The following is a 258,957-nucleotide window of genomic DNA, read 5'->3' as shown; positions in this document are numbered from 1 at the left end:
TCTGTGTTATGTAGCTATGAAAAATATAGTGTTTCACAATCTAGTGGTGTGCACATTTTACCCTATTAGTGAAATATGGAAAAATTGCTTCTTTGTCTTCTTAACCACTCCTGTTTGTAATAGAATCATATTAAACATATCTCTACATGCATTTAACCTCACAGTAAGTGTTGTCATTTTTGCTTTGACATAATTTATTGTCTTCCAATTTTGCAGCTGAGAAATCTGAACTGGGTCTCAATGGGTTAAATCCATGTCTCAAGGTTGAGTTCCTTTCTGCAGGCGCCAGAGAAAAATCTCACTATCTTGCCACATTCCGTAGTCCTCTTCCATCTTTAATGCTAGAAAGCTAGCAATGGCCATTTGAGCCATTTGAAACTCATGCAGAAAACTCGAGAAGGATAGAAAGATATTTTGTATTTACCTACTTTGTATTACCAGTTTTTATTTTTGGTTTATTTTCATTGTTGTGGTTGTTATTCATTACTGACGTTCCAAAATGTTCTCTTCTATCTTTTCTTTTATGATTAGTGACCTTCATAGAACCATTTTATGTGATAGGTTTGTTGGAAAGAAATTATCTTAGACTTTTCTTTTCTGTCTTCGAAGAATGCCTGGATTTTCTTTTTATTATTGATGAGTAGTTTTATTGGACATAAATATCTGGTTGACACGTTTTTTCTTTCAGCACTTTAAATATTTTAGTTACCTTCTTCTGGTTATTCTGCTCTCTGGTAATAACACCATTGTTATTCATATTGTGTATTCATCTAGCTATGGTGTCATTTCTTTCTTGCTGCTTTCAAAACATTTTTTTTAGTTTTCAGAAATTTGACTACAGTCTCTCTTGCATGGATTTTCTTAGGTATATTCTGGTTTGCAATTGCCCGGCTTTTTGTATCTGTAGGTTTATGCCCATTGCAGTTTTGGAGAATTTTCAGCTATTATATCTTTGAGTTCTCTTTCAGTAACATTCTCATTGTTCTTCCCTTCTGAAGCTCAGATTTCATCATTACCACATTATTTGCTATAGCCTTTCATGTTTGTAATAGTATGTAAAATTTCACCCTGTGTTTATCAGAGTATATAATTGCTATTAATCAATCCCGAAGAATACTGACTCTTTCCTCCATCATTTCTGTCTGTTACTGATCACACCCAATAACATTTTATTTAATTTTATATGTTACATACCCCAGTATCAAAATTTCTATGTCATTATACTATACAGTTCCTTTTACCTGCTGGGAATGCTTTTTTCCATTTATTTTGAGAGCGTACACACTGATCTAAAATGGAAGGCTATAACACCTGCTTCAATGTGATTGAAAGTCTCATCGTTTCAACATCCAAATCTTTTCAAGGTTGTTATATGTTGATGGTTTAACTCCTTGGAAATTGGTCGATTGTTTCTGATTTTGTAAAGCGTGTTGAGTAATTTTCTATTTTACCCCACACACAGTATTTTCTCTGTTTAAAATACACAAAAATGTCAACGAGGCAAATTTTGGATATCGGAGGGTAGAGGCACTCATGCTTCATTGAGATCCACCCGCTGGTTCAGATGGCAGGGCGGTTTGTCCCGCTTACATTTTTCTACTTGGAGCTTCTGCCTGGATGATTCTCTATGACTCGTAATGAGATAAAGCTGTAAGTATATTTAACATCGAACCATACATAGTGTGTACTGCATGGGTCCCGAACATCCTCTTCACAAAATCTTTATTTTTCTTTTGTGCACCCTATCCACTAAATCCTTTTTTCTCTTTTGTGCCCCATTTGCTCAACCCTCAACTGAACTTGAGCATTTCTTTATCCTTTTTTCCCTACAAAAACACCAGAGTTTAACACCGGCTTAATTAGAGTCTATTATAGTACCCAGGTATGCCTGCTGTCTTCTGATGGGAGATTTACACAGTGCAGGATAATGAGGTTGGGGTAAAAACTATGACTACAGGCCTGGCGCAATGGCTCACACCTGTAATCCCACTACTTTGGAAGGCAGACATGGGAGGATTCCTTGACACCAGGAATTTGAGATCAGTTTGGGCAACAGAGTGAGTCCCAGTCTTTACAAAAAATTACGAAAGGATCCTGGCTTTGTGGTTTGTGCCTGTAGTCCCAGTGTATTGGGAGGGTGAGCTGGGACAATTGCTTGAACCTGGGAAACTGAGGCTAAAGTAAGCCACGATTGTGTCTCTGTACTCCAGCCTAATAGAAAGAGCAAGTCAAAGTCAAACAAACAAACAAACAAACAAACAAACAAAAAAAAACAGACTAGAACAACGAAAAAGATTTTCTTTTTACTTGACTTCATGCTCCAGGGTTTCCCTTTTTACAGGGCATCTCCCAGTGTCGAGGGAGTCTAAAGCCTTGTAGTCTCTTACTTTTCTTCCACTCACGTATCACAGTGGCTCCATGCTACATCCCCCAGCACTCCTTCCCCAATTCCCACAGAGCCAAGTAGAATAGTGATTTGAGCACATATAAGCAATTTTAATCCCTACCATCCTTGATGTTTTACAATATTTTGGGAAGAGTTTGTAAGACCTTTTGTCTCACTTGACCCAGGGATAACTCAGGTCTAGTTCAAATCCTTAAAGGAACTGAGATCAGAGGAGAGGAAAGGAAGTGATAGAGAGATATGGAATAAGTGTCTTCATGCAAGTAAGCAAGACACATTTAATTTTATATTCAAGCAGTGCAGACATTGCTCAAAACTCAGTTGAATAAATATTTGAATTTTAGTTCTCCGCAAAGATCTACAACAGGGATGGGAGATCTTTAATCCTTCTACCTCCTGTTATCTGTGGAATAAAGCAAACATAAAAGTGTCATTTGGTAAGTTTGTTTCAATTCTACCATCAAATACCCAGTTTTCAACCATTTCCCTATTCTACACATTAATGAACAGCATAAAGGAAATTGTCATACATTTTGTTCAACATACCAGCTATTGATATGCCTTTTTTACATTATTAACTGAAAAATAATAAGCGTCCTTACAGATGTTATAAGATTACAAAACAAAAAGCATCCAAAGGATCTAAATTAGTATGCAATGTGGATGTCTAATGATTTTCTATCAGAACTCTCACCAATTGCCCTGTTTGATGACAAAAATGAACGGGAGCACTGTCATGGTGAAGTACTCTGCAGAAGCTTTCCAAGGCATTTGTCTACTAAAGTTTTGGCTTTCTCAAAATAGTCTCAGAATAAGCAGATGTTGTCATTCTTTGGCCCTCCAGAAAGTCAACAAGCAAAATGCCTTGAGCTTCCCAATAAACTCTTGCCATTACCTTTGCACTTTCCTCATCCACTCTACCTTTGACTGGACCACTTCCACCTCTTGATCGCCATTGCTTTGATTGTGCTTTGTTTCAGGATTGTACTGATAAGGCCATGTTATATCTGCTGTCACAAATCTTTGAAGAAATACTTCAGGATCTTTATCCCCCTTATTTAAATTTTCAGGGAAACCTCTGCTCTTTTCTGTAGCTGGTCTTGTTTCCACAGTTTGGGCATCCACAGAGTGAAAAATTTGCTCAACATTAATTTTTCAGTTAGAATCATGTAAGCTGAACCAATTAAAAAGCCTGGAGGAGGAGGAGGAGGAGGAGGAGGAGGAGGAGGAGGAGAACGAGACAACAACAAGGAAGACCAGTGTGGCCATGTGGCCATAGCTGGATCAATTAAGTACACAGCAGTAAATTAGTTCAGAGACTGGTAGGGCTCCACCCAAAGGAACTTGACCACATTCAAAATTAGGATTTTGTTCTTATGGTGTAAAAGAGGGGGCCAGGCACAGTGGCTTATGCCTATAATCCCAGCACTTTGGGAGGCCGAGGTGGTTGTATTACCTGAGGTTAGGAGTTCAAGACCAGCCCGACTAATATGGTAAAACCTGTCTCTGTTAAAAATACAAAAATTATCTTGGTGTGGTGGCACATGCCTGTCATCCCAGCTACTTGGGAGGTAAGGCAGGAGAATCACTTGAATCCAGGAGGCACAGGTTGCAGTGAGCCGAGATCGTGCCACCGCATCCAGCCTGGGTGACGGAGTGAGACTCCATCTCAAATAAATAAATAAATACATAAAGGAGGACACAAACTAAAAAACATATATGTGTAATATGATTATTAAGTAGTTACAGTGAGGAATTGACTCGAGAAAAGAATAGACTTGCAATTTGGGGTAAGGTAGAAATGAGGCTTGCTTAGATGGGCAGATAGTGATGATTGTGCTAAAAATGGCTGCGATAGAAATGTATTTTGAAGGTTGAACTTTAACATAGCATAGTCTGTTTGACCTGATGTAATGTGATGTATGAGGAAGAGTCAAGAATGTCTTGTAGTTGGCAAAATCACACATATGAATATAGATGCTATTTACCAAGGTGAAACAGAGTTGAAAGACAATAAACTTGTAGCTACAGGTGGGAAGCAGCAGAGGCAGAAGAAACCCGTGGAGACAGTGAGAGATCCCTGGAGATGTTGATAAAGTGTTCCAGGAAGAAAGATATGTTCAAGAGTGATATATTGCTCAGAGGTCAAGTGAGATGCATGACTGAAAATGGATTCCTGAATTGACTGGAATGAAGGTTAAAGATGACCGTCACACAATTGGAGTGCAAAGTATGAAAGGCTCTATAATGAACGTGGAAGAAAACTTGGAGGTGAGGAAACTTGGAGGAAATACCGTCAATATATATTTCAAGAATTTTGCAATAAGAATAGCAGGCAAATAATGTGATAGTAAAGAAATATTAAGAGTTTTAGGAAGACCTTTGTAAATGGGAGTTGCTTCAGCAGGCTTGTGCTGATTGAAATAATTCCATGGAGTGGCCGGGCGCGGTGGCTCAAGCCTGTAATCCCAGCACTTTGGGAGGCCGAGACGGGTGGATCAGGAGGTCAGGAGATCGAGACTATCCTGGCTAACACGGTGAAACCCCGTCTCTACTAAAAAATACAAAAAACTAGCCGGGCGAGGTGGCGGGCGCCTGTAGTCCCAGCTACTCGGGAGGCTGAGGCAGGAGAATGGCGTGAACCCGGGAGGCAGAGCTTGCAGTGAGCTGAGATCCGGCCACTGCACTCCAGCCTGGGCGACAGAGCGAGACTCCGTCTCAAAAAAAAAAAAAAGAAATAATTCCATGGAGCATACAGGTAAGATTCAGGAGACAAAAGGATCATGTGCAGAATCGAAATCCTTGATTCCGCAATGTGATATAAAATCAAGTAGGAATGGAAAAGATAGACTCAAGGAGGTTTCACTTAAGATAATAGGAGAGAACTGGGCTCCAGCTGGATGTGGGTTGGTCAACTTGGTAGCTATTGTGGTAAGATCATTCTGTTCTGATTCTTTTTGAATTTCTTAGTGAAAGCACTTAGGCTATCAGAGGAGACTGTGGCAGTCTTCTAATATTGAGCCATTCTCACCATCCTCTTTCAACATGGTAGATTATTTTCACACAGCATTTACTTATTTATTTACTTCTGAGTATTCTTCCTTTGCAGGTCTACTTATTTTCATTGATGAGCCTCACAGAATGAATTCTGAAGGAATGCTACCTTTCTTATAATTTAGAAAAATTTAAACTAGAATTATCTGCTCATAGTGATTAACAGATGCTGCAAAAGAATTTTCTGCGTTCATTGACATTGGAGATGACAGTGACAGTTGCTTGCAGAGAGTTTCCTATATGAACATCATTCATTTCTTTTAGGATTTTATATTCAATTTTTCTGACAATTCTTGAGTCATATTTGATGACTTATGTTAAAGTAATATTAATGTCATTGACATTTTTATATCAGAAGAGTTTTACATCTGTTATTTTTTTCAAAATTTTATACTTCTATGATTCATTTTTCCATCTCATTTTTGAAGTTTGTATTTTTTTCCTTTTTACTTAATAAAATTACATAATGTATGTATCTTTTATTTTCGCTTAAGAACTAGACTTTCCATCTGTTATAAATTAGATTGTGTCTCTGTTTTCTCATTCTAGATATTTTAATTTGGGTGGTACACAAACAAAGGTTGATATTATGTGAGCAATATTTCCCTATATTAACCAACACGTTCCTAAGCTATTAGATTTCAAAAGCCTGCATTTCTAATTGTCATAATTAAATTTCCATTTTAAATATCTACCAGTATAGACAACATACAAGCAGGCACTAACTATTTTTGAAAAAAGAGAACTAATTAGACTTTTACATATAGCCTGGTAAGAAAGAAAATGCTAAAAAACATATGAGGAGACAAAGTCATCCTATTTTGTTTGAAAGCCTAGAAAAAAGCAGTGTCAGAGACTATTTTACTTAGGTTTTTTGACAAAGAAATCTTAATATTTTTAACTTGGAGCATTTATTTCCTCATAATTTAATGTCTGCTATTATTTCTTAAAATCATTATTGGGGAGCAGACATGACATGATACTATAGGTATATGTTTCAAGAACTTTGCAATAAGGAAGGCAGACAAATAATGTCATAGTAAGGAAGAATTAAGAGCCTTAGGGAGACCTTAGTAAAAATGAGAGCTGTTTCAGCAAGTTTGTGCTGCTTGAAATAATCCCATGGAGCATACAGGTAAGATTCAGGAGACAAAAGGATCATGTGCAGAATCAAAATCCTTGATTAGGCAATGAGATGAAAAATCAAGTAGGAATGGAAAAGATAGAGGCAAGGAGGTTTCACCTAGGATAATAGGAGAGAACCGGGCTCAAACTACATATGGATTGGTCAACTTGGTGGCTTTTGTGGTGAGATCATTCTGTTCTGATTGTTTTTGAACTTCTTAGTGAAAGCACTTAGGCTATCAGTTGAGATAGTAGCAATTTTCCAATATTGAGCCATCTTTATCATCCTCTTTCAACATGGTGGATTATCTTCTGCACAGATTGACTTGTTTATTTACTTCTGAGTATTTTTCCTTTGCAGGTCTACTTATTTTCATGAATGAGCCTCACAGAATGAATTCTGAATGTTTTTAGCCTTTGCTATAATTTCAAAAAACTTAAACTAGAGATATCTGTTCCTATGCTTAACAAATTCAACATAAGAATTTTCTGTGTTCATTGACATTGGAGATGACAGTGACAGTTGCTTGCAGAGAGTCTCCTCTCAACATCATTCATTCCTCTTAGTTTATTTTACATTCAATTTTTCTGACAATTCTTGAGTCATATTTGATAACTTACATTAAAGTAATATTAGTGTCATTGAAATTTTGATATCAGAAGAGTTTTACATCATGTTTTCTGATTTTTTTCAAAATTTTACATATCTGTGATTAATTTCTCCCTCTCATTTCTGAAGTTTTTATTGTTTTCTGCTTTTTTAATGAAACTATAAGATGTTTGTATCTTTTATTTTCGCTTAAGAACTAGACTTTCTGTCTGTTATAAATTAGAGTGCTTCTCTGTTTTCTCATTCTAGATATTTTAATTTGGGTGGTACAAAGAAAAAATGACATTATGCAAGCAATAATTTGCTATATTAACTAACACTTTAGAAATCTCTTAGATTTCAAAAGTCTGCATTTCTAATTGTCATAATTAAATTTCCATAAGGAGATACTATTTTTTTAAAAAAAGAACTAATTAGAATTTTACAAAGAGCCTGATAAGAAAGAAAATGCTAAAAAAAAAAATATGAATACGCAATGTGTTCCTATTTTGTTTGAAAGCCTAGAGAAAACCAATGTCAGAGACTATTGCACTTAAATTTTTTGACAAAGAAATCTTAAGATTTTTAACTTGGGAGCATTTAAATCCTCACAATTTCATGTCCACTGTTCTTTCCTAAAATCATTAGTGGGAAGCAGACATGACGATATCCACTAGTTTTCCATGTATGTGATCTGCTTAGTCTTCATCCTTTAGGGGAGTCATTTTGATTATTCAAAAATTAGAAGAGGAAACTTAGGCTCTGAGATGTAAGTAGCTTCCTATGAGTCCAGAGTTAGCAAGAGAAGAGTTGTTAAACTACAATCTGAGAGATTCCAAATTCTTTGCTTATTCAAGTCATGCTGCCTCTGATGAAATCCATTTAGGTTTTCTTACGAATAGTAAAACTCACAGGCAGGTATAGAACTGATCAAAGATAAAATAGGGGAAAATAGGTCTAATGGCTTCTGGGGAATAGAGGCATAGAACCATACTCATTTCCCTAGAAAACAAAATTGGTTACTTTTGAACTTGTTAAAATTTCTCTCAGCTTCTGGGACTTTCTTTCACTGGTATTGTTTTTCTTACATTCATAAGCTTACTGGAATATCAGGAAATGACCTGAAAATAATTAAATTCGAGCTATAGAAGACAGAGAAGGAAAGAAACCGTGGAACTCCTTCCCCAGGCAGATGACTTAAGGATAAGGAGAAGAGAAGCTTGCTGGAAACATAAAGGAGAAGGGGTCCTGGATGTTCGTACAATGTGAACGTGGCTCTCAGATTCCAGAGTCCCAAACACTCAGAAACAGACACCACCATCAGAAATTGCAAGCTGATTGTTTTATTGGTATACTGAAGTTAGAGCATGACTGCGTGTTTCATGGCGTTTGAAACACTGTTTTCTTCTTATTCACTTCCTGAAAAAGACAAACAAACAAGGAAGATTATAGACAACACTTGACCTGGCAGGAAATGTCTAATCCCTCACTGGTGCACTGCAGTGAGGGAGATGCAAGTCCCTACTCTTGCCCTCTATCCCTTCTACAGCCCCCTTCTCCTTAGTAAGATTTTCTTTGTTCACTCTTTAAGCCATTGCAGGTAATGTGATTTAAACTGTTGCTTAGATGAGAAAGAGAAACAAGTATTGTTATGTTGTTCACGCTTTGTTGCTGTTGCTTATGTAAGGGCTATTTTTACAAAGATAGGCGCTGTAACATATCCTGTAATAGTGAGAATGTGAAACCAGCCTCAATGTCCAGTGACAGGGATTGGTTAAATAGATTTTGGAACCACCAAACAATAGAATAGTATACAATTGTAAAAACAAACTAACCAACAAACACTGAAGAGATCTAAATGAACTCATGTGAATGTTTTCTAAACAATCAATTTTTCCTATGAGTAAGACACAAATCTGAATATAGAGTATGGTATAAGTGGTTGTAATAAAAGCATTATATATATTTATGTAGCAATAAATATTTCAAAAAGTAGATTCCAAAGAGTAAAAGGTGGAGGTTTTGAGAAGGATAGAAGGGAAGAAAGATGAGTTAGGCTCTTATTATTTGGCTCTGTACCCTTTTGTTCACTGAGATTAGTTTTTGTTAGCTTATGCATGTATGACTTTAAATGTAAGTATTTTAAAAATGAGATACCATTTAACAGCTGAAAGTTCAAGGACTATTTAGCGGGAATACTGAACATGAAAGCCTGATGTGAGGCAGGACTGAGCAAAGCATGTCCAGGTGAAAACTTTAAATGGGAGTCTTTGAATTTGAGGAAAGAAAATAGAAAGCCAAAAGGAGAACATGGTTCTACATCCTCATCATCAACGTTATTTAAGACATGTAATTTGAACATAGTGATTTCCAAAATCAGAATTGCCTTCAAGAGCTTCTGTAAAACACAGGATCTTGATACCATATACAAGAATATCTGAATAACAATTTTTAGAAATGTGTTCCAGGACAAGGCAGTATTAACAACTTTTCAATGGACTCATTGGCACAATGAAGTTGGAGAGCTGTAGCAGTTGGAGCCTTCGATGGATAATAAACTGGAATCATACCTGTCATTGAATCCTAGATTACTGGGGAGACTGCTCCTTTGGAGGTCTTGATGGGCGGCTCCCTTGGGAAGGTGGAGGTGTTCTCTCGGGCTTTCCAGGAGGAGGTGAGGGACGATGATGGTGATGGCCTCCTGGTTTCTGTGTGTTTTGTGGCTCTCCTGTAGGAGGTGGGGGACGGTGGTGGTGGCCTCCGTGATGGGGTGGTTTATGCTGAGGGCCATCATCCTTGTTTCCGTCACCAGCAGGGTGTTTCGATAGCTGTCCTCCCAAAGGTGGTCCCTGATGCGCCTCATCTATGAACTGGTCAGAGTCTTCCTCATCTGTGTGAGTTGAAACAAGAAGAGCTGAGCTCAGAGCTGGAAAACCCTCCTGTGTTCATACCTCTCTGTCTTCACCACAGAGCCCTTCTCTCCCTGACCTGCGTCTCAACTCCCAACCTCCCCGATTCCCAAGGCTTCCTGATTAGAACTCCTCTTCATCCACATAAGGGTGATGAAAAATCAAATTTCTTTGTTCATGGTCCCCAGAATCAAGGTTGGGAGAAAACTACTTATATCTCTGAGGCACTGACATTAGTCAATTTCTGAGAAGAAAATGTTGATAAGAAGACACTTGAAAATTCATCAATTCTTCAGGAAAAAATGGAGACAAAATTTATTGAGAATTTATTGGAATTTACCTGATATTATGGAGGGAACGTCTTCCTGGCTGACATCTAGAAAAGAAGTAGAGGATGATGGGAAAAGTTACTTTGTGCATCTTTCGGGGCTCATAGTGTCCTACGAGGAAAAGGGACCTCTGATAACACCCTGTGCATGTCCGTTTGTGACCTCCTCAGTCACTGTCTGATGCTACTGGAAGTGGAGGAAGACGTAAGGGGAAGCAGGGTTGTTACTACACTGAGCATCAACCAGGAACTCAACAGAGAAGGGCCCCTGTTGGTCCTGTTATGATTCCTCAAGCCTTAGTGCTTATTTAGTTAAACTGCCCTGAGTATTTCAATGACATATTTGGGGATTCTTCTGCCCTCTTTCATCTGTAAATATGTTGCTTATGTTTGCAAGCTTTCTCAACAGGAGCCACCAGAAGTAACCACTTGGATACAATCTGACGCATGCCACTCCCAGCACCCTGAAATACTACATGCAGGAGAGAAGAAAATGCCAGTGTTTCACTCTGGTTATTGTCTATCTCTATGTAGACAGAGACAAGTGTTTTACCCATTTCTCTGTCTCGGCAGTAGCTCTGACATGTGTTTATCTCCTTCATGATGCTCAGCCACTGTACAGCAAGGCCAGCATCATCCCTGTCTACCGGGATCAGTACAGGATCTTCACAGCTGCACTTCCCTGACTCTGTCTTGCATTCTCCACGTCCTTCACAGCAGTCCCCTGTCTCTATAAATGCAAATCTCACTCTCTCACTCCCCTGGTACAAATTCTTTATCGGGTTCTATTTGTGCAATCAATAAACTATGAGGCCTTGATGAGGAATGAAGGCACAACAGGTCTTCTGATCCTTGGCATGAGAACTCTGCAGTCCCATCTGTTTTCTCATCCTCCTCTCTTCCCTCCACTTTCCCCCTCTATAGCGTTTGCCCGTAAACCCCAATCAGAGTCACAATCTCTTCCCCCAACTGGTCTTACCTTCACTTGAGCTCTGAACTGAGCTGAAGGCCAGCAGGGCCACTGACAGCAGAATCAGAAGCATCTTGCAGGAGGCTCTGGAGTCACTCCCAACTTTGTGCTGGGAGAACGTGTCAGCTCCCTTTATAAAGACAAGCAGAACAATGGCGCATTTGAGCTCCCTACTGGGTGGGCCTCATCACCTCAGAGACTGGGTTCTGCTTTGCTTACTGCAGGTCAAGTGTATCCCTCATTTCTTTTGGGACTCTAGCCCAGCAGGAAGGGTTGGGTAGGACGTCGTTTGTGTCTAATTTCTAAAAGGTACAACTATGACTTGGATACATGTTTTGACAGAACTGTGTCCAAGCAATCAGCACAGTGTCAGAATTGAACTTTCGACATCATTTGGTTTTCAATCTGTTTGGGAAGACTGCTATTCTGATTTCCACTGTGCTTTTCATTTCTGTGTATATGTGTTTGTGTGGGTGTGTCAGGGGGTGGGGGTTGGGCAGTGATCCTGCAGCTAACAGTGAAGATGGTCAATATCTCTGACTCTTTTTATACCTTATTTCCATCTCTCGTAATGTGTGTGTGTGTGTGTGGATATTTTCACATTTAGCTAAATTTTTCATGTAATAGAGATGGCCTCTGCTTATCTGTGAGATGTGTGAGGACAGCACACTCCTGGGCACGCATAGATGAGAGAAAGCTTCTGCGCATCCTGCTCAGGCTACAGGAACTGTCCAAACTCTGTGGATCTCACTATGCTCAGGCAAGCCTTGGTGCTATACAACACAGGCAAGCTAAAAAATTTGTATTTTAAAAATATCTTTAGGGATTATTAAAGCAAGACTGAACACAGAAACCACCAAGGGATTTCTAGACCTGAACAAACTGAATACATGGTTCCCTAAGTGAGCCACACAATGTCATATAGCTAAGACCTCTACTTTCTCCAGAATATTCTATATAATTCATCCTCTGCTTTATTTCTTCTAACAAATGCTGTAGTCCTCATCACTGATAACTAAGTGGCCACATTTATACATTCAACTTGATGATTTGTAATGCCTATCCAAGCCTCAAATGCCTTGATTGGTCTTCTGTTTTTTATTCAGTATTTATGTCACCTGTTTCATCAGAGTGTTCTTTCACACAGAGGATTTTTTTCTATAATATTCTAATATTCATTCTTTCTCATTCTCTTTCTCACATTTATTTGTTGATATTTTATATTCTGAGTCTACCTTGTCATATGTAATTTTCTTCCTATGTATTTGTTTTTCTCCCCACATGTCTTTTGGGAGATGTCCTTTATTTAATCTTCTAAGTAATGGTGTATGGTACTCCTCACTACCTTTATTTTTATTTTTGTCTCTACAATTGGACAATAAACTATTAAGCTTCCAAAATGTCCTTTCAGCGTCCTGGATTGGTAGCCCTCTTCTCAGCTGTTGATTATCTGTGATACCTACAAATTCCCTGTTCATCAATTCATAAAATATACTAGTCAGTGTCACCAGCTGCACTTTCCATTTCAGACCTTGTGTAGGCCTTGTGTAATTTTTCACTTTTTGTGCATGGCTAGTCTTTGTTTGAGGATAGCTTCATTGGAGGCATGGCTGAGAGACCATGTGACAGAAAATCATAAAGACAAGCCCCTAGCCAGGTGTGCATGAGTGGATCCTGTGCTGTGCATACGAGGGTCTGGTCTGGCCCTTCTGAAGAGTTGCAGATAATAATACAAGAAAGTTTCCTAGTAGATTAGATTTTGCTACAGACAATATTGTTCTCATAAGGGATCCAGGAGGATTGGTATTTTCCCTGGAATAAATATAGACATATTTGAAGTGGGAATGCATTCTTAATTGGCAATTCTTCTCTGGTCCTGTGGGAAGTGGATCAGTTCTAGTTGGGCTTTATGAGTTGTATCGTAGGCACAGAGTACTTACTGAGCCAAGCATCTTCCAATGTGTTACTGGGATTATTGTGTTTGGTTTCACCAGATACTGTTTTCTATCAGACCTGGAGATGAGCAATCCTGTTTAGTTGACTTCAGGTCAACTATCATGTCAAAAAGGAAGGTCAGAGAAAAGAAACAAAGAGGAGTGCCGGGCAGATATTGCCTGATGATGTGGGCAACTGAGAAAACTGCAGGCCTGGTGAAAGACAGATTTCTTCTTGGCACTAGAGTACAGGATAAGAACAGGAAATGCCCCTAAAGGTCGCTCAGCTCAGGTCCCTTCTATGACCTTCTCCAATGTCAGCAATCAGCAAAAGAGACTAGTGTATCCGGAAAGCATAAATATCAGCTACGCTCTCACCAGACAAATCAAAAACAGAGCTGAAAGGGACACTGTCTGTGAGTGAGGGTGGGTGGGTGAAAGGGAGAAGCAGGACTGCTGCAGGAGCTTGGGCACCTAGAGGTGAGTGACAGCCCTCAGCACCACACTTGCCTTCTACTGTGGATGTTCATATTCTGAGGCCCTGAAGGGTCAGTCTTCAATATATGAAATTTTAGGATTCATCTCCCATAATACATCCCAACATTTTCTCAGTTACTGACAGGTATTTAACTAGTGGTTCAAAACTCCTCACTCCCTCCAGCATTAGCTGATCTAATTGTTTCCACCTTCAAAATACATCCCAAATATGACCTCTTGCATGATCTTTACTAGAAGGTTGTTCAGCCCTCGATGCTCTCTCCTGGAGGACTTTAACAGCCTCGACCTGGTCTTGGTAACATTCTTCCCCCAGCACATCCCATATCAGTTCCCTCACAACAATCAGAGTGATCAAATTAGAGCATATCACCCTTGTGCTTTGAATCCCTTGTTTTCCCTTCTGGACTTATGATAAGATGCAAATTTCATGCCTCAGCTCTTTCACTCCCACATGTCTCACTGTTTTTGAAGACCCGGAAGCTCTCTGAATGGAATAGAAAGTAGAATCTTCTTCAACTTCACCTTGCTCTAGTTTGCCTGGAATACTGAAGGATGGTTTGCCAGGAAAGATGAACATTGGCAGAGGAGATAAACTTCTCTGACAGTGAGTGAATTGCATTGAGTTACTTGTCTGGCAGTTTATGTGAATTGGAAGAATTATTGTATTCATTGTATCAACTAAGCATTCTGATAATACAGTTAGCAAATAAACACACTAGTCTTTGAGACTTAACTTTGCTTTGACTTGTTTAAAAACTTTGGTTTCACTATCATGGCAATCGTTTATATTTTTTAATTTGATGTTGATGACCCATAAATATATATTATATATTTCACAATTAATTTAGCATATTTCTATTCTTTCCACCCATCCTAGCCAAATTGGTTATAATAGAAAACATTTCTTAAACATTTACTATATTCCACTTAATCATCAAAACCACTATATTAGGGAGATATGATTGTTACCATTGCCTTAGTTTTACAGATGACATGGCTTAGGTACATACCAAGGTTCTTATAAAGGTAGTAAGTGGAACAGAAGGCAGTCAGTTCTCAGAGCTTACTGTGCTCCATTACTTACTTACTATTCATTTATTCATTTCATTACTACAATATGAGAGGGAAGGAGGTTCAGAAAAGAAACATAAGTTCTGTTACTAGGAGATTATCAAGGTTAAACTTTCCTAAGACTTTAACAGGTGAGGCGAGAAATATATTTTTCCTGAGTAAGTAAGTTTGTTTTAAATTATAAGAACATTTAAGTAGACTTCCAGTAAACTGTTTTCCTCCTTGACCTCATATAAAGATACTCATACAAATTAATTCCCTTTTTGGTGATTATGAAAACCTTGTCAATGTAGATACTCTATGTGCTTTCTTAATATACACTACATGCATTTTTCTGCTGAGCCATGTTAGCATTGGCAAAATATGAGCATATCCTTTGAAATAGATCAAATGTTGATTCTCATCACAATGAATGTAAAATTTTAGAAATCCAAGAGATAGACTGGTCTGAGTTTTGTCCATGAAGGGACAAATTTGTATACCATTTGCACAGATTTCAGTCTTCTTCCTGAGAGTGTCTCCTGTGTCCTGGCCCCAGAGCTGGTATTACCAAAACAGGTCCAGGTCATTGGTATTATTATTAAGATGTTATCTGAGCTCATGGTCTCATGACCAAGAAAATTAAGGAGTGTGGACACAAAGGGTGAGGCTGGAGCAAAAGTTTAATATGCGAAAGAAGAAAGCTCTCTGCAGTGGAGAGGGGAGTCAGAGTGGATTGCCACTTTTACAGCTGAATCCACAAGCTTTTATAAGAAACTGCTCTCATGTCAGTAGCTATTTTTATTATCTATAAAATTGTCAGCTGGGCGGGTTGGCTCATGTCTATAATCCCTACACTAGGGGAGGCTGAGCAGAGTGGATGACGAGGTCAGAAGTTGGAAACCAGCATGGCCAACATGATGAAACCCCGTCTCTGCTAAAAATATAACAGAAAATAGCTGGGGATGGTGGCTTGCACCTGTAATCCCAGCTACTTGGGAGGCTGAGGTAGGATACCTGCTTGAACCCAGGAGATGGAGGTTGAAGTGAGTGGAGATAGTGCCACTGCACTCCAGCCTGAGCGACAGAGCAAGACTCGGTCTCAGGGGAAAAAAAAAAAAAAAAGGGTGTTGGCACAACACCTTGTTATGTATGTAGTTTTAAAAGAGGGATTTTTTAAAAAAGTGATTAATGAATAACTCACTTTGTTTAGATAAACATGTATGTTTTATCTTAGAAAAACGATTTTTCTCCTCCTGCTTAAGAACCATAAATTACAACTGTAGTTTTTTTATTTCAAAGTGCAGATTTTTTATTATGTAACATCTTGGAAATTGGGATGTGTGGCACATTGTATTTTCCAAGGACAGTCACAACAGTATTTTTCATCTTTATTATCTTCTTATGACAGGACCTTACATCCTCTCTGGAAGGGGTGAGGTGTGATTCCCCCCCCCACCTTCCACTTGGTTGGAATTTTGTTACTGCCGTGACCAATAGAATATGTCAGAAGTGATGCTTTGTGTCTTTTGAGTCTAGATCATAAAAATGCCTTCAATCCCAACTGGTTCTCTAAAGAAACCGCCACATGCTACAAGGAAGCCCATGTTGTGAGGCAGAGGTGTAAAATTTGTTTTTAAAAATAATTGAATACATCACTGTCCCCAAACAACGTAGAATAACCAAGTTTTTTTCAGTGATTGAATTATTATCTGTATCATATATTGCATTTCTATACGTGGATGACTAGCTAAAGATTTATTCGTTATCCCTTTGTACCTAGTATGGTGACATTTTAGACACCTTCGTTTTTTTTTATACTTACAATAGCCCTTTGATTATTTTTGCATGATGTTCACTCTTTGGATGCAGGAATTAAAATTTCAATATGAATGAGTATCATTCCCAAATTCACATACGTTATAGGTATCAGCAGCGTTAGAAAATCCCATGAAGAGAGAGGTAGAGAGCGAGAGAGAGAGAGAGAGAGAGAGAATGACAAGATAACCTTATTCATTCAACAATTCAAAATACATAAAATCAAATAACAAGAAATGCAGAGGATTCAGCTGGAGAAGAAAGACTAAACTTTGATGAAGATTATACACTATAATCTGACTATATATAAGTTTTTGGATAGGAAAATGCACTAATCCAAAAGCACCAATTTTTCAGGTGTTCCTGTGTACATTGATTGCAACATTGTCCTCTCTTCATGTCTGGTTTTGGCTTTTTCTGATTCACAAACTGGTAATTTTCGATTTGTCATCCCTGTTCCACAATTTTGTTACATTTTTTGTTTGCTGTCATCTCCTCTTTTATCCTGTTTGTCATTGGGTATTTCTTTACTATAATTGTATAGGGACATGGGAAAATGGTATGAATAAGTATGTGTGTTCAATGCACTGTGCATTCCAATACCCTTAGGATAAAATGGCAAATATTACAGTTGCAAATGGCTTCAGCAAATGGTCCATGTGTTTACTTTCTTTCAAGTGTATTCAAGTTACTTTACAAGGCAGACTGCTCTTACTGTGTAAGAATCTGCAGTCTTTTCTTTCTTTCTTTTTTTCTTTTTTGAGATGGAGTCTCACTCTGTTGTCCAGTCTGAAGTTCAGTGGTGTGATCTTGGCTCACTGTAACCTCCGCCTCCCAGGTTCAAGCAATTCTCGTGCCTCAGCCTCCTGAGTAGCTGGGACTATAGGCACACACCACCACACCCGGCTAATTTTTTTGTATTTTAGTAGAGACGGGGTTTCACCATGTTGCCCAGGCTGGTCGTGAACTCCTTAGCTCAGGCAATCCACACCTCTGCCTCCTGCTCACCTAGGCGTGAGCCATCGCGCCCAGCCAGCCTTTTCTTACTGTACGCCTTAAAGAGAATATGACCATGAGTTCATAATCAGATGGTTATTTTTCACAAGGTTATTGAATAAACTCAACCTATCTTTGCAACCCTACAAGAAATTTTAAGTGACAAACACCTTTTTATACTCTAATAGGCGAACAAATATGATTTTATATAACAAAAGTACATAGTTTCAAGCCTACCAGTTAATCATCTTTACAACTACCCAAACAAACATCTGTATATGATAAGAAAATATTTTGGGCAGGGCATGGTGGCTCACACCTATAATGCCAGCACTTTGGAGGCCTAGGTGGGCAGATCAGCCTGGCCAACCTGGTGAAACCCTGTCTCTACTAAAAGTACAAACTTCTCAAAACTGATTATATTTACTGTCGGATCCTTTGTACCCTTTCCTCTATCCTTACATGTTTCTCTTGTTAATCTCCCTGTGGAAATATCTCAGACATATGAAGCTCAATGCAATGGAATTCAGAGATCCTAGAGTCAAGGCCAATAAAAGAGCCATGATATCTGTGATGCTTTTCCTCTTATTATTTGCTATTTACTTTCTGTCTCTTCTTACAGTAATTTCTCATTCTAAGGTGATACAGATCACATTGGTCCTTATGCTTAGCCAGGCTATTGCAAGTGTTTACCCTTCAGGCCACTCATTTATCCTATTCTGGGACACAATCTGATTCGGTGCTGTGGCAGCTGAGGTGTGGTTGAAAGCTGGGAAGCCCTCATTCATAGATCATTCTTGTAACCATCTCATATAATCTGGAAAAGAAATGTTGTTAAAAAATTCTTTTGTGGTATTTTGTCCTTATTTCTGGATTCTTCTATCATGTGTGATATTGAATAAATTTCAAATGTTTATCAGAAAATGCTCTTATCTACAGCAATTAAATGTTAGTTACATGTATGTTTAAAATATTTATACAAATAAAAACCATTACACAGGTTACCTAATTATTATACAGGAGTTTTGCCAGCAACAAATAATACGAATAGTGTTTCAGTTTTCACCTATTTGGAAAATTTTAAAATACATATGAAAAATATGCATGGCCGACACACGCAGCTGACCCTAGAAAAACATGGGTTGGCACCGCATGGGTCCACTTACACACAGATTTTCTTCTGCCTCTGCCACCTCTGAGATGGCAAGACCAACACCTTCTTTTCCTCCTCCTCCTCAGCGTACTCAACCTGAAGGCAGCCAGGATGAAGACCTTTATGATGATCCATTTGCACTGAATGAATTGTAAATGTATTCTCCTTCCTTATGATTTTCTTAATAATGTTTTCTTGTCTCTAGTTTATTTATTAAAAGGATACAGTATGTAATACAGACAATACACAAAATATGTGCTAATCTGTTTATGTTATTGGTAAGGCTTCCAGTAAACAGAATGTTATTAGTCAGGTTTTTGGGAAGTCAAAAGTAGTAGTGGAGTTTTGACTGCACACGGGGTCAGGGCCTCTAACCTTCTTGTTTTTCAGGGTCAACTGTATTTACTAAATGTGAAAATAATAATTTTTATGCCTAACAGTTTTCAAATTATAAGAATCAATTTATGAATATTTGTTAGACATTTCTCACAATCAAAAAGCAACCTGTATTTCATTCACTCTTTCTACTTTACTACATTTTCAGTCAGTGATTTATTATAAATCTATAATATATATTATAAAATATATATAATATATATAATCAGTTTATAAATACAAAAATCAGGAACCTGCACATTTTTTTTTGGAATTCACTAATATTTCTCATTATAATTGCAAAGTATGTACATAATTTTGATTTTAATGTATGAATCTCCAACATTTATCTTATGTTGTGAGCATGATTTTTAAATGTATATTTTAATTGATCATGCGCCTCTGGGTGACTGGTAAGTGGAAAAAGGAATGGAGATTAAAAAAAGAATTAGCGAGAATAATTTGTGCCAAAAACATTGAAATTCAGGTACATGCAACTCATATTAGGATTGATTTGATACTGGAAAGGAATTTGAAGTTAGTCTTAGTATGTCAAAACTTATCTAAAATCAAGTTCAAGTAGAGAGATAAAGGATAAAAATGACCAAAGGTCAGTGTTACTAAACTTTGAATACAATGAAATGTGATTTCATTAAGTTCTGTCCCTAGAATAGAGTGTATAATTTATCAGAGCAGCAAAATTGTTAGTCTTTTCTATTACTGTAGCCTGATGACCTAAAAGAAAGCCTGGACACAGGGTAGTTTAATAAATGTTTAATCAATTAACAGTAGAGTAAATGATTGAATGAACTACATAGAAGAGGACGACAAGAGCAAACTTATTCCACCGAAACACGAAGCTTGCATATCACAGATGTTTTCCAGACCTGGCTTATAAATTTATACGTACACTCTCTGAGTTCCAGAATTTCCAGCAGCCAGGGCTGCAAACTCCTCTGGTGCAGAGAATACATCATTAGGGGTAGCCATCACTGGGAAAGAAGCTGTTCTTATAATTGGAGGTGGAAATAAATTAGAATAAAGCAATCAGATGGTTGCCATCACAATGGCATTAAAAAAGTTGAAGATTATGTCTTTTGGTTTCTTCGTGATCACGTTCTTCTAATATTTACTAGCTAGTTATTGTGTAATCACAAAGATTTTTTAGAAATTGAATTAATAATCAGGTATTGTATTAAATTTTATATTAATTACAATGGTTTTTCTTCCTTTCCTTTTTTACTTTAGTAGATTCTCTGTTATTTTCTTGATAGAAAAACAGATCTGCATATGGTAGTAATTTCACTCCTTCCATTTGAATACGTATTTCTCTTCTATGTGTTTGTCTAATGCTAAATAAGATCACTCACTTTCTAATTATCTCTAACAGTGATAAGCTTTTTCTTTGTACCTTTTTATTTGATAATTTTTCAGTGTGTTGCAGATACCCATAAGGTTAGCAGTTACTTACATATTTTTTTCCTCTGCTGACTTCATTATCCAAAACAAATGATGAACATTCCTTAACATTCCTAAAAGAAAGTCTGTTAGGTCACTTAACTAATATATCACTTCAATTTGTTTGAAATTATTTAGTTTTTAAAGTGAGATTTATAGTTATTACCGTTGTTAGAGTAGTCATATCAAAATTATTCATTTTTTCCCAAGAACTTGGGGTATTTCTCTTCTTTTCAATGTTTTGTATAAATCATCATATTAAAGGACTTCCTGTTAGTTGAGGAAACTTCTGTGAAGCCCAGCAACTTCTGAGAGGAGTGAATTCTCTATTAAATTTCATAATATTTTACTTAAATATTAAGTAGTACAACATGTTTAATATATTTTAAAGTCATTTTATATATGTCACTTCGTATTATATATCTCTAAAAACTGTGTTCAGTTTCTCCTGTTTCGTTTTCGGAATGTAGGAAAAAGTATTATCTTTAAAAACACGTATTTAGGCTTTACCTATTTACTCTGAAGATTATCTATGTTTTTCCTTTATTCTTCAAGAATTTTCAGAGTCTTTTGACAATTTTATTGGATTTTTCAAGAAGTTATTACTTTTAGTTCAAAATTTATAAATCATTTCTTCTCACTCATTTAACACTTTAATTTTCAATCATTCTTATTTCTGCTCTCTCAAGCATTTGAGCTTATTGCTTACTTATTTTCTTTTTTTTTTTTTTTTTTTTTTTTGAGACAGAGTCTCGCTTAGTCGCCCAGGCTGGAGTGCAGTGGCGCGATCTCGGCTCACTGCAAGCTCCGCCTCCCGGGTTCATGCCATTCTCCTGCCTCAGCCTCCCGAGTAGCTGGGACTACAGGCGCCCGCCGCCTCGCCCGGCTAATTTTTTGCATTTTTAGTAGAGACGGGGTTTCACAGTGTTAGCCAGGATGGTCTCGATTTTCTGACATTGTGATCCGCCCGCCTCGGCCTCCCAAAGTGCTGGGATTACAGGCGTGAGCCACCGCGCCCGGCTTGCTTACTTATTTTCAATACTCCTCATTGCATTATAAAACCATCAATTTCTAAATTGTTTTCTGACTATTTTGTAAATCAAATCACATCAATTTTTGTATGCAGCTGACTACAATTTTATTTTCAGAATTATCAGTAAATTTAAGTTTTCTGTTTGCTCATATGTTTTTAATATATACATATTTCTAGAATATATACGGTTTGATTTGTATTTGGTTTTCATTTTTAATAATTTCCAAGGGTTAGGATAATCTGATTTATAAAAGTAATCTGTATAATTCCATTTTATTTTGCTTATTATGTTTTCTTTAAATAAATTCTATTAGAGAAGCATGTGCTTTTTACTTTATAAAGTTTGGCACAAATATAATATTAAGTATATTTATTATATTACTTAAGATATTTTTTTAAATTTTATCTCTCATCTGTCAAATATGTCCAAACCTCTGCTACAATTTTGCTATATTTATTATCTTCTATAATTTCCAACATTTTTGTTAGCGATTTTTTCCAAGATTTATACTATTTGGCATAAAATTATCCTACAGAAACACGGTTCAAATATTAGAACAGTTGTAGAATCCATCATAAGCTAGTGGATGACAGAACAGAAGCGGCACCCTCTTGGACAAGCACCACCATTTTAAAGTTCACCTTGATCAAAAACCATCTAAATCCCAAGGAAATCAGCCTAATGGCTAAGGTCAGCATGACCGTAAGCCACAAATGACATCTCCAACCAGAAACATTCCAATTGTAACATAAACCCCTCCCAACCAAAGACATTCCAGCCCCAAGATAACCTCTCCTCCAGAGGGAGGGATGTCAGCCCCAAGATTTCCTCTCCTCTGACCAGAGACATTCCAACCCTGAAATAAACTTCTCCCCCACGCAGAAACATTCCAAGCCTGTAATAGGTTCCCTCATCTTGAAACCTTAAATTGTCTTAGTCTGTAAAAGAGGATACTCCTAACTGGAATCAGCCAGAAATCCCTGTTAGGATTATTCTCTGAAATAAACCTGTCTTTGACTATTGAGCCACTTTAGGTGTTTCATTCCTCTTTCCTTAACTCTTACATTTGGTCCCAAAACCCAGGATGGGAGTTAGAGGTAGAGGCTCTCTTGCAACCCAGGAAGCAGTAGATACAACTGCTCATCCCACTGGATCCTGAGAGTCTCTGGCCACCCACTTCATCTTGTCTCTCACTTCACTTTTCGAGTGATTTGCTTGGGGAGGACAACACTAGCCTGAAGGGGACTATGAGGCTCGGGCTGGGGTCACTCTCCAGTGAGCCTCAAAACCCTCAGGTCTCAGAAATACACCTCTGACAGCCTGCAATGGGTATTTCACTCTCTGCCCTCTTCACCCCTCATCTTCCCTTTCTCTCTCTCTCTCTCCCTCTCTCTCGCTCTCTCCCTCTCTCTCTTTGTCCCTCCCTTCCTCGTGCAGCTCCAGTCCAAGAGGCCCTTTGCCAATTCCAACCAGAACATCCAACATTGAACACTAATCCAACCAACTGGTAAGATCTGCCCTCCCCTGGCTTTCTCGTGGTACCCAAGAAAGTCAGGTCTGTTGTCCCAGTCCCTGGAGGACAAGGGACTAAGCTGGAAGAAACCTTGGGGATGCCCAGTTTCTTCTCAGCTTGTTTATCCTCTTTATAAAGAGGATTCCTGGTCTCTGTCTTTTGTCTGGGGATGCCTGGAACAAAAACAGACATTCTTGACTTCCTCTTACCAGTCCACATGGGTGCCCCAAAATCCCACATTCCTATGTCCTCTCCACTGGGCTGTCTCCTTCACAACCTCACCAGACTTGTCTTACAGGAAGCATAAAGCCAAAGCATTTGGTTTTTTATTGCAACATGGCCTGGCCCCAACACAAATTAGATATAATGACAGCTGATGACCCAAAAATGGCACCTTTGACTTTCAACTTCTCAGGGACCCTGACAACTTTATAATCAAGAACAGCAAATGGCAAGAGGTTCTCTCTATTCAGGCTTTCTTCTACCTTACATCCCGACCCTCCCTTCGTCAACTTTCACCCCTATGAGATCCTTCTTCTTAATGAAAACGCTCCCTGGGTCTCCCCTTTCTCTGACGCTCCTTCCTTCGAAACCCCTTCTTCCAAGACCCCTTTTGACCCTGCAGATGAACTCCCACTATATTCTCATCTTCCTGCGTTTGCTCCTCACCCGTTGGAAGCCTCCACCCCTGTGGCACCTCCTGCCCCCAAGCCTTCAGTCCCGAACCCTGCTCCTCCTCCTTCTCCACCTATTACCCATTCAAAAACCACTCCAACCGGTCAAGCAACCTCTGACATTCTCCCTCTCCAGAAAGCGGCTGGGATTGAAGGCATTGCTCACGTTCATGTCCCTTCCTCCATGTCTGATTTGTCACAGATCGAACAACATCTGGGATCTTTCTCTGAAAATCCCTGTCATTATCACAGGGAATTCCTGAATATAAACCACTCCTTTAAGTTGGCATGATATTTAGATAATTCTAACCTCCACTCTCACCCCTGATGAAAAAGAGTGCTCGGCTTAATTAAAATGGACATCCGAGCTATGAATATATTCAAAAGGCCTTTATGTTTTTCTCTTCATAAATCTTGTTTTCCTGGAAAAGGTTTTTTCCAAGTCAACTGAGCTACTTTTCTCCACTCTGTCTTGCCACTCTTGGTGCATGTATGAAAGGCCCTAAAATGACTTCTGGTGTCCTGGGACTCCTTGGGAAAACAGAAGAGGCCACACAAATCCTGTTTTGGGAAAAATCTCTGTTTTCCTTTTGGAAGCCCTGGAATTAGAGGTGAACAAGTGCCTCTCAAAATCTGTCTTTGTCTTCCAGCTATGGTTGTTTATTAGGCCCTCTTCTTAAAGGGCATCACCTGAAGGCCAATAATCCAATCGGGAAATTAGAAAATAAAAAAATCTTATAACTACTGGATCTTATTCTGGTTGTCCGTGTGGATATATACGTGTCATGTGTGCAATGTCTATTTAAAAAGCTCTAATTAATTGGCCTAAGAAAAATAAGCCCTTGAATCAAATATTTTTAAGGGAAAAGTAAAAGCTGTAGGACTTTTCAGTCCACGTTACTTAAATCTTTAAAACTTACTGGTACAGCAGGATTAAAAAAGTCTTAAGAGTTGTCAGCATACATTTTTGTTTGCATGTATTCATCAAGCAATTTCATACTTATCTCTGCCAAATACTATAAGGTGTCAAAATTTGGCATAGAGGCTACAAAACTATAACTCAGTCCAAACAGAATAATCTTTGCTTTTGTAATTTTTTTAATAAATGAAACATTAATATTGGTTTAATAAAGATAGCTACATCTTGAACTATTTAGTGAAATACCCTAACTTCTCATCTTGTGGCCTTAGGCAGTCTAGTCCACAGACATGAAGGAAGTTTGTTTTGGGAAAGGACTGTTATCATCTTTTATATTAAAGGAAAGAAGATTCATATAAAAATGAATCTTATATGATAAATTCTCATCCCAAAGTAAATTAACTGGTTGTTTAAAGAAAGAAATGTTTACAACAAGTTGGAAAGTTGAGGCATATTAGAGATTGTGAAAGTTGTGAAAAATTTTATAAAAGAGAATTTATGCAAGAAATGTTGTACAATTAAAAAGTGATTAGGCCTCCTGAATGCTTTATAAAATGCCACTCGAACTCTTAGCTGTACAAATGGCCTGCTGTGCAGCCAGGTGAGACCTAAGACACATGGAGGGAAACACTGGAATAAGTCAGACCTTATCTGAACTTCTGTCTGGGTTCTAGGTTCTATACCTAGTACATAATTAAAATCCCAAACTCACCAACAAAAGTAAAGGTTGCTGAAAGTTAACAATGTAACATGTATTTAAGACTATTGAAAAAACAGTTTGCATATACTTTTGGTAAAAAGATTATAAGGAGGCATGAGAATGTGGATTTTTACCTAGATTAAAAGGTTAAAGAATTGTTTTGAAGGTTTAAGCAAGTTTTGGAAAGTTATTTGTAAAGGAAATTCTGTGTGTAAACATATCAGCTAAAGTTGAAGGGGTATCATCCAATTTTTCTGTAAACTGAGCATTAAAGTAAAACACAATGCGTTTCTCTTAAAGAACTAACTTGCTTTTTAACAAAAATTATAAAGGGTTTAAAAAGGTCTATAAAAATCTTACCTTATGGTCAAAAATTAAAATTGGTTAAATGTATCTACAAGATTGTATTAATACAAAAAATTAGCCAGGCATGGTGGTGGGTGCCTGTAGTCCCAGCTACTCAGGAGGCTGAGGCAGGAGAATGGTGTGAACCCATGAGGCGGAGCTTGCAGTAAGCCGAAATCATGCCACTGCACTCCAGCCTGGGCCACAGTGCGAGACTCCACCTTAAAAAAATAAAGTGAGTTTTACATTAATAGCACACTAATATAAAGGTAAAATTTGGCTTATTGGTATAAAATCATACAGGAAGCATTGTCAAATATAAAATGGTGTTTGGCTTTCCTTGGGCTATATTTGTATAAATATGTTATTGGTATGTGTTCCAAAGTTATGGGAGAATCTCATAATTCTGATATATCTTCATGTACATTATCAGTAATAATTACAATTGTTATGATAAAATTATTGTGTGCCACGAAGGTAACAGATATCTTTGTCAATTGTGACTTTAATGATGGCTACCATAAAACTTTTGGTCATCCATAAATAATTGTTGTCTTGTTTTGGTTCTCTTTAGAAGGTGGTTTTATAATCAGCTATAAAGCTCTAACAGGTACTCTTGAGTGCAGGTTTCTGATAACTTTAGAGATTGTGACATCAGAATAGAGGAAAAACGTTCAGGACTCTTGAAGAGCTAAAAATGTTCATTAATATCAAGCAGGACAGGAATTAACTTCATGAACTGAACTAATAGGAGATAGGAGCGATCTTTTTGACATTTTGAAGTTGTGGCAATATAGTTATTTGCATAAGTGCAATAAGAATCTGTTTGCTTTTGTAACAGGACACAATTGGAAAAACTGGTTATTTTTACCAAGGCTTTGACTGGAATCATATGCTTACCTTTCAGGAATCAAACATGACTTAAGAAGGCAACAAAGCCCTTGGAAACTGGCCTCATATTTTGTGTATACAGTCCCTGTACAGGGTTTCTGACCTGTAGTAAGTAAAGAATGTCAGTTTCTGACAGGCCAGGAACCCCAAGTTATCTTACAACCTCAACAAGAGAGGAATTCACCCAACTCATAGGTATTTGATGGTACAAATCCATGGCTGGGCTGGGCTTTAAAAAAGGTCTTATCTCAGATTCCTTCTACGGAACAAAGTTCCAACAAATCAAATTTAAAAGACCTATGTAACAAATAATTATTCTTACTGCACTGTATACAAATAATTAAACCAAGTATAATAAAGTAAACCAGTCCTACCATGATTTGTCTTTTAACAATGGTTACTAATAGAAACTAACACATGGATCTTTCCAAACATGTGCCTCTGCGTCTCCTTAGGTAAGGAATGTCGCTTCTATCTCAACCAATCAGGCCTAGTAAGAGACACTGCTGAAAAACTTAAACAAAAGGGCTAAAAAACTAAGGGAATACCAAAACAACCGAATAGATTCTTGGCTTGGGAACAAAATTATACCATGGGTCATCCCATTCCTGGGTCCTAGCCTCATAACATGCCTAGGACTAATGTTCTTACCCTGCCTAATTAACCTTCTTCAGAGATTTTTAACTGACAGGATTATGGCCATTTCACAGAAAACAACCCCAAAACATCTACATACAGTGTTAATACTACAGTCAATCCAAGACCAGAAAACTCTCGGTCCCCTCATCAGCAGGAAGGAGCCAGCAAGAACACATCACCCCTCATCTTTCTAATAACTACAGAGCCTGGATTGACAGAGTGGGAGTATCGCCATCTTGGACAAGCACCGCCATTTTAAAGTTCACCTTGATCAAAAACCGCCTAAATCCAAAGTGAATCAACCTAATGGCTAAGGTCAGCATGAGCGTAATAAACCACAAATCACATCTCTGACCAGAAACATTCCAACCATAAGATAAACCCTTCCCGACCAGAGACATGCCATCCCCATGATACCCTCCCTTCCTGCCAGAGAGATGTCAGTGCCAATATAACCTCCCCTCCAACCAGAGACATTCCATTCCCACAATAAACTTCTCCCCGACACAGAAACATTCCAAGCCTGTAATAAGTTCTCTCACTCTGAATCCTTAAATGCTCTTAGTCTGTAAGAGAATACTGCTGACCAAAATTGGCCAGAAACCCCTCTCAAGTTTATTCTCCAAAATAAAGCTGTCTTTGACTGTTGAGCTGCTTTTTGTGTTTCTTTCCCCGTTCTTGAACTCTTACAGTGAAATATTTACAAATATGTGGGATAATCAAGTACAATGGTATACTGAGTTCATCATGACTGAAAGAAACAGAATGGAGACATTAAATTTTGCCTTAAAAAAGTTTATATCTTATCACGTTTAGGTAAATTATATAGAAAAAATAAGGTATTTTCTGAAAATTATAGATAATACAATGGTTTTAAAATGGCCGCAATTTTTGGACACTTCTATCAAAAAAGATGTCTGTTTCCTCTCCCTTCAAATTTGGATGGCTCTGTGTTGATCATACGGCATGCGATTTGTTTCCGGGTCCACTGTTCTGATACTGGCAGCATTCCTGCCTTCTGGAATATTCACCCGTGGAACTCAGCCATCATACTGCTGGAAGCCCAAGCCACAGAGAGGGGCCGTTGTAGATCTCTTGATGGACAGCTCCCATTAAGCATCTCACTGAAAACCTACATCAACTGTCAGCCATTGAGTTGGACCATTGTAGATGTTCATCCCATTTGAGCCTTCAGATGACTATGGTCCCATCCCTCATCTGACGGAAACTACATGAAATACCACAATGAGAGACTACCCAACAAGCCCAGGCAATACACAGAATCATGAGGAAAAAAATAATAAACTGCTGTTTCAAGCCAGTAGTTTTGGGGGACAATTTATAACATAAAAATAGAAACTTAGAATAGATGGAGAAATGAATAAAAATAACTTATCAATTCAATCTCAAAGCAAAAAAGACAGTGATAACTAGCAAAATTTTAATAAGACAGTAAAAGCAAGTTCAATGTTATCAGAAATTTCCATGAATTTAAATAAATGTACTTGATCTATCAAAGGACAGAGAATAAATAAGAAAACAAAACACGACTATGTTCTGCTTTTAAGAAGCATAGCTAAAGCAGAAAACCACAGTGATAGAAAATAAATGGATAGAATCTACCATGTACTAATGAGCACAGTGACTGGTACTTATGCCTAATATCTATTATCGTATCTATTATCCTATCATTTGTCAGTGATAGAATCACTCTATTCCCTTGGAAAATTTGTGCCACAAAAGCTTTCCCATGTACTTTTTAGTTATGTGAAAGATAGATACTCTTCCACATGCTTATATTCAAATACTTGTTTATATTTGTCATATCTAACTGAATTATAACTAATAATCACACGCTACCCAAACAAAAAGATCAGACAAATTAACAGTTAGTAAACAGCAGTAACAGTTAAAGACAGGTGATTACAGAGTAGTAAGAATAAAACAATTCACTGAAGGCTGGGTGTGTTGGCTCACACCTGTAATTCCAGCACTTTGGGAGGTCGAGGCGGGCAGATCACCTGAGGTTGGGAGTTCAAGACCAGTCTGGCTAATGTGGTGAAACCCCCATCTCTACTAAAAATATAAAAAAATTAGCTGGGCATGGTGGTGTGCGCCTGTAATCCCAACTACTTGGGAGACTGAGGCAGGAGAATTACTTGAACCTGGGAGATGGAGGTGGCACTAAGCCAAGATCACACCTTTGCACTCCAACCTGGGCAACAAGAGTGAAACTTCCGTCTCAAAAAAAAAAAAAAAATCATGGAAAAGATGCAATAATCATGAATTTGGACATCCTAACAAAGCATTACATAAATAGATAAAGCCAAAGCAAAAACCTCACAAGCAGAAACTAAGAATCCACAAATAATAAGAATGTAAGACACACTTCATAAACTGCCATATCAAGCAGAAGTAAGAATGATATGGAATATTTTAAGAATTAAATTAGCAAAAATTAATTCAATACTTTTATGTAGAAATCTGTACTTGACAGAAATCTGGACACAAACATTCAAATACACATGAAACATTTATACGTCTAAACTGTGTACACTGTAACAAAGAACAGACTCCATGGAATAAATATTATGCATAAAGTAAGGTAGTAAAATGTTAAATCAATAAAAAAAAGTTTGAAAATTAAGCTATTCTCTATAACTAAGAAAAAGATAAACATTTCTACATAGAAGATAAATATTTAGAACTCAGAAATGAAAAAGCTTTTCACAATCAAAATGAGAAAACCAACTAAAGCTAAGAATTCATATCCATTAGTACAAGTATTATAAAAAAAGTTTTCTAGATGAATGAGGCACATAGTCACCTTGAGTTAAGGAAAATGAACAGAAAAATCCAAAGAAAGGTGAAGAAGTTAAGAAGGAGCTAATAAGTACCTTGTGCTTACTTAGTATATGGTACTGTTCTAGGTGGTTTATGTGTGCTACTTACTTTATGTTTATTCCTAAAAACAATATCATTCCCTTTGGTTTACGAAGAATCAGAGGCATGGAAGAGTCCGGTGGCACCTGCCTGTAATCCCAGAATGCTGGGAGATCAAGAAGGTGTATGCTTGAGTTCAAGAGTTTGAGACAAGCCTGGGCAATATGGTGAGACCTGCCTCCACCCCCCACCCTCTACAAACAATACAAAAATTAGCCGGGTATGGTGGTGCACCCTTGTAGTCTCAGCTACTAGGGAGGCTGAGATGGGAAGATGACTTGAGCCTGTGAGGACAAGGCTACAGCGAGCCAAGATTCCACCACTGCACTCCAGTCCCTGGGTGACAGCGTGAGACCTTGTCTCAAAATCTAAACAAACAAACAAAAAACCAAGGGATAGAAAGGTTAAGTAAATTTCTCCAAGTCATAGACTCAGCAGAAGGAGAAGTTAGAATTTGTCTGGAGGGCAATAATTATGCTTTTGAACATCAACCAAAATAAAAGTAGAAAATAAATAAATGAATGAATGAATAAATAGAAAACCAAAATATAACAGACAATGGTAGCACAACCAAAATCTTTTAAAGATTAGGAAATACAAAAGTCTGATAGTATCGATCAAGAAATATGAGAAGCAGAAAAGTTGATGAAATGTAGAAAATACTAAATAGCAGAGCTTTATATAATCAATGTTCTAAATAATTTTATTCCAAAATTTAAAAACTCAATTGAAATTGCCAAGTTTTTAAAAAGCACAGGTCAACAAAAATTTATAGTAGTAGTAAAAAACTGTAATGAATCAACAATTTCAAAGATTTTGAACGGACTATCAAAATATACACACGATATCAAATTCAGATGGATTTATAAAAAACTTTTACTAAGTTTAAAAATGTCATAATTTTTACCTTCTCCAAACTGCTTCAGTGAACCTAAATGTTTTATTCTCATTTCTTTTAAGAAGTTAAATCCTCAACATGAGCAAAAACAGTACAGCACAGCAAATAAAGAGAAGGTAGGCGATTAGATACAGGCGCAAAACTGCTAAAAAAAAGCGTAAAAGTAAATAAGTCTCATAATATGTACTTAAAATATATTACAAATGAAAGATTCATTCTAAGACTGTGAAGATGATTTGAAACTAGAAAGTAAATAATTTGAATTTACATAAAATTATCTCAACAGATGTTGCAAAAATGTTTGATCTAATTTAACTCCTAATCAAGATAAATAACCAAACCCAGTTTAAATAGAAGCAACATTTAATAACTTGTATGTCTACTAAACAAATACAGAAGCATAGTTATTAGTGTAACATAAAACTATTTCATTTAATCAAGATTAAGACAACGATACTTGTTTATTGACAATTTTGTTAGCTAATTTAACTAATACACTTTGACAAAAACATTGTTACATAGAAATTTGGATGGAAACTAAAGAAATTATATGCTGATAGTAGTAATTCCACCTAGATAATTTAAAAATCAACAGGAAAACTTTTTAAATAACACAAATTCGACAAGTTTGCAGGGTACAATATAAATATATGTGGGCTAAAATTACACCTATTCACCAGCACTGGTCCATTAAAACGTGGAATTGAAAAGTTCCCTTTCTTATTACAAATAAGAACTATATTTTGATTTTGACTAAATCTCACAAAAATGTTTCATGATGTGATCTACTATACATAACTATAATACTTTAGTGAAGGATTTGAACTATATAGATATGCAAAAATGAATTTTCTAAGACTTTGATTATGCTCAAATTAATTCACATATTCAATACAATTCTAACCAGAATCTTAAAGAAATTTATTTTCATGTTGACAGAATAGTCCTAAATTACACATAAATTAAATTCAGTATTCAAAAATAAATCAGACAATTCTTGAAAAAGAAAATTAAGATAGGGTATCCGGCAGATAGCAAGATTTATTTAAAGTATTTATTTAGTGGCTCATACTTGTAATCCCAGCATGTTGGGAGGCTGAGATGGGAAGATCACTTGAGTTAAGGTATTCAAGACCTGCTTGAGCAACACAGTGGACCTTGTCTCTAAAAGCATCAAAAAAATAGCTGGGCATAATGGCATGCAACTACAGTCCTAGATACATCAGAGAATGAAACAGGAGAATTGTTTGAGCCCAGGAGGTCAAGACTGAAGTGAGCCTTGATTGAGCCACTCCAGTCTGGGCAACAGAGAAACACCCTGTCGGGGAAAAAAAATAAATAAATTAAAAAAATAATTTTTAAATATCTTTTGAGACAAAGCAAGACCCTGTCTCAATAAATGTATATAATAAATAATAGGTCAGTGGATCAAACTAAAGACAAGTCTGGGGAGACCAGGTTGTTTATTCTTATCATGTAGGAACCTCTGTACGTGATAGATTTGGCATTAGAAACAACAAAAAAAATGTAGACTGTTCAACTAATGATATTGAGACCTCTGTCATTTAATATTGGGACAAAATTACATTTCTAATACACAACAAACGGAAAAACAACATTAGACGTATTATCACTTTAGATTTGAAAACAATTCTTTAAAACTTTTACAAGAAAATAAAAATAAGACTCTACTGGCTTTAATTTGAGGAAGCACACGTCATTAAGGAAAAGACTGATGAGTTTACATTTGCTGATAAAAATAATATAATCTGTCCATCCTAAGTTAGGTGTCCAACAAATAATTAGTTATGTGTCTACCCTCTCACCTATCATGTCCTCCAACGCTTCTCTTTAAGGAGTGGCATAGCATGACATCATGAAAGAATGAGGAAACACCAGTGCAACAAAAATTCTAGAGTTTATAAATATCTTTTTCTGTTTACAAATATATTGTGTGAGATGGATTTTTCCATCTTAAATATGTGAAGAAAAATTAAAGCTGCAATAATTAGTATTGTAACAACAATATTGCAATTTGAAAGAAGACAAATGTGTAACATACTTCTTCTCCCAAAGTAAATAAAAGGATAAAATACAGAATTGAAAAAGTAAAGCACAATCAAACAGAGAAAATATCATGAATTGTTCTATAATCTTGAACGTTGGGAAGACATGTTTAAACATGATATTAAAGGCAGAGTACATTTAAAATGAATGCATTTAATAGCATGACTGGAAGAATTTCTGAATGCCTCAAGAAAATAAATATAAAAGGATAAACAATAGATTAAAAACTTTAAAATCTATTTGCAATAATACAGTAGAAAAAAATTTAATACCTTTACTATTTTATAAAAAAGATAGAAATAATTTTAAAAACCAGACTATCATACATAAAAAATTCAGCTTAATGTTTAAACAAAAATGTAAGTTTAGTATAGTACTATGGTAAAATGAATAACAAGTGCTCTATTTTGCATTTCAAATTGGCCACATTTTGCTTTTGTAAATTGTTACATAGAATTATGTGTGCATTATAAGTTATAAGCAGTCTCACTTAATGCTAGTGAGAGTTTATATTGGTGTATGCATTTTATAGGGGCCTTTGTCAATATTAATAAAAGTCTTAAATGTTTATATAGATTATAACCTGCTTTTTGGACTTCACCTGTTTCTATGACTTCATCTTACAAATAATTGGAGATTTCACTACAGAGTTTTGTCTTAGTCCATTTTTTGTTACTATAAAAGAATGCCTGAAGTTAGATAATTTAATTTTTTTGCATTTTTGATCATGTGTATATTTCAAAAACGTATCATTTATTTATTTATTAAGTTCTGGGGTACACGTGCAGGATGTGCAGGTTTGTTCCTGCATTCGTTTGCTGAGGATAATGGCTTCCAGCTTTATCCATGTCCCTGCGAAGGACATGTTCTTGTTATTTTTTAAGGCTGCATAGTATTGAAGCAGGACAATTTATAAAGACCTAGTTTCCGCAGGCTGGGAAGTTCGAAAAGCATGGCGCTGACATCTGCTCAGCTTCTGGTGAGGATTTTCCTGCTGTATCTTGACATGGCAGAAGGTCAAAGGGGAAACGGACATGTTTGAAGAGGCAAAACCTGAGGCCCGTTCTGACACTGTAACCACTCAGTCTTGCAAAAACGTTTCCATGAACACAAATTTAGTCTCAAGAGAAGAAGAACTCACTCACTACTGCTGGTTTTGAGTTCATTCCTGCTACTGAATTCAAGTATCTCCTGCCAATACCATTCTTCAGTGACCTGTTAGTCTCCTAGTTGGGGACTGTAATGTGTTCATAAATTGCAGTTTAGGATGAAGCAAAAAGTGAAAACCGTGATAGGAAAACTGTCCATAATTGCATCTGAGAACACTAGACTTCATTTGGCACTCTTTTGAATATGGAAAGTTATCACCTGTGGCTCTTATAAAAGAAATAAAATACTTGTTAGTATGAAAATTGCCAGTTGAATCATTTGAATAATGATTACTCTGATTTCATAAAGATCAATATGACCTGATCCTACAGAAGAACCAATTTTAATGTAATTAACAACAAATTAACAATGAGCAATGGAATTAATGGACATAGCAAGAGCGAAGTACTGAAACAATAAATATTAAATATTAATCCCTTAATAATCCCTTAATTATTATATTAATCCCTTTGTTGAAAATAAGAAATTATTATAAAATTAGGAATTTTTCTCTCTGAAGAGAAAACAGGTATAGAGGAGGACATTTCCATGGTGGCATTAACTGTGGAATTAATCACTGACTTAATTGGCAAGGAGCAGGATATCTGCTTCAATGACCTCATTTTCACCAGCTTATCTCATATGTACAAATATATACATATCTGTATATATGAGTCTCACCCATGTATACATATATTTAAATGTATACATATATATGAGTCTCACTCTGTCACCCAGGCTAAAGTTACTGGCATAAGCATGGCTCACTGCAACCTGTTGGGCTCAAGCAATCCTTCCACCTCAGCCTTCTAAGTAGGTGGGACTACAGGTGTGCACCACCATGCCCAGCTATTTTATTTTAATTTATTTTATCTTATTTATTAGAGAGGTGGACTCTCTATGTTGTTCAGGCTGGTCTCAAACTCCTGGGCTCAAGATATCCTCCCACTTTGGCCTCCCAAATGCTGGGATTATAGGTGTGAGCCACCATGCCCAACTCAAATATACTTGTTGATGATAACACAATCTATTTCTGTGGGAGTTCTTTTCAGGTCTTTATAACACCAGTAAAATGGGGAGAATGATAGCTTGCTTGGGTTTCTGAATGGTCCTTTCACATATTTGTTTACCACCTACCTCTATTTTTCACTGTCTTGGTGAGAGCCCATTCCTTCCACTAACTCTTTTCACAGCTCACATGACAGTTTATGTGGTTGTTACTGTTATTTTTTATGGTTCTCTATCTGTGGCAGGTCTCCCTTAAAGACAGGGAAATGTTCTGAGTTGGGGGAAGAATGTAAGTCTCATTGAAAAAGATGTAATTTTAGAACTAGGAAAAAAAAGCGTAATCTTCAACAGATTCTCATATTGTCTGTGAGCTCCCATTTGTCTTCACAATATGTTAAACTATATCTCTGGAATAGGGTTTGATATGGTTTTTCTGTGTCCCCATCCAAATCTCATCTTAAACTGTGGCTCCCATAATTCCCATATGTCATGGGGAGGGACCCAGTGGGAGGCAATTGAATCATGTGGGCGGTTCTTTCCCATGATAATGAATAAGTAAGTCTCATGAGATCTGACGGTTTTACAAAGGGGAGTTGCCCTGCACACACACTCTTGTCTACCGCCATGTAAGATGTCCCTTTGCTCTTTCTTTGTCTTCCACCATGATTGTGAGGCCTCCTCAGCCATGTAGAACTGTGAGTTCATTAAATCTCTTTCTTTTATAAATTACTTAGTCTTGTGTATGTCTTTATTAGTAACACAAGAATAGACTAATAGAGGGTTTTAGCTCAACATGTGTTAATAAGGTAAACTAAGGCACACTAAAGTTTTTTAAAAGTTTATTTGCAAATGATGGTTCAAAATTGGAAAGCTACAAAATGAGGTGGTTCCGGAGCTCTAATGAGGGAATGCAATGGGGATGCTTTTATAAGACAGACACAGAAGAAAAGCAAAGACAGGATAGACCAAATAAGGTACCTTAATAGCTAATCAATCAAGTGTTTGGCTATCCTGTTTGCTGTCTTTGATTGATTGAGTTTAAGCTCTGTTTTTCTTTACTATAGGCATTTATAAAAAATAGCTCAAGTTAATTTTTGCTTACCTTTGTAAATCAATCAGTTTTAAGGTCATATGAGACCTAACTGGCTTTGTCTGCCTAGGGATTCTTCAGGCCTGGCCTCCATTTCAATTTACTTTGACACATGTGACCTAGTTTCGGTTGGCATTTCTTTCAGAAGCATGATTTTTTTAAAAACTCAATTTTTTAGTCTACTTAATTCGTGTCAGCTTTACATACAAACAAACAAGTCACAGTTTTTGTCTGGTCTGCTGCTTCTTATATTTGCTGTATTTTGTTGCTTTTTCACCCCTCTGCTTTTCTCTCTGTACTTAAAATCAGATACTTTGAGCACTATAAGGCTTTATTTGGGAAACCAGATATTTAATCACTCTGCCTTGATATTACCTTGTCAAACTAAAAGAACAGTAACTGTCAGTTGAACCTTTGTCTGTAAATATAATCCAGTCTGAATTTTTAACGTGGATGTAACAACCATACCCTTGAGATAATCCTAGTCTAAAGACTGAGTTTTTTTGTTTTCTGTTTGTTTGTTTTTTGTTTTTTGAGACGGGGTCTCGCTCTGTCCCCCAGGCTAGAGTGCAGTGGCGTGATCTCGGCTCACTGCAAGCTCTGCCTCCCAGGTTCACACCATTCTCCTGCCTCAGCCTCCTGAGTAACTGAGACTACAGGCGCCCGCCACCACGCCTGGCTAAGTTTTTGTATTTTTAGTAGAGATGGGGTTTCACCGTGTTAGCCAGGATGGTCTCGGTCTCCTGATCTCATGATCCACCCGTCTCGGGCTCCCAAAGTGCTGGGATTACAGGTGTGAGCCACCGCACCCAGCCAAGGCTGAGTTTTAACCAGGCTTAGAAACTCAAATACTATTCAGTGTTGAGAAGCAACTGCCTCTTCCAGCTCTGCACAATCTCAAGTTTCTAGACTCTTCTTTCTGAAATTTTTTTTCCTGCTTGAAAAGTAGTGTAAAATTGTCAGAATCAAAATGAAGTCACTTGTGTTAAAACTCTGACAAATGCAGCTGAAGAAGGCCGTGAAGGGAGTGTTCTTAATGTAAATACGGCTTATAGCAAGAGCTATCAGAAAAGACTCTACAAAACAACAACATTGCAGAAAGGCCACTACAACCCTACACAAAAAGATACTTCTGCAAGGACATCTGCTCAGAAGCTCCTTATGTAATCTTAAACAGGTGTCACCCTTGTTCTTGATCCTTGGATCCAAGGTTAATTATCTCAAAACAATTATGTAATGTTCCTCTTTTAGAAATCCTTGTCTTTTTTAATGTCCCTGAATACACACAGAATTTACTATGGCACATGTATTCCCATTGCAATATTACTCCCAAATAAATATCATTTTCTTTTAGAGCATCTCCCTCTGTTTGCTATTTAGCTAGACAGTAGGCAATTATTTTATGAATTCAATTTTTAAAAAATTGTCAAATGCACCATTAATATATTCAATTATATTTTTTTCTAGAGTTACAAAAGTTTCAAATATGTGATCTACCTTCCATGTAACCACAGGTGACAGCTATCAAATGTTTTGCCACTCCCTAACTTGTTTTACAGTAAACAATAATGTTTTTTCTTGCCACTCACTGCCAATGAATCAAGTATTAAGCCAATGGCACATAAGTTAGGTGTTGTGTTTTAGCAGCACCCCATTTCAAGAGGCCAGTCTCATACTAGCCAAGATTGCTTAGTCTATTCTGTACTAACAAGATCCCAACATCTCAAGGACTCCACATAGGAGAAGTTTTTGTTGTTTGTTTTTGTTTTTCACTTCTGTTACATGTCCTGTGCTCATAGTGGCCACAAAACAATCCAGGCTGAGAGATGCTTTATTGACCCTTGTTTGAGTGTCAAGGCAAGACGATGAGAAATTTGCAGTCTTACACTGGTGAGCAAATGCTCTCACTCGGAAGCAACATGTCATTTCCACAATATTTTATTGACCAAAAATTTACATGATAATATATAAGTTCAAGGGGGAAGAGGGGACTCCTGCAAGAATGCATTTCTTATCCCACAAGGAATAAAATGTTAGCGTACAGCCCTAGGTCCCATTTTACGACCTCTATGCTATGTACTATATATATATCTAAGTCTACCATAAAACACTAACAAAAATAATCTGATATAATCATTTTAATATATACTAAATTGGTTGTTTTGTTGTTGTTGTTGTTTTTGAGATGGAGTCTCCTTCTGTGGCCCAGGCTGGAGTGTACTAGTGCAATCTTGGCTCACTGCGAGCTCTACCTCCCAGGTTCACGCCATTCTCCTGCCTCAGCCTCCCGAGTAGCTGGGACTACAGGCGCCCGCCACCATGCCCAGCTAATTTTTTGTATTTCTAATAGAGATGGGGTTTCACCGTGTGTTAGCCAGGCTGATCTTGATCTCCTGACCACATGATCCGCCAGCCTCTGCCTCCCAAAGTGCTGGGATTACAGGTGTGAGGCTAAATCGGTTTTAAGGAAAAAGACATTAGAATAGATAATGTCACCTCATGTGAGCAGAGGTTATATTTGCCATGAAGATACTACAATTCTAATGCTCCATGCACTCATAAGTGTGGCATCAAAATATGTAAAGTAAAAGTTGACAGGACTTCTAAAAGAAATAGATGAACCTATACTCACAGCAGGATAGTTTAACATTAAATCTCAAGAAGTAATAGAATAAGAAGACAAAACTCAGAAAAGGTAAATAAAATTTAAACAATATGATTAACAAATAGATTTAGTGGATGTATGAAACACTGCACCCCAAAACTTCAGGATACACATTATTTTCAACAAACACAAAACATTTATCAAAATTGACCAGATATGCAAAACATAAATTTTAGCAGAGAAAATTTTATGTAAATGGAAACTTGAACATATATTTTTAAAATAGTCTACGGTGGAAGAAAAATCACAGTAAATTTAGAAAATATTTAACATTAGGTATAATTAAAATATAGTAAAACCTTGTGAGAAATGATTTAAAATTCTGAGAGGAAAACATATTCCAGGAAAATAACAGCAAACATGCTCAAAGGAAGTAAAACTAATTAAATAACAATAAAAGAGATGAAATTAATGAAAGAGAATACATTTGAAAAGATCAACCAAGACAGATTTGAATAGACTAATAAAATAAGCAAACCTCTGGTAAGATAAGTCATGAAAAGAAAAGCAAATAATATGAAGAATTTAAAGGATATATTCTGTTGGTATTAAAAATTTAATAAGATGATATTATAATCAAAATTACATAAAAACATAAATAATTAAAAGTGACAAATATCTAGAAAATTGTAACTGCCAAAACGAGACCAGAAGAAATAGGCAACAGAATAGTTCCAGATCAAGATCATAGAAATGTACGCTCATGTACTCTATAAGTTACATGTTAAAGAATGTTCGTAGCATCATCATCATCCTAGTCTCCAAACTCAAAATAAGCCAACTTTGTGTTTCCACTAGACTAGATAAAGTTTGAATTGTCATTCAATTAATACTATGCAGCAATTGAATAAATGATCTATCTCTATATGCAACATGATTAATTTTAAAAATGTAATATTGATCAAAAATAGTTACATTCAAAAAGATTATGTACAGTATTATTCCATTCATGTGCAATCCAAAACCAGGCAAAACCAAGCTAGTGCTTAGGGATACATATTCAAATGTAAAATATACAAAGTTAAACAATAATGTGATTTGAGTTCAGATAGTTGTTACTTCTGGAATGAAGATAGGGGTTATGATTAGAAAGGAGAATATAAGGTGTTATGGGATATACAAAGTTCTCTTTCTTGACATGGAAGGTGTTTAAATTAGTGTGCACTTTATACTATAGCATTTATACTTCATTAAATGTTCTATATTTGTTATATGTAACAATAATAGCAAAAATGAAAAAGAGAAAAGAAATATTTCTAATCAAATGATATGAGGTTAGCTAAATCTTAATACCAAATTCTCATAGGCACAATATGAGAAATGAAAATTAAATGTCAATATTCCTTATAAACATAGATGCAAATATCCTAATACAACATTGGCAAACTGCGTCCATCAGTGACTTAAAAAATACTTTACATACTCAAACCTTTCATTGTTTCCTCTTCCTGCCCTCTGCCTCATTTTCCTTTTCGGTTCAGACTGCTGAAAAAGTTTTTCTGTGATGTTCCCTAGCATCTATTCTCTTTCTCTTATAGAAGTGAGAGGCTACATCTCTTTGATTAAATTCATGTTTTTAAATGTTTTCTCTTATGGAAATGCACCAGAAAAATGCAGCTCAGAACCACAAGCTTGCTATCCATTCTCTCTGTCTTTGTCATGGGTTATGTCACAAGTTCTAAAAAACTGTGGTATTTTTTTCATATACCAGCAAGTACGGTACCGTCCCTCAGGTCTATTTGTGCCGATTTGGGGTATTATCAGGTTGTGACCGGCATCCCCAAACGCTTTTCTCCAGATAGAGAGGAAGATCACCCTAAATTGAAAAAGTATAAAAGATCTCTTCAGGCCTGGGTCAAGAGTGCAAATGAAAGACCACATGCCACATAGCTAGATATTTAAAGGTCATAAATATACAAAGCTAACAAACTGTTAAAGGAGATATTTTCTATTCTATCTTGACAAATATACCATTATAACAACAAAATGGAAAATAGCTACCTAGCTATTTTAAGTTATAATTGAAACTTGCAAATCATCAAAGATGATGCAATTATTTTGTAAATTTTTTAGTACTCTGTAGATCACCCGAAAAAGATTGCGTGAGTAATAAAATACAAACATTTATAATTCACAAATTATATGTTTATTAAATAAAAATAGCTTTGTATTCATCCAGCTAAATGGCTGGATGAATTTACTATCTTATAATCAAGATAATCAAGTTTTTATTTACATTAATTTTGAATTAGATACTCTTTCTTGAGTCTCCAAGTTTTCAGAATTTTGGTAATTCACTTTTTTTGGTGTTTTTTCAAAGAGTGGGATGGGGTGAGGAATCTTGACTCTTCACAGTGAACACAGTAGTCCCACCTTATCTGTAGTTTCAGTTACCCAAAGTCAGCCATGGTCCAAAAATAGGTGTGTACAGTACAGTAAGGTATCTGGAGAGAGCGAGAGACACCACACTACATATTTCATATTACATACATACATATATTTTTTACATACATTACATACATACATAATATTTTTAAACAAATTTTTTACTTTTTATTTTTTAAATTTTTATTTATTTTAGAGACAGGGTCTCCTTATATTGCCCAGGCTGGTCTCAAACTTTTGGGCTCAAGCGGTCCTCCTGCCTCAACCTCCCAAAGTGCTAGGATTACAGGCATGAGCCACAACCCCTGGCAACTTTTATTATAGTATATTGTTTTAATTGTTCTATTTTATTATGATTTTTGTAATCTTTTACTGTGCTTGATTTATAAATTAAACTCTATCATAGGTAGATAAATACAGGAAAAATACATATTGTATATAGAGTTTGGTACTATCCGCTGTTTTAGGCATCCACTGGGGGTCTTGGAACATATGCCCCATGGATAAGGGGAACTAGTGTTTCTGTTTCTTTGCTTGGTTATCAGTTTTGCAGGTTATGACGTAATACAGTACTGCTTTCTTTGGTAGCTGTTGCCGAATTTATAAAATTTACTTACTTTTTATCACTTTTAAAGTTCAAAAAAGAAGTATGAGGGGAAAAGTGGATAAAATGTGAAGGCATTTGGTGCTATGGAGGGATGGTGGTGAGCACTGTTAAGTAGTGATGAGGCAGGGAATGAGAAAGATGCATGCTTTGTAAACGAGTTTCTCTTCAGTCACAGTACTGACCAAATCCAGCTTTAGCTCCACAAGAAATTGAGCACTCTTTTGAAATAGATAGGTCTGTCTTTGCATATTTTATAAATCTTCATTGGCTATGCTATTAGCCATAAAAGCTTCATTTAGCTACATATTCTATGAATCAGATTTTAATAATATTTGTGCCTCAGAACTCAAGCTGGTTGAATCAAATTTTCCACAACTCAGAGGAGGCAAAAATGTACAAAACAATGAAAGAGAATACGTCTTTATTTGCATGGATGCAAATGTGAGTTTAACTTTGCTTCATAATCATCTATGAAATATTTCTGCCCATGGTGAAGACATAAATTTCTTAGCTGGGGCTCAGCAGAGAAATTGAAGGAAAAAAGATGTCACCAGTACAGCTATGTGAAGATCAATCAGCAAACTTTAGAAATTTCCACTTGACATTGAGCTAACAATGAAAGAAGGAGCAGAAAAAGGAGAAGGAAGAAGAACTCCACTGTCCACTCAAGGATATGAATAGCATTTTAGATCAGTGAATAACCAGCAGCGATATTAGACTTTGAACTTTCTCTGTTCTGACATGGAAAGTGCCCTGCTGAGTATCCTCACTCTTGTAACAATTGCAGAATTCGTAATTGGGAATTTGAGCAATGGATTTATAGTACTGATAAACTGCATTGACTGGGTCAGTAAAAGACAGCTGTCCTCAGTTGATAAAATCCTCACATTCTTGGCAATCTCCAGAATTGGGCTGATCTGGGAACTATTAGTAAGTTGGTTTTTAGGTCTGCATTATCTAGCCATATTTGTGTCTGGAACAGGGTTAAGAATTATGATTTTTAGCTGGGTAGTTTCTAATCACTTCAGTCTCTGGCTTGCTACAATCCTCAGCATCTTTTATTTGCTCAAAATAGGGAGTTTCTCTAGCCCTGCTTTTCTCTATTTGAAGTGGAGAGTAAACCAAGTGATTGTGATGATACTGCTGGGAACCTTGATCTTCTTATTTTTAAATCTGATACAAATAAACATACATATTAAAGACTGGCTGGACCGATGTGAAAGAAACACAATTTGGAATTTCAGTATGAGTGGCCTTCCAACATTTTCAGTGCCGGTCAAATTCACCATGACTATGTTCAGTCTAGCACCATTTACTGTGGCCCTCATCTCTTTTCTCCTGTTAATTTTCTCCTTGTGGAAACATCTCCAGAAAATGCAGCTCAATTACAAAGGACACAGAGACCCCAGGACCAAGGCCCACATAAATGCATTGAAAATTGTGATCTCATTCCTTTTACTCTATGCCAGTTTCTTTCTATGTATTCTCATATCATGGATTTCTGAGCTGTATCAGAATACACTGATCCACATGTTTTGTCAGACGATTGGAGTCTTCTATCCTTCAAGCCACTCCTTTCTTCTGATTCTAGGAAACCCTAAGTTAAGACAGGCCTCTCTTTTGGTGGCAGCTAAGGTATGGGCTAAACGTTGAGAAACTCACAATTTCATAAGCCATTCAGACCACAGATTATTGAATATTGTAGACAGAAACAGGAGTCTATGAGGAGTTTAAAAATATTTTATACTTTCCCTAGTTTCTTCTATTGTGAAGGTGGTCACTACAATTTTTTAAAATTCTTCTCTATAATAGCATCTTACCTAAGAATATTATGTATTTATGACATATATTTCTACATTATTAGGAATTTGAAACTTATTTGAGGAAATCATTGGTAGATTCTACTGTAAATTAAAAACATATACTACAGCATACTTAGATGTTAATTGTAAATCTACAGTCTTTTGTCTGGCAATGGCTCTTCAATTCTAAATCACTCATTGGGATGGGTGATTTAGGTAATTATTTTATTATATCATGTACTCCTATTTAAATGGTGAATTACAGATAACTAGAACAGTTATTTGGAATAGAATTAAGGGAAGTTTGGACTTGCCACTATTACTATGCTGATGGGTTAAAAAAAGTTTAATATGAGTAACTGCCACATAAAAAGATAAGTGTTTGTTAGGAATTATATTGTATGTATGTGTACATACATATTTTACACCATGCCTTTTAAAATAAATATTATTGAAACATAATTTACATATAATAAAATGCAACATGTTAGTCCACATTTTGGTTAGAGTTTTGACAATAGTGTACACCTGTGTGACCACAATGTCAGTGCCCTTTGCAGTTTACCCTCTCCTCACCAGCCCTTTTTCCCAAGCAACTACTTATCTGTTCTTGGTAACAATAAGAAAGTTCTTTGATTTTTAGAATTTATATGGCTATAGATATATAGATGCTATATATATATATATACACACACACACACGTACAGTTATCGAGTGTGCACTATTATATGTGAAGCTTCTTTAACTCAGCATAATGTTTTTGAAGTTCTTCTATTTTGTTGTATTAATCAGTAGTTTGTTCCTGAGCAGTATTCCTGAGTAGTATTGGATATACCACATTAAAAAATTTATCTTTCCTGTTAATGAACATTCAAATGGTTTTTTAATCATTGGCCATTATAAATAAAACTATATCAACATTCATGTGTGTCTCTTCTTCTGGATATACAATTTTCTCACTCTTGAGTAAATACCTACAAGTAAAAATGTCAAATCATATGATAAGTGTATGTTTAACTTAAAAAAATGCTAGAGTTCTATGGAGTGGCTGCACAATTTCATATTATTGCCAGCAATATACAAGAGTTTCAGTTATTTCACATTCTGGCCAACAGTTGGTAGGTACTCTGTTTTATTTTTTATTTTTTGGCCATTCTAGTCAGAATGTAATGACATCTCATCATAGTTTTAATTCACATTTTCCTAATGGCTAGTGAGGCTGAACATTTTTTCATGTGCTTTGGGTCATTCATAAAACCTCTTTTTATGAAATGTTTGTTTAAACCTTTTGTCAACTATTTAGCTTGATTCGTTGCTTTCTGTTTTTGTTACTGAGTTGTAAATGTTCTCTATATAGTCTCCGTATTAGTTCGTTTTCATGCTGCTGATAAAGACATACTCAAGACTGGGTAATTTGTAAAGAAAAAGAGGTTTAATTGACTCACAGTTCCACACTGCTGGAGAGGCCTCACAATAACGGCAGAGGCAAAAGTCATGTCTTACATGGTGGCAGTCAAGAGAGAATGAGAACCAAGTGAAAGCAGAAACCCCTTATAAAAACATCAAGTTTCATGAGACTTATTCACTACCATGAGAACAGTATGGGGGAAACTGCTCCCATGATTCAATTATCTCCAACTGAGTCCCTCCCATAACACATGGGAATTATGGGAGGTAGAATTCAAGATGAGATTTGGGTGGGGACACAGCCAAACCATATCAGTCTGAATATAGGTTCTTTATCAGACATTAAGTTTTATAAATATTTTCTGCCAGCCAGAGGCTTGTCATTTCATTTTCTTTACAGTGTCTTTCAAAGAGAGGGCATTAAAAACTTTTAATGAAGTTCAATAATCAGTTATTTTCCTATAAGAAAATTAATTTTTACTTCTTTTGCTTTCAAAATTCAAAGGTATTTTATGGATCAGTTAGAAAAAATATTTGCAATAAGGCACAGTTATCCTTGAGTATAATGACAGAAAGCCTGATTTCATTTTCTCTACTGTCAGAACAGGTTCTTTGGTGATACCACATAGATTTTTAATAACCTGTTTCAGTAGTACTATCTACTTGAGCATTCTCACTTTCTCTCTTTTATTTTCTTTTTAGAAAGGACCTCCTAAATGGGTTTGCTTAAAAATTAGGTGAGAGGAGTAGTATGATCATTTTTATCATTAATTTCTCTGAACTCTCTTGTAGTTTATTTACCCAATAGCATCTTTCAATATCTGTCAGTATTTTCACCTCGGTACTCATATGGTTCCCATAAAAAGCACTATAATAGTTAAGGGCTGAGTCTGGAGTCAGAGGTACAATTCTCAGTTCTATCACTTAGTAGTGTTAGTTAAAATTGTGTAGTTCCCATTTATAAGTGAAAACATGCAGTATTTGGTTTTCTGTTTCTGCATGAATTCACTTAGGACAATGGTCTTTAGCTGCATCCATGTTGCTGCAAAGGACATGATTTCATTTTGTTATGGCTACATAGTATACTATGGTGTATGTATACCACACTTTTTTGGTCTAATCCATTTTTTTTTTTTTTTTTTTTTTGAGACAGAGTCTCACTCTGTTGCCCAGGTTGGAGTGGCACGATCTTGGCTCACTGCTGCCTCTACCTCCCAGGTTCAAGCAATTCTCCTGCCTCGGCTTCCCAAGTAGAGCTGGGATCACAGGCGGGTGCCAGCATGTCCGGCTAATTTTTGTATTTTTAGTAGAGACAGAATTTAGCCATGTTGGTCAGGCTGGTCTTGAACTGCTGACCACAGGTGATCTGCCCACTTTGACCTTCCAAAGTGCTGGGATTACAGGCATGAGCCACCGTGCCTGGCCTGTAATTCATTGTTGATGGGCATGTAGGTTGATTCCATGCCTTTGCTATTGTGAATAGTGCTCTAATGAAATTGTGAATGTATATGTGTCTTTCTGGTAGAATGATTTATTTTCTTGTGAACACATACCCAGTAATGGTATAACTAGGTTGAATGGTAGTTTATTTTAAGTTCTTTGAGAAATCTCCAAACTGCTTTCTATAGTGGCTGAGGTAATTTGCATGCCCACCAACAGGATATAAGTGTTCCCTTTGCTCCACAGCTTCACTAGCATCTGGTTTTTTTGTTTGTTTGTTTTTGTTTTTTTTTAACTTTTTGATAGTAGCCATTCTGACTGGTGTGAGATGGTACCTCTTTGTGGTTTTGATTTGCATGTCTCTAATGATTAGTGATGTTGAGCATTTTAAAACTTTTGTTGGCTGCTTTGTATGTCTTGTTTTGAGAAGTGCCTGTTCACATGTTTTGCTCATTTTTAAAGGGGTTATTTGTTTTCTGCTTGTTCAATTGTTTCAGTTCTTTATAGATTTGGGATATCAGACCTTTGTTGAATGCATAGTTTGCAAATCTTACATTCTATAGGTTGTCTGTTTACTCTGTTGATAGTTTCTTATGATATGTGCAGAAGTTCTTTAGTTTAATTAGGTCCCACTTGTCAATTTTTGGTTTTTGTTGCCATTGCTTTTTGGGACTTAGTCATAAATTCTTTCCCAAGGCCAATGTTTAGAATTGTGTTTCCTAAGTTTTCTTCCAGGATTATTGTAGTGTAAAGTCTTACATTTAAATTTTTGACCCATCCTGAGTTAATTTTTGTGTATGGTGAAAAGTAAAGGTTCAGTTTAATTCTTTGCATATGGCTAGTCAGATACCCCAGCACCATTTACTGAATAGGAAGTCCTTTCCCCATCGTTTATTTTTGTCAATTTTGTCAAACATCAGATGGCTGCAGTTGTGTGCCTTTATTTCTGGGTTCTCTATTCTGTTCCATTGGTTTATGTGTCTCTTTTTATAACATGACCATGCTGTTTTGTTTACTGTAGCTTTATAGTATAGTTCAAAGTCAGGTAATGTGATTCCTCTGGCTTTGTTCTTTTTGCTTAGGATTGCTTTTGTTATTTGGGCTCTTTTTTCGATTCTATATGAATTTTAAAATAGTTTATTTTTCTAGTTCTGTGCAAAATGGCATTGGTAGCTTGACAGGAATAGAGTTGAATCTGTAAATTGCTTTGGGAAGTATAACCATTTCAACAATATTGATTCTTCCTATCCATGAGCATGGAATACTTTTCCATTTGTTTGTGTCATCTATGATTTCTTTCAGCAGTGTTTTGCAGTTCTCTTTCACCTCCTTGGTTAGCTGTAGTCCCAGTTTTATTTTTTATTTTAATTTTTGATGATATTGTAAATGGGATTGCATTCTTGATTTGGCTCTCAGCTTGAAGTTTTTTAGTGTATATAAATTCTACTGATTTTTGTGCATTGATTTGTATCCTGAAACTTTACAGAAGTCCTTTATCTGTGCCAGGAGACTTTTGGCAAAGTCTTTAATGTTTTCTATGTATGGAATCACATCAGCAAGGAGATATAGTTTGACCACATTTTTTTTTCAATTTTGATGCCTTTTCTTTGTTCTTGCCTGATGTCCTGGCTAGGACTTTCAGTACTATGCTGAATAGGAGTGGTGGGAGTGGGGACTCTTTTCTTGTTCTGGTTCTCAAGGGGAATGCTTTCAATTTTTGCATGTTCAGTATAATGTTAGCTGTAGTTTTGTCATAGATGACTCTTACTATTTTGAGGTATGTTCTTTCAATGCCTAATTGTTTGAGGGTTTTTTCAAGAGTTCAGAGTTTCCTTGATAGTTTTCTGCCTCAGCGATCTGTCTAATGTTCTCAGTGAGATGTTGAAGTCCCCCAATATTATTGAGTTGGTGTCTTTTTATAGGTCTGGAAGTACTTGTTTTATGAAGCTGGATGCTCCAATGCTGAGTGCATGCATATTTGGAGCAGTTAAATCTTCTTGTTGAATTGAACCCTTTATTATTATGTAGTGCCTTTCTTTGTCCTTTTTTTTTTTTTTAACTGTTGTTGGTTTAAAATCTGTTTTGTCCTATATAGGAATAGTGATTCTTTCTTTCTTTTTTTTCTTTTCTGTTTGTGTTACAGATCCTTCTACAACCCTTTCCTTTGAGCCTAATGGTGACATTACATGTGAGATGGGTCTCCTGAAGACAGCAGACAGATGGCTTTTGTTTTTTATTCAATTTGCTTTTAAGTGAGGGTATTTAGACCATTTACATTCAAGGCTAATATTGCTATGTGAGGTTTTGTTTCTATTGTGAAGTTGTTAGCTGGGTGCTTTGTAGTTTCTATTATGTGATTTCTTTATAGAGTCTTGGGCTATGTGCTTAGCTGTGCTATTTTGGTAGCAGATTTTCATGTTTAGAACTCCCTTTAGGATCTCTTGTAAGACTGGTCCAGTGGTAATAAATTCCTTTACCCCTTGCTTGTCTATAAAATATTTTATTTCTCCTTAAGTTATAAAGGTTAGTTTGATGGAATATAAAATTAGTGGTTGGAAAATTTTCTTTCCTTTAAGAATGCTGAAAGTAGGCCTCCAATCTCTCCTGGCTTGTAAGGTTTCTGCCGAGCTGTTTACTTGGGCTTATGGGGTTCCCTTTGTATATGATCTGATCTTTTTCTGCAGCTGAATTTAAGATTTTTCTCTTTAGTGTAGACCTTGGATAGTTTGGCAACTATATGCTTTGGTGATGTTCATTTCCTATAGCATCTGTCAGGTGTCCTCTTGATTTCTTGTATCTGTATGTCTACCTCTCTAGTAAGATTAGGGAAATTTGCTTAAATCATTTCCTCAAATATGTTTTCCAGGTTATTAACTCTTTCTCCTTCTTTCTCAGGAATGCCAGCAGTTTATGAGTTTGGTAGGTGCCCCACGGCACCATGACCTATGTCAAGGAAGGTTAGGTGGTTCAGGGTACTAAACCATGCTAGCAAGCCTGAGATCTGCCTAGGCATGAAGCAGAGAGGGCCTCCTTGTGCCAGGATCTCTGCACAGGAAGGGTGGAGCAGATTAAGCTGCTGAACCAGGTGAATGAGTGATCCAAATGCCCAGATTTCTGCCTAGAGGTAGATTGGAGGTGACTCTGTTGCACCACAATCACAGGGGAGGAGGGTGGGACACCCAGCAATGACACACACAGACTAGTTCCAGGTAGCTAAGCTGCCTGGTTGCAAGTCTCATCACACAGGACGATGATGTGTTGGTTTGATGGTGTTGGTTTCACTACATTCACTTTTTTTATGGTCGTAGAATTCTCGTTCTGTTTTCTCCTCCTCTGGCAATACTGGCATTTCTAATTTTTGTAATTATTTTCATAAGGTAGGATTTTTTTCTTTCTTTCCCTATAATACTATTGTTCTTTTTTTTCTTTCCCTTTCCATTCCCCCTCTCTCCTTAGGCGGTATGACTTTAGAGAATTCTGGGTTGGGTCTTTTGCCCAGCTTCTATAACCCTATGCATTTATTGGTTGCAGGTTTTAGACTGTGCAGTTCAACCTACAAGCCAGTAGATGGCAATTATAAGTAAGAGCCAGTTGTGGACAACATGGTGGTTATATACTTGATCCTTGTTTACTGGAAGAAGCTCTCTGTTGCTGCAGATAATGGGCTGACTCATGGAGTACACAGTAGTGTGAACTCCCTGCTCAGCCCTGGGGGTTGTGGGGAGCAAGGTGGGTGGAGCCAGACAAGGCAGGTCCACCTATAGGTCTCCCAATGGCAGACACAAGCACCAACACTGAGGGAGAATCTACTGAGTGGCTACCAAGTGACCAGAGTTGTGTCTAGGGGTGGAGCTAGGTAACCCCCTTCTTTGCACAGCAATATTGGAGAGGTTGGCCTAAACTCTTTATCCAGGAGAGTGGGGGGTTCTGAATGCCTAGAAATCTGCCTGTTTGTGAAGCAGAACCCACTCCCACCAACCAAGATTTCTGCACAGGGTAGATGGGATGACTCAGGCTGCTTAACCAGACAGGCAGGTGCTCTGAATGCTTGTATTTTTGCCTGGGCATAAAACAGAGAGGGTCAGTCCTGTACTTGGATCTCTGCACAGGAAGGGTGAGGCAGCACAGGTTGCCAGTCTGTGTGAGCAGGTGCTTTGAATGCTTGGGTATGCAGCAGAGGACCTCCCTGCACCAAAATCTCTGCACAGGAAGGGTAGGGGAGGGTAGGCTGCTGATCTAAGTGAATGGGTGCTTCATATGTCTAGAGTTCTGCCTGGATGTGGAGCGGAGACGGCCCCACTGCACCATAACCTATGTCAAGGAAGGTTAGGTGGTTCAGGGTACTAAACCATGCTAGCAAGCCTGAGATCTGCCTAGGCATGAAGCAGAGAGGGCCTCCCTGTGCCAGGATCTCTGCACAGGAAGGGTGGAGCAGATTAAGCTGCTGAACCAGGTGAATGAGTGATCTAAATGCCTGGATTTCTACCTAGATGTGGAGTGGAGCTGACTCTGTTGCACCACAATCACAGGGGAGCAGGGTGGGGCACCCAGCAATGACATACACAGACTAGTTCTAGGTAGCTAAGCTGCCTGGTTGCAAGTCTTATCACACAGGATAAACTGGCCCAGGCCTGTGATGGAGGAGAGCACAACTTCAGTGTTTGCTGCTAAGGTTTTTTTCCTAAAACTCTGGCTATGGAGGTCCCCACCCTGCTCTAGAGCAGGTGCTCCAATATCTGGCCCAAGACTAAAATGCCTGCACAGCTACACTGCTGAGTCACTGAAAAATGATTTACTGTGTATGCACTTGAATTAAAAACAGTATCCTGCTCTCAGTCCTGGGTCTGGGAAAAGGCCTTTTCCCAGTGTCTTTCCCTTACAGTGTCTCTAAGCCTCTCTCCAAGTTAGCTCCAGGGCTTTGGAGAAACAAGGTACTCTTTCTCAGCCTGGGTTGCTCAGATCCCCAGTGGAAAGGTAAGTCATAGAGGGAGACTCTCTGCCTCTCTCATCTACTGGAGCTTTACTCACTTTTATAACTGGGTGTCATCATGGGGGCTGTTTGCCTGTGTTCCCCTCCCTGGAATCTGTGTGTCTGTATGATTCTGGTAGATTCCCACTTTACTTCTTGAAATAAAGCTCACAGAGTTAACCTTTATGAGACTTTGTTTGAGAAGGATGTCCCATCCTTCTCTGTTTTCTGAAAAATTTGTGTAGGTTGGTATTTTTTTCTTTTTAAATATGTGATGAAAATCAACATGTGGGTCATCCCTTGCTTTGTGTGAAAGTTTTAAATTAAGAATTCAATTTTTAAAAACAGACACAAAGATTTTCTATTTCTTTGTGGGCCTGATTCAGTAATTTCTTTCAAGGAATTTGTCCATTTTATCTAATTTAATTCACGGAAATAATTTTATAAATAGTATCCCCCGGCTGAAGCAATCTAAGATGGCCAAATAGGAGCAGCTCCAGTCTCCAATTCCCAGCGCGAGCGACACAGAAGACCGGTGATTTCTGCATTTTCAACTGAGGTACTGGGTTCATCTCACTGGGGAGTGCCGGACGATCGGTGCTGGTCAGCTGCTGCAGCCCGACCAGCGAGAGCTGAAGCAGGGCGAGGCATTGCCTCACCTGGGAAGCGCAAGGGGGAAGGGAGTCCCTTTTCCTAGCCAGGGGAACTGAGACACACAACACCTGGAAAATCGGGTAACTCCCACCCCAATACTGCGCTTTAAGCAAACAGGCACACCAGGAGATCATATCCCACACCTGGCCGGGAGGGTCCCACACCCACGGAGCCTCCCTCGTTGCTAGCGCAGCAGTCTGTGATCTACCGGCAAGGCAGCAGCGAGGCTGGGGGAGGGGCGCCCGCCATTGCTGAGGCTTAAGTAGGTAAACAAAGCTACTGGGAAGCTCGAACTGGGTGGAGCTCACAGCAGCTCAAGGAAACCTGCCTGTCTCTGTAGACTCCACCTCTGGGGACAGGGCACAGTAAACTAAACAAACGCAGCAGACACCTCTGCAGACGCAAACGACTCTGTCTGACAGCTTTGAAGAGAGCAGTGGATCTCCCAACACGGAGGTTGAGATCTGAGAAGGGACAGACTCCCTGCTCAAGTGGGTCCCTGACCCCTGAGTAGCCTAACTGGGAGACATCCCCCACTAGGGGCAGTCTGACACCCCACACCTCACAGGGAGGAGTACACCCCTGAGAGGAAGCTTCCAAAGCAAGAATCAGACAGGTACACTCGCTGTTCAGAAATATTCTATCTTCTGCAGCCTCTGCTGCTGATACCCAGGCAAACAGGGTCTGGAGTGGACCTCAAGCAATCTCCAACAGACCTACAGCTGAGGGTCCTGACTGTTAGAAGGAAAACTATCAAACAGGAAGGACACCTACACCAAAACCCCATCAGTACATCACCATCATCAAAGACCAGAGGCAGATAAAACCACAAAGATGGGGAAAAAGCAGGGCAGAAAAGCTGGAAATTCAAAAAATAAGAGCGCATCTCCCCCGGCAAAGGAGCGCAGCTCATCGCCAGCAACGGATCAAAGCTGGACGGAGAATGACTTTGACGAGATGAGAGAAGAAGGCTTCAGTCCATCAAATTTCTCAGAGCTAAAGGAGGAATTACGTACCCAGCGCCAAGAAACTAAAAATCTTGAAAAAAAAGTGGAAGAATTGATGGCTAGAGTAATTAATGCAGAGAAGGTCCTAAACGAAATGAAAGAGATGAAAACCATGACACGAGAAATACGTGACAAATGCACAAGCTTCAGTAACCGACTCGATCAACTGGAAGAAAGAGTATCAGCGATTGAGGATCAAATGAATGAAATGAAGCGAGAAGAGAAACCAAAAGAAAAAAGAAGAAAAAGAAATGAACAAAGCCTGCAAGAAGTATGGGATTATGTAAAAAGACCAAATCTACGTCTGATTGGGGTGCCTGAAAGTGAGGGGGAAAATGGAACCAAGTTGGAAAACACTCTTCAGGATATCATCCAGGAGAACTTCCCCAACCTAGTAGGGCAGGCCAACATTCAAATCCAGGAAATACAGAGAACGCCACAAAGATACTCCTCGAGAAGAGCAACTCCAAGACACATAATTGCCAGATTCACCAAAGTTGAAATGAAGGAAAAAATCTTAAGGGCAGCCAGAGAGAAAGGTCGGGTTACCCACAAAGGGAAGCCCATCAGACTAACAGCAGATCTCTCAGCAGAAACTCTACAAGCCAGAAGAGAGTGGGGGCCAATATTCAACATTCTTAAAGAAAAGAATTTTAAACCCAGAATTTCATATCCAGCCAAACTAAGTTTCATAAGTGAAGGAGAAATAAAATCCTTTACAGATAAGCAAATGCTTAGAGATTTTGTCACCACTAGGCCTGCCTTACAAGAGACCCTGAAGGAAGCACTCAACATGGAAAGGAACAACCGGTACCAGCCATTGCAAAAACATGCCAAAATGTAAAGACCATCGAGGCTAGGAAGAAACTGCATCAACTAACGAGCAAAATAACCAGTTAATATCATAATGGCAGGATCAAGTTCACACATAACAATCATAACCTTAAATGTAAATGGACTAAATGCTCCAATTAAAAGACACAGACTGGCAAACGGGATAAAGAGTCAAGACCCATCAGTCTGCCGTATTCAGGAGACCCATCTCACACGCAGAGACATACATAGGCTCAAAATAAAGGGATGGAGGAAGATTTACCAAGCAAATGGAGAACAAAAAAAAGCAGGGGTTGCAATACTAGTCTCTGATAAAACAGACTTTAAACCATCAAAGATCAAAAGAGACAAAGAAGGCCATTACATAATGGTAAAGGGATCAATTCAACAGGAAGAGCTAACTATCCTAAATATATATGCACCCAATACAGGAGCACCCAGATTCATCAAGCAAGTCCTTAGAGACTTACAAAGAGACTTAGACTCCCATACAATAATAATGGGAGACTTCAACACTCCACTGTCAACATTAGACAGATCAACGAGACAGAAAGTTAACAAGGATATCCAGGAATTGAACTGATCTCTGCAGCAGGCAGACCTAATAGACATCTATAGAACTCTCCACCCCAAATCAACAGAATATACATTCTTCTCAGCACCACATCATACTTACTCCAAAACTGACCACGTAATTGGAAGTAAAGCACTCCTCAGCAAATGTACAAGAACAGAAATTATAACAAACTGTCTCTCAGACCACAGTGCAATCAAACTAGAACTCAGGACTAAGAAACTCAATCAAAACCGCTCAACTACATGGAAACTGAACAACCTGCTCCTGAATGACTACTGGGTACATAACGAAATGAAGGCAGAAATAAAGATGTTCTTTGAAACCAATGAGAACAAAGATACAACATACCAGAATCTCTGGGACACATTTACAGCAGTGTGTAGAGGGAAATTTATAGCACTAAATGCCCACAAGAGAAAGCAGGAAAGATCTTAAATTGACACTCTGACATCGCAATTAAAAGAACTAGAGAAGCAAGAGCAAACACATTCGAAAGCTAGCAGAAGGCAAGAAATAACTAAGATCAGAGCAGAACTGAAGGAGACAGAGACACAAAAAACCCTCCAAAAAATCAATGAATCCAGGAGTTGGTTTTTGGAAAAGATCAACAAAATTGACAGACCACTAGCCAGACTAATAAAGAAGAAAAGAGAGAAGAATCAAATCGACGCAATTAAAAATGATAAAGGGGATATCACCACCGACCCCACAGAAATACAAACTACCATCAGAGAATACTATAAACACCTCTACGCAAATAAACTGGAAAATCTAGAAGAAATGGATAATTTCCTGGACACTTACACTCTTCCAAGACTAAACCAGGAAGAAGTTGAATCCCTGAATAGACCAATAGCAGGCTCTGAAATTGAGGCAACAATTAATAGCCTACCAACCAAAAAAAGTCCAGGACCAGATGGATTCACAGCTGAATTCTACCAGAGGTACAAGGAGGAGTTGGTACCATTCCTTCTGAAACTATTCCAATCAATAGAAAAAGAGGGAATCCTCCCTAACTCATTTTATGAGGCCAACATCATCCTGATACCAAAGCCTGGCAGAGACATAACAAAAAAAGAGAATTTTAGACCAATATCCCTGATGAACATCGATGCAAAAATCCTCAATAAAATACTGGCAAACCGGATTCAGCAACACATCAAAAAGCTTATCCACCATGATCAAGTGGGCTTCATCCCTGGGATGCAAGGCTGGTTCAACATTCGCAAATCAGTAAACATAATCCAGCATATAAACAGAACCAAAGACAAGAACCACATGATTATCTCAATTGATGCAGAAAAGGCTTTTGACAAAATTCAACAGCCCTTCATGCTAAAAACGCTCAATAAATTCGGTATTGATGGAACGTACCTCAAAATAATAAGAGCTATTTATGACAAACCCACAGCCAATATCATACTGAATGGGCAAAAACTGGAAAAATTCCCTTTGAAAACTGGCACAAGACAGGGATGCCCTTTCTCACCACTCCTATTCAACATAGTGTTGGAAGTTCTGGCTAGGGCAATCAGGCAAGAGAAAGAAATCAAGGGTATTCAGTTAGGAAAAGAAGAAGTCAAATTGTCCCTGTTTGCAGATGACATGATTGTATATTTAGAAAACCCCATTGTCTCAGCCCAAAATCTCCTTAAGCTGATAAGCAACTTCAGCAAAGTCTCAGGATACAAAATTAATGTGCAAAAATCACAAGCATTCTTATACACCAGTAACAGACAAACAGAGAGCCAAATCAGGAATGAACTTCCATTCACAATTGCTTCAAAGAGAATCAAATACCTAGGAATCCAACTTCCAAGGGATGTAAAGGACCTCTTCAAGGAGAACTACAAACCACTGCTCAGTGAAATCAAAGAGGACACAAACAAATGGAAGAACATACCATGCTCATGGATAGGAAGAATCAATATCGTGAAAATGGCCATACTGCCCAAGGTAATTTATAGATTCAATGCCATCCCCATCAAGCTACCAATGACTTTCTTCACAGAATTGGAAAAAACTGCTTTAAAGTTCATATGGAACCAAAAAAGAGCCCGCATCTCCAAGACAATCCTAAGTCAAAAGAACAAAGCTGGAGGCATCACGCTACCTGACTTCAAACTATACTACAAGGCTACAGTAACCAAAACAGCATGGTACTGGTACCAAAACAGAGATATAGACCAATGGAACAGAACAGAGTCCTCAGAAATAATACCACACATCTACAGCCATTTGATCTTTGACAAACCTGAGAGAAACAAGAAATGGGGAAAGGATTCCCTATTTAATAAATGGTGCTGGGAAAATTGGCTAGCCATAAGTAGAAAGCTGAAACTGGATCCTTTCCTTACTCCTTATACGAAAATTAATTCAAGATGGATTAGAGACTTAAATGTTAGACCTAATACCATAAAAATCCTAGAGGAAAACCTAGGTAGTACCATTCAGGACATAGGCATGGGCAAAGACTTCATGTCTAAAACACCAAAAGCAACGGCAGCAAAAGCCAAAATTGACAAATGGGATCTCATTAAACTAAAGAGCTTCTGCACAGCAAAAGACACTACCATCAGAGTGAACAGGCAACCTACAGAATGGGAGAAAATTTTTGCAATCTACTCATCTGACAAAGGGCTAATATCCAGAACTTACAAAGAACTCAAACAAATTTACAAGAAAAAAACAAACAACCCCATCAAAAAGTGGGCAAAGGATACGAACAGACATTTCTCAAAAGAAGACATTCATACAGCCAACAGACACATGAAAAAATGCTCATCATCACTGGCCATCAGAGAAATGCAAATCAAAACCACAATGAGATACCATCTCACACCAGTTAGAATGGCGATCATTAAAAAGTCAGGAAACAACAGGTGCTGGAGAGGATGTGGAGAAATAGGAACACTTTTACACTGTTGGTGGGATTGTAAACTAGTTCAACCATTATGGAAAACAGTATGGCGATTCCTCAAGGATCTAGAACTAGATGTACCATATGACCCAGCCATCCCATTACTGGGTATATACCCAAAGGATTATAAATTATGCTGCTATAAAGACACATGCACACGTATGTTTATTGCAGCACTATTCACAATAGCAAAGACTTGGAATCAACCCAAATGTCCATCAGTGACAGATTGGATTAAGAAAATGTGGCACATATACACCATAGAATACTATGCAGCCATAAAAAAGGATGAGTTTGAGTCCTTTGTAGGGACTTGGATGCAGCTGGAATCCATCATTCTTAGCAAACTGTCACAAGAACAGAAAACCAAACACCGCATGTTCTCACTCATAGGTGGGAACTGAACAATGAGATCACTCGGACTCAGGAAGGGGAACATCACACACCGGGGCCTATCATGGGGAGGGGGGAGGGGGGAGGGATTGCATTGGGAGTTATACCTGATGTAAATGACGAGTTGATGGGTGCAGCACAGCAACATGGCACAAGTATACATATGTAACAAACCTGCACGTTATGCACATGTACCCTACAACTTAAAGTATAATAATAATAAATAAATTTAAAAAAAAATAGTATCCCCCAATTTCTTGGTCTGTTTGTGTTGCTATAAAGAATACCTGAAGCTGAGTAATTTATAAATAAAAGAGGTTTATTTAGCTCATGGTTCTGCAGGCTGTACAAGAAGCATGGCATCAACATCTGCTTAGTTTCTGCTGATGGCTTTTGTGCTGGGTCAAACCATGGTGGAGAAGGTCAAAGCAGAAGCAGCACAAGTGAAGACAGAACAAACCAAAAGGGCATCCTGGCTTCATAACAATTCACCCTCATGAAAAACAATTCACTCCCCCAGAACAAATTCAGTCTTGTGAAAGTGAGAACTCAACAACTACATTGAAAATGGTATGAAACCATTCATGAGGGATCCAACCCTTGACCCAAACACTTCTCACTAAGCTCTACCTCTCAACACCGCTACACTGGGGATCAAATCCCAATATGAGTTCTGATGGGGACAAACAAACCATGTACAAACCATAGCATTCTGCCGTTGGTCCCCTGACAACTCATGTCCTTTTCACATAAAAACATGTAATCATTCCATCCCAACAATAGTCCCCCAATTCTTAACTTGTTGCAGCATCAATTCAAATGTCCAAAGTCCAAAGTCTCATTTGAGACTCAAGCCAAGTTCCTTCCAGCTATGAGCCTGTGAAAAAAAACAAAAACAAAAACAAAAACCGAACAATTTATTTCCTTCCAATATACAGTTGTTGTACAGGCATCAGGTAAACATTCTTATTCCAAAAGGGAGAAATCAGCCACAGGAGAGGGGCAGTAGGCACCACACAAGCACAAAGCACAGCACGGCAGGAGTTAAATATTAAAGCTCTAAAATAATCTCTTTTGACTGTATGTGCTGTCTTCTGGGCACAGTGGTGTGAAGAGTGGGCTACAAGACCTGGGCATCCCCACATCCATGGCTTGGCTGGGCAAAGCCCACATGGCTGCTCTCATGCCTCTTCCTTCTGTGACTTCATTCTTACTGGTCCCACTCTCTCATCTCTGTACCAGCCACACTGCTTTCCTTGTTCTTTCTCAGACACACGAGGTACATCCAATGTTAGCACACTGATAATGCTGTTCCCTGTGTCTGGAATATACTTTACCCAGACAAAACATGGATAATGTCTTTATCTATTTTAGGTCTTTGTTCAGACATCACCTTCTCAATGAGTCCTTCCCTAATCACCTTATTTAAAATTTCAACCCTTCTGCTGACATGCTTTCTATTCTCCCTCTGTACTTACACTTGCAACTTCTTATACACTATATTTTATATCTGTATGATATATATTTTTATTATCTGTTTAGAGTTCATCTTTTCAGAATGTCAACTTATTAAAGGCATTTAAAAATAGTTGTGTTTAATGCTGCATCCCACCTCCTAGAGGGCTGGAACAAAGAAGATATTCAATAAGACAAATAAAATAGCCCTCTTTCAGCATATAATATTTTCCTGAATTTCCCTTTGTTTATTTCAGTTTCAGTTTTGTTTGCCTTTCATATTTGCCTACCACAATTGGCCTTTCTTTTAGTCATGGAGTTTTTTTTGTGAATTTACCTAGAGTGTATCTTTTGGTGGGCTGTCCAACTCATTCATTTCTTTGACTCCTCTTAGGTCTATATTATATCTCCATTGTTTTTGAATGTCACTAAATTTTGGGCTAGCTACTTTGGGAGGGAAATGCAGCAGTTGCATTACACAAAGAACGTGACGAATTTACTTTTCCTGGTTTGACCTCATCAGAATTAAGATTAAGTTCAGCTCAATGTATGAAAAAATTATAGAAAATTTATACAAGTTCCTCTTACACTGAGGAAAATAAAGATGATATATATACCTTTATTTGTGATAGAAGAAAGAAAGAGACATGGAAATTTGAAATAACAAAATATTTATACCATTCATATGCTAAATAATTCTATTCTGATGCTCTATTGCTGTATAGTAAAGTCATCCAGAAACTTTATGGTGTAAAATAACAGTCATTTTATGGTGCTTGTTGATATGGCTTGAATTTCTATTCTCCTTCAAGTCTCATATTGAATTGCAACCCCTAATGTTGGAGGTGGGGCCTAGTGGGAGGTGATTGGATCATGGAGGGCAGTTTCTAATGGTTTAACACCATCCCCCTTGGTGGTGTTGTGGCAATAGTGAGTGAGTTATCACAAGATTTGGTTGCTTGAAAGTGTGTGGCACCCACCACTCTCTCTCTTCTTCCTGCTTCAACCACATGAAGATGTATCTGATTCCCCATTGCCTTCCGCCATCATTATACATTTCCTGAGGCCTCCCCAGAAACAGATGCTGCCATGCTTCCTGTACAGCTTGTGAAGCCATGAGCCAATTAAACCTCTTTTCTTTATAAATTACCCAGTTTCGAGTGTTTCTTTATAGCAATGCGAGAATAGACTAATACACTTAAAGATTCTGTAGGGTTAGCGTTTTGTTCAAGGCAAGCAGGGATGACTTCTTTTTGTTCCAGAATGTCTAAGCCTTTAGCCAGAAAGTTATGAACAACTGGAGGCAATTCAAGTGACTAGGGGCTGAACTTATCTAAGGTGGAGCTGATAAATAGAAATGTCAATGATAGGCAATGATAGAAATATCCTCTATGTATGTTGGCTATAAAATAGTCAATAGTCACTTGTGGCTAGTAAGCATTTGAAAAATGGTTAGTAATACTGAGGCTCTGTACTTTTAATCTTATTTAATTTTTATTAATGTGAATTTAAAAAGCCATGTGTGACATGTGGCAAGTAACTACCATATTAGAAAGGTCAAATACAGTTTTCTTGGCTCATAGGTTTAGTACCTGGGGTTAAAGGACTTACAAGCTGGGCTCATGTGGGACAATGAGCCAAAGGGCCTGCACATGGCCACTGCATGTGGTTTGGACATTGTGACCTCAGAGTAGTTGGACTACTTACATGTGGCTTAGGACTCCAAGAGTAAATGTTGCAGTGATTACGAAAAATCTGCATAGTTTTTTATGATTTAGCTTCAGAATTCTTATAGCATTTTTATTAGCTGAATTAGTCACAAACCATTCTAGATTGAAGGTGAGAGTACACAGACTCCTAAGATATCAATAGAAGAAGTGCCAAAGTATATATCATATGTTTTAAAACTTCCATACTCCCTTTTTTTTTTTTTTTGAGACAGATCTCACTCCGTCACCCAGGCTGGAGTGCAGTGGCGTGATCTTGGCTCACTGAAACCTCTGCCTCCCGGGTTCACGTGATTCTTCTGCCTTAGGCTCCCAAGTAACTGGGATTACAGGTGTACGCCACTACGCCCAGCTAATTTCTGTATTTTAGTAGAGACAAGGTTTCACCATGTTGGCCAGGCTGGCCTCGAACTCCTGACCTCAGGTGATCCACCTGCCTCGGCCTCTTAAAGTGCTGGGATTTCAGGCATGAGCCACTGCGCCCAGCCTAAAACTTCCATACTCTCTAAAAGATTTTGGTATTATATCAGAGAGCTGTTTTCTCCATTTTCTTAAACTTGCATATTTTTTAATCAATCTGTATTGGTGAGGTTGACAATGAAGAAATATGCTGATCATAAACTCTAAAGATACACTGCATTTTTCTAGATGGGGGCTTAGAGTTTCTAGCCCAGGGTGATAGCTGAATCAAAGGGATACATCACACAAATGAATAATTTTTAAGCAAAGGATGGCATTATAGAACTATAAAGGAGAATCTACTTTAATTTTGCATGTTAACAAATCGGGGTTCAAATTTGAATGCAGAACTTTCCATGTAAAATATAACCAGAGTCAATAGCAGCAGGGAATATAATATTTGCCTTGAAAATCACTAGCTGATACCTTCAAGGGGGAAAAAAAACTTGTATATTTTACAATTTAGTTGAAATCTAATTTTAGAGCACACTTGGATCTCTCCAGACTCCACCAATGGCCATCAAAAAAACAGAAAGAAGTCACTCCTTCGGATACATAAATCTATAAGAGTGCAGCTAGAATCAATCAGTCAATGGTGTATTGAAGGCAGACATTCACTATGTACGGGCATGTCAAGCATTCAGGAGGCATTGTTTATAATAGTTCCTGTTGTATAATTCATAATGGGGATTGTGGGAAATGGATTCATTGTATTGGTAAACATCATTGAACCAGGAACTGAAAGGTCTCCCTGATTGATTTTATTCTCAACTGCTTGGCCATCTCCAGGATATGTTTCCTGTGGAAACAATTTTAGCTATCTCTTTCAATATAGGCTATGAGAAAATGCCTGATTCTAAGAATCTTGCAGTAAGTTTTGACATTCTCTGGACAGGATCCAACTATTTCTGCTTGTACTGTACCAGCCACTTAGTGTCTTCCATTTCTTCAAGGTAGCCAACTTCTCCAAACCCATTTTCCTCTGGATGAAATAGAGAATTCACAAGGTGCTTCTTTTTGTTGTACTAGAGGCAATGATCTCTTTCTGCACAACTTTCATTTTGAAAGAAATAATAAATAGTTTAATCCAAGAATGGGTAATAATAAAAGGCAACTTGACATTTAACTATATGGAGACCATGCATGATTTCACTTCTCTGTTTCTCCTTCAGAGGATGTTCATCCTTCCTTTTGTGGAAACACTGGCCTCCATTTTTCTCTTACTCCTGTCCTTATGGAGCCACACCAGACAGATGAAGCTACACGGTGTTTATTCCAGGGATCCCAGCAGAGAAGCCCATGTAAGACCTATAAAAGCTATAATTTCATTTCTACTCCTCTGCTGTGCATCAGTTCATCAGTATCATACTAACATTTTCTTATCCTATTCTAGACAGTGTTGTGGCAAGGACTTTTAGTAGTGTGCTGCTATTTTTCCATCCATCTGGCCATTCATGTCTTCTAATTTTACGTGACAGCAAACTGAAGCAAGCTTCTCTTTGTGTCCTAAAGAAGATGAAATATGCCAAAAAGGACATAATCTCTCATTTTTATAAACATGCCTGATATGAGTGATGATATTCTGAGAAAACAAAAGGAAGAAGAAGAACAGGAGGGCTACACATTTGTCTCTTTCACCTACCTCTTCTTTTCTCATTATATTCTATGATATATTGAGCATTATTGAAAATACTTGCAGATTTAAATTAAGCAGAAAAGATTGCTACCTTGTTTGCACCATATATGGAGATTATGTATTGAATAGTAAAATTCTAATGTATTGATAATACATTTTACATTAGGCACTGTGAACAATATAATAGATTATTATTAAATTTTATTAATATGTTGCATAAGCATTAGAATAGAATAGAAATACATCAATAATTATAATATACATTTATGTGTATAGAGTGTACATAAAATCAGATTTACATGTATAAACACATACAGATTTAGTTCCTATCCTAAAAATGATGATCCATTGATAATTTAAAATTAGGAAGGAAAACTCAAATGAAAATAATTAGTAGAGTCTACAGCTTAGTGAAAACTTGGAGGATATGAAACAAAGTCAATCGAAACGCACATCACTAAGAGTTATTTCCAAATATAAACCATATTCCATTCATATTTTCAGTTAAAAACACTAAGCAACATTGACCATCAAAAATGTTACAATCTTGACCATGTACAACAGACTTGGACTCTAGAATCTGAATCTTTGGAGTAACAATAAAATTTTACTCAATTGGTTAACTGTGTAAGGAAGGCAAGGACACATATTTAAAAATCAGTAAGATTTTAAGTAAGCAAAATTGGAGGACTGCTGCTGGCATCTAGTGCAGAGTTACCAGGTTTAGTAAGTAAAAATATAGAAGGCTCAGAAGATAGTAACAAATACAGGATCTCATTCTATGAAAGTCACTATGTAAAGAAAGAAAAATAAATAAAGATTTGAAAAGAAAAACAAATCAGGGACAGCCAGTTTACAGAATTAAATTTAGTAAGAACGTCTCCTCTTAAAAATGTAATTAAAAAGCATGTAAAAACAGCAGGTTAAATAAAAGAACAAAATTGCAAGTTTAAGATAAACAGTAATAAATACTTAAAATGAAATAATTGGAAGCAGATTTTGAAGAGCAATCATGTTCTCTCTAAAAAAGGAAAGAATATATCGCAAGGAAATAATACAGTTTTCAGCAGTAAAGTCAAAAGACAAATTTTCAACATTGCAGAAAGTAGTTTAAAAAGTCAATTATATAGTAATCAATAGAACAAAAAGTAAACCCTAGAAAAATAACCTGGACATTGCAGGCCTAAAATGAAATTTTAAATGTGTGAATAAAATTAAAATATCCAGAGAACAGACCATGAGATTTCCAAGTGCAGAGGATGTCATCCCTTTAGGACAGTGGTTCTCAACACAGGGCAATTTTGCCCCCTAGGGGACATTTAATAATGCCTGGAGACATTTTCAGTTAAGGAGGGATGCTGCTCGCATCTATTGTAATGTTACCAGATTTAGCAAATAAAAATATAGGAGGCCCAGTTACATTTACACTTCAGACAAAAAACAAAACAAAACAAACAAACAAACAAAAAACATGAAGAATAAATTTATAAATAAGTATTGCTTGTGATAACCATAATATAAGTTTACATCATGATATAAGTGTGCCATGGAGGACCAATTACAGACCTGCAGCATTGATAATTGTATACACAGACAATGACAATTATTTGCTGCTTGTTTGAAATTCAGATTGAACTGACACACCCTGTATTTTACCTGGTAACTGTACGAGGACAAGGATGCTGCTAAATATCTCACAATGCACATGACAGCCCCTCGCAACAGAATTATCTGGCATAAAATGTAAATTGATCTAAAGTTAAAAATCATGGTCTATGAAGATATAATAATGAAAAGCACAAATTCCATAATTACGACTGAAAAAATAAAATCAGTTATTGATACAAGATTTCACACAGACCAGCTGCCTTCCTTATCTCTGAAATGTCCAACTTACCATACTTAGGCTCTGATTTCTGCACATACAGCCCCAGCTCACACTTGCTACCGAGCAGGCCTTACTCTGAGACAGGAAAGATTTGGGCTGCTTTAGTCCTTCACCAACTGCTGATTAGCGAGCTGTGACGGCTTCCAGTTAAAATAATTTGTGGGTGAAAAATTCACAAAATATACTTAATTTTTAAAAATTAGAGTATAGAAATGCTCAAAGCTGTGTTCTTGTTTTTAGGGTACTGTGAATTCCTAAGCCCCATAATTCTGTAGATAGCTTGTTTATGGCGGTCTTCTATTTACCTCCAAAACGGTTTTATATTTTATTTCTCTTTCTTCCTCCTCTCATGATATTCTGATAATGATTTTAGCAATTTTGCTAAGTGACAATCACAGATTTAATTTAAATCATAAAATGACATACCCCTTATGAAATAAGATTACTCTTTCCTTTCAGTCTTTTCTAACTGCTCCGGTGCTCTCAAAGGATAGTGTCATCCATGATGTCACAGTCCTCCTCCTGTCCCCCTTACCTCTGGACTCATCTCTTAATCTAAAAGAAAAACAAATTGCATGCAAAAGAAAGAAACAGTTCTTTAAACATTACTTCTGATGGATTTAGTTCTGTCCAGGAAGAAAATAGATGCTATATTCAGAATACTCTACAATCTTGGGCAACTGTGTAATCTTGGTCTTAGGGATGGATGTTGGGAAAAAAATTCTCCATGAATGTATTGCACTTCTGCATGGTCTAGGTCTTATCTTATGAGCAAACAGTACGTTTGATGAGCAAACAGAAGGGCCTCAACTAGGATCAGGTGAGCAAGGCACGCAGGGTGCAAAGTTTGAGCAGCCACTTGGTTTTAGGACCCTGCAACCTATTGAATGCCTTCTTACATTTTGTGCCTAGGAGTCTCATTCACTTTGCCCAAGACCAGGTCACGGCAAAGAGCCTTGGGATTTAGAAATAGTGTATCCCTCTTGGTCAGAAGGCAGACTTGTTTAAAGATACATCTCTTCTTCTCTCCAGAGATATTTGCTTCCATTCCAGGGTAAGGCTGAAGTCTCCTTTCTTCCTCAGAAGGAAAGATGGACAGGTTACTTACAGTGACCAAAGGTTTTAAGACCAGAGTTTCCTATTTTTGAGATTTCTCTTTTGATGGACACCACTACAGGCACATGTGACATTGGGTTCTAATCTTATACCTGTAGGGGACTGAAGTTTGAAGAAACAGTACGATGATGTTCCTCTGGCTACTGCTAGCACTTCTATAAATAATAAACCATCTTGTGCCTTCTGCAAGTATAACAAGTGACAAGCTAAGTTACTAGCTTATAATAATTTTGGCAACAGGGATGGAACACGGCCCAAAGACCTGGCCTTTGGAAGAGAAAGTGAAGGATCCTACAAGCTGATTAATAGGATTTGCTGAAAGTCCATGGGAACTGGTAGCTAACATGTTGAATAAAATGTTTGTAATTGGTAAATAAATATTCTTCCATTATGTTGCTCATTAATGAGTAGGATTGGGAAGTTTTTGAAAACTGAGTACCACATGGGAGAACTGAAACAGACTTCCAAGTGACACTTACAGATTTTGCTCTCTTCTCCAGATAACTTTAGATAGAAATATTAAAGATCTCCCAAAGTTGTTACATTCAGATGATTATTCAGTTAACAATTAAGTAGTGGCAATAATGCTTTAAATGTGTCTTGCATACTGGCCTGAAGACACTTTCTCTATATTTCCTGATAACTTCTTTACCTCTATTCTGATGTCAATTGCTTTAGGGATTCGGGCTGGGCCTGAGATCTTCCTGACCCAAAGGACACCAAAGTCCCTACAGAACCATCCCAACATATTGCAAAGCTTCAAGGAGAGTAGGGAGTCAAATTAGTATACCCCTGCTGGATATACGTGTACAAATCACCATTCTACTTGGTTCTGGGGGTTGGGGGAAGGGGTGCTGAGGGATGGAGGACAATAGCATGTGAGGAGATACAAGAGTCCCTACTGGGAGGCACGCTAGAAAGAAGGGCAAGAAGCCAAGAGGGAAAAAAAAGAAAGCCAACCCTCCCCTCCCGTGCCATACCCTTCTCATCCCTTCCCTTCTTTTCCTCCCACCTCAACCTCCCAAATGACTAGGACAACAGGCACACACCATCATGCCTGGATAATGTTTTAATGTTTTATAAAGACAAAGGAGTCTCACTATGTCACCCACGCTGGTTTAGAACTCCTGGCCTTAAGCAGTCCTCCCACCTCTGCCTCTCAAAGTACTGATATTACAGGCATGAGTCACTGCACCATGCAGGCCTCCAGTCATTCTTTATAGTTTACCCTCATTTTTCTACATTCTATAAATACTCAAATAGAAGATAGCAGGGCCTCCTGGCTAGTGTGATAGCCTCTAATAAGCAAGTTTAGAAAGGAAAAGGAAAAAGAAGGGCCTGAGTTCAACTGGTGAGGATTGAACAAACAGTGCACACACACACACTCACACACACACACACCCCAAAGTTAGGAAGACTTTGTGGATAGGGCCTTTTGGACCCATTTGATGCACTGTTTTTTGTTGTCTTTATATCTGTGTGTATGGTGTGATATTAAATACTTAACATATTAGCTCATAAGTGCCAGAAAGATTGATCTAGGGAAAAGCACCAAAAATGTTAGTGGGACAAACTCCCTGGCCATTTGAGTCAGTGGGAGCATAATTTACCATGAGTGCCTTCACCCGCAATGTCCAAACCTACCCTTATTGGGTTTTCTGTGTATTGCAAACAGAGAAAATCCCTCTGTGCAAGATAAAACAGAAAATTACTCAATGTACTTAAGACAACTCACAAAAAAATCAACCATTTCTCAAGGAATAAAACAATCAAGAAATAACAACCTCGAAATGACTTAGGTATTAAAATGACCAAAGACTTTATAGGAGCTGTTATACCCATCCTTCATGAGGTCAATGTAGACACTCAAAATGAATGGAAAGGAAAAATTTGTCAGCAGAAAAATAAGAATTACATAAAATAAGAAAACAGATATTTTAGAAATGAAAAATATAATGTCTAAAAAAACCTTTATTGCGTGTGATAAATAGCATAAAGGAAATGATGGAGGAAAGACAGTATTCTTGAGGTTGGATCAATAGAAATCATATACTCTAAACAATACAGGGTAAAATAATTGAAAAAAATTGTACATCATATCATGAATATGAAAGGTTACAACAAATGATGTACTATTCATGCATTCTGAGTTTCAGAAAAACAGACCAAAGAGGTTGATGTTGAAAGAGGACTCAGAGAAATAACAGTCAAAAAATTTCCAAACATGGTAAAGGGCATCAACCTATAGATTCAGGAAGCTGAGCAAATCCCAACCAGAGTACAACCAATGCAATCCGTGCCAGGGAACATCATTGTCCAATTTCTGAAAATTAAAGACAAAATCTTGAAAGCAGTAAGAAGGAAATGACATCATAGTCACAGGGAAAATACAATACGAATAACAGTGGTTATTATCACCAGAAATAACAGTAGAAAGGAGCACAAACATTTAAAGTGCTCAAAGGAAGAAATGGTCTACCAGAGGTTTATGTTCAATAAAAATATCCTTCATTAATGGACAGGAAATCCAGGCATTCTAAGAAAAAAAGAAAAGCTAGAAACCTAGGAGAATTTCTTTCCAACAAACCTATCTTTAAGTAGTGGCCAAATGAAGTTCTCTAAACATAAAGGAAAGAATAGAAGAGGAATTTGTGGAACATCAAGAATGAAGTAAAAATAACAGAAAGGGGGAAAGTGGGCAAACACAATATATCTTCCTTTTTCACTTGAGTTGCTAACACTGAAGATGGAAGAGAGACAGGAAATGTGGAAATGAAATGACATTCTTCTCTAGAGCCTCTAGGAAGTAACTCAACCTTGACACATGAATTTAACTCGGTGAACCCCAGTTCAGATTTCTGACCTACAAAACTGAAAAATAATAAATTAACTTTGACCTAAAAATTATAAAGGGATGTAAGTTTCCCTTACTTCACTAAAACTGTTAAAAAGTGTACACCACTAGACTATGACAAGCTATGTACATGTAAACGAATACATAGAAGAATCACTAAAAATGCTATTCAGAGAGATACACTCAAAAACTATACAGATCAACTAAAATAGAATTATAAAACATTTCCAAGGGCCCCATAGGAGAGCAGGAAAAAGAAAACAATCAAAAGTAGTATAAATAAAAAACAAAAAATAAGATTGCTCAAAAATATCAAAACGTGCATTAAATGTCAATGGTTACTGAAAGTAAATTTTTGCCATCTCAGTTTGTGATTTACACTTTTGCATAGATATATACTTTAAATCACAAATATTTGTATAACAACTAATTATACATAAACTCATTCATGTTCTCATGCAAATATCTGGAAGCAGCCTGGGTGAGTCTCTCCAATTCGCACCGAACCAAACCACGTCTAGAGGGGTAAGATATCCATCCTGTGTGTGCTATGAAGATTAACGGCCTCCCGAAGTCACACACTTCCTAATTCCCAGACAAGTGACTATGTTAACTTACATGACAAATGGAAATTACATCTGCCAATCAATTGACTTGAATTTAGAGAGGTTATCCTGGATTATCCAGACGGACTCAATGTAACCATAAGGTTGTTAAATGTAGAAGAGGGAGGCAGAAGAGCCAGTGCCAGGGCAATGTGATGTGATGTGATGGGAGGCTCAACTGGCTATTGCTGGCATTGAAGATGGAAGAGGGCCAAGGAATGTGGACAAAAAATGGGTTCTTTTCTAGAGACTCCAGAAAGGGACTCAGCCTTGACAGGTGGATCTAACTGAGTGAGACCCATTATACACACTATGCTTCTCTAGCTTCCCACAATTACTCAATTTCCTGTAATTTAGTATTAGCCTTGTTCTAAAGATAAGCGTCTTCTTAGAAAGTGGTGGATAGCAGAGTGATACTCATGGCTAATGAACAATTTGCTATATTTTCTAAATTGAAAACAACATCCAGTTAAACTGGAATTACAAAGAGAAGAGAAGGAATGCTCAGAAGATCAAATTAATTTTTCCTCATTTACTACAGTGACCTTAGCCATGTGACTTAATTTCTTTAGATGTAATTCTTTATCTTCTCTCCCTCTTCTTATGCCTTCAATAAGATATTCATATTCTGCCCAGCCATCCATTTTACTGTGTGAAGAAACTCCTTTGGGGCTTCCAAAAAGGTCAGTAGTGAGATGAAATATTAAAACTGGACCTCCTGTTTCAGAGTCGTTAGGCTTTAGAATTTACAACTGAATAATATGTTCAATGCATCAGAAAGACTGATAAAGTTTCCTTGGGCTGTCCCTTCGATAAGATTCTATGGATTCATTTGGAATCCACTTTTTAGAAAGAGAGAAATGAAAGAATTTTGAAAAACAAGAGAGAGGCCTTGTTGATCTTATGCTTATTTGGTAACAGAAAATCAAGGCAATTGGGCTTGGAAGATAAATAGGGAGGAAAGGGATTGCAACGTTCCCTTGCTGATATAGATGCTGATATCAGCAAGAGTCAAGTTTAGAATTTTTTGTGCATTAAGATGAACATTGAAAATGGTGTGAAATCTCTAGTAAGATGTCGGGGGCACCAAGGTAATTTATAGATTCAATGACATCCTTATTAAGCCACCAACGACTTTCTTTGCAGAATTGGAAAAAACTGCTTTAAAGTTCATAAGGAACCAAAAAAGAGCCTGCATTGCCGAGACAATCCTAAACCAAAAGAACAAAGCTAGAGGCATCACACTACCTGACTTCAAACTATACTACAAGGCTACAGTAACCAAAACAGCATGGTACTGGTACCAAAACAGAGATATAGACCAATGGAACAGAACAGAGCCCTTAAAAATAATACCACACATCTACAGCCATCAGATCTTTGACAAACCTGACAAAAACAAGAAATGGGGAAAGGATTCCCTATTTAATAAATGGTGCTGGGAAAATTGACTAGCCATAAGTAGAAAACTGAAACTGGATCCTTTCCTTACTCCTTATATGAAAATTAATTCAAGATGGATTAGAGACATAATGTTAGACCTAAAACCATAAAAATCCTAGAAGAAAACCTAGGTAATACCATTCAGGACATAGGCATGGGCAAGGACTTCATGTCTAAAACACCAAAAGCAAAGGCAACAAAAGCTAAAATTGACAAATGGGGTCTAATTAAACTAAAGAGCTTCTGCACAACAAAAGAAACTACCATCAGAGTGAACAGGCAACCTACAGAATGGGAGAAAATTTTTGCAATCTACTCATCTGACAAAGGGCTAATATCCAGAACCTACAAAGAACTCAAACAAATTTACAAGAAAAAAACAAACAACCCCATCAAAAAGTGGGCAAAGGATATGAACAGACACTTCTCAAAAGAAGACATTCATACAGCCAACAGACACATGAAAAAATGTCCATCATCACTCGCCATTAGAGAAATGCAAACCGAAATCACAATGAGATACCATCTCACACCAGTTAGAATGGCAATCATTAAAAAGTCAGGAAACAACAGGTGCTGGAGAGGATGTGGAGAAATAGGAACACTTTTACCCTGTTGGTGGGACTGTAAACTAGTTCAACCATTGGGGAAGACTGTGTGGCGATTCCTCAAGGATCTCAAACTAGAAATACCATTTGACCCAGCCATCCCATTACGGGGTATATACCCAAAGGATTATAAATCATGCTGCTATAAAGACACATGCACACATATGTTTATTGCGGCACTATTCACAATAGCAAAGACTTGGAATCAACCCAAATGTCCATCAGTGACAGACTGGATTAAGAAAATGTGGCACATATACACCATGGAATACTATGCAGCCATAAAAAAGGATGAATTTGTGTCCTTTGTAGGGACATGAATGCAGCTGGAATCCATCATTCTTAGCAAACTATCACAAGAACAGAAAACCAAACACTGCATGTTCTCACTCACAGGTGGGAACTGAACAATGAGATCACTTGGACTCGGGAAGGGGGGCATCACACACCGGGGCCTATCATGGGGAGGGGGGAGGGGGGAGGGATTGCACTGGGAGTTATACCTGATGTAAATGACGAGTTGTTGGGTGCTGACAAGTTGATGGGTGCAGCACAGCAACATGGCACAAGTAGACATATGTAACAAACCTGCACGTTATGCACATGTACTCTAGAACTTAAAGTATAATAATAATAATAATAAAAAAAAAGAAAATGTGTCACATATACACCATGGAATACTATGCAGCCATAAAAAAGGATGAACTCGGGTCCTTTGTAGGGACATGGATGCAGCTGGAAACCACCATTCTCAGCAAACTATCGCAAGAACCGAAAACTAAACACCGCTTATTCTCACTCATAGGTGGGAATTGAACAATGAGATCACTTGGACACAGGAAGTGGAACATCACACACTGGGGCCTATTGTGGAGAGGGGGGAGGGGGGAGGGGGGAGGGATAGCATTAGGAGATATACCTAATGTAAATGATGAGTTAATGGGTGCAGCACACCAACATGGCACGTGTGTACATATGTAAGAAACCTGCACGTTGTGCACATGTACCCTAGAACTTGAAGTATAACAACAACAACAAAAAAAGATACCGGGGCAAGAGGATGCAAATCCCAAACAGGCATTGAAATGGACTCTGCTGATTGTGCAGGCACTGGGCTGATCTGCAATTAAGAAATGGTTTGATTCACTTACAGTAAGAATTACTCAACATAGGTCTAGCATTCTGTCATCAGCTTTCTCCAGTGTTAATATATTAATAAAAGATTCCACTGAGTCTGTGGCATCAAAATCGTCCCTCTCTTACCTGCCAAGGCACTTTGCCAGGGCTAATATCCTAACAATGGATATAGAGTGCAAAAACACTCCCTGAGAAGGATTTGGTTAAAGACTTGGCCCACTCATACTCAGAGGTTCCTAAGAGCAGCAAGTGAACTGGACGCGTCATCATGAGCTAGCCCCATATTCTGTCTTCTCCCCAAGAATGGACTTAGCTAAGCGAACATGATACCTGGGTAAGAAATTGATATGGTTTGGCTCTGCGTCCTCACCCAAATCTCATGTCATATTGTAATCCCCACATGTTGGGGCGGGGCCCGGTAGGAGCTGATTAAATTATGGAGGCGGTTTCCCCCTTGCTGTTCTCATGGTAGTGAGTTCTCATGAAATCTGGTTTTTTTGTAAGTGTGTAGCACTTTTCCTCCTGCTCCAGCCATGTGGGACTTGCCGTTTTCCCCTTTGCTTCTGCCATGATTGTAAGTTTTCTGAGACCTCCCCCAGCCATGCTTCCTGTACAGCCTATGGAACTATGAGCCAATTAAATCTCTTTTATTTATAAGTTACTTAGTCTAAGGTAGTTCATTATAGCAATGTGAGAATGAATTCATACAGAAGGGTGCAACATGGGGGCAGAGTTTTAGAGTCCCATTTAAGTCTGTTCTGGAATCCCTCCCAAGAAAATCAAAGCCCAGGAATAAAGAAAAAATACAATAATCTATGGCCCTACCTGGTGTTCCAGTCATGTGCTCTTCCAAATAACCTGCAGTGACATATACTCTCAATAAAGGAATAAATGTCTTCCTTCAAAGGTTAAAACCTCCAGGGAAATTATTCTTCTTATTAAAATCAAAGAATCTTCCTGTGTTGGTGATTGCCATAGTCAGCACCATCTCTCAACAGGCAGGTGTGCAAAGAGGTGGGGCTAGGACACTAGGAGAAATGACCAGATGGATTTGGGCCATGAAGCTGCTTCTTACTCTTGTAGTCTAGAGTGAGAATTTTCCTGACTCCTCCAAGGGTTGTAAAGTAAGGAAGACATAACTAACACTTACCACTCATTCCATATTGGGAAGTAGGAACCCTGTAAATATTGACGGAGGACACCATTCTGCAGGTCTGCAGGGAGTATGTTTTGCAAAGGATACATGAAGTGGAAGAGTAAGAATTTAAAGCCATACAATCAACCTAATTTTAATAGGCCTTTCAGGCACCACGAAAGTAAAATTTCTAGATTCCTCCATCTAAAATCTGCAACTCCACAGTACATTAAGAGCAGTGCTAGAAGATAGCCATTATTTGTAGCCATAAGAATCCAATTAGTTAGAAATTTGCTTCTGTGAGGGCCAAGTCTTCTTTTCAAATAAACTTCAAACATGCCTGAAAGTATTGAGGTGTGCTTTGAGAAGCAGAAGGCGTTGAAATATGATGACCCTGTGAGTAAGTGGAAGACAGAAAAATGAATAATGATGGAAGCTTGAGTGGAGGAGTGGGCAGAAAGAGGACTACTGCTAGTTCATAAAGCTTTTAAATACTTGTTTTCTGTTCAGTCTAAACAGGGTCTTGAAAGGGGCCTGTGCAGATGCAGGAACCCAAAGTTCTAGTTTCTTTTGCTTCATAGATAATTCAAATCTGATCAAATGCAATATGTCAATCTTGTTTGGATGCTCATTTAAGTAAGCCTTCAATTGTTCAATAAAACTGAAAAAGACATGTTTCATACAATCAGGAAAACTTGAGTATAGACTAGGTTTAGCTAAAAAATATTGAGTGAAAATTTAAGTTAAATTCAAACTCTTTATGTACCTTATAAACTTGAGTTTCTATCCATGTCTATTAACTAATAGACACAAAATATTTTCTTTTTTCTTCTTTTTTTTTTTGAGATGCAGTCTCATTCTGTCACCCAGGCTGGAATGCAGTGGTGCAATCTCGGCTCACTGCAACCTCTACCTCCCTGGTTCAAGCAATTCTTCTGCCTCAGCCTCCCAAGTAGCTGTGATTACAGGCGGACACCACCACATCTGGCTAATTTTTGTATTTTTAGTAGCGACAGGGTTTCACCATGTTGACCAGGCTGGTCTCTAACTCCTGACCTCAAGTGATCCACCAGCCTTGGCATCCCAAAGTATTGGGATTAGAGGTGTGAACCACCAACCTCCCACGCCCGTTTTAAAGTGTTTCTTATCATATAGAGACATTTGTTTTGGTAGTTCTAAACATGGTTAACTGGTAGACTTCAAACTGTGTACTTTTGTTATATAAAACTGTATTTGTTAGCCTATTAGCATATAAAAAGCTATTTGTCACTTAAAATTGTTTCTAGGATTGCAAAGATAGGTTGAGTTTATTCAGTAACCTTTGAAAAATAGCCATCTGATTGTAAACTCACGGTCATGTTCTCTTTACTGCAGCCAGTAAGAAAAGACTGCAGACTCTTCTGTTAGAATTAGAAACACAGGTAATAGCAGCCTGTCTTTTAAAGTAACTTGAATACACTTAAAAAGAAAGAAAGTAAGCACATGGGTCATTTGATGAAGCTGTTTGCAACTGTAATATTTGCCCTTTAATCCTAAGGGTATTGGAATGCACAGTGCGTTGAACACATGTACTTATTTCTGCCCTTTTCCCATGTCCCTAAACAACTGTAATAAAGAAGCACCCATCCACGTGGAGGATTAAAGAGGAAATGACAGTAAACAACAAATACAACAAAACTGTGAACCTGGGATGACACACTGAAAATCTGTGAATCAGAAAAAGCCAAAACCAGACATGAAGAGAGTACAGTGTTGCAAACAATTTACACAGGAACACCTGGAAAATTGGTGCTTTTGGAACAGTGCATTTCCCTATCCAGAAACTTATATGTATTCAGATTATAGTGTATAATCTTCATCAAAGTTTGATCTTTCTTCTTCAATTGAATCCTATGCATTTTATTATTTGGATATATGTATTTTAAATTATTCTGATGAGTAAGGTTATCCTATCATTCTCTGTCTCTCTCTTTCTCTCTCTCTTTCCCTCTCTTCATAGAATTTCTGAACTCTGCTTATATCTATAAATTATGTGACTTTGGGAACAATACTCAATCATATTAAAAATTTAATTCCCTCCTCAGAAGGGTAAACATCATGCAAAAATAATTGAGAGGCTATTGTAAGTACAAAAAAAGCTAAGGCCTCTAAAATATCACCATGCTAGGTACAAATGAATGATGAATACATCTTTAGTTATATAACCATCCATGTATAGAAATGCAATATACAATTCATATAATAATACAATCACGTAAGAAAACTTGTTTATTCTACGTTGTTTGGGGACAGTGATGTATTCAATTATTTTTAAAAACAAATTTTACACCTCTACCTCACAGCATAGGCTTCCTCATAGCATGTGATGGTTTCTTTAGAGAACCAGCTGGAATTGCAAGACATTTTTATGATCTAAACGCAAAAGACACAAAGCGTCACTTCTGACATATTCTCTTGGTCACGGCAGTAACAAAGTTCCACCCAAGTGGAAGGGGGGTGAAATCACACCTCACCCCTTCCAGAGACGATGTAAGGTCCCATTGTAAGAAGATAATATAAGATGAAAAAGACTTTTGTGACCATCTTTGGAAAATACAATGTGCCACACATCCCAATTTTCAAGATGTTACTTAAGCAAAAATGTGCACTTTGAAATCAACCAAATATGGTAGTAATTTATGGTTTTTTTTTTTTGTTATTTGTTTTGCTTTGTATTTTTGAGTCGTAATCTCGCTCTGTCTCCAAGGCTGGAGTGCAGTGGCGGGATCTCGGCTCACTGCAAGCTCCGCCTCCCGGGCTCAAGCCATTCTCCTGCCTCAGCCTCAGGAGGGGGGGGGGGGGGGGGACTACAGGCGCCGCCACCACGCCCGGCTGTTTTTGTATTTTTAGTAGAGATGGGGTTTCACCGTGTTAGCCAGGATGGTCTCGATCTCCTGACCTCGTTATCCACCCGCCTCGGCCTCCCAAAGTGCTGGGATTACAGGCGTGAGCCACCGCACCGGACCAATTTATGGTTCTTAAGCAGGAGGGGCAAAAGCTTTCTTCTAAGATAAAACATACATGTTTACCTAAACAAAGTGAGTCATTTATTAATCACTTTAACACAATCCCTCTTTTAAAAATAGTAGCTTACTTGTTTGTACATTTTAATAAAAATGTGAGACAGATGTATGTTCCTTTGTATCTTCTAAAGGAGGTTGTGATTGTATTTCTCTATGAACTCAGAGAAGGAGCAATTGAAAATTTTAGAATTCCCCCTGGCATTGCTAAGGCAGACACTTGACTTTAGGCTGGTTAGCACTCCTTTTCAGCCCCAACCACTGAGGAAGTAATGAGGGGGAAGAAAATAAAATATCATTTAGGTAAACAGATAAGGCTGGTCCTTGGAAATGCTGCCTGCCTGAAAAAACACAGCTACCAGAAAAGCAGAACAACTTGGGGAAAAACAGACTGCAGAAGCTCCCTGCACAAAAAATCACAGCTAGGGTGCGCCTGCCCAGATAAGCCACAGAGAATCAGGCAAGGTAGCAAAGTCTGGCATAGAAGCCCTATGTACACAGTGGGCTCCGTGGCACTTGCAGAGGGAGCAAGGGGGCTTACTTAAAACAAACACACAATTATACAAACAAAAAGCTGCACTTTGTGCTTGCCTAGAGACATATCCACAACTACATACATAACTACACACATACATACATAAGACATATCCACAACTACATACACAACTACATACATACCTAAGAATTGTGCAGGCAATTTTATAGATAAGAAAAATAGCTACTGAGATGACAGCAGTTTTCTATAAAAACTCTTGGATTCAACTGTAAAACTGGCAATCCACTTTGACTCCCCTCTCCACTGCAGAGAGCTTTCTTCTTTGGTGTATTAAACTTTTGCTCCAGCCTCAACCTTTGTGTCCACACTCCTTAATTTTCTTGGTCCTGAGACCATGAGCTCGGATAACACCTTAGACAATGAGACCAGTGACCCTGACATGTTTCAGTAACACCAGCTCTGGGGCCAGGACACAGGAGACACTCTCAGATAGAAGACTGAAATTTGTGTAAGTGGTATACAAATTTATCCCTTTATAGACAAATCTCAGACCGGTCTCTCTCTCTAAAATCTCGTTAGATTTTAGAATCTAAAATCTAACATTTTAGATTCATTATGATTAGAATCAACGTTTGGTCCATTTAAAAGGGTTTGCACAAATTTTGCCAATGCTAACATGGCTCACCAGAAAAATGCATGTAGTGTATATTAAGAAAGCACATAGCACATCTACATTGACAGGGTTTTCATAATCCACCCCCAAAAAAGGAATTAATCGTATGAGTGTCTTTATATGAAGGCAAGAGGAAAATGGGTTACAGGAAGCCTATGTAAATGAGCTTATGATTTAAAACAAACATATTTACTCAGAAAAAAAAAATTTCTCACTTCACCTGTTAAAGTGTTAGGAAAGTTTAACTTTGATAATTTCCTAATACGAGAACATATGTTTCTTCTGTGAGCCTCATTCCTTCTCGCACTGTAGTAACGAAATGAATAAATGAATAGCAAGTAAGTAGTGGAGCACAGAAAGCTCTGAGAACTGACTGCCTTCTATTCAACTTACTACATTTATGAGAACTTCGATATGTACCTAAGTCATGTCATCTATAAAATTAAGGTAATACTAACAATCGTAACTCCCTAATAAAATGGTTTTGATGATTAAATGGAATATAGTAAATGCTTAACCAAAGTTTTCTATTATAACCAATTTGGTTAGAAGTGGTGGAAAGAACAGAAATACGCTAAATTGGCTGGGCACGGTGGCTCATGCCTGGTAATCCCAGCATTTTGGAAGGTCGAGGGGGGTAGATCACCTGAGGTCAGAAGTTCAAGACCAGCCTGGGCAACATGGTAAAACCCTGTCTCTACTAAAAGTACAAAAAGTTAGTTGGGCGGGGTGGTGGGTGCCTGTAATCCCAGCTGCTTGGGAGACTGAGGCAGGGGAAATGCTTTAGCCCAGGAGGCAGAGGTTGCAGTGAGCTGAGATCGCATCACTGCACCCCAGCCTGGGTGACAGAGCAAGATACCATCTCAAAAATAAATAAATATGTATGCTAAATTAATTGTGATATATAATATATACTTATGGATCAACATCAAATTAAAAAAAATAGAAGACCACCATAATAATGTCAATAACATTTTTAGACAAGTCAAAGCAAGCTGAAATCTCAGAGACTATTATGTTTATTTGCTAACTGTATTATTAGATTGCTTAGTTGGTGCAATTAATACAATAATTCTTCTAATTTGCAACACTGCCAGACACCAGTGACTCAATGCAACTCACTGACTCTCAGAGAAGTTTATCCCCTCTGCCAATGTTTATCTTTCTTGGCAAATCATCTTTAGTGCTCCAAGCAAACTAGAGGATGGTGAAGCTGAAGAAGATTCTACTTTCTGTTCCATGCAGAGAGCTTCCTGGTATTCAAAAAAGAGTGAGCCATGTGGGTGTGAAAGAGCTGAGGGGTGAAATTTGGATCTTATCATAAGTGCAGAAGGAAAACCAGGGGATTTGAAGCACAAATGTGATATGACCTAATTTCTACTTTTAAATGATCACTCTGATTGTTGTGAGGAGACTGATATGGGATGAGCTGGGGGAAGAATGTTACCAAGACCAGCTGGAGGCTGTTAAAGTCCTCCAGGAGAGAGCATCATGGTTGAACAATCACCTTCTAGGAAAGGTCATGCGAGTGGTCATATTTGGGATGTATTTTGAAGGCGGAAGCAATTAGATCAGCTAATGATGGAGGGAGTGAGTTTTGAACCACTAGGTAAATACCTGTCAGTAACTGAGAAAATGTTGGGATGTGTTATGAGAGATGAATCCTAAAATTTCATATGTTGAAGACTGACCCTTCAGGGCCTCAGAATGTGAACATCCATAGTAGAAGGCAAGTGTGGTGCTGAGGGCTGCCACTCACCTCTAGGCGCCCAAGCTCCTGCAGCAGTCCTGCTTTTCCCTTTCACCCACCCACCCTCACTCACAGACAGTGTCCCTTTCAGCTTTTCCATTACCTCTGTTTTTGATTTGTCTGGTGAGAGCATAGCTGATATTTATGCTTTCCGGATACACTAGCCTCTTGCTGATTGCTGAAATTGGAGAAGTTTAGGGAACAGGCCTGAGCTGAGTGACCTTTAGGAGCATTTCCTGTTCTTTTCCTGTACTCTGCTGCCAAGAAGAAACCTGTCTTGCACTAGGCCTGCAGATTTCTCAGTTGCCCACATCATCAGGCAGTATCTGCCTGGCACTCCTCTTTGTTCCTTTTCTCTGACCTTCATTTTTGACATGATGGTTGACCTGGCGTCACCTAGGCAAGACTGCTCACTTCCACCTCCTATGGAAAACAGTATCTGGTGAAACCAGAGACAATAATCTCCCTAACACACTGGGAGCTGCTGGGCTCAAGCAACTACTCTATGCTTAAGATGCAATTCATAAAGCCCAACTAGAACTGATCCACTTCCCACAGGGCCAGAGAAGAATTGACAATTAAGAAGGCATTCCCCCTCAAATCGGTCTATATTTATTCCAGGGAAAATAACAATCTGTCTGGGTCCCTTACAAGAACAATGTTGTATGTAGCAAAATCTAATCTACTAGGAAGGCTTCTTGTATTATTATCTGCAACTCTTCAGAAGGGCCAGACCAGACCCTCGTATGCACAGCACAGGATCCACTCATGCACACCTGGCTAGGGGCTTGTCTTTATGATTTTCTGTCACATGGCCTCTCAGCCATGCCTCCAATGAAGCTATCTTCAAATAAAGACTAGCCATGCACAAAAAGTGAAAAATTACACAAGGCCTACACAAGGTCTGAATTGGAAAGTGCAGCTGGTGATACTGACTAGTATATTTTATGAATTGATGAACACGGAATTTCTAGATATCCCGGAGCAATCAGCAGCTGAGGAGAGAGCTACCAAATCAAGACCCTGACAGGGCTTTTTGGAAACTTAATTTTTTATTGTCAAATTATACAGAAAAAAAATGAAAGTAAAGGTAGTGAGGAGTACCATACACCATCACTTAGAAGAATAAGTAACGGACATTTGTGTGGGGAGAAAAAAAAGATACAGGAAGAAAAGTAAACATGGCAAGGTAGATTCAGAATACAAGATATAGACAAATAAGTGTGAGAAAGAAAGAGTATTAGAATATTATAGATAAATATCCTCTGTGTGAGAGAACACTCTGATGAAACACGTGATACAATTACTGAGTAAAAAACAGAAGACCAATCAATCCAAGGTGGATAACATTACAAATTATCTTAGTTGAATGTATAATTGTGGCGATTTAATTATCAGTGATGACAATTATAATATTTATTAGAAGAAATAAAGTAGAGGATGAATTATATAGAATATTCTGGAGAAAGTAGAGGTCTTAGCTATATGACATCGTCTGGCTCACTTAGGGAACCATATATTCAGTTTGTTCAGGTCTAGAAATCCCTTGGTGGTTTCTGTGTTCAGTTTTGTTTTAATAAACCATAAAGATATTTTTAAAATACAAATTTATTAGCTTGCCTGTGTTGTACAGCACCAGGGCTTGCCTGAGTGTAGTGAGATCCACAGAGTTTGGACAGTTCCTGTAGCCTGAGCAGGCTATGGGGTAACTTTCTCACATCTATGTGTGCCCAGGAGTGTGCTGTCCTCACACATCTCACAGATAAGCAAGACCATCTCTATTACATGAAAAATTTAGCTAAATGTGGAAATATCCACACACACACACACATTACGAGAGATGGAAATAGGCTACAAAAAGAGTCAGAGATATTGACCATCTTCACTGTTAGCTGTAGGATAGCTGCCCACCACCCCGACACACCGACACAAACACACATACACAGAAACAGAAAGCACAGTGGAAATCAGAATAGCAGTCTTTCCAAACAGATTGAAAACCAAATGATGTCGAAAGTTCAATTCTGACACTGTGCTGATTGCTTGGACACAGTTCTGTCAAAACATTTATCCAAGTCATAGTTGTACCTTTTAGATATTAGATACAAACAACGTCCTACCCAACCCTTCCTGCTGGGCTAGAGTCCCAAAGAAATGAGGGATACACTTGACCTGCAGTAAGCAAAGCAGAACCCAGTCTCTGAGGTGATGAGGCCCACCCAGTAGGGAGCTCAAATGCGCCATTGTTCTGCTTGTCTTTATAAAGGGAGCTGACACGTTCTCCCAGCACAAAGTTGGGAGTGACTCCAGAGCCTCCTGCAAGATGCTTCTGATTCTGCTGTCAGTGGCCCTGCTGGCCTTCAGCTCAGTTCAGAGCTCAAGTGAAGGTAAGACCAGTTGGGGGAAGAGATTGTGACTCTGATTGGGGTTTACGGGCAAACGCTATAGAGGGGGAAAGTGGAGGGAAGAGAGGAGGATGAGAAAACAGATGGGACTGCAGAGTTCTCATGCCAAGGATCAGAAGACCTGTTGTGCCTTCGTTCCTCATCAAGGCCTCATAGTTTATTGATTGCACAAATAGAACCCGATAAAGAATTTGTACCAGGGAAGTGAGAGAGTGAGATTTGCATTTATAGAGACATGGGACTGCTGTGAAGGACGTGGAGAATGCAAGACAGAGTCAGGGAAGTGCAGCTGTGAAGATCCTGTACTGATCCCGGTAGACAGGGATGATGCTGGCCTTGCTGTACAGTGGCTGAGCATCATGAAGGAGATAAACACATGTCAGAGCTACTGCCAAGACAGAGAAATGGGTAAAACACTTGTCTCTGTCTACACAGAGATAGACAATAACCAGAGTGAAACACTGTCATTTTCTTCTCTCCTGCATGTAGTATTTCAAGGTGCTGGGAGTGGCATGCTTCAGATTGTATCCAAGTGGTTATTTCTGGTGGCTCCTGTTGAGAAAGCTTGCAAACATAAGCAACATATTTACAGATGAAAGAGGGCAGAAGAATCCCCAAATATGTCATTGAAATACTCAGAGCAGTTTAACTAAATAAGCACTAAGGCTTGAGGAATCATAACAGGACCAACAGGGGCCCTTCTCTGTTGAGTTCCTGGTTGATGCTCAGTGTAGTAACAACCCTGCTTCCCCTTACATCTTCCTCCACTTCCAGTAGCATCAGACAGTGACTGATGACGTCACAAACGGACATGCACAGGGTGTTATCAGAGGTCCCTTTTCCTCGTAGGACACTATGAGCCCCGAAAGATGCACAAAGTAACTTTTCCCATCATCCTCTACTTCTTTTCTAGATGTCAGCCAGGAAGACGTTCCCTCCATAATATCAGGTAAATTCCAATAAATTCTCAGTAAATTTTGTCTCCATTTTTTCCTGAAGAATTGATCAATTCTCAAGTGTCTTCTTATTAACATTTTCTTCTCAGGAATTAACTAATGTCAGTGCCCCAGAGATATAAGTAGTTTTCTCCCAACCTTGATTCTGGGGACCATGAACAAAGAAATTTGATTTTTCATCACCCTTATGTGGATGAAGAGGAGTTCTAATCAGGAAGCCTTGGGAATCGGGGAGGTTGGGAGTTGAGACGCAGGTCAGGGAGAGAAGGGCTCTGTGGTGAAGACAGAGAGGTATGAACACAGGAGGGTTTTCCAGCTCTGAGCTCAGCTCTTCTTGTTTCAACTCACACAGATGAGGAAGACTCTGACCAGTTCATAGATGAGGCGCATCAGGGACCACCTTTGGGAGGACAGCTATCTAAACACCCTGCTGGTGATGGAAACAAGGATGATGGCCCTCAGCATAAACCACCCCATCACGGAGGCCACCACCACCGTCCTCCACCTCCTACAGGAGAGCCACAAAACACACAGAAACCAGGAGGCCATCACCATCATCGTCCCTCACCTCCTCCTGGAAAGCCCGAGAGAACACCTCCACCTTCCCAAGGGAGCCACCCATCAAGACCTCCAAAGGAGCAGTCTCCCCAGTAATCTAGGATTCAACGACAGGTATGATTCCAGTTTATTATCCATCGAAGGCTCCAACTGCTACAGCTCTCCAACTTCATTGTGCCAATGAGTTCACTGAAAAGCTGTTATGATTGCCTTGTCCTGGAACACATTTCTAAAAATTGTTATTCAGATATTCTTGTATATTGTATCAAGATCCTGTGTTTTACAGAAGCTCTTGAAGGCAATTCTGATTTTGGAAATCACTATCTTCAAATTGCATGTCTTAAATAAGGTTGATGATGAGGGTGGTGTAGAACCATGTTCTCCTTTTGGCTTTCTGTTTTCTTTCCTCAAACTCAAAAACTCCCATTTAAAGTTTTCACCTGGACATGCTTTGCTCAGTCCTGCCTCACATCAGGCTTTCATGTCCAGTATTCCCACTAAATGGTCCTTGAACTTTCAGCTGTTAAATGGTATCTCATTTTTAAAATACTTACATTTAAAGTCATACATGCATAAGCTAACAAAAACTAATCTCAGTGAACAAAAAGGTACAGAGCTAAATAGTAAGAGCGTAACTCATCTTTCTTCCCTTCTATCCTTCTCAAAACCCCCATCTTTCACTCTTTGGAATCTCTTTTTGGAAATATTTATTGCTACATAAATATATATAATGTTTTTATTACAACCACTTATACCATACTCTATATTCAGATTTGTGTCTTATTCATAGGAAAAATTGATTGTTTAGAAAACATTCACATGAGTTCATTTAGATCTCTTCAGTGTTTGTTGGTTACTTTGTTTTTACAATTTTATACTATTCTATTGTTTGGTGGTTCCAAAATCTATTTAACCAATCCCTGTCACTGGACATTGAGGCTGGTTTCACATTCTCACTATTACAGGATATGTTGCAGTGCCTATCTTTGTAAAAATAGCCCTTACATAACCAACAGCAACAAAGCGTGAACAACATAACAATACTTGTTTCTCTTTCTCATCTAAGCAACAGTTTAAATCACATTACCTGCAATGGCTTAAAGAGTGAACAAAGAAAATCTTACTAAGGAGAAGGGGGCTGTAGAAGGGATAGAGGGCAAGACTAAGGACTTGCATCTCCCTCACTGCAGTACACCAGTGAGGGATTAGACATTTCCTGCCAGGTCAAGTGTTGTCTATAATCTTCCTTGTTTGTTTGTCTTTTTCAGGAAGTGAATAAGAAGAAAACAGTGTTTCAAACGCCATGACACACCTGGTCATGCTCTAACTTCAGTATACCAATAAAACAATCAGCTTGCAATTTCTGATGGTAGTGTCTGTTTCTGAGTGTTTGGGACTCTGGAATCTGAGAGCCATGTTCACATTGTACGAACATCCAGGACCCCTTCTCCTTTATGTTTCCAGCAAGCTTCTCCCCTCCTTATCCTTAAGTCATCTGCCTGGGGAAGGAGTTCCACTGTTTTCCTTCTCTGTCTTCTATAGCTCGAATTTAAATTGTACAATTATTTTCAGGTCATTTCCTGATATCCAATAAGCTTATGAATGTAAGAAAAACAATATCAGTGAAAGAAAGTCCCAGAAACTGAGAGAAATTTTAACAAGTTCAAAAGTAACCAATTTTGTTTTCTAGGGAAATGAGTATGGTTCTATGCCTCTATTCCCCAGAAGCCATTAGACCTATTTTCCCCTATTTTATCTTTGATCAGTTCTTTCCCTGCCTATGAGTTTTACTATTCTTAAGAAAACCTAAATGGATTTCATCAGAGGCAGCATGACTTGAATAAGCAAAGAATTTGGAATCTCTCAGATTGTAGTTTAACAACTCTCTCTTGCTAACTCTGGACTCATAGGAAGCTACTTACATCTCAGAGCCTAAGTTTCCTCTTCTAAATTTTTGAATAATCAAAATGACTCCCCTAAAGGATGAAGACTAAGCAGATCACATACATGGAAAACTAGTGGATATCGTCATGTCTGCTTCCCACTAATGATTTTAGGAAAGAACAGTGGGCATGAAATTGTGAGGAATTAAATGCTCCCAAGTCAAAAATCTTAAGATTTCTTTGTCAAAAAATTTAAGTGCAATAGTCTCTGACATTGGTTTTCTCTAGGCTTTCAAACAAAATAGGAACACATTGCGTATTCATATTTTTTTTAGCATTTTCTTTCTTATCAGGCTATTTGTAAAATTCTAATTAGTTCTTTTTTTAAAAAAATAGTATCTCCTTATGGAAATTTAATTATGACAATTAGAAATGTAGACTTTTGAAATCTAAGAGATTTCTAACATGTTAGTTAATACAGCAAATTATTGCCTGCATAATGTCATTTTTTTCTGTGTACCACCCAAATTAAAATATCTAGAATGAAAAAACAGAGAAGCAATCTAATTTATAACAGACAGAAAGTCTAGTTCTTAAGCGAAAATAAAAGATACATACATCTTATAATTTCATTTTAAAAACAGAAAACAATAAAAACTTCAGAAATGAGAGGGAGAAATCAATCACAGATGTATAAAATTTTGAAAAAAATCAGAAAACATGATGTAAAACTTCTGATATAAAAATTTCAATGACATTAATATTGCGTTAACATAAGTTATCAAATATGACTCAAGAAGTTTCAGAAAAATTGAATGTAAAATAACCTAAGAAAAATGAATGATGTTGAGAGGAGACTCTCTGCAAGCAACTGTCACTGTCATCTCCAATGTCAATGAACACAGAAAATTCTTATGTTGAATTTGTTAAGCATAGGAACAGATATCTCTAGTTTAAGTTTTTTGAAATTATAACAAAGGCTAAAAACATTCAGAATTCATTCTGTGAGGCTCATTCATGAAAACAAGTAGACCTGCAAAGGAAAAATACTCAGAAGTAAATAAACAAGTCAATCTGTGCAGAAAATAATCCACCATGTTGAAAGAGAATGGTAAAGATGGCTCAATATTAGAAAATTGCTACTGTCTCAACTGATAGCTTAAGTGCTTTCACTAAGAAGTTCAAAAACAATCAGAACAGAATGATCTCACCACAAAAGCCACCAACTTGACCAACCACATGTAGTTTGAGCCCGGTTCTCTCCTATTATCCTAGGTGAAGCCTCCTTGCCTCTATCTTTTCCATTCCTACTTGATTTTTCATCTCATTGCCTAATCAAGGATTTTGATTCTGCACATGATCCTTTTGTCTCCTGAATCTTACCTGTATGCTCCATGGGATTATTTCAAGCAGCACAAACTTGCTGAAACAGCTCTCATTTTTACTAAGGTCTCCCTAAGGCTCTTAATTCTTCCTTACTATGACATTATTTGTCTGCCTTCCTTATTGCAAAGTTCTTGAAACATGTACCTATAGTATTTCCTCCCTTCACTCACCTCCAATTTTTCTTCCACATTCATTATAGAGGCTTTCATACTTTGCACTCCAATTTTGTGATGGTCATCTTTGACCTTTATTCCAGTCAGTTTAGGAATCTGTTTTCAATCTTGCATCTCTTTTGACCTCTGAGCAATGTAACACTATTGAACATATCCTTCTTTTTGTAACACTTTATCAACATCTCCAGGGATGTCTCAATGTCTCCTATGGTTTCTTCTACCTCTGCTGCCTCCCTCCTGCAGCTACAAGTTTATTGTCTTTCAAAACTGTTTCATCTTGGTAAATAGCATCTATAATCATCTATGTGATTTTGCCAACTGCAAGTCATTCTTGACTCTTCTTCATCACATTACATCAGGTTAAATAGACTATGCTACTGTTTTAAAGTTCAACCTTCAAGTATGTTTCTACTGCAGCAATTTTTTAGCACCATCATCACTATGTGCCCATCTAAGCAAGCCTCATTTCTACCTTACTCCAAATTGCAAATCTATTTTTTCTCAACAGTTCCCCACTGTAACTATTTAATAATCGTATTACACATGTATCTTTTTTAGTGCATTTACCCCTCTTTTACATTGTAAGAACAAAACCCTAATTTTGAGTGTGGTCAAGTTCATTAGGGTAGAGCTACCATTCTCTGAACTTATTGACTGCTCTATACCTAATTGATCCAGCTATAGCCACACTGGTCTTCTTTGTTGTCATCTCCTCCTCCTCCTTCTCCTCCTCCTTCTTCCTCTCTTCTTCCTTCTTCTTCCTCTCCTCCTCCTTCTTCTTCCTCTCCTCCTCCTTCTTCTTCTTCCTCTCCCCCTCCTCCTTCTTCCTCTCCTCCTCCTTCTTCTTCTCCCTCTCCTCCTTCTCCTCTGCCTCCTCCTCCTTCTTTTTTCTTCCTCTTCTTTCTTCTTCCTCTTCCTCCTACTTCTTCTTTTTTATTTCTCCTTCTCCTCCATCTCCTTCTTTTTCTTTCTTGAAAACATATGCTTAAATTTGCCTTCAAATTTTTAAAAAAAATTTTTTTAAGACAGAGTCTTACTCTGTCACCCAGGCTGGAGTGCAGTGGCAAGATCTTGGCTCACTACAACCTCCACCTCCCAGGTTCAAGTGATTCTCCTGCCTCAGCCTAAGTAGCTGGGATTACAGGTATGCACCACCACGCCTGGCTAATTTTTGTAATTTTAGTTGAGACGGGGTTTCACCATGTTGGTCAGGCTGGTCTCGAACTCCTGACCTCGTGATCCACCCTCCTTGGCCTCCCAAAGTGCTGGGCTTACAGGTGTGAGCCACTGTGCCCGGCCACCCTCCATTATTTTTAAACTTTATTTTTATAAATATATGTGGTTCAAAGGTAATTTTGTTGTATGCATAGATTGCATAATGGTTAAATCATGGCCTTAGAGTTTCCATAATAAGAATAACAAACATTGCATTTACTAATTAATGTCTAACTCTTAATTCCCTCCCACCCACTCACTCTTCCAAGGCTTCAGTGTCTATAATTCTACCCTCTATATCTATATAAACACATTTTAGCACCTACTTATTAGTGACAACATGTTATACTTGACTTTCTGTATCTGGTCTTTTTCACATAGCACATTATCCGTCACGTCCAGTTCCATTCGTATTGCTGCAAAAGGAATGATTTCTTTCTTTCTTTCTTTTTTGCAGAGTAGTATTGCATTGTGTATATATCACAATTTCTTTACCTACAAACCCATTGATGGGTTTCCATTGTCTCCATACTTAAGATTTCCTAAGTATCCATTGATGGTTACTTAGGTTGATGCCATATCTTTGCTATTGTATTTCAGCAAACATAGAAGTGCAGATTTATTTTTCATATACTGATTTCATTTCCTCTGGGTAGATATCAGTAGTAAGATTGCTGGATTGAATGGTAGTTCAAGTTTTAGCTCTTTGAGAAATAATACTATTTGCCATAGAGTTTTTACTAATTTACATTCCAATCAGGGTGTATGGTGTATAAGAGCTCTCCTTTCTCCACATCCACGGGGTTTTATTACTAGGATTGGTACACGGAAACACATACTCCTTCAGTCTCTAGGCCAGGTTATAAGGGCAATCTGCAAGCAGCAGTCTGCATGACTTAGGTGAAAATGTGATCTGAACCTAGAGTCTATCTTGCTTTATAATGTGTGATTATTCAGAGATAGGGTATGTAAGACACTGTTTGTATTCCCGCACTGAACCCTGCAAATGTTAAACCTGGGTTTCTGGATAATCATTGGACCCTTTCAAAATGGAGAATATCCTTTAGTCCTGGGAAATGTATTGCATTGTTTCATTGATAATGTCTTTCTCAATTTCTGGTCAATTTGTTTAACTTAATTGCATCCTATTCTGTATGAGCATGGTGTCTATTCTTATCTCTCTAGATATATTAACTATCATCTCCTAAAGGTTTCCATTGCTTCTTGTCTCCGTTGTTTTTTTTTTTTTTTTTTTTTTTTTTTTTTTGCATTCCCTTTTTTTCTTTCTGTGATTCTCATTTGATGGAGACAGGCTTCAATTGTCTGGTGATCCTTTGATTTTGTTCATACTTAAGAGTAGACACTGAGACAGTCAGAAAGCTGTATGCAAATTGCAAGAGTTTTGAGGAGTCATGTGCTTTACAACAGGGTGATTGGATACCCAGATAGGTACTTGGTGAAGACCTCCAGATGCTGCCTCTGACCCCAGGCTGATTCTTTGGAATTATCCACCTGTTTCCTGACTTTGAAGCATCATACTCACTGCTGGCACTTTGGAGTTGGTCTGGATAAGAATTAGGGTCTCATTTTATTAGAGAAAGCTGGATTTTGCAAGTAACTATCTAACTGTTAAGTAGCAGAGTTAGAATGAGAATGCACGGTGTTTCATTACCATGTCTGCACAACACTCCAAGGAAGTAATTACTCAAAGGCACAAATGCAGAACAACCTCAAAGTCAACTTGTATCATTTTTATTTTGTCACTTAAACTATTGCATATACATACAATAAGGTATAAGTACATATAATATTATCTAAAGTTACAGAAACTCACACATACCTTTTACACAAGTCTAGAATAAACAATATTATCATATCATGGATAACTGTCTCCACCCACCCCTCAAACAATGTTGAGAGGAGTAACATTACCTGTCCTGTCTATAGGAGGAAGGCTTGGGTCTCTGAGTGAAGACCATGTCCTAATGAAATAAAATTAATGTCACATTGTAATAAAATTGACATAGGAATAAAAATTACTCCCACTGAATAAGATGGTTCAGAAGATTAAATGGCATTAGCAAGGCTTAATAATTTTTTATTATAATTAGTCATGGCTACAATAGGCTCATAAAATATGAAAACACAAAAATATTTGTAAAATACATTTTTATGAAGACAAAACATAGTATTAAAATATATGGTCCAGTATCATAATAGTGTAACCACAATTATTAGATAAATCTATGCAAAGTTAATCCTCAGAGAGAATGATTTTTAATTGCTAATTGTATCATGAGAACGCTTAGTTGATTCAATGGACAGAAGGATTCTCCCAGCTCATCTGAACTCCTCTCACACCACAGGGACTCAATGCCATACACATGATATCAGCAGGAGTTAATCCATGCTGTGAAATTTCTTTTTTCCTGGTTATCCACATTTGAGTTTCCCAAACTAGTGCATAGTGAAGTTGAAGAATGTTCTTTATGTCCCATTCAGAGAACTTCCCACTATTTAGGTAAGGGAGAGCCACGTGGGTATGAAATAGCTGAGGTATGTAATTTAGATTTTATTACAAGTCCAATTAAAAAATACTTAGAAGATTTGAAGCACAAAATTGATAAGATCTCATTTCCATTTGTAAAAGATCACTCTGACTACTGTGGGGAGAATTCATATGAAATGTAACATTCTTGTTACAAAGACCAGATGGAGCCTGTTACCATCCTCCAGGAGAGAGAATCTTGGCATACACCAGAGCCTTGTACTAGAGATATGTAACTGGTCATACTGCGATGTATTTTGAGGTGGAATCCACTGAATTTTCTTGCAGACCAGGCATAAGGAAGAAAAAGGCAAACGTGACTCCAATATGTTTGAATAATTGAAGGAAACAGCAGTCATTGAGAAGGGATTGGGTGGTGTTATGGACTGAACTGTGTTCCCCATATTCATATGTTGAAAGGCCAACCCTTCATTCCTTAGAATATGATTGCACTTAGAGAAAGAGCCTAAAAAGAGGTGATCAAGTTAAAATGAGGGTGTTACAGTGGAACAAAATCCAATCGGATTGGAGTCTTTATAAGAATTGGAAATGTGCACACACAGAGAGACACGAGAAGTGCATATTCACAGAGGCAGTCCCATGTAAGGACACAGCAAGAAGGCAGATATCTAGATACCAAGCAGACAGGCCTCAGAAGAACTGAACCTGCTGACACCTTCATCACGAACTTGAGCATCCAGAACTGTGAAAAAATAATTTCTGTTGTTTAAGACACTCAGTTCATGATATTTTGTTGGCAGCTATAACAAAGAAATTCAGGGGATAGAGAAAACTCTCTTTTAAAATAACGTTTGGTGAAAAAAGAGATAATCGTATAACATCAGGGCATCTACTAGGCCCAAGCAGCTACTCTGTGCCTCCATTAAAGCATGTGGAGCGTAGTTACAACTGTTTAACTTTCTACTCAGCTGCAGAATATTCGATCACTGGTATTGTATTTCTCCTTCAGCAAATATCTCTATTTATGCCAGAAGAAATAAGAAAACAGTTTCTTGGTCAGTTGGAAAAGTCAAAGAGACCTGTAGCAAACCTTATTGTATTAGGAAGCCTTCCTGTAATGCACTAGGACTTTGAAATCTTCATGGAAAGTATATGTTATACTAAAAATCACATGAATGGATTCTAATTTTTTGCACCAAAATAAACTCAGACTGACGCGCTATAACATGTTTGAACAGGAGCTAGTTGAGGCATCAAGAAAAATAAGAGCAGGTTCAAAATATCCCCTATGAGAGCAACATGAATTCTTCTAAAACTAGAGAGAGTACAAACATCAAATTCATGGTGAAACTTGGGTGAAAGAATGTGAAATCAATGATGCTTTCTGAAACACTGATGGGGATAATGGCCCAAAACTCAGCAGTTCACAAGTAACTCATTTCAAGAAGGGATGAGATGATGTTGAACCTAAAGCCCATAGAGACAGAGGATTCATATCAAATTGCATGGATAAAATTCATCTTGTTTATACCCTATTAGAAGACAACCAATGATTAACAGTACAAACAACAGCCAACACTCCAAAATTCTCAATGGGTTCCCTTTACCTGATTCTAATTGAATAATTAATGCTAAGTAAATTTTTCACTTAATGGATGCCAAAACTGTGGCAAAAAGATAAGCTACAGACAGGAGCAGAACTTTCCGTGAAATTTTAAATAAGGGGGATGAAGATCTTCAAGCATTTCTTCAAGAAATTGTAATGGGAGATGCAACCTGGCTCTACCAGTACAGTCCTGAAAACACAGTTAAAGCAATAGCTACAAAAAGGTGGAAAAGTCCAATCAAAACAAAAGTGGTAAGAAACGTGCAAAGGTCATGGCCAAAGTTTATTGGGAAGCACGGGGCATTTGGCTCCTCGACTTTGTGGGGGGATAAAGAATGAGAATATCTGCTTATTCTGAGAATATTGTGAGAAAGTCAAAGCTTTAGTAGAGAAATGCCTGGGGGAACTTCAGCAGAGTCCTCCACCACGACAGTGCTCCTGCTCATTTCGCTCATCAAACAGGGCCATTGTATGAGAGTTCTGATGGAAAATCATTAGTCATCCACATTACAATCCTCATTTGGTTCCTTTAGATTTCCTTTTGTTTCATAATTCACAAAGTCTGTAAAGGACATCCATTATTCTTCAGTTAATAATGTAAAAATGACATACCAATAGCTGGCATGCTGCTTAAAAGGTATGACAACTGGTAGATAAATATTCTCAATATTCTTCCTTTATGTTGCTCATTAATGATTAGGATTGGGAAATGGTTGAAGCCTGAGTGTCAGGTGTTAGAAGTGAAACAAACTTCCCAAATGAGACTTTAATTTTGGCTCTCTTCCACAGATAACAGGAAATAGAAGGATTAAAGATCCCCCAAAGCTGTTACAGGACATTGGGAAAATTTAACATATTTGTGTTTATTCAGTTGAGCCTTGAGCAGTGCCTGCAGTGCTTGAATTTGAAAATAAATGTGTCTTGTTTACTTGCATGAAGACCCTTAGTCCATATCCCCCTTACTACTTCTTTTTCTCTGTGTTGATCTCAGTTCCATTAAGGATTTGGGCTGGGCCTGAGATTTCACTGACCCAAGGGGCACCAAAAGTCCTATACACTCATCCCAAAATACTCCAAAACATCAAGTAAAGTAAGGACTCAAATTGCTTATAGGTGTTCAAATCACCTCTGTACTTGGTTCTGTGAGAGTGGAAAAAGGCATGTTGACAGATATAGGATGGAGTCACAGTGGCATGTGAGAGGAAGGAAAGGAAGAGACTCCCAAGTCTGCGGCTTCTCTAGACACTGGGAGATGCACTTTAAAGAAGGTAGAATCTGGGCAAAAGGCTAAGGAGAAAGAGCCTTTTTGGTTGCTCTAGTCATTCTTTATTTTTCTTTTTCTTTTCTTTTCTTTCTTTTTTTTTTTTTTTTTAAGGTATTGGGACCTGCTCTTTTGTTGAGGCTAGAGTGCAGTGGCGCAACCCTGGCTCACTGCAGTCTCCATCTCGTGGGCTCAAGTAATCTTTCCAGCTCACTATCCCGAGCCACAAGGAGTACAGGAGCACCCAATGGAACAGCATAAGTTTGCAATTCTTTGTAAAGACAGGGCATCTTACTATGTTGCCCAGGCTGATCTGGAATTCCGAGCATCAAGCAGTCCTCCCACCTTGGCCTTGGAAAGTAGCGGAATTACAGGCATAAGCCACCACACCAGGCATGTAGATGTTCTTTTTACCTGAGCCTCATTGTCCTGCACTCTATAAATCCCCAATCAGAAGACAGCAGGGCCACCTGACTGCTGTGATAGCTTCTAATAAGAAGGTATCAAACTCTGCTGTTCCTGTAGGAAGTAAAGGAAAAAGAAGTACCTGAGTTCAACTGATGTGGTTTCAGCCAACAGTACACAAAAGAAAAAGATATAAATACTTCATAAACTGGGCTCTCAGAACATATTTGATGCACTGTCTTTTGTAGTTTTTACATCTGAATGTACAGTATGATATTAAATACTTATAATATTATCTCACAAGAGTCAGAGAGATTCATCCAGGCACAAGCTCCAAGTAGAAAAACGTTAGTGGGACAAATCCTTCTGGCATTTGAACCAACAGGTGGATTATGATGTAGCATGAGTGTCTCTGTCCTCCAATGTCCAAAGCTTGACTTATCAAACTTTTTGTGTATTGCAAACAGAGCAAATGCATGTGTGTAAGACAAAATAGAAAATCATCCAGTATACTTTTAAAAACCAGAAATAATTGACCAATTATTAAGGAATGAAACAATCAAGAGATGATAACTTTGAAGCAACTTGGAATTGAAATGATGAGATTTTAAAGCAACTATTATAGCCATTCTTTAAAACATCAGTGTGTACACTCTCAAAATACAAGAAAAAAGCTTCTCAGCAGAGGAAAAGGAAGTATAGAAGATAATAAAATAGAAATTTTAGAACTGAGATATACAATGTATAAAATATAAAAAATCATTGTGTGTAATCAACTGCAGAAAGAAAATGATAGAGGAAATATACAATGTTCTTGAGGTTGGATTAGTAGAAATTATCTAGTCTGAACAACAAAGGGTAAAATAATTTTAAAAAATTACATTGTGTCAGAAATATGAAAGACTATAACAAATGATATGACAATCATGCATTATGAGTTTCAGAAAAAGAGAACAACAACGATGGTATTGAAAAAGGACCCAAAATAGAATGGCCCAAAATTCCCCAAACTTGCAATGGGCACAAACTTGCAGATGGAAGGAACTGAGCAAATCCTGAATAAAATATACCCAAGGAAATCCATGCCCAGCAGCTCTGTAGTAAAATTTCTGAAAATTAAAATGAAGAAAATATTTTAAAAGCAGCTAGGAAGAAATATTACCATAGTTACAGGAAAAACACGATGTGAATAACAGTGGCATTACTACCAGAAACCAGAATAAACAGAAGAATGTAGCTCAAATATTTGAAATGCTGAAAGAAAAAAAATGCCAAGCAGAGGTTTATTTCCAATAAAACTATCCTTTAATAAGGAGACAGAAATCCAGTTACTCTCAGAAGAATGAAAAGAAAAAAAACCTAAGAGAATTTGTTTCTAACAAACCTATTTTTAAAAGATGGCTCAAGGAAGTTCTCTAAACAGAAAGGAAAGAATAGAGGAGAAATTTTTGCAACATCAAAAATGAAGCAAAAAAAGAGAAAAGAAAAGAAGGAAACAGAAAATGGGGGGAAAAAGTAGGTAAAAACAAAACATCTTCCTCTTCTTGAGTTTTCTGCATGAGTTTCAAATGGCTCAACTGGCTCTTGAGAGCATTGAAGAGGAAAGAGGTCCAGGGAATGTGGCAAAAAAATAAGATTCTTCTCTAGAGCCTCCAGAAAGAAACTCAGCCTTGAGACCTAGTTCATAATTCTGAGCTGCAAAATTGAAAGATAATAATGTGAGGTTGAAGCAAAAATTACAAAATGTACTGTGGTGCTAAATGCATATAGAGATATATTTAAGATGATTGTATTACAAACAGGGGTGGGTTAATAACAGGGATGTAAAGTTTTCATATTTCACGCCCGTAGGGTAAAATGCGCACACCACTAGACTGTGACAAGCTATGTATATGTGATGTAATACCCAGAGCAACCCCTAAAAATGCTATATAGGAAAGACACTCAAAAACTTTGCAGATCAACTAAAATGGAATCAAAAAACTTGTTCAAAGAATCCATAGAAGATAGGGAGAAAGAAAACCATCAAAAAGAGTATAATTACAAAATAAACAAAAATGGCTCTATATTATTAACAATTACATGAAACGAAAATGGTTATTGAAAGCAAATTTCTGCCATTTCAATTTTTGACCTACACTATTGTGTAGATACATACTTTAAAGTACAAATATTCGCATTACAACTAATTTGACATAAAGTCGTTCATATCCTCATGCCAATATCTGGAAGAAGCCTGGGTAACTCTCTCCACGTGCCCTGAACCAAACCAGTTCCAGGGAAGTGAGATGTCCATCCCGTGTGTGCTATGAAGATTAATGGCCTCCCAGAAACACACCCTTCCTAATTCCCAGAGCCAGTGTGTATGTTAACTTACATGACAAAGGAGTACTGAGTTTGCTAATCAATTGAACTGAATATAGAGAGACTTTACTGGATCATCCAAGTACACGCAATGTAATCACAACATCTTAAATGTTGAGGAGGGAAGCAGAAGAGTCAGTACCAGCGTGATGTGGTGATGGGAGGCTCATCTGGCTATTGCTGGCATTGAAGACGGAAGAGGGCCCAGGAATGTGGGCAAGAAAATGGGTTTGGCCCTGGAGACTTCAGCATAAATTGCAGCCTTTCCACATGGATTTAATTCAGTGAGACCCATTTCTGACTTCTGAGCTACAAAGCCACTCACTTTGTGATAATGCGTTATTTATTGCAGCAATAGGAAAACTAATATCCTTTCCAAACATTCATTTCATGCTTTTATTGTGGCCGCTGTAATGTGTTAGTGCCACTTTATAAAATATTAGACAGGAATAAAATTATCATGGCTATTAACACAAGGCAATAAGCAACATCTTTCCTCATAAAGTAAAAACCACTTTCAAAATTGAATTCCAATGAATAATTATTGAGCCCATATTCAGTAGAGTACAGCTAATAATTGTCCTTCCTTCATGCTGGTACAATTTCCTCCCCTCAGCCAGGATCTATGCCTCCTTTGGGCATATCCTATGCTTCTCTAGATTTCTACAATTATTCCATCCTCTGTAATTTAGAGGTGACCTTGTCCTACAGCTCAGAATCTTCTTAGAAAATGGAGGATAGCAGGAGGACAATCAGGGCTAATAAAAAAAAGTGCTTCATTTTCTAAGTTAACAAGTTAACAAAAACAACAGGGAGAAAAGAGATGGCCTTTAACCTCCATGTTAGATTTTATAGCTTATAGCATCTGGGAAGTTTTAAGTTTGGAATCATTTTATGGGAAATTAAAATAACCCCATTGAAAATTGCATGAATTCTCTAGTAAGATAATCAGAGAGAAAGAGATGAAAATTACAAACCAGTCCTGAAATGGACTCTGTTTCCTGTGGAGGTGCTGGGTTGATCTTCAATTAAGAAAAGCTTTGATTCACTTTACTAAGAATAATTCACCATGTGTCTAGCATTCTGTTGTCACCTTCCCATAGTCTTAGTAATTGTAGGATTTCTCTGAGTCTGTGGCACCAAAATCCTCCTTTTCCTAACTACCAAGGCCCTTTGACAGGGCTCATATTCTGACAATAGAAATGGAGTGTAAATTCATTCCCAAAGAAGGACTTGGTGAAAACACTTGGTCCACTCATATTCAGAAGTTCCTAATAGTGGCAGGTGAAAGGGACATGTCCTCATGAGCTAGCACCATATTCTCTCTTCTGCCCAAGTGTGGACACAGCTAAGTGAACATGATGCCTGGGTAGGAAGCGTACAAAATGGAGACAGAATTTCAGAGTTCTATTTATTAAATCTGTACTGCAATATCTCCCAAGAAAGACCAGGAGTAAAGAACAAATACAAAAATCTATGGCTGTACCTGGTGTCTAGTCATGAGCTCTTCAGAATAAACAGCAGTGACATGTACTAGAAATCAGTGAACAAATGTCTTCATTTAAAGGGTAAAGTCTCAAGGGAAATTACTCTTTCTCTTAAAAATCAAAGAACCTCTCTGTGTTGGTAATTGTCACAGTCAGCAATATCTCTGGATGGTGTGAAAACGGGTGTGGCCTGGACACTAGCAGAAATGCCCAAATGGATTTGGGCCATGAAGCTGCCTCTTGCTCATTTAGTCAAATGTGAGATTTTCTCTGGCTCCCCTCGTTGGTTGTAAAAGCAGGAAGGCATAGCTAACATTGACTATTCACTCCATGCTGGAAAGTGAGAACCCTACAAATCCTAAAGGAGTGCAGCATTCCACAGGGAGTATGTTCTGCAAAGGAGAAACTAGTGGAAGAGCAAGAATTTGAAATCATACAACCACTTTCATTTCAGTAGGCCCTTTGGCCACCAATAAAATATCATTTCTAGATTCCACTATTTACAATCTGCAATCCCCAGTCCATTTAGAGAAGGGCTGGAATATACTAAGCCATTGTTTGTGGATGCAAGAATCAGATTATTTAGAAATTTGCTCCTGTAGGTATTCCCAAACCTTCTTTTCGGAAAAAATCTCAGATATTCCTCAGGCTGTTAAAGTTTGTTTTAGTATCTTTTTAAAAAGTTAGTTCATAATCAGATGGTTAGTTTTCACAAGGTTACTGAGTAACCTTGCATATTTAATGCAATCAGTGAAGAAAGAACAGCAGATTCTCATGTTAAAATTTGGAATACAAGTAATAATAGTTTGCCTTGTAAAATAACTTGAATACACTTACAAAGAAAAAGGAATAAACAATAGGACAATTCACAGAATTGTTTTAAAGTGTAATAAGGAATTTGTCTCTTTATCCTACAGGTATTGTAATACACACTTCATTGAACACATGTACTGATTTCTGCTCCTTCCCAATGTCCCAATAAACTTACAATAAAGAAGCGAAAAGGAAATTAATACCTAAGGGCAAGGAGAATGAAAGAGAAGATGACAGTAAACAATAAATATAGACAAAATTGTGAAATTGAAATGACGAAAAATAACTGAGTTCGTGAGTCAACATTGCCAAATAGAACACATACAGCCCAGCTAGAACCAATCCACTTTCCACAGAGCCAGAGAAGAATCACCAATTAAGAATGTATTTCCTCTTCAAATACATTTATAATTATGCTAGAGAAAATACCAATTTGCCTCGGGTCCTTGCAAGGGCAAAGTTATCTGGAGCAAAACCTACTGTATTAGGAAGCCTTCCTGTACTATTACCTGCATCTCTTCAGAAGAGCCAGACCAGATCCTTATCTGCACAGCCCAGTATCTACTCAATGACACTGGTCAAGGGGTCTGTCTTTAGGATTTCCCATCACATACCCCCTTGAACCCCACCATATGCTAACCAATTAATTCTAAATTAACACCAGTCATGTGCAAGACCTGAACAATTGCAGAAGCCCTACAAAAGGTCTGAAATGGTAAGCGGCAGCTGATGTACTTTCCATGAATTGATGAACAGGTAATTATTAGGTATATTAGAAGAATCGGCCACAGAAAAGAGAACTACCAATACAAGACTCTAAAAGAACTTTTTGAAAACATGACACTTGTTATCGTCAAATTTTACAAGCAAAAATGGAACAAAGATAGTGAGGCACACTATATATCCTTGTTTAAATAAGAAAAATCTACAAAAATGCAGGAGAGAATAAGATATACAGAAGAGTAAAAATACTCAGAGAGAGTACTGACTCAAAACAAAATATTAACTAACAAGTATTAGAAAAGAGTCGAGGAATGAGTATCAGAATATTGTAGAAAATATCCTCTGTGTGAAGAAAGAACACTCTGGGAAAGCAACATAAACACTGACAATAAAATAGAAGATTAACAAAATGCATTTGAGTCTCTGATGGAAATGTCAGAGTATATTAATTGAATGTATAATAGCGGCTCCTTAATTATCATTGGTGGTGATAAAAAAATATTTCCTAGAAGAAATAAGGCCAAAATTGAATTTTATAAAACACCCTCTCTTTCTATGTTCCTCACCATTCTTTAAGAAAACTTGAGAGGATTTCATCAAGGAGGCAGCGTGATTTTAAGGAACAAAGAATTCAGAATCTCTCACATTTTAGTTAAGACCTAACTCTTTTTCTTGCTAGCTCTGGGCTTTTAACAAGCCACTTACAAATCTCAGGGCTTCAGATTCCTCAACTGAAATGAGAAGAATCAAAATGAGTGTCTTAAAGGATGAAGACTAATGAGATAGTATACATAAAAACCTTGCAAAGATTGGAATATCTGCTTCCCCATAATTATTTGAGAAAAGAAGAGCAGACATGAAATTGTAAGGAATGAAATGCTCCCAAATTAAAAATTGTCAGAATGCTTTAACAAAAGATTCAGTTAAAATAGCCTCTGACATTGCTTTCCCCAGACATTCAAACAAAATACGATCATTTTTGTATTTATGTATTTTTAAGCATTTTCTTCGTTACTGAACTATAAAAGTAAGTAAATTAATTTTTGTAAAGTTAGTATTTGCTTATATATTGTTTATATGATTCGATATTTAAAATCAAAATTGAATTCATGACAATTACAAGTACAATATTCTTTTTAGTCCTCTAACAGATTAAGAATGTGTTAGTTAATATAGTGAAATATCGCCTACATAATAACAAGATTTGTTGTCTACCACTCAGATTAATATATCTAGAATGGAAGAACAGAAAAACGATCTACTTTACAGCAAATGGAAAAGCTAATACTTGGACTAAAATGAAAGATCTTGTAATGAAAGATCTTGTAATTCTGTTAAATAAAAAACAGAAAATAATGCAAACTTTAAATATAAGAATGGGAAGTTAACCATATATGTGTGAATTTTGGAAAGATTAAAAGTACATGATATAAAACTTTTCTGATGTAAAAATTGCAATGAAATTAATATTATTTTAATATAATATAAATTATCAAATGTAACTCAAGATGTTAGGGAACATTGAATACAAAATAACCTTAAAGGAAATGGAAATTTACTGTATGATTCTAAAGCAATTCAAACAATGACTAGAGTTTGGTCATTAAATATTGCTTGAGGATAATTCAATATCCAATTTTTTACAAACTAATTTTAGATGTCTACCTCACAGCATAGGTTTCCTCACAACATGTGGACAGGTTCAGGAGAGAATAAGTTAGAATTACATGGCATTTTTATGTTTTTATGATCTAGACTCAAAAGTTACTAAGCATCACTTCTTATCTGCTCTCTTGGTCAAAGCAGTTACAAAAGTCAATTGAGGTTCAAGGGGGAGGAATCCGATGTCACCAGTTGCAGGGAGGATATGAAGGTCCCATTGTCATCAGAAAGCATGAGGTAAGAGATAATCTTTTGGACGTCTTTGGAAGGTATGATCTGTCACACATTCGAAATGCCAAGATGTCAAAAATGTAAACATGTGCATCTAAAAATCAACAACTTTGGTAAGAAATGTTTGTTAGAATTTATTATCAGGGTTCTTAAGCAAAAGAAAAGACCCTGTTCTGAGAGAAAAGCTATTTGTTCACCTAAAATCAAAGTGAGTCTGTCATTAATCACTTGAAAATAATCCCTCTTTTAAAGATATCTGCTTACGTGCTTCTTACATAAGTTTATGAAAATATGAGAAAGAGTTGTGTTGCTTTGTATCACATATAAAAGAAGTTGTGATTGCATTTTTCCATAAACTTTGAAAATGAGTAATTAAAAGTTTCACAACACCCCCTGACATTGCTAAAACAGTGGGAAGCTGAGGCTACAGACACTTGAGTTTAGGCTAGTGAGCACTGCCTTCTTTTACAGCCCCAACCACTGACAAAGTAACACCACCTCTGGGGCCAGGACATGGAAGATGCTCTCAGGCAAAAGCCTAATATTTGCATATGATATACAAATTTATCTTTTGATATATAGCTCTCTGACCAATCTTTCTCTTGAGTTTCTGACATTTTAGATTTCTTGTGATAAATGAATCAAAATTTAGATCACTTTAAATGGTATCTTTAAATTTAGCCAGTGTCTCCCAAGACACCATGTAGCAATTAGATGTTTGACTTTGAGTATTCCAGAAGGAGAACAGATGGGTAAGGGCATGGAAAAGAATTTTTAAACAAGATATTAGCTAAATACTCCAGCAAATAAAGAACGGAAATTTGTTTCTCAATGTTCCGTAGGCTAGGAAGTCTAAGATTAAGGCATCAACAGATTCAGTGTTTGGTGAGGGTTTCTATCTGCTTCCAAGATAATTCCTTGTTGCTGTAGGGGGACAGAAGTTTAAAAATTCTAAGTAAAAATAACGATCAAACTAGAATCCTATATCCAGTCAGGTAATCATTTAAGTGTGAATGTCACATAACACATCTGCAGACATAAAAAGTCTTGAAATATTTTCCTTCTCATGTGCTGAAGCTATGCTAGCAAGTATTTCACAGAAGAAAACCAAGAAAGAGAAAGACAGTAACTCAGGATAGCATGATCCTACTTACAAAGAAAAAATGGAATTTTCCAGGACAAAAGCCAATTATCTGATTTTTGAGAGTGAGAAATATCTTACTAAGAGGGATTTTGCAGGTCTGTCGGAAGTTGAAAGAAGACTTAGATGTTCTTAAAACAAAGCAAATTATGGGGAAAACAGATAATTATTAACTTTGTGCTTGGGCATGGGAGTTTTGCAAGGAAAGAAATGTAAATGTAATTAACCTGTAAATTCAGGTACACGGTAGTGTTGACATTGCTCATTGTGAAGACAAAGCAAAGAAAACCTCCTCATTCTAAAAAAAAAAAAAGAAAAATAAGGCTATCGAAGAGACCTCAGTAGTTGGAGCTGTCATCTGACTTTCTAACAGGGCTAACTAGGAGGGATCAGAACCATGCCTATCACTCACCACTCTGGTCTCCACATTGGAATCAACTCTAGAATAGTGAACTTGTTACAGAGGTTATGTAGGGACTAAAGAATAAGAAGTGAGTGACTTTTCCTTCTCCTCTCTAGGTGCTTACTCCTCTGTTGTTCTCAAGGAGAGAAATGCTCAGAGATTCACACCATAGAGAAGTTTCACATGGTAGCTGTGTGTTCTCAGTGCAAGTGATGTGTGTGAGAGAGAGAGACAGAGAGAAGGGGGGAATTGAAAAACATAAGGAGAACCACAATTTTTTTTTATAACTTAATCTCAGTGGTAACATACCACCATTTCTGCCATATTTTATTGGTCACACTAACCAATCATGATATAACGTGGTGGGGACTACATAAGAGTGTTAATATTAGATAGTACAAATATTGCATAAGGCTATCTCAGAGTGACAACAGTTTGATAAATAAATGAAGCAGATTTAGTAGAATAAGTGATTCTGTGTATTCAAAGAAGGCTTTAATGTGGTAAGATGTGAGCATATTTGAATAAAATGCAAACACATGCTTGATAAAGTTAGGAACAAACTTGGTATACTGGAAGAATGTTAAGAAGGCCAACCGAGTATCCAAAGAAATCAACAGATTCCATGCAACCCTTATCAAAATACCAATTTCATTTCTCACAGAATTAGAATAAAATAATCCAAAATTTAAGCAAAAAAGACCCCAAAGAGCCAAAGCAATCCTGAGCAAAATGAACAAATTGGGAAGTGTTACATGGCCTGAATTCAAATTATACAAGACTACAGTAATGAAGACAGGATATTACTGGTGTAAAAATAGGGATATAGATCAATGGAACAGAATAAAAGATCCATAAACAAAGCTACATATTTTCAGACAACTGATCTTTGACAAAGCAGACAAGAACACACACTTGGGAAACATCACTCATTTCAATGAATAATGTCCAGAAAATTGTATTGCTATATGCAAAAGAATAAAACTGGACTCCTATCTCTCACATCTCTCATATAGAAAAATAACTCAAGATGGATTAAAGACTTAAATGTAAGATGTGGGCATATAATAATACAACAAGAAAACTTCTGGTCATAGCCTCAGAAAAGAACTTACGACTAAGACATCAAAAGCACAGGCAACAAAAACCAAATTGGACAAATGGCACTTAATTTATTTAAAACATTCTACACAGCAAAATAAATCATCAACAGAGTCAGCAGACAACCAACAGAGAGAAATATTTGCAAACTATGCATCCAACAGGGAACTAATATGCAGCGTATACGAGAAACTCAAACTACTCAACAACACCAAAAAATTCAATTAAAAATGCAAATGAAAACCACAATGAGATATCATCTTATCTCAGTCAGAATGACTTTGATTAAAAGGGCAAAAAATAAAGAGCCATTGGCAAGGATATGGAGAAAGAAGAACTCTTATAATAGCCTTGGTGAGAATGTAAATTAGGACAGCTTCTATGGAAAACACTATGATTTTTCAAAGAACTAAAGCTAGAACTACATTTCCACTGAGCAATCCTACTTCTGGGTATCTCCCCAAAGGAAAAGTAGTCAATGTATCAAATACATACTTTTACCTGTATGTTTATTGTACCAACATTCACAGTAACAAAGATATTGAATCAACCGAAGTATTCATCAATGGATGATTGGATTAAAAATGTAATTATATATACATAATGCCATACAACTCAGTCATAAAGAGAGAATGAAATCACATATTTTATGGCAATATGGATGAAACTGGGGGTCATTTTCTTAAGAAAAACAGGCAAGTTGCAGAAAATCAAATACAACACGTTCTCAGTCATAAGTGGTTGCTAAAGAAAGTGTTTGCATGGCTGTACAGAGTGAAATGATAGACACTGAAGACTTGGAAGTGTGGGAGGCAGAGGGATTGAGTAGTGGGATATTGATTAATAAATAGAGTGTTTGTTATTTGAGTGATGAATACCCAAATGTCCTGACTTAAGCACTAGTTTATCTATGTAACAAAATTGAACTTGCGATACATGTACTTATGCAAGTAAAATTTTTAAAAAATTAAAGAAAATCTAGGCATACTGCTCCCCAACCCCCGCCAAAAAAGAAGATGTCAACCAGTGTAGCCATAGCAGAATGAATTAGGTATACAGCAGCACCCAATTCCAGAGATAGTTAGGGCTTAATACATAGGATTTTAGCATAGTTAAAAATTAGCATCTTGTTCTTATAGAGTAAAAGAGGTGGCCACCAACTGGAAAACATAGAAAGGTAATATAAATTTTAAATGGTTACTGTGGGGAATTGACTGTTGGGAAATAAATAAAACTGCTATTTGGCATAAGCTGCACATGAGGCCTGCTTAGATGGGCTGATAGAAATGAAAGTGATGAAAATGGCTGCAGTAGGAAATTATTTTGAAAGTTGAACTTTACAATGACGACATAGGATATTTGACTAGATGTAATGTGATGTAAAAGGAAAGGAGAAAGGTCAAAAATAAATCCTAGTTTGCTTAATTAATTAGATGAATTCATTACCAAGACGAAATAGAGTTGGAAGAGGAGTAACTTTGTAGTTGTAGGAGGGAAGAGGCAGAGGTAGGAGAAACCCTACAAAAGAGTGGGCGGTTCCTGGATAGATGGATAGAGTGTACCCCGAGCAAAGTATGATCAATGGTGTTAAACTGCTGGGGAGTCACAGGAGATGCAGGATTGAGAACTGACTCCTAAAATGAGTGGAATGTAGGCAGTAGATGACTTTGACAGACTTGGAGTGGAAAGAATAAAAGCATCTATAATGTGTGTGGAAGAAAAAATTGGAGGTGGGGGGATGGGGAAATAATCACATACATATGTTTCAAGAACTTTTGCAGTAAAAATGGCAGACAAATAACACGGTAGGAAAGAGGCATTAAGAGTCTTAGCAAGACTTCTGTAGAAATGGGTGATGTTTCTGCAGGCTTTGGCTGACTGAAATACTCCCATAGAGCATAGATAAGAATCAGGAGACAAAAGGGTCACATGTAGAAGCAAAATCCTTGATTGGGCAGTGGTTCAGAATCAAGCGGGAGGGTAAGAGATGGGGTAGGGAGGCTTCACCTACGATAATAGGAGAGAAGCCAGAGAACTGGGCTTGAACTGAATGTAGGTTGGTCAGCTTTGTGATGGTTATGGTAAGCTCCTTCTCTCCTGATTTTTCTGAACTCAGTGAATTTTCTGAAGCTATCAGTGAGCACAGGGTAGTTTTCTAATATTGAAACTTCTTTGCTTGAGAAGCAGACATGCCAATCTCTGCAAGGTTTTTGGTTATGTATGTTATCTCATTAGTCTGCATCCTCTAATGTCATCATTATGATTATTCTCATTTTAGATGTGGAAATTGAAGTTCTGAGAGTCTAAGTAGCTTTTTAAGAGCTCAGAGGTAGCATGAAAAACAGTTAGGTCTTAACTAAAATCTGAGTTTCCAAATTCTTTGCTCCTTAAAATCATGCTGCCTTCTTGATGTAATCCATTCAGGTTTCATTAAAGAATGGTGAGGAACATAGGAAGGGAGTGAAGTGATCACTGTTACAAATACGGTAAATGGGATAGAGAGGGTTCTGGGGGTAAGAAGCATAGAACCATATTCATTCCCTTGAAACCAAACTCCGTTTCTTAGAAATTATAAGGATTTCTTTCAGCTTCTGGGACTATTTTGCATTTGTTGTGGTTTTTTTGTCCTAATATTACTAGAATATCAGTAAACACACTGAGAATAATTTTAAAATTTCAATTTGTGCTATGTAAGTCAGGGGAGGGCCGGGTGTGGTGGCTCATTTGCACTTTGGGAGGCTGAGGCAGGCAGATCACCTGAGGTCAGGAGTTTGAGACCAACCTGGCCAACACTGTGAAAACCCATATCTACTAGAAATACAAAAAGTAGCTAGCTGTGGTGGTGAGCACCTGTAATCCCAACTATCTGAAGACTGAGGCAGAAGAATAGTTTGAACCCAGGAGATGCAGGTTGCAGTGAGCCGAGATCACACCACTGCATTCCAGCCTGGGCGCTAGACTGAGACTCACTCCGTCTCAGAAAAACAAAAAAACAAAAACCCAAATAGAAGTCATGGAAGGAGAGAAACAATAAAACCTTTTTTCAGGGAAACTGGATAAATTAGGATTAAGGAGGAGGGAAGCTACCAGGAAACATCAAGGAGAAGGGATCCTAGGTGCTCTTACGTTGTGTTCTTGGTCCTCAGATTCCACATTCACAAACAGAGAAAGACACCACAATCAGAAATTGCAAGCTGATTATTTTACTGGTATATTGAAGTAGAGCTATGACCGCCTTCTTCCAATGTCACGGCATTTGAATCATTTGAATCACTGTCATCTTCTTATTCACTTCCTGAAACAAACAAGGAAGTTCATAGACCAGACTTGACATGGCAGGAAATGTCTAATTCCTCACTGACATTACTGCAGTGGAGTATATGAGAGCCCATCCTCTTTCCCCCTATCCCTTCTACCTCCTGTGATTCCTTCCTGACTTTTTATGTGTTCACTCTTTTGATGCCCTTGCACACAATGTGCTAAAAATTGTTGCTTACATGATAAAGACAAAAGATCATTCTTAGTTTGTTATGACTTGCTGTTGAATTTGTTCAGGGACATATTTACACAGATGGTAACTGGAACATATTCTATAATAGTGAGAAGTTGAAACCCCCCTCAATGTCTAGTGACAGGGATTGGTCAAAGAAATCATGGCACAGCCACATAATGGAGTAGCATAAAATTGTAAAAACATACAGAAAACCACTGAAGAGATCTACTTGGCTTCATAAATTCATGTGGAAATTTTCAAAGAAATGTATTTTTTAAATGACTAACATATTTACCTGCATATAAGTTATAGTATTCATTCTGAGGGAAAAATATTCTAAACGTCTATGTACACATAAATACTTCAAAGAGAAGATGCCATAAAGTTAACAGTGTTAGTTTTCTGAAGGAGGGAAGGCAGGTAGGATGAGTTATGCCTTTAAATTTAGCTTCATATTTTTCCATTCCATTAGATACTTTTTTGTCAGCTTAATCATGTGCTTACTGAAAAGAAAGAATTTTAAAAATGAGACACCATTTAGCTGCTGAACGTTCAGGGACCACTTGGCAGGAATACTGGACTGGAGAGTCTGGTGTGAAGTAGGACTGAGCAAACAGTGCTCAGGTAAAAACTTTAAATGGGAGGTCTCTGAGTTTGTGGACAGAAAACAGAGCATCAGAGAGAACAGGGCACTACTTCCTCGTTGCCAACACCATTTAAGACATTATTTGGAATGTTGTTTCTCAACATCAGAATTCCTTAAAGAGTTTGTTAGAGATACAAGGTCTTCCTACCCTACTCCAAAGTATCTGAATACAAATCTTTAGAAATAGGGTCTAGGACAATACTGAGGGCTTTTAGTTGATTCATTGGCACAATAAAGCTGGAGTACTGTAGCACTTAGAGCCCCTTTGAAGAATAATCTGGAATCATACCTGTCATTAAACCCTGGATTACTGGGGAGGCTGTCCCCGGGGAGGCCTGGGTGGTCTGCCCCCTTGAGGAGGGGATGGTGGTCCCTGGGGCTTTCCAGCAGGAGGTGGCGGAGGCTGCTGGAGATTGCCTCCTGGTGGGGGTGGTTCTTGTGGCTTTCCTGGAGGAGATGGGGGACCTTGGGCCTGGTTGCCTCCTTGCAGGGATGGTCCTTGTGGCTTTCCTGACGGAGGTGGGGGACCTTGGGGCTTCTTGCCTTCTTGTGGGGATGGTCTTTGCTGAAGCCTGTCATCTTGGTTTCCATCACCAGTAGGGGGCTTAGGTGGGAGTCCTCCAAAAGGAGGTCTCTGAGGCTTCTCATCTGAGCTCTGATTTGGGTCTCCTCCATCTGTGTGAAGTGACACCAGAAGAGCTGGGTTCAGTGATAGAAGAACCTCCTTTCTTTATACCTCTCTGTCCTTCGTACACAGCCCCTCTCTCCCAGAACGTGCCTCTCAACTACTAACAGCCCTTTTGCTCAAGGTTTTCACAGGCAGAGTTCCCTTTAATCCATATCTGGGTCATGAAAAGTCTCATTTCTTTGTGCCTAGGACAAGTATGTCTATTTTATGTTAGGCGAAAAATAAAAATATACAAAATGGTCTTGAATACGTTAGAATTCCCAGAGACGAGAAAAGAAAAGGATGAGAAACATCAGTAATGCAGCCAGTTATGATCCCAGCTACCTCAATAACTTGCTGACTGAACTCCATGCCTGGGCACCTGAGACCTATGTGAGCACTACAGCTGGTGGCCCAGGCTCCAAGACCCAAGTAGAGAAATACGAAAAGAGAGAAGAGAAAGACAGAGTAAAAGCCCACACAGGATTCACAGAATAGTTTCAGCAAATTTTTATAAGCGATGGTGACACAGCTAAGTGGGGAAATGCACAGAAATGGGACCCAGACCCCAAATTCTTTGCATTTTCAGTTAAGCCATAGAACTCTGGAATGGAACTCTGGGGAAGAAGGAAGCGATTGAGGGGCTCTCAGTATAAGGAGGAGTCAGAATGAGGCCATTTCCCATCTCTCTGTCATCTCCCAGCAGTCACTCCTGGCCTGGGGGAAGAGTCAATCCACTCCTGTTGTCATCTAAGCCAGGCATCTCTGCCATTCAATCTGGTGGCTCTGCTCATGGTCACTAGAATCAAGGTTGCATGAAGATTGCCTATATCTTTAGGGGCACTAATATTAATCAGTTCCTGAAAGGAAAGTGTTGATAAGAAGACACTGGAGAACTGATCAATTTGTAAGCAGAAAAAGACAGTCAAAACAGATTGAGAATGAATTGGGATTTACCTGGTATTAGGGAGGGAGATTGCTTCTGGCTGATATCGGGAAGAGAAGCACAGGATGATGGGAAAAGTTACATCTCAGATCTTTCAAGACTCACAAGTGTTCTACAGGGAAAAAGGACTTCTCACCACAGCCCATGAATCCCCTAAGTTAACTCGTTGTTACGACAGAGCAATAACCATGAACTCAACATGAAAGCGCCCCTTTGTTTCCTCCCTAGGATCCCTCAAGATGTAATGCTAATTTACTTTACACATGCCAGATACCTCAATGTGATATTTTTGATATTTTGCATCCTCATGCCCACCTTCTGTAAATACATTGCTTATGTTCACATGCTTTCTCAATAGGGGTTTGCCAGAAGTAATCATTTCAATACAATCTTACCCATAAAACTCCCAGCACATTGAAATACTGCATGTAGGGGAGAGAAAAATGACAATGATTGGCTCTCATATTTCTACATCTCTAGTTAGAGACAAGTGTTTTATCCAATTCTACATCTCTGCAGTATCTCTGATGTGTGATTTTCTCCATCATTGATGCTGACCCACCAGGTATAGCAAGGCCACCATCATCCCTTTCCACTGAGATCAATATAGGATTTTCACAGCACAACCACACAATGACTTTATAGTATTTTATACTTTAGAATACTTTATAGTATACTTTATGGTATTTTATACTTTAGTAAAAACAGTAAAGTAGTATAAGTTCCAGGAAGCTGGACTTCCCCGAATCTGTCTTGCATTCTTTACTGCATCCTTCACAGCACAGTCATATCCCTCTATAAATGCAAACCTTACCTTCTCATTCCCCTGGTGCAAACTCTTTATTGGATTTTCATTGTACATTAAATAAATTAGAAGCCCTTAGTGTGGAATGAGGGCACAACAGGTCTCCTGATCCTGGGCATGAAAACTCTGCAGCCCCATCTGTGTTTTCATTCTCCTCTCTTCCCCCTGATTACCATTATCACCTCCTAAGCCCCAAGTAGAGTCACCACATCTTCCTCCACTTCTGTTTTACCTTCATTTAAGCTCTGAGCTGGCTCAGGGCCAGCAGGGCCACTGACAGCAGAATCAGCAGCATCTTGCAGGAGGCTCTGGAGGTGCTCCCAACTCTGTGCTGGGAGAAACGAGGCAACTCCCCTTTTAAAGAGGAGCAGAACAATGGCACCTTTGAGCACCACACTGGATGGGCCTCACCACCTAAGAGACTGGGTTCTGCTTTGCTCACTGCAGGTCAGGTGCATCCCTTATTTCTCTCTGGGACTCTAGCCCAGAGGGATGGGTTGGGTTGGATGTTGTTTGCGCCTTATTTCTAAAAGGTACAACTATGACTTAGTTCAAACAAAGGTTTTGAAGGAACTGTGTCCAAGCAAGCAGCACAATGTCAGAATTAAACTTTAGATATCATTAGAGTTTCAATATTTTTGGTAAAACTATTATCTGCTTCCCACTGTACTATTTATTTCTGTTTTTGTGTGTGTGGGCAGCGAAGCTACAGCCAGCAGTGAAGAGGGTCAATATCTCTGGCTCTTTTTATAGCCTATTTCCATCTCTCATGGTGTGTGTACAGATAGTTTCACATTTAGCTAAATTTTTGATGTGATAGAGATGCCCTCTGCTATGGGTGAGAAGTGTGAGGACAGCACACTCCTGGGCACACACAGATGAGAGAAAGCTCCTCCACAGCCTGCTCAGGCTACAGGAATTGTCCAAGCTTCTGTGGATCTCACTCAGCTCAGGCAAGGCTTAGTGCTGTACAATACAGGAATGCTAAAATTATGTATGTTAAAGTATTGTTAGGGCTTATTAATGTAAAATGAACACAGAGACCACGAGAACATTTCCAGACCCTAGAAAACTAAACACACAGTTCCCTTGAGTGAGTCATGTGGTATCATGTCGCTAAGACTTCCTTCATGCTCTTCACATTCTCTAGAATATTCTATAAATTTCACCCTCTACTTCATTTCTTTTAGGATTTATTTTGAATTCCTATCACTGATAATTAAATGGCCACAATTTTAGATTCAAATAAGATAATCAGATACCACCATCAAAGCCTCAATTGCATTATATTGGTTTTCTTGGTTTAGTCAGTATTTGTGGTACCTGTTTTCTCAGATTGATCATCCACAAAGAATATTTTTTTCTACAATATTCTGATGTGTATTCCTCCCCACATTCTTTCTGGTACTTCTTGTTCATATTTTATTTTCTGAGACAAGCTAATTATGTGTATTTTTCTATATATTTCTGGCTGTTTCCCCCATGAATTTGGTGAGATTTCTTTCATTTACTCTTCTAAGTAATAAGATATAGTACTCCTTACTACCTTTGTTTCATTTTTGTTTGTGAAATTTCACGATAAATGTTGTGTTCCCAAAAAGCCCTATCAGAGTCCTGCATTGTCAGCACTTCTTTCAGCCACTGATTCTTCTGTTATATCTGGTAAATCTCTGCTCATCAGTTCATGGAATACACAGGTTAGTCGGTATCACCAGCTGCCATTTACCACTTAGACCTTCTGTGTGTCTTGTGCAATTGTTCACATTTTTTGCATGGCTGGTGTTAATTTCAGGACAGCTTGGTTGGAGGTATGATGGGGGTAGAGTGGGTATGTGACAGTAAATCCTAAAGACAGGCCTCTTGACCATTGTGGATGAGTGAATCCTGGGCTGTGCTGATGAGGACATGCTCTGGCCCTTCTGAACTGTTGCAGGTAATAATACAGGGAGACTTCCTAATACAAAAAGTTTTGCTACAGATAACTTTGCCCTTGCAAGGGAACTAGGCAGATTGGTATTATCCCTCACATAAACATAGACATACTTGAAAGGGGAGTACATTCATTGGCAATTCTTTCTGGCTCTATGGAAAGTGGGTTGGGTCTAGCTAAGCTTCATGAGTTTTCTCTTAGGCAGAGAGTAGTTGCTTGGTCCCAGCAGATCCCACTGTATTATGGAGATTTGTGTCTCTGGTCTCACCAGACACTGTTTTCCATAGGAACTGGGGATGAGCAATCCTGCCTAGGTGGCTTAAATTAGACCATCAGGTAGCAAAGGAATGTCAGAGACAAGGAGCAGCAAAGAGGCCAGGCTGACATTGCCTGATTATGTCACCAACTGAGGTTGCTGCAGGCCTGAGGCAACACAGACTTGTCCTTGGCAGGAGAGTACAGGAAGAGAATAGAAATGTCCCTAAAAGTCACTCATCTCAGGCCCTTTCCCTGACCTTCTCCAGTGTCAGCAATGAGTAAAGTGTGTCAGGATAGCATAAATATCAGCTATGCACTCACCAGACACAACAAAAACAGAAGTGATTGAAGAGCTGAAAAGGACACTGTCTGTGAGTGAGGGTGGGTGGAAGGGAGAAATAGGACTGCTGCAGGAGCTTGGGCACCTAGACATGAGTGGCAGCCCTCAGCACTCCACTTGCCTTTTAATATCCATGTTCATATTCTGAGGTCCTGAAAGAACAGTCTTCAACATACAAAATTTTAGGAAACACAGTTCAACTCTCATAACAGCTCCCAACATTTTCTAAGTCACTAACAGGTGTTCAGTGGTTCAAAAATCCTCACTCCCTTCAGGCACTGCCCTTTAGCAAATGGAGTTGCCTCCACTTGCAACACTCATCCCAAATAGAACCACTTGCATAATCTTTACTAGAAGGTCATAGTTCAGGCCATGATATTGTCTCCTCAAGGACTTTAATATCCTCAGCTGCTCTTGGTAACATTCCTACCCCAGCACATCCCATATCCATTGCCCTCACATCAGTCAGGGTGATCACTGAAAAATAGGAATCAAATTGTAACACTTTTGTGCTTCAAATGCTCTTAGGATTTTCTTCTGCACTTGTAATAAGATCCAAATTTCATGCCTCAGCGCTCTCATACCCACACATCTCTCTATTTTTGAAGACTTGGAAGCTCTGTGAATGGAACAGAAAGCAGAATCGTCCTCAATTTACCGTATTTATTGCATAAACTAACCATTCTGATATAGGAGTTGTGTGTGGGAATTAGGCTTTGCTTTGACTTGTCCTTTATATCAACCTAGGCAGGCACCTACATCATCTCACTTAGAAAATTAAGATAATAGTAATTATGCCTCCCTAATAAGATGGTTCTGAAGATTGAATAGCATACAGTAAATGATGAAGAAATATTTTCTATTATAATCAGCCTAGCTAGGATAGGTGGAAAGAATATGAATACACTAAAATAATTGTGAAATTATATTTATGGGGAATCAACAAAACATTGAAAAATAAAGATGACCATCATAGTTGTGTAACCAAGCTTTTTAGACAAGTCAAAGCAAAGCTGAATTCTCACAACTGCATTATCAAAATGGTTTGCTTATGCAATAAACACAATATGTTGAGGAAGATTCTGCTTTCTATTCCATCCAGAGAGCTTCAAAAAAGAGAGAGATGTGTGGAAAAGAGAGAGCTGAGGCATGAAATTTGGATCGTATTACATGTACAGAATGAAATCCTAGGAATATTTGAAGCATAAAAGTGTTAACGACCTGATTCTCACTTTTAAATGATTGTTCTGACTAATGTGAGAAGTGGTATGGGATGTGCTGGGGGAGGAATGTTACCAAGACCAGCTGGCGGATACTAAAGTTCTTCAGGAGGCAGCATTATGGCCTGAACAATCACCTTCTAGTAAAGATCATGCAAGTGGTCCTATTTGGAATGCACTGTAAAAGTGGAACCAACGTGATTTGCTAATGGGCAGTGCCTGGAAGGAGTAAGGATTTTTGAACCACTGGGGGAATGACTGTCAGTGACTGAGAAAAGGTTGGGAGATGTTATGGACTGATTCATGTTTCCTACATATGTTGAAGACTGGCTCTTCAGGACCTCGGAATATAAACATCCATGTTAGAAGGTAAATGCAGTGCTGAGCATTTTCACTCACCTCTAGGAGCCCATGTCCTGCTTTTCCCTTTCACCTACCTTCACTAACCTCTGTTTTTGTTGTGTCTGGTGAATGCATAGCTGATATTTATGCTTTCCTGACACACTTTACTCATTGCTGATATTGGAGAAGGTCAGGGAAAGGGCCTGAGCCCTTGAGTGACATTTGGAGGCATCATCTGTTCTCTTCCTGTACTCTCCTGCCAAGGGGAACCTGCAGCAACCTCAGTTGGCCACATAATTAGGCAATGTTGGCGTGGCCTCTTTGCTACTCCTTTTCTCTGACATTCCTTTGCTGCCCGATGGTCTACCTTAAGCCACCTAGACAGGATTGCTCATCTCCAGTTCATATGGAAAACAGTGTCTGAGAAACCAGAGACAGGAATCTCAATAACACAGTGGGACCTGCTGGCCCAACCAACTATTCTCTGCCTAAGACAAGACTCATGAAATCCAGCTAGAACCAATTCACTTCCCACAGAGTCAGAGAAGAATTGCCAATTAATAACATATTCCCCCTTCAAGCATGTCTATATTTATGCCAGGGAAGATGCCATTCTGCCTGGTTACCTTGCAAAGGCAAAATGACAATGAGTGGCTCTGATATTTCTATATCTTTAGTTAGACAGAGACAAATGTTCTATCTAATTCTCCGTCTCTGCAGTATCTCTGATGTGTGTTTATCTCCATCATCGATGCTGATGCACTGCACAGCAAGGCCACCATCATCCCTGTGTACTTACTGAGATCAGTATAGGATCTTCACAGCTGGACTTCCCTGAATCTGCCTTGCATTCTCCACTCAATCCTTCACAGCACAGTCGTCTGTCGCTATAAATGCAATCTTACCTTCTCATTCCCCTGGAACAAATTCTTTATTGGATTTTCATTGTACATTAAATAAACTAGAAGTCCTGGGTGTGGAATGAGGGCGCAATAGTTTCTCCGATCCTTGGGATGAAAACTAAATCACACACATTGTGTGCCATGGCATTAAAACAGTGAACACATAAAAAATTAGGAAGAAATCACAGGTGGTAGAAGTGATGGGGGAGACAGAATGGGCTCTCATGTACTCTACTGCAATAAGACCAGTGAGGAATTGTGAACACATAAAAAATTAGGAAGGAATCACAGGTGGTAGAAGGGATGGGGGGAGAGAGGATGGGCTCTCATGTACTCTACTGTGGTAAGACTGGTGAGGAATTAGACATTTCCTGCCATGTCAAGTCTGGTCTATGAACTTCCTTGTTTGTTTGTTTCAGGCAGTAAAAAGTTAACAGTGACTAAAATGATTCAATTTATTCAAATGCCATGACATTAGATCAAGGTGGTCATAGCTCTAACTTTAATATACCAATAAAATAATTAGCCTGCAGTTTCTGATTGTGATGTCTGTTTCTCAAGGTTTGTGAATGTGGCATCTGAGGACCATGAACACATTGTAAGAACATCTAGAACCTCTTCTCATTGATGCTTCCAGCAAGGTTCCCTCCTCCTTTATCCCAAGTTAGCCGGCTGCCATGGAAAAATGTTTTACAGTTTCTCTGCTTCCCTTGCTTCTATAGCACAAATTGAAATTTTAAAAATTATTTTCTGATTATTTACTGATATTCCAGTAATCTTAAGGACAAAAAACACAACAAATGCAAAGAAAAAGAAAGAAAGAAAGAAAGAAAAAAGTCCCAGAAACTGAAAGTATACTTATAATTTCCAAGAAACTGAGATGGGTTTCTGTTGAATATATACAATTCTATACCTCTTATCCCCAGAACGCTCTCTATCACATTTGCCCTGTTTTAACAGTAATCACTTCTCTCCCTCCCCATGTTTCTCACCATTCTTTAATGAAACCCAAATGGATTTCATCAAAGAGGCAGCATGATTCTAATGAGCAAAGCATTTGGAATCTCAGATTTTAGTTAAGACCTAACTCTTTTTCATGCTATCTCTGGACTGTTAAAAAGCTACTTTGACTGTCAGAGCTTCAATTTCCACATCTAAAATGAGAATAATCATAACAACTACCTTAGAGGGTGAAGACTAGTGAGATAACATACATACCAAAAACCTTGCAGAGATTGGCATGTCTGCTTCTCAAGCAAGGAAGATTCAATATTAGAAAACTGCCCTGTGCCCACTGACAGCCTCAGATAATTCACTAAGAAGTTCAGAAAAATCAGAACAGAAGGGTCTCACCATAACCACTACCAAGTTGAGCAACCCACATTCAGTTCAATCCCATTTCTCTGGCTTCTCTCCTATTGTCGTAGTTGAAACCTCCCTATCCCTATCTCTTAACCTTCCCTCTTGATTCTGAACCACATTGCCCAATCAAGGATTTTGCTTCTGCATGTGACCCTTCTTCACCTTCTGCTTCTTACATCTATGGTCTATGGGATTATTTCAATCAGCAAAAGCCTGCTGAAACATCACCCATTTCTACAGAGGTCTTCATAAGACTCTTAGTGCTTTTTTTCTACCATATTATTTGTCTGCCATTTTTATTGTAAAAATTCTTGAAATATATGTATGTGATTATTTCCCCATCCTCTCATCTTCAAGTTTTTCTTACACACATTATAGATGCTTTTGTTGTTTCCACTCCAAGTTTGTCAAGGTTATCTATGGCCTCCATTCCACTCATTTCAGGAGTCAATTCTCAGTCCTACATCTCCTGTGACCTCTCAGCGGTTTAGCACCATTGATCCTACCCTTCTTTTGGGAATGCTTTACCAATATCTTCAGGGACCTCTCACTCTCTCCTAGGTTTTCTCCTACCTCTGCCTCTTTCCTCCTACAGCTACAAAGTTACTCTTCTTCCAACTCAATTTCATCTTGGTAAATAGCATCTACATCCATCTAGTTAATTAAGCCAACTAAAATTTATTCTTGAATCTTCTCTTTTCCTATTACATCACATTACATCTAGTCAAATATGCTATATTATCATGAAGTTCAACCTTCGGAATAATTTCCTACTGCAGCCAGTTTAACCACTTTCATTTCTATCAGCCCATCTAAGCAAGCCTCATCTGCAGTTTAAACCAAATAGTAGTTCTATTTATTTCTCAAAAGTCAATTCCCCACAGTAATTATTTAAAAATTATGTTACTCTTCTATGTTTTCCAGTTGATTGCCACCACTTTTACTCGATAAGAACAAACTCCTAATTTTAACTATGGCTAAAGTCCTATGTATTGAGCCCTAACTGTCTCTGGGATTGGGGACTGCTCCATACTTAATTCATGCTGCTATGGCCACACAGGTAGTAGTCTTCTTTTTACAGCAGAGGTTAGGGAGCAGTATGTCAAGATTTTCTGTTTATTTTTTTTTTATTTTATTTGCCAAAAATATGTGTTACAAGTTCAATTCTGTTAAATAGATTACATAGAGCTTAAGTCACAGCTTTAAGGTATTCATCACTATAATGACAAACAATGTATGTACTAACTGATATCTCACTATTCAATCCCTCTTCCCCCTACACTTCCAAGTCTTCATTGTCTATCATTTCACTCTGTACACCCACACAAACACATTTTTTATCAACCACTTGTGAGTGACAGAGTGTTATATTTTATTTTCTGGATATAGCCTGTTTTTCTTAAGAAAACAACCTCTAGTTCCATCCATGTTGCCGCAAAATATGTGGTTTTATTCTCCCTTTATGACTGAGTAGTATGGCATTGTGTATATATAATCACATTTTTAATCCAATCATTCATTGATGGGTACTTTGGTTGATTCCATATGTTTGTTACTGGTAATGTTGCTACAATAAACATACAGGTCAAGGTATGTATTGGTATACTGACTACATTTCCTCTGGGGAGATGGGGAGATACCTAGTAGTAGGATTATTTAATGGAAATGTAGTTCTAGTTTAATTCTTTGAGAAATCATACTGTTTTAATTCGAAGTCCTACTAATTTACATTTCCACCAAGGGTGTATAAGAGTTCTCCTTTCTCTATATCCTTACCAACATCTGTTGTTTTTTGCCCTTTTAATCATAGCCATTCTGATTGAGTGAGGTAAGATGATATCTCATTGTGATTTTCATTTGCACTACCTTAATGATTAGTGATGTTGAACATGTTTTCATTTACTGTTTTGCCATTTGTATGTCTTTTTTTTTTTTTCAAGAGGGAATCTCGCTCTGTCACCCAGGCTGGAGTACAGTGGCGTGATCTTGGCTCACTGAAACCTCTGCCTCCCGGGTTCAAGGATTTTTTTTTTTTTTTTTTTTTTTTAGATGGAGTTTTGCTCTTGTCGCCCAGGCTGGAGTGCAATGGCATGATCTTGGCTCACTGCAACCTCCACCTCCGGGGTTCCAGCAATTCTGCTGCCTTAGCCTCCCGAGTAGCTGGGACTACAGGTGTACACCACCATGCCTGGCTAATTTTTGTATTTTTAGTAGAGACAGGATTTCGCCATGTTGGCCAGGCTGGTCTCGAACTACTGTCCTCAGGTGATCAGCCCGCCTTGGCCTACCAAATGTATGTCTTCTTTTGAAAGACAACTACTCATGTTCTTTATCTTCTTTTTAATGAAAATTTTTGTTGTTGTTGAGTAGTTTGACTTTCTTGTATACTCTGCATATTAGTTCCCTGTTGGATACACAGTTCGCAAATATTTTCTCTCATTCTGCAGGTTGTCTGTTGACCCTGTTGATGATTTATTTTGCTATGTAGACTGTTTTTAGATTAATTAAGTGCCATTTGTCCAATTTGGTTTTTGTTGCCTGTGCTTTTCAGGTCTTACTCATAAGTTCTTTTCTGAGCCAATGTCCAGAAATTGTCTTGTATTATTATATATAGATGTTTTACACTTAAGTCTTTAATCAATCCTGAGTTATTTTTCTATATGAGAGATGTGAGAGATAGGGATCCAGTTTCATTCTCCTGCATATGACAATTCAATTTTCTCAGCATCAGATATTGAAACAAGTGATCTTTCCCAAATGTACATTCTTGTCTGCCTTCTCAAGGATCAGTTGCCTGAAAATATGTTGCTTTGCTTCTGGTTCTTTTATTCTGTCCCACTGACCTATGTGCCTATTTTCATACCAGTAGTATCCTATCTTCATTACTGTAGTCTTGTATAATTTGAACTTAGGCAATGTAACACTTCCCAATTTGCTCATTTTGCTTAGGATTGCTTTGGCTCTTTGGGCTCCTTTTTGCTTCCATAAGTAATTTTGGATTACATTTCTAATTCTGTGAAAAAATGACATTGGTATATTGATAAGGATTGCATTGAGGCTGTGGGTTTCTTTGGACACTATGGTTTGCCTTCTTAATATTCTTCCAACATACCAAGTTTGTTCCTACCTTTATCAGACATGTGTTTGCATTTTATTCAAACGTGTTCAAATCTTACCACATTAAAGTCTTCTTTGAATACACAGAACCCCTTATTCTTCTTAACCTGCTTTATTTATTTATTAAATCATAGTCACTATGAGATAGCCTTATTCAATATTCATACTATCTAATACTAACACTCTTAAGTAGTTCCTACCACATTATATCAGGATTGGTTTGTGTGACCAATAAAATGTGGCAGAAATGGTGGTGCGGTTACCACTGAGATTAAGTTATAAAAGAAACTGTGGCTTCATCTTTTGTTTTTCAATTCCCCCCCTCTCTCTGTCTCTCTGTCTTTCTCTCTTCCTCTGTCTCTCTCTCTCTCACATCACTTGCACTGAGAACACCCAGCTGCCATGTGAAGATGCTCTATGAAGTGAGTCTCTAAACATCTCTCTCCTTGGGCACAACAGAGAAGAAGACATCTAGAGAGTAGAAGGAGAACTCTCCCACCCCCAATTATTCAGTCCTCTCCTGACCTTTATAACAAGCTCTTCTGCTCCCAAATTGATTACAATATGGAGACCAGAGTGGTGAGTGACAGACATTTATCTGCCCCCTCCTAGTAGGTCCCGCTAGAAAGTCTGGTCTCTTTGGTAGTGAAATATATATATTTTTTTTAGAATGAGGAGGTTTTCTTTGCTTTGTGTTCATGATTGTATCCTACAATCACCAGTGTAACACTACTCTATATCTGAGTCTATGTGTTAATTATACTTACATTTACTTCCTTGCAAACTCCCACGCCCAACCACAAAGTTAATAATTATCTGTTTTCTCAATTATTTGCTTTGTTTTAAAAAACATCTAAGTCTTCCTTCAACTTCCAACAGACCTGCAAAATCCCTCCTAGTACAATTTTCCTCAATCTCAAATGTCAGATAATTGGCTTTTGTCCTGGAAATTCCTATTTCTCCTTTTTAAGTAGGATAATGTATATCCTGAGTTACTATCTTGCTCTTGGTTTTCCTCTTCTCCTGTGAAATACCCGCTAGCTTAGCTTCAGCATATGAGAAGCAAAATATTTCAAGATTTTTCATGTCATCAGATGGGTTATGTTACCTTCACACTTAAATGATTACCTGACTGGATACAGGGTTCTAGTTTGAGTGTTATTTTTACTTAGAATTTTTAAACCCCTGCTGCACAGCAGCAACAAGGAACCATCTTGCAAGCAAACAGAAGCTCTCACTAGACACTGAATCTGTTGATGCCTTAATCTTAGACTGGCTAGCCTACAGAATGGTAAGAAACAAATTTCTGTTCTTTAATGATGACCCAATTTATGGTCTTGTCAGAGCAGTAGAAATGAACTAACACAGAAACCCATCAAATAAGTAAACACACATCTAAAAACAAAAATGAAATGAAATGACAACAAGAAAATACTGTTGGACTGTCTTCTGACTTCTATTGTTCCATTTAGATTCTGATTCTCAATATCTTCTCTATGACTGCTTTTCCAAAGCTGAATCTTCAGGATCTTTCTTATCATGAAGAGTTAATTAGATATAAGTTGATGTGGGTCCTTCCCATTCATTGTGTTGGGCACTCTGTATTTCAAGAGGGTCTCCTATCCTGGGTCCTGCACTTTAGAGGGTGCTCTGCAAAAACATCATAATCAAAAGCATTGTTCATTCCTTTTATTCTCATTAGTAAGTACTTTAAAAGTTCAGCCATAAATAAAACATAGAAATTATAGCAGTGGGTACAGGCTGAACTAAATGTTTTTCCAGGCCTGTGGGAGCAGGTGAAGAACTGAAAAGAATACATTCTGTGGTACCAGAGAAAAAGTGGAATGCTTCTCTATAAATAGAGCCAGCTGAATAAGACCAAGTAGTGCATTATCAAATCCTGGATAACTGCCTCCACACACACTACTGAAACAAAGTTGAGAGGAGTAAGGTTACCTATCCTGTCTACGGGAGGAAAACATGGGGGTCCCAAAGATGCTGACATTCTAATGAGTATATTTTATATAAAGATGAAAAGAAAAATAGGACTGGGGAATTATGTGTAAATGTGTTCATGATGTAGAAACAAACTTATTTACTCAAGAAAAGAGTTTTTCTTACCTCAACTGTTAAGGTATCAGGACAAGTTTTACCTTACCCATCTCTTATGACTTGTACCTGAGTTTATTTTCTGGACCTCATTTCTTCTGACTTTCTTGGGAGTAAATAAATGTATAAGTAAATAACAAAAAAGTGGTAGAGTACAGTAGGCAAGAACATAGGCTCTGAACTGACTGCCAACTATACCACTTATTACCATTCTAACAACTTTGGCATATGTCTCAGGCAGCTCACCTATAAAATTGAGATGGTAGTAAACAATATTCTTACCTAATAAGCTGGTTCTAAAGATTAAATGGCATACAGTAAATGCTTAAGAAATATTATTATAATAAATCATGGCTACACTGTGTTCATAGAATAATAATACCCGAAATAATTATGAGATACATCTTTATGAAGATAAAACATAATGTTAAAATATGTACACCAGTATCATAATTTTGCAGCCATGATTTTTAAAAGAAATCTATGCAAATTTGAATTCTCAGAGACATTTTTGTTTCATTGCTAATTATATCATAAGAATGTTTAGTTGATTCAATGGGCACAAGGATTCCGCCAATTCACACGAACCCCTCCCAGACCACAGGGACTCAATGCAATTCACTCCATCACATCACAAGTCCATCCACTCTCTTCAACTTCATCTCTCCTGGGAGACAACCCTTTTGTATTGCAGACAAGCTAGTTCATGAGGAAGTTGAGGAAGATTCTCCTTTCTGTCCTATTCAAAGAATCTCCCACTCTTCAAGAAAGGGAAACTCATAGAGATATGAAAGAGTTGACATATGAAGTTTGGATCTTATTACCAGTGCAATAAAAAAACACTGGTGTATTTGAAGCACAAATGTGATATGATCTAATTTTCACCTGTAAAAGGTCACCCTGGCTATTGTGAGGAGAGCTGATGCCAAGAACATTATCAAGACCCAGTTAAGGTTCTTAACATCCTCCTGGAGAGAGAATCATGGCCTGAACCACAGCCCTGCAGTAGAGAATATGCAAGTGTTCATATTGTGAGGTATGTAGAGGTGAGTCCACTGGATTTGCTCATGGACCAGGCCTCAGTGAGAGAAAAGCAGACATGATTCCAATATATTTGAACAACAAAATGAAACTGCTGTCATTGACTGAGAAGATATTGGGTAGTGTTATGGGCTGAATTCTGTTTCCACTTATTTATATGATGAAAGCCTTCACTCCTGGTTTCTCAGAATATGACCAGGTTTCTCAGAATATTTGGAGGCAAGGACTGAAATGTGTGGATTAAGTTAAAATGAGGCTGTTATGGTGGCACATAGTCCCATCTGATATGTGTCCTTATAGGAAGAAGACATTTGCATACACATAGAGACACCAAATATGCATACGCACCAAGGCAGCCCCTTTTGAGGATATAGCAAGAAGGCAGATGTCTAGAAGCTAAGAAAACAGGCCTCAGAAACACTGAACCTGTTGACACCATGATCATGGTGAAACTGAATAAATGAATTTCTGTTGCTTAAGACACCACTCTGTGGTATTTGCTTAGGCAGCAATAGCAATATATTTTTGGGGGAGAGAGGTTTTAGGACGTTGAAATCAAGAACACTACTTGAGACATATTAACTTGCAGCCATTTTAGAAAGCAAGTGAATTACTGAGGGCTTCGACTCATCTACAGGTGCCTGAGCTGCTGCGAGAGTATGATTCTTGCTTTACCCACCCTATCTCTGTCTTTCAACTCTTTGGTAACCTCTGTTTTGATTGTTTCCCATGAGTTTACAGCTGATGTTTATTCTTTCCTGCTACACCCATCTCTTTCACTCTTTGCAAGCATAGGAGAAGGTCAGGAAAAGGCCTAAACTAATTGATATTTAAAAGCATCTCCTGCTGTCTTCCTATATTCACAAGACAAGGAGAGTAAGGCACATCTACCCTGCACTCCACTCTGTTCCTTCTCTGACCTTTTCTCATACTTGAAGGGCTACCATAAATTATGTATGCTGGCTGGATTGAACATCTGTTTTCTACTGCCAAGTAATGTCTGGTGAAACCAGGTACAAGATATCCCAAATATAACAGAGTAGTTGCTATGCCCAAGCAACAACTCTCTGTTTCAATTAATACACATAAAGCACAGTTACAACTGTTTCAGTTTCCACATATACAGAGAATATCTGACAAGTGATAATATATTCCCCCTTCAGAACATGTCCTACTTATGCCAGGGAAAAAACAGAAAACCAAGAGTGTGCCTAGTCACCTAGAAACTGCAAAGGTATCTATACAAACCTTATATTATGAAATCTTCATGTAATACGTTGGGTTTTAAAAAATTCATGAAAAATGCATATTGTATTTAAACAACTGTGCATGGATTTTAACATTTTTTGAACCAAAATGAACTCAGACTGTCTTGTTATAACATGTCTGAACAGGATCTACTTCATAGCATTAAAAAGTCTAAGACAGCAGTTGAAAAGAGCCCTTATAAGACCAACATGAACTTTGCTCAAACTATAGCAAATATATACATCAAATTCCTGGTGAAGCTTGGGTGGAAGAATGGCGAAATCACTGATAATTTACAAAAAATTTATGGGGACAATGGCCAAAAAAATAAGGAGTTCACAAATAGATAACTCATTTTAAGAAGGGATGAGATGATGTTGAACATAAAGCCTTCATCGGCCAACCACTCATATTAATTTGCAAGGAAAAAATTATCTTTCTTATACCCTAATAAAAGAGAACTGGTCATTAACAGTACAAACAATAGCCAACACTGCAGACTTCTCAACTGTTTCAGCTTGCATGATTCTAACTGGATAACTAAAGTTGAGAAAAACTTTCCATGCAATGAATACCCAAGCTCTTGCACCAAGAGTTACAGACAAGAACAGAACTTTCCCTGAAAAAGTAGCTATCAAAAAAGTGGTGTCAAGATCCTGAAGTTTCTTTTTTCAAAGAATTATAACGGGAATCAAAACATGGCTTTACTGGTACAATGTGAAACAAAGAACAATCAAAGCAATGGCTACCAAGAGGTGGAAATGGTCCAGTCAAAGCAAGAGTGGATGGGCAAAGGGCAAAGGTCAGGTCAAAAATTTATATGGGAATCTCTCCATGTTTTGCTTGTAGAGTTTCTGGAGGTTCAAGGAATGACAATAACTGCTTATTATAAAAATGTCCTGAGAAAGTTAGCCAAAGCTTTAGTAGAAAAATGCCTGGAAAAACTTCATCAGAGTCCTTCACCACGACAGTGCTCCTGGTCATTTATCTTATGAAACAAGGGCAATTACGTGAGAGTTCTGATGGAAAATCATTAGGCATCCACCTTAGTTTTATTTTGGCCCCTTTGAGCTTCTTTTTGTTTCCTGTGCTTTCATGATGGTATATATTGTCCTTTTGCTTCAAGGCATGGAATTCCCTTAAGCATTTTTTGGTAGGGCAGGTCTAGTGGTAATGAATTCTCTCAGGTTTGGAATTTCAGGGGAAAACTTCATTATTATTCCATTTTGAAGATTAGCTTTACTGGAGATAGTATCATTTTCTCCTGTCCTGTACAGTTTCTCCTGTGAATATCACTCGTAATCTGATGAGGCTTCTCTAACATATGACTTGATGCTTTTATCTTATTGTTTTTAGAATTTTCTGTTTGTTTTTGACTGTTGACATTTTGACTCTTATGTGCCTTGGTCTTTTGCGGTTGTGTCAGCTTGGATATATTTGAGGTCCTGTATTTGGATGTTCTGATCTCTTGCTAGACTTGACAAATTTTTAGCTAATATTGTGTTTTAAAATTTTTCCATGCCTTTGTCCATCTCTTCTCTGTCTGGAATACTCAAAATCAAACATCTGGTCACTCCACGGTGTCTTGGGAGACATTGATTAAATTGTGAATATCATTTTAAATGACCTAAATTTTGATTCATTTATCACAAGAAATCTAAAATTTCAGAAAGTCACGAGGGAGATTGGTCAGAGAGTTGTATACCAAAATACAAATTTGTATATTATATGCACAACTATTAGACTTCTGCCTGAGAGCGTCTCCCATGTCCTAGCCCCAGAGCTGGTGTTACTCTGTCAGTGGTTGGGACTGTAGAAGGAGACAATGCTCACTAGCCTAAAGTCAAGTGTCTAGCCTCAGTTTACCACTGTTTTAGCAATGTCGGGGGTGTTGTGAAACTTTTAATTACTCAATTTCAAATTTTGTAGAAAAATACAATCACACCTTCTTTTATAGGGGATTAAAAGCAACACAAATCTTCCTCATATTGTTATAAAATTATATAAGAAGTGGGTAAGTGTGCATTTTTAAAAGGGGATTATTTTCAAGTGACTAATGACAGACTTACTTTTCTTTTAGGTGAATATGTAGCTTTTCTATCAGAACATGGTCTTCTCTTCTGCTTAACAGTATTTGTAATAAATTCTGCCATAGATTTCTTACTACATTTGTTGATTTTTAGATGCACCTGCCTACATTTTTAGCATCTTGAAATTTGGAATGTGTGGCAGATCATACCTTCCAAAGATGGCTGAAAGATTATCTCTCACCTCATGCTTTCTGACTACAATGGCACCTTGATATCCTCCCTGCAACTGGTGACATCGAAGTCCTCCCCCTTGAAGCTCAGTGGACCTCTGTAACTGCTTTGACCAATAGAGTGTGTAAGAAGTGATGCTTAGTAACTTTTTAGTCTAGATCATAAAAATGACATGTAATTCTGACTTGTTCTCTCAGAAACCAGTCCACCTGCTGTGAGGAAGCACATGCTGTGAGGTAGAAATCTAAAATTAGTTTGTAAAATAATTGGATATTGAATTGTCCCCAAACAACATGGAATGACCAATTTTTCTTCATTGGTTGAATTGCTTCATTATCATACAATAAATTTTCATACATATATGGGTATATAGCCAAAGATGTAATGATCATCCCATTGTACCTAGAATAGTAATAATGTTTTATATCATTAGCTCTTTTATCCCTACAGTAGCCTTTTAATAATTCCTTGCATTATGTTTACTCTTCAGATGAAAAAACAAAAGATCAATATGATTGGTTGACATTTTCAGTCATATAGCTGGAAAGCATCAGTCTGCTTGGTTAAATGTATTACTGAGTAAGTAATTTTGTATAGCTTTGTAAAGGGAATTTCATACTTGATTTTTCATTCCTGCTATTTATTGTTAGTATACAGAAATGCTGCTAATTTTTGCATATTGATATTTTATCCTGCCATGTGACTGAATAGTCCTACATTTTTTTTGGTGGAGTTTAGATTTTTCTTTTTTTACGTTAACAATTTTTTTAACTTCTATTTTAAGTTCAGACGTACAACTGTATGTTTGTCACATAGGTAAACTTGTGTCATGGGGGTTATACAGATTATTTCATCACCCAGGTATTAAGCCTAGTACTATTAGTTATTTTTCTTGATCCTCTTTCTCCTTTCACCCTCTACCCTCTGAAAGGCCCCAGTGTGTGTTTCCTAATATAAGACTATGTCATCTGCAAACAGGAACAATTTAACTTCCTCTTTTCCAATTTGGATGGCTTTTTTTTTCACTTGCCTGATTCTTCTCACTAGTACATGACATAAAGTAAAATGTTGACTGAGTGCTGTCTTATTCCAGTTTTTAGAGAAACATCTTTCAGTTTTCCCCATTCTGTATGATGTTAGGTGTGAGTTTGTCACACATGGTTATATTATATAGAGGTGTATTCCTTCTTTGTGTAGTTTGTTGAGAATTTTTATCATAAAAGGATGCTAATTTTTATCAAATGCTTTTTCCTACATATATTCATATGCTTGTATGTTTTTTGTCTTTATTCTGTTAATATGATGTACCACATTTATTGATTCATGTATGCTGAACCATTCTTGCATTCCTGGGATAAATACCACTTGATTATTACTAATTATCTTTTCGATGTGTTCTTAGATTTGGTTTGCTCACATTTTGTTGAGGATTTTTGTGTCTGTGTTCATCAGAAATACTGACCTCTAGTTTTTGTTATAGTTATTGTTGTTGTGTTCTTGTATACACGTTTTTAGCATTGGGGTATTCCTGGCATTCTAAAATTAGTTAGGAAGTATTCTCTCCTCTTAATTCATTGGAATCGTTTGATGAGGAATGCTGTTCCTTTTTCCTTATAAGTTTGGTAGAATTAATCACTGAAACCATCTAGGTCTGGACTTTGCTTTGTTGGGAGATGTTGTTTTGATTACTGATTCTATTTCTTTATTCATTATTAGTCTCTTCAGGTTTACCCTTCTTTCCAGGCTCATTTTGTGTGAGTTGTATATGTCGAAGAATTAATATTTTTTCATGGTGTCAATTTTAGTGTATAGTTGTTCAAAACATACAGTTTCATTAGTGTATTATTGTCCAAAATATACAGTTGTATTTCTATGGTATAAGTTGTAATATCTTCTTTTTAGTTTCTGATTTTGTTTCATTCAGTTTTTTCTCTCTGTCTATAGATACAGATATAGATATAGATATATATTGCATAGTCTAGCTAGACACTTAGAAATTTTATTTACTATTTATTTATTGTTTCAATAAGCCAACTTTTCATTACCTTGAGTTTGGGGTATTTCTTTTAGTTTCTAGTTGTTTGGTTTTGCTCTTATTTTTATTATATTTTTCCTTTCACTAATTTGGGATTCAGTTTGTTTTTAGTTTTCTAGTTCCTTCAGGTGGATCACCGGGTCATTTAATTGAAATCTCTCCACTTTTGGATGAAAGAATTTAATCATAACATCTCCCCTCTTAGCACTATTTGTGCTGTATGTTGTATTTACATTGTCATATTTCAAAAACATTTTAATGTTCTTCTAGAATTTTCTTCATCGACCCAGTGGTTGCTCAGGAGCATGTTGTTTAATTTCCATGTATTTTTACAATTTCCAAAGTTCCTCTTAATATTGATTTTTAGTTTTATCCATTGTGGTCTAAGAAAATACTTTAAAATATACTGCTTTTTAAAAATGTACTGAGAATTGTTTTGTGACCTAACATATGGTCTATTCTAGAAAATCTTCCACAAGCTAATGAGAAAAATGGTATGTTTTGCAACTGTTAGATAAAAATGTCTATGATGTGTATTGGGTCCCCTTAGTCTTAAGATTAAGTCCAATATTTCTTTGTAGATTTTCTGTCTAAATAATCTGTTTAATGCTGAGAGTCAGGTGTTAAAGTCTATACTACTATTGTATTGGAATCTATTTATCCTTTTAGATGTCATAATGATAGCTTTATATATCTGGGTGCTCTAGTGTTGGGGGCATATATTTAGTTTTGTTACATCCTCATGCTAAATTGATCTTTCTATTCCTATATAACCTTCTTTTCCTCTCCTTACTGTTTTTGACATAGCGTCTATTTTATCTGATGTAAATGTACCTATTTCGACTTGCTTTTTGTTTCTTTTTACATGGGATATTTTCTTCTGTCCCTTCACTTTCAGTCTGTATGTGTCTTATCAGGTGAAGTCAGTTTCTTGTAAGCAGCATATAGTTAGGATATTTTTAAAAAATTCATTCAGCCAGTCTATGTCTTTCAAGTGGAGAATTTAATCAATTTTCAATCAAGATTATTATTCATATGCAAGAAAATACTTCATTCATTTTGTTATTTGTTTTTGATTGTTTTACATATACTTTTTTTCTTTTTCTCTCACTTTTTATTATTGTGGTTTAGTATTTTTCTGTAATAGTAAAATTTAAATCATTTCAAGTCTTCATTTGTCTGCTCTACTAGGGAGTATTTTAAATTTTTTGTGTTTTCATAGTGGTAGACAGTGTACTTTTGCTTTCAGGAGCAGGATTCACTTATGCATATTCCATTAAGCATATATTGCGGGGCAGTCCTTGTGGTGATGAATTCTCTCAGCTTTTGCTTTTTAGGGAAAAACTTTATTATTATTTCATTCTGAAGTTTGGCAGATTTTTTTCTTTGAACACTTTGAATATATTATTTTATTCTCTCCTTTCACAGTTTATAGTGAAAATCACTGTTAATTTGATGAGGTTTCCCTTATCATGACTTGATGCTTTTATCTTACTGTTTTTAGAATTATCGACTTTTGGCTTTTGACAGTTTGACCACTGTATACCTTGGAGAAGGACTTTTGGGCTTGTGTCCATTTGAATATCATTGAAGTCCTCTATTTGAATGTCTAAATCTCTTGCTAGACTTGACAAATTTTCAGCTATTATTTAGTTTAAAATTTTTGTCATGCCTTTGCCCATCTCCTTGAGTATTCTGGAATACTCAGAATCAAACCATTGGTAACTGCCTGGTATTCTATATTTAATACTGGTTTTATTTAGATGATTTATTATATTTTCTATCTGGTTTGTTTCAGAAATCTAGTCCTCAAGTGGTGAATTTTTTTCTTCTGCCTTACCTAATCTATTCTTGAAGCTTTTGAAAAATATTCTTTTTACTTTATTCTTTGAATTCTTTACTACCAGGATATCTGTTTGGTCTTTCTCATGACATCTATGTATCTGGTGAATTTCTTATTCATATTCTGATTTTTTGTATTGATTATCTTTGCTCTATTATATTTAAGCTTCTATGATATAATATTTATGAATTTTTCAGAAGTTCACAGATTTTATTTTTGTTGCAATCTCCTGCTGAAGACTAATTGTGGTCCTGTAGGGGTGTCATGTTTTCTAGCATCTTCATGTTTTTTGAGCCCCTATATTAGTATATGCACGTCTGGAGTAACAGCCTCTTCTTGATTGGCTTTCATAGGCGAACACTATTTTTCTATAGATATATCTATAGGGTTGGTTGCATACAGCACTTTAGCTTTGATTCTGGGTGTATACACTAGCATAATATCTGTAAGGTTTCTTTGTCTCTAGTCAGCATCAGTGGTCTGTGATTTCCTCAGTTGCTAAGACTGAGGTTGTTAGTAAAAATTTTTGTGAGGTTTTGATGGGAACAGGGGTACTAGATGGGCCAGTCTTCTACCTACATTGGTGGCAGCAGTGGAATGAGCATGCCAGTCTTTGAGCCTCCAGACAGCATACATTGATACCAATATCTGCAGGTTCAGTTGGGTCAATTATTGTACCTCCAGGGAGTTTCCTGTGGTGCTGGAAGTTGCAGCGGTGGACCTGGTAAGTGAGTGGTTCTTGGGACTTTGTGCAATGTGCCTGGCATGGGTGATAGCAATAGCAGTAGCAAGACAACCCTCAGGCTTCCGGGTTGAATGTGTCGGTGGTAATGGTGGTGGCAATGGTCTGTGTAGGCCAGTCCTAAGAATCCAAGGTGTTACATGCAGGTAGGTACTGGCAGTGGTCTTGGCACAGGCTGTGTAAGTTTGTCCTCAGACCCATGAGAGGAGTACATGGGTGCCAGCAGTGCTGGATGGGATGGGATGAACCCAGACTAGCTCCTAAGTGTCAGCAGTGATTCTTGCAGGTCAGGAAGAGGGAGGATTTTTTCTGAAGGGTCAATGTGGTTTCAGAGATAGCATATGGTTGTCTCAACAAAATTGCTACCCACTGGTTCCAAAGTATTGGTGTAGAGGCAAGCTGACTTCACTCCCCTAACCACCAGAATACCAAAAACAAATATAGAGCATTGAGATCTATGTCAGGAACAATACATAGCTCAAGTATGAAAACGAGATGGTTCTCGGGGCCAAAGAGAAGTGGAAAATCATCAAGAACACAGTATGAGATGGTACTTCCACCTCCGTGATGTCCCACTTTCCTATTCTTCCTGGCACCACGCATGCAGAGAATCTCCCCCAATTCATGGATTTTAGAGTGAATAAAGTGAAATTGATGTTCTCAGAAAGGTTATTCACCACCTTGGATTCCCTGGCAAGAAACTTGCTCTCCCTTAGCCCGTGAGATGCATTATGATTCCTGAGGGAAGATGAATATTCTCTGTCCTCAGGGAGGAATATTCCTGAAGAGAACAAGAGACAAAATAGGGAGGAGGGAAGATCATCTCCAGTTCTGGACACTGTTCATAACTTGGCCAAAGGAGAAGCCAAATCTGAGTAGATGTTCAATAGCACCATGCTTTAGGAGGTACATTCCTTAGGTCACCAGACCATAACCCCTAGCCAGGTTTCTCATACTTCTAGGGTAATTCCTTTGGGATATTTCCCATTTAGGACAGTTAATACTCCAACCATTTACTAAAGACAAGGTAAAAGTGAGGTTAAGGCACCACCTAGAGTCAAAAAAGAGGCAACAACCCAGTAGTGAGGATTTGCCAAGCAAATAGACTCAATAACAGCAAACACAATCCAGACTTGAAAAACTGGAATTAATTAACAACCCTTCTATGGAAAGACAAAGAAGTATGCCCACAGGACACAACAGCAAGCAAAGAGCCAGGGCCTTCCCAAAAGGACAAAGGTACCAAACAAGTTTCTGACCCCAGTAACACTACAATTGGTTAGCTCTCTGATCAAGAATCCAAAATAACAATTTTAAGGAAATCAGTTATCTGCAAAACAGCATAGAAAAGCAATTTATTACTTAAAGTATAATAAAAAAATAAAAAAAGAAAAGCAATTTATTGATTTATCAGAGAATTTTAACAGAGATTAAAATAATTTTGAAAAATCAAACGGCAATCTGGGGACTGGTAACTAGATTTGCTGAATTGGAAACTCCTTAGAGGCTCTCCACAGCAGAATGAATTAAGCACTGAAAAGAATTAGTGAGCTCAAAGACTGACTGTTTGAAAACGCACAGAGGGGAAAAAAAGAACAAACAAGACCACCTACAAGATACAGAAAATTATCTCAAAAGACAAAACCTAAGATTTATTTGCGTTGAAGAGAAAGCTCAGCAAAGCAAGAGGTAGAAAGTTTATTCAAACAAATAGTAAAAGAAAACTTTCTAAAATATGAGAAAGATATAACTATACAAATAGAGTATGGTCTTGGAACACTAAACTTAGTACTACCCCATGGCATATGATAATCAAACTCTGAACTGTAGAGGACAAAGATGACCCTAAACAAAGGAAGAAATAAGAAGAAAATAACATATAAATTAGCTCCAATTAGACTGGCAAGAGACTTCTCTATGGAAACCATACAAGCCAGTAAGGAGTGCAACCTAAGATATGGAAGATCATATCATAGGAAAAAAACCAAGTCTGTATAAATTCAAAAGCCAGAAATTATATTAAATATTTTTTCTTACCAAAATGGATTAAAACTAGACATCAAGAACAAGAGAAATCTTGTCTCGGGGGAAAAATAACAGATGCTAGAAAGCATACGGAGAAAAGAGAACTCTTACACACCCCTGGTAGGAATGTAAATTAGGACGACTTCTACTGAAAACAGTATAATTTCTCAAATAAGTAAAACCAGAAGTAGCATTCTATTGAGCAATCCTACCACTGGGTATCTACACAAAGAAAAAGAAATCATGTATCAAATACATACCTTCAACTGTATGTTTATTGCAGCAACATTCACAATAGCAAATATATGGAACCAACCTAAGTATCCATCAGTGGATAACTGAGTAAAGGAGACGTGGTATATATACACAGTGCCATACTATTCAGTCATAAAGAATCAAATAACATCCAATGTGGAAAGATGGATGGAACTGGAGGTCACTTTCTAAAGGGAAACAGGCTTGACACAGAAAGTTGAATATAAGATGTTCTTGCTATAAGCGGTTGCTAAAAATGTGTTTGCCTGAACTGATGCTTCCAGTTCATGACCCTCAAATTCCAGACTCACAAACCCCCAGAAAGACAGACAGTAGTCAGAAATTACATGCTGATTATTTCATTGCTATATTAAAGTTACTGTTGCAAGCACATTGTTCCTATGTCATGGGTTTTGGAAGTACATTTATCTTCTTATTTGCTTTCTGAAACAAACAAGGAAGGAAGGAAGTTATAGACAAGATACAACAGGCAGAAAGTGTTTAATAACTTGCTGGTATTACTGCGATGAGGTAGTTAAGAGCCCATTTATTTCTCTCTCTCTCTCTCTCTCTCTCTGTCTGTCTGATTATCTAACCACACTTTTCTTCCTAATTTATTTTTGCTTGCTCACTCTTTCTATGCACCTAGCACATTATTTGCACTACACTGTTGCTTATAATTTGAGGAAAAGGGATTATTTTTGGGTTTTTTGTTGTCATTTTTTGATGTTTCCAGCAAGATTCCCTCCTCCTTTATCCTAATCAAGTCAGCTGCCATTGTTCCTCTCCTTTCCTAGATTTTGTAGAACCAGTGCAAAGTTTTGTAAAAAGTATTCTCCGATGATTTACTGATTTTCTTATAATTTTAGGGAAATAAGGAATATTTAACCAATGAGAGGAAGTTTCAGGGGCTAAGCAATACTTAAACTGTCTAAAATAATTCATCTGGGTTTCTAGAGAAATGAAGAACTAGAATGTCATTCCCCCTAGAACTCGCTATACTCTTTTCTCCCTATTTTTCATTGCTCATTTCTCTCCCTCTCTTTGCCCCTTGCCATTCCTTAGCAAAATTTGAATGGATTTTCTAAAGGAGCCAGTATGATCTATTTTTAGGGGCAAAGAATTTATGGTAAAACTTTTTCTGAATGTAAAAATTTCAGGAACATAGGCATTATTGTAAGATAATGCAAATGACTAAATTTGACTCAAGAGCTAAGAAAAGGTTAAATATAAACAAAGTTGACAGAAATGGAAGAAATTGACAGAAAACTTTCTCTAACCACCTCTCACTATCACAGCAATGTCAATAGATACAGCAAATTTAAATATTTGATTTTTATATCATTAAAGAACACATAATCTTAAAATATTTAAATTTTTCTAAAACAAAGAAAATGATAAGCTTTTGGATTTGTTCTGTGATGTTCATAAAATAAATATGTAGGACTACAAAGATATTAGGAAAAGTTATAGTACATGAACAAGTCAACACTGCTAAAAATAATATATCATGTTAACAGAGAATTGCAAGGATGTTTCAATATTAAAAATTGGCCACATCTTATTGAAATGTCTCAAAACTTTCAGTGAGAAGTTCAAAGAAATCAGAACAGAATGATCTTATCATAATCACCACCAAGGTAGCCAATCCACACGCAACCTATGCCCTATACTCTGGCTTCTCTCCTGTTATCTCAAGTGAAATCACTTGGCTTCTCTTTTACCCTTGCATTGGGTTCCACATTCTATTGCCTAATCAAGGATTTTGCTTCTGCAGTTATGTCTGTCTTCTTCTCTGCATCTAAAATTTGTATTTCTTTATGGGACTGAACCAGTCACCAAAAATCTGCTGTGGTATCACCCATTTTTCCAGGCCTTTCCCACATCCTTACTGCCCTTCCATCTACCACATTGTTTATCTGCTATCTTTATTGCAAAAGTCCTTGAAATGTCTGACTATAGTTATTGCCTCCATCTACTCACCTCCCATTTTTTCTTCTACACAGTCTACAGAGGCTGTTGTACTTACTACTACAATTCTGACAAGGTCATCTGTGACCTCCACCCTACCTAGTTCAGGAGTCAATTCTCAATCCTGCATTTCACTTAACTTCTCAGCAATCTGATGCCATTGACCACACCCTTCCTCCAGGAACACTTTATCAACACGTCCGGGGACCTCACTCTCTCTCCTAGGGTTTCTCCTAACTTTCCTGCTTCCCTCCTGCTGCTACAAATTATTCTCCTCCAAATTTTCTCTATCACAATAAATTACATCTCTTTTCCTCACACAACAAATTGCTTCTGGTCCAATAGTAAAATTCTATTATTTTGAAGCTCCACCTTCAAAATAGATTTTAAATGCAACAATTTCTAGTGACTCATATCACTCTCAGCCCTTCTAGGCAAGAATCATTTGTAGGTTACTACAAAGAGCATTTCTACTCTTCCCCGATCCTCTTTCTGCAAATTAACCAATTCAAAATCAAATTCATTTTATTTAAAATTTTCCAGTGGATTGTTATTGATAGTTTCAAAAGAACAAAATTCAAATTTGTTGTAATGTCCAAGATTGCACAGATGGCAACCCTGTCTATATCTGAACTTACTGACTTTATTATATCTAATTCACTCTGTTCTAGCCATACTGATCTTCTTAATTTTTCTCTAATAGATCAAGCTCGTTCCTATCTTTATCAAGAATTCCTTATCACTGTATTAAAATCTGCTCAAATGTCACAACTTTAAGCCTGCATTGAGTACAAAAAAGTATTGATATCCTTAACCAGCTTTATTTTTGTATCAAAATAATTGTCATTGTGAGACAGCCAGCACCCAAGATCCTTACCTGATGGTATTCACATTCTGAGGTAGTCCCCACCGCAATATATAAGGATTGGCCTATGTGAACAATAGAATATGGCAGGAGTAGTGGTATGTTACTTCTTGGATTATAGTATGGAAGAAATTATGGTTTCATTGATTGTTCCTTAACTTCTCTATCTCATTCTCTGTCTGTCTCTCCCTGTCTTTCTGTCTCTGTCTCTCTTGCTTTGAAAAAAGCCAGCTACCCTGTCAAGCAGCTCTATGAAGAGGCCATCCATTCTAATCAGTTTTCTGAGTCTCCCTCATTTGGCTTCACAGTGGGGTAAACATCTAGAGTGGAGGAGAAGGAAAGTCTCCACATCCAGTCCCTTCGCTCCGCACCTGGCCCCTATTACAACCTCACTCTCCCCAAATTGTTTCTAACATGGACACAGTTAGGTTGAATGATAGGCATGACACTGCTTCCTCCTAGAAAACCCAGCTAGGAATGGCAGTTCCAGCTCCAAGTACTGAAGTCTCTTTGGTAGTGACTGTTTTTTAGAATGAGGAGGTGTTTTTGCTTTTTTTTAATGGTTGTGCATACAGTCACCGACATCAACGCTACTCTGTACCTGAAATACTCTGTTAAACTAACATTTACTTCCTTGCAGTTTTTTTCTAGTGTTAAAAGTTATCTCTTTTTCCTTATTTCATTTTCTTTAAACATTAAATTTTCTGCAACTCCCAACAGACCTTCACAATGTCACCCAATTTTTTGTTTTGTTTTGTTTTTTTGAGACGGAGTCTCACTCTGTCACCCAGGCTGGAGTCCAATGGTGCAGTCTAGGCTCACCGCAACCTCCGCTTTCCAGGTTCAAGTGATTCTCCTGTCACAGCCTCCTGAGTAGCTGGGATTACAGGAACCAGCAACCACACCTGGCTAATTTTTGTATTTTTAGTAGAGAAAGGGTGTCGCCATGTTGGCCAGGCTGGTCTCGAACTCCTGACCTGAGGTGATCCACCTGCCTTGGCCTCCCAAAGTGCTGGGATTATAGGGTGAGCCACCGCGCCCAGCCCCACAGTTTCTCTCAATACAAATTTCTTCACCGTCACACCTGTGAGATAATTTGCTTTTACTCTAGAAGTCCCCCTTTGTCCCTCTTAAGTGGATGATGTGTATCCTGAGTTAATGCTTTCCTCTTTCTAATTTTTTTTAAATTTTCTTTATACCCATGACCACAGCTTCTTGCAAATGACTGCGTAAGACACAATATATTTCAAGATCTTTTACGTCTGAGAATATTTTCATCTAGACTCTCATTCGATTAATAATCTGGCTGATATACCATGCTAGTTTGAAAATTATTTTTACTCAGGCTTTTTATAGCACTTTTCCACCGTCGTCTGACTTCTATCCATTTCTATCCACTATCCAGAATTATTATTCTAATTCTTAATCATTTTATATGCCTGGAAACTTCAGAACCTTCTTTATCCCTAAAATGTAATTTGACATAAGTTGATGTGGGTCTTTCCCCATTTATTGTGCTGGGCACTCAGCATTCCAAGAGGAATCCCTAATCTGGGCACTGCACTTTAGATGGGGCTTTACGTGAACACTGAAACCAAGGGAATGTTTTACTTTTTATTCTCATTAGAAAATATTTTTTAAGTTTACCTGTGAATAAAATGAGGAAAATGGGAGAAGTGGCAAAGTACTGAATCAGAGCCCTCCAGACCTGAAGATGCAGGTATGAGAATTTGACAAGCAAATAAAATTCACCACTTCTGTTCTGTCACACCAGAGGGAAAAAAAAAAAAAAATATATATATATATATATATACACACACACACACACACACACACACACACACACACACACGCTTTTGCTTAAGCTATTTAGCTCAAATAGATCAAAGGGCACGTCAAGGCAGACAGCTTCACGCACCCTGCTCATTAACTGCACTCTCTACCACTCCTATGCTCAGTGGGTAGTGTGGGGAGAAGCTTATAACTTCTTAGAAATCTTTCATCAGAAGTGAGGCATGGAAGCGCACAACTTGCCTAGCAAGCTCCCATAGGAGCTTGGCCAGGTCAGTGCTGGGCCCGAAGCCCAGCTCCTGCCTGCTGCTCCAGCAGACAGCCTTGTCACTCCGTATTTTCCCACCTCTCAGCTTGCAGGATCAGTCAGTGTTGGAGCATAGAAACAAATGATTCTTCTGTCTCTAGGCCAGGTCAGAGGGACAGTCTCCAAGGGACAGGCTTCAGGACTTGGATGGAAACCTTACCTGAACCTAGAGTCTAGTTTACTTTAAAACCTATGGTTATTCAGAGATAGAGTATGTGAGGCTCCATTTGTCTTCCTGCACAGGGCCCTGAAAATGTTAAATCTGGTCTTTTAGATAATCATTGACTTTTTTCATTATGGAGAATTATCCTTCCATTATATATTGCAATATTTAATTGATAATGTTTTTCCCGATATATACTCTGTTTTCTTTTTCTAAAATTCATGTTAGGTGAATTTTTTAATTGTCTTCACATTATGGACCATATCTTTGCCTTTTTACTCTACCTCATAGAAGATTTCCTTAACTTTACATTTTATTGAACTTATCATCAATTTAATTTACAGTTGCTCATATTCTTTTGTGTTCTCTGGTCAATCTTCTATTTGATAGCATCTTTTTATGTGTTACGGTTATCTCAGAATATATTAATTATAGTCTTGTAAACGTTTCTTCTGCTCTTTATCTTACCTCTTTTCCTTCAGAATTACCCTTTGTTCTGATTCTTTGAGTCTCATTTGATGGAGAATTCCTTCAATTGTCTAGTCAACTTTTGATTCCATTCATACTTAAGAGTAGACACTGAGATGATCAGAAAGTTGCACGTGTATTGCAAGAGGTCTGGAGAATCATGCACTTCTCAGTAGGGGGACTGGATGCCCAGTAGCTATTTTGTGCAGATCTCCAGTTGCTGCCTCTGATACAGTGCTGATCCTTCTGAAGAATCCCTCATCTTCTTGATCTGAAAACATCGTCTTCATTACTGGTGTTGGGAAGATTTAGAGTCTTAGTTTAATAGACAAAGCTGGGCTTTGCAAGTAGTTGTCCCACTGTAAGTGGCAGAGTTAGAATGAAAATCTACAGCTTCTCATTCCCAAGTCTGCACAACACTCCAAGGAAGTGACTGCTCCAACTTACAAATGCAGAACAACCTCAAAGTAAATTTGTACCATTTAGTTTCGTCGCTTAAACTATTGCATGTACACATTGCACAGTACAAATACATGCAATACTATCTAATTGTATATAAACTCATACATATCCTTTTGCAAAAGTCTAGTTTAAACATTACCAAATCAGGGATAACTGTCTCCATACACAACTGAAACAAATTTGAGAGATGTAAGATTACCTGTTCTCTCTGCAGGAGGAAAATATACGCCTCACAAAGATGTTTACATCTGAATTACCAGAACCCATGTTTTATGTTAAATTACAAGGCGAAGGGCAATTAAGTTTGTTAATCATTTGACCTAAAAATAGAGAGAGTTTCCTGGATCCAACATCAAGGTAAATGATAGGAAATGGCACATGGTTTTCTATCTTATAATGTGCTTTTTTATCTCAATGCCTTTTTCCCCTTTCAGAGCATACCTTACTCAAAAGCAGGAAATACATTTGGGCATTTTTTATTTCTGTGAAGTATGCTCATTGGTATTTTGTTTGGGATTGCATTAAATCTGAAGACCATTTCAATTAGTATGGCCATTTTCATAATATTAATTGTTCCAATCCATAGAGTATCTTTTCATTTATTTGTATCTTCTTCAATTTCTTTTATCAATGTTTCATAGTTTGCAGTATTAGAGATATTTTATCTCTTTGGCTAAGTTTATTCCTAGGTATTTTATTCTGTTTTGGTTACTGTAAATGAAATTGTTTTCTGAATTATTTTTCATATAGTTCACCATTAGCATATAGAAATGCTACTAATTTTTGTATATTGATTTTGTATTCTGCAACTTTACCGGATTTATTCTAACAGTTTTTTGTTGAAGTCTTTAGGGTTTTCTATAAATAAGATCATGTCATTCAAAAAGATGAACAATTGTCTTCCTTCTTTTCAATTTCAATTTTTTTTTTTATTTCTTTCTCTTGCCTAATATCTCTGGCTAGTACTTTTAATACTACATTGAATAGGAGTGGTGAAAGTGAACATCCTTATCTTTCTCCTAATCTTAATCTTTCACTTTTCCTTATTCTGCATGATGTTACCTGTGGGTTTGTCATATATGGCCTCTTTGTGTTGAGGTACATATCTTGTGTGTCTAATTTGTTGTGAGCTTTTATTACACAGGGATATTGAATTTTATAAAATACTTTCTCTGTATCTGTAGAGATGATCATATGGCTTTTGCCCTTCGTTTTGTTCATAAGGTGCATCACATTTATTGATTTGTATATGTTGAATAAAACCCACTTGATCATAGTGAATGATCTTTTTCATGTGCTGCTGTGTAAACTTTGCTAAAATCTTGTTGAATTTTGCATTGATGTTCATCAGGGATGTTGGCTTGCGGCTGTTTTTATTTGATGTATCTTTTGTTTTGGAATCAGGGTCATGCTGGCTTTGTAAAATGCGTTTGGAAGTGCTTCTTCCTCTGTAATATTTGGAATTGTTTCAGGATAATTAGTATTAATTCCTCTTTAAATGTTTGGTAGAATTCAGCAGTGAAGTTATCAAGCCTGGTTTTTAGAAATTGATACATAATGTTAGTACATATTTATGGGACACATGATATTTTGTTATAAGCACATAGAATGTATAATGATTAATTTAGAGTACTTAGGGTATCTATCTTCTCGAGTATTTATTATTTCTGTGTTTGGGGAACTGTTCAAGTCCTTTCTTCTAGCTATTTTGAAATATTGTTAACCATAGTCACCCTAATCTATTATCAAACATTTGAACTTATTCCTTCTCATTGTATGTTTGAACTTATTAACCAACCTGTCTTCATACTCATTCCCCTGCCTCACACACACCTCTCCCAGTCTCTTGTAGCCATTATTCTATTCTCTCCACTGTGTGATCAACATAAGTGAGAATATGCAATATTCGTTTTTCTGTGCCTGGCTTATTTCTCTTAACATAATGCCCTCCAGTTCCATCCATGTTGCTGCAAATGACATGATTTTATTCTTTTTTTATGGGTGAATAGTATTACATTGTGGATATGTATCTTTTTTTTTTTTTTCAATTTGTCCACCGATGGACACTTGGGTTGATTCCACATCTTTGCAATGGTGAATAGTGCTGCAGTCAACATTTGAATATAGGTATCCCTTTGATATTCTCATTTCTGTTTCTTTGGATAAATAGCCAGAAGTGAAATTGCTGGATCATATGGTCATTCTATTTTTAGTTATTTTGAGAAATCTCCATATTGTATCCATAGTGACTGTACTAATTTACATTCCCACCAACACCAAGGGTATGTAAGAGTTTTTCCTTGCATCCTCACCAGCATCTTTTTTTTTTTACTTTTAATAATACCTATTCTAATTGGAGAAGGATGATATTGTGGTTTTAATTTGCATTTGCCTAATGATTAGTGATGTTGAGCAGTTTTTATATACCTGTTAGACATTCGTATATCTTTTTTTGAGACATGTCTAAAGTGCAGTTAAAATCCAATGTTTATTTCTTAATTTTCACTCTGGATTATGTGTCTAAGGCTGAGAGTGGGGCATTGAAGTCCCTAACTATTACTCTATTGGAATCTATCTTCCCCTTTATGTCTAATAATATTTGCCTTATATATCTGGGTGCTCTAGTGTTATTTGAATATTTAGAATTGTATTATCCCTCTTGCTGAATTGATCCCTTTATCCTACATAATGACCTTTTTTGTGTCTTTTTGCTGTTTGTAAATTAAAAATTAAAATCTGTTTTATCTGATACAAGTATAGTGCTTCTACTCACTTTTTGTTTCTATTTGCACAGAATATCTTTTATTTATTTATTATTATTATTATACTTTAAGTTCTAGGGTACATGTGCATAACGTGCAGGTTTGTTACATATGTATACTCAAACAAATTTACAAGAAAAAAACAAACAACCCCATCAAAAAGTGGGCAAAGGATATGAATAGACATTTCTCAAAAGAAGACATTCATACAGCCAACAGACACGTAGAATATCATTTTTATCCCTTCACTTTAAGTCCATGTGTCTTTACAGACAAATTTACTTTATTATTGGCAGCATATAGTTGTGTCATGTTTTTTAAAATCCATTAAGCCAGTCTATATCTTTAAACTCAAAATTTTAATTCATTTACCATCAAGCTTATTATTACTATTGGAGGATTTATTTTTGTCATTTTATTCATTGTTTTCTGGTTATTTCATATATCCTTTTTCCTTTCTATATCTTTTATTGTTTATAATTGTCATTTGTTGATTTTCTGTAGTGGTAAAATTTAAATCCTTTCTCTTTTTCATTTATGTATTTGCTTTACCAGTGAGTTTTATACTTTTGTGTGTTTTCTGATGGACCATGTTGTCTTTTTGCTTCAAGGTATAGAATTTCCTTAAGCATTTCTTGTAGGACCAGTGTAGTAGTGATGAATTTCCAGTTTTTCTTGTTTAGGAAAGCCATTATTTCTACTTCATTTTTGAAGGATATCTTTGCTGGAAATCGTATACTTGGCTGATAAGAATTTTGTTTCAATACTTTAAATATATCATCTCATTCTTTCCTGGCCTGTAAGGTTTCTTCTAAGAAATTCATTGTTAATATAATGGGAGTTCCCTTTTATATGACTTATGTATCTTTTAAATGACGAATTTAATTTGTTTACTTCAAGGTTATTATTCACATGTGAGGTTGTGGTTTTTCTATATTGCTCATCATTCCCTGGTTGTTTTATATGTCCCTTTCTTCCTCTCTTATTGTTTATCATTTCTGTTAGTTTTCTGAAATAATAAGGCTTGATTCTCTTTCTTCTTTGTGTGTCTTCTCTAACAGTGAGTATTTGTATGTTTTCAAAATAGTGATTATCATCTGCTTGCTTCCAGATGTAGAACTCCCTTGAGCATTTGTTATAAGGTTAGTCTAATGCTGATAAATTCCCTCAGCTTTTGATTTTCTGTGAAAGATTTTATTTCCCCTTTATTTATGAATGATAACATTTCTGGGTATAGTATGTATGACTGAAAGTGTTTCTTCCAGAACTTTGAATATTCCATACTATTCTCTCCAGCCTATAAACTTTCTGTTGATAAATTATCTGTTGGTCTGGTGATCATTCCCTTATATATGGCTGGATGGTTTTCTCTTCTTTTAACAATTTTTATCTTTGAAGTTTTTTTTAAATTTTAATTTTAGGGGTACATAGTAGGTGTATATATTTATGGGTTATATGAGATATTTTGATACAGGCGTGTAATATACAATAATTACAACACGACAAATGGGGTATCCGTCACCTCAAGCAATTACTCTTTGTGTTTCAAACAATCCAATTATACTCTTGTAGTTGTTTTTAAATGTACAATTAAATTATTGTGTACTACTGTAACCCCATTGTGCTAGTAAAAACTAGGTCTTATTCATATTTTTAACTATTTTTGTACCCATTACCAGTCTCCACTTTTACCCCAATACCCCTACCCCAGTCAATTCTTCCAGGCCTCTGGTTACCATGCTTATACTATCTATCTCCATGGGTTCAATTGTTGTAATTTTTAGCTCCCACAGATAAGAAGGAACATGCAATGTGTGTCTTTCAGTTCCTAGCTTATTTCACTTAACATAGTCTCCTCCAGTTGCATCTATGTTGTTGTAAATGACAGGATCTCATGCTTTTTATGGGTGAATAATATTCCACTGTGTACATGTACCACATTTTCTTTATTCATTCATCTGTTGATGACACTTAGGTTGCTTCCAAATCTTGGCTATTATGCATAGTGCTGCAGTAAACTTGGGAGTGCAGGTATCTATTTGATATATTGATTTCCTTTCTTTTGGTTATATACCTAGCAGTGGAACTGCTGGATCGCATGGTAGCTCTATTTTTAGCTATTTGAGGAACTGCCAAACTGTTCTCCATAGTGGTTATACTAATTTACATTCCCACAAGCAGTGCATAAAAGTATCCTTTTCTATACATCCTCACCAGCATTTGTTGTTGCCTGTCTTTTGCATAAAAGCCATTTTGACTGGGGTGAAAAGATCTCTCACTGTAGTTTTATTTTGCATTACTCTGATTATTGATAATGTTGAACACCTTTTCATATGTCTGTTTGCCACTTGTATGTCTTCTTTTGAGAAAAGTCTATTCAAATATTTTGCCTATTTTTCAAATTGCATTGTTAGATTTTTTTCCTATACAGTTGTTTGAGCTCCTTATATATTCTGGTTATTAATCCTTTGTCAGATGGATAGTTTGCAAATATTTGTGAAATGTCTCGTCATTTTGTTAATTGTTTTCTTTGTTGTGAAAAAAAGCTTTTTAACTTGATGTGATCCCATTTATTCATTTTTGCTTTGGTTGCCAGTGCTCCTGAGGTATTACTCAAGAAATCTTTGCCCGCTCTGGTGTTCTGGAGAGTTTCCCCAAAGTTTTCTTGCTGTCGTGTTGTAGTCTTGTCAATGCACCAAGATGTAACAGTCTCTCATTGTCTGAGATAGTATCTGGAGTTCTTTGTCCTATGTCCAAGATGATTGAGAAGCGCAGACACAAGTGTGAGGTTAAAGCGTAAGTTTAATAAGCAAAAGAAGAAAGTTCTCTGTCAGCAGAGAGGGGAGCCCAAATGGGTTGCCCTCTATGAGGCTGGGGTACAGGGTATTTATGGACTAGGAAGGGGAAGGAATGTGCTTAGCCCATGGGCTGTCTTGGAGAACTTGTGACTAAGCTTGGCTCAGGGCCTTGGCCTGGGACCAATCAGAGGCTGAAGTGATGATTCATAAGAGGCTGTGATGATTCAGCTTGCTCTGGGACCATCAGGAGATGAAGTGAAAGCTTGGCCCAGGACTTTGGCCCATGACCAATCAGGAGCTGAAGCGATGATTCGTAGAGGCCAGGCTCACAGTCCAAAAATGTCTGTTTCTATGCCAGTGTTTTTTTTCTTTTTTTTCCTTTTTTTTTTTTTTTTTTTTTGATGTAGGCACATATCGCAATAATCTTCCTCCTTAGTACTGCTTTTGGGTTTACAGATAGGCTTATGTGCTTCTCTTCATAGCAGCAAGATCCCCTAGCCTCAGGCAGGTCCAAAGATGCTGTCCAGGAGTCAGGGACCAGAGTCCAAAATTTTGGAAATTTACCTTGCATTCTGTTTTACTGCTGCTAAGCTAGCACTCAGGCCAGGAGATGCAATTCTTCCCATTCTAATCTTCCCTTTTCATATGCAGAGGCACCTTACCCCATGGCCACCATCACCACAGGCCTTTGGGAATACTCTCAGGCTACCATCGATGTTCACTTAAGGACCAAGGGCTCTTCATTCAGCCTATGGTGAATAATGCTGCCTGATCTAGGACTCACCTTTCATAGTGGTGGGCTCCCCCTCTGGCCCAGAGCAGGTCCAGAAATGCTGTCCAAGAGCCAGGGCCTGGAATTGGGGACCCCAATAGCCCACTTGCTGTTATACCCCTCTGTGGCTGACCTGGTACCTAAGGTTCAAGACAAAGTCCCCTTTACTTTTTCTCTCTGCTTTTCTCAGGCAGGAGAGTCTCTGACCATACCCACCACAGCTAGGAATGTGTTGGGTCTCACTTGAAACCAGCACATCTCAGAGTCTCACTCAAGGCCCACACCATACTACCTGGATATCACTGCAGGTTATTCAAGGCCCAAGTGCTCTTTAGTCAGCAGGTGATTGGTTCTTCCATGACTTGGCTCCTCCCTTCAATGCAGTAGGTTTCCTTCCAGATCAGTGTGTATCTAGAAATGTCATCTGGGAGCTAGAGTCTGGAATCAGGGCTTCATGACTCTGACCAGTGCCCTATCCTACTGAGGCACAGCCACCCACACAGTGAATCATGTCTGCCTGGCACTCCCCTCTGCTCCTTCTACCTGACCTTCCTTTCCTAGCTGATGGTCTACTGTGAACCACCTAGGCAGGACTGCTTATCTGCAGTTCCCACGTTAAACGGTGTCTGATGAAATCAGAGATAGCAATCCCAGTAACACAGCTGGATCTGTAGAGCCAAACAACTACTCTCTCTAACGCATAAAATCCATAAAGCACAGCTAGAACTCTTCTGCTTCCCACACAGAGAAGAATTGCTAACTCATAATATATTTCACCTTCAAAATATATCCATAATTATGAAAGAAAATATTTATTTTTTGGTCACCTTGCCAAAGTAAAGTTATCCATAACAAACACCATTGATTAGAAAATACTCCTGTAATACTACCTCCAACACTTCAGAAGAGCCAGACCAGATCTTCATCTGCACAGCACATGATCCACTCATCCACAATGGTCAAGAGGCCTGTTTTTAAGATTTCCAGTCACATTCCCCTGACCCTGTCATACTTACAACCAAGCTATCCTCAAATTATCACTAGCCCTGTACAAAAATGTAAAAAAAATACAAGACCTACACAAGGCCTGTAATGAAAAGTGGCAGCCGGTGATACTGATTGATCTAGCTGTTCCATGAAAATATAAGTGGAAAACCACTAGATAGAATAGAAAAATCAGCAGATGAAGATTGAGCTACCAATACAGGACCCTACAAAACCTTTTGGAAACACAGTATCTTGGTGCCAAATTTTAAAAGCAAAAATGAAGAAAGCAAGTGAAGAAAAGTATAGAACCTTGTTTAGAAAATTAAATAAAGATTTCTACCAGAACGCATGAAGAAAGCAGCCAGATATAAAACATAGGCATAGAGAGGATTGATTCACAATATAACGCATCAACAAGTAAGGTTCAGCACAAGAGTGAAGAAGAATGAGTATAATAATATTACAGAGAAAATAATCTTTGGTGAAGGCAATCTGAGAAGCAAATAGCATGGAAACTAATTAAAAAATAGAAAATCAATGCAATACTTGAGGCTTTCAACAGACTATGATACTATCTAATTAGATTGTATTATTGTGTCCACTCAATAATCAGTCAGCGTGATTAAAATATTTAGTACAAGAAGTAAGATCTAAACTGAATCTTACAGAACATTCTAGAAAAGAGAAAGACCATGGAAGAAGTCTTAGAGACATAAAATAGCATGGCTTGTTCAAGGAACTGTGTATTCACACTATTCTGTGTGGAAATCTAATGGTGCTTTCTGTGGCCAGTTTTGCTTTACTAACCCCCATGATATTAATAAAGATAGAATGTTTTAATATGTGTGTTTTACAACAATAAAGTATCTCTGGTTAGTGCTAGATTAGGAGAATCTTAATCTCTTTGGGCCAGAGTAGCCTGAGGGTAAACCATCTGTCATCCATGTGTGCGCAAGTGTGTTTTGTCCTCACACAACTCAACATTAAACAGAAATGATCTCTATATTATTATGAAATGAAGCTACATATCATCCACATAGGTATATATGCCATAAAAATGGAATTTATGCCATACAAATAGCTAGAGATATTAATCATTTTCACTTCCGACTATAGGATCACTGCTGACACACATATATAAATGTGAGCTCATGTGCACACAGACAACCATCGCAGGGGAAGGACCAAATAACTGTCTAACCTGATTGAAAATAAAATGATGACCAAACTTCAGCTGTAGTATTTGTGCTGATTGCTTGGATACTGTTCCTTCAGAAACTATGCTGAAGTCACAGGTTGTACCTAACCACATCCTACCACCATATCCTGCTGGGCTAAAGTCCCAAAAAGTAATAAGAGATGCATTCAACTTTATGAGAGGAAAGCAAAACCTAATCTTTCAAGTGGTGAGGTCCACCCAGTATGGAGTTCAAAGGTGCCATTGTTCTGCTCATGTTTATAAAGGGAGCTGCCATGTTTCTCTCAGCACAGAGTTGGGAGCAACTCCAGAGCCTCCTTCAAGATGCTGCTGGTCCTGCTGTCAGTAGTCCTGCTGGCTCTGAGCTCAGCTCAGAGCACAGATAATGGTAAAAAAAAATTTTTTTTTAAAAAGGAGATGGGGAGTGGGATGACGGGCTGTGACTCTTCCTGGCCCTCAGGGGTTCACCCCACACCACTGCAGAGGAAGAGCAGGATGGAAGGAAGGAGGTTGAGAAGAAGGGTAAGGCTTCAGAGCTCTCATTCCAAGGATGACATCTGTTGTGCCCTCATTGCATCCCAAGGCCTGATACTTTATTTAATATACACTTGGAACCAAACAGAGAATTTCAATTAAAGGAATGACAAAGTAAGATTTGTATTTTTAGAAAGACCTGGCCGTGCTGTGAAGGATGCAATGGAGAATGCAAGACTGATCCAGGGAAGTCCAGCTGTGAAGATCCTACAGTAATCTCAGTGGACAGTGATGATAGTGTCCTTGCTGTACAGGGGATGCAACATCGATGAAAGAGATAAACAAACATCAGAGTACTTTCAGACATAGAGGACTGGAAGATAAATTTGTGTCTTTCTACATAGTGGTATAGAAATATCAGGTCCCCAAATTCCCATTTTTCTTCCAATCACATTTAAAATTTCCATATGTTGCTGGCAGTACATGTACACGATTGTGTCCAAATATTTACTCCTCTTGGGGAAGCTTGTGAATATGATCAAAATATTTAGAGAAGGAATAAGGTAGAAGAACTAAAATATGACTTGAAAATACCCAGACCAGTTTGCCTAAATTAGCATTAGGGTTTGATGGATCCTAAGGATGACAAAAAGGGACTCTTCTATGTTGAGTTCATGGTTGATGCTCAGTGGTAGTAACAATCCTGCCTCCTCTAACATCTTCCTCCCCTTCCAGCAGCTTCACAGAAGATGGTTGACAAGGTAACTTAGGATGCACAGGGTGTGGCCAGAAGACCCCTTTCCCTATAGACCACTGTGAGCCCTGAAAGATTTATGAGGAAATGTTTACTTCATCCTGTACTTCTTTTCCTAGATGTGATCTCTGAAGACTTTACTCCCACCACACCAGGTAAATCCCAATGATCCTCAATCCATTTCTTTTCTCTTTTTTTCCACTAGAAATTTTAAAGTTTTTTCAGTGTCTTCTTCTCATCATTTTTTTTTTGTGAGGAGGTGGTAAGAGGGGTCAGGTATTGATTAATACTAGTGCCCCTAAAAATGTAGACAATTCTTACCCATCTTTGATTCTGGGGACCATGAGCCAGGCCACCAACTTGAATACAGAGATGCCTGGCTTTGAGGACATTAGGAGTGGGCAGGCTTTTTTCCCAGGCTAGAATGACTGCTGAGAGATGATGAACAAATGAGAAGTGTTCTCATTCTGACTCCTCCATCCTTAACTCCTTCTTTCTTCCCCAGTGTTCTCCTGCACAGTTATGTGGCTTTAGGGAGTAAGGAAAAACAAAACAAAACAAGAAGACAGTGCATGAATGTCTTTTCTCTGTGTTGACCCACTCAGCTGTGTCACTACAGATGATAAATACTTGCCACAGCTGTTTAGTGATCCTGTGCAAGCTTTCACATTGTCTTTCTCTTCTGTCTTTTAGTATTTCTCTACTTGGTACCAGGAGCCTGGGAAATCAGCTCTAGTTTCTGCATAGGGCTTAGGTGCCGAGAGATGGAGTCACAGTTTGTAAGTTATTACAGCAACCAAAAAAAAAATAACCAGCAACATAACTGAAAGCTATAATATTTTTGCTTTTTTTTCTGTCCTTGGAGATACCCTCTGGCAACTCTAAGATATGCAAGAACCCCTCTTTTCAAATTTATGGAAACATACTTGTCACAGAAGCAAATAAATGAGACTTTCCATATCACTCTTACATGGATTAAGAGGACAGCTGCATAAAAAGGGAAAAAAAAAAACAGTGGGCACAAAGGAAGATGACAGTCAAGCGGCAGGTTTGGGGAGAACAGGGCTATGTGATAAGGTGAGAGAAGTATAAAGAGAGGAGAGCTTTTCTTCACTGAGCTCATGCATTCCTGTCCATTAATTACTCACACAGATGTAGAGGACTCAAGTCAGAGCCCAGATCAGGGACCCCAGAGACCTCCTCCTGAAGGACTCCTACCCAGACTCCCTGGTGATAGCTGTAACCAAGACGATGGTCCTCAGCAGAGACCACCACAACCAGGAGGCCATCACCGCTATCCTCTCCCACTTCCTTTTCAAAATCAACGACGACGACCCCAACGAACAGACCTTCACCGCCCTCTACCCCGACTTCCTCCTGTAAGGCTGGAGGAAGTACCAGCATTCTTCCAGGGGGACAAACCGCCAAGACATCTCCAGGACCAGCCACGCTGGTAGTAATCTAGAATTCAATGACAGGTATGATTCCAGTTCATTCTCCATTAAATGCCCAAACTGTTACTGTTCTCAAACTTTACTGTGTTCACAAATCAATTGGAAATATGTTGAAATTACATAATCCTGAACCCCATTTCTAAAGATTTGTATTCAGGTATTCTTGGATAAGGTTGCAAGTCCTTGTATTTTTAACAAGCAGTTCAAAGAATTCTTATCTTATGAAATATTGACCTCTCCAACTTTTTTCTTAAGATGACTTGTCTCCTTAAAATGAGTTGGTAATGAGGAAGTGGGGTGTGTTCTCCCTTTGGTGCTCTGCCTCCCGTCTTTGAGTCTGCCCTCTCAGACCCAAGGACTCTCCATCTCAGGTTTCTCTCTGGTTTCCACCACAACACTCTTTGCTCAGTTCTGCCTCACACCAGCCTCTCAGGTCCAGCGTCCCTGCTAAATGATACTTGAACTTGATGCTTCTATATCTTATTTAATTTTTAAAATACTTATTTTGAAATTAGTACATCCTCAAGGAAAAAAAATCTAACTGAACAGAATGGTATGAAGCTAAATCTTAAAGTGATGCCTTATCCTACTTACCCACACCCCTCACCAAATGTCACCACCATTAATTTTTTGAACATCCTCCTGGAAATATGTATATGTATATAAGCGTATGTCATTATTTTTCCCACAAGTGATATATTATTTTAAATGCAGATCTGTACTTGCTTATTTCAAATAATATATGTCTTAGATAACTTTGTCATTTCACAGAGACATATAGATCTTCTTGGTGATTTATTTGTACATTTTTATTTTGTTGTTACAATTGTATACTACTCTCTTGTGTGACTGTACCATGATTTCTTCAATCAACCACTGTTAATTGAGATGTGGGTGTGTATTAGTTTTTCACTACTGTAGGTTCAAGTTGCAGTCATTTTCATAAATATAACCTTGAATGTTTTGAACAGTAGCCAAAACATAAACACCATAAAAATAATCTGTTTTCTTAATCTTGAAAGCAATAATTTACTTTACTAATATCATCAAGGAATTAGATACATTTTGCTATGTTGTATCTTGTGTATAAATTTCCTTATTTGTTCGTTTGTTTCAGAAAATAAATAAGAAGATAACTGCCTTCAGAAAGCCATTACATTGAAATAATGTGGTCATAACTCTTTCTTCAGTATACCAATAAAATACTAATAGCATGCAATTTCTGATTGTTGCTTCTCTTTGTGGGTGTTTCTGAGTCTGGAATTTGAGGGCCATTAATACAATCTAAGAATATCTGGGACTCCTGTTCACTGATGCTTCCATCAGGCTTCCCTCCTCCTTTATCTTAATAAAGCTAGCTGCCAACGGGAAAGAGTTCCATTGCTCCTCTTCTGTCCTAGATTGCATAGCACAAATGCAAATTCTTAAAATTATTTTCACATCTTTCATTGATATTCTTGTAACTTTAGGAAAACAAGGAATATATAACAAACGAGAGGGAGTTGCAGGTGCTGGGGAATTCTTAAAATTTCCACAACTATTAATCCTGGTTTCTAGGGGCATAAATGTAGTTCTAGATCTCTTGTCCATAAAACTCACTATTTTCTTTTCTCCTCTTTTCTCATTGCTCATTTCTCTTCCTCCCTAAGTCCTTCACCATTCTTTATAAAAACTTAAGTGGATTTCGTAAAAGGTGCAGCATAATGTATTTTAAAGGGCAAGAAATTTGAGTAAAACTCTGTTCTTGTTGTGAAAATTCCAGCAATATCAGTATTATTGTCAGATAACATAGACTGCCAAATTTAACTCAAGATGCTGAGGGAAAGTTGGATAGAAAATAACCCTAAGAAGCAAAAGAATTTGATAGGTAACTATCTCCAAACACCTCTCATTATCACCTCCAATGTCATTGAATATAGGAAATTTTAATATCTAAATTTTATCATTAAAAGCACATAATTCTTATTTAAATTTTTTAAGTACAGGAAACAACAAGTTTCTGAATTTATTGTGAGTTTCATTAAACAACATATATAGGACAACAAGGATACACTGCTAGGGAAACTATTCAATAGTACATAAACAAATGAACAGGATGCTAAAAGAATAATAAACCATGTTGAAAGAGGATGAGGACATTAAAGATGGTTCAGTATTAGAAAACTGGCCACACCATATCTGATTTTGATGATATTTAGATGAGACTTTGGATTTAGATTTTAAAGTGGATGCTGGAATAAGTTAAGACCTTAGGGATTTTGGAGATGAAATAAATGTATTTAGTATGTGAGAAGACCATATATTTGGGGGAATGACCAGAGACAGAATGCTCTAGTTTGAATGTTTATGTCTCTACAAAATAAATTTATGTTGAAATTTAATTCCCTATGTTGACACTTAATTCCCTATGCAATAGTATTAAGAGATGGAGTCTTTGGGGGAAGTGACTAAGTCATGTGGACTCTACTTTCATGAATGGGATCAATTTCCCTACAAATAGAGGCTCCCAAAGGCTGCTGAACTGTTCCATCTCTTTTGACATGTAAGGACTCAATGTTCATCCTTCTTTCACACTTCTGCCTCATGAGAGAGAAACCAGGAGAAATTGTCTGTTTGGAAAGGGCTCTCACTCAACCCCGAATCTGGTACCATCTCAGTCTTCAACTTTCCAGAATCCAGAGCTATGAGAAATACATTTGTATTATTTATAAATTATCCAAGATAAGATATTTTGTTAATAGCAGCTTGAATTGGCTAAGGCAGAGGGCTACGTACAAGAATTAAATGTGTAATGTATATAAAATGTATATAAAATTAACCTACATGATGTATACAAAATTACATGATTTAATTATTGTAAAATGCAACATGTATATAAAATTACCCTACATGATATACAACAAAAGTTCAATACATTTGTTTATTTATTCTTTTATTAGAAAAGACTCGTTTTGTTCCTTCTTTCTAATAATGAATTATCTTCTAGTAATAAATTATCTTTCTAATAATGAATTAACTTATAATAATGAATTATCTAAAAAATAGATTATTTGATAAACATTTGCTTTCTTTAGCATTAGAACCATTAAAAAAAGCAGCAGAAAGGTGGTCCAAAAGGTATATTGATGAACAAATGCACTGTGGTATATCATCAGGAGGCTGGTTAACACGAATAAAAACGAAGTCTCCTTCATTTCAATTCCAATGATTCTGCTTCTTAACATTTAATATTCAGCCTATTCTCTACCTATATAGAAAGTAATGCCACCTGTAAGTCTATTGTTGCTCAGATGTTAATCTGGGAAATAAAGCCCAGTTCCTCTTGAAAAGACAGAGAATTTGGACAGAAATTCACCGACTGCTTTCTTACAGAAAGTAAACCAATGTCTGCTTCCAGAAAAATGGAGTAAATGTAGTTTGCCCTATTCCTTCTACTAAGAACAACTGTAAACCCTGAACATTATGTATAAAACATATGACAACTCAGACCTGGAGAGACCAAGGCAGATGTGGTAGGGACTCAATAAATTGCATAGTGAAAAATTCTCTAAGGTTTTTTTTCACTTTATAATTTGCAGACTTTTAGTTGAAAATGCCTTCAACATAGAAATACTAACAGGCACATATGAGAATTTCCCAACAAAGCCTATTATTTTAGCCAAAAGTCAAGGAAATAGTCTACCAAAGCAGAAAACGTTTAGACAGTAATCACTCTACCATAGCCAAATACCACAGAAAACACTATCACCTCAAGTGGAGAGCTTAGATCTTCAGATATTTACACCTGCCAGGCTGCAACAAGGTGTCCCAACCCTCCTCCAGAATAGCATCTCAGAATAGCAGAAGTTGGAACTTTCATCCCCAATTTGTGGTAATAAGCCCCTCATTCTCCCTCTACACCTTGATATGACTGGAGAGCAAATGGAGAGCTGGATCTACTCTAAAAGCAGCAATGAAGAAGCACCCTCCTTTCCATACCAGGTAGTGCTTGTGGAGGCCATGTGGGAAACAGTAACAAGGCACTTCTACCCCCTAGACAGGTTATCAGTGGAGGCCTAGTGGTGAGCCAGAACCCACCCTCCAGCCAGCAGTAATGAGGAAACTTCCCCTGCCTAGGTGTCCACAGAGATTGAGATGAAACCTTTATTTCTATCCCCTGGCAGGATTGCAGTGTCCTTCCCTCACTCCCTTCCTTTGCTGGAGTAGTGTCTGAGGAAGCTAGCTAAGACAGAAGGGGTAAATAAGTTTTAGAGTCTCATAATACCTAAAATGTCCTGGTTCATTTAGAAATCATTTGGTATACCGGCCGGGCACGGTGGCTCAAGCCTGTAATCCTAGCACTTTGGGAGGCCGAGATGGGCAGATCACGAGGTCAGGAGATTGAGATCATCCTGGCTAACACGGTGAAACCCCATCTCTACTAAAAAATACAAAAAACTAGCTGGGCATGGTGGCGGGCGCCTGTAGTCCCAGCTACTCGGGAGGCTGAGGCAGGAGAATGGCGTAAACCCGGGAGGCGGAGCTTGCAGTGAGCTGAGATCTGGCCACTGCACTCCAGCCTGGGCAACACAGCAAGACTCTGTCTCAAAAAAAAAAAAAAAAAAAAAGAAATCATTTGGTATACGAAGAATCAGGAAAAATCTCATCTTGAATGTAAAAGATAATTAGAATTTTCCAGAACAAAAATGACAAAGATGTTAGAATTATTCAGCAAAGATTTTAAAGCAGTCATCGTAAAAATGCTTCCAGGATATTACTTACAAACATATAAGAAGCAAATTTAAAAAATAATCTCAGCAAAGAAATTAAAATATATGAAAGAACTAAATGGAAATTTTAGAACTGAAACTTACAAAAACCACATTAAAAAATTCAAGAATATAAGCAGGAAAAAACTATAAACACAGTCTCAGGGACCTGTAGTGTTATAACTGAAGGCCTAAGTTTTGTGTTTTCAGAGTCCCAGAAGGAGAGAAGAAATAGGCAACTTTGAGAAAGGTCTCAAAGACTGAAAACTTCCTTAATTTGGCAATGGGCAAAAACCCACACATTTCTAAATTCAAGCAAACCCAAAATCTCTTAGCCATTTTAGGCTACTGTATCAGTATACCATAGAATGGGTGGTTTATAAAAACAGAAATGTGTTGCTCACAATACTAGAAGCTGGAAGACCGTGATCAGAATGCCAGCATAGTTGAGTTCTGCTGAAGACATTTTTTGGCTGTAGATGGACATCATCTCATTGTATCCTCACATGTTGGAGAGAAGAAAAAATATCTCTTGTCTCCTTCTCTCTCTCCCTCTCTCTCTCTCTCTTTTTTAAGGCCTCTGATCTCAACATGAGGGACCCACCCTCATGACTTAATCTAACCCTAATTACCTCCCAAAGACCTAATCTCCGAATAACATCACATTGAATTTAGGATGTCTACATGTGAATTTTGAGGGGACACAAACTTTCAGTGCATAACACTAACCAAGATAAACACAGAGAATCCAAACTAAGGTATACCATGGTAAAATATCCAAAACTTAAAAGAAAGAACAAATTTTGAAAGCAGCTAGAGGAAATAGCTTATCTATAGGAGGGAAAACAATACAAATGGAAGTAGGAAACATCAGAAAAGGATGAAAGCCATAGAAAAGTGGCACAACACTGTCTATGTGATGAAATAAAAAAACTTTCAATTCTGGTTTTTATATCTGGTGAATTTATCTTTTAGGAATGGAAGGGCTATAAAGACATTTGATGAAAGAAAACTGAGAGGACTTGTCACCAGAAAGTCTACTTTTTAAAAAGGGGCTCAAGAAAATTCTCTAGCCAGGAAAAAAAAAAAAAAAAAAAAAAAAAGATTAAAAAAGAAACTTCAAAACACCAAAATTAAAGAAAACACAGTGGAAAGGGAAAAAACGAATAACTTCATCTTCCTTTTCCTCTTCAGTTTGGTAAATTTACTTGACAGTTGAAGTTAAAATTATGACATTATCAGATGTGATTCTAAGTGTATATAGATAAATATTTAAGACAAATATATAAGGAACAGAGGGTAAAGAGACATACAGGGAATCAAGGAATAAGGTTTCCATACATCTTTCAAAGTACTAACATTTTGACCCTATGAAACCATGACAAGTTATTACATGTGATGTAAAAGCTACAGCATCCACTAAGATGTCTGCACACAGAGATAACTCAAAAACGCCACAGATAAACCTCAATGGGATTCTAATAAAAAAAATTAAAGTGGCCGGGCGCGGTGGCTCACGCTTGTAATCCCAGCACTTTGGGAGGCCGAGGCGGGCGGATCACAAGGTCAGGAGATCGAGACCACGGTGAAACCCCGTCTCTACTAAAAATACAAAAAATTAGCCGGGCGCGGTTGTGGGCGCCTGTAGTCCCAGCTACTCGGGAGGCTGAGGCAGGAGAATGGCGTGAACCCGGGAGGCGGAGCTTGCTGGGCGACAGAGCGAGACTCCATCTCAAAAAAAAAAAAAAAAAAAAAAAAATTAAAGTAATACATGAAGGTAAGACATAGAAAACAACAATGACAAAAGAAGAAGAAGAAAAAAAAACAGATAAGCAGAAATCACAGAGTAAAATGGCAGGTTTATGACCCAACATATGAATAATTACAAATAAAAGTGGTCTAATGTGAACAAAGTTGCTGAGTATTGAAGAGTTTCTATATTATAGAAATAAAATGGCATATGCTATTATCAAATTTTATGGGACGTTTATATTTTTATATACATTGTACAAATTTAACATTAAATATTTTAATTAATATTTTGTACAATTAACTTTTGGTAGAAAGTAATTATTTTGTACAATTAATAATATTGTATAAAACATGTACATTTTGTAAGTAACCCATGTAAGGCTCTCAGCTTCATCCATGCTTGGCACAGGAAAGCTGATATGGTTTGGATGTTTGTCCCCTGAAAACCTCATGTCGAAATGTGATTCTCGATGTTGGTGATAGGACCTGGTGGGAGGTGACTGGATCACGGGACAGATTCCTCATGAATGGTGCAGCACAAGCTTGTCCAACCCATGGCCAGCAGTCCGCGTGCAGCCCAGAACGGCTTTGAATACGGCCCAATACAAATTCGTAAACTTTCTTAAAACATTGAAGTTTTTTGCAATTGTTTAGCTCATCCCCCATCATTAGTATATTTTATGCATGGCCCAAAACAATTCTTTTTCTTCCAGTGTGGCCTAGGGAAGCCAAAAGATTGGACACCCCTGGTTTAGCACCATTCCCTTGGTGATTAGTGAGTTCTTGCTCTGAGTTCATGCAAGATCTGGTGGTTTGAAAGTGTGTGGCACCTCCCCTACTTGCTCCCACATGGGACACGCCTCCTCCCCCTTTGCCTCTTGCCATGATTGTAAACTTCCAGAAGCTTCATCAGAAGCTAACCAGAGACTGGCACCATGCCTGTAACCCTGCAGAACTATGAGAACTATGAGCTAATTGAATTTCTTTTGTTAATTACCTTACTTTTTTTTTTTTTTTTTTTTTTTAGATGGAGTCTCCTTCGGTCAGGCTGAAGTGCAGTGGTGCAATCTCAGCTCACTGCAACCTCCACCTCCCGGCTTCAAGTGATTCTCTTGCCTCTGCCTCCTGAGTAGCTGGGACAACAGGCAGCTGCCACCATGCCCGGCTAATTTTTTGTATTTTTAGTAGAGACAGGGTTTCTCCGTGTTGGCCAGGATGGTCTCAATCTCATGACCTCGTGATCCACCCCCCTCAGCCTCTCAAAGTACTGGGATTACAGGTGTGAGCCTCCGTGCCTGGCCCCATTACTTCTTTATGGCAATACAAGAATGGCCAAATACAGAAGCCTTCACTGAGAGCTGCTAGTGTGAAGACAGTCATTGGGTGGGGCTTCTCATTATTTGCTTGCTGTGTCAAGTTTCCACATGGCTGTCTCAGAGGTCTGAATTGTCCTGATAGCTACACTATTCCTAAGTGACCTTGTCTAAGCCTATGGCTTCAAATGCCACTGAAACCAAGTTTACAATCACATCTGATAATGTCATAATTTTAACTTCAACTGTCAGATACATTTACTGAACTGAAGAGGAAAAGGAAGATGAATTTTTTCGTTTTTCCCTTTTCATTGTGGTTTCTTTAATCTCGGTGTTTTAAACTTTCTTTTTTAATTTTTTTTTTCTTGGCTAGAGAATTTTCTTTAGCCCCCTTTTAAAAGGTAGACCTTCCGGTGGCAAATCCTCTTAGTTTTCTTTTCATCAAATGTCTTTATAGCCCCTCCATTCCTAAAAGATAAGTTCACCAGTTTCAGTGGCATTTGAAGCAATGGGCTTAGATAAGGTCATTTATCTAAGTTATAGCATGGCACAGGTGCTATAACTCCTCCTTCGACCAACCCAGGTTTGGCACCCACCTCATTATTCTCTAGGCAGCTGCTTTCATTCATCAGTTGGAATTTGAAAACAAAACAGAAGGAAAAAACCAACAACACTTAAAAAATCTGGACAGATAGTTTGAGTATCTATTTTGAATCCACTAATATTTATTTCTGGCTAAATCGTGTACATCAGACTAACAGTCCATCACAAAATTTCATGCTGAAATGTATTTGATATAAAAAGAAAATAGAAAGAGAAAGTGAAAAAATATTAACTGGCAGAACGGAAATCCTACAGTCTTAAATCAGGACGAGCCTTCAGACTACTTTTCTATTTAGAAGAAAAGTCCTGAGACAGTGGATTTTATCAAGCCAGAATAAAGAAAACTAAAATCTGATATTCTTTAATATGAGTTTGTCGTACGAGTCAGGTCAATTAAAAGTCCAGAGTAGGAGGACATCTGACCCTAAAGATTAGATGTGGTCAACACTGATACCATTAAAATCTCAAAGAAAGGGGGTAAAGGTATTACGGCATAAAAGATATTTGAAAAAAACTTCAGCAACTTCCAAAATTTAGTAAAACCCATAAATTTATGGATTCAAGGGGCTGCCCCGTAAATTCCAAAAATAATAAAGTCAGAGAAAGTTGTGCTTGAACAAATTATAATCAAATTGATGAAACCCAATTTTAAAGAAAAAAATAGATAAATTCAGAGAAAAATGAAATGTGACACACAAACAATAATTCAAATGGCAACGATTTCTCATCAGAAACCATGGAAGCTAAAAGCAATCTAACATCTTTAAAGCGCTGAAAATACAGAACCATTAGTTATCTGGCCATAAGAAACTTAAATGAGAAATCAGTAAGAAAAAGATAATCTAGAATTCCCAGATATTTAAATATTAAACAGCATGTTTCTAAATGCATGAAAAACAAAGTCTCAAGGGAAACTAGCACCATTTTTAACAAAATGAAAATAATAACAAACCAACTTAAGTGGTTACAGTCAAAATAGTGCTTAGAGGGGCGGGGCCAAGATGGCTGACTAGAAGCAGCAGCTTTCAGAGGCTCTCATCCGAAAAAGAAACATAAAGAAACATAAACATAAAGAAACATAAAGAAAAAGAAGCATGTGAATCCTTCACTGGCAACCAAGGTATCCAGGTTCTCCCATCAAAGTTGACTAGAAGACTGGCATGACTCACAGAAAGAAGGAAGAACAGTGTGGTGCAGAGGCCCACCTGAGAGCTACACGGGGAAGGGGAACCCTCCACCCCCAGCCAAGGGAGGGATGAATGAGCATGCTACCCAACTGGGGAAATTGTGTTTTTCCACGGAACTGTGCAACCCACGGATCTGAAGATCCCACTCACTCATGGGTTCTGTTCCCCATGCCATCCAAATGCATGAGACCCTCCAAAAGGGGTTGTCAGACACCCTATACAGGCGTAATCCTACTGGCATCAGGTTGGTGATGCCCCTCGAGGTCAGAGGTCCAAGAAGAAGGGGCAGGCACTCATCTTTGCTGTTCTCCAGCCTCCTTGAGTGACGTCTCCAGGCACGGGAGCAAATCAGATGAATAGGGCCTGAAGTGAACCCCCAGCAAACTACAGCAGCCCTACAGAAGAAAGACCTGACTATTGAAGGAAAAACAAAGGCTGGGTGCAGTGGCTCATGCCTGTAATCCAAACACTGGGAGGCCGAGGCGGGCAGATCACTTGAGGTCAGGAGTTCGAGACCAGCCTAGCCAACATAGTGAAACCCCATCTCTACAAAAAATACTAAAATTCGCTGGGCATGGTGGCAGGCTCCTGTAATCCCAGCTACTCGGGAGACTGAGGCAGGAGAATCACTTGAACCCGGGAGGTGAAGGTTGCAGTGAGCTGAGATGGCACCACTACATTCCAGCATGGGTGACAGAGTCGGATTCCTTCTCAAAAAAAAAAAAAAGAGCAAAAAGTGACAAAACAGCTTCAACAACAACAACAAAAAAGGCCCCCACAAAATCCCCATCCAAGGGTCAGCAGCCTCAAAGACTGAAACTAGACAAACTCATGAAGATGAGAAAGAATCAACAAAAAAAATGCAGAAAACGTAAAAGCCCAAAGTGCCTCTTCTCCAAATGATCACAATGTCTCTCCAGCAAGGGCACAGAACTGGACAGAGGATCAGATGGATGAATTGACAGAAGTAGGCTTCAGAAGATGGATAATAAAAAACTATTACTGAGCCAAAGGAGTAGGCTCTAACCCAATGTGAAGAAGCTACGAACCCTGATAAAAGGTTAGAAGAATTGCTAACTAGAATAATCAGTTTAGAGAGGAATATAAACAACCTGAAGGCGATGGAAAACACAGTATGAGAACTTCGTGAAGCATATACTAGTATCAACAACTAAATCGCCCCAGTGGAAAAAAGGATATCAGTGTTTGAAGACCACCTTACTGAAATAAGACATGCAGACAAGAATAGAGGAAAAAGAATGAAAAGGAATGAACAAAACCTCCAGGAAACATGGGACTTCATGAAAAGACCAAACCTACGATTGATTGGAGTACCAGAAGGAGACAGGGAGAATGGAAACAAGCTGGAGGACACACTTCAGGATATTATCCAGGAAAACTTCCCCAACCTAGCAATACAAGCCAACATATAAATTCAGGAAATAGAGAACACCATTAAGATACTACACGAGCAATCCCAGCACTTTGGGGGGCCAAGGAGGGTGGATCATGAAGACAGTAGATCAAGATCTTCCTGGCTAACATGGTGAAACCCCGTCTCTACTAAAAATACAGAAAATTAGCCGGGTGTGGTGGCATGCACCTGTAGTCCCAGCTACTCAGGAGGCTGAGGCAGGAGAATGGCATGAACCCGGTAGGTGGAGCTTGCAGTGAGCCAAGATCACACCACTGCACTCCAGCCTGGGTGACAGAGCGAGATTTCGTCTCAAAAAAAAAAAAAGACACTGCACAAGAAGATCAACCCCAAGACACATAATCATCAAATTTTCAAGGTCGAAATAAAGGAAAAACTGTTAAGGGCAGCCAGAGAGAGAAAGGCCAGGTCACCTATAAAGGGAAGCCCATCAGACTAACAGAGGACCTCTCAGCAGAAACTCTACAAGCCCGAAGAGATTGGGGGCCAGTATTCAACATTCTTAAAGACAAGAATTTTCAACCCAGAATTTCATACCCTACCAAGCTAAGCTTCATAAGCAAAGGAGAAATAAAATCCTTTCCAGACAAGCCAAATGCTAAGGTATTTTGTTACCACTAAGCCTGCCCTGCAGGAGCTCCTGAAAGAAGCACTGAACATGGAGAGGTAAAACTGGTACCAACCACTGCAAAAACACACCAAAATACAAAGACCAATGACACTGTGAAGAAACTGGATCAACTAGTGTGCAAAATAACCAAATAGTGTCATGATGACAGAATCAAATTCACATATAACAATATTAACCTTAAATGTAAATGGGCTAAATACCCCAATTAAAAGACACAGACTGGCAAACTGGATAAGGCACCAAGACTCCATTGGTGTGATGTATTCAGGAGACCCATCTTACGTGCAAAGACACACACAGGCTCAAAATAAAGGGACGGAGGAAAATATACCAAGCAAATGGAAAGCAAAAACAAAAAGCTGGAGTTGTAATCCTAGTCTCTGACAAAACAGACTATATACCAAGAAAGATCAAAAAAGACAAAGAAGGGCATTACATAATGGTAAAAGGAACAAATCAACAAGAACAGCTAACTATTCTAAATATATATGCACCAAATACAGGAGCACCCAGATTCATAAAGCAAGTTCTTAGAGACCTACGAAGAGACTTAGACTCCCACACAATAATAGTGGGAGACTTTAACACCCTGCTGTCAGTATTAGACAGATCAACAAGACGAAAAATTAACAAAGATATTCAGGATTTAAACTCAGTATTGGGTCAAGTGGACGTAGTAGACATCTACAAAACTGTCTACCCCAGATCAACAGAATATACATTCTTCTCACAGACATATGGCATTTATTCTAAAATCGACCACATAATTGGAAGTAGAATGCTCCTCAGCAAATGCAAAAGAACTGAAATCATAAACAGTCTCTCAGACCACAGTGCAATCAAATTAGAACTCAGGATTAAGAAGCTCATTTGAAACCACACAATTTCATGGAAACTGAACAACCTGCTCCTGAATGACTCCTGGGTAAATAATGAAATTAAGGTAGAAATCAAGAAGTTATTTGAAACAAAGAGACAACATACCACAATCTCTGTGACACAGCTAAAACAGTGTTAACAGGGAAATTTATAGCACTAAATGCCCACATCAGACAGCTAGAAAGATCTCAAACTGACACCTTAACATCACAATTAAAAGAGCTAGAGAGGCAAGAGCAAACTAATCCAAAAGCTAGCAGAAGACAAGAAATAACTAAGATCAGAGAAGAACAGAAGGAGATAAGAGACATGCAAAACCCTCCCCAAAAAAATCAATGAATCAAGGAGTTGGTTTTTTGAAAAAATTAACAAAATAGATGGACAACTAGCTAGACTAATAAAGGAGAAGAATCAAATAGACACAATAAAAAATAATAAAAGGGATATCACCGCAGAAATACAAACTACCATCAGAGAATACTATCAACAACTCTATACAAATAAACTAGAAAATCTAGAAGAAATTTATAAATTCCTGGATGCTTACACCCTACCAAGACTAAACCAGGAAGAAGCTGAATCCCTGAATAGACCAATAGCAAGCTGTGAAATTGAGGCAGTAATTAATAGCCTACCAACCAAAAAAAGCCCAGGACCAGATGGATTCACTGCTGAATTATATGAGAAATACAAAGAGGAGCTAATACTGTTCCTTCTGAAAGTATTCCAAACCATTGAAAAGGAGGTATTCCTCCATAACTTATTTTATGAAGCGAGCATCATCCTGATACCAAAACCAGGAAGAGACACCACAAAAAAGGAAAACTTCAGGCCAGTATCCTTGATGAACATCAATGTAAAAATCCTCAATAAAATTCTGGCAAACTGAATCCAGCAGTACATTAACAAACTTATCCACCATGATCAAGTTGGCTTCATCGCTGGGATGCAAGGCTTGTTTGACATATGCAAATCAATAAACATAATCCATCACATAAATAGAACCAAAGACAAAAACCACATGATTATCTCAATAGATGCAGAAAAAACCTTTGATAAAATTCAACATCCCTTCAGTGTAAAAAAACTCAATAAACTAGGTATCGATGGAACATATCTCAAAATAAGAAGAGCTATTTATGACAAACCCACAGCCAATATCACATTCAGTGTGCAAAATCTGGAAGCATTCTCTTTGAAAACTGGCACAAGACAAGGACGCACTATCTCAACACTCCTATTCAACATAGTACTGGAAGTTCTGGCCAGGACAATCAGCCAAGAAAAAGAAATAAAGAGTATTCAAGTAGGAAGAAAGGAAATCAAGTTGTCTCTGCTTGCAGATAACATTATTTTATATTTAGAAAACCACCTTCATCTCAGCCCAAAAACTTCTTGAACTGATAAACAACTTCAGCAAAGTCTCAGTATACAAAATCAATGTGCAAAAATCACAAGCATTCCTTTACACCAACAATAGGCAAGCAGAGAGTGAAATCATGAGTGAACTCACATTCGCAATTGCTACAAAGAGAATAAAATACCTAGGACCTTTTCAATGAGAACTATAAACCACTGCTCAAGGTAATATGAGAGGACACAAGCAAATGGAAAAACATTCCATCCTCATGGATAGGAAGAATCAATATCATAAAAATGGCCATACTGCCCAAAGTAATTTATAGATTCAATTCTATCCCCGTGAAACTACCACTGATATTCTTCTCAGAACTAGAAAAAAACTATTTTAAATTTTGCATGGAATCAAAGAAGACCCTCTATAGCCAAGACAATCCTAAGGAAAAAGAAAAAGCTGAAGGCATCATGCTATGTGACTTCAAACTATCTTACAAGGCTACAGTAGCCAAAACAGTATAATACTGGTTCAAAAAAAAGACATACAGACCAATGGAGCAGAATAGAGACCTCAGAAATAACACCACACGTCTACAACCATCTGATCTTTGACGAACCTGACAAAAACAAGCAATGGGGAAAGGATTTCCTATTCAGTATATGGTGCTGGGAAAACTGGCTAGCCATATGCAGAAAACTGAGATTGGACCCCTTCCTTACACCTTTCACAAAAATTAATTCAAGATGAATTAAAGATTTAAATGTAAGACCTAAAATCATAAAAACCCTAGAAGAAAATCTAGGCAATATCATTCAGGACATAGGCATGGGCAAAGACTTCAAGACTAAAATGCCAAAGGCAATGGCAACAAAAGCCAAAATTGACAAATGGGATCAATTAAACTAAAGAGCTTCTGCACAGCAAAGGAAACTATCATCAGAGTGACCAGACAACCTACAGAATGGGAGAAAATTTTTGCAATCTACCCATCTGACAATGGTCTACTGTCAGAGTTTACAAGGCACTTAAACATGTTTATAAGAAAAAAACAACTCCATCAAAAAGTGGGCAAAGTATACAAACAGACGCTTCTCAAAAGATGGGCAAAGGATACGAACAGACGCTTCTCAAAAGAAGACATTTACACAGTCAACAAACGTGAAAAAAAAGCTCAAAATCACTGATCATCAGAGAAATGTAAATCAAAACCACAACGAGATACCATCTCAAGGCAGTCAGAATGGCGATTATTAAAAAGTTAGGAAACAATAGATGCTCATGAGGCTACGGAGAAATAGGAATGCTTTTACACTGTTGGTGGGAATGTAAATTAGTTCAACCATTGTGGAAGACAGTATGGCAATTCCTCAAGGATCTAGAACCAAAAATACCATTTGACACAGCAATTCCATTAATGGATATATACCCAAAGGAATATAAATCATTCTACTATAAAGACATATGCACGTGTATGTTTATTGCGGCAACATTTACAATAGCAAAGACATGGACCCAATCCAAATGACCATCAATGACAGACTAGATAAAGAAAATGTGGTACATATATACACCATGGAATACTACGCAGCCATAAAAAGGAACGGCGTCATGTCCTTTGCAGGGAAATGGATAAAGCTGGAAGCCATCATCCTCAGCAGACTAACACAGGAACAGAAAACCAAATGCCACATGTTCTCACTATAAGTGGGAGTGGAACATTGAGAACACATGGACACACAGAGGGGAACAACGCACACCAGCGTCTGTTGGGGAGTGGGGTCTGAGGCAGGAGAATCACTTGAACCCAAAGGGGGAGGTTGTAGTGAGCTGAGATCATGCCATTGCACTCCAGCCTGGGCAATAGAGCAAGACTCAGTCTCAAAAAAATTTTTTTAGAAAATTAGGACTAGAAGAAAAATTCCTCAACTTCATAAGAAGCACTTATGAAAAATTTAGAACTAAAATTACACTTAGAACAAATACAGAATATTTTTTCCTAAAATCAAGAACAAAGTAAGGAAGCCCACTGTTTCACACTTCTATTTAACATTGTACAGGAGGTTGTGGCCAGTAAAATAAGGCAAGGAAAAAAAGAGCATCATATTTGCCAAGAAGAAGTGAAATTGTTTTTATTCGCAGGTGACATCATGACTATCTACATAGAAAATTCCTTGGAATTTGAAAAAAAAAACAAAAAACAGAAATAACGCTACAACTAATACATTGCTTGGCAAGGTATAGTATACAGAATCAACGTACAAAAATACTTGTGCTTCTGTGTACCAATAATGAACAATCAGAAAATAAAATTTTTAAAAATATAATTTGCAGTAACATAGAAATATGACATATTAAGGCAAAACTATAAAGGACGATGGTCAAATTTGTATGCTGAAAAATGCAATATATTCCTGAGAGAATTTTAAAAAGATGGTAATAGGTAGAAAGATATATCTTATTTATCATTGGAAAACTCAGTATTATTTAAGGTGTCATTTATCCTCAAGTAAATCTATAGATTCAGCACGATCCCAATCAAATCCCATTGTATCCATGGAACCAGCCCAAACTGAGCCTACTCTGCTGATAACAGTATGTGGAGTCACCTTTTAGGTGTAACAGAGGCAAAAACTTCAAGTTATATAGCCCAGGCATGTATAATAAAATGCGTTTTGATTTCTAACAACACCCAGAACCAATGTATCCTCCCCTCTAAACCAATAAGACTGCGACATAACAGGAACTTGGATGCTGGAACTCTTTCAGACATGAGGGGCTCCATTGACCTGGAAGATTCAGTGCTAAAATCCGCCTCAATATATCTTTCCACAAATGGTCAAATTTAAAGCCCTCCAATGAGACCCTGCAAAGCCATATTCCTAAATCCTTTGCCTTGCCCTCTGAACTCATAAATTTGCACCAGGCCCAAATTGGGGAGACAGAATTGATCCCTCTCCTGTCTCCTTGCTGACTGTCTTTGCAAGAAAGCCTTTCTTTTCTCAAAAGCCAGTGCCATAGTTACTGGCTTCTGTGCACATTGGGCAGTGGGTTCATTTGCTCAACAACACCAGCAGACTTTCTATGTAGAAATTAACTCACCAGTTCTAACATTTCTATAGAAATGAAAAGGAACTTAATAGCAGAAAACAAAACAAAACTTTGAAGAATAAAAACAAATTTGGAAGGCTAACATTACATAAATGTTACAAAGATTAGGACAGTATGATATTGGTAATATACCAATTAGCCAGTATATTAAATATATACAAATATAGAACACTAGAACAGAATAGATCATTATGAAATAGACATACACATAGTAATTAATTTTGACAAATTCAACAGAACAACTCAGTGAATAATGATAAGGATAAAAGGATAAGAATGAAGATTAGGATAATCTTTTCAACTAATCATGTTGGAACAGTTGAATATTTGTATGTAAAAGGCGGCTCTCCATATCTCTTTTCTTCCTAGGTGAGGGACTTGAAAGCCACATGTTTACTGTTGGATACTCCACTAGCCTGTATTCCTGAGAAACTACATGAAAATTGTCCCCACCTCACTCTGCATTTTTAAATTAAATTGGTCATATAATGTGAACCGAGAAATTAACCTTTCATGAAACTCACATTGTAGATGCTACAGCATAGCCTATCCTATCATGTCTCATCCAACGAGTAAGAAGCTTCTCGGTAAGCAATAGTCAACAAAAGTGAAACGATGTAAAGTTTTTGATATTTTATTTATACCTCACCCGAATCGAAGATGACTGAGCTAATAGGATTACTGCAAAGTATAAAAAAATTATGAAAAATATACACAGATGTTACATATTCTATAAGGAAAAATGTCATATGTAACTTGTTATTGTCTTAAATGCTTTTATTAAGATATAGTTCACATAATATACAATTCACTCATTTAGTATCCAATTAAATGAGTTTTAATATATTCCACAGACATGTGCAACCATCACCACTGTCAATTGTAGAACATTTTATGGCCTCAAAAAGAAATCCTATACCCTTTAGCTAACACCTCCCTATTGCCCCATCATCCCACCTTCCTCCCCACCCCAGCCTAAGCATCTATTAATCTTCTTCCCATATCTGTATATTTTCATATTCTGGACTTTCATCTAAATGACATTATATAATATGGGGTCTTTTGTGATTGATTTCTTTTACTTAGCATAATTTCACGACTCATACATGTCGTATGTATCAGCACTTTATTCCCTTTAATAGTTAAACAATATTTGATTACACTACTGAAGCACCTTTTGTCTATTTATTTATTCACTGATGAACATTTGGGTTTTTCCTATCTTTTGGCTACTATAAATAATGATGCTCAGAAAATAAAATCTAAGCTAGTAAAAGACTTTCTGCATGTACGTGCTAAATAACTCTATTTTAGTTATGCATTGTTCTTTAAAACACCCTGAGTCCAAAACTCAGAGATACAAAACAACAATATTTTATTTTATTTTATTTTTATTTTTTCTTCAACTTTTAAGTTCTGGAGTACATGTGCAGAATGTGCGGTTACATCAGTAAATATACGCCATGGTGGTTTGATGCACAGATCAGCCCATCGCCAAGGTATTAAGCCCAACATCTACTTGCTATTCTTCCTGATATTCCTCCTCCCCCAGCCTCCCACCCCAACAGGCCCTAGTGGGTGTAAAACAACAGTGTTTTATTATGCTTCCAGATTCTGTGGGTCAGGAATTCAGACAGGGCACTATGAGAAGTCTTGTCTCTGCTTCAAAATGTCTGGACCTTCACCTGAGAATATGTACACGGCTATGACTCAAGTGGCAGGGGCTGCAATAATCAAGCAGACCTTTACTCTCATATCTATCACTGGACTTGGATGATCAGAAGTATGGACTCATTTGAAATGGTTGACTATATTGCCTACATGTGGCCTCCTCGTGTGGCTTGGGCTTCCTCACAGCATGCTGGTCTCAACTTTGTCAGACTTCTTATGAAGTGGTTCAGGATTGTAAGAGGAAACTTTCCAGTGACTAAGGGAAAATCCATACAGTTTTTCTTGATAGCCTTAGAAATTATATAATGTCACTTCCACCACACATTTATTGTTTAAAGCTGTTACAAGCCCACTCGGCTTTAAGAGGAAGGTCTGCAGGCCCTAGGCCTCAAAAGGAAGAGGATCAAAGAGTTTGTAGCCCTGTTTCAAAACTGCCACAGACTCTAAATGATCCTGGTATAGTATCAGAAAGCAGATTTTGTGTATTTACTTAAACCTTGGGTACTTTATACATGATATGTATTGGTGAAGTAAGAAGATAAACTGTCATTTTAGACATTTGTGGCATGTGGTAGGAATGTACCTCTGAAATCTCAGACTTGATGGAGCATAATTAGCTGCAGAAGGGCAAATTCACATTAAGAAGAAAGAGGCTTAATTATCTCTGTTACAAATAAGCACTCTCATCTCTCAGTTTCTGCTGGGATCAGGAGCCTAACTTCAATGGCCACCAGGCTCCAAGTGGCAAGACTATCTCCTACATAAAGATATGCGTTTATTTGTCCTTTGTTTAAAGTCTATTAACTAACACAGATGGCCACCCCAATTTCCAGGTAAATTTAAGATAAACTATGTGTAATAAATAATGCTGCCAAGTCCTCTTTCCTGCGGATTAGTTATCACTTAACTTGAGAAAATGTATATATTGGGTCGTATGCATATATTGGTTATACAAAAAGGGGTGACACCTCTTTCTGTCTTTGCAGTCTCTTAGTAGGTTGCCTGTAATGTATATCAGATTCTGGTTTAATATTTATTTAATAAGAAAACTATTTTCTTTCTCTACTACCTTTGTGGGGAGACTTTCTGGGTTGAGAGGAGACTTTGCTTTTAATCCTATTTCCCCAACAGCTAACAAGCACAGCATCTATGCTATGAAGTCTATCACCCCATTCACTTCCATGAGCTGCTTCTAGCCAAAGACTGAGAAGGGGGAAGATTCAAAGGGCAGGCCTGTTCCTAGGAGACTCAGGACTCCTCTAATTTGCACCTTGGGCTTGATAACTCCCTACCGTACATCTTGAAATTTTCTCAGGACTGCACTGCTGCCTAAGACCTTCCTTCTTTCCCTCCCTCTCTCCTTCACAGGGGTAAAACTTACATCCTAGTACAACAGCGCTGTTCACCTTTCGCTCTCCCCTTGCTGTCTCATATAGGCATTTATACCTGTGACTGCCTTGCTTCTCAGGAGATCCACGAAGACACTATATTTTCTATATGTGTTTAATGTTTCTAGCTTATAACTAAGGTGAATGAAAAAAAAACATTTAAATCTTAAGAAAAAAAGATGCAAAAAATATTTTAAAATCTCGATTTTGTATTTTAACAAATCAGAATTCAAATCCTAGTTGATAGCTTTACAAGGAAATTATATACAGTGTCACAACAGCAGGTAATATAATATCTGCCTTGAAAATCAGTAGCTGAAATTTTGAGAAAAATAAAGGTCGTTTTTTGTTTTTCAAAGATAACTAGGACTTTGGGAACACACTGGAGGCATTCCATTCTTTTCCAGTATCAATCAATAGTACAGGATAAAGAAACATACTGAGTATTAAAGCTTTGGGTGCACAAATTTATAACATCTTATAAATCAGTGGTGTACAGAAGGCAGAGATCCCATAATCAAGCATGGCAAACATGTTGAAGAATATACTTACAATGATTTCTGCTATAGATTTCATAATGGGGATTCAGAGAATTAGAGTTATGGTGTTGGTTCACTGCATTGATTGGATCAGGAGCTGGAAACTCTCCCTAATAGATTTTATTCCCACCTGTTGGGCAATTTCCAGAATACTGTGCTTTAATTTTACATGTGGGCTTAAATGTAAACTGAGGAAATTTTGTACAATAAGAATGCAAGGATAAGTTTGACATCCTCCATTATCTATAATTTCATTCCTGTCCCTCTTTATTATATACTATATGAACAATGTGATTATAAAGTGAAATTATTCTAATCTACACAGCATTGTGGCACAGATTTTTGCTCTTGTGTTAGCATTTTTCTATCTCTCCAGTCATTTATTTTTTTCTGATTTTATGGAACAACAAACTGAAACAGGCTTCTCTCTGTGTCCTGAGGAACCTTTGGTGTTACATGAATATAAGAAAATCTAAATCCTCACAAACACAACTGAATTGATTGGTGATTCTCTCAAAAATAAAAACAACAAATAGCACACATCTCTTTCATTTAACCCAACTTCTTTTATTATGTTAAGTGATAGATAATTGAGCTTCATTGTTGAAATTATCTGCCTGAAATAAGTTAAAAGAAAATAATTTCACTGTTTCCATCAGAATTGTAACTATATAATCAATGGTGAAATTAAAATTATAGTGTTATATAATAGTAACAATAAAATTAGATGAATAATACATTTTATGTTAAGCAAGATAACATTTTAGCTTTATCTCATTTAGTTTATATTATGTTGATCTGATAAAAGCATACACAAATATACAATCAACAGACTGACGATACAACCTCTTGAATAAGAGAACATACTTGAAAGCTATTCATTTATCAAGCAATTCATATCCAGACTATAGAAGGAACTTAGCCATAAACACAAATAATTAGATTAAAACATGGGCAAATTAACTGAATAGCTGTCTCTCAAAAGACATACAAATGGCCAATAGGTATATAAAAATGTGCTCAATATAACTAATCATCAGAGAAATGCAAATAAAAACCCCAATGAGATATTATTTCATTCTAGTTATAATGACTATTTTCAAAAAGACAAAAAAACAAACAAACCCACAAATGCTTGTGAGGATGTGGAGGAGAACTTTTACACACTGTTGGTACAAATATAAATTAATTTAGTCATTATGGAGAACAGAATGAAAGTTCTTAAAAACTAGAAATATAACTACCATATGACCCAGCAATCCCACTACTGGGTATGTATCCAAAGGAAAGGAAATCAATATGTCAAAGTAATATCTGCACTCCCATGTTTTTTGCAACACTATTCATAATAGCTGAGACATGAAATCAACCTAAGTGTCCATTAGCATTTGAATGGATTCGAAAATATGATACATATGCATAATGAATGGAATACTATTTAGCCATTAAAAGAAGGAAATTTGGTCATTTATGGTAGCATCCATGAGACTGGAGAACATCTGTTAAGTGAAATAAGCCAGATACGGAAAGACAAACATGACATGTTCACACTCATATGTGGAAGCTAATAAAGTTGATTCCATAGAAGCAGGAAGCAGAATAATGATTTCTAGAAATGTGGTAGGGAAGAAGGGAGAGGGAGATAGCCAAAGGTTGGTAAACAAATACAAAAGTGTAGCTAGATAGAAGGAATAAGTTCTAGTGTTCTATAGCACAGTAGGGTGAGTACAATTACAGCAATTTATTGTATATTTTCCAAGAGCTAGAAAAACAAATTTTAAATGTGCCCAACACAAAGAAATGTTAAATATTTGAGAAATGGATATTCTAATTGTCTTGATTTGATCATTACACATTGTATATATGCATTCATATATCACACTGTATCATAAATATGTACAATTATTGTGTTGATTAAAAATAATTAAATAATGCCAAAAAGAGGCAATCCAAGTAACAAAACCCAGACAAGTTAAAATACAGAGATCGGAGGACAAATCACAGTACAATGTGTGTATAAATAGATGTGTGTATTTGTATACATGTATAAATGTATCTATATATGTATCTATATCAGTATATATGGATATACACATAACAGATCATTATAAGTATATTCATGACTTTTTAAGCATTTTCCCCTCAAGACAATGTAACCTTAACAAAGTTCTATGGAAATATTTGAAGACTATAATATCTCAAAAAAACATTTTTTTTTCATGGCTCACCACAGCCTCAACCTCCCTGGGCTCAGGTGATCTTCCCAACTCCACCTCCTGTGTGTCTGGGATTACAGGCGTGTACCAACACACCTAGCCCAGCTAATTTTTGTATTTTTGGTAGAGTCGGGGTTTTGCCACATTGCCCAAGCTGGTCTCGAACTCCTGGGCCCGAGCAATCTGTCTGCCTCAGCCTCCCAAAGTGCTAGAATCTTGCTTTCGAGGAAACAAAAGAAGTTCACTTTTTCCATGTTTAGTTTGGGGTGCTTATGTTTCATCGAAAGACATCATTTTTTAAAATGTGTTTAAAAAGCTACTGACAGATTATTTGGAAGGCCTGCATCTTTATAGTGGGGTTGTGGAGCGGTGGGGGACATTTCCCTGACAATTACAATACTCATATTAGATTCATATATTGCCCATTAAGTTCCTTGAAAATTTCAATCTCTGTATTTTACTTTGTAATGTAGCAATCTACAGTGTGACTGCATTATAATTAATTAGCATAAGAATTGCTGGTTTTCCCTACATGTTGAATTATTTTAATGTGCTGAAAGGTTTCTGTTTCAAACTTCAGATTTGTAAATCAAATGAAACATTTCGTTGGAAGAGGAGAAAGAATTTTATTCAAAAGAATGAAAATTAGTCTGTCTTTATTTACATGTTAGCAAATGATAATTTGCTTTGTCAATCATCTTTCTATAAAGAAATTTACAGTTCATAGCTGACAGCTGGACCAAGACTGGAAATTCTTAGCAGAAGTACTTGGAAATTTTCAATGAATGTTACAGAGGGTGATTTCACTGGCTTTTTGCAGTTTGCTAAATTTTATAGCTAAAAAGAAGAGCCACGATAAGATAAAAACAATAACACTGTACAATCAAACATGAGATCTATGTTATTATCCAGAAAGTCATCTGAAAATTAGTCACACAACAAACTACAGATCAGAATTTTCTCTTTGTAGCCATGTTGAATATATTGAAGGTTTCCATGATTGTAATAGGTGGGGGATTTATAAAAGGAATGTAGGAAATTAATTCATTGGACTCACAAATTTCATTGCCTGGATGAGAAATCAGAAGTTATGCATGGTTGGCTTCATTCTTACTAGTTTGGCCTTAGCCAGAATCAATGCCCTTCTATTAGAAAATCCCTAATGCAAGGGAAAGAAACCATATCCTTACTATTGTTCAGAGACTAGTCAACAACTTGTGCACTTGATTTGCTACTTGTCTGTCTTTTATTTTCTAAAGATCATTAATTTCTCCTACATCTTTTACCTTTGGCTAAAATGGAGAATTAACAAGGTAGCTTTCACACTTCCACTGGTGTCTGCCTTTTCTGTTTACGAACTTTCCTTTGCCGTACAGTTTTGATGTCTTCTGGTATCATGTCCAAAAAAATATGAAAGACATATGACTGGATTACTCGATGTAAGTAATAATAAAACTGTTAATGATATAATCATCTTCATTACTGGATCTCTCTCTTCTTTCTCTATTTCCTTGATTTTCTTTTTCTTGTTACTCTTTTCTTCGTGAAGACACATGAAACACATTAGGTTCAATGTCAGGGCTTCCAGAGACCCCAGTATACATGCCCATTTCAGAGCCAAGAAAACTGTTTTCCTTTTTTGTCCTGTTGCTCTACAAAAATTTGCCCTTTTCTTGACATGTACAGGGGAATTTTTTGCTACAGAACAAACTGGTTGTGATATCTGGTTTATGATAGGAAATCAGTATCCTTTGGGTCACTCATATGTTGTGATTTTTGGATACAGCCAAACGAAGAAAGCTTTCTTGGGATTCTCTGGCACCTGCCAAGAAGGAAAGCAAACACCTGACTGTATAAACCTGAGTCTTTACTATAGAATGTGAGAGAACAGACAGACAAGGAGGAGGGAAGGGGAGGGGAGGGAAGAAGGGAAGGAGAGGTGAGGCAAACTGATTTCTTAAACTATACCAAACAGGTTAACAGTTAAAGCATCCCAGAAATATATGATGGAAATCTTCCTAAGTCATTTTATAATATTAGTTACTATTAATAAGTGTAAGAAAGATATATCTGAAAGTCCTTTGACATATACTCTTCATAAACAAGTAAGAAAATACTTTTGCCTAGTAAAGACTACTTACTTGAAATTTGACCATTTATTTATCCAGCTGCTTATTGGCATGGACTTACAGGTTCATATTTGATTACTATCATTATTTTAATGCTCAAATTGTTCCAGATCTGTCAAGTAAAAAAGACTTCAGGTTGGTTGCTGCCTTTAGAATCCTTCATTTATCCTTTGAGAGTTTGATTATTAAATGTTTTGAGGTTGTCTTCTTTGGGTTAAATCTGCTTGATGTTTTATACCATCTTCTATTTGAATATTTATATATTTATCTTGGATATTGATATTGAAGTTCTCTGATATTATACCTTTGAATAAACTTTCTACTCCTATCTCTTTCTCTAGCTTCTCTTTAAGGCCAATAACTCTTAGATTTACCCATTTGGGGCTATTTTCTAGATTTTATAGGTATGCCTCATACTTTTTCGTTCTTTTTTCTTTTGTCTCTTCTGACCATGTATTTTCAAATAGCCTGTCTTCAAGTTCATTCTTTCTTCTGCTTGATCAATTCTGCTATTAAGAGACCCTGATGCTTTATTCAGTATGTCATTTGCATTTTTCAACTTCAGAATTTCTGCTTCTTATCCATTTCCATCTCCTTGATAAATTTTTCTGATAGAATTCTGAATTCCTTCTCTGTGTTATCTTGAATTTCTTTAAGTTTCCTCAACACAGCTGTTTTGAATCCTCTGCTTGAAAGGTCACATTCCCTGTTTCTCTAGGACTGATCCCTAGTGCGTTAGTTAGTTAATTTGGTGAGGTCATGTTTTCCTGGCTGGTCTTGATGCTTGTAGATGTTTGTCAGTATCTAGCCATTGAAGAGGTAGGCATTTATTGTAGTCTTTGCAGTCTGGACTTGTTTGTGTCCGTCCTTCTTGTGAAGGCTTTTTTATGTATTCCAAGGGACTTGGGATCCAAACCCAATAATGGTGTGGTTCCTGCAGACTTGTAGAGGTACTATCTTGATAGTCTTGGATAAGATATGGAAAAATTGTCTGGATTACCAGGCAGAGAAACTTGTGCTTTTCCCTTATTTTCTCCCAAACAAATTGAGTCTCTCTCTGTGCTGGGCCTCCTGGAACTGGGAGTTAGGGGACACAAGCAACGCTGTCTGTACCACCTCTGGGACATCTGGGTTCAAACCTAAAGTCAACACAACACTAAGTCTCTCCCAAGATCCAATGTAACCACTGCCTGGCTACCATCTAAGTTCACTCAAGGCCCCAGGCCTTTACAATCAGCAGGTGGCAAAGCCAGCCAGGTTTGCTTTCCTCCCTTCATGGTGGCAAGTTCCTCTGGGTCCCAGGTGGCTGCCTGGGAGCCAGGGATTAAAGTCAAAAACCTCAGTAATTTGCCTGATATTCTATTCTACCGCAGCTAAGCTGGCACTTAAACCACAAGACAAAGTCTTCCCACTTTTCCCTCCCTCTTTCACAGGCAAAGGAGCCTCTCCCTGTGGCCGCCACCACCACTAGCCCACAGGGGTTTCTGCCAGGCCACCGCCAATTTTCACTTAAAGCCCGAGGGCTCTTCAGTCAGCTCATAATGAATGCTGCCAGCTCTGGGACTCACCCTTTGGCCCAGAGCAGATCAAGAAATGTTGACCAAGAGCCTAGGCCTGGACTTGGGGAACTCCAAAAGCCTGCTTGCTGCTCTATCCCACTGTGACTGTGACTGAGCCGGTACTTAAGGCTCAAGACAGAGCCCCCATTTTCTCCCCCTGCTTTACTCAAACAGAAGGAGTTTTTCACCATAGCTGGGAATAAGTTGGGTCACACCTGAAGCCAGCACATCTCAGAGGCCAATGCCCACGGCATATTACCTGGGTATCATTGTTGGTTATTCAGGGCCCAGGCACTCTTTAGTCAACAGGTGACGAATCCTGCCAGATCTCCACTGTGACAGGGCAGCAATGAGTTCAAGTTAAAGTCCCCTAGCCATTATGCGCTTTCTCTCTCATGCATACAAATTTCTCCATGGTGTGTGGCCACTGCCAGGGGATGGGAGAGGGGTGAAAAAGCACTCCCTCTGCCCCAAGCCTGGTGTCTCAGTAGGTCCTGTGCCCCACCGTCCACTGTCTATGAGCACAGCTGAGCCCTAGGACTTTCCTAGGAATTACAGCACTTGTGGTCCAGACTGCCCCTGAAGTTCACTTAGGGCCCCAGAGCACTCCAGCTCATGGTGGCAAGTCTTGCCAGAACTCAAGCTCTGACCTCTGGGATGGGCAATTCCCCTCTGGCTAGGGCTGGACCAAATACTCTCTCTGTGGGTGGAGATCAGCCGAATACAACCTGGTTCTACTTTCCACTGTGACAAGACAGCACTGAGTTCAAGGCAAAGCCTCATAATCACTGTGATCTCTCTCTCTGAAGCACACAGATTCTCCACACCACGAGGCCACTGCTGGGGCATGTGGGAGGGGTGGCATCTCCACTTCAAAACTATCTTTTCCACCCTCTTATGTGAAGTTAAAACCAGATACTGTGATTGTTCATCTGATTTTTGTTCTTTTGATGGTGTTTTTGTGTGTAGTTAGCTATTAAATTTTTGTATTCCTATATGTAACAAACCTGCACATTGTGCACATGTACTCTAGAACTTAAAGTATAATTAAAAAAATAAATAAATAAATTTCTAAGGAGGCTGAGGCAGGAGAATCGCTTAAAACATGGGAGGCAGAGGTTGCAGTGAGCCGAGATCGCACCATTGCACTCTAGCCTGGGCAACAGAGGGAGACTCTGTCTCAAAAAAAATAGTAAATAAATAAAATAAAATAAATTTCTAAAACATAGAATCTGAAAAAGAAAATCACCGGGCCTGAAATAAACCCACTTCTTTTAAAAAATTAATTAATTTTTAAATGGGGTCTTGGTCTATCACCAAGCCTGGAGTTCAGTGGCAAGAACTTGGGTCAATGCAGCCTCTAGCTACTGGGCTCAATCGATCCTCCCACCTCAGCCTCCCAAGTAGCTCTAAGTACAGGCACATACTATCATGCCCAGAAAAAAAAAAAAAAAATTGTAATTCTTTTTTATACAGATGAGGTCTTACTATGTTACCCAGGCTGGCCTCAAACTCTTGGACTCAAGCAATCCTCCTGCCTCAGCCTCCAAAAATGTTGGGATTACAAGCATAAGCCACTGTGTCCAGCCCCCAGTTCTGTCTTAATCTTAATGCAAAGAGCCTATGCTTTGCTGCTTTCCTAGTGGGTGTAATGGGATTTATAAAAAGACAGAAACCATTACGCAGATGGGGTCTTTTATTTTGCTGGTGGGTTGTACACTTTGTAAGACCGGGGGTGTTGCCTGTTTTGTTCACTGTTCTGTCTTTACCACTCAACCCCATGCCTACCATAAAATAGTGCATAATAAATGTGTATTGAATGAAAAAAATTTTTTTTTGTATTCCTGCAGGGGCTATGAATGGTGTAGGCTTTTATTCAGCCATCTTGCTCTACCCCCAGGTTTATATTTTTTAACACCACAGTGTGTTACCTCTATTCTACTTCAAACTAAGCTTTACTGTATCATTGGAGGGAAACTGCTCGAGACTCTACATGCCAAACAGTTGTACATAAAGGGAACTTAATGGAGAAAGTTAGCTGGTCACTTCAGAAAAGTAATTCTGTCAAGGAGAAGTTTTCCTACTTGACTTTTTAGTTATTGCAGCACCTTGTTCATGAAGAGAGGTAGTCAGTTTACATAAGCTTTTAACATTTTATTTTGTTCTCTACTGGTTTAGACGAGAGAGGGTGTTGAGAATACCGTAATGATGCTTGGTACACACCATGTTTCACAGATCACTTGTGGTGATTGTATGGCTAGTGAATATTCCTCAAAGACTCATAAATACAGTTATATCTTACTTGTTTTTACTAGAGAATAAGCGCACAAAGAACACTACTAGCATGCAGTCACTTTATCCTGTGATTCCAGCCCTGTGGATCTTTTCTTGTTTGTCCATTGGTTCTCCTCAGGCTTACATTACTGAGTCTAAGTATTAGATTAAAGTGAGTGAGGAGTAGGCTGAGGAATCACTTTAAATTGAATTATTGTCACACCTCCTCCAAAAAGTATATGGATTAGCTAGAAAAGTCAAAGCCACACAAATTTCATCCACAGGAACCAGGGTTGGCACTTGGACATATTATCTTGGACACCTTTGAACATACCAATTGGTCTTAATAAGGGTCAGAGCTTTATAAGGAGGAAGAAAATGAGGTCAGTGTTTTCCTTCTTTAAACTTGCTTTCTTGTTCTCATTATTCTAAGCTACTCAGGAGGGCCTGAAGAAGTTGTCAGCTTAGAATGTAAATAGAATAGAACAAGACATAGAATACAGAAAAAGACCATGAAGAAACAAACACTATCTTCCTATTTTTCTTCTGATACATTTTAGAGATGAAATCCTAGTTAAATTGGAGTATTGTGGCCAAGGAGTGAGGAGTCACGTAGCTCAGGCCTAGTACTGCCTTTCCCTGGATAGGAAAGCCCAGAGGGCCTTAGGTGGAGAATTCACAAATGCTGAGCAGGGATCTTAAAGGTCTTGGCTGTAGCCAATTGGTGATTCCACCTAAACTGAATCTCAGGTGTCAGAATTTACAAGGAAAAATGGACAATTTAGTTGTAACTTGTTACTTTGAATTCTCTGATGAATGGATCCCAAATGTCCTGAGTGAGAGTAAAGAAAGCAGAAAACAATGCCATAGAAACTTCTTATTTGCATGTTAGCAATGATAAGTTCAGCCTTCAGTCAGCCTCATAAATAAAAAATTCAGCCTTTGTCCATGGCAAAAAGATCCATTTAGTAAATCAGGCTGATGCACGAATTACTGTTGGAAGGGTTTTCACGTTTGGAATGAATTTTATGAAGCTGCCAGTACTGTTTTCTCACATCAGGGTTGGATTTTATTTTCCTCTGGTTCTTAACAGACTCCAAAGTAAAATCCTAAGGAGGCACGCTCTCAAGAGTTCTATCACCTTTCAAAAGTCATTTGAAAACCAATATATCAGCAGTGACAGAAGTAAACGGGATTTTACTCCTGCCATATGTCAAGTGCATTTGCAAAAGTTCTTGTAACCATTGAAATTTCAGAATTCATAATAAGAATCTGGGAAAATTGATTTACTGGATTAGCAATCTGTGCTGAATGGGTTAAAAACAAGAGCATCTCCTTGTTTGACTTCATCCTCACATGCTTAGCCCTCTCCAGAACTGGTGTGATAATGTTTACTTCTTGAAGATAGCATTAGAGGAGCTTTCCAATATAAACATAATCACTGATTTCTGCTGGGGTATGAACAATGCCTTAAGTATTTGGTTTGCTACCAGCCTCAGTGTCTTCAATTTCCTCAAGCTGTCCAATTTTTCCAATTTCTTCTTTCTCTGACTGAAGGGGAGAGGAGGTAAAATTGTTTTTGTCATTCTCCTGGGGTTCTTTACATCTCTGTTTGTTAATCTTCTGAGCATAAAATGGGATATTTTTTGGGTCAGTGACTATTTAAAACTTGAAAGAAACTTCACTTGGAAAAAAATGTGTGTGTAAAACCTAGAACTTTGGCATTCAGATATTTATCAACCTGGGACCCCCTCATCCCTTTGGCTGTGCCCTTCATTTCATTTTTCCTGTTAATCTTTCCCTTTTAGAGACATAGCAGGTGGATGAAGCATCAGGCCAAAGAAATGGGAGACCTCAAAACAGAGGTTCACATGAGAGCCAGAAAAACTGATCTCTTTCATCATTCTCTTAATTGTGCACTATTTGAACACTTGATAATTTGCTCCTACTCCAGACTAAAAACAAACAAACAAAAAACAGTAATTATATTATTGTAGCATCAGTTTATCCTTCAGTTTACTATTTCAATATGATTTGTGGGAACAGAAAACTGAAGCAAGCTTCTGTGAGTCTGATAAGGCAAATTAAACCCTGCTTCAAGAACATATAAGATTTCATAGCATAGAGGAAGCTGAGGAAACTTTTCTCTGAATTCTATTAAATATCCTATGCATTTTGGCATAGATTATTCAATGTAATTCTCACAAAAGTTGTACAAAAAGATATTGAGGTTGATTTTATTTAAGTGATTTCACTATAAGATTTAGGTGTTAGGGTTTAAATTTACATCTTCCGACTTAAAAGTAAAAGATGGAATAAAGAAGAATAAATTAAACTCATTAGTCTCGATTCTGTTAGTAACAGCACCAAAATTAGTTGAGTAAATAGTCTGATATAGCACTTTATGAAGTTTTTTAATTAAGGGTTTAGTTTTTAAGAAAGAAAATTTATTATAAAAAGTAAATTATAAATAAATCTACTTAATCAGTATGAGATAGTTTTCTTTAGTAAGAAGAAAATTCTAAGAACTTTTAACAACTATATAGCTTTATATAATGTAGCAAAATTAGAAATATATGTCTTCTTAACATTTTCATTTAATAACAATAGCAAAGTTTCTGAAGGTGATAATGAAAAATTAGTATCATGAGTAAAGCATGTCAAATCACACTGAAACAAAATTTGCTATGATAAAAGTAAAAATCATAAGAAAACTAAAAAAAAAGGGTAAGTACTAAAAACATGTTATAAATTAAGAGAAAATAGTTACATCTGGAGGACTTAAACTCTGAACAAGGTGATCACATCCGTGACAACATATGCGGCTGTACCCTGTGCCCCACCTCAGTGATTGCTGTATTCTCCAATCCATATAGATCTACCCTTGATCTGCTGCAACCCTTGAAATATGGTGCATACAACCATATAGCCATGAATATAACCACTGCTAGGAAAGTCCTCTGCCATGGTCTTCCTGTGAAGTATTTGAGAATATCAAATCAGCTTTTGAAATATAAAAAGTCACCTTTAGGAAGAGGCAAAAGCCCAAATTCATATTGGAAGTTACAGAAGAAAGATATCTAAGCATCAGACACAATTCCACTTCATCTTGGTAACTCAGGACTTGGAAGGATCATGGCTGGACTTGGCAGCAGTTTTGGGCCAGCCTTTCCTATTCCTTTAAATGAAAGAGTCCTAATCATTGGTAGGGTCTTGTGTGTGTCAAGGGTTCAGTTTGTGTCAGTGAATAACAAACCAGCAGAAGTGGTTCTGGAGAAATAGTTACCAAGATAGCAAGTCAAGAGGGGTTAACTGAGTAAACTGTGTGAAAATTCCATGGTGTGTGTTCCAGAAGCTCTCAATAAAATGAGATGGATTTTCCAAAACAGTGCTATTCTAAATTATGCTATATATTACTGTAGAGAAAAAAACACTAGGGGATAAAATCTATTTACACATTTGGAGAAAATCAGGGTTACATTTAGTCTGGTTCATGTCATAAACATTTGAGAAACTCCTAAAAAATGAAGAGATAACAAGAAACTGTAATTCCCTTATTGGAACTGACAAAAAAAAAAAAAAACAAATCCTCCCTGCTCTCCTACATTTATGGGTCACTAATTTAATTACAGCCCCTTCAATCTGAGACCACAGAAATAATCAAAAACCATAAAAAATGAAAAATAAGAAAATAAAAGAAGTCATTCATGGCTTCAGGGGGAAATGTCAGGCCTTGTTTGAAGGCTTACCCTTTAAGATTGAGTAAACGAAATAAAAACAAGCTAAAAACAAAAAAACTCGAAGCAACAACAAAATATACAGCATTTAAAAGCATTCTCTAGCACACAGAAGGTGAAGGAAAAACATTGTTTTAAAGAAGACTCACCGCAGGAAATGAGGATTAATATTAGATAATAGTTACTAAATGTTTTCTATCAAATTCAAGAAAGCAATTCTATGAAAGAAGAAAAAAATGAGATAAAAATTAAAATATGAAAAGGGAACTTGTGAAGTAGACAAAGAAATTTAAAAAAAGAAGAAGCTGAATAAAACAGGAGAGAATTCATGAAACTAAACATATTAAAACATAATTTTTTTTTTTTTGAGATAGGGTCTCGCTCTGTTGCCCAGACTGGAGTGCAGTGGCGTGATCTCCACTCACTGCAAGCTCCACCTCCTGGGTTCACGCCATTCTCCTGCCTCAGCCTCCCAAGTAGCTGGGACTACAGGTGCCCGCCATCACACCTGGCTAATTTTTTGTATTTTCAGTAGAGACGAGGTTTCACCGTGTTAGGATCATCTCGATCTCCTGACCTTGTGACCCTCCTTGGCCTCCCAAAGTGCTGGGATTACAGGCGTGAGCCACTGCGCCCAGCCACAACTAATTTTTAAACCAATAAGTCATGATCTACAATAATCAATATGTTATAGATCAAAGTTCAGAAAATAAATGTAGTTGTATAGGACCTTACTTAAAACTAATAAAGGAGAATTATTAGATATGTGATAGCAACTAAATACTATGGAAGTTGTCTTAGATTTTTAAAAATATCTAAAGATATTTTTTAAAAATGATCAATTATCAACCTGCAAAGCAAAACCCAACCCTTACCTTTCACTCTCCAGAAAAAAAAAAAAAATACCCAAGAAATGTTAAGATATATTCTCTGACAGTAACATCATAACAACCAACCGAATAAAACATACATATGTGCATTCGTGAACTTAATAACATTATTTACATTTTTTTGTTTCTTCATCCAGACACACATTATTTCCGTCCCTTTCTTCAAAATTTCCACTGATATCCCAGTTAAAGCTTTTTAATTGAAATAGATTATGTCTAGGCTAATTATTCATTTATAAGTATAGTTTTTTGTAATATTCTCTGTATATTTAGAAAGGAAACCATGCGTTTTATTTTAATGTAAATTTTGAAGATTTTACAATTACTCTTTCTCACTCGTCCCATGTAAGTATGTATTTCTCAGCAAAATAACTAATATGGTCTGCATGTGGATATTTGAAAATTTGTCAGGACTTCCTTTTTGACCTACTACATATTCAATTTTAGTATCTATTCTACCTTTCCCAGATTTATTCTCTCAAGAATATATTTACTCATATAGGGGTATGTAATTTTCTCAGTATGTGTAGTTTTTGACCTATTGCTAACATTGCAGGAATTTAAGGAAAGCAACATAAATATTTGCAAACACTCATACACATAATTGTTTACCAACATAGTAGTCAAGATAGCTTATCAATGGTTAGTCTCTGAATAGATTTTTGCCCCTGAATAGATTTTGATCCCAGGGGATATTTTGCAATGTCTGGAGACATTTTTGGTTGTCACAGCTGAGGAGGTATGACTGGCACCTTCTAGGTAGAATCCAAGTATGCTGCTAAGCATCCTAAAACAGGACAGCTCCCAACAGTGAAGAATTATCCAGCCCAAAGTGTCAACAGCACTAAGGTTGAGAAACCCTGCAGTATACAATTGGAAACATTATAAACCAAGAGAAGGGGAATTATTGAAAAACCAAGTCTGGGTGCAGTGGCTCATGACTGTAATCCGAGCATTTTGGGAGGAAAATGTGGGCAGATCACTTGAGCCCAGGAGTTCAAGACCAGCCTGGGCAACATGGCTAAACCTACAAGAAAAAAATATGGAAAAAAAATCCATAAATATTTATGAAAATATGAAAAAATTACATAAATATGAAAAAATTAGCTGAGTATGGTGGCTCATGCCTATAGTCCCAGCTACTTGGTGGGGCTGAGGTGGAAGAATCATTTGAGCCCAGGAGGTCGAGGCCGCAGTTAGCCAAGATCACATCACTGCACACTTAGATAATAATGATATCGAAGAATATTATTAACATGAAAAATATGTAATTACATGTTTATTAGTGGGAAAACTATTATAGAAGAACATATTTTAATGTATTCGCCACCAAACACACTTAAAACTTTAAAGTTGTATAGGAAAGTATTGACAACAAATCTTTTTAAAAAGCTGTTTTGCTGATTTCCAAGTTTCTGTATAGATCATGACCTTATCTGAGTTAATTTTAAAATCACTTAAAGTTTTCACTTCCTAAGTGGTTGTCTGATGCCTGAGATTCAGTTACCCTGAAAGCTTTACCCACTTTGCACACAACTTTGTTTCCTGGTAAAATGAAAATTCTTTTTATACTACTATGTGAGACTGCATCTTACTTTGTGTGGTAACACTGGAAGTGAGTGTTCCTTCAAAAGAGTAGAGACAATCTAAGGACTTTGGTAAAGATGCTAAAATAAAATGCTTCTGTAACCAGAAAGAAAATTAAAATATTAAAATTAGTGAACATTAAATACAGAGTTATTATATCTACACAACTTAATATTTTTCTTTTTATTTCTGTATTACAGACTTCAGCGTGAAGTTAAAGTTTAATAAATATTATTGTGTGATTTGGAAAAGAAAATATTTTCTCATTTATGTTAACCTTCTATACTAAGTGAAGTTTACACAAATAAAGAGAATTACTCAGATTAATTATTAATATGTGTAATAAAGTGACTTAAAATACAATATTTTATTATATGCATCAACCTGTCCCTGGAAATATGTATATATTACCAGTATTTTGAGGAGATGTATTAGTTAGAAAGCTTTTAATTATAAAAAGAGAAAATCTTGTCTTGAACTCTTGTAAACTATAAAGAATGTGATCAACTCATGTAACTAAGCATCTAAGGGAGAGAGGGTCCCAGTTACAGTAATATCAGGAGCTGAATGCCATGACTAAGGACCCAAGTTATTTCCCTGTCCACTCTGCTGAACTCAGAATCTTTGTCCTAGAACTCTTTCCTCTGAGGTTATTATAGAAGACAACCACCAATGGCAACTGGGTCAATTTTTGTAATCATGTCTAGCCAGAATGAGAAAAGCCTTATTTAACCATGAGTTATAAATCTTTCCTTTCAATATGTTGAAGCCATTTAGGACCTGATCCCACGCTTGGATCAAGGACCTGTTGTCAGTACAATGTCATGAATCGATTGACTTAAATGGAATAATCAGAGTTCAACTCTGAAGTGCGGTTTGGAATGTTTACTTAACAAAAGCATTGTTTGAGGTCCCCAATCCTCAGTTAAAATAGATATGAACAAAAATTAATAGAATTTGAGTGAGAAGGAAAGTGTAAAATTATGACAAGAAGCCAATATAACATTTTCCAATAACAAGAACAGAATTCAGGCTTTTAGTCATCGTAAATATAAAGTTATAGCCTTTCAAGTGGTAAATAGCACCATGTCTGAACTTTAAATCATTTTATAAGCTTTACAAGTCATTTTCATGAAGATAATAAGAGCTCTATTTCACAGCAGACCTGGATGCCTTAAAAAGCAGGATCCGAAACAGAAACAAAAGAAGAAAATCATCTTGTCTACCACCAGATAATTTGAAGGCCAGTGTTATCAGCAGAAATATTAGAGACAGAGAATTTCTCTCTCCAAGCTTGCTACCTGCTCTGTGTGGGAAAGAGAGTTTCTGGGGTGCCAGCTGAGTTGGTGTCCCTGTGTGAGACACCCATGGGAAGCCATGGGCTGCCTCTGAGGAGAAAAGTCTCCTTATCGCCTTCATGTATTTATGCCCAGAGAGCATAACTGCTCAGCAGCATTCCACAGGTTGCTCAGGGAGATCACACTCCCTCGAAGCAGTGGAATATAATCAAACATCTTGGCTCCTCCTGAAACCTGCTCCCACCATTTCAGTCCCGATAAGTTAAAGATCTTAAGTAGTTTAGACACACGCCTTTGGTCAAGGAATTTCACAGAAACCGACACTGCTATACATCTTATCGAATGACTCATGAGTTCTCCTTCACTGATTAATCCTTTTCCTCATCCCTTCCTCCCCCTCCCATCTGCCTTAAGAACAAAGAGCTTATAAACAATAAATTGGGCAGAGCCCGAGAGCTCTGCGCCATGAGCAAGGCTCCGACTCTCCAGTACCCTGGACCTGCCTTTTAAATGCTTATTACTTATTCTGTCTCTTTCTAACTCCTTTGTCTCCGCCGGACTCGGGGTACGCGCTGAGTGGTGTGAGGCTGGTTTCCACAACACTCTGGAAGCATCTTCAGCATCTTAGTAAATGGGAAATTCATGAGGCAATTTTGGTGAATGGACAGTTAGGGCCGGTTGATTGAATTGATGGGATTGCAATCAGAATTCTCTTTCGCCTATGTCCTCACCAGCTTGGCCATATCCAGAATCTACTTGTGAATAATACTACTGGGTGGTTTTCAACTTGTACTTGATCCAGACATGCAAGTCTCTGATTTTAAAAACGTATGTGTGCTTGTGCATGCGCATGCACTTGTGTGTGTGTGTGAAACAGTTCTTAGTATTACCATGTCCCTGTGATTGAAGTCAATGGAAAACTACAATAACCCAAATTAGGCAGGGCCAAAAACCTTCAGGAATGAAGACTTGCATCACCCCATTAGATAAAGAGCGACAATCAGCTTGTGTTAGTTCGTTTTCATGTTACTGATAAAGACATACTCGAAACTGGGAATAACGAGATTTAATTGAACTTACAATTCCACATGGCTGAGCAGGCCTCAGAGTCATGGCAGGAGGTGAAGAGTACTTCTTACATGCAGCGGCAAGAGAAAAATGAGGAAGCAGCACAAGTGGAAACCCCTGATAAACCCATCAAATCTCATGAGACTTATTCATGATCATGAGAATAGCATGGGAAAAACTGGCCCCCAGGATTCAATTACCTCCCCCTGGGTCCCTTCCACAATGTGTGGGAATTCTGGGAGATGAATTCAACTTGAGATTTGGTTGTGGACATGGCCAAACCATATCATTTCGCCCCTTGCCCCTCCAAATCTTTTGTCCTCACATTTCAATACCAATCACACCTTCCCAACAGTCCTCAAAGTCTTAATTCATTTCAGCATTAACCCAAAAGTCCATAGTCAAAAGTCTCATCTGAGACAAGGCAAGTCCCTTCCTCCTATGAGCCTATAAAATCAAAAAGAAGTTAGTTACTTCCTAGATACAATGGGAGTACAGGTATTGTGTAAATACAACCATTCCAAATGGGAGAGATTGGCCAAAACAAAGGGGTTACAGGGTCCATGCAAGTCCAAAACCCAGCAGGGCAGTCAAATTTTAAAGCTCCAAAATGATCTCCTTTGTTCCAGGTCTCACATCCAGGTCTCGCTGATGCAAGAGGTGGGTTCCCATGGTCTTGGGCAGCTCTGCCCAAATGGTTTTGCAGTGTACAGTCTGCCTCCTGGCTGCTTTCATGGGCTGACATTGAGTGTCTGCTGCTTTTCCAGGCACACAGTGCAAGCTGTCAGTGGATCTACCATTCTGAGGTCTGGAGGACAGTGGCCCCCTTCTCACAGCTCCACTAGGCAGTGCCCCAGTAGAGACTGTGTAGGGGCTCCAATCCCACAATCCCCTTCCGCACTGCCCTAGCAGAGGTTCTTCAGGAAGTCCCCACCCATGCAGCAAACTTTCGCCTGGGCATCCAGGCCTTTCCATACATCTTCTGAAATCTAGGTAAAGGTTCCCAAACCTCAATTCTTGACTTCTGTGTACCCGCAGGCTCAACACTACGTGGAAGCTGCCAAGGCTTGGAGTTTCTACTCTTGGAAGTCACAGCCCAAACTCTGCGTTGGCCCCTTTTAAACAAGGCTGGAGTGGCTGGGACACAAGGCACCAAGTCCCTACGCTGCACAAAGCATGGGGACACTGGGCCCAGCCCATGAAACCATGATTTCCTCCTAGATTTCCGGGTCTGTAATGGGAGGGACTGCCACGAAGACCTAAGACATGCCCTGTAGACATTTTTGTCATTGTCTTGGTGATTAACATTCAGCTTCTTATTACTTATGCAAATTTCTGCAGCCTGCTTGAATTTCGCCTCAAAAAATGGGATTTTCTTTTCTACTGCATCATCAGGCTGCCAATTTTCTGAACTTTTATACTGTTTCCCTTTCTAAATGGAATGCTTTTAACAGCACCCGAGTCAGGTTTTGAATGCTTTGCTGCTTGGAAATTTCTTCTGCCAGATACCCTAAATATCTCTCTCAAGTTCAAAGTTCTACAAATCTCTAGGGCAGGGGCAAAATGTCACCAATGTCTTTGCTAAAAACATAACAAGAGTCACCTTTGCTCCAGTTCCCAACAAGTTCCTCATCTTCATCTGAGACCACCTCAGCCTGGATTTCATTGTGCATATCATCATCGATATTTTTGTCAAAGCCATTCAACAAGTCTCTAAGAAGTTCGAAACTTTCCCACATTTTCCTATCTTCTGAACCTCCAAACTGTTTCAACCTCTGCTTGTTACCTAGTTCCAAAGTCGCTTCCACGTTTTCAGGTATCTTTTCAGCAATGTTCCAGTCTACTGGTACCAGTTTGACTATTGGTTCATTTTCATGCTGCTGATAAAGACATACCAAAACTGGCAACAAAAAAGGTTTAATTGGACCTAACAGTTCCACGTGGTTGTTGAGGCCTCAGAATCATGGTGGGAGATGAAAGGATCTTCTTAAATGATGGCAGCAAGAGAAAAATGAGAAAGAAGCAAAAGCAGAAACTCCTCATAAACCCATCAAATCTCATGGGATTCATTCACTATCACAAGAATAGTATGGGAAAGACTGGCCCTCAGGATTCAATTACCTCCCCCCTGGTCCCTCCCACAACATGTGGGAATTCTGGGAGATACAATTCAAGTTGAGATTTGGGTGGGGATACAAACAAACCATATTACAGCTGAAGTGGAAGAAAATGATAAATACTAGTTACAACCATGCAACCAGTTGCAGAAAAAAAGATTATAATTGTTATGAGTATTTATCTTTTATTTTGTTATGGAAATAAATATATACATAGTTTATAAAATATCTATTTTTCATCTATTATTCCCTTATAATGCAATATAACATACGTTAACTGAGTTACAAGACATACAGAAGAATGAACATCACCCAAAATCTGTTAGAGGTTTTTTACAGTAGGTGAAAAAACTTAATTTTCCTTTTTTCATGAAAAATGAATTTAAGGATGGCAGTGGCAGTGGCAGCATGAGCGTAACCAGCTCTGACAGTGGGGAAAGCAACTTACAAAGGCTGTTCTGTGGCAGGAGTTTGCCTTTATCATCCTATTCTTGGTTTTTGTCTAATACTAATTTTCAAGTGTACTTATCAATTCTATGAGTTACCCATACCCTTCCAACAAACTATTTTTCTAATTAAATTGATTAAAGTTGGTTTCTAGTTATGCAACCAAGAATCTTCATAAGTATTGTGAACTACTTGTTGTGGGGAGGTAATGCTAGCTTAATATCTTAAAATTTCTTTTTTTTTAATTTAGTAAAAATTGTGAAAGGACAAAAGAAAATAAAGATGAATGTTTAATCTTGAGAAGAAGACATTTTTAATCATAAGGGAAGTGGCTGAAACCTCAAAGGAAAAGGTAGATGTGCCAAACTACAAAAACATGTACAATGTGTATACATTATATAAAATAACAACAAAAAGCCTGTAAACAAAATTCAGACTAAACTGATGGCTAAGGGAAATCAATTACAGAATAAAAACTACCTTCCATAAAATATGAGTGATATGGTTTGGAACTGTGTCCCCACCAAATCTCATGTTGAATTTTAATCCCCAATGTTGGAGGAAGCCCTGGTGGGCGGTGATTGGATCATAGGATGGATTTCTCTTGAATGGGTTAGCACCCTCCCCTCTTGGCACTGCTCTCATGACAGTGAGTTCTCATGAGATCTGGTTGTTTAAAAGTGTATAGCATCTCCCCTTCTTGTTCTCTCTTGCTCCTGTTCCCTTCATCTGACATGGCTCGATCCCTCTTTGCCTTCCAATATGATTGGAAGCTTCCTGAAGTATCCCCAGAAGCGGAAGGTATTATGCTTCCTGTACAGCCTGCAGAACCATGAGCCAAGTAAACTTCTTTTTTTTTTTTTTTTTTTTTTTTTACAAATTACCCAGTCTCGGGTATTTCTTTATAGCGGTGCAAGAACAGACTAATACAATAAGCAACTTCTTGAAAATTTTTAAGAAAATGTGAGCAATGAGTAGAAAAAGAATTAGAGGCCATATAGAAGTAGCTTACTAGGGACTTGGGAAAACATTCCCCAATACTTGGAAACAAAGAACTAGAAAAGTGATGATGGTCACTCACCAGAGTACTGTGTAAGGGTTCAGAGCAATTCAGGAATCCTGCTGCCCAAGTCAGTCTCCTGCTTTTATTACCATTCTTGAAGGGGGAGAAGAACAACGTGGAGATGGTACTATTGTCTACCAAAACAGAATGAAATGAGAAATAGAAATAAATAGTATTCAGATTCTAAAATAATTTAGAAATGATACCATATGCAAGTAAATATTCAGATAACACGAGTTTTCCTACATTTCAACCAAAATTCATTAGAAAATGTGTTGTAACAATATTTTCCCAATTCTAAAGGTGACAAAAAGCATAGCTAGGGAAATCTGTTAAGTAATAAATAAGGACTATATTTGTTAAAATTATGAAACATTATGTGAATTATACCAAAGAATATCCAAGAGGTATACCATATGTCAAGATTTAGAATTAGCTACAAAGTGATGCCAAACCTTTATAAATTATAGTTTTAATGAAATGCCATCCAAAAATGGATTTTGTTAGAAAATTCACAAAAATATTTCAGCATTTTAGGAAATGTAAACATGAAAGAATTATAACGTTTTTGATTTGGCCTCCTTTTCTTTCTCCTTCCTTCCTTCCTTCCTTCCTTCCTTCCTTCTTTCCCTCCCTCCCTCCTTCCTTCCTTCCTTCCTGTAAAAAGGAACTTTCATTTTGGGTTAAATGTGGAAAGTCACAAAAGGCTATCACATCCATCTTAAAAATGAGACATTTATTGAGAACTATTTTGTTCATTGGAGTATAATTAATCTTAGCAAAATTTCCACATGCACTTGAAAAGAATGGTTGGTCTTCAGTTAGATATAATTTTGTAGAAGGGTAAACTAGATCAAGTTTCTTGAAAGTGTTGTTCACGTCTTCTCTATTTTTACTGGTGTTTGTTTACTTCTTTTAACAATTACCGTGAGAGAGTTCTTTATTCCATGTGTTACTACGACAAAGTACCTTAGACTGAGTAGTTTATAAACAATGGAAATTTATTTTCTCACATTTCTGGATGCTGGGAAGTTGAAGATAAACATGTCTCCTGAGGTCTGCTCTCTGCTTTCAAGGTAGCTCCTTGTTGCTGCATCCTCCAGAGGAGAGGAATGCTGTGTCCTTACACGGTAGAAGGTGAAAGGGCAAAAAGGATGAACACCTCCCTCACACCTCTTTTATAAGATCATTAATCTCATTCATGAGAGGTCTGCCCTTATTACCTCCTAGAGGACCCATCTCTTAATACTGGCATACTGGCAATTAAGTTTCAACATATAGACTGTGGAGGAGACACATGCAGATCACAGCAAAGGGGTTTTTAAATCTTTGCTATGCCTATCACTTGCTTTAATTCTGTTGATTTTGCTTTATTTATTTTGAGTCACAATTATTAGTCTGATACACCTTCAGGGTTGTTAAATATTTTTGATACATTGAATATTTTATCATTATACAACATCCCTCTATTTTTCTACTTGTCTTGATAATATGGCCACTTTGAGAATAGAACTAGTCCTGCTGTTTATGGTTACAAATTCCATAGTATAGCTTCTTCTATCCCTTTACATCCAGTCTATCTGTGCCTTTATGTTTAATGTTTTATCTTCCAACCATAACATTTAATTGTGCTTTCGTTTATTCATTCTGATGATCTCTATCTTTTAATTAGTTTATCAAATCATATTTAATGCAATTATCAGTATGGTTGGCTATAAGTCTTGCATTTTGCTCTATGTTTTTCATTTATCTCACTTGTTTTTGGCCCCCTGTCCTTTTTCTGGCTTTCTTTTGTGTTAATTGACTATATCTTTAATTATTTCATTTTAATCTATTAGCTTTTAAAACTTCATTTGTTATAATGAATTATTCTTTTATATATTGCTGGATTCTATTTTGTTAACATTTTGTTTGGAATTTTTGCATCTACATTCTGGCTATATTAGCCTGTAATTGTCTTGTAAGTGTTCTTGATGAAATTTTGTATAAAGCTGTTCACAGTATTGCGTTATCATGAAAGATTATACACAAGGATACGTAACTGTACATTATATAACATTATACAATATATATATGTATATGTGTGTGTGTATATATATATGTACAGAGAGAGAGAGAGATGAGGTCTCACTCTGTCACCCAGGCTGGAGTGCAGTGGCCCAATTATAGCTCACTACAAGCTCAAACTCCTGGGCTCAAGCCATACTTACACCTTGGCTTCCCTTACAGGCACACACCTCCATGACCTGATAAATTATTTATTTTTATTTTTATTTTTTAGTAGAGATAAAGTGTTACTATGTTTCCCAGCCTGGTCTCAAACTCCTGGGCTCTAGTGATTCTCCCACCTGGGTCTCCCAAACTGCTGAAATTACAGGCATTAGCTATCACACCCAGGCTGTATTTTTGTTATCTCTAAGGACTGTAGTAATTTGTATTTTCTTTTGACCAACATTAGTATATTACTGTATCTAGTTCTTTTCTTTTGGTGATTTCTGCTGTTACTATAATTTCTTGACTTCAATTTTCTTTCACTCTTAATTTTCTAGCTTCTAGAGATGAAAACAAAATTCATCTGTTTTTAGCCTTTCTTCCTTTCTAAAAGATGCATTCAAGGCTACAAACTTCCTTCAAAGAATGGCTTTAATGGGATTATGTAAACTTTAATAAGTCATTTCTTTATTACAGGTTGAGTATCCCTAATCCAAATATCTGAAATTTGAAATGCTCCAGAATCTGAAACTCTTTGAGCTCTGTCATGACACTCAAAGGATATGCTCATTGGCACATTTTGGATTTCAAATATTTGAATTAGAGATGCTTAATCAGTATGATGTGAATATTCCAAAATTTAAAAAAAAGAAAAAAAAATCCAAAATCCAAAGCGCTCTGGTCTCACACATTTCAGATAAGGTATACACAACCTGTATTATTTAGTTAAAAATATTTTTCTAATTTTTGTTATTTCTTCTTTGACTTGAGTATTTAGAATTTTTTTGTCTTAGTAAATTGTTTCTTTCTCTAGTTATCTGTTTATTATTGAACTTAATTTTATTCCTTTGAATTCAGGGAACATTCAACACTTGTGAGATATTCTTTTGGATTCACATATGATCACTCTTGATAAAAACAGTCTATGTGCACATGAAAATAATATGAGTTATTTTACTGTTGAACACAAGTTTGTCAATTGTTTTTTCATATATTTTCCATCTATTGATTTTTGGTATGTTTCTAGGCTAAGCTATTGAGTTATATATTTTACAGTCTTTCATGATGATTATAGATTTGTCTTATTTTTCCTTTTCTGTAAATGTTTGGTAGTTTATCTGGTTCATAAATTTTTGGGATTACCCTATCTTTCTGTAGATTTGAGCATTTTTATCACTATAAAGTACACTCCCCATTTATTCTCTAATGATGTTTCCTACCTTAAAGCCTGCTTTATATAATATTAATATAACTATGCCAGATTTATTTTGGATAATGTTTGCCTGGCTTATTTTTCCATAATTTTACTTTAAAGCTTTCTTTTTATATATTATATTGTGTTTCTTGTAAGCAGTATATGGTCAGAGTTTTAAATTCTTCTTTGTTAATATTAACTTTTACTTGGAGTATTTAGTTCATTTACATTTTATATAATTATATTCTCCATTTCTAGAAGTTTTTCCCCAGATGTTCCCATTTCTTTCTGACAGTCTCTTGCTGCTCTTCTCTGAAATTTCATCTTGTGTTTTGTAAACAGTGTATACATTAGCTAATTTATCTACACATATTCTTAAATCTGTCAATTTCAATATGCACAGTCCATGAGAATTTACTTTTCCTACTTACTTTTGGTTGGTTTGTTTTGATTTTCTATCATTTGTAGTCTATTCCTATGCTTAATTTAACTTTATTTTGAAATCATTGTGCAATTTTATTTATGGTATTCATGCCAGGATAAACGAGAGAAGGTCTTTTTTTCTGCAAACCTTAGTTTATTCATTTTTAATGTAAATACAAAAAATAGTCGCTCTTTTAAAGGATTGAAGGCTTATGAAATTAAGATGAGAAAAAAATGACCTTAAGATACTTAATATAGTGCTAGGAATATAATAAAAGCTCAATAAATGGTAGATTTCACTTTTAATTTCACTTTTAATTCTTAGATCAGTATGTTGATTTACTTGTTTCCTGCGTCCCTCATTAGAATATACACTCTATAAATCACACAAGCTTTGAGATTCTGACTACCACTATACTCCCTCAAAGATCAAGAGAGAGTTTGTTCTATCTAGATATTCAGTAAATACTTGTTGGATAAATGAATGAGTGCCTGTAAACAGTAATGTGTTAAATGAAGAGATTATTCCTGAGCCTTTCATGTCAAGGGTAGTCAACATAATCTTCTGCATTCAAGGGTGTAATAACCATGAGTATAAAACAACAGCAACAGTTTTGTGATACATTTGTGAAACTTGTCATACCCAGAGTTGAGCTTAAATTTTAATTAAAAATTAAATTCATCATTTAGAGTAGGTATCTACAATGGCTAAATTTGTTTTTCACTTCTACATAGTATTTTCTTTACAAATATAAATTGATTACAAATGACATAAATAATGATTTGATATTTTAAAAGATAAAGTCAAGTATTTTGTTTCTGTTTTGCATTACATTCTATAGGTATATGTTTGGCACTCCTTCTCTACAATTCACTTTATTAAATGTAAAGTAGTCTCAGCAGGACATGTAAAATCCATGAAACACAAATTTTCATTTGCATTTTAACAAATTATAGATAGGCATTCAGTCTGAACATTCTCTAGACTAGCCACGTTTTATAGATATATTTGGAAAGGTCTTCATTGAGAAATTTCTAATTCCATCATAAGCCATTACTGGGGCAATTTCAAGTCTTTATATAACAAATGAGAAGAAAGTCATGCTTCCATCAAGCAGCCAATATATGCCTCGTTCTGCAACAGGTAATCTAAGATAGACGTAACAGAAGCAATATTAAGAATTAGCAGATATGCTAAGTGTAGTGGAAGGCATCTTCATTTTTGTTGTAATTAGTGAGTCAGTATTTGCGGTTTTAGGGAATGGATTTATTGGACTTGTAAACTGCATTGACTGTGCCAAGAATAAGTTATCTACAATTGGCTTTATTCTCACCGGCTTAGCTATTTCTAGAATTTTTCTGATATGGTTAATAATTACAGATGGATTCATACGGATATTCTCTCCAGATATATATGCTTCTGGTAACCTAATTGAATATATTAGTTACTTTTGGGTAATTAGTAATCAATCAAGTATGTGGTTTGCCACCAGCCTCAGCATCTTCTATTTCCTGAAGATAGCAAATTTTTCCAACTACATATTTCTCTGGTTGAAGAGTAGAACAAATAGGGTTCTTCCCCTTCTGATGGGATTCTTACTTATTTCATGCTTACTTAATTTTGCATATATTGCGAAGATTCTTAATGATTTTAAAATGAAGAATGACACAGTCTGGCGTCTCAACATATTTAAAAATGAATACTTTGTTAAGCAGATTTTGCTAAATCTGGGAGTCATTTTCTTCTTTACACTATCCCTAATTACAAGTGTTTTGTTGATCATTTCCCTTTGGAGACACAACAGGCAGATGCAATCAAATGTGACAGGACTGAGAGACTCCAACACTGAAGCTCATGTGAAGGCAATGAAAGTTTTAATATCTTTCATCATCCTCTTTATCTTGTATTTTATAGGCATAGCCATAGAAATATCGTATTTTACTGTGCCAGAAAACAAACTGTTGCTTATGTTTGGAATGACAACCACAGCCATCTATCCCTGGGGTCACTCATTTATCTTAATTCTAGGAAACAGCAAGCTAAAGCAAGCCTCTTTGAGGGTACTACAGCAATTGAAGTGCTGTGAGAAAAGGAAAAACCTCAGAGCCACATAGACACCTTGGGGAGATATGGATGTTCCATGAAAAGAATCCAGTGAATAAATCCTTGAAGATCTGTTTCACTGCACTGCATTCTTGCTTTGTTTTTTAAACTGTGTCATTAAAAATCACTGAAATCTTCCATAATTGTTTTGACTACATTTCAGGGAATCTCGTCTTTGAGGAGATTTTAATCTCACATGCAAACTCAGTGGCTTAGTCAGCTTCCCCACCCTGCAACTTCTTCCTACAAACTTCCTAGAGGAAAACCATCAGCCTGGAGACTATTCACTATAAAAATTATAGCGGTGAGAATAAGCTCTAAAATAAGACTTCTCGTTGTGCTTTACCTGACTTTTCTGAAGCAAGGACACCTATTCTCCAAGAAAACCCAAAGAAAAAAAAAAAGAAAGAAAATTAGATCAATCTTGACATTTAGAACATGGAAGTGAGGATAGATGGTGGTGCTTCTTTTCAGTATGCTATTTTAATTATTTAAAGGGTTATTTTTTTCATTTTTTAAAATCTAACATCCTCTTTTACTGGTGTATGTTTGATGTGTAGCAAGTAGTCAGAGTAATAGACGTAGTTCTGTGAAATATAGCTAGGGAAACAAGAGTCTAGTTGAGGGATAGGGGATCAAAACACTGATGAAATAAATATACTCTTCATAATCAGTGATTTGAGATAAGGCAGATTATGAACCAATTAAAGTTGAGTAAAGATTTTTCTAGAAGCATAGATCCAAAGGCTGCAAGATTCAACGCAGTCCCTGACCAAAGGACACAAGATGAACACAGGGTAGAATCTGTGTGAAATATGAAATGTTCTGTCTTAGAGCTTCATACACACACACACACACACACATGCACACACACACACGTTTATCTACACAAACTTGCAGTCACAGGCATGTTTCAAATTTTGGGTTTTAAAGTGAAATTTTATGTCCAACTCAGGTTATAAACTCAGTGACTTATTTTGGCAACTTCCAAAAGTGCCTTGATCTCATACTTATGGCCTAGTAAGTGAAATATTCCCAAATATAAGGACTTAATTCATTTTCTATGTCAGGTTTCCAAATCAATATTTTTATATTTTTAAACTATTGTGTTTAGAATGTACAGATAAAGAGATAGCAGAAAAAAGAAAACCCAATGCTGCTGCCTATTTCAACCAAATATATTGGCTTATTGGAAATTATACTGTAAAAAGAACTATGTTCTCCATATAGATTATGTTGATAATGTGGAATTTATTCATTTTCCCATGTTTTCAAAAATTACTTATACTAATCATTTTAAGGGGTACATAACTCCCCTTGCAAATATACAATAATATACTTAATGTTTATCATATCATTTGCATTTAAATTGTCTTCAGTTTTCCACGGTTAGAAATAAACATAATATGAGTATTATAGAGCATGAATACTATTCATTCATATGAATACTATTTGAATGCTAACTTGGCTAGGTATTGAGGACAGAGTAGTGAACAAGACATCAATATAATGGAAAATATATTCTAATGGAAAACAAATGAATAGCTAGCTAACTTAAACAATTATATTTATGATATTGGGAGAGAAAAACTATAGGATGTTGACCTGACCTGGTCATGGGAATGGACAAGATGTCACTGAGGTTAATGGTTTAATTTGATATCTAAATAATGTGTAGGAGTAAGGTGGACAAAGGAGGAGAAATTTGGGGTGGGAAAGTATCATGTCGAGGTCTTGAAGCAAGAAGGAGTAGAGGGTATTCCAGAAACTAAAGGTCCAGTATGACTAGTATATAGACAGAGTAATATGTAAATTATTTTTAAGGAAAATTCCAATGGGGAGAAATTTGACAAATTCCTTGCAGAACTGATAAATTGCTCTGTAGAAGTAGTAAACCTATATGTTAATAGTGAAAAAATATACATCTTATTCCAGTCTCGAAATCAAGCAGGTTATTATTTTTAATGTCATTACCTTGATTGCAAAAATATCTTTACTTCACATATATTTACTAGTGCAGTTAAGCATTATTACAGGATTAACCAATAGCATATACACTTTGGGAATTGTTCATTGTTTTTTCCTTATTTGTTCATGTCATAGTTTTTCTTACCAATTTTGTGACTACTTTATACATTAACAGTATGCCATATATGTGTTATGATTTTTTCTTAATTTGCTATTTAGTGAGTAATTTAGTTTGTAATGTTTGGGGAAATAAGTGGATAATTTACATGATCTCATATTGATTTATGGTTTCTTCTGCTATTTTTGCCGATTTTAACTTATTTTTACTGATACCTGTTCCTTTCATCAAAAGCTCCATTTTCTACTATAAAACACAGTTTTATTGCATCTAAAATTAGCAAACACAAAAATATATAAAGAAGAAATTGATTATGCACATTTGCAGTACTCAACTAACCATTGTTAACATATTTCTACATATATTGTAAAATAGATCTCAACATAGATAGATGACAGATAATAAGCATGTTACTTTAAAAATCTGTTTTGATTAGATTTATATATAAACTGGATGACGAGGTTATCTGTGGATATTGGGATTACAGATAATTTTAATTTTCTTGTAGTATTACGTAATTTTCTATGTAATAATTTATGTCATATGAAAAATACAATTAAATAAAAGATGAGGCACGTGAAAAAATATGTTTAGTAATACTTGCTTTGAGAAACAAGGGAAAGAAAAAGAATCTTCCCTAGCATTTGCACAGACTGCATAAGCTCTAATTCTGATATCTGCTGCGTTTGTAGCTCTGATGACTAACTTTGTTGTTTGTACTAACTTTTGATTATATTGGCTTGTTCCTCACATGTTTTATGATTTTATTTTGAACTCAGTTTTATTAGAATATTATCTGTGGGAATTCTTTGAGGTCAGGTTTACAGTGACATCTGCCAGAAAGAGTTTAACTTTGTGAAGGCTGACTGGGGTCACTTGCAGTCTCAACTTCTTTAAGCTAAACTTTTCAGTTTGCAATGATTTAGGCTATATAGAATTTAACTTCTAGCCCCAAGTATACATGAGTGAAAGGCTATTGTTACAAATTCTTAGAGCAACATTCATCTTTCATTCCCTTTTACATTCCCCTTTCAATTAACTACACTGGCTGAGTGTTAAGTACTCATACTTTAGTCTTTTGCTGGACATATATTATTTTCTCATTTGTCTATTAAGATTTTGCATTTCAGGGGTCTTGGCTTATAGATAGTATCCAATCTCACTTCTAACTTTGGAGAAGTCCAAGTCAGGTATCTTATCCAACATGCATATGATCTTTTAAAACATAAGCACTGGTTTATGAATGGATGAAGAAAATGCTGCATATATACACAATGGAATACTATTTATCCATAACAGTTTAAAAAAAAAGAATGAAGTGCCATTTGCAATGACATGGATGGAAAGCGAAGACACTATGGTACATGAATTAAGCCAGAAACAAAAAGTTAAGCACCACACATTCTCGCTCATATAAGAAAACTAATAAAAGAAGATCTCATAGAAGTAAAAAGAAAAGCAGAGTATACCAGAGGCTGGGAAGGACAGGGGTTTGTAAAAGTATACAAAATTCAGCTAGATAGGAGGAGTAAGTTCTAGTGTTTTATAGGACCATACGATGACTATAGCTAACAATAATACATAGTTTTAAATATCAGGAAGGAGGATTTCAATATTCCCAATAAAGAAATGATAAATGTTTGAGATGATAGATCTTCTAATTAACCTACCGAATCACTATACATTGTATGTTTCAAAACATCACTATGTACCTGATAAATGTGTACAGTTATTATTACATAAGATAGGAAAATAGCCTATTGCATAGAAAGAGTGATGCCATCCTGAAGCAAAACTACCACAGCCACTGATGTTTATCTCCTGCATACCAATGTGTTCTGCAGCAAGCTCTTTAAACAATTCCCGTGACATAGATAACCCCTCATAAAGAGCTAACCTTCTTAGTGGTCATAAGTTTTAGCAAGAGAGTCTGAGGTATGAGTAGCTGCACATGTTTTACCCAAAAAGCTTAATATATAAAGGATATTTTCTGGAGGGCGGGTGTGGGGATCCAATATCTTGCGGCCACCCAAGACATTGCCTCTGTTTATAAGTTCCTATTAAATATTTATTTCTTTTAAAGAAGATAACATGTCTATGTATAAGATATATATATAGAGAGAGATGTATAAGATACATATATCTTTTGCAGCAACTTGGATAGACCTGGAGATCATTATTCTAAGCGAAGTAACACAGGACTGGAAAACCAAAAACTGCATGTTCTCAGTTATAAGTGGGAGCTAAGCTATGAGTGTGCAAAGAAATACAGAGTGATATCGTGATCTTTAGAGACTCAAAAGGGGGAGGTCGGAAGGGAGGATAGGGATAAAAAAGCTACATATTAGGTACAATTTACACTACTGAGGTGATGGGTATACTAAAATCTCAGAATTCACCACTATATAACTCATCCATGTAACAAAAAAATACTTGTACCCAAAAAGTGGTTGGAGTAAAAATTATAAATAAGTAAATAAATAAATAAACATTTCTTTCTGAGAAACTGGATTTGTTAGCCTCTTTCTTTGGCCTCTCAGCTCTGTCAGCCTTTAGGGATAGTTTTGCATATACCTTTTCACCGCAGAACATCAATTTAAAAAAATAACAAAATTAAAAAATACTTAAACACCGGTTTAAAGGAGAGTGACAATGCCCTCTGATAGATAACCTCCTCTAACTCCAAGATAGATAGTTAGGGACTAACTCTATCTTCAGCACTGTTTCCTCTCATGATTTGCACTTTCCCACTATTTTTGGCATCTGAGGATTCTTTTTTTAACTCTCTTGACAGCTGGACCATGCACTTTAAAAATAATTCTGAAGGCTTCTTTTTCAGTATCTTTATCTTTTCTGGACTGGAAGGACTTTTCCAGACATCTGGGTTTTCATATATTTTTATGCAGCTTTTTTTAATTTATAAAAATAATTTTAACTTCTATTTTAGATAAGGGGGTACAGGTGCAGGTTTGTTAGCAGATTATATTCCTTGGTGCTGAGGTTTGGAGTATAATTGAACCCATCACCCACGTAGTGAGCATGGTACTCAACAGCTAGTTTGACAGTCCTTACCCCCTAATCCCTGCCATCTCTCCCTCTCCACTTAGTCCTCAGTGTCTATTGTTGCCATTTTTACGTTTGTGTGTCCCAATGTTTGGCTCCCACTTAGAAGCAAGAGCATGTGATAGTTGGTTTTCTGTTTCTGCGTTAATTTGGTTAGGATGACAGTTTGCCATATTTTTTAAGGCAAAAGTTGTTTGTTTCACTAGCTTTCTTTTTTTTTCAGTAAAAGTATTCAAAATTGTATGTTTTCTGCCCAAATATCAACTTACATGTATTCCACAAATGTTGACACATTGTTCTTATATTGTATTCAACTCAAAGAATTTCAAAATATTCTTTACACTTTCATTTTAATGCAAGAGATATTTAACAATAATGAGATTTTTAAAGGTAACTTTTGTATTGATATCTTATTTTATTTAAGTTGGGTCAGACAGCATATGTGTATGATATTTGGCCTAGGATGAGATTTATTTGGCCCAACGTATGATCCATTTTTGTGACTGATTTTCTTTAAATGAGTTTGATGGTGTTAAATGTATATACATTAGATGAACATTAATGATATTACTAGTTTACATCTTTAATATATGAAAATTTCCAATAAATTAGTAAACCTACACTTAACAATTACTGATTTATTTGTTTATGCTCATAATTGTTTTATTTGTAGTTGCATTTAATTTGAAGCAATGTTGATAATTGCATTTTTATTCAGGGTCATTACTTTCTTATGGTTTTTACTAATATTAAAAACTCTTATCATGAAAGTTTTTGCTTTAAATTTTATTTTGCCCTTGGTAAATTCCCTAATTTTGTTACATTTTATTTTATTTTGATACATAATATTTGTTCAACATTGTAAGGTATATGTGATATTTTGTTTCATGTATATAATGTGTAATAAAAGTCAAGATATTTAGGATCCATCACTTCAAGCATTTATCATTTCTAGATCATGTGTTTTCCACCTCTGCATTTTCAACACTTCTGCTTTTTATTTTTTAAATGTCTCTTGTAGAAAACAAGTATCTCATTTTTGACACTTTAATAATGTAATCTCAAAATTACTGAGAAACATTTTTACACTTAATGTAACTGTGATTATATTGTTTTCTATCTTCTCATTTCTTCTTTTTACTCTATTGATATCAAATTTTCATGTGCTGGGTTTTAAATTGATACCTTTATCTTCATTTCATATAAAATTAAGTTTAATTCATTCTTATTCTCCTGATAGCCATTTCCATGCTGCATGATTTTATGGTCTGGAATATTAATTTTTTTAATTTACACATTTATTTTGTTTCATTGTGATAAAATTTATATAACAAATTTGTCATCTTTACCATTTTAAGTATAATTTTGTGGCACTGATTACATTCACAATGTTGTGCAAGCATCACCACTGTGTCCAAAACTTTTACATTACCACAAATAGAAATTTTGGATTCATTAGGCAGTAACTCCCTATTTTTCCTTTCCCACAGTTCCTGGTGACCTCTGATCTGCTTTTTGGCTTTATGAATTGGCCTAGTCTAGATAATTCATATGAATAGAATCACACAGGTTTTCTCATTTTGTATCTGGTTTAGTTTACTAAGAAAGTTTTCAAGGCTCATCAGTATCTTAACATGTATCTCTGACCATCATTCTTTTGTGTGACTGAATAATATTTTATTGTGTGTATGCACCCTAATTTGTTTAGGTATTCATCAGTTGAAAAACACTTGGGTGATTTCTACCTTTTGGCTGTTGTGAATTATGCTGCAATATATGCTGGCACATAAGTATCTATTTGAGTTACTGTTTTCAATATATACTAGGAGTGAAATTACTAGGTAATATGGCAATTCCTATGCTTAGCTTCTTGTGGAGGCACTGAACTGTTTTCCACAGTAGCTTTATCATTGTACATTTCCACCAAGAATGTACGAGAGTTCCACACTTTCCACATCCTTGCCCACCCTTGTTATTTTCCAGGATTTTTACTATAGCCATTCTAGTGGATGTGAAGTAATACATGACTGCGGTTTTGGTTTGCACTTCCCCAATGACTAATGATGCTTAGCATCTTTTTATGTGCTTATTAGACATTTATAAATCTTTTGCCCAATTTAAAATTGGATTTTTTGTTGGGTTGTAGAGATTCTTTACATATTCTAACTGTTAAAGTCACTGCAGCTATATGATCTGCAAATATTTTCCCCCAGTCTATAGATTGTCTTTTCACTTTCTTGGAGAGGCTTGTGATAAACAAAAGTTTTATTTTGCGTGAAATCCAATTTGAGTATTTTTTTTGTGGCTTACTTTTTTCATGTCATATGTAAGAATCCATTGCCAAATCCAAGGTCATAAAGATTACCATTAGATTTTCTTCTGGGTGTATTTAGTTTTAGTTGTTATATTTAGGTAATTGATCCATATTGAGCTAAGTTTTGTATATGTTGTGAGTTTGGGGTCCAACTCCATTCTCTTGCATGTGGATATCCAATTGTCATAGCGTCACTTGTCAAAAAGACTATGCCCTAAAGAATTTTTACACACTTGTCAAAAATCAATTAATCATAGATACATGGGTTTACTCCAAAACTCTCGATTCTATTACATTGGTCTATATGTCTATCCTTATGCCAATAAAACAGTCTTGATTATTGTAGCTTTGTAGTAAGTTTTATACTTGACTTTAGCCGAAAAGTTGAGAAGTAATGTAGTGAATTTTAAAAATATTAAGTGTGAGCCTTCCAACTTTATTCTCCATTTTTAAGATTGCTTTGGAAATTCAAGGTTTCTTGTAATTCCATATGGATTTGAGGATAAATTTTTCTGTTTCTGAAACACAGTCTGTGAGAATTTTTAATAAGGATTTGAATGAATCTGTACATTTCTTTGGTCTCTCCCCTTTGTGTCTATGGAGTAAAAGCAGATGAAAAACTAAGAGTATCTGACCTGAGGGGCCCAAGTGTCATATCTGAGGACAGGATGTAGTGAGGGGTCTTGCAAGGAGAAGAGGCATAGTACTTCCCACTTGCCCTAAAGGACATGGAATTCCATGATGCCACTTTTTCCTGCCTCTGGGTCCCTGTAGTCTTAAGAGCCAGAGCCTACAGAGCTGGGGGTGGTGGCAGTGGGGCAGATCTGGATGCAGCCCAAGGTGCAGCCAGGAGTGATTATGACTCCTAGAGAAGCTCCTAGGGTGGGGAACAGGATATGTCAAGGTGCAAAATTTCTCAGCATGTCATTAAAGGTTTTTGGTTGCAACAGAAATGAATGTAAGCAGTAAGGAGGAAGGAGCTTTATAGTTAGGATGTTAAGCCATCTGTCCTAAAGTTAAGAGTTGAGTCCAATCATCTTTAGAAAGAGTCAGGACTCAGTCATGACTGAGATAGCCCCAAGGACCTCAGATATGGGAAGGAGTGGGTATTATTTCTAGCTTATGCAGCCAATGTGACTCAGTTTCCACAACTCCCATTCTCTGTGTTTCCAAGGTCAAAATTCCAAATTCTTCACAGAGATTTATTCATTCATTTGTTCATTAAATATGCATGGAGCCCCTACTGTGTAGTAGGCAGAATTCTAGACACTAAAGATACAGCACTGATCCAAGGAGACAAAAATACCTATTTTACATCTTACATTGCAGTGGGCACAGAATAAGATTGGCTTAACTTGAGTTAGGTATCCACCCCTAATTCAATCAGCTGTGGCCAGATGAAGTTCATGAGCCAAGAGACTTCTCCCAATGGGTTCTACTACAATGAACAATCGTTCTTTAAGACACACATGGACTCTTGATTATCAGTTCAGAAAGCAGACAGTGGGTTTTAAAATAACAAGGCATAGTTGAGTTCATTCAGTCACCTTGACAGCAACAATTTTCTCTAGGAGGCTGGATGTTCTTAAGCAGCAGCCTGTCCATCTTGCATCCCCCAGGTTCTCCGGATTCTCCACTTCCAAAGGAGCAGGACTGGAACGCCCTTCCGTATCATCAACTTTCTCCTCGCACCAAACCTTACTCACCAGGGCCTGGGACTGTGGATTAGACTTCTCCCTCTTTTGCTATCTTCAGCTCCTGATCTGGCTAGAATCTTCTGTGAACAGGGACAAGGCTTGCTTCTTCTGGTATCTGCCATGGCAGAAGCCAGCCCAGGGCTCAGGGAAGCCTTAACGAGGCCTGCAGGGGGAAAAAAAAAAATTTTATATATATATATATATATATATAATATATTTATATATTTATATATATATATATATAAATAAAATAAAAAATTAAGTGTGAGTTTTCCAACTTTGTTCTCCTTTTTTAAAGATTGTTCTGGGTATTTGGGTTCCCTTGTAATTTCACCCGAATTTGAGGATTAATTTTCCTCTTTCTGAAAAAAAAAGGTCTGTAGAAATTTTTGATAGAAATTTTAATAATCTTTAGATTGCTTTGAGTAGTATTGATATCTTAACCATATCAAATCATCTTGTCCATGAACAAGGAATGTCTTTCTACTTACTTGTGTCTTCCTTAATGTCTTTCAGCAATGTTTCATCATTTTTTGTATATAAGTATTTTGCTTCTTTGGTTAAATTTATTCCTAGTTATTTCATTATTTTGGAATTGTTTTCTTAATTTACTTTTTATATTCACTGTTCAGATGCCTGGTGTGTAGAAACACTAAAGAGTTTCACATGTGTTGATCTTGTACCTACAACTGGAGTTTTAAGATTTCTATAGTATACAGATGTTCTTTTCTTAATTTTTTTTTAATTTTTGACATCGTAAGCCTTACAAAATTTCTTATAAATTTTACTCCACACGTCATGTAAGTACCTCCTCACCCCATTATAGTTTTTTGTTAATATATCCTCCAAAATGTTGAAAGAAGTTCTATGTTTAGTAAACATCTGAAACCTACATATCTGAGAATATTTTTACTTAACCTGAACATTTAGATGTGTTGTCAAATATAAATATCTTATTGTGTTTAAGTTGAAATACTGTTAAAATCATTTTATTTATGCCATTGCAGACAGAAACAAAATAGTCACCTGTCCCTCAATATTATGAGATGCACTGGGCATTAATATTGAATAAAAAAAAGAACTACATGTGAAGGAGAAAAACAACTAAGTCTATTTAAGTTTGTTTTCATTTTCAGTGAGTAATAGAAAATAAATTGTTAAACCATAATTATTATGTTGCCATATTTTATGATTTCATGTGATTGGCATTGTCTTAGTCCATTTTGCTGCTATAAAAAAAATCTGAGATGAGGTAATTTATAAATAACAGAAATTTATTTTATCATAGTGCTGAAGGCTAGAAAGTCCAAGACTAAGGCATTGGCAGGTTTGGTGTCTGGTGAAGGCCTTGTCACTGCTTCCAGCATGGAACCTTGAATGCTGTATCTTTTCGTAACAGAAGGGGGGAAAGGTTAAAAGGCCTCTTTAGTTCCCTTCAGGCCTTTAAATCCCATCATAATGACAAACCCATCATAATCGTCTCCTAAAAGGTCCCACTTCTTAATATTGTTGCATTAGGGATTACATTTCCACATGAATTTTGAAGAGAATACAAATATTCAAACTATGGAAATCATAAAATGTGAAATTTGGCCAAATATTCTGGATAGGAAATTGTAATTAAGACTATAAAGGCTCTATAGCAAAACAACTAGATAAGAGAATCATGATTTATTGAATGGAATGCCAAAAAATTCAATAATAATAGTACCTACAATGTTTTGAGTGTATATGATAAGAACTATTCTAAGTATTTTAAATGCAAGACTTTAAGTATAATATTTCTGTGAGATCAATAGTACTATGATCAATGTTTTACACATTGGAGAAAGAAAAGATTCGGCACAATCTAAATCACACAACTAATAAAACTGAGAATGAGCTTCAACTCCAGCTGTCTGGCACCAAAGCTGAAGCTCTTAACTGTTATATACATTTCAAGCCTTGTCCAAACTTTGTTATTTAGCAAATAAATTATTTGTCTTCCATGGATCCCAAATATCCTATTTCTTTGCCATTTTTATTCAAACAGACAAGACTATTCCCAATATGCTACAAAGTGTTTTATGCTTGAATTATTGAATTTATATAGTTCTCTATTAAGACTGTCCTCTTCTTAAAGAAACATGCATATTTCTCATTCAAGGCATCTGTTCCCAACATGGGTCTTTATATTGCCCTGTTTTCATGAGGTTCACATGTACCCCCAAACATCTGTACAACTATTATATGTCCATAATAATTAAATTTTTAAAAATTAAAAATACAACGAACAAGATTACTGAATGAATTTTTTTAAAATAGAAGATTATTTCATCCAACAAAAAGATAGGGGAACTTTAACAAAAGGAGTGGTGGTAAAATTTAGTATATTTAACTATTTAATTTCAGGTAGAAAGCAAAAATCAAGGAAGGAAGACTGGCTTATGATTGTGACAAGGAAAGGTAATGTTTTGTATAGAGTGATGACAGGAGATAACGAACTGCTGTATGTCTTATGAGGGATTAGAGGGAGAATAGTCTGGCCAGGCACAGTGGCTCACACTTGTAATCTCAACACTTTGGGAGGCCAAGGCAGGAGGATCGCTACAGGCCAGGAGTTCAAGACCAACCTAAGCAATAAAGTGAAACTTTGCCTCAAAAAAAAAAAAAAAAAAAAAAAAGGAAACAGAATAATTTGGAAGTTACAAGAGAGGGAAAGAAAAACACCCACCCACCCCAGCTTTAGACCCACTTCTATGAGGGTCTGAGAGAAAACAGCTGCCACAGGATTTAACTGTAGAGTATTAAAATAAAAAGATCCACGGACATGAGTGATGAATAAACTGGGAGGGGCACCAAATTATATACTTATTTTTATTAATCCTTAGCTTCAATCTAGTATTTCTTATGTCTTGAATGTAAGTAACAAGCACATATCATACCAGCAGTATCTGTAATTTTTTTACTTCGGGAAGTCAAAAATCTTTGTTGTTACAGGTGCCACCTATTATCATTTACTTTCATCACTGGTCTTTCTGCCAGATATTTTTGTTATGTCAATTAAAAAGCACATAAATTCCTATATTATATTAAAAATATATTTCATACTGTAGGAAAAAGTCATATATATATACGGATTCCTTATAAATTTCAAATATTTTTATTTCATGCATTTAAAAACATTATTCTGAAATTATAGCATGTGCCAGACTGGAAAAGGAGTCCATTTAACAAAAAAGTTCCAGAACCTTGAGTTCAAATGAAGAAGATAAAGTGAACTGTTAGAGAAATGAATGAGAATATAAGACTTCTGCTAATGGTTTACTAGAGATCCCAATGGATACAGTGAAGAGTTTAGAATGGGGTGGGAGTTAAAGTCAGCAACTATTCAAAATATAAGTTGTCAGAAAATAGGACAGTACAGCAGTATTCTGTTCTTGATTTACAAATATGAAGAGTATAGTCATTTCCCTTGATCAGTAATAACCAGTGGAGTAATTCGAGGACAAATGCCTGTAAAAGATGTAAGGTTCTAAAGAATGGTAAACAGTATTTCAACAAAGGAAAGAAAATGAAATTTAAGAAACATCTGCCTAAGTAGGTTTGTGTTTGCTCACTTCTCATGGAAAGACATACAGAAAATGATGTCATAAGTTTCCCAGTATTTCATTTGTTTTCTAGTGGAGACAGAAATAATCAATAAACTAACATTCTAGATTAAAGTGTTTCTGCAATGGAAAGACATGTTAAAGTCTGTCAGCTAGGATCCCTCTTTAACTTCTCAATGCTAAGATTAAATCCAAAAGGCAAACAACACATAAATACACACACACAGACACACACACACACACACACACACACACACATTCAATGGTGTCAAATAAATTGAGATCATTTGGGTTTAATTTATAGCAAGAAAAGATAAAAGGGTGGCATTTTAGTAAGTATGGGCCCTTAGGTAACTCTGGTCATATACTATAGCATATTTGCATTTACATTTGAATATAGGCATAATAACTTCCTTAAATTGATCAGTATTCCACACAGCTAAAGAAAAGAAGGGATGCAGGGGAAAAGACCATGACTCAGAAGGCAAACTTGGATTCTATATCTGGGTTTACCAAGAAATTTTAAAATGCCAGTTATTAATCACCCACCAACACGATATATTTTCATCTTCATCTTTTCTGGACATTATAAATTGATCCCAGAGTACTTCCATTTCCAAATAATAACCTTCAACCCATTTTATTCCCCTCCTCAAAATTTTATCATTCCAAAAGTTTAATCAAAATAATGAAATACTGCATTCCCTGAGATGTAAACATGGTGCAACCTTGTCTGTCAGTTGGATGCGAATCAATTTCTTTAGTGAAGTCCTTCTCAGAATATTACCGCTTTCATGGCTTTGGTCATGATAAGCACAGTGCATATTTTTGAGTTGTGTAATCTGATATTTCTTCAGAAACAAAATTCACAGAGAGGCATGAAAGAAACCCCAAATTTCACTTAATAGAGTAACAATAGCCATTTACTTTCTCATAAAAATCTGCAAGATTTTTATCTCTTTATTTTGTCTAAAACCCTGAACATATGACACATTATCTCATTAAATACTTTGTATTGTTGTGTTCGTTTGATAAGCAATATTTAATATTGCCTTAAAATTTAATATTAGTTTCAAAATAAAATTTCTGGAAACTGTGTATTGCTGTGTGCCTTTTTCTATTATTTCAAATATGTTCTATTACGTCCAATGACATGTTTCAGTATGTCCCAATAAAACAAACTGTGTGTTTCCAATGTGTACATAATTAACATACTAATATTCATAATACATCTGCTGCCAAAAAATAGAGCTAAGAAAATTCAGAGCATGTATTCTTATTATTCAGTTCAGATTGAAGAGTCTTGCATCTCTCTCAGGCTTTTTAGTTTCTTGCTTTGTCCTCCTCACAGTTCAGACTGATCTGTTTCCATTCTAAAGATAAGTGACCAGTATTTTGACTATTTTTTCTATGTACGGAAGCTACATTCAGGTACAAAGCAAGAACACTCTAAGAAACCCTAAAATCAGGGCCGGGCGCGGTGGCTCAAGCCTGTAATCCCAACATTTTGGGAGGCCGAGACGGGCGAATCACGAGGTCAGGAAATCAAGACCATCCTGGCTAACACGGTGAAACCCCGTCTCTACTAAAAAATACAAAAAACTAGCCGGGCGAGGTGGCGGGCGTCTGTAGTCCCAGGCACTCGGGAGGCTGAGGCAGGAGAATGGCGTAAACCCGGGAGGCGGAGCTTGCAGTGAGCTGAGATCCGGCCACTGCACTCCAGCCTGGGCGACAGAGCAAGACTCCGTCTCAAAAAAAAAGAAACCCTAACATCTAAACCAGAATTTTCTGTGTCCCGTTTACTGACAACTCTACAATTTCATGTTTATTTCCCTCGTTGTACCTTCTGTTGAGAAGACAACACTGCACAGCTTTTTGAGGATACTGGGAATTACCTCAATAATGTATTTCTCAATGCCCTAGTGAATGGAGTGTCCTTTTGGCTCTCTTAAGTCATGTAATGGGGAGAAGGTGAAGTTCCCATACGATAAATTCACCTTAATACTCCTATCTATCTTCCTAAACCCTTAGATTCTTTCCTCTACATTCCACTAGTTGTGCCATTTAAGCCTCATTTAATGTTAATAACAATTTGTTTAAAGCTTTAGTCAATCAAGCAAGTAAACTGGCTACACAAGCTAACACATTAAACCTAGAATCTGTAATAGCGATAGCTATGCCAATATACTAACAAGGGTGGATAGTCGGCCAGCAAATTAAATTCTAGCCGTATTTTCCAAGCAATTGATACCTCTTGAAGTTCCTGGTCAACAGCTCTGATTGATAAATCCAAAATATACAGAGGTTAAAATAAGAAAGATTGTGCAAATTTAAGAAACCAGATCCATTCCCATTTGCATCCTAGAGCCCTTCTGTCATCACTGCACCACACCAAAGGAAATTACTGGCCCCAATCATTGAAGTCTGTAGGCAGCTCTAGCCCAGAGCAGGACTGGCTATCTTCTTCATCCGCCAACAAAAAGGAAAGAGAAAGACAATTATATCACGGTCTAAGTGGTATACCGAGACATTGTTCTTCACTGGTCAGCTGAAAGTCAATTCATCATCAGTGATATTCAAAATCAGAAGTCTCTGCTGGTATGCCAAGTACAATAGAGGCAATATATATTATTTTAATTGCTGGTGAACTGACCATAGGGATTTGGGGAAATGGATTCATTGTACTAGTTAACTGTATTGACTGGCTCAAAAGAAGAGATGTTTCCTTGATTGACATCATCCTGATCAGCTTGGCCATCTCCAGAATCTGTTTGCTGTGTGTAATATCATTAGATGGCTTCTTTATACTGCTCTTTCCAGGTACATATGACACTAATGTGCTAGAAAGCATTATGGATGCTGTCTGGACATTTGCCAATAATTCAAGTCTCTGGTTTACTTCTTGCCTCAGTATCTTCTATTTACTCAAGATAGCCAATATATCCCACCCATTTTTCTTCTGGCTGAAGCTAAAGATCAACAAGGTCATCCTTGCGATTCTTCTGGGGTCCTTTCTTATCTCCTTAATTATTAGCTTTCCAATTAATGGTATGTGGTATCACCTTTTCAAGGTCAGTCATGAAGAAAACATTACTTGGGCATTCAAAGTGAGTACAATTCCAGGTGCTTTCAAACAGTTAACCCTGAACCTGGGGGCGATGGTTCCCTTTATCCTTTGCCTGATCTCATTTTTCTTGTTACTTTTCTCCTTAGTTAGACACACCAAGCAGATTCAACTGCATGCTACAGGGTTCAGAGACCCCAGCACAGAGGCCCACATGAGGGCCGTAAAGGCAGTGATCATCTTTCTGCTCCTCCTCATTCTGTACTACCCGGTCTTTCTTGTTATGACCTCTAGCACTCTGATTCCCCAGGGAAAATTAGTGTTGATGATTGGTGACATAGTAACTGTCATTTTCCCATCAAGCCATTCATTCATTCTAATCATGGGAAACAGCAAGTTGAGGGCAGCTTTTCTGAAGATGTTAAGATTTGTGAAGGGTTTCCTTAGAAGAAAGCCTTTTGTTCCATAGAGTCCCCTAAAAACCCCGTAAAGCCTGACTACAAGGAGAAAGAAATCAACAACAGGCATTCTCCCTTCTGTTTGCATTCATTTTCTCTTACATGCTATTGGAAGTCATTAATGTCTATCATGATTCTGAAGATTTGTTTTGTGTTCCTTCACATTTTTGTCTTAATTGGTAATCTAATGTTACCATTGCACCACCTATTCCTTGTCATTGCAGAAAAAATGACTCTAAATCCCACACTAACATTTCATCATTTCATGTCATTGACTAAATGCAAAGAGGTTCTACTTATTTTCTGACAAATACTGCCAAAGGCCTTGAATTCAATGAGTAGAAGAATTTCAGGCAAATGGGCTTTGAGAAAAAGATTTTAGAACTCATCAACCCTTTCTATAAAATCAATCATGCAAAACAACTCTCTACTTTGAAATGAAGACCGGTCCTTATCTTCACTGCCCTATCCCCTCCATTTCTGGAAGAGTTTGCCTTGATCAAGAAGGGAGAAAAACAGTCTTTAATGAGGTTCTGTGTAGGACAATATATGATGTGGGAAAAGGAGTATGATCTCAAGAATGAAGGTTTGACCAGGAGAGGAGGCACAGTTATGTACAGCAGAACCACCTTGAGAAAGAAGGTTGAGGGTGCCAGTAGTCAGCTTGTTCATAAGTACTGTAGCTGGTGATGGCAATCTTAGAAGTCAGTTCCCAAATAGTTTTTGGAATGTTCTCTCTAGCCTTCTAACTCAGAAATCTCTGACATGTTCTTTTCCCTCTGCATCATTTTATTTTCTATTTTGTTTCCAGCAATATTTTATGGATAACTAGGTTTCTTTAAGTTATTAAGTTTATGCTTTCCTGTTACACATTACACACGTGTAAGAAATAGAAAAATCCTGCATGTATTGCACACATTGTAGAACTATTTAAATACAAGAAGATCCCTAGTGTATTGTGATTTTTTATTACCTACATTTAAATGTATTTGGGGCTAAGTTGTACTCTCCCTCACCCCAAAACAAATAAATTCAATTTAATAGTAGAATTAGTCCTATTCTTTGGAAATATTGGCAGGTAAAAAAATTATTATTATTATTATTATTTAGAGACGGAGTCTCACTGTATCACCCAGGCTGGAGTGCAGTGGCGCCATCTCGGCTCACTGCAACCTCCACCTCCGCGTTCACGTGATCGCCCTGCCTCAGTCTGCCGAGTAGTTACTTCTTTATGTGTTTGCCCTATCTAGAAATATGACTATAATATGCATTGTGAGATTACAAATCTTGTAAAAGGAGTTGATTGGAACTAGAATAATGTAAAACTTAAATTTCCCTAATTTTAGATTACAATGCTTATTATACAAGAGACAATGTTTCAGGAAGTGAATTGTCTTCAAGGGTATTTCTCACATTAAAGAAAATAAAGATAACAAATCTTTACCTGGCATATTTCACTTCTAAGGAACAACCGAAAAGAAAGCAAATTCTTCATAAATATTGCCATGTGCCTGCCTAAAATAAATGTCATTTATAATTAGATTTGTATCATATCCTTCCCTAATTAGCCATTTAAATGAAGACAAGAATTATTATCCTCTGACTAAATGTTATCTACAATCTAATTGTACTAATTACTTCCAAAGTGAAAATTTGTTTGCGTCTGGGAGAACTGATTTGTGGCTTATTTATTACTTACATAATGAAAATGAAGTTTTAATTACACAGTTGGATTTTTATCAAACATTGATCTCTTTTTTTGTGACTCCCTATTCAAAACTCAGTTTGAAGGTCCAAATATAGAGCTGCAGCAAGAAGCCTGTTGCAAATTCGTGATATAAAATCTCTTTGAATTTGCATGAGAGCAATTTCAGCCAAGCATGTCAGTTATCACTCACTAAAGGGTAACAATTATAATTTTTCCAGGCTATAAGTAGTCAAGCTGCTCATTTGGAGCAATTAGTTGGTTTCTTCTTCAGGAATGTAGAGACAATCCTATTTCAGGGGAGAGCTGAACACTTCTGGAATGATAACAAAGTCAAAATAATAGCAGATGAATACATTATTGCATGATTCGAAGAATTTATTTATCATGCTTCAACAGATCACCTGTAAATTAGCTCATCTACGGTGATATTTGACATCAGATTGTTCTCTTTACAAACATGTTCAGTCCTGCAGATAACATCTTTATAATCCTAATAACTGGAGAATTCATAATAGGAATATTGGGGAATGGATACATTGGACTAGTCAACTGGATTGACTGGATTAAGAAGAAAAAGATCTCCACAATTGACTGCATCCTCACCAATTTAGTTATCTCCAGAATTTGTTTGATCAGTGTAATGGTTGTAAATGGCATTGTAATAGTACTTTACCCGGACGTTTATACAAAAAGTAAACTACAGATAGTCATTTGTACCTTCTGGACATTTGCCAACTACTTAAATATGTGGTTTACTGCCTGCCTTAATGTCTTCTATTCTCTCAAGGTAGCCAATTCCTCTCACCCACTTTTTCTCTGGCTGAAGCGGAAAATTGATACGGTGGTTCGCTGGATCCTGCTGGGATGTTTTGCCATTTCCTTGTTGGTCAGTCTTATAATAGCAACAGTAATGAGTCATGATTATAGGTTTCATGCAATTGCCAAACATAAAAGAAACGTTACTGAAATGTTCCATGTGAGTAAAATGCCATATTTTGAACCCTTGACTCTCTTTAACTTGCTTGCAATTGTCCCATTTATTGTGTCATTGATGTCATTTTTCCTTTTAGTAAGATCTTTATGGAGACATACCAAGCAAATAAAACTCTATGCTACTGGCGGTAGAGACCCAAGCACAGAAGCTCATGTGAGAGCCATTAAAACTATGACTTTGCTTATCTTCTTTTTTTTCCTATACTACATTACTTCTCTTTTGGTGAACTTTAGCTATCTTATTACAAACTACAAGTTAGCTATGGCGTTTGGAGAGATTGTAGCAATTCTCTATCCCTCGGGTCACTCACTTATTTTAATTATTTTAAATAACAAACTGAGGCAGGCATCTGTCAGAATGCTGACGTGTAGAAAAATTGCCTGCGTGATAGGAAATCTTAGACGTATAAGTAGAATTTAAAATCAAATATTCACTAACAAAAAATATAATTTTCTTATAAGTCTATTCTCATTTTCCCTAGTTATCTCATTTATTTTAGATGCGTATCTTTAAGTATTATCAGGATCTAGTAGCAAACTAATGAACACATCGTTTGTATCTCTTTACAATCCAGAAATGCTCATCTTTACACTCCTTTTCCTCGAAGAATTTCAGAGCTCATGGTTCTCTTCTTGTCTCCTCACTGCAAATGTTAGGCATGTATTGCCTGGTTAAAATCTTTTTAGATCTTACTCTGGCTCATGGTAAAGTCAACCTGAGCTACAGTAACTGATTTCTCATTTTTCTCTGTCATACATTTTTATTGCGGCTCCTTAACTGTGCTCCTTTCATGGCTCTGCTGAGTCACTCCCATTTGGCTTATTGACTAAGAACTCAGATCTTCTCTGGTCTTTGGTTTTCCTGAATGATGCTTTCTGTGGTCTCCTAGATAATATTTTCTGATTAACCTTGTTCTGATGCTATTTATTTTCCTTGAGATTAAATTTCCTCTCAAACAACTTGCTTTTCATGGAGCACCTGGGTGGGAATCAAACCCATTCAAGTACCACCCACTAAGGGGTGTTCCTAAGCCCTCTTCACAATCTGGATTAAAGAATGGGGATAACAAATATCAGTCAGACTGCCCACTCAGGTTCTTTTCTCTAGCCAGACCCTGCAAAGGTTTTCACTCAGGACTTAACAAAAGAAATGAATTGGGAAGAAATTAGCATATACCATGGAATAAGCACATACCGTCACTGGAATAAGCAACAAATGTTTACAAAAAATACAGAATAATTTTTATTTAAAAAGAAGGAAAATAAGTAACTAAAATTTTTAATTTTTCTGTGAACATGAAATCCATCCTCACTATAATATTATTGAAACTTTTGGTCTGGCATATCTCAGGTTGTGTACGTTCTAACATGGCTGTACATTGTCGCTTTTACTCCCATTACTTTCTATGTTTAATTCTGATGCATTTCAATCTACTAATTTCCTTTTACTGTAACTAAAATACTACTTACCTGAAAATTATCAATTGTCTTATTATTATGCAAAACTCACTCTGTATATTACTAATATTTATAGCCCGAAGTATATAAATTTATGAACTGTATTTTTAACATGCTAGCTGTTTATGTTACTCTTTATTGTACAAGATGGAAGAATTCATGTTCTCTTGATGGAATATTATTTTCTACAAAATACCTGTAGATTTTATACTAGGATGAACTTTATATTTTTCTAAATGTTTAGATGAAATAAATGTTTTATTGAATTAGTACTTTTGAGAAGGTTTTACCCCCATTAGGCTTAAGTTTTTTTCTTCCGTATTTTGTTTCTTGCCTCTCCAATGTTTCAAACATCTCCAGTGACCACAGTGACTGGGGTTCAAAGTAGTAAGCTTTTGACAAAATGCTGTCTTGTAGAACTTTTTTTCTTAACTATATATTCACATAACTTAATGCTATACAACATTGGTATGCATAAGATCTACATTTGTTTCCAAAACCAAACAAAACAAAAGTCTAAAAACAATTTGGGCAAATATGTCATCATAGTTCCCGTGAGCACTTCATTTACCAGGATACACTGTGGGATAGAAATGATGAGTCTAGGCCAAGCACAGTGGCTGACACCTGTAATCCCAGCACTCTGGGAGGCTGAGGATGGCAGATCACCTGAGGTCGGGAGTTCAAAACCAGCCTGACGAACATGGATAAACCCCGTCTCTACTAAAGATACAAAATTAGCCGGGCATGGTGGCACATGCTTGTAATACCAGCTACTTGGGAGGCTGAGGCAGGAGAATCGCTTGAACCTGGGAGGTGGAGGTTGCGGTCAGCCGAAATTGCACTCCAGCCTGAGCAACAAGAGCGAAACTCTGTCTCAAGAATATAAATAAATAAATAAATAAATAAATAAATAAATAAATAAATAGAAATGATGAGTCTAGGTCAGGGATCATTTCTAAGGTCATCCTATCACAGGTGATGTTCCAGTTTTCTGTGAACATGACAACATAATCATGCAGACTGTCCAAAATTGAGGCTACATCTCTGGAATGAAGGTTTGTCCTTTAAGGAAGGATAAGAGAAGACATGCGTTCCTAGGAAGATGTGAGTACCCAAAAACTAGTCTATGGAAACATCATGTAGTAAAGCACTTCTCAGTAACTCTAAAGTAGAGAAGCTATTTCAAACTAAGAATACATCTCTAGAGATGTGGAAAGTTTAACCTTCAGTCTGCTGCTAGAAGGGTTGAGGATCTAGATACTCATGCAGTTTGTATAGAGGAATGTGGAAAGAATGAAATACAGAATTTTACTATCTTCCCTGTCATGCATACAACTACCCTTGAGAACATTTTTTAAATTTTTCTAAATCTTTATAAAAGTATAATTGATATAAAAAGAACTGCATGTATTTAATGTATACAATTTCAAAGACCCATGATATCATCACCACAAACAAGGTAACAGACATTACCTTGTTTCCTTGAGAACATTTTAAGAGAAAATGAAAAATTTAAAGATAATCAATAAAAAGAACTGCATATATTTAATGTATACAATTTCAAAGACCCATGATATCATCACCACAAACAAGGTAACAGACGTTACCTTGTTTCCTTGAGAACATTTTAAGAGAAAATGAAAAATTTAAAGATAATCAATAGCTTTTTTTATTATAGGTCCTCTACCTTATTATATATAACATTGTTAAGTAACCATTAAATGTCACTTGGTCAATAAGACAATGTGTTGTATTAAAGAGACACTATGCCATATAACTATTCATCTGAATGGCCAAAATAATGACCTAAAGTTTATTTGGAATCAAATAATCTATATTTAGTGTTAACTTTTTAAATTTCCTGAAAATATATAACTCTCACTATGGAACCAAATTTTGGATTCTTGACTAACTATCAATATTAACATTCAGGAAAATAAAAATTCTTCAAGAAATTTCCATTTTTGCTAGTTTTATACTTGCTACCAAATTCTTGATGTTTAGGTTGCCAGAATGGAGCACTCAATCAAATTTGAACTTCAGTACTTCCTGAAAGCCCTGGTCTTAAGTAATTTGGGACATACACTAAAAAATTATTCATTTTCTTACCTGTAATTCAAGTTTAACTGGGTGTCCTGAATTTTTAGTTGCTAAATCTAGAAACCCTATTGAGGTTACTAATATACATCACAAATTAATGAATCCAAAATGCACACACCTTAGCCTCAGAAAGACAATGCAGGACCATGAAAGGGAATTGACTGAATTTGCATCTTAGTAAAGTAGCTCAGCCTAAATTAACCATATGTGGAAAATTACAACCTACTGAGTAGGTAAATGGGCATACAGTGGCCAGACCAAGGATCACCAACCACATTGTTTGTCAAGACTAATTAGGATTTAATGAAGATAGTTCCAGTCTTCATTTATCATTCCAGTCTCCATCACAAGACAGACTACAACAAAGAGTTGAAAACTACATCAAAATCTAAGAAGCAGGTGTGGATGTCAAACTCCATCAGGTCAACTAGAAACTAATTGCGTATTTCTCTATTTAAACATGACAGATAAAGTACAGACTACTTTACTATTCTTAGCAATTGGAGAGTTTTCAGTGGGGATCTTAGGGAATGCGTTCATTGGATTGGTAAACTGCATGGACTGGGTCAAGAAGAGGAAAATTGCCTCCATTGATTTAATCCTCACAAGTCTGGCCATTTCCAGAATTTGTCTATTATGTGTAATATTATTAGATTGTTTTATGTTGGTGCTGTATCCAGATGTCTATGCCACTGGTAAACAAATGAGAATCATTGACTTCTTCTGGACACTAACCAACCATTTAAGTATCTGGTTTGCAACCTGCCTCAGCATTTACTATTTCTTCAAGATAGCTAATTTCTTTCACCCACTTTTCCTCTGGATGAAGTGGAGAATTGACAGGGTGATTTCCTGGATTCTACTGGGGTGCATGGTTCTCTCTGTGTTTATTAACCTTCCAGCCACTGAGAATTTGAATGCTGATTTCAGGCGTTGTGTGAAGGCAAAGAGGAAAACAAACTTAACTTGGAGTTGCAGAGTAACTAAAGCTCAACATGCTTCTACCAAGTTATTTCTCAACCTGGTAACGCTGCTCCCTTTTTCTGTGTGCCTGATGTCATTTTTCCTCTTGATCCTCTCCCTGTGGAGACATATCAGGCGAATGCAGCTCAGTGCCACAGGGTGCAGAGACCCCAGCACAGAAGCCCACGTGAGAGCCCTGAAAGCTGTCATTTCCTTCCTTCTCCTCTTTATTGCCTACTATTTGTCCTTTCTCATCGCCACCTCCAGCTACTTTATTCCAGAGACGGAATTAGCTGTGATTTTTGGTGAGTTCATAGCTCTAATCTACCCCTCAAGCCATTCATTTATCCTAATACTGGGGAACAGTAAATTAAGATGTGCATCTCTAAAGGTGCTTTGGACAGTAATGTCTATTCTAAAAGGAAGAAAATTCCAACAACATAAACAAATCTGAAAAAAAACTAAGCTTTTCTAGGACAAACAAAGATAAGATGTTTCTAAATTAACTTCAGTTGTTGCATTAATGTTTTATGGATTAATGACTCTATTAATCAATTAGTATATCTGTTTAATTAAATTACACTAATTAATTAATTAGTATATCTCTAATTGTAATGTAGGGAATCTTCTGTACAGCTGGCTGGATCTCTGTATCTCTGTGTCTGACTCTGTCTGTGTCTCCCTGTTTCTTCTCTTCTCTCACTCTTCCTTTCTTTAGAGTTGCTCTTTTTTAAAACATGTTTCAGAACAAAGAGAAATTAATATCCTAATATCAACTATTGATAGAACATTTTCATAGTTCTAAACCCTGTTTCCAGATGCAAAGTTGTGTGACTAATTCAAAACAACTGTAATAGGATCTTGCTGTTATTTGCATCTTTATGAAAAGCAACTAGTAAAGTTCCTTCTCATAGTCTTCATTAGATTGTTCTTCTCAGATCACCCTGCAAAGCTCTACTTTTGGCAAAGACTCAATAAAGTGACAGTTCTAATAAATGCTGTGGAATTCTATGAATAATCTTATTATAATCACAGTGAAGGTATATATTATGGATAAATATATTGTCATAGTAAGTTCAAAGATTATTTGAACATTGCAGGTCAATGAATGAAGGATAATCTATAAGTAAAAAGGGAAATTTTATGTAAAAAATGTTTATCAAATAAGAAGCCTAAATTGAACTATTAATTATTTATCAAAGAAAATTTATCTACAAAAGAGATACTTCCACGGACTGCACCAGGCAATGATCGTCAAGATGCTGTCATAAGACCTTCAATCTAAAGCTTATATATGGTTATGTTAAAATGTCAAAACTCTCAAAGGATATATTGCGCCTCAATGTAGATCATCTCTACACCCCAGGGAAACATTGTTTGGATTGTATATAAGAGATCTTTTTTTAAAAGGGTTCAATGATTCTCTTTCAGTAATTTGTAGAACAGCAGAACATCTATAAGAATATAGAATACATTAACAAACACTATCAAGCAACCCGATCTGATATTTATGAAAGACTCCGTAAAAGGAAGAGAGAACACATTCTCTTTTCAAGCATATATTGAATATTCTCCAGACAATACCATATGTCAGGCCACAAAAGGAAATATGCATTTGAGACATGCCATCAAAAGCACATCATTTGTATTGTAGCAAAGATATTTTGGGATGATCAATCCTGTACTAACCAGCCTAGAGTAGCCAGGAACTTTGTGTACAAAAAAGAAAATATTTACAAATAAAGAGATATAAATGTTCTCATCAATAAATTTGGTAAAAATCAAAATTAGTTTTTTTTTTTTTTTTTTTTTTTTTTTTTTTTTTTTTTTTTTTTTTTTTTTTTCATAAGGATTACACATTTTTATTGATAATATACCAATTATACACTCAGAAAGATAGAATTTCACTCTTCTTCAATTGAATGTTGAACTCTTGCCAATTCCACTCTTACAATTTTATAATTTGTTTTACTGTGTGTTTCATATGGAACTATATCTTGAAAATGTGTGTGTGTATGTGTTTAGTTTAAATATTAAAGGTAAGGATTTTCTTTTTTTTTTTTTTTTTTTTTTTTTTTTTTTTTTTTTTTTTTAAATTTATTTATTATTATTATACTTTAAGTTGTAGGGTACATGTGCATAACGTGCAGTTTTGTTACATATGTATACTTGTGCCATGTTGCTGTGCTGCACCCATCAACTCGTCATTTACATCAGGTATAACTCCCAATGCAATCCCTCCCCCCTCCCCCCTCCCCATGATAGGCCCCGGTGTGTGATGTTCCCCTTCCTGAGTCCGAGTGATCTCATTGTTCAGTTCCCACCTATGAGTGAGAACATGCGGTGTTTGGTTTTCTGTTCTTGTGATAGTTTGCTAAGAATGATGGATTCCAGCTGCATCCAAGTCCCTACAAAGGAGTCAAACTCATCCTTTTTTATGGCTGCATAGTATTCCATGGTGTATATGTGCCACATTTTCTTAATCCAATCTGTCACTGATGGACATTTGGGTTGATTCCAAGTCTTTGCTATTGTGAATAGTGCTGCAATAAACATACGTGTGCATGTGTCTTTATAGCAGCATAATTTATAATCCTTTGGGTATATACCCAGTAATGGGATGGCTGGGTCATATGGTACATCTAGTTCTAGATCCTTGAGGAATCGCCATACTGTTTTCCATAATGGTTGAACTAGCTTACAATCCCACCAACAGTGTAAAAGTGTTCCTATTTCTCCACATCCTCTCCAGCACCTGTTGTTTCCTGACTTTTTAATGATTGCCATTCTAACTGGTGTGAGATGGTATCTCATTGTGGTTTTGATTTGCATTTCTCTGATGGCCAGTGATGATGAGCATTTTTTCATGTGTCTGTTGGCTGTATGAATGTCTTCTTTTGAGAAATATCTGTTCATGTCCTTTGCCCACTTTTTGATGGGGTTGTTTGTTTTTTTCTTGTAAATTTGTTTGAGTTCTTTGTAGGTTCTGGATATTAGCCCTTTGTCAGATGAGTAGATTGCAAAAATTTTCTCCCATTCTGTAGGTTGCCTGTTCACTCTGATGGTAGTGTCTTTTGCTGTGCAGAAGCTCTTTAGTTTAATGAGATCCCATTTGTCAATTTTGGCTTTTGCTGCCGTTGCTTTCGGTGTTTTAGACATGAAATCTTTGCCCATGCCTATGTCCTGAATGGTACTACCTAGGTTTTCCTCTAGGATTTTTATGGTATTAGGTCTAACATTTAAGTCTCTAATCCATCTTGAATTAATTTTCGTATAAGGAGTAAGGAAAGGATCCAGTTTCAGCTTTCTACTTATGGCTAGCCAATTTTCCCAGCACCATTTATTAAATAGGGAATCCTTTCCCCATTTCTTGTTTCTCTCAGGTTTGTCAAAGATCAGATGGCTGTAGATGTGTGGTATTATTTCTGAGGACTCTGTTCTGTTCCATTGGTCTATATCTCTGTTTTGGTACCAGTACCATGCTGTTTTGGTTACTGTAGCCTTGTAGTATAGTTTGAAGTCAGGTAGCGTGATGCCTCCAGCTTTGTTCTTTTGACTTAGGATTGTCTTGGAGATGCGGGCTCTTTTTTGGTTCCATATGAACTTTAAAGCAGTTTTTTCCAATTCTGTGAAGAAACTCATTGGTAGCTTGATGGGGATGGCATTGAATCTATAAATTACCTTGGGCAGTATGGCCATTTTCACGATATTGATTCTTCCTATCCATGAGCATGGTATGTTCTTCCATTTGTTTGTGTCCTCTTTGATTTCACTGAGCAGTGGTTTGTAGTTCTCCTTGAAGAGGTCCTTTACATCCCTTGTAAGTTGGATTCCTAGGTATTTTATTCTCTTTGAAGCAATTGTGAATGGAAGTTCATTCCTGATTTGGCTCTCTGTTTGTCTGTTACTGGTGTATAAGAATGCTTGTGATTTTTGCACATTAATTTTGTATCCTGAGACTTTGCTGAAGTTGCTTATCAGCTTAAGGAGATTTTGGGCTGAGACAATGGGGTTTTCTAAATATACAATCATGTCATCTGCAAACAGGGACAATTTGACTTCTTCTTTTCCTAACTGAATACCCTTGATTTCTTTCTCTTGCCTGATTGCCCTAGCCAGAACTTCCAACACTATGTTGAATAGGAGTGGTGAGAGAGGGCATCCCTGTCTTGTGCCAGTTTTCAAAGGGAATTTTTCCAGTTTTTGCCCATTCAGTATGATATTGGCTGTGGGTTTGTCATAAATAGCTCTTATTATTTTGAGGTACGTTCCATCAATACCGAATTTATTGAGCGTTTTTAGCATGAAGGGCTGTTGAATTTTGTCAAAAGCCTTTTCTGCATCTATTGAGATAATCATGTGGTTCTTGTCTTTGGTTCTGTTTATATGCTGGATTATGTTTATTGATTTGCGAATGTTGAACCAGCCTTGCATCCCAGGGATGAAGCCCACTTGATCATGGTGGATAAGCTTTTTGATGTGTTGCTGAATCCGGTTTGCCAGTATTTTATTGAGGATTTTTGCATCGATGTTCATCAGAGATATTGGTCTAAAATTCTCTTTTTTTGTTGTGTCCTTGCCAGGCTTTGGTATCAGGATGATATTGGCCTCATAAAAAGAGTTAGGGAGGATTCCCTCTTTTTCTATTGATTGGAATAGTTTCAGAAGGAATGGTACCAACTCCTCCTTGTACCTCTGGTAGAATTCAGCTGTGAATCCATCTGGTCCTGGACTTTTTTTGGTTGGTAGGCTATTAATTGTTGCCTCAATTTCAGAGCCTGCTATTGGTCTATTCAGGGATTCAACTTCTTCCTGGTTTAGTCTTGGAAGAGTGTAAGTGTCCAGGAAATTATCCATTTCTTCTAGATTTTCCAGTTTATTTGCGTAGAGGTGTTTATAGTATTCTCTGATGGTAGTTTGTATTTCTGTGGGGTCGGTGGTGATATCCCCTTTATCATTTTTAATTGCGTCGATTTGATTCTTCTCTCTTTTCTTCTTTATTAGTCTGGCTAGTGGTCTGTCAATTTTGTTGATCTTTTCAAAAAACCAACTCCTGGATTCATTGATTTTTTGGAGGGTTTTTTGTGTCTCTATCTCCTTCAGTTCTGCTCTGATCTTAGTTATTTCTTGCCTTCTGCTAGCTTTCGAATGTGTTTGCTCTTGCTTCTCTAGTTCTTTTAATTGCGATGTTAGAGTGTCAATTTTGTATCTTTCCTGCTTTCTCTTGTGGGCATTTAGTGCTATAAATTTCCCTCTACACACTGCTTTAAATGTGTCCCAGAGATTCTGGTATGTTGTATCTTTGTTCTCATTGGTTTCAAAGAACATCTTTATTTCTGCCTTCATTTCGTTATTTACCCAGTAGTCATTCAGGAGCAGGTTGTTCAGTTTCCATGTAGTTGAGCGGTTTTGAGTGAGTTTCTTAGTCCTGAGTTCTAGTTTGATTGCACTGTGGTCTGAGAGACAGTTTGTTATAATTTCTGTTCTTGTACATTTGCTGAGGAGTGCTTTACTTCCAATTACATGGTCAATTTTGGAGTAAGTATGATGTGGTGCTGAGAAGAATGTATATTCTGTTGATTTGGGGTGGAGAGTTCTATAGATGTCTATTAGGTCTGCTTGCTGCAGAGATGAGTTCAATTCCTGGATATCCTTGTTAACTTTCTGTCTCGTTGATCTGTCTAATGTTGACAGTGGAGTGTTGAAGTCTCCCATTATTATTGTATGGGAGTCTAAGTCTCTTTGTAAGTCTCTAAGGACTTGCTTTATGAATCTGGGTGCTCCTGTATTGGGTGCATATATATTTAGGATAGTTAGCTCTTCCTGTTGAATTGATCCCTTTACCATTATGTAATGGCCTTCTTTGTCTCTTTTGATCTTTGATGGTTTAAAGTCTGTTTTATCAGAGACTAGTATTGCAACCCCCGCTTTTTTTTGTTCTCCATTTGCTTGGTAAATCTTCCTCCATCCCTTTATTTTGAGCCTATGTATGTCTCTGCGTGTGAGATGGGTCTCCTGAATACAGCAGACTGATGGGTCTTGACTCTTTATCCAGTTTGCCAGTCTGTGTCTTTTAATTGGAGCATTTAGTCCATTTACATTTAAGGTTAATATTGTTATGTGTGAACTTGATCCTGCCATTATGATATTAACTGGTTATTTTGCTCATTAGTTGATGCAGTTTCTTCCTAGCCTCGATGGTCTTTACATTTTGGCATGTTTTTGCAATGGCTGGTACCGGTTGTTCCTTTCCATGTTTAGTGCTTCCTTCAGGGTCTCTTGTAAGGCAGGCCTAGTGGTGACAAAATCTCTAAGCATTTGCTTATCTGTAAAGGATTTTATTTCTCCTTCACTTATGAAACTTAGTTTGGCTGGATATGAAATTCTGGGTTTAAAATTCTTTTCTTTAAGAATGTTGAATATTGGCCCCCACTCTCTTCTGGCTTGTAGAGTTTCTGCTGAGAGATCTGCTGTTAGTCTGATGGGCTTCCCTTTGTGGGTAACCCGACCTTTCTCTCTGGCTGCCCTTAAGATTTTTTCCTTCATTTCAACTTTGGTGAATCTGGCAATTATGTGTCTTGGAGTTGCTCTTCTCGAGGAGTATCTTTGTGGCGTTCTCTGTATTTCCTGGATTTGAATGTTGGCCTGCCCTACTAGGTTGGGGAAGTTCTCCTGGATGATATCCTGAAGAGTGTTTTCCAACTTGGTTCCATTTTCCCCCTCACTTTCAGGCACCCCAATCAGACGTAGATTTGGTCTTTTTACATAATCCCATACTTCTTGCAGGCTTTGTTCATTTCTTTTTCTTCTTTTTTCTTTTGGTTTCTCTTCTCGCTTCATTTCATTCATTTGATCCTCAATCGCTGATACTCTTTCTTCCAGTTGATCGAGTCGGTTACTGAAGCTTGTGCATTTGTCACGTATTTCTCGTGTCATGGTTTTCATCTCTTTCATTTCGTTTAGGACCTTCTCTGCATTAATTACTCTAGCCATCAATTCTTCCACTTTTTTTTCAAGATTTTTAGTTTCTTTGCGCTGGGTACGTAATTCCTCCTTCAGCTCTGAGAAATTTGATGGACTGAAGCCTTCTTCTCTCATCTCGTCAAAGTCATTCTCCGTCCAGCTTTGATCCGTTGCTGGCGATGAGCTGCGCTCCTTTGCCGGGGGAGATGCGCTCTTATTTTTGGAATTTCCAGCTTTTCTGCCCTGCTTTTTCCCCATCTTTGTGGTTTTATCTGCCTCTGGTCTTGATGATGGTGATGTACTGATGGGGTTTTGGTGTAGGTGTCCTTCCTGTTTGATAGTTTTCCTTCTAACAGTCAGGACCCTCAGCTGTAGGTCTGTTGGAGATTGCTTGAGGTCCACTCCAGACCCTGTTTGCCTGGGTATCAGCAGCAGAGGCTGCAGAAGATAGAATATTTCTGAACAGCGAGTGTACCTGTCTGATTCTTGCTTTGGAAGCTTCCTCTCAGGGGTGTACTCCTCCCTGTGAGGTGTGGGGTGTCAGACTGCCCCTAGTGGGGGATGTCTCCCAGTTAGGCTACTCAGGGGTCAGGGACCCACTTGAGCAGGGAGTCTGTCCCTTCTCAGATCTCAACCTCCGTGTTGGGAGATCCACTGCTCTCTTCAAAGCTGTCAGACAGAGTCGTTTGCGTCTGTGCAGAGGTGTCTGTGTGTCTTAGTTTACTGTGCCCTGTCCCCAGAGGTGGAGTCTACAGAGACAGGCAGGTTTCCTTGAGCTGCTGTGAGCTCCACCCAGTTCGAGCTTCCCAGCAGCTTTGTTTACCTACTTAAGCCTCAGCAATGGCGGGCGCCCCTCCCCCAGCCTCGCTGCTGCCTTGCCGGTAGATCACAGACTGCTGTGCTAGCAATGAGGGAGGCTCCGTGGGTGTGGGACCCTCCCGGCCAGGTGTGGGATATGATCTCCTGGTGTGCCTGTTTCCTAAAGCGCAGTATTGGGGTGGGAGTTACCCGATTTTCCAGGTGTTGTGTGTCTCAGCTCCCCTGGCTGGGAAAAGGGACTCCCTTCCCCCTTGCGCTTCCCAGGTGAGGCAATGCCTCGCCCTGCTTCAGCTCTCGCTGGTCGGGCTGCAGCAGCTGACCAGCACCGATCGTCCGGCACTCCCCAGTGAGATGAACCCAGTACCTCAGTTGAAAATGCAGAAATCACCGGTCTTCTGTGTCGCTCGCGCTGGGAGTTGGAGACTGGAGCTGCTCCTATTCGGCCATCTTGCTCCAAAATTAGTTTTATACTAGTTTTATTTGTTCATTTTTCCTCTCTGATTCTGAAAGTGAAAAAGATACACATTGATTTAACTGCTAAATTTACAAAGATGTTTTGGGTACCGTGTAATTAAAAAAAAAAAGAAAATTAGATGTATAGGCTAAAGCTTACTTTTTTGTAATACTGTCTCAAAGAATACCTTTCCCCATACCCCAACTGAGCCAAGGCCCAGTTTGTGTTAATTTTTTAGGCATAGAAACAAAAGAAACTTGAAGGCTGATTGGAATCTTGAAAGCTCCACATTTGGTGCCTCTATATTGTGGACCCTAGAAATTTAATTGCAAACATAGCACCTCAAAATTCAATTTCTCTGTGGTCAGCAGCCAGGCAAAGGATACAGAGGTAGAAATAGTAGCAGTGTTAGTAACCTCTTACTGTACATAATTCTCATTCTGGTCTACCTAGGATGAAAGTAATGTAACCAAGGTAAGTATATTTTCTTCTGAGATTATATTAATTCTGAGAAATTATGCAAAGATGATAACTCAGGGTTGAAAGAAATATTTGCACTGTCTTTCACTCCAAGTATTTAGGATAGAGTTTTCAGGCTTTCTCTAGGTGAGTGTAGTGAAGGGGCTACAGAAAACACAGAAAGACTCCTTTTTTCTGTTTTCGTTCCCAGCTTAATAAAAAGATATCCATTAGCACATTGAATGTCTGACTGTTAGACTCTATCTTGGGTGCAGAAAATACAGATCAAATGTGACAAAATCCATGCTCTCATGAAATGTACAGTCATAGAAAGCATTATGGAAGACAAATAATGATCAAGTAAACAAAGAAATTATTATGAGTCATGATTAATGCAATTGAGAACAACTGAAGGTGAAGGATACCTGTATATGGCATAGTCAGGATAGATCAACCCAAGAAAATGAACTCTTAGCTGAGACTTGAATGACAAATATAATCTAGTCATACAACATCCCGGAGAAATAACATCTCCAAAAGATGCCAGAGCAAGTAAGTACAAAGACCTTAAGGAGCAAATGTTTGAGAAAATGTGACAAAGGTCTGAATGACCGAAGCGTAATGAGCAAGGAGTGAATGGCAGGAGATCATGGTCAAGATCATAAAAGACCTTGTAGGTCGTGAGAGGGAATTTGGATTTAAGTGCAATGGAAAGACACTGAAGAATTTAAAGCTATGTGCAACATAATTTGACTTAAATATAGATTTAAGTTCACTTTAGTTATAGGAAGAATACTGTATACTTTGGTGAGGGAATACAATTAGGAAGCTGATAAGTTATTACAGTAAGCAGTCCCTATGAGATATCATGATGGTTCAGATCTGATGGTGGCAATGGGGTTAGGGGATTTTCTTAATGAATGATTTATATATATTATGTAGGATAAAGCTGCTAGGTCTTGCTGAATGATTAGATAAATGCAGGAATTGAAGGACAAGAAGATTCAAAACAACTTTTTTTTATTATTATACGTTAAGTTCTGGGGTACATGCGCAGAACGTGCAGGTTTGTTACATAGGTATACAAGTGCCTTGGTGGTGTGCTGCACCCATCAATCCGTCATCTACATTAGGTATGTCTCCTAATGAGATCTCTCTCCTAGTCCCCCACCTCCTGACAGGCCCCAGTGTGTGATGTTCCCTCCCTGGGTCCATGTGTTCTCATTGTTCAACTCCCACTTATGAGTGAGAACATGTGGTGTTTGGTTTTCTGTTCTTGTGTTAGTTTGCTGAGAATAGTGGTTTCCAGCTTCATCCATGCCCCTGCAAAGGACATAACAACTGGCAGTATATGGCTATTTAGGATTTTGGGAGTAATTACTAGAAATAAAAATTATGTTTTTTACATGTTATGCTTGACACAACTATGAAATAACCAAGTGAAGAGCTCAGATAGATAATTGGATATATGAATCTGTAACTAACGATAGAACATCAGAGATATAAATTCCAAAGTCATCACCATATAAATGGGACTACCTTTAAAAATAAAAATAAATCACTGATGAGGAAGTGACACCATATCTGAGCCCTGAGATGTTTGAATCTGTCGAGGTTAGATGGATAAAAAAAAAAAGCAAAAGAAAATGAGAAGCATCTCATTTGTTATCTTCTGTTAGGAAGACAAGAAAAAAGCAAAGAGAGTGTGGTGGAACGGAAATGTAATAAAGAAATGTAACTCACATCACTGTGTTACAAGGAGGGAGATATCAGCTTTTCAAATGCTGCTGAGAAAAACTAAATTGACAAAGTAGCCATTGGATTTAGCAACATGGATAAAATTGATGACTCCAACAAGAGCAAAGGCAGTGGAGGCTAGGTCAGCGGGGAAGGTTAGGGAGAGAATGAAATGAGAACACACAGACAGGGTGAATACATAATATTTTTAGTAAGTTTTGTTACTGAGGAAAATAGAGAATGGAGTTTGGAAATAAGGCAAAGTTTTAGTGTTTTCATTGGTTTTATTTTTCTATAGGATGATATGGTGAGGGCATGCAAATTGAAATGATTTAATAGAGGGGGCAATTTTAATAATATAGGAGAGGGTTAGTAATTGCTGAAGCAATTATGTTACAATCATGGTCCTGACCCCAAAAAGTAAACCCTCGGACCAGAGATAAGGATATTTAGGTGAATGAAGCTGAAAATATTTAACTCTCAGATTCCCTGAAACTTCAGGGCCACGAGAAGCAGATTCCTCCCCGTTGCAAGAGAAGAATAGCCACACTATTCCTGGATACTGTTCAACTAACTCAACCTCAGGCAAGTTAACGCTTGTTTTTCACAAGATCTGCCCTACCAGTCCTCAGTATTTCAGATCAAGATTTCGGCACAGCCCAATCAGTTAAGCACAGTTTCTCTTCCAAAGCAAAGTAGCTTTAAGCTAATACTATCTTATACTGCTAATATCTCAGTAGGAATAAGGAAACAGGCTAGAAATGGGTCTTGAGGTTGGTGACCCACCTCAAGAACCAAGAGGTCCTCTTTATTTAGCTTGTATTTGGTTGGTGCAAAATGAATTGCGGTTTTGCCATTAAAAGTAATTGGCAAAAACCGCAATTACTTTTGCATCGATATGGAAAATTGAATGAGGGCCTTTCAGTAATGATTTGGGGCTCAATATGCTGGCATAGGCACATAAATCCAGGCCTCATATTTTATTTGGATGACTCCATGGAACTTGGACACACTGATGACTTGGTATGTAAGTTGGAGTTGCTGCAACTTCTTTGATACGATATTAGGAAGGGATCAGGGAAATTCAGGGAGATGGGAAAGACAGAACAGACAAACTACGTAAGACCTGAGAAACTACCACCTGACTGTGTGCCCTGAGAGATCCCAAAGGACATCCGTTTACTGAGACATAATGAATGCCCTGGTGAGGGGAGCACTGGTAGCAATGAGAACTCAGTGATGGGCTGTTCTCTGTAAGCCAGAGTCACCTAGTGGGAGAGCCTGTCAAGAAACTGGACTCCCAAGTGCCAATGAGTTTGTTGAAATTGCTATGTGCAGTACTCAATGATTGTTACTACATTTGACAACAAGGCCAAACAGAGATAATCAGAATACCATGATGTACAGGAATCTGCAGTGATCACTAACAGAAATGGTGTTCTTAGAATTCATACAGAAAGAGAAATAAACTGTTTCTTGATTTATATAAGAAAAAATGAAATGCCAAGAAGCTAGTGCAATGAAAAATCACTGTTCCTCCTCAAGCTTCAAGCACAAAGTCACTTTACTAAAAAAGTCCTTTGATTGAGTAGGAGACTGTATTCTGTTAAGCAAAGACCCTGTAAAGTGATTGCAAGTTTTCATGGTAAACGTCTTCCCAATTCTCAGTCCTCTCCAAGGGAACTGCACTCACTTGACAAAATTGAGAAAGAGGAGTCATTATATATTTTAAGAGTTTTTAAATAAAGGGTTTGCCCTGACACTATTATCAGAGCAATTGAAATGCCATTATGATCTTCCAGCAAGAGTGGAGGCTTTGGGGACAAATTCCTTGGTGGCTCCAGTGAATTCACAGTCCTACCTCGTGGTTATTTCCCTAGTTATCAAGAATAAAATTGGGATAGATATACTTAGCAGCTATCAGACACAGTATCAAGGCTCTTAAATTTTAGGTGGACAGAATGACTCTGGTGCATGTCAGCAATTCTGTCTTCACCTATTCAAGTTTTGAGTAGACGTTGAAAGACAAATATTAATTGGGTGCCAAAAAGGTAGAAATATGTGCAGACTTGACTTCTTCTGAAAGCCGTTCTCACATAGTAAGAGGTGAATGTTCAAGTTTTTAGTCTAATTCTAGCATCTCTGGGCAGATATTGGCAATTACTGGTTTGTAACCAACCATATGGTTGTATTTCCAAAGGCAAAATATATGTGTACAGATAATCTATTGTAGTTCTCAGTCCAGGCCCATCATAATCATGTGGAGAGAGAAGTCTTTCTCAAACCTGATCAGGACACCTATGCGTCTAATAAAGAACCGTATAATCTGGTATTTAACTTCTGTATGCTAAAATATAGATTATTTAATTACAATTTATATACAAATCCCAACGTTTATCCTTAAAATATCTCGATCAGATAGTAGGATGCTCTCTGTGACTGGAATTTAGGTGTAGCTAGGAAAAAAAAAAAAAAAAAGCTGTTCTAAAACTGTTAGAAAATTGCTGCTAGGAACCTTAAGTGTGGCAAAAGAAAATTATTTTGGGAAATGATATCTTTGTTCCAGTTAGAATCATATAATAAGCTTGCATGGCCCAAAATATACAAATCAACAATTTATTCATTGTTCTCTTCCTTGTCTTCCAATAATCATTCTGGAAGGGTCCTATTCTCTGCACTAGGGATACAAAGGTAATGAATTATTTACCACTTTGTAAGCAATTCAGAATCCAATGGAAGATTTAGCTTGTGCATAACACCTAATGATGATCACCATCAGAAAAGTGGCAAAATAAGGTGTTATGAAAGTTCAAAGCAGGGGGTGAAAGGGAAAATCTCATGCAAGAGGTGATAAGTGATCTGCAACAGGGAGAGTAGAGGGCTGGGGAAAGTGGAATGAAATGCATGGCTAAGTCTATGCATAGCTCATGGCATTTTCATTGATTTAGGAACACTGAACACTCCAGCAAGGCTGAAGAGAAACAAAGGAAGCTAAAGTTGGAAATGTGGGTTAGTTTCATAATGTTGAAAGACACTGATGTAAATAGCAAACTGAATTTGTTATTTATTCTGCAGCCAAGAAAGAGACTTTTGAGAGGGTGTAAGATGATCATTCTTTTGCAAATACTTCAGATTGGGATATAAATGATTTAACAGTATAAAATTTTGCTTAAAGAAAAGGGGTACCTCTTTATCAAGATATTTACTTTAGAAGATGGCAGACAGGAGGCAGGACTAGCTTGCAGCTCCTGCTCCTATGAGCAGTGTGTGGAGACTAACATTGTGAACTTTAGCTTCAAGAACTACTGCAGAAACATACTAGGAAAGTCAAGAGAATCCACAGACCCTTTGAAAGAACTGGATCACCACCACAGGCTCCCTGAGACACTGAGAAACTGTGCTGTTACCCACGGCTGCAAGACCTGAAGACAGATCATATCACAAGACTCTTTGCAGACACTCCCCAGTACCAGGCCGGAGCCTGGTAGCTCCGCTGGGTGGCTAGACCCAGAACAGCAGAAACAATCACTACATTTTGTCTCTCAGGAAGTCCCATTCCTAGGGGAAGGCAGAGCGCCACATCAAGGGAGCACCCCGTGCAACAAAAGAATCTGAAGAGCGGCCCCTGAATCCAAGATCATCCCTCTGACATAGTCAACCCAAATGAGAAGGAACCAGAAAAATAATTCTAGCAATATCACAAAACAAGGTTAACATCTCCAAAAGATCATACCAGCTCAGTAGCAATGGATTCAAACCAAGACAAAATCTCTGAATTGCCAAAAAGAGAACTCAGAAGGTAATCAAGGAGACACCAGAGAAAGGTGAAGTTCAACTTAAAGAAATCAAAAACATGATACAGGATATGAAAGGAAAATTCTTCAGTGAAATAGCATAAATTAAAAACAATCACAACTTCTGAAAATCAAGGATACACTTAGAGAAATGCAAAATGCATTGGAAAGTCTTAGCAATAGAATCGAATAAGCAGAAGAAAGAACTTCAGAGCTTGAAGACAAGGCGTTTGAATTAACCTAATCCATCAAAAACAAAGAAAAAAGAATTTTTTAAGTCTCCAAGAAGTTTGCAACTATGTTAAACCTCCAAACCTAAGAAAAATTGGTGTCTTGAGGAAGAAAAGAAATCTAAAAGTTTAGAAAACATGTTTGAAGGAATAACAGAAAAATTTCCCCAGTCTTCCTAGAGATCTAGACATCCAGGTACAAGAAGTTCAAAGAACACCTGGGATTCATCACAAATAGATCATTGCTTAGGCACATAGTCATCAGGTTATCTAAAGTCAAGACAAAAGAATCTTAAGGGCTGTAAGGCAAAAGCATTAGGTAATCTATAAAGGCAACAAGTTCAACACAATGAATAGAATAGTACACCTCACATCTCAATACTAACATTCAGTGTAAATGGCTTAAATGCTCCACTTAAAAGATACAGAATAACAGAATAGATAATAATTCACCAACCAACTTTCTGGTGTCCTCAGGAGACTCACCTAACACAGAAGGACTCACACAAACTTAAGGCAAAGGGGTAGAAAGAGATATTCCATGGAAATTGACACCAAAAATGAGCAGGAGTAGCTATTCTTATTTCAGACAAAACAAATTTTAAAGGAATAGTGGTTAAAAAGAAACCAAGAAGGACATTATATAATGGTAAAAGGCCTTGTCCAACAGGAAAATATCACAATCCTAAACATATATGCACCTAACATTAGAGCTCCCACATTTATAAATGAATTAGTACTAGACTTAAGAAATGAGATAGATGGCAACACAGTAATAGTGGGGGACTTCAATACTCCACTGACAGCACTAGACAGGCCATCAAGACAGAAGGTCAAAAAGAAACAATGGACTTTATACCCTACAACAAACAGATTTAACAGATATTTACAGAATATTCTACCCAACAACTGCAGCATATACATTCATCAGCACATGGAACATTCTCCAACATAGACCATATGACGGGTCACAAAGCAAGTCTCAGTAAATTTTTAAAAATCAAAATTATATCAAGCAGTCTCTCAGACCACAGTGGAATAAAATTGGAAATCAACTCCAAAAGAACCCTCCAAACTATTCAAATACATAGAAATTTAAAAACCTACTCATGAATGATTGTTGGATCAACAATGATATCAAGATGGAAATTTAAAAATTCTTTGAACTGAACAATAATAGTGACACAACCTATCAAAACCTCTGGAACACAGCAAAAGTGGTGCTAAGAGAAAAGTTCATGGCCCTAAATGCCTACATCAAAAATTCTGAAAGACCACAAATAGACAGTCTAAGGTCACACTTCATGAAAACTGAGAAACAAGAGCAATCCAAACCCAAAACCAATAGAAGAAAATAAATAATGAAGAGCAGAGCACAGCTAAATGAAATTGAAGCAAAATACAATACAAAAGATAAATGAAACAAAAAGCTGGTTAGAAATAATGAAGATCAGAGCAGAGCTACATGAACTTGAAAGCAAAATATAATACAAAAGATAAACGAAACAAAAAGCTGGTTCTTTGAAAAGATAAATAAAATTGATAGACCATTATTGAAATTATCCAAGAAAAGAAGAGGGAAGATCCAAATAGCCTCAATTAGAAGTGAAACAGGAGACATTACAACTGTACCACAGAAATGCAAGAGATTATTCAAGGCTACTATGGACACTTTTATCCACGTAAACTAGAAAACCTAGAGGACATGGATAAATTCCTGGAAATACACAACCCTCCTAGATTAAACCAGAAAGATACAGAATCTCTTCCGTATCTTCAGAACAGACCAATAACAATCAGTGAGGTTGAAATGGTAATACAAAAATTGCCAAAAAAAAAAAAAAGTCTAGGACGAGATGGACACAGCTGAATTCTATCAGACATTCAATGAAGAATTGGTACCCATCCTATTGACACTATTGCAAAAGATAGAGAAAGAGGGAATTCTCCTTACATCATTCTATGAAGCTAGTATCACCCTTAATACCAAAACCAGGGAAGGACATAACAAAAAAAAGAAAACTACAGACCAATATCCCTGATTAACATAGATGCAAATATCCTCAATAAAGTACTAGCAAACTGAATTCAACAGCATATCAAAAAGATAATACACCATGACCAAGTGGGTTTCATACCAGGAATGCAGAGATGGTTTAACATACATGTTCATAAATGTGATCCATCACATAAAAAGAATTAAAAAGAAAAATTACATGACATCTCAATAGAAGCAGAAAAAAGCATTTGACAAAATCCAGCATCACTTTATGATTAAAATCCTCAACAAAATCAGTATAGAAGGAGCATTCTTAAGGTACTAAAAGCCATCTATGACAAACCAACAGCCAACATTATATTGAATGGAAAAAAAGTTGCAGGCATTTCCCTTGAGAACTGGAACAAAACATGCATACCCACTTTCACCACTTCTATTCAACATAGTACTGGAAGTCCTAGCCAGACAAGCGAAAGAAATAAAGGGCATCCAAATTGGTAAAGAGGAAGTCAAACTGTCAATGCTGGTGATATGAATGTATATCTAGAAAACCTTAAGGACTCATTCAAAAAGCTCCAGAACTGGTAAATATTTTCAGTAAAGTTTCAGGATACAAAATTAGTGTACACACCAACAGTGACCAAGATGAGAATCAAAGACTCAACCCCTTTTACAACAGCTGCAAAAAAACAAAACAAAACAAAACAAAACCTTAGGAATATACCTAACCAAGGACGTGAAAGACCTCTACAAGGAACACTACAAAACACTGCTGAAAAAAAATCATAGATGACACAAACAAACGGAAACACATCCCATGTTCATGGATAAGTAGAATTAATATTGTGAAATGACCCTACTGCCAAAAGCAATCTATAAATTCAATGCAATTCCCATCAAAATACCACCATCATTCTTCAAACAACTAGAAAAAAAAATTCTAAAATTCAAATGAAATTTTAAAAAGATCCCACATAGCCAAAGTACGACAAAGTAAAAGGGACAAATTTGGAGGCATCACTTTATCTGGCTTCAAACTATAATATAAGGCCATAGTCACCAAAACAGCATGGTACTGGTATAAAAATAGGCACATAGACCGATGGAACAAAATAGAGAACCCAGAAATAAAGCCAAATGCTTACAGTTAACTGATCTTCAAAACAGCAAACAAGAACATAAAGTGGAGAAAGGATACCCTATTCAACAAATGGTGCTGAGATAATTGGCAAGCCACATGTAGAAGAATGAAATTGGATCCTCATCTCTCACTGTATACAAAATCAACTGAAGACAGATCAAACACCTAAATCTAAGATCTGAAACCATAAAGATTCTAGAAGATAATATCAGAAAAACCTTTCTAGACACTGAGTTAGCCAAAGATTTCATGACGAAGAACACAAAAGCAAATGCAACAAAAACAAAGGTAAATAGATGGGACTTCATTAAACTAAAAAGCATTTGCACAGCAAAAGGAAGATCAGCACAGTTAACAGACAACCCACAGCTTCAAAATCTATACTTCTGACACAGGACTAACATCCAGAATCCATAAAGAACTCAAATTAGCAAGAAAACAAACAATCTCATCAAAAAGTGGGCTAAGGACATAAATAAACAATTCTCAAAAGAAGGTATACAAATGGATACCAAGCATACGGAAAAATGCTCAACATCATTATTAGGGAAATGCAAATCAAAACCACAATGTAATACCACCACACTCTTGCAAGAATGGCCATAATCAAAAAATAATAGACGTTAGTGTGAATATGGTGAAAAGGGAACACTTTTACACTGTTGGTGGGAATGTAAACTAGTACAATCACTATGGAAAACAATTTGGGAATTCCTTAAAGAATTAAAAGTAGATCTACCGTTTGATCCAGCAGTCCCACTATTAGGTATCTACCCAGAAGAAAAGAAGTGATTATATGAAAAAGATACATGCACGTGCATGTTTGCAGCAGCACAATTTGCAATTGCAAAAATGTGGAAGCAGCCCAAATGCCCATCAATCAGTGAGTGGATAAAGAAAATGTGCCACATACATATATACGGCATTTGTACATACATACATACATTTCTATTTTATTTGTGAATGTCCTTGCCTATTTGCTATGCTTGTATTACACAAAACTGTATTGATTAGATATGGGACACGATCTTTGCTGACCAATATTTTGATTGAAATGATACCAACTCATCACCAAGTAAACTAATGTCAATTATCTGTACTACCTAATGTTATGAGGTTCATTGGTTTTTGTTTTTTAGCTTTTTTATACCTTCAATAAATGTTTTAATGAAACATTAGAAAAGATCACAAATAAGGCTGCTAGCCTGCTTGCAACACAAAAAGAAAACATTTATTCTTTAATCCTCACCTTAATCAGTTCCAAATATTTCTACCCTCAGGTTTATCTGTTTTGGTATATTTTGAATTGATTACACTCATATATGTTTGAACATGAATCCAGTCATATTCATTCACAGAGTGGTCATATTACTTCAGAAGCTAGAGGGAAATTCTATCAGGAATCCAGGCACTGAGAAAAACAGGACTATCAAATCTTAATTTTGCTTCCAAGAGAAAGGTCAGTTCTAAATCTGATTCTAGAATTAAACGTGATCGTGCATGTGGAAATCAACAGAATTAAATATTTTTCATTTCTCCTTCTATGAATTCTTCATTAATCCTCACATTAAAAGTAAACTATTTATAACCTTAATAGAAATGCCATTCGAGCCTTCATTTTTATCCTCAACTGATTTTAGAGTCAATCTTTTTTGGGGGTCTTCTGCAGTCACATAGGAGATTCCTCGTAGGTATAACTATATTTTGACATTCAGAAAAGCAAAGAAATTCTCAGCTAGGCACAACCACTAGCTTGACTGTGAGCCCAGCAACTGAGAGATGCATGCCTCTAAGACCTCTCTCTGTTGACCTCCACTAAGGCTCTGGAGGTGGAATGGAATAAAAACAGTGTAATTAGGCTATGCTCATTCTTTAAAAACAAATCTGATAGGTGAACTTTCTCAAAGCATTAGTTTGCTAGGGCTGCTGTAGCAAAGTACCCACTGACTGGGTGCCTTAAACAACAGAAATATATTCTCTCCCACTTCTGGATGTAGTTCGAGATCAAGTTATTGACTCGAGATGGTTCCGTGTTAGGGCCATAAGGAAGAATTCCTCCCGTGCTTCCCTCCTAACTTCCTGTAGTTTGCCAGTGATCTTGGGCATCCCTTGGCTTCTGCTATATCACCCTAATCTCTGCCTTGATCGTCACACGGTATTCTCCGTATTCATGTCTGTGTCCAAATCTCCACATTTTGTAGACACCAGTCATAGGGCTGTCAGCCCCTAATCATATAAGTCACCTTAACTAATTACATCTACAACCACCCTATTTTCAAATAAGGCCACATTCAGAGATATTGATGTTAGTTCAGGATCATATAAATTTTTGGAGGACACATTCAACCCATTATATGCATCTTCTTCTATACTTTGCCTACTTCTGGGTACCATCACCAGGTTTTACTCACATAATTTTCACATATTCATATATGCAGAATTAAGTCAACTGTGTGATCTCAAAATAATGTATAAGGTATATCTGCATGTCTATAAACTAAGGGGAAGTTTGCCTGATTGACAGCTGATTGGTAAGATAGGTAAGTCATCTCTAACAGTGCATGCTGAGGTTCCACAGGCCCTCATGAATCCGAGCTATAAACAAAAATGTAACAAAATGGCTCATGTGCCTTGCTAGATTGCCTCTGACAAAGGAAGTTCACAAGGTAACTTTCCCTGTGTTTGAACTGAGAAAAGCATATGTGTATTGATAATCTAGTTACTATTGTCAAGAATAAAAATAGTTTCATTTCAAACATTGCTGGTAGTTAAGCCCTCATAAAAATTATATTAAAAGTTGAGCTCCCTTAAAGCTCCACAATACAGACCAGTAGGAGTCCAGTCAGGGCCCCGTATCTCCCTATTTTTGTGTCCCTTGACTAAGAATCATGATCCTAAAAAGCAAACAAAAGCCAAGGCTTTAATGCTGGTGACTTTGATGTTTGGTAGTTTGAGAAAAGAAAGACTCAGAAATTTGCACTTTCAAAAGGTCTTTCGTCACCAGTTGAGCTCCATCAGTCTCTGAAGCAAAGAGAAAGATTTTAGATGGAAGTAATAAGTTAACCTGGGCATCATCTATGCCTGATAGCTCTACCATTAAGTGGTCTACCCAACACAAGATACCAACAGAAAAAAGGAGAAGGAAGTGGGGAGGGGAAGGAGGAGGCGGCGGCTAGGAGAGGAGGAAAAGAAGGAGAAGAAAAAAATACAGAAAGAAAGGGGTAGAAGTTGCGTAGGCTGTGGGCTAACGTAAAAGTGTCAGAAAAACCTCAGAGCGGAAATAGCACTTGCTCTTATAAAAACGAAGGCGACTTGTCTTTGGGTAAGGTGGAAACAAGGAAAATTGTAGTAAATACACATCTAGACAAAGACTTTAAGGGAGATTAAAGTCAAGATTTTTTAAATAAGAGAAATTAAAACCAACAAGAAACAATAATTAGGAAATTTAAAAAGAAATTCAGATTATTTAACAAAATAAAGGTAGGATTTAGGGAATTACAAAAGGCCATCTTTAGCTGGTTTCCTTCTTCACTGGCCGATAGGAGCGCCTCTGTAATGACCACCCTGGCCACCTCTTCCAGGCTGGCCTCTCTAGCTACCTCTACCACCTCTGTCACCCTGGGAAACCTGGCAATCTCAGCCTCCTATGCCACCTCTGTGTCTGGAATTGGTGGGTTCTTTGTCTCACTTACTTCAACAATAAAGCCACGGACCCTCATGGTGAGTGTTACAGTTCTTAAAGATGGTGTCTGGAGTTCGTTCCTTCAGATGTTCAGATGTGTCTGGAGCTTCTTCCTTCTGGTGGGTTCGTGGTCTCGCTGACAGGAGTGAAGCTGCAGACAATCACGGTGAGTGTTACAGCTCTCAAAAGCAGCGTCTCTGGAGTTGTTCATTCTTCCCGATGGGTTCGTGGTCTCACTGGCTTCAGGAGTGAAGCTGCAGACCTTGCCAGTGAGTGTTACCGCTCATAAAGGCAGCGTGAACCCACAATTAACAGCGCCAAGATTCATCATTAACAGCTAAAGAACAAAACCTCCACAGTTCGGAAAGTGAGCCTATGGGGTTGCCCCTGCTGGCTGGGGCAGACTGCTTTTATTCCCTTATCTGGCCCCACTCACATCCTGCTGATTGGTCCATTTTACAGAGAGCTGATTGGTCTATATTACAGAGACCTGATTGGTCCATTTTACAGAGAGTTGATTGATCCGTTTTGACAGAGTGCTGACTGGTGCATTTACAATCCTCTAGCTAGAGATAAGCGTTCTCCAAATCTTCACCAGCTCAACTAGACACAGAGCACTGATTGGTGCGTTTACAAACCTTGAGGTAGACACAGGGTGCTGACTGGTGCGTTTACAAACCTTGAGCTAGACACAGAGTGCTGATTGGTGTATTTACAATTCCTTAGCTAGACAAAATGGTTCTCCAAGTCCCCACCAGATTAGCTAGATACAGAGTGCTGATTGGTGCATCCACAAACCCCCGATCTAGACACACAGTGCTGATTGGTGCATATATAATCCTCTGGCTGGACATAAAAGTTCTCCAAGTCCCCACCCAACTCAGGAGCCCAGCTGGCTTTGCCTAGTGGATCCCCGACCAGGGCCCTGCAGACTGCCCGCCAGTCCACCGCCTGCAGCCCTCAGCGGGGAGGTGGATGGGACTGGGCGCCAAGGCACAGGGGGCGGCGCCCCTCCGGGAGGCTCCGCCCACCCGGGAGTTCACCCGGCGGGTGCTCGGGCATGGCAGGCTGCAGGTGGGAGCCCTGCCCTGCGGGTAGGCGTCTGAGGCTGAGGCCCGGAGAGAATTCAGCCCCGTGCTGGCGGGTCGGCAGTGCTGGGGGACCCAGCGCACCCTCCCCAGCTGCTGGCCCGGATGCTAAGCCCCTCACTGTCCTGGGCCTGTGGCATCGGCTGGCGGCACTGAGTGCCCGGCCCACCAAGCCCGCGCCCGCCAGAACTCGCACTGGCCCCTGAGCGCCCGGAGCCGCCCTGGTTCCCGCCCGCGCCTGTCTCTTCACACCTCCCTGCAAGAAGAGGGAGCGGGCTCCGGCCTCCGCCGGCTCAGAGAAGGATTCCCACAGTGCAGTGAGGGGCTGAAGGGCTTCTGAGCCTCGCCAGAGTTGACGCGGAGGCTGAGGAGGCGCCGAGTGGGAGGGCTGCCAGGGCTGCCAGCACGCCTTCACCTCTCACCTCCACCATGCAGCTTTCAGGTGAGCTCTCCTGGCCTCCCTGGACAGGCTGCTGACCCTGACCTGCCTTTTTATTTGTGCCCTTCTTGCCACACTGGCATCTGAGCTCTCCTTGGGGTGTGAGTTGTGATTCCTCCTGAGTTTCCTCAATAACTCATCAGCAGCTTAGGTGAAATGATGCAGATCCAGAAAAGAACCAGTAAAGAGAAGGGTTAGCCATAAACTTAAGGCAACTATGGAATCCGCCATAGTCTAAACTTAGGAGTAATATTTTACTGGTTTAAATGTCATTAGGTGGTGGCCAGGACCCAGGCCCTGGAAGAAAAGGGGAAGAGAAATCCTGACTCTTGAGAGGACCGGCACTTAGTTGGGCACCTCTCAATTGCGTCATCACGGTGTACTCTCCCACCCTCCATATCCTTGGGTTCCGCATCCACAGATTCAACTAACGCGGATCAAAGGTATTTGAAGAAAATAATAAAACAATTAAAAATAATGCAAAGTTTAGGCCGAGTGTGGTGGCTCGTGCCTGTAATCCCAGCACTTTGGGAGACCGAGGCGGGCGGATCTCAAGGTCAGGAGATCGAGACCATCCTGGCTAACGCTGTGAAAATACAAAAAATTAGCCAGGCGTGGTGGCAGGTGCCTGTAGTCCCAGCTACTCGGGAGGTTGAGGCAGGAGAATGGCGTGAACCCGGGAGGTGGAGCTTGCAGTGAGCTGAGATCCCGCCCCCTGTACTCCAGCCTGGGCAACAGAGCAAGACTCCATCTAAAAAAAAAAAAAAAGCAAATTTTAAAGCAATACAGTTTAACAACTACTCACATAATATTTACACTTCATTAGGTATATATCTTATTTAGATATTATTTAAAGTACACCAGAGGATTGCGTAGGTTATGTGCAAATACTACCCAATTTTGTATAATGGACTTAAGCATCTCAGATTTTGATATCTACAAGGGGTTCTGGAAGCAATCCCCCATGGTTATAAAGGAGTGTCTATACAGTACATGAAATAAACCATAAACCACCAGATTTCTCATGGTGTCTAAAAAAAACCACCAGACAGAGTCACTATCTCTACCTGTAAATATATATGATACCTTGACACAAGTCTATTGAACAGGGGATAATTATCAGCCACCTTATCTATGCCAATAGCAGAGCAATCATACAAGGCCCACTCTCCCACTGCTTCTATTACTTTCCACAAACTATTAAGTCTATAGTTTCACAAATAGAATATATAAATAAAACCCACCCCATATTGTCTCCTTTTGCAAATTCCTAGTACCTATAATTAAATCCAAACCCTCACCATCTTTACTATTTTTTTGGCTCGAACAACAGCAATTTATTTTCACAGTTCTGGAAGCTAGAAGTTTAAGATGAAAGCATCTGTAAGTTTGGTTTCCTCTGAGGCCTCTCTGGCTGGAGAGGCCACCCTCTTGCTGCCCCTTAACATGGCAGTCCCTCTGTGCATGGGTGCTCCTGGTGTCTCTTCCTCTTCTTACAAGGACACCAGTCATACTGGGCTAGGGTGCAACCCTAAAGGCCTAATTTTAACTTAATCACCTCTTTGAAGGCCTTATCTCCAAATATGGTCACATTCTGAGGTATTGGGGGTTAGAACATTGTATTAGTCTGTTCTCACGCTGCTGATAAAGACATAGCCAAGACTAGATAATTTATAAAGAAAGAGAGGTTTAATGGATTACAGTTCCACGTGGCTGGGGAGGAGGTCCCACAATCATGGCAGAAGGCAAAAGGCATGTCTTACATGGTGGCAGGCAAGAGAGAATGAGAGTGAAGCAAAAAGGGAAACCCTTTATAAAATCGTCAGATCTCGTGAGACTTCCTTACTACCATGAGAACAGTATGGGGAAACCACCCCCATTATTCAATTATCTGCCACCTGCTCTTTCCCACAACATGTGGAAATTATGGGAGCTACAATTCAAGATGAGATTTGGGTGAGGACACAGGCAAACCATATGAGATGTCAAGATAAGAATTTTGGGGGAACACAATTCAGCCCAGAAGAGACTCTTCTACTTCCATGTTTCTCTCTCACTTCTGGCTCTTCTACCTCAGTAAAGGACATTCTTAAATCCTTTTCATATTTGAAGCACTAACAACCCACTCCTAATTCAGATATTCCCCCTGTTCTATCTAGATGACTGCCATCACTGTCAAGGTGTGAAAATACCCTAAGCTGGGAATCTCAAACTCAAATATAGAGGAGCCAGGGGAATCATGAGTGGACCAGGTGGTGAACAAGAGACGACTACCAGTGCCATGCAAAGGTAAAGACCACTATCTATTGCCAGATAACTTCAGTCAGGTTTGAAAACAGAGTCTAGGGTATCCTGTTCTGTTTTTTCAGAGAACCCAGAAATATATTTATGTGAAGTTTCCCAAGTTTTACATGCTGGTAACAAAAACAGAAATGCCCCCCAAAACTGTAGGCCCTCACTGTCTTTCGTATCAACTTTCAATTACTTCTTTGTGATCTCATGGCTGTGACTCTTAATTACGATCATTCTCTTGCAGACTAACATACTTGTAATTGAATACTCTAGACATGTCAGACACTAAGATTCAAAGAACCAAAGGCAGTCTGTGTCCTCAAGCTGCCTTCATTGTTGTCAGGTGAACAGAGAAATGATTGTGCCACTCTGCTGTTCAAAAATCTCTTTGCCACAAAACTAAATAACAAATTCAAGTTGCCGTTTGTAACAGCCTTCACAATCTGGAGCTCACCCACATTTCCAACTTCATTATCTTTTATTTTGATTTCAGCCATTCAGGATTATTCTATGTTCCTGAGCCATTGAAAATGAAATGAGGTATGTGTAGATTTAGCCATGCATTTCCTTCTGTTCCCTTCCCACCATTCTCCCAGGCACAGATTACATATCACTTCCTACATGAGACGTTCCCTTTCATCTCCTGCTCTGAGCTTTCATAACACCCTTTTTTGTCACTCTTTTGATGGTGATCATCATTAGGTGTTATGTCCAAGCTACATCTTCCATTACATTCTGAATTCCTTAAGGACAGTGACAGTGTTTAATTTACTTTTTTGTATCTTCAGTACAGAGAATAGGGCCCTGCCTGAGTGATTGTGAAGCATTGAATTTTATTGAATTAATGTTGGGGGAGAATAATGAAAATATCTCTTTCAGAAATCATCAAACAGGCCTGGCCACACAACACCAGCCAAGGCCAGGTACCTTAGGCAAGAAAAGAATCAGAAAGCAAGGAGGAACCCCACACTGGACCTCAGACAGCCCCTTATATCTAAAGCAAATCATTCTTTTTTTTTTTTTTTTTTTTCTTTTTGCGTCTTTTTGTTTTCGTTTTTGTTTTTGTTTTTGAGATGGTGTCTTGCTCTGTTGCACAGGCTGGAGTGCAGAGGCACAATCTCAACTCATTGCAACCTCTGCCTCCCCGGTTAAAGTGCCTCAGCCTCCCGAGTAGTTGGAACTACAGGTGTGTGCCACCATGCCCAGCTAACTCTTTGTATTTTTAGTAGAGACAGGGATTTTACCATGTTGGCTAGGCTGATCTCAAACTCCTGACCTCAAGTGATTTGCCCTCCTCAGCCTCCCAGAGCACTGGGACTATAGGTCTGAGCCGCAGCACCTGGATTTTTTTTTGGTCTTTTGTTGTTCTACAATGTGGAACTAAAATCTAATAGTAGAATGGTTGAGAAAAAAAGTTTTCATGGTTAAACATGATTATTTGCATTACAGCTAAAACTTGTAGAAATTTTTTATTAGAACAATAACCAAGAGGTTCCTTGAATTCATTCAGAACAATTCTTAATAACTTAATTGAACTCAAAATAGCTCACATGGTGCTTGGGTCTTTTCATCTTCCTCTTGAGAGGCTCCTTCAAAGAAAGAAGAGAAAAAGAATGAAGTTTGAAATGACATCATAAACTCAATAGAAGGGTCATTGACAAGTCAGAACCAGGGAAAAAGATGATTAAGCATAAAAGTTTTCTTTAAACAACAAAATTGTTGGTTGACTCACTTACTCAACTCTGCCACTTCTTTGGCGGCATAACTCATTAGCTCTCTCATGTACTCTGGACATGTATTATATCCTTCCTCCTACACAGAGTCTCTCACCCAGGCCATTAGAACGGACTTCAGATTTTTCGTGTAAAGTGTGTGTGACTAACAGCGGCTTTAAATTTCACTTACTCTGAGACAAATTAGTATTTAAGCAGACATCAGGACTTGAAAACTAAACAATGAAGAATTTGTGTTTTAAGTCAGAGTGGCAAAAGAAAGTGCAATGATACATTCACTGATTGACTATAATAATGTAGGCAAATTTCACAGTATCTTTACGCTTCAAATTAGTTATATGTCAAGGGAGATACTGCTCTTGCAAAGATAAGAGATTTGTGCTATTCAATCATTAGCCATTGGTTATAGAAAGATTTAGAGAAAAACATTTACAAATAAGTACTGTGTCGATATTCTGCTGATGTTCAGATGCTAATTACAACTCTGACACAAGAGATTCTAATGTGAAAATGAGGGAGATGGTCCATATTAGCCATTATTGGGCCAAGCATGGTGGCTTATGCCTGTAATCCAGTACTTCGGGAGGATGAGGTGGCAAGATATCTTCAGCCTAGGAGTTCAAGACCAGCCTGGGCAACATGGTGAGACTCCATCTCTATGAAAAATTTTAAAATTAGCTGGGTGTGATTGTGTGTGCCTATAGTCCCAGCTACTCAGGAGGGTGAGGTAGGAGGATAGCTTGAGCCCAGGAGGTGGAGGCTGCAGTGAGCTGTGTTCATGCCCCTGCACTCCAATCTGGGTGACAGAGGAGGCTTGTCGCAATAAATCGAACAATATTATTATTGAGAACCACTAAAACTTTCAGGTTTTGTAAGTCTCTTTTTCCCTTTGGTACTCCCTAAACTCAATGTTGACAATGTTCAAGAATTTTGAGAATGCTTATTAAACAAAGAAGAAAAGTATGGTAGGTTCTGAAGAAAAAAGAAAAGAACGCATCCCTTAATAAAGGTTTGCCTTACTCTTGAAAGAACTCTTCAGCAACAATACTCAGGATTTTAAGAGAAAATAAATGAAAAAGAAGACAAATTTAAGACATGATTTGATAAAACCCCAACTGTGAATTTGTAGAAAGACACTTAGGTTTAGACACAAGAGTTTTAAAAATGCCTAAGAGAGCTTTAGGGAAAAAAATTATAAAGGTTTGGATACAATAAACCAAAATTTCCCAAAGTAGAACCCTAGTCCCAATCATTGACTCTGAATGAGGGGTGACCTGTATTTTAAAGGATTAAGGAATGGAATGGAAAGAATTTGATAGTGCCTGCTTAACATCAAAATTTTGATTAAGTACAAATTTAATCAAAATTATCAATATTTTTAAATGTTCAAGAGTTTGATGTCAAGGAAATGCAATTCTAGATGAATTACAGAATTATAGAATTCTATTATAGATTATAGAAATGAAAAATACAGATTTTCCATTCAATTTAGATGTCCTGTTTCACAGAAACAGAATCAATAGCTGAAAATCCATATACTTTAGAAGAGCAAAATTACATCATAAAGATGTTGACTTAAGACTTAGGCCCAGATTTTCAGAGAGGTATCTGCAATCAGTGAAAAATAGAAATTAAGGTTGCCTCTTTTACTGACCTACTGTCTGAAAATAAAGTGCTTAATTTCTGAAAGCGTCAATCTAACTCTAGTCTTTTCCATGCATTTTAACCCCATTATCCATTGTATTGTCCCCATTTCCTCCTCTTGCCATCATCTATGCTCTGAGCAGAGCTCAGGGTCACCAAAGCCATTGGGAGCAGGACCAGCAGCACCTTGATGTAAGCCATGGTGTCCATCTCCCTTGATGCTGTAGGAACCTCAGACACAATCCATAAAGGACTGGGTTGGGCACTTCTTACTCATATCTAATTGTCCATTTGCCCATCAGTCAGACTTGCTGAGTTGGTTTAAAAGTCTGGTCCAGCTCCTCAAAGGAAAATCATAAATTTAGTAAGATTCATGAAAACAATTGTTCATCCTTCTCAACTGTTAGTTATACGTATTAATAATTGTCTTTCATTAATGAATATTCCACTCAGAACTATGGTTCTCTTTTCTGTTACCATATTCAATATGGTTCAAGTTATCCAAACATCAATTACTTCTGGTCCTTTTCCTATAGAATGAGCCAACAGAATCATCAGGAAATCAAAAGGTTAAAATAATAGAAATATAATCACAAGATGAAAGAGCAATAAGGCCTCGAGAAAGATTAGTATAAGTTATCTAACACGGCTTGGGTAAATGAAAGCAATTGCCAGTAAGAGACTAAAATCAACTTCAGACTCAGAAAACTATAGCTATTCAGAATGTGCTTGAGTTCGTTATTTGAATGGACTGTGAAATCTTGAAACTAAACATAATCAGAATAATCAGTGGGTTGGAAAACAATATCATTCAAGAATCACTGAGTGAATTAAGAGTGTTCAGCTTGGAAAGAGAAGAATATGAGTAAGCATGATAGTTCCACATAGTTACATAGAACAAAAAGTAATTTTGTTTGTGTAGTTCTGGAAGATACAAAAAGAGCTACTGATTTTAAAAGGGGGATAATTTGTTGATAGTATAAAATAATTTTTATAATTATTTAAGTTATCTTAAATAATTTTGAATTTTAAATTATCTTAAATAATTTTAATTACTTTAGAATAATATTAAAATAAATTTCTTAGAATTATTAAAACTTGAAACAATTGATTGAGCTATCCAGGGAAAATTAGTTTCTTATCCCTGAATGTGCTCAGGCACTAAGAGATCTATATCTAGCATGTTAAAAAAAAAAAAAAGAAGTTGAGATTCATTGGAATAGAATCACCATATCCAACTATCTCTTTAAAACATAGTTAATGAAAGAAAGGATTCTTTTTCCTCTGGATGAAAATTTCATATTTTGTTTTTACAATTTTGTGTTCCCTTCTTTACATCTTCAATCTTCACTAATTTGGCTACCTATAGCCAAAAAATCCTCACGTTTCTGTTAGCCTAAAAAAAGTCTTCCATAAACTTTTTTAATTTTCCTAACCTATTGAGGTACCTATTGTTCTTACTAAAACAATTGCTCACTTTTAAAAAAGTGTCCTGAAATTACTCTCCCTGGAGGTCACAGCTTGTCTCTGATCATCAAACTTAGTAATATTTTCTTAGTCCTTTTCTCCTTAACCTCTTTAAAATTTTGTATATTGCTATATATTTCTTCCCTCTTACAGTTTTTTTTCTTTTGACTTCTGTAACACTGAAATCTCTTGGTTATTTTTACATCCTTTTTGTGTCTGTTTTATTGAATATTCATTTTTAAATTATTACCTACAAGGTGGGGCAGGTACCACTGTCTACTTACCCAGTATCAATTTTTACCATTTTCTTTGCAGAAACCCAATACTGATCAGGGTGGCAACATTTCCTGTTAATAAATATTTATTTTCAGATTATTTTGCTGCTGGGGGTGACCATGTGGCATAATTCCAGAAAGTTAGAAGTTGGTTGAAGTCTACTGGATAGTGCTCCTGAGAGCCACTTTACATTCAGGTAGGGAGTGGAGGAAGAGCAGATACCTGTGGCATAATATTTGACCATTTATCATTGTTTCTAATTGCCTAAAATGCAGACACAATATCTTAAATCTTAATGGCCATCTTGCAATATGGGACCATAAGATGAGGGTGAATATCAACAAGTTTCGTATGGTAGAAATAAAGATAGAAAAATACCTAGCTCCTGATAGCATAACTAAACTTCCATACCAGCCCTGGCCTTGGGATATCTTGTTGCTTAGACAAAAATAATTGGTTAAGTTTCTAGTAGTTAGACATGCTACATAATGAATGCATTTCCAGCTGACCCTTTAAGTTTCTAACTTTGACCTTATAAATATCAATCATTTTCATCATTTCAGCTATCACATCTACAGGAATCATTCTTGCAGTAGACTGTTAGGGTGGAATGCAAAACTTTATGTGTGCTGCTTAGATGACTAGAGGTTAAGAAAGCAAGACTGGGAAGCGCAACTCCTTATTTTCACTACTCCTTATTTTATAGGACTAGTCACTATTTTTATTTATTTATTTATTTATTGAGACAAGGTCTCACTCTGTTGCCCAGGAGGCTGGAGACTGAAGTGCAGTGTTATGTTCATGGTTCACTGTTGCTATCCTTTCAAAATTCTTATGTTAAAATACTATCCCAATATGATGGTACTAGGAGGTGAAACCTTTGGTAAGCTATTAGATCACAAAGGTGGAGTCCTCATGAATGGGATTAGTGCCATTAGGCCAGTACATGCAAATTCAAATCATCAGCAGTAAATGGAGCACTCACGTCTGCCTGTGGAAATCGGAGAAAATTTCATAAAGAACATGGTATTTCCAAAGAAGTCATAAATTAAAAGTTAAATGTCAGATAGATAGCTGAATGATGAGTACTTCAGGAAATGTGTAAAGGAACAAAAAGAGTGAAAGAACATCCATATTTGAGACATTGAATATTGTTCAGTATTTCTGAATTATAGTGTCTTAAGATAGAAAAGATTTGAAGTGAAAGGAGAAAAGACTGCATTTGTAGGCAGGGACCAAATGATAAAACCAGATGACAAAAGTTGTGTGTGCCATACAAAGGTGGTGGTATTAATTATACTTTATGGAATGGGAAATAATTAATAAATATCACACAAAAAATAAGTTCATTAGAGCACCATATTTGAAAGATGATTCTTACGACTGTTGAGAAGAAAGTAGACTATTGCAATTCCCCCAAGAAACACACAGTGATAATTCAAATGAAGAGAAATACTAAATGAGATATTCCAGAAGTAGAGTAAAGATGATAGAATAAAAAAGCAAGTCAACGGAGTTTTCTGAGATTAATTTTATTTTTTGGTTTATACAACTAGCAACATTAGAATTCAGCAAGATGGGTAATCAAAAGAATAAAAAAGCAGATTTGGAGAAAAGCTTAAGGTGACTGGATAAGAGTCATGTGGAATTTTCTAGTGTCTCACATGCACCTGGAAAATAGGTGCTCAACCAACATTACAGGAATAAATACTCTACTGTGTAGCTCAGGATTCGGCTTGGGGTGAAATATACACTTTGGAGTCACAAATGTATAGGTGCTTAAAGCCATAGCAGTGAATGAAATAAACCCCAGTGTGTAAGTTAAACAAGAAAGGAAGAAGACAGTTAAAGACTCTCCTGAGAAAACTAAAGGTTAAGATACAGAAAAAATCAAGGAGCCCCATGTGGGGATGCCATCACAGAGTACTTAGTGACATCAACAGAAGAAGAAGTCAATTAAGATTAAGAATGAATAGTAGGCATTGTGAATGAGTAGCACAAAGTGTGCAGAAGAGAACATTATGATATAAAAGTGGAATTGGATCAAACAAGAAAGGCTTTTATGGAAAGTACAACTAGAAAAGCACAACTGAAATTCATTAAGGCAGAAAGAAGCAAAAAGTATTCACCAGAAAATCAAATAGCATGTGTTGTGGCCTATGTAACTATCTAGGACAGACAGTATGGAGTGGAATGTTGATTACAATCAAGTCAACAATTCAAAGCCAACCTGCTTGGGTTAAAATTGTGACTGTGTCACTTCCTAGTCACATAAACTTGGGAAAATTATTCAGTCTAATCTGGCCTCAGTTTCCTTGTGTATAAATTAGAAATGGTAATAGAGCTCACTTTTTTGGGTTCTCATGAAGATTGAGTCAAAATATGTAAAGGTCATTTAGTAAATACTCAAAATTAATGCTAGTTATTGTTATAATAAATATGTGTCTAGAATGCAGTGGGAAAGAACATAGCATAAAAATTGTAATGCAATAACGGAAAGGAACAGAGAATGGGCAGTCAACATATAGACACTTTGGCACAGAAGCAAAAATGAAAGATTAGTAGAAAAAAATTTTCCTAGCTGGGAAAGTCACATGGAAACTGAAAGAGCAAATCAATAAAAATAAAAGTCCAAACTACTTACATCGCATCAAAAATTTAAAACTACAAATATAATTATTGTCATGTGCCACATAATGACATTTCAGTAAATGACAGATTGCATACACAACAGTGGTCTCATAAGATTATAATGAAACAGAAAATTCCTATTGCCTAGTGACATTGTAGCCATCCTAACATCATAGGACAATGCATCACTCACCTGTTTGTGGTGATGCTAGTGGAAGCAAGCCTACTGCATTATCAGTTGTATAAAACTATAGTGCACACAGTTTTTTATAGCACATAATATTTGATAATAACAAATGACTTTGACTATGTTACTGGTATGTGTATTTACTATACTTCTATGTATTTACTATACTTCTTATCAGTATCTTAGAGTACACTTCTACTTATAAAAAGAAAGTTAAGTGTAACTTCTACTTACTTAAAAAAAAGAAATTCAATGTAACATGGCCTCAGGCAAGTCTTTCAAGAGGTATTCCAGACGAACGCAGTTATCCTAGGAGATGGCAGTTCTGTGCTTGCTATTGCCCCCAAGGACTTTGCAGTGGGACAAGCTGTGGAGGTGGAATACTGTCATATTAGTGACCCTGACACTGTGTAGACCTAGGCTAATGTGTGTGTTTGTGTCTTAGTTCTTAACAAAAAAATTTTTTTTTGGTTTATACAACTAGCAACATTAGAATTCACCAAGGTGGGTAATCAAAAGAATATAAAAGCAGATTTGGAGAAAAGCTTAAGGTGGCTGGATAAAGAGTTTATTTAAAAAATTTTAAAAATTTAAATTTTTAAAAAAGAAAATGTTATAGATTAAGGATATCAAGAAAGAAAATATTTTTAGACAGCAAAGAAAATATTTTTAGACAGCTGTACGATTTGTGTTTTAGCCTGAATGTTACCACAAAAGAGTCAAAAAGTTTAAAAAATGATCAATAAAAAAATTCACAGTAGGTTAAGGTTGATTTATTACTGAGGAAAGATAATTTTTTAAATAAGCTTAATGTAAGCTAAGCTTACATTGTCTATAAAGTCTACAGTAATGCACAGTAATGTCCTAGGCCTTCATATTCACTCACCACTCTCACACATTGATTCACACAGAGCAACTTCCAGTCCTGCAGGCTTCATTCATGGTAAGTGCTTGATAGTAAGTTCTCCATTCATGATAAGGCCGTGTCCCCACCCAAATCTCACCTTGAATTGTAATAATCCCCATGTGTCAAGGGCAGGTCCAGGTAGAGGTAATTGAATCATGGGGGCAGTTACCTTCATGCTGTTCTTGTGATAGTGAGTGAGTTCTCATGAGATCTGATGGTTTTATAAAGGACTTTGCCCCCTTTTGCTCAGCACTTCTCTTGCCCGCCACCATGTAAGATGTGCCTTTGCTCTTCCTTCACCTTCTGCCATAATTGTGAGGCCTCTTCAGCCACCTAAAACTGTGAGTCCATTAAACCTCTTTTTCCTTATAAATTACCCCATCACAGGCATGTCTATTAGCAACGTGAGAACAGACTAATACAATAAGTTGGTACCGGGTAGTGGGGCACTGCTGTAAAGATACTGAAACTGTGGAGGCAAGTTTGGAAATGGGTAACAGACAGAGGTTGCAACAGTTTAGAAGACTCACAAGAAGACAGGAAAATGTGAGAAAGTTTGGAACTTCCTAGAGACCTGGAGGGCTCAGAAGACAGGAAGATGTGGGAGAGTTTGGAACTTCCTGGAGACTTGTTGAATAGCTTTGACCAAAATGCTGATAGCAATATGGACAATAAGGTCCAGGTTGAAGTGATCTCAGATGATGATGAGGAACTTGTTGGGAACTAGAGTAAAGGTCACTCTTGCCATGCAAAGAGACTGGCAGCATTTTGCCTCTGCACTAGAGATCTGTGGAACTTTGACTTTGAGAGAGATGATTAAGGGTATCTGGCAGAAGAAATTTCTAAGCGGCAAAGTGGTTCAAGAGAAGGCAGAGAATAAAAGTTTGGAAAATTTGTAGCCTGACAATGCAGTAAAAAAGAAAAACCCATTTTCTGGGAAGAAATTCAAGCCTGCTACAGAAATTTGCCTAAGTAATGAGGAGCCCAATGTTAATCACCAAGACAATGGGGAAAATGTCTCCAGGGCATGTCAGAGACCTTTGCAGCAGTCGCTCCTACCTCAGGCCCAGAGGCCTAGGAGGAAAAAAATGGTTTCATGGGCTGGCCCCAGGGCCCCCCTGTTGTGTGCAGCCTAGGGACTTGGTGCCCTGCATCCCATCTGCTCCAGCCATGGCTAAAAGGGACCAAGGTACAGCTCAGGCCATGGCTTCAGGGCATACAAGCCCCAAGCCTTGGCAGCTTCCATGTGGTGTTGAGTCTGCAGGTGCACAGAAGTCAAGAATTGAGGTTTAGGAACCTCCACCTAAATTTCAGAGGATGTATGGAAATGCCTGGATGTCCAGGCAGAGGTGTGCTGCAGGGGCTGGGCCCTCATGGAGAACTTCTGCCAGGGCAGTGTGGAAGGGAAATGTGGGGTTGGAGCCCTCACACAGAGTCCCTACTTAGGCACTGCCTACTGGAACTGTGAGAAGAGGGTCACCATCCTCTACACCCCAAAATGGTAGATCCACCAACAACTTGCACCATGTACCTGGAAAAATTGCAGACACTCAACACTAGCCTGTGAAAGCAGTCAAGAGGGAGGCTGTACCCTGCAAACCCACAGAGGCAGAGCTGCCCAGGGCTGTGGCAGCCCACCTTTTGCATCAGCATAACTAGATGTGAAACATGGAGTCAAAATAGATCATTTTGGAGCTTTAAGATTTGACTGCCCCATTGGATTTTGGACCTGTAACCTCTTCATTTTGGCCAATTTCTCCCATTTGGAATGGGTGTATTTACCCAATGCCTGTACTGCCATTGTATCTGGAAAGTAACTAACTTGCTTTTAATTGTACAGGTTCCTAGGTGGAAGAGACTTGTCTCATCTCAGATGAGACTTTGAACTGTTGACTTTTGAGTGAATGCCGAAATGACTTAAGACTCTGGGGGACTGCTGAGAAGGTATGATTTGTTTTGAAATGTGAGAACATGAGATTTGGGAGGGGGCGGGATGATATGGTTTGTGTCCCCACCCAAATCGGGCAGGCTCAGATGGAATTAATTGAATCATTGGGGCAGTTACCCTTATGCTGCTCTCATGATAATGAGCAAGTTCTCACAAGATCCAATAGTCTTATACGAGGCTTTTCTGCCCTTTGCTCGGCACTTCTCTTGCCTGCCGGCATGTAAGACATGTCTTTGCTCCTCCTTCACCTTCCGTCTTGATTGTGAGGCCTCCCCACCCATGTGAAACTGTGAGTCCATTGAATCTTTTTTTCTTTATAAATTACCCAGTCTCAGGTATGTCTTTATTAGCAATTCGAGAACAGACTAATACAGTTCTCTATATAGGTGTATTGTTTTTTAATCTTTTATACCATATTTTTACTATACCTTTTCTATGGTTAGTATGCACAAATCCCACTCTGTTACAAGTGCCTACAGTTTTCAGTGCAGTGACGTGCTATACAAGTTTGTAGTCTAGGAGCAATAGGCTGCACCATATGGTCTAGGTGTGTAGTAGGCTATGCCATCTAGGTTTGTGTGAGTACACTAAATCATGTTCACACAATGATAAAATCACCTAACAACACATTTCTCAGGCATATTTCCATCATTAAACAATGCATTACTGTATTTTATTTTATAGAAGTATCCAGGTAGTAGAGAGAGGTGGGTACAGTTATTCCCAAAGAATAAAATTCAGACTTTCCTAATGAACATAAGACACAATAATATATGACACATAAAATTAAGGAATTGTACACTAAAGCTAGGAGATGCCATTTTCTGTATGCGAAATCAGCAGGGGTGATGTATTTGGTGAAGAGTACCAATTAATGCAAACAACTTGGAAAAAGATTTGCTGTATGAACTAAAGCTGAACATGCCCATATTCTATGACCTAGCAGTTTTTGTTCCAGGAATAGACACAACAGTAATGTAAGATATGTGCACTAAAAAAAGTGTATTATTATTAGCAGTATGATTTGAAATAGCCCAAATTAGAAATAACCCATATGTCTGTCAGCAGGAAAATAGATGAGTAAATTGTAGTATAGTCATAGAATGGAATATTACATAGCAGTGATAATAATAACACTACTCCTACTATACTCATAGAAAATGCTGAGTGAAAGAAACTGAACTCAGAAAAGTAGATATTATCTTGTTACATTTTACATAAAGTTTAAAACAGTAACACTAATCAACATGAAAGATATGTATGTACAGGCAGTGGAGACTAGTGTCTGAGAAACAGCACAAGGGATTCCTTTGG

The 258,957-nt window shown here is 37.4% G+C and overlaps 9 protein-coding genes and 1 long non-coding RNA gene across 11 annotated transcripts; 7 read left to right on the top strand and 3 right to left on the bottom strand.

The window, feature by feature from the left end:
* Positions 1 to 8,495: 8,495 nt before the first annotated feature.
* On the bottom strand, positions 8,496 to 11,510 carry LOC105499952 (salivary acidic proline-rich phosphoprotein 1/2). 2 transcript variants are annotated; one of them, XM_071070695.1, is made up of 5 exons: positions 11,389 to 11,510; positions 10,422 to 10,457; positions 10,031 to 10,062; positions 9,743 to 9,900; positions 8,496 to 8,591 (listed from the first exon to the last, which is right to left on the bottom strand). In XM_071070695.1, the coding sequence occupies exons 1-5, from the start codon at positions 11,450 to 11,452 to the stop codon at positions 8,585 to 8,587; spliced, it is 297 nt and encodes a 98-aa protein (XP_070926796.1). In that variant the 5' UTR covers positions 11,453 to 11,510; the 3' UTR covers positions 8,496 to 8,584. The 2 variants fall into 2 exon arrangements, with proteins under 2 accessions (XP_070926796.1, XP_011771151.1); XM_011772849.3 differs by having other exon boundaries at positions 9,743 to 10,062.
* Positions 11,511 to 42,592: 31,082 nt separating this feature from the next.
* On the top strand, positions 42,593 to 44,305 carry LOC105499951 (taste 2 receptor member 13). The gene has a single exon (XM_011772848.2). It carries the CDS (start codon positions 42,930 to 42,932, stop codon positions 43,839 to 43,841), a length of 912 nt encoding a protein of 303 aa, XP_011771150.2. The 5' UTR covers positions 42,593 to 42,929; the 3' UTR covers positions 43,842 to 44,305.
* A 14,199-nt stretch (positions 44,306 to 58,504) lies between these two features.
* Positions 58,505 to 245,282, bottom strand: LOC105499950 (uncharacterized). Its single transcript, XR_011608603.1, has 4 exons — positions 243,042 to 245,282; positions 207,426 to 207,579; positions 192,342 to 192,457; positions 58,505 to 59,068 (listed from the first exon to the last, which is right to left on the bottom strand). It is a non-coding gene; the product is annotated as an uncharacterized lncRNA (long non-coding RNA).
* Positions 82,473 to 85,505, top strand: LOC139356577 (salivary acidic proline-rich phosphoprotein 1/2-like). Its single transcript, XM_071070694.1, has 4 exons — positions 82,473 to 82,619; positions 83,551 to 83,586; positions 83,946 to 84,265; positions 85,420 to 85,505. Exons 1-3 carry the CDS (start codon positions 82,556 to 82,558, stop codon positions 84,245 to 84,247), a joined length of 402 nt encoding a protein of 133 aa, XP_070926795.1. The 5' UTR covers positions 82,473 to 82,555; the 3' UTR covers positions 84,248 to 84,265; positions 85,420 to 85,505.
* LOC139356576 (salivary acidic proline-rich phosphoprotein 1/2-like) lies at positions 107,646 to 151,650 on the bottom strand. Its single transcript, XM_071070693.1, has 3 exons — positions 151,022 to 151,650; positions 108,943 to 109,328; positions 107,646 to 107,809 (listed from the first exon to the last, which is right to left on the bottom strand). The coding sequence occupies exons 1-2, from the start codon at positions 151,275 to 151,277 to the stop codon at positions 108,961 to 108,963; spliced, it is 624 nt and encodes a 207-aa protein (XP_070926794.1). The 5' UTR covers positions 151,278 to 151,650; the 3' UTR covers positions 107,646 to 107,809; positions 108,943 to 108,960.
* LOC105499948 (proline rich 4) lies at positions 148,838 to 152,546 on the top strand. Its single transcript, XM_011772846.3, has 4 exons — positions 148,838 to 149,033; positions 149,993 to 150,028; positions 151,258 to 151,351; positions 152,445 to 152,546. Exons 1-4 carry the CDS (start codon positions 148,970 to 148,972, stop codon positions 152,449 to 152,451), a joined length of 201 nt encoding a protein of 66 aa, XP_011771148.1. The 5' UTR covers positions 148,838 to 148,969; the 3' UTR covers positions 152,452 to 152,546.
* Positions 197,257 to 198,394, top strand: LOC105499949 (taste 2 receptor member 10). The gene has a single exon (XM_011772847.3). The coding sequence runs from the start codon at positions 197,344 to 197,346 to the stop codon at positions 198,265 to 198,267; it is 924 nt and encodes a 307-aa protein (XP_011771149.1). The 5' UTR covers positions 197,257 to 197,343; the 3' UTR covers positions 198,268 to 198,394.
* On the top strand, positions 213,515 to 214,587 carry LOC105499947 (taste 2 receptor member 9). Its single transcript, XM_011772843.3, has one exon. It carries the CDS (start codon positions 213,607 to 213,609, stop codon positions 214,537 to 214,539), a length of 933 nt encoding a protein of 310 aa, XP_011771145.2. The 5' UTR covers positions 213,515 to 213,606; the 3' UTR covers positions 214,540 to 214,587.
* LOC105499946 (taste 2 receptor member 8) lies at positions 216,382 to 217,650 on the top strand. The gene has a single exon (XM_011772841.3). The coding sequence runs from the start codon at positions 216,694 to 216,696 to the stop codon at positions 217,648 to 217,650; it is 957 nt and encodes a 318-aa protein (XP_011771143.2). The 5' UTR covers positions 216,382 to 216,693.
* LOC105499945 (taste 2 receptor member 7) lies at positions 221,186 to 222,286 on the top strand. Its single transcript, XM_011772840.3, has one exon. It carries the CDS (start codon positions 221,251 to 221,253, stop codon positions 222,205 to 222,207), a length of 957 nt encoding a protein of 318 aa, XP_011771142.2. The 5' UTR covers positions 221,186 to 221,250; the 3' UTR covers positions 222,208 to 222,286.
* Positions 245,283 to 258,957: the final 13,675 nt, after the last annotated feature.

This window comes from Macaca nemestrina, chromosome 10, assembly GCF_043159975.1.
Source record: "Macaca nemestrina isolate mMacNem1 chromosome 10, mMacNem.hap1, whole genome shotgun sequence".
In the NCBI taxonomy this organism is placed as follows: Eukaryota; Metazoa; Chordata; class Mammalia; order Primates; family Cercopithecidae; genus Macaca; species Macaca nemestrina.
The sequence above is the reverse complement of the archived record's forward strand: the minus strand, read 5'-3'. Positions and strand labels throughout refer to the sequence as shown.

Bases quoted from the DNA above. Each gene is read 5' to 3' on its own strand.
- LOC105499952 (XM_011772849.3), bottom strand. From the start codon at position 11,452: ATGCTTCTGATTCTGCTGTCAGTGGCCCTGCTGGCCTTCAGCTCAGTT. The intron at 10,458-11,388 runs GTAAGACCAGTT...CTTCTTTTCTAG, and splicing joins AGTTCAGAGCTCAAGTGAAG to ATGTCAGCCAGGAAGACGTT. The intron at 10,063-10,421 runs GTAAATTCCAAT...CAACTCACACAG, and splicing joins CGTTCCCTCCATAATATCAG to ATGAGGAAGACTCTGACCAG.
- LOC105499951 (XM_011772848.2), top strand. From the start codon at position 42,930: ATGGAAAGTGCCCTGCTGAGTATCCTCACTCTTGTAACAATTGCAGAA.
- LOC139356577 (XM_071070694.1), top strand. From the start codon at position 82,556: ATGCTTCTGATTCTGCTGTCAGTGGCCCTGCTGGCCTTCAGCTCAGTT. The intron at 82,620-83,550 runs GTAAGACCAGTT...CTTCTTTTCTAG, and splicing joins AGTTCAGAGCTCAAGTGAAG to ATGTCAGCCAGGAAGACGTT. The intron at 83,587-83,945 runs GTAAATTCCAAT...CAACTCACACAG, and splicing joins CGTTCCCTCCATAATATCAG to ATGAGGAAGACTCTGACCAG.
- LOC105499948 (XM_011772846.3), top strand. From the start codon at position 148,970: ATGCTGCTGGTCCTGCTGTCAGTAGTCCTGCTGGCTCTGAGCTCAGCT. The intron at 149,034-149,992 runs GTAAAAAAAAAT...TTCTTTTCCTAG, and splicing joins AGCTCAGAGCACAGATAATG to ATGTGATCTCTGAAGACTTT. The intron at 150,029-151,257 runs GTAAATCCCAAT...TCCTCCTGTAAG, and splicing joins CTTTACTCCCACCACACCAG to GCTGGAGGAAGTACCAGCAT.
- LOC139356576 (XM_071070693.1), bottom strand. From the start codon at position 151,277: ATGCTGGTACTTCCTCCAGCCTTACAGGAGGAAGTCGGGGTAGAGGGC. The intron at 109,329-151,021 runs GTGAGTAATTAA...CACTTCACACAG, and splicing joins CTTGAGTCCTCTACATCTGT to ATGGAGGAGACCCAAATCAG.
- LOC105499949 (XM_011772847.3), top strand. From the start codon at position 197,344: ATGCTAAGTGTAGTGGAAGGCATCTTCATTTTTGTTGTAATTAGTGAG.
- LOC105499947 (XM_011772843.3), top strand. From the start codon at position 213,607: ATGCCAAGTACAATAGAGGCAATATATATTATTTTAATTGCTGGTGAA.
- LOC105499946 (XM_011772841.3), top strand. From the start codon at position 216,694: ATGTTCAGTCCTGCAGATAACATCTTTATAATCCTAATAACTGGAGAA.
- LOC105499945 (XM_011772840.3), top strand. From the start codon at position 221,251: ATGACAGATAAAGTACAGACTACTTTACTATTCTTAGCAATTGGAGAG.